This window comes from Mauremys mutica, chromosome 14 (genome assembly GCF_020497125.1).
Source record: "Mauremys mutica isolate MM-2020 ecotype Southern chromosome 14, ASM2049712v1, whole genome shotgun sequence".
Classification (NCBI taxonomy): domain Eukaryota; kingdom Metazoa; phylum Chordata; order Testudines; family Geoemydidae; genus Mauremys; species Mauremys mutica.
In genome coordinates, this window is record NC_059085.1 from 38,816,567 (window position 1) to 39,104,924 (window position 288,358).

Sequence of the window (288,358 nt, forward strand, 5' to 3'; positions counted from 1 at the left end):
ACAAATGTTTATATTGGCATGATTTTGAACTGTCCATAACCAAACGACAAATGCAATATCAAAAGACTGTGCAGAACACTGGCATGCCACTTCCAACTATTTTAATAGTTTCAACACTTCACTTTGACTGGTACCTTCTGCCATACGGGCCTTTATCAATAACAACTTAGACCATGGTCTCATGAACACTGAAAGATTGAGCCTGGACAATAGATGGGAGAAGAACAGAGATGCTGTAGGTAGCAGATGTTGGTGATTCAGGAGATGTAACCGTCTCCCGTAGGGTCAGTACTGAACCAATGCCTCAATGTTGTTAGAAGCAATATGATGACAGAAGTATTGGATGAGAATTAAAAGTAAGGTCTTGACTACTGTCATTGTTGTTCATTTTTCTATCATTGGTTTCATTTATCGATGCGCTTGTGGACATTAATTATCCCCTGGCACAAGACTAGTGATATCGACTCCAGCGTCCTGCCCAAATTCTGGATTGGTTAATTACATCTGCCTAACTTACAAGTCCTCTGTAAAAAGTGACAAAGAGTCCTGTGGCACCTTATAGACTAACAGACGTATTGGAGCATGAGCTTTCGTGAGTGAATACCCACTTGCATCTGACGAACTGGGTATTCACTGACGAAGTGGGAATTCACCCATGAAAGCTCATGCTCCAGTACGTCTGTTAGTCTATAAGGTGCCACAGGACTCTTTGTCGCTTTTTACAGATCCAGACTAACACTGCTACCCCTCTGATACTTGGACTCCTCTGTAGTTTCAACTGGGAGCCGGGCTCATCTTCACTCCCATTCTAAACTGAGCTGTCTACTGTAAAATAGTTGCCATGGTTACCTCAGAGCTGGCAGTACTTCAGTGGTGGGTCAAGTTCCATATATGCAATTCTACACAACATCTCCTGATCCTGATCTTTTTATACTGGCAACATTTCTGTTGCTGATGGCAGGCTTAGGGCTATAATTTGTGGGACAGCAGGTAAGCATTTGGATGCAAGTTGCAATTAGAAATGGACAAAATGCCTAATATAGTCAATGAACTTAATCCTTTCTTCTGTTTGCAAGTTATCCATGAACAGACTTAGATTATTATGAATTTGCTCATTGTTCAAATGTTTTATATGAACAGCTCTCCCAGTCTTAGGTTTGTTTGCAAACTATTTGCATCCATGACACTTCTTCATGGCTTGCGTTTCGTTATTCCTGGTGTGTGATTGGTCAACTAAATCTTGCATAGCGTTGTTTGTAATATCTAATGGGATAAATGAAACTTTTATTAAAAAGGAAGGGGGGAAATTAAGGTGATTTCAAGCTTTCTGGTCAGACTAGATGATCATAATGGTCCCTTCTGACCTTAAAGTCTATGAGTCTATGACTTCTGGCGTGACTCTTTATGCAAATACATATGTGCATGAGTATTTGCAAGACTTCATTTTTTGCAAACATCCTTTCAAACAAGAATAAATCACCTCCATGAATATTTATGTTTGGGACGGAAGGATGGTTAAATGGTTTGGGCACTAGCCTGGGACTTGTGAGACCCACGGTCAAATCGCTGCTGCTGTGGATTTCCTGTGTGACCTTGGGCAAGTCACATAGGTGCAAATCCTCAAAAGTATTTAAATATCTCACTTGCATTGAAATCGATGGGAATTAGGCAACTAACTACCTTTTGAGGATCTGGGCCTTAGCCTCTCTGTCTCAGTTCCCCATCTGTCAACTGTAGCATCTATAAAAGGTTCCTTCCTATCTCACAGGGGTGATGTGAGTATAAATACATGAAAGACTGTATGGCACTGCTCAGATACTGTGGTAATGGGGGCTATCTAAACACCTTAACTAGAATGTTTGTGGCAAACAGCTAAAACAGGTTGTGAATATCACAGACGTGACTTTGTGGGAGGGGGTGCGGGGGGGGCAGTTCGAAGGAAAGTCTGAGAGTCCCATTTGTTTCTTTTTTATTTATTTTGCAGTAGTCACCTGTCTAGAGAGGTTTGAAAGCTCATTGAAGTCAATGGAAGTTTTTTCATTGGCTTCACTGAGTTTTGGATTAGGCAGCAAGTACTACACACATGTGAAGCCTTATGTGTTCTGGCCATCTGTGGGACTGATTCTCATCCCCCCACCTGCCACTGGTTCAAGTGACTCCACCTGGCATTTTTACAAGGGCAGATGGCAAATGGCAGAGAAAAGTATCATTGAAGTGACCCAAGTGCTAAGTGACATGACCCAGAGCTTTGTCCTGAAAGAACAGTTCAGTGTGTGAACGCCTCACTGCTACACTTTTCAAAATGTTTACACAGGGATTGCCATAAACCACATGGTGTTGAACCGAGGATGCAATCCAAGCTGATTTAGCCCAGGCCTTATCTGCGTACAGGACACAGACACGCAGGTAGAGAGAGAGAGAGAGAGAGAGGTAAAGACTGGCCCTCTTCCCCTCCAGCCTTCTCTTGGCACTGGGAGGGGACTGTGGGGGAGCTAGGTAATGATTTGTCACTCCAAGGTCTTGGGGTTGTCTCTCTTTGCAAAGGAAACCTTGGCCATGATTGACAGCAGGGCTGTTTTGGCCTGTTCCGTTGCTGTTGACAAGTAATAATGAAGCTTTGTCAAGCCATAATGGATATGGATATGCCAGATTATGTCGAATCCCTGGACTCCTCTTACACCATGCTGGAGTTTGAAAACCTGCGGGTGCTGCCAACTAACACGGGTGAGATTTCTGCTCAATTCCTCTTAAGTAACCCCGGTTACCTTTGCGAAAAAGTCGAACGCCTAGAAAAGATAGATAGAAGGTGCAGGGCAAAGGGTGGAAGGTGTAATATTTAAGGCAAGGAACTATCCGCCTTTGTTGTGGCTATGGTTGTGTTCAGGCCAGAGTACGATCGTTCCCTTCAAAACTGAAATGCATGGGGTTGTTTTTTCTTCATTTATTCAGCCCCCTAGTGAGCTAGGTATGATGCAAATAAAGACCCTGCCCAGAAGAGCTTGCAGTCTCTTATGAACAGTTTCAATATCTCTGGTGCTCTGTAATATGCATTCTGTTTTATATCTAAGGAGCAGTGAAATTACCGGTACTTCGCACACAAAGAAAAAATTGTTCTCCTAAAATGACATAGACACAAATGTATGGCGATACTTCTGGGAAAAAAGACAAGTGTATATAAACATGGTTTGAGCAATTTAATCCTTATAAGCACCATCTATGTTGTTACTCATAAAATACTCTGTGAGCTGGGGTCACTTATTCAAAGGGTTTTAGCTAGTAAGGTAAATATCCAAATGTTCTGATCACCTACCTGGGAATTACAGCTCATTTACTAAGCTTGACCCAAGTCTTTTCAACACACAAGGAACATGGCTGTAATGTGTGCTTGACCCTAGCAAATATCTGCCTTGTCCAGAGAACTCCAGGAAAGTTGCAAAGTGGCATTTGGGACTGGAGCATTCAGAAGTTTGTTTGATGTCATTTTAAATAGTAAACGCTCTTCTAGAAACACTAGTCATCCATCGCCTGAAATGTGAGGTGAAGGACATTGTAAATTATGCAGTGTAAGGCCAACATCATAAATAAAATTGGGAATAGTCCAGCCTGCCGGGATAGTCTAAGTAAGTGAAATGTCAAGAGGTTTAGTCTAGTTAAGATTAATTTCTTACTGCATCACTTATACTTGCTCATTAGTGGTTTCATCAAAAGGAAATCAAGAACAACAGCTTTCAAAATGTGTTTTGCCAGCAACTCAAAATTATTATGCAAGCTTATGTGGGACACAAAGGATTTCAGAGCTTATGTTCAAAAGAAAATGAAAAGGCCCAAAGAAAATTAGAATTGTAAACTGATCTCAAGAAAAGTTCATCCTTTGGAAAAGGAGTTTTGAAAAATTTGGCAGCTCAAAATTGAGTATATCAGATTTCATGTTATTTTCACTGAGCGGTTTTCATGCAATACTATGTCTTCAGTAAACATGTTTTGCCCTGGCACTCGCTTCTTGAACAACAAGATACATTTTTTATCCATTGCACAAATTGTCCCCAAATCCAATGTAACTGTGACATAAAACCCTATATTGTTGTGGTGTTTCATTAGGTGAAAATTACAGGCTCAGTTTTTTCTAAAGGCGAAGGCTATCTAGGATGGTATTGGACTATTTGCGTTATTGTTAATAAGTAACTGGCTCTCTCGGGAACTAGCTGTTTTGAAATTAGCTTGTTTGTCTTTGGTAAGTAGCCTCTTCTACTGTTTGTAAGAATAGTTTTAAAAAGAGAGGTGAAATCTCTATGCATGAAAATGTATTCTAAACCAACAGCGTTCAGGATGCATGACTTCCCAATCTGTTTTAGCAATATTTTTACAAAGTATTAAAATAGAGAAATATTCTCATTTTAGAGAGTGTTTATAAAAAAACAGAATTAGTTCAAATTAAATCTATATACATTTTTTAGGACCCTAGTTTGCCCCACTGAAACCAATGGAAATTTGGCTCTAGACTTTAGTAGGAGCAGGAGCAGGTCTTCAATATATATATTCTAATGAATTTAGGGCCTTATTCTGCATTTACAAAATTCTGATCATCTTTACACTGGTATAAATCCAGTGACTTCAGTGGAGTTATTCCTGATTTACCTCAATGAGAGCAGAATCAGGCTCTTAAACTTCTTTCTAAAATCTAAAAATCACTTAATGAAATTGAATGGCAGCAAATATAAAATGGAGAACAAGAAATTCTTGGTCTTTTTGTGATTTATAATTAACCTGTGGAACTCACTACTGCAAGATATTATAGAAGCCAATAGTGATTACGGGTTTATTTTAAAATATAAGTAAGATATAAAGCTATATTTAAAAATTGAATGTGTAATTATACTTACCTTTTTTTGAAAAAAAAAATCCTAGCTAAGGGCTCTCAGTCCTCAAATTTCAAGGCATAAAATGATCGTGAGGGTGTTAGTCGAAATGTTTCCTTAACATTTTAAATCATCATAGTTTTGTGTTTGTATAATTACGGTAGCTATGGATAAAAGATTATGTTCAAAGAAGCTCAGTGAAATTGTCAGTTCTTCTGGGTGAAGCTAGTGGAATTGGACACTTGTCAAATACTGTGGCAATATCAGAAGCACCTCTTGAAATTTGACTTTCCCGTAAAATCAGTATTTCCTTTATACAGCTTATCAACGATAAGTTGCACCCACAAACTAATAATAAATGGGCAATAAGTTAAGCGGAGCTAGCTAGCCAAATGGTGAGTATATGTAATGAAAAATTTCAAAGGAAATGAGCATTTTTCATTTATTTCAAAGATTTACATGATTTTTAATGAACAATTTCAAAATTAAATATTTGGAATTTTTTCAATAATTGTATTTTTTTATTTTCAAATTTTGTCTATTTCAGATAGAAAGAATGGCCAAAAAAAAAAAGAGGGAAAATCAATGTTAGTCTTTTCTTTCCTTTATACCGTGTTATTAACTGGAGAAATATTCCTGCTTGGTCCAATCCTGTTTTATTTTATCTTGGCTACAATTGCATCTGTCTTGTTACTTAGTCCTTTATGTGGTGCTCATCACATATTTCGTCACAGATATCATTTCCCTGTAAATTTACATTAATCACTTGGCCAATTGCAGTATAAATAAAGCTCCTGTCTTTGGTGATTCCTTTACCTACCATTGCATTGAACTGCTAAACTGAGTCTGAAGAGTTTAACGTGACCCTTTTAAAAACTCATTCTCAGCCAAGCTGCAATCTGACCCTTGTACAGTCATAGTTAAGGACAAGTCCAGCTAATAAAGATAATTCTAAAGCAATAAGAAATGTTCTGCCAGTCAGAGGGTGTGAATGCCTGAATATTCCACAAGGTAGCAAGCATGCTGATAGCTCTCTGATAGGTCAGTTACTGTGTGAGTTTAGGAACAGTTAATCTAGGTTGGTTTTGATTTTGATCTTTAAAATACCTCAGATTGGTGAGGGTTGCCAAACTGATTTATAATGTATTTGAATTGTATCAGAGCGACGTTTCAAAGTAGACTCCAATCCTGCCTCTGAATTTGCATGCTGCCATTTTGGAGCTGGCAATGCCACTCACATTTTTGTGTCCTCCCCAAATTTAGATTTACAAACAAAAACTGAAAATCTGGCACATTTAAATCCAGTTTTAGTGCATTCAAAATTGGTAACTAAACACTATATGAACCCCATATGCCCCTTTTGCTATATCACTTTAGGTGCATAAGCAGTTTTTAAAAATGAGGACTTAGAGCCTTCCATCCATGCCCCAGACTGACCTATTATATCTTTGCAGTAATCTATCATCCCTCTGCAGATATCCACTAAAGACTTTATCATTACTGGAAGTAGATCTGAAAAGCAAAATTCAGATCTGAAGTGAATTCTGAGCCCTAGTCCAAATTTTGAGACATTCAAATCTTGGGTGTTGATTAAGGCCCATTTTCTCTTCTTATTTATTGTTTGTATTGCAGTAGTATCTAGTGGACTCCCCCAAGATCAGGGCCCCAGTCTAAATAAACAAAACAAAAAGGTTGGAGAGGAAAGAGAGATGGCTGTCCAAGGGCAAGTGGCAGTTCAATAGCTAAGCCGAGAATTAAACCCAGGTAGCATAAATTTTACAAGGAGCGGAGCGGTAGCTGAGTGGTTAAGGCACTCGACTGCAATCACAGCAGTCGTGGATTCGTTTTGCTCAGTCTCACCCTGAAAAGTTACCGCCTGCTCACCCAGCTGCAGAATGGCTACCTGTTCCATAAGGTTAGGGAAGTTAAAGGTGGTTAGACATGATGGTAGCTGCATCAGCCCGTTGTGTACTGTGGGCTGCGGAAACAGACATGCCTAATCATGTCAGCATGGTGAGCCATATCAGACAGACTTTGCTCTTCAGTCTCAACCACAAGACCACCCTTTCTCTCATTTGCTGTAATTGCATAATTTCATTTCAGCCATGCTATGCTATGCTTATACATAGTATATACCAGAGATAATTTCTGGTCTCCCGTCTAGATCTGAACTTTCCTCAGTTTGACAGAGGTTTTCATATAATTTTTAGCTATCAGGCTAGGCTACAGATTCCCAGATTTTAGGTTGATGATACATCACTTCTGAAACTCAGGCAAGTCTTGGATTTCAAGAGTAATTTTTCTGCCAGAGAATTTTGGCAGCAAATATGCCTCAGTGATACTCCCAGGGAGTAGATTGATATTTTCACTGCAATGACAATTCTATTCTGTCCAGAAACCATCCAGGACTAAGATCAACTTTTCAGACTGTATCTAATGACTGGTCTCTATTGGAAAGAATGCCATCAGATGCATCCTTCTAGCTAAAGACCAACAGACGTCTCACAAGAAAAGTTTTAGGAAAGATTCTGTTTAAAGGCAGTTCTGTTATATTATGGAGACGAGCAACTGTAACTGTTACACAATGCTGTGTTTTTATGTTGGATTAAGTATGTGTCCTCTAGAGACTATATATCTCTGTCTTTCTTAGAAGAGCTCAGTCCACCCCCAAATTTTGTGTAGGTTGGAAATCCAGACCCAACGTTTGCAACTTAAGCACGTGTCTAGCGACATTTTCATGAAAACAGGATTTTTGTTATTCATTTGCTCTTCCTTATTCGGAGTCAGTCAGTAGTTTGTGACAGGGGTATAAATAGTGATTTGACATTTGTACACACACTGGCTGAGCTGCTAACTACTGCCAACCATATCACTATCATCTTCTGAAAAGGACACGTCATTGCACACGGTGGCCTGGACTTTGGACTGATTTACGCTGCATTGGGTTAATGAATCTTGGCCTAATTTTACAACTATACAATCCCATTGAAGTCAGTGACATTTTCATGGGTGTAAATTAGGGCAGAATTTGGTCCTTAACTTCAAAGAGATCAAGAGACTCCTATGATGCACTATGGTGTCTCAGCCACAGGGAGAGACTGTGGTGCATCATGGGAGGTGTAGTCTGGCCAGAACTGGGTCCATAGAGGAGGACGGAGAACCCAAAACTATAACTCCGACTAGGCAGATGCAGAGATTAATGCCAACTTGAAACAAAATGAAATGTTTAATTTTCATTTTCCCCATGGAACATTCTCCCAATTGATCTTTTCTCACAGAAAATTTTGATGAAACCTCTTCTGATAAGAAAATGTTTCATTCAAATGTTTTCGACCGGCTCTAATGATCGTCAACATTGTGGGTGTACTTAGCTACAATGAGCTACCAGTGCGTTAATAAAGGGCCAGATTATGCCCCACTTATTCACTGAGTAATGCCTTGCTCACTGAAAATCAGTGGGACTGCCGCTGAGGTGAGCTACTACTTGGTGTGAGAAAGGCTAGCAGAACTAGGTCCCAAAAGTCTGAAACTGAAGCCTGCAGCCTTTGCTCAAGCAAAACTCCCATTGACTTAGGACCAGATAGGGAAACCCTCACTGATGTTGTGAGCAGTTACTCACCGAGCGACTTCAACATAATGACTCTTGTGCGTAAGAGCTCTCCTGGGTTTCACAGTCTGGCCCTTTGCTGGGATATTTGCCCATAAGAACTGGGCTCTATTGAAAAATGAAAAGACCACTGGATCCAAATTCTGTCCCGAGTTGCCTTAGCCCATCGCCACTGAAGTCAACGTGGGCTGCATAGGTGTAACTGAGAGAACTGAGCTCCTTATTTATCATTTTTGTGGTGCAATTTTTTTTCACTGGAACTCGAAATCAAATAACCAATAAGACTTTGTTCATTGTGGCCAGGATATGTTTGCTCAGAAAAGAAATAGGTGGATCAAGAAGCTGCAGCTGATATTGACACAATACAGTACACTGGAGATATTGTTCCAGTAGAATTCATTCTATACTTAACCCTCACTAATGTAAGGCTGGCAAGATCAGTGTAAACTTGGGTTATCTGCTGCCTACGGGCTTTAACTCGTGAGATATTGAGCACCAAAGGCCTGACCACTCATCACTCATTGACATTGGAGAAAGCCGGGGGCACTGCACCTCATAGAATTTGAAAAGTAGCAAATTGTGATTCCTGCACATACTATTGGCTAAGAATTCTGCACTTATTATTATTAATTGTTATTTATTTATTTTATTATGCTGCCTTTTGTCCCCTATCCCATACGTATGGCTTACTTGTTTGCCTCATCCACCTGTTACACCTTGTCATTTAGTTTATGAGCATTTGGGGGCCAGGGCTGTCACTTTTTATGTTTGTACAATGCCTAGCACATTGGAACCCTGACCGGCTTGCTCACTAGACACTACCACGATAATAATAATCATTAATCATTAACGAAGATGTCACGAAAGCTGGTAGACATTTTTTGGTTGAAAAAGTATCTTCCACAAAAATATAGTGTTTCATCAAAAACAAATGTCACTTTTTGGGTAAAAATGTTTGGTTTTAGAAAACCGAAGACTTAGGTTTTCATGGGAAAAAAACTTTTTTTTTCATGTGAAATTTTGATGAAAATGAAATGAAGCAAATTTCTTTTTGAAGTTTCCCTTCTAAAACAATTGGCATTTTCTGACCACCTCGGCGGGCCACCCATTCTAACTGGGAAGAACATTCTCAGAGTTTTAATTCTGAGTATCCTTCGGTGTCCTGTGTTACCTCTTCCTGTTTGGGCTTGCTATTCTCTCTTGGGTTTTCTCTCTCTCAACATGATCTAAATGGAGGTTTCCCCACTATCAGTTTGATCCTGGGAAGTGCTGAATGCCCTCCTATCCTATTGACTTTGATGATGATCTCATGACATCACAGAGTCAGGCCCTATATACTGAAAAGCATGGTCCTGACTAATGCTAACACAAACCTTCCACCTGGGCACCCCTGAAGAAGCGATCTGCATCATCTGGCTCTTTTCAAAAGTGTCTCATTTCCAAACTGCACCCACAATTATAAGGATTCAGAGGAAGTCTGGTCCTGTGGTTAAAGTCAGTGAAGAATTTTTAAAAATGTGTAACTTGTAAGGGCCAAATTTTCAGAGTGGTGTCAATTTCATCCTCTAAAACTTATGCCTGCAAGTCTTGGGAGTGCATGAGATGTGGATTCTTAATGTTAGGTATCTAACTGCCTAACTTACACACCCAAACAGCTCCCATTAAAGTCCACGGAAAGACATTCATTAACCTTGATGGGGGGGAGGGATAGCTCAGTGGTTTGAGTATTGGCCTGTTAAACCCAGAATTGTGAGTTTAATCCTTTAGAGGGCCACATAGGGATCTGGGGCAAAATCAGTACTTGGCCCTGCTAGTGAAGATGGGGGGCTGGATTCAATGACCTTTCAGGGTCCCTTTCAGTTCCACGAGAGGGGTATATCTCCATGTATTATTATTTATTATAAGGCAGGGGTAGATGTGGCTTCTGGGCTTGTTGGAAGAAATTTAGAAGTTAGTACTTCCAGGGTCCTGAAAATGGTATGGGTTCCCCATCTGCCTAGAAGCAATGGTGTAGGGATGGTGTGTGTACACATGTTTAGGGCAGAGGGCAAGGGTGTACAATTATGTGCATATTTTGATGCTTTCATTTCACCCTGGTTCCTGCTGAAAAGGCCTAACTGACTCTGTGTCCGGTCTGCAGAAGCCATACCAGCAGAGTCGACAAATGCCAGCCTGCTTGCCAATGGCATCAGCTCCTTGTGCTCCATCTGCGGGGATCGTGCCACTGGGAAACATTACGGGGCTTCCAGCTGCGATGGCTGCAAAGGGTTCTTCAGAAGAAGTGTCCGCAAGAACCATGTCTATTCGTGCAGGTATTAAACACTTCTGGGCTTTGACATTGTGAGCGCTTTGGGGCACAGACCATCTCTTACTATGCCTCTGTACAGTGCCTGGCACAATGGGGCCTCTATGTCAGTTTGGGCCACAGGCAGTACTGTAATATGCATAATAAGAATGAAATCTGTTTTTCTGAGGACAGGATTGGGAGCCGGGAATTCCTAAATTCTAATTCCATCTCTGACCTTGATTCCTTCTGTTACCTGAAATAATCCACCTGATGTTTCTGTTTCTCACTTTCCCCACCTGTAAAATAGGGGACAATTATATCCCCGGCAGGGCTGCCCGGGGGGGGGGGGGGGGGAGGGGCAAGTGGGGCAATTTGCCCTGGGCCCTGCAGGGGCCCCCACAAGAGTTTTGGGGAGCCCTGGAGCGGGGTCCTTCACTTGCTCCGGGGGCCCCGGAAAACTCTCGTGGGGCCCGGGCCCCCGGAGCTTCTTCCGCTCTGGGTCTTCGGTGGCGGGAGGTCCTTCCGCCCCGGGACCTGCCACTGAAGTACCGGATCTTCGGCGGCAATTCGTCAGTGGGGGCCCCCCGCCGCCGAAGACCCCAGGCCCCCTGAATTCTCTGGGTGGCCCTGATCCCCAGGGAACTTGTGAGGATTGGTTAATGTATGTAAACACTAAGTACTATTATCAGGTTCTCACTGGGTGACCCAACGATCTTAGCAAATGCCCTAGTGGCAGGAAGCCAAAGCTCCACAGCCTGGTTTCCAAACAGGGGGATTATTGCACTTTCTCTACGTTAATTACAATTTAAATCTGCAGGTCTCCAAAGCCTGCCCCCCTCTCTTTTTTCATTTTGTTTTTTAAAAACATATGAAGGCTTGCGTATTGCTATACATTGATTATTGTACAAAAATGGGGCAGTTATGATTCATCTACATTCTGGCATGCAGAAGTATACTCAGGAGGAGTATTTGCCAGGAATGGGCCATAAATTATACAGCAGTTTATCTTGGTTGACCTTAGAAAGATGATGTTTACTTAAAAGAAGGGGGGAAAAGTATAGAGGATTATTCATATAGAACTGGAACTTGAGAAGTTTCATTCTGCTGCAGCGATATTCCTCAGTTAAAGAAGTTCCAAACTTGTAAAACACTTGCCTCCCTGTTTGTTTTAGATGAACCTGCATATAAGGCACTTATCACTCCAGAATACTCCATCCACAGAAGACAATGGGTTTGATAGATTGCACTTCCCCCCATCAAATATATTTAATACCAGCAGGACAATGGAAATCTCTTCAGATTTCTCAGAGCTGCTGCTCCCGTCTTCCCAAGAGTAAAGTAGTTATTTCGCTGTATTATCCCTTTAGAATCCATGAATCACAGTGTGATACTTAGCATCTTAGGGAAGAGCTTCTGGTTCAAATCCAACTCAATGACAAGCACCCTCCAAGCATCCTCTGAATCGCTATTTGGGCCATTCTGTCCTTAGCTGAGCTCAGAGCAACATTGTTTATCACAGATGTCAATTCCTCAGAGTCAATTCCTGGGTTGTTAATCAGGCTCTGTGCCATTCTGTGAAACCACCCCAGATTTTACAATGGATGTTTTCTGACCATACAGGAGCACAGCTTTTTCCCATGGTAGATTCATGCTCCATTGTTCTCACTTTTTAAAAATTGTCATGTGTACTTACTGCTCGTGAAACATACCAGGTTGTGGTTTCTGGAGGCTGAAAATGCTTTGACTAGCCACAGGTACAGCAGGGGTGGCCTGGATTCACATTGCCCTGTCAATGTGTGTCAAGCATAAACTAGGCCTGCTTGAAAATTTTTCATCAAAACTGCTTTTTTGACAGGAAATTGGGTTTTCCACTAACTAAAAAATTTCAATGACAAACTAAATGCCTGAAAAATGAAAAGCTTTTGGTTTCCAGTAAAAAAAAACAAAAAAAAAACCCAACCACACATTTTGACCAAACCCCAGTATTTCTATTCTTAAAGGCATCACAGTGCCACGTGAGAGTTGTCACTGGAGGAGTTTTACCCTTCGTCTGAGGCCTGTGGGTGTGGGTCACTTGCTAGGATTATTTGGGTATATCTCACTTAATCATTTCCCTGCCATTGTGGGCCTCAGGCATTAGGTGTACCTCGGTCCCTCCTATTCATTGCCTGTGGCACTTAATATTGTCTGTGTCTCCTGTGGGCTGTAATACTGTGGTCTAATTTCAATTGTTCGGTTTAGTGTGCAGGTGTTGGAGGCCTGACTTTCCTGTATTTTATAGACTAGACGATCTCATGGTCCCTTCTGGCCTTAAACTCTATGACTCCCTGATTCCCATTCTCCCATATGGGCAGGGCTCCCTGGCGAGACTATATCTCCCTTGGTGCACTATGGGAAGGAACTCCTAGCACATACTTCTTCCCGTCACCAAGACCATCTATAGACAAGACAGAACAATGGACATGGTAAAAGACAGTCCCCAGCCTGCAGAGCTTTTATTTTTGCCAAAATTTTCAGCAGAAGAAAAACCTGTTCTATTATACCATATAAAAGAAAACGTTGACACACAGAGTTGCTTCAAAAAGGAAAACTTGAAACATTCCATTCCAAAAAAGTCGAAACGGAACATCTCAACCTTATCAGAAAGCTTAATTCCATTTCCCGCCGCAATGAAATTTTGTCAAAATCATCACATTTTCACTAAACATTTCACTTTCCATGCATTTCGATGCACTTTCAGCATTTTCGAAGCCCTCTGCCCACCTCCCCCACCCAAATACCGTGCGGTCATAAAATTTCTGACCAGCACTACCTACGATAGAAGTCGCGTTCCATGTAGGAATGATGGCGTTCCTGTTGCGCTTTAATTTCAGGCTATAATTCTGTGGTAGAGAGAGTGGCTGCCTTCCCCTTCTATACTGATTGTAGCTCAATAACTCAAATTTTCAACCCACTGCCCTGTTTACTTATGGTCCAGTGGCTAGGACAGTAGCCTAGGAGTCTGCTAGAGGCGAAGCAGCTTGCCAGAGGTCACTGTTTCCCCTCTCACTCATTGTCTGTCTGCCTTGTCTACTTAGGGCAAGTCTACACTACAGCCTAAGTCAATATAATTTATGTTGCTCAGGGGTGTGAAAAAGTCCCATTTCCCCCTCCGCCCAAAACGATGCAAGTTTTGTGCTGTCCACAGCGGCGCTATGTCTCCCGCCGACGTAGCTTCTGCTTCTTGCTGAGGTGGAGTAATTATGCCAAGAGGAAAGCACTCTCCCATTAGCATAGTGTCTTCATCAGATGCACTACAGCAGCACAGATGCATTGGTGCAGCTGCATCAATGTCGCACTGTAGTGTAGGCTCGCCCTTAGATTGTAAACTCTTCAGGACAGGGGCTGTATTTCACTACAGCTTGAAGAACAATGAGATTCTGATCTTGTCCGGGGCTTCTAAGTGCTACTGTAATACACCTAATAATAATTTACAGGACTTTCCTCAACGTTTGCCCTGCTCTCTTCAGGTTCAGCAGACAGTGCGTGATAGACAAAGACAAGAGAAACCAGTGCAGGTACTGCCGGCTGAAGAAGTGTTTCAGGGCCGGGATGAAGAAAGAAGGTAGGTGCTGTAAGGTTTTGTGTCCTCTGTCATTTCAAAGCTATGTGCTGTCTCCCACCCTATCCCTGCAGCAGTAAATGTCACAATCGCATTTCCATTTACAGAGCAGAAGCAGATGGTTCCCCATGAATCAGTGAGCACTTTATTGCTCTCATGCTGCAGAAAGCCCATTATTTTTTTTAGCAGCTGGGGGGAGGGATAGCTCAGTGGTTTGAGCATTGGCCTGCTAAATCCAGCTGGGGTTGTGAGCTCAATCCTTGAGGGGGCCATTTAGGGATCTGGGGCAAAAATCAGTCAGGGACAGTTCTTGGTCCTGTTGGAAGGCAGGGGACTGGACTGGACTGGACTCAATGACCATCCCTTCCAGTTCTATGAGATAGGTATATCTCCATTTAAAAAAAAAGAATTTAAAGCAGAAAGTCCATTTAGTATCTATTTTTCTAAATGCGTGTTTAGACCCTTTGCTTCTTTCCAGTTAATTCACTGTACAGTACAATGAATTAACTGTACATATGAACTTTGTAGGGCATCCTCCATAACACACTACAGTGGGAGTGTAGCCCTATGGTCAAGGAAAGATCTTGCGAAGCACAGGGTACTTGGATTTTATCCCTGGTTGTACTGTGTGACTTTGGGCAAGGCATTTCCACACCGGAGCCTCTATTTCCCATTCCAACCTTTTGTCAAGACTAAAGTCTCCTCAGGGCAGGGATTCTCTTCCTCTGCATCTACCACAATGTGGCTCTCTTTAGGACTGGGTGGGAAACAGTTTTCTTATCCCAAGAGAATTGCTGACATTTCAAACATTTTCACATTCCAAATCGGGATAAAGAATAAAAATCTTGAAAATGTTCGTGAACCAAAAATCTGAAAAATAAAATAGAAAAAGAATTGTTTTGGGTCAATCAAAATGTTTCATTTCTGATAATTATTTTGAAACATTTCATTATGATTTTAAACATTTTTCCTTTAATTTTTTTTAAGATTAATTTCCAAAAAGTTTAGAAACAAAAAGCCATTTTGACTCAAAAAAAAAGAAAAAAAAAGGAAAAAAAGAAACTTCCTGGTTCAATATTGTTGACTGTATTGTTTTAGCTCTTTTGGTCCTAGGATATTAGACAGACAAGGTGGGTGACATCAGACCACCAGTGGACAAACACTTTTCACAAGACAATCACCCCATATATGATCTCTGTCCTGCTCAAAGGAAACCTGCACAACACCTTCAAAAGATGAGTCTGGGAGTTAAAATTCACAGGTTTGCTAGACACTCAAATTCATGGTCTTCATAAAGACACTAGATTTATATGTTTTAGAGGGTTAGTCTGTATCAGCAAAAAGAACAGGAGTCCTTGTGGCACCTTAGAGGCTAACACATTTATTTGGGCATAAGCTTTCATGGGCTAAAATCCACTTCATCCAATGAAGCCCACAAAAGCTTATGCCCAAATAAATGTATTAGTCTCTAAGGTGCCACGAGTACCCCTGTTCTTTTTACTAGATTTATAGTTTATTACACCAATTTGTACCCCTCAAATCCCCCTTTTTGTCCTATGACTGCAGAGGCGTTAATTGGCCACTTCACCTTGAATGGTCTCCTGCAATATGTGTTAACTACTTATGCTAGATAACCTGTTCCATCCTGGCTTTAGCTGTGATCTTCTCAGAAGTGGAAAAGAGTTCTGAATAGCTTGAAAGCTTATCTCTTTCACCCACAGATGTTGTTTCAATAGAAGATATTACCTTGCCCACCTTGTCTCTCTGGTTCAAGATTGTCCAGACTGGGATGTTTCAACAATTATGAAACCATTTTAACCAAAATAGTCTTGAGTCTGGTGTTTCGTCAAACCTGACACTGTTTCATGAAGAGTTTTGCTTTCAATGAATCAGCATTTTCCGACAAAAATACTTGCCTGATTCAGAGGAGTGTTTTGAGATTTAATTGACTGATGAGCTGGTGGTCCCTTTTGGTCTATAACTATGACTCTATGATTGTGATACTAGCCCTGTATTAACCTGGAATCAGGAGAGCTGGAGAATCATAGAATCATAGGTCTGGAAGGGACCTCAAGAGGTCATCCAGTCCAGACACCTGCCCTCATGGCAGGACTAAGTATTATCTAATATAGGTCCAGGACTGCTCCTGTTTATGTGCAGCACCAACATGTCCCTCACAGCTCTCACAACAATTAGGTCTTGATCATGCTCCCATTGAAATTGCTGGTGAAGCTGCTATTGACTTTCTTGGAACAGGACGAAGGCCCTCATTAATATTGCTGTCATGCTCGGCCTCTGTTTGGAGACTGTCCATTTAACTCCAGCTTGTTCTATCAAATATTATCAGATGCACTCTGACACATTTCCAACCGGTTCACAAGTGAAGAGATAACTGGGGAATTGTGATGTGACTAAGCAGCATCAGTTGGCAGGAAAGACCTTTGTACCAAAATGCTGTCATAGATTAGGAAAATGCTTCAGCCGAGATGCTGCTTGAAAGCCTTGAACAGCTACTTTACCTGAGTTACACTATGAAAAACACTGCCTTGCTATTTACTATGGTATCTCCGGCACCTGATCATCTATCACCTGCTTGATGGGACATTGCTGGTGATACTTCTGTACCTAGATTGTAAGCTATTGGGCAAGGGCTACTTTTAGCTCTGATTGATTCCACTCTCATTTTGACCGGGTTCTTTGCCTGCCCACACACTGAATACATGTGAAATCTCAGGCTCTTTGGTTGGGCAGCTGAAGTAAAATATCATGTTCTTTATCAACTATCTTAAGAGTGAATAATCTGTACCAGGGTTTCTCAAACAGGGGTCGCCGCTTGTGTAGGGAAAGCCCCTGGCGGGCTGGGCCAGTTTGTTTACCTGCCCCGTCTGCAGGTCCGGCCGATCGCGGCTCCCACTGGCCCGGACCTGCGGACGGGGCAGGTAAACAAACCGGCCCGGCTCTCCGGGGGTTTTCCCTACACAAGCGGCGACCCCTGTTTGAGAAACTCTGATCTATGCCGATACATTAAGAACATTGGGTGAAATCCTGGCTTCACTGATCTCAGTGGGAATTTTGCTATTGACTTCAGTGGAGCCAGGACTTTACCCACTGAGATCAAATTTCTTGCCAGACTTTTGACTGTGTCTTCCCTGGACAAAATGAGTGTGCTAAAAGTTGGCATAGGAATTGTTTTGTGGTAGGAAGCAGCAAGAATGCCAACTGTTTTATTTTTAGAGAACAGTGAACATAATGTTTGAAAAAAAGATTCCTTCAATAAAATATAACTTAAATGTTAGCATATAGTGGATGGGGTGGTTACATGTTTCATGGCCTGGAAATATTGAAATCTAGTTGATCAGCACTATTACTTGGTTTGTAGCTTCATTTTTAAAAACAGATTTTAAAATAACGGTTGTAAAACTTTGGCTTACTCATTTAATATTGACTGCAGCTTGGTGACTCTCTCTAAGTTCCATATAATCAAATTCTTTAAAGTTCAACTTATGAGAACACTGCTGATTTTGTGATTTTTATTTTTATTTTGCAAACCGGTAGGAAATATTTTGATGCACCTAGAGCAGTTTCTTGATTGACTGCACACCATACTGAATGCAAAAAGTGTGCATCATTTTCTTGCCCGGTGGTGTGCACAAAAATTCAAATCTAGTTCTTGTCTCTGAATAATTCTAGGTAATATTCAGCTTTATGAAGAAGCATTAGAAAAACTTGTCTTCTGATTGTTCAATAGCTATGGTGATAGTGGAATCATTTGTGCATTGCCCTTTGGTCACATTCACCCAGTATATCACCATAACACACTGAGACAGTTAGATACAACTCTGTGGAATTTGGCATGCTCTTCATCACTATATTTTAGCAAGCTTATTTGTAATAGCAACCAGGCTTTCCAGGATGTGGCAATAGCACCGTCTTCTTACAGTACATGGAAGAGATCTGAGATATTTATTATTCAGACTCAGAACGTGCCTTGGGTGTGGTATTACAAGGCTGTGTCATCATCACTACAGAGTATGATCACCACTGCCACACCTACTGCTGAATATGTTCAGGTGCAATCCTGGAAACTTTGTGTTCCTAAAATGTTTTCATCTTGACGAAACTCATCAATAACCTGGCATGTTGGGTCTGGAGTACAATAATAGAGCTGGGTGGGAACTGTTTTTTCCATCCTGCAAAACATTTTTGAGTTCAGAATTTTTTCCCTGTCTAAAATCAGACATAAAAGTCAAAATCTCAAAAATATTCATGAACCAACACATACATCTATTTTCTTTGGTTTGGGTCAATTGAAATGTTTAGTTTTAATAATTTCAAGATGTTTTTTGTTTATCTGTAATGTGGCGAGGGGATGACTCACCTCTGCGGCGCCTCCTGCTGGTCATCCAGGGAATTAGCTCTTCCAGTGCTGAGTGCCCTCTGCAGGCCAGTGTCTCGCCTGCCGCTGACCCCAGTGCCCCCTCTATGTCAGGGTTCTGCCTGGCAGTAACCCACACTCTGGGTCTCCCCATCCAGGGGAACCCCCAACCCTCTATCACCACCTTGCCTCAGTGGCTACTGCCAGTCACCATCTAGCCCCTACTCCCTGGGGCGGACTTCAGTCTATAAACCACTCATCATCAGCAAGGGGGGTTGGACCAGCTGCCTCTGCCTATCTCTGGGCTGCCTCTCTGCAGCCCCGTTACCCCTTTGTGGGCCCTTAACTAGGCCTGCAGCCTGGGGCTTTGCTAGGCTGGAGCTCCCCAGCTCCCTCTGCCCTTTCCCAGCACTGCTCCACCCTAGGTACTCTCCTCAGCTTCCCAGGCAGCCAGGTCCTTCTCTGTCACAAAGCTAGAGAGAATGCCTTTTTCAGTCTCTGGACCTCAGCCCTCTGATAGGGCCAGCTGTGGCCTGATTGGGGCGTGGCCTCACCTGTGGCTGCTTCCCCCAACCAGCCTAGCATTTCTCCGCCACAGCCCTCTGCAGGGCTGCTTTAACCCCCTCAGGGCAGGAGCGGGGTAACCACCCCGCTACATGTAAAATGTAATGAGTGTTTGATTTCAACTTTTTCTGGACTAATTAGATTAAATTTTTAATTTAAAAGTCATTTCAAACCACAAAAACTGGAATTTGACATTTTAAAAATGTCAACATGAAATATTCTGAAAATTTCAAAACGGTATTTCTTGACATTTTAGCAAGTTGAGAAATTCATCAAACCCAATCTTATTTCCCAGGCAGATCTGGTTTTGACAAACTGGAATTTGGGATTTAGGGAACCAGGATGTTGTTATCCAAACTGGCATTTGCCAGAGCCTAAGGCTGCCACCTATTTTTGTGAAAAGTGTCATTGGATTTCTGATCTTGGATTTACATCTCATCTGAAAGATGCCCAAAATGAGTGTATACTTCAAACGAAAGAATTTGGCTTAAAGAATTAATAAATGGTAAAAGTCTCATTGACATCAAACAGAGCAAAATTAGGCCAAAATTGAGCACTTCTGAAAATTCTACTGTAGAATCTCTGACAATAGAGCACTATTTTAAAAACCTGTATAATATTAAGTACATTTTAATAACACACTTTAATGACCATAGAGTAAGCAGCATCTGAAATTGTGGGGCAAAGGCACTGGGATATAACCATTTTTCCTTACCTTTAACCGTCCTTTTGTTGTTTCCTAATTGTTCACTTTTTATTTAACGGGCCTTTAACCCTGAAGAAGAGTCTACCTCTTCTGTTAATTTTGATTCCTGAGAGCTGGGGCTGTGAACGTGTTACTGAGCGGTTTGGGAGAGATTACAAGTTTCAAGTCATTCAAGGAACTGATGTGGGAGTCTAGAAGGTGACCAGACATTCTCAGGTTGCTGGATGAACTGGCTTAGGAGAATGCAGCAGGATATATAGGTTGGTTAGTTGAAAGGGATGGTTAGTTGAAAGGCATTCAATATTCTTAGCTCATTGGTAGAATTGGCTGGAGATAACAGAATGTGATTAGAAGTTTTCAGGCTGCAGATCGAAGTGACAGAGAGAAGAATAGAGCGTGCTTAGAGGTTCTCAGGACACTAGTTGAATGTTTGTAGTGGAGAATTGCTCTGAGGTTGCTGACAGAGGGAAAGAGTTCTTTGGTCACTGGTGGAATTTACACAGGAGAATGGGATGTGATTAGGTGTTGAGATCAAATGAATATATATTATTATTGTTATTCACTTCAATTTCTTTTTCTAGGCAGGTATCCAGGGCTTTTTTGCTTAGTGGTTCAAAACATTCATAACTTGGTTCTTAGCTGTAGTTTTCAAATCTTTTCTGCCTGATTTTGAAACAAGTTCAGATTCTATGGCCATAATTTGGCTCCCACAAGTAACTGCAGATACAACCAAATGCATTCATGTGTCTTCTATACCCCACTGTACTCAGAAAGCAGGCAGTTACATGGATAGTGCAGTTTAGTTGCAGGTGCAAAACTACATGTACAACATCAGAAGTTGGGTTCAGGCCTTTTGAAAAATCAGACTCTTCTCCTCAGCCCAAGCAACAGAAAGGGTCAATTTGTTACTGTGGATCAGAAGATTGTGAAAGCTCTGTGCTCACCAGATGTCACCAGATCTCCTTGCCAGATTCATTATTGTGTAACTCATAATTGTCAATCTGCACACACACGCACACGCACTTGCCTCAGGACCTCCAGTTGGCTTATTGAGATCATTCCAAGAATGGCAATGCTAAATGAGGACACTGACTGTTATAGAACAATTAACTTGGATGGATGGTTATTAAACGGGAGGTTTTGCCTAAACTTCTGTGGAAAGTGATGGGTTTGCTGCTGCTGAGGTGGAATCAATGTTGACACTTTTATTTATTGGCTTTCAGGTTGGTGCACACTCATGACTCATGTATTCTGTTCCCCGTTCTAGTCTGTGTGGCAATGGAGCAAGGACAGAAAGGTTTGGTAAATAGAGTCTGTTTACTGTAATTCCTCTACATGGATGATGAGCACAGCACTATTTATTCAGGAGCCCAAAAGGTGCAGTGCTTTGCAATCTGCCTGGGCTCTGATTGGCCAGCATGTTCAATGTGCTCCTGATGGAAGAAAGTTCCAGGCTGGCTCTAACGATTTACTCTCTCTCTTCTGTGTCAGATGGAGAACGTATTTAGTTTGATTTGTGCTTTCCTCCGTCAGGATAGTTCAAACATGCCAGGTTGGTTGTAGTTATAACAAATTCCCTGTTTGTCTCTTCAGGGACACAGGCTTAAGCAGTAATCAGAGACCCAAGGCAAGGTTCCTTCCCTCCCTCCTCATTATAGAAAAGTTCTGGACGTACCCTTCCTTTCACCACCCAGCAGCTGCGGCCATCAGAAGGTTGGCTTCTCTTTCTGCTGTGTCTGCAGCAGTGACTTCCATTCCAGACAGCACTGTGTGCACTGATGGACTCTGATAGGGGCAAGCATAGGTGGCAGAGCTCTTTTGGATGGGTAGTGGGCTAAGGAAACCCAAATGAGACTACAGCTTTGCCCATTCCCCAATGCACGATTCCTTTGTTCTTTGGCTGTAAAATAAGAGTTGTCTATTCCACCCTATCACTTCACCTGTGGGTTGGTTGATATTATAATTGCAGGGTGATCGACCGGGATTAATGAGAGAGGCTAGTAAAGGCTGACAGGAAGTGAAGCTTTCACAGGATGAGTGTGACAACGTGGGTTCAGACACTAACAAGACACAATATAGAGACCTCACCCCATATTCCTGCTCGGCTGTTAGAGTCAGCACAGGTTGGTCTGCTGCAGTGTCAGTCATTATATTAATCAGGAACGGTCTGGGGCAGGCATTGTTCAACCACCAGGCCTGAGCTGTGGAATTCCCCTTGGGGGCCTTGAGGGAATTGCATTTCTCATTGAGGTCAGGAGGTCTGTCTATGACTCAGCTGAGGTCTCTCTTCACGTCTGCTCTGCTCTTATGCTTTTTCCATTCCTCTAGCCGGTTGGGAAATGATTACAGCTGGTCAGAGTTATTTTGATGAAAGGCTTTTTTGTGGAAAGGTGGCGTTTCAATGGCAACGAAAGCTACTCGACAAAGGCTATTCAGCACATTAGTGGCAGATCTAGAAATGGAACCCAGATCTCCTGCCTCAGGTATTCTGAGCCTCAGGTATTCTGCTGCCCTCTGCAAATAACGCCAAACATAGATCCCTACAGGTAAAGGATGTTCCTCCACGCTACCAACACTGACCTCTACCCGGAAAATCTCAGTGCACATAGACCAGTAACATCCCCTCATGGCCCTAGTCCTGTGACTATGGGCTTGTCTACACAGTGACTTAGTGCACAGCAAGCCAGGGTGTGAATCCACAGCATAAGAGCGTGTCATGTTTTAGTCACAGTGTGGATGCTGCTATAGACGGATGTCAACACACGCTAGGGAACTTTGTATGGGCTGTAGCAGGCTCCACACAGTGACTTCCGGTACATCAATACAGCAAGATAAAACTTGCGGCAATAAGTCTGAGGCTAGGTCAATGGACTCTGGCTTGTGGTACGGGGCTAAAACTAACAGTGTAGATATTCAGACTCAGGCTGGAGACCCTCCCCCTCGCCAACTTTCAGAGCCTGGGCTCAAATCCAAGCCCAAACGTCCACACTGCAATCAGTTGACCTGGGCTCTGTAACTGGCTGCCACAGGCTGTTTTTTGCTGTGTAGATGTACCCTTCATGCCCAGCAGGCTAGTGTGTTGTGGAGTCACATTCTGGCTTGCCACACATTCAACTGCTCTGTAGGCAAGCCCTTAGGAACTCACCCCAGAGAGGACAATTCGATGCAATTTCAGGTTTTGCCAATATTTGAAACGTGTCTTGAGCAACTATTCAAGAGGCAATTAAATTTGTGGTCTTGGAGTACCTGAGTCTTGCCCTAACTGTTGAACAAACGTCTCCTGGAAACAGTAGGATACAGGTGGCTGTGGGATAGTGCATTGGATTTGGCCCTTTGTACAACGCTGCCCACTCCAATGCAAATTCCAAGCATGATGTTTGGGTTGCTGGGGCCATCCATTTTTCGGCATACCGGCCTTTCAGCCATCACAGCCAAATGCAGCATTTCAGATTGACCTCTCCCCTATTTTTACAAGCATAATAAATATCGCAATGCAGTTACCATGTAGCAATCACTTGATTTCATAGTATGTAAAATATTAACTACGTTAGATGTGTTATGCCATGGCTTCTTAGGTACTTTTAGTGATAACAACAAAATCACCTTGAGAAAGTCATTCTGTACCATCCACTTACACTAGAAGATAGATCTTATCAGTGTGTGCGGGAAGTACTGAAATATGTGCCATAAAAGCTATATTGGAAACTTGTGTGAGATAAACAAGGAACAATTCAGTTCTTTTAAAGGGAGCTGATCATTATGGGAATATTAATGGGTTTATTTAGCTTTATGGGACCTCTATAAAATAAGTGGTGGGGTTTGGTTATATAGCCCATTCCTCCAACGCTCCTGACATATGTAATCATTACTCACATGAGAAGGTCCATTCAACACAACAAGGCTACATGGGTGAGTCGGATTTCCAGGATCAAGCCCCAAGTTTGATTGCTGCAAAAAGTTCCTTACCGATTGCAGTGTAAAATTCAGCAAAGCTTGTTTCCAGTTGATTTCATGACTGGCTTTCTAAGGCGGTGGACGGTGAGATTTCTTCTGTATGCTGCAATCAGTGCTGACTTTTCCTGATACACCTGTGAATGGGCAATAATGTTTAGCGTGTAATTCAAGTGTAGGTATCCTACAGCTGCAATACAATTATAAAAGCCAGGCTTTGGAGCATCTGATCTTCTCACATCTGCTTTTAGATAAGAACAGCCCAGGGTTGGACAGAAATGGCGCCAACCCCCTATGGTTGAATACGGTAGTCTTTTAAGGGGAAAGGATGGCTCAGTGGTTGGGCACGGGTTTGGGATGTGGGGACTTGGGCTCAATCTTCTGCTCTCCCATGGATGCTCTGTGTGATCTTGGGATACGTAGCCTCTCTAGGCCTCAGTCCCTGATCTGTACAATGGGGATAATAACGCTTTCCTCCCTTCCAAGGGGGTTGTGAGGAGAAATGCGTTAAAGATTGCGAAGATCGACTGATGAAAAGCCCCACCTAAGAAATAGGCATTATCATTTTTTTAAAAAGAGAAGGTGCTCCCTGTGTTACTGAGGGGCCCAGGTCTTAGAAGGGATATGTGCACACAGTACCTAAGCACTGCACAATATCCCAGTGACTCTTGTGTATGAGAATCATGCAGTGTATGCTGTAATCCCCTGCCCCCCAAAAGAGGGAAGACCTACACAGCAAATTCAAATTCTCTAGAACCAAATACTATATTTCTGAACAGGGTAGACAACACAAAATATTTATTCTGTCACTGATTGACTCCTTTCACCTTCTTGGCTCTTAATATAGTTGGGTCAAGAGGGCAGGCAAGTGGCTCAATCAAGAGCCCTACCTAGTGCCCCATCTTCTCTCTGTCCTGAGAAATGCTGCAAGGCAGGGCTTAAATTCTCCCCCAGTACCTCCCGGAGCCTCAGGGCTTTTGCCCTGCTGGGTGAAATGGGATTCGGGGCTTTAGCCAGGGCTCCCACAGGTTTGACAATATTTATCGGAGCTCTGCTCCGGACGGCTCCAGCTGAATTTAAGCCCTGATGCAAGGCCTTCAAGATGTACCCAGTTTCCACTTGGCAGTAAGAAACTGATGTGAGTTCTGGAATCTCCAGTCTCATGACAAGGCTGGAAAACGACCAGGAACAGCAGCTTTCTTCCACATCGAGGAGGGTCTGGAGGGAGACACTGTTTCGTTTCATAGTATAATATTTTCCTTAACATGAATTTACTGTCTGTGAAATGTGCCCTGGAGCCTGAAGACTTCTCTACAGCCCAGGTACATCTTGGGCAGCCTGCGCTTCCATTCCACCAAAGTACTTTAGCCACCTCCAAGGGAGTTCGGTCTCCATTTCTATTCAGTCTTTGGCAGGGCTGGCCTTAGGGAAAATGGCACCCTGGGCGCACTTGCATTTTGGTGCCCCTGGCCTCTGTGAACATGGCACCTCCCCTGCCCCCAAGGGCTTCCCATGTGCCCCACCCCACCTTCCTCCCTATCCCCTGCATTGTGCCCCCTTCACCCCAATGCCTGCTCCCCCTCCTGCACCCCTAATCGCTACACCCCCTTCACTCCCGACCTCTGCCCCCCTCCTGTACCCAACACCTGCCCACTTCTGAGTCTCTAACCCCTGCACTGTGCCCCCTTCACCCCAACCCCTGCACTGTGCCCCCTTCACTCCTACCCCCTGCACTTCCCCCCTGAGCCCCTAACCTCTGCACTGTGCCCCCTTCACTCCTACCCCCTGCACCTCCCTCCTGAGCCCCTAACCCCTGCATTGTGACCCCTTTCCCCCTAAACCTTGCATCCCCCTCCTGCACCCACATGGGGAACGTGACCTGGGTGCACAGAGCAGCTGACATTGCTGCTGGCTCCCACACTGGACTGCTGCTCCTCCGCCACGTGCAGCCCTAGGGGGCTGTGAGAGGGGGGAAGCAAGGAGCAGATGTCAGGGCTTCCTGCATCCAAGTCACTTTCCCTGTGGCAGGCGAGCAGCAGCTCCTGATGCTTCAGCACAGCCCAGGTGGGAAGTGACCTGGATCCAGGGAGCCCTGGTGTGTGTTGGGGGGACTGTGTGAAGGAGTGTGTTGTGTTGAGGGGAGTGTGTGCGTGCCTGAGTGCGCTGTCTCTTTAAGAAAGCACTGAGGGTCAGGAGTCTGAACTAGGCGTATTCAGACACAAGCAGCTGCCAGCAGCTCTGGACCCAGAGAGGCGGCAGCACACACACATTCCCCCTGTCCTGTCACCCCAGCTTAGTGGAAATTGGGTAAACAGGGGCAGGGGATGGGGACACCCCACCATCAGCCCCCCTCCGCAGAGCAGACAGGAGGATGCTCCCAGTCCAGAGTGGCCAGGGGCGACTCCAGGAAGAAGGCTAGGTGGGGGAGTGGGGGAACACAGGAACAGCAGCGGCTGTACATGTGGAGCAGAGCAGAAGAGGGGAACCCCTGCTCCGGAGGAGTCACCTGGTTCCGAGGCTGGTCGTCTCTCCCGCTCCCCCACGCTGCTGCTCGCCTGCCTGCCCTGCCGCCTCCATCAGCCCAGCTAGGAAACCGTGCGCACGGCACCCACTTGGGCGGGCACCCGTATCGCCCACCTCAAAGGCCGGCCCTGGTCTTCGGTCTCTACACTGAGACCCCCCCATAAGAGCACCAGTCATTTTTCTGCCTAAAAGGAAGAAACCCCCACATTCGTTTTACTCAGGCTGCCGAACGGAGGGAAACATTTGGTCCCTATGGCCCAGATCCTCAAAGGTGCCAATGGGAGTTAGGCACCTAAATACATTTCAAAGGCTTGTCACTCATTGCCACTCACCCACTCTGATTGCATCTTAGTCTACAGCTAGCTGCTCCTAAACAGTCTGGTATTTTAAGGACATGAGTGGCTTTTAAGCAAAACCTTTTGAAATGCCCCCCCCGCCCCCCCAAAAAAAGAAGAAGAAGAAGAAGACAACGAAGTAAATAAGATAAATAGGAAAGCACAACTCTTTCCATAGGCTAATGAAAAATCTTCATGGGTTCTGCTTTTTTATTCAAGTGCCAGCCAGCAAATCCTTAGAATACTGGTATCTTTTAAATGGATGGTTAAAGGGATAATTAGGAGAACATGGTTGGGCACGATATTGTTATTTAATATTTGCATTGCAGCAACTCCTGGGAGTCCTAAAGAACATTCCTATTGTGCTAGCCACTGTCCATACATACAACAAAAAAGAGCCTGTCCCAGGGAGTTTACAACATATAGCTATATAATATAAACTTGCAACGTCCAAGGGGGTTAACGTATTATATTAAGCACTGCAGCAGAACCCTTGCTTACTAGAGTTAAACCTAGTCTGCCCATCTTAATCATCCTGGTATGTAACCAAAGGGAGTTTTGATTTCAGACATGTACGTAGGAGTAGGTAGAGATGTACTGTACTATTGTTATGTGCTAAACCTTGCTGTGCCCTGAGCGATAAGAAACCATGGATTGAATTTCTGAGCCGTTCTGTGCCAAAATGTATGAACTGTCAGGATACTGTTGAGTCTTTGCTCGGCATCTTTCCTCACATATGCTTATTGCACTGATCATTCGTTGCTGCAGCGAGTCCATAGCGTGTGTGCAGAGTTCAGCAGGCTAAACTGATGCAGAAATTAAAGGGAGCTGTAATTCTCAGCAAAGCCACTTGTTATTCTATTACTTTACCTGCTTTCTGTGCTCAGAGCAGAACAGACCTTTTTCACGGCTAGTTTCTGTTTGCAAAGAAAGGGGAGTTTGTTTTTTTTTTCATTGGCTGGGCTTTTATTCAATAGTCAAATCCCATACAGTTAGAGCATTTTATTTTGCAGAGCATCCTGCAAACAAATTGTATCCCAATGTATTTATCAAAGTTCAAGGATCAAGAGTTGCTAAGTCTGGTGGAGCAGTGGGAAAAAATGTATTTGCAAATAATTTATTTCAAAGAAGTTTCCCCCGGTTTGGCGAATGAGCCTTATGAACCAACCGCCAGAGGGTGAAAATTCCATTTTGAAAACAAGAATGGCAATTTTCAACTGAATTTAGGGCTGGCCAGAAAAATTCCATTATATGAAAAATGTTGTAGTTTCAGAATTTGATTTCCTTCCTCATTGGAAGGAACCGAGCCCATTTGAAATTTTTCATGAAAAAACATGAGACCCTTCCAGAAGAGCCAACTCACCTGGCGAGTGGAAGATCTAAACACAAATGTCTCATCTGCAGAGACTTTCACTCAGGTCTCCCATGTTCCAGAGGAGCACCCTACCCATCGGGCTATAGCCTCAGGCTTTCTCAAGTGCTCCCATTGGAGTTCTTTCTCTTTGCATAAAAAATTAAATATTCAGTAGGCCCGAGCAAAAGATACTGACTCTAGCTCAGTAGCTTGAGCCCGCACCTGGGATGATAAAATGTCAGCCAAGCAAGCACTTGGATTTCTCTGTGTGAGCAGAGTATGGTGCTCAGCATTATAAACAGGATTCCTCTGTGGTGTTTGGCTGCTGTCATTGAAGGCAGTAGCTCTTCCCATTGAAGATTTGGTGCTTAGAATCATAGAATATCAGGGTTGGAAGGGACCTCAGGGCGTCATCTAGTCCAACCCCCTGCTCAAAGCAGGACCAATCCCCAACTAAATCATCCCAGCCAGGGCTTTGTCAAGCCTGACCTTAAAAATCTCTAAGGAAGGAGATTCCACCACCTAGGTAACTCATTCCAGTGCTTCACCACCCTCCTAGTGAAAAAGTTTTTCCTGATATCCAACCTAAACCTCCCCCACTGCAACTTGAGACCATTACTCCTTGTTCTGACACTATTAAACAGTGCGGACCCAAAGCTGTGAGGCTGTGATAAACCCAGTGCTAGCAGAACACTCTATGAATCAAAGAACCCCATCCAAGGCCAGTTGTGATTTTCTTACTGCTTTCGGTTGTAAAGCCAGGTATCAGTCCATTCATTTTCTTTTGCAGCACACTGAGTGATAGAGCCAAGAGCTGAAAGGTCAGTGCAATTTTATCCAGCAGCTGAGAGTGGGTTTGTCTGTCTAGAAAGAAAATTCTGGCAGACAGTGTGATACTTTCTCAACTGAGAAACTTTCGCAAGTGTCTGAACAAGTTGCTGAATGTCTGACAATTTATGACCTGGGAATTGTTTCCCCTTGTGTACGAAGGGAAGAATGTTTCCAAAGGGGAGTTATGTTGCTGTTATTAATGGGACACTTTGAAATGTTCTTGCAGCGATCATTTGTGTGTGTCCTTCAACCAGAATTTGAAATAAATCTTTTCTTTATTTACTTCCTTAGTTAGGCACCAGCATCCTCTTTTGGTAGATAGCCCACGGAGTAGGAGTGATCTCTGCTACGGAATGATCAGCACCATGAACAAGTTTGCTGGTCTTTTACGGGAGGGTTACAGAATCCGTGGGTTTCTTTAATGCAGTGATCATAGAGGTGATTGCTGCTCTTCCTCAACCCCAACCCCATCACTGGGAAATCATCCTGGAGACCAAGTCCCAGTACCAGGAAATACAGTACAATTGTTGCTGGGTTCTCCTGATGCAGAGGCCCAGACTGGATTTTCAATTGTCACATGTGCAACTAGAGGAACATGGCCAAGTTCTGACCCTTTAAGGACCATCACAGACCTCACTGCTTTCTGCTCCAAGTGCAAGGCACACGTCTTTGATCTTGCCTTCTCTACCAAACACAGAGCACCACATCTATGTATTAAAACAATAGACTTCTTGGGGAAGTCGTGTCATCTCTCTATACCCCTATTTTCCCTTCCACCCTTGACTATTTTCTATCATCTATTTAGATTGAGAGCTCTTTAAGGCGGGGGGGTTATCTCTTACTGTGGGTCTTTACGGCACCTAACTCAATGGGGCTCCAATCTCAGTGGGAGACTCTAGGTTCTACCATAATACAAATAATAAATACCGCTGGAACTACTCCATGTGGGTGCAAGGGTCTGTCCATATGGATTTAGTAGCAGAAGTAGGCCCTGAAACTGAAGGGCATTGTTACACATGTGCTCTCCTACAGGTAGCACATGCTGGAACACTCATCGGAAAAACCATTGCATCTGGTAATGTATTTTCCCCCTATGCAACATACTCATAAAATTGTTACAAACATTAAAATAACTATTTAAATTGCTGTATGCAGTGTTGTGATAGCCGCGCCGATCCCAGGATATTAGAGAGAAAAGGTGAGTGATGTAATACTGTTTGTTGGTGAGAGAGTGGTCCAATAAAAGATATTTTCTCACCCACCTTGTCTCTCTACTTAAACTCTTGACAGTTTGAATAGTATGTCTGCAATTTGCTAGTTGTTTTACAAATCAATAAAGAGTTCTCGATGATAGTAAATAGCCATCACCAGTGATGACAGGGAACGGCAATCTCTAACTCATCACATGACTGTCGTTCTTTCTCTCTTTGAAGCTGTGCAGAATGAACGGGACAGGATTAGCATTCGCAGGAGTAGCTATGAGGACAATGGATCCCTGTCAATCACTGTACTGACCCAGGCTGAGGCTATGGCACAGCAGGTATGAAACACGTTGACAATCATTATTAGGAGGGTTTTATGGCCACTTCGGACTGTGAACTTGTCCAACTAAGCAAGGATGAGTCTACTCAGTCCTTGGATGGCACTTAGATGGAACAACTATTGCAACAGGAAGCAAATATTAATGATTTTCTCATGTTCTCTCTGGGTCATTGCTGAACCAGTGCCCAAACACCATTATAGGAGGTGTTGTGCTACTGGAGGTGCCATATTTCAGATGAGACACAAAACTGAATTCCTGCCAACGATCCCATCGCAACTATTGCAAGAGTTGGGCAACTAGGGTCAGATCCACAAAGGTAGTTAGGGTCCTAACTTCCACTGAAATCAGGAAGCCTAAATTGCTTTGAGGATCTGAACCCTAGCATCTGTGTCCTGGCTACAGGTCTGAGCAGTTACATTCTACCTACCAATTCCCTCTGGCGGTCCAGCAGGATACGGTAGTCTTCTTCACTCCTTAGCCTAAATTGCTGCATTGCCTTGCTGTCCACTTCATTTGCTTTGTTTCACCCCAGAGGTGGCTGCATTTCAATGCTGCATGAAGAAATTCCTGTAGGTGGAGTATATCACTTGTTAGGAACCTAGGCTTCCCTCAGTATAAATGCAAGATCTGCAAATGTAAGAGCATTATTAGGGTAACAATCGTAGAAGAGCAAAGAGCTAATAAACTGGGATTTAAACCCAACGCTCCTATCATCTTCTCCTCCCTCCTTTCCTCGTCCCTTACCACATGCTCCAAGGTGCAGTTTGGTTTAAGAAAACAACAACAATTAAGGGCATCCTTTTAATTTCCAATACAAATGGTCCTTTTCTTCCAGACACATGGTGCAGATTTTCTTTACGTATAAAAATGTTTTCACTTCTTCAAGAATTGCTGCATTCACAACATGCACTAGAAAGCGTCGCCTTTCAGGGCTTGTGTACAGGCGACGTTCGGGCCCGGGCGTGAATCTGAAGTGCGGTAACGTACTCACCCTGGCTTGCGAGGCCTGAACAAGTCCTCAGTTAACACTGCTGGGCCCATTTGTTGCCACTGACCTTTGAAAAGAGATAGGGAGATTGATGCATGGAGGTGTATGTATTTTATAACAAACTGCTGCTTGGGAAAGGTGGGTGAACTGACTAAGCTGCTTCTTTGGGTCTGCCATATTAAATAATTGGCAGGGCGCTCAGATCCTGTGCTTTTGATCAAAAGAAAGAAAATCCCTTCGTCAAGTCAGACGAGTCCGCTGTAAAACACACTGATAATTAGCTGCTCAAGTCACTATGCCTCTGTTGTGACACAGCACCACCCGGTGGAGACTGCAAACATTCTTGTGTCACTGATGTTCAACACTGGATCAAACATACAGTTCTCTGCAAATCATTGTGAATGTCAAACCTTATATCTGAGATAGGACAAAATTAATGGCTTTATAGAAACCCCATGTTAACCATAAATCCAGTGATATGTGGGAAACACTTATTACACTCTACTTGACCGGGCATTTTGTTCAACAAAGCAACACTTGAGCCTGTTTTACATACAAATTCTGCTTTGTTTTTCTTTCAGTACTCAGCTCTGAGTCCAGTGCACAGTGCTGATATTGCCATGAAGAAGGTTGCCACCATCAATGATGTGTGTGAGTCTATGAAACAGCAGCTTTTAGCTCTTGTGGAGTGGGCGAAGTATATCCCAGCATTCTGTGAACTTCCACTGGACGACCAGGTGAAATAGGGCTCCCTCAATCCATTTATATTTAATGTATTTATTTCATATAAACACAGAGTCCCTGCCCGTTAACATCAAACTGGATGATATTCAATAGAATTCACCATGTAGGGCAAGAAATTCCTTGCAGGAGAGGTGGAATTTTAAAGGGTCAGACTTTTGTTATTACTAATGAATTAGAAATGATTGCCACCCACTGAAGACAAGAAAAATATTGCATGTGATCAGCTGAGCCAGCACTGGGAATGATGGGTCAAAAGGGAGGTTGTATTTTTTCTACCATCATCTGCTGGTAGAAGGGTACAATAGCCACTGTTTCCAGGGCAATATCAAATAAAACATGTTCTCCTTTGTTCTTGCTTTGAAAATGAGTTTTGCTGTAATGTTCTGTAAATGTAATGCTTCTAACATCTACAGAGTCAAAGTATAGTCAAGTTAGTGTCAGATTTTGCTCTCAATTATCCCGGGAGTAATTCCGTTGACTACAGTGGAGCTATTCCAGATTTGCACTGATTTAAATGAAAGCAGAATTTCCCCCATTCTCTACATATCAATCACCTGACTGTTCCTCTGTGTGTAACAAGCTCTGTTTCTTCCCTGTACTCTGCAGGTTGTCTTGCTAAGAGCCCATGCAGGAGAGCACCTACTCCTGGGAGTGGCTAAACGGTCAATACCATATACAGATTTTCTATTATTAGGTAAAATAATATAATTCATTATTCCTTTGAAGTTTGCACAGATTTACATGCTGGATAATTATTATGTATCCTACCCATCTGCATTTCCTCTTGCATTCAGCTAGCTAAGATATATTTCACCTGTTATGCTTTATGCTGTTAAATTGTTGCTACTTTTCTCCAGCGGTGGCCGCACTGCCATGGTGGATAAAGTCCTCTCTCCATAGAGCCTGTACATCTGTTTGTAGACCAAAGAGGTTGGGGAACTTTCTGGATGTCAGACAATATATAAATAGGCAAGATCATCACTGTATTTTAGCCAACAAACTGTACTGATAGTTTAGGCTGCTAGAATGAAATTTTTTTGTTATGACTAAGAAAAAAAATAAATACAAACCAAACTGTGGCCCATTGACCTGATAACTTCAGTTACACGACAGCAAATTACATGCAAACATGCATCTTCCACCCCTCTGCTTCTATAGCACTGCTAGTATGTGGATATAAAGCTACTGTACTAAATTTTGCTTTTCTCCAGGTTTAAATTTAGGCACAACCCAGCTTTGGGACACCGGAGGGCAGACTTACAATGAGTTTGGAGGAAGAAACCTGCATGCTTTGCTCTCTGTTAGATTTATGCCTCTGAGTATCTAATAGATTCCGTAGCCAGAAGGGACCATTGTGATCATCTAGTCTGTCCTCCTGTACAACACAGGCCATAGAACGTCCCCAAAATAATTCCTAAAGCTGAGCTTTTAGAAACACATCCAATCTTGATTTAAAAATTGTCCGTGATGGAGAATCCACTATGATCCTTGGTAAATTGTTCCAATGATTAATTACTGTCACTGCTCAAAACGTATGCCTTATTTTCAGTCTGAATTTGTCTAACTTCAACTTCCAGCCATTGGATCCTGATATACCTTCCTCTGATAGATTGAAGAACCCATTATTAAATATTTGTTCCCCAAGTAGGTACTTAAAGACTGTAATTGTCACCATTAAATTCAGGGTCTCATCTTTGCATCCCAAGGAAAAACCCATGGGACTAAGAGCGAGAAAATCTCCATGAGGTTCTCTGTGAGGTGCTTTCTTCCCTATGGTCCATTGACAGGTGGACAAACAGGTCATGAGGCTGGTTCCCAGACCCCATGTATTACCAGGATCTGCAGAGATACTGAAGGATCAGCAGGAGGCCAGCTACCCTACGTTGCCTAACAGCATTGGTACTCCAAGAGAGCCACTCTGATAGGACTTCCACAGTCAGTAGTTTCCATTGGAGCCCTCTTTAAGGAGGATCATTACTGCCCAGGGCTGTACTGTCCTGCCGGGGAAACTCCACAGAGCCAGTGGAGAGATGATGTGCATCCTCTCGGCCCCATAGAACTCCCACTGCATAGATCCTCAGACTCATGGACATCTTGGTACTGGCTCAAGGAAAAAGCCAGGGGAGAAATACTGCAGAGATAAGAGATTACTCCTTACCTCCAGACCAGATGGGGAGACTCAGACATGGATCTTGGAGGCCTTGAGTTTTGGTTCAATGTATTTGTGCTGGAGTTGGAATAATCAGAAAATTAAAATGATGCTTTAGTTAGAGACAGCATGTAAATGTTACCTCTGCTAATGCATACTGAACGCTCACAGTTCTACTCAGCATTTTGGCTCTGTCCACGCTGCAAAGGGAAGGTGTGATTGCAGCGTGGGTAGGCACACCCATGTCATCTTTAATCTAGCTAGCATAAGTAACAATAGCAGTGTAGACGTGGTGGTATCAGTTTCAGCACAGGCTAGCAACCAGAGTCCAAGCCCCCTAAGGTCCCTGGATAAGTACTTTGCTTGCTAACACGTGCTATACTGCTATTGTTACCTGGGCTAGCTAAATTACAGCTGACACAGGAATCCATACCATGCTACCATCACCCTGTCACTTTGTGATGTAGAAATCCCCTTAGTCACTGATGCCTAGAAATTAAGGTGATAGGTCCCTTAGAAATACTGAAGAGAGATTAGATCAAATTTAGGTTAGATAGATATTTCCTTGTAATTTAAGATGGTGTTTTCTTCGATCATCTAAAACCAGTCAAGATTATCCACTGCAGATGGGGGGGTGGGGAAAGTTGGTCTCAACAACATTATGTTGGCCAAACTTGGGTCAAATATTTCTACAAAAAATTATACCTGAGTAAGGCTACAATTTGGTCATGGAGGTCATGGAAGTCACAGAATCCGTGACTTCCAGTAACCTCCATGACTTCAGCCTGCGTTGGTCAGGAGCTGCAAGGTCCCCCCTCACCCACGGGGGCAGGGAGCTGCAGGGTACCTCCGCTGCCTCTGGCTGCCGCCACAGCTCCCAGCCACCGAGAGCGGTGAGGGAACCCCCTGTGCTCCAGGCCGCCGGGGGTGTTGGGGGAATCTCCCCAAGCTCTGGGTTGCTGGGGGTGGTGGGGGAACCCCAGAGCTCCTGGCCACTGGGGGCAGTGGGAGAACCACCGAGCTCCCAGTTGCCCAGGGTGGAGGTGGAACCCCCGAGCTCCCAGCCGCTGGGGGCCCCCTGGAGCTGTGGGCGGCAGGGGTACCCTGCAGCTCCCAGCTGCCAGGGGAGGCGGGGGCACCCCACAGCTTCCGGCCCCCATAGACAGAGGGGAACCCCTGGAGCTGCAGACAGCAGCAGTACCCCGCAGCCCCCAGCTGCTGCAGGCAGCTCCTAGCCCCTCCGCAGCTGCCCTGCTTCAGACAGTATGGGGACCCACAGATCCCTATTTTGTCACCATATTTTTAGTAAAAGTCACGGACAGGTCACGGCTGCTGTGAATTTTTCTTTTTTTGTCTGTGACCTTTACTAAAAATATCCGTGACAAAATCTTAGCCTTATACATGAGTTACAATATTCTTGTGGCCAGATGCACAGACAGGTATAACAGGATTTGCATGAACGGTTATGGCAACTGCATGCACAAATTGGGTAATTAAGTACACAAATGCATCTACGCAGTTATTTGCCCATGTCGATTCTGAATTTGAACATGAAATTGCATGTGCAAATTATACACACAATCATGTGCTGCATTCTGAAAATATGGCTGTCGGTGTCTGAAGAAATGGGTGATTTGGTAATGTGCCATGTCCAAAGAACTGGTGTAAATGGCTGATACTGATGGTTTTTCATCTCCTCAGGAAATGATTTCATCATTCCAATGCACTGCCCAGAACTGGAAATTGCTCGCGTAGCCATTCGAATCCTGGATGAGTTGGTAAAGCCCTTACGTGACATCCAGGTTGATGACAATGAGTATGCGTGCCTCAAAGCGATCATATTCTTTGACCCAGGCAAGTCTCTCAGATTTACCAAACCACTATCATCAGTGGCAGATCATGGGATTCCAAGAGAAGAAACTTGGTAGAAATAAAACAGGACATAAATGGGTGGAGTGAGGGGTCCGGTCTGGGGAGAAAAAAAATGGATCATTTATGGCATTTCTTGAAAATGCCAGTATTGTTGCTCCTCCTCCATTTTGTGGTGCTCCACTCCCTCATTGCCTAATTGCAAGGTTTGTAAGTATTAAAGCAGAAATGATGGGTTTTGTCATTAGGTCAAGGATTAGGAATCCTAGAATCTGTATGCTATCTTGGTTACTAATGACAGCTCCCAGGCAGCAGTTATGCTTTTCAGTTGGTTCCCAGCTGTAAAGGAGTAATGCTTAGCAGTGCATTAGCAGGCAAGCTAAAACTGGTCTTTTCTTGCAGACATCTCTATTATTTGCACAGCATTAGCTCCAGCCCTAGAGACATGCAAAACCTTACAGAACCTGCAGGAACTGAGTTGCTTCCAGAGTTTGGCCTCACTCAGAGATGTATATCAATAGAAAATGAGGACATGCATGCCAATATTTAATTTTTCTGTGAATTAACTAAGCAACAGGGGATTAAATTAGGGACCAGGAGGGAGCATAAAATTCACAAATGGTTAGGCCATGAGAAGTGTTGATTGGCTGCAATTTCCATCAACATCAGGAAGGATGCTGCACCGTCTCATGCTCACAGTACAAAATGACAGAATAAAGAGAAGATTTGGGGAAAAGAGAACGGGCAATTAGGGCCTGATCCGAAGCCCGTCAGAACGAATGGGAGACTTTCCGCTGACTTCAGTGGCTTTGGATTAGGCTCCAAGTGAGACAAATGAAGACACATTCCAGGGTTTGTGAGAGCATTACAAATGGTTGGGGCTCTAAAAAATAACACACTTTGGTGTCTTATCACTTATTAGAGTTGAGTCATTTGACCAAAAGTTGCTGAACGCTGGGCTAGACTCAGCAGGGGGAATAATATAAAGAGCAAACCATGAATGCAGGGGATTGGATGGGGCCACCTCACCTACAAGAAGAGAGGAGTGCACATCAAAGGCATGGCCTGCAGGAGAACTTTCGAGACCTGCTGCTTTCCTAGCTCACGTGGTCTTGAACAGCTGTGTTTTTACTATAACCCCTTGCTGAGTGCTATCCATCCATCCTCCTGTCCCTCCTCCCACACCTCTCTTTTACTCACATGGCCCCCATTACTGTCATATCTGAGTCCTTCACAACACTCCTCTGAGTCACAGATGTGCTTTTACCCCCATTTTACAGCTGGAGAACTGAACCTAGGCCAACGCCAAATGCGACATTCTTCTACTGGCACTTACCTGTCACCGTATGTGTCTTCAACGCATTTCTCATCATGGCCCTGAGCCGTTTCCTGTGTATCTGGAGGGCTGCAGCCTTGAAGCAACATACGTTATGGGAGATGACTCCTTAGTGCATACTCTTCATGACTGTCCTGAACAGACTTAACTGCAGGCACCCAGCCCTACCTGCCTCTCCTTAAACATTGAAAGTTGCTTCAATCCTTTGGGACAGTATGTGTGAAATTTTCAAACAGCCTAAAACCACCTGGACTGGAGTAAGAAAAGATTTGTTAGGAACATACAGAGAAAAAGCCAATTAAAATAAAAGAAATGCACTGCATATCACATCTAGACTTATATGCTGCAAAAGCTAAGGTAGATACCATAAGTACTATCTCCATTAGTTACGGTATACAAAGCCTCTTTCCTGGTCCAGCAGGGCAGTGTATTTCAGACCCAGCCTGTGGTTTGAGGTGCCCTGAGCATCATATCTCTTCTTGTGTGATCCTGCAGTTCGCCCTTTCGGGTTACTGTGCCATTCCCACAAAGATATTTGCACAGTTGCAGTCCCCTAGGACGATAGGATGGTCTCTCATGAAGCATGCACTGGATGGCTCCAAAATCCATTCAGGATTATTTTCAGTACATTGGATAGATAGTTTTTTATCCCAATTTCCCTTTACTATTCTACATAGGTTTTTATACTGAGCTCATCACTGTAGTATCTGAGCACCTGCCAGTATTGCATTAAGAAATGTGATTACACAACTGTCACACGATGTTTGTTCTCTCAGCCTCTCCCGAGGTGAGAAGCTTGTATAGTGGGTGTGTCTTAGATGGTAGTTTTTTGGTTTTTTTTTTAACTATAAATATAGTTGTTGCTTTGTTTTGATGTTAAAGAAGGCAGGTCAAAGAAATGTGCCTTGCAGCTGAACTGGAAAGTGGCACGGTGTGGGAAGGTCTTCAGTTACTGAGGGAGTTCATGCCGCAGTCTCAGACCAGCCCCACCCCAAGAAAGTTGTGTCTCCCCCCACACAGATGAGCTTTACTCTTATTGTTGAGAGTTCCATTGTGCCAAAGGAGAGGAGTTGTCAACCGCAGGCTTTATCCTGAAGCTTTAAAACAATCTTTCAGATTTCCTGTGCCCAGGCTGTGGAGTGCTTTGAAGACAGGGGGCAAGAGTCTGAACTTAACTAGAAAATCTATGGGGACTCTATTGAAAATCTGCACATTTACATGAGGCAGTCATGCAACAGCTGTTTCTCAGCTCCACCTTCACAAGCTATTTCCCCACAGGCCTCTACACCCCGAGGAACACCCTTTGGTCTGGCCTAAAAATCCTGGCCACGATTTTGAAAAATAAAAGACAGGCCCCTAAATTCATATTTATGCCCCAAAGGAAGTGGCCTGGTTTTTCAGAAGGGCCGAACATGCACTAAATTCAATGGCAGTGGCGGGGTCCTCAGCACTTCGCCCTCTTCTTTTAGGGCATAAATAATTTTACGCTCCTATTTTTCCTATCTTTGCCTTTGCTTGTTACCATGGGTGGCAGGTGAACCCCCCCACCCCCACACACACACTTCAGGGAGGCTTCCCCGCCGGCCCCATCCCTTCCACCTGAGGCCACGACCCCTATGGCCGGAGGAGCCCGGAGACCCTGCTCCTGCCTCTGGCGGTGCCCTGGCTAGCCTGCCCCAGCCACCCCAAGCCACTGGCTGGCCACCCCAGCTGTGCTGCCCAGCCCAACCCCCAGGCTGGCCCCAGCACCAGGCTACTGGCCAGCTCCGGCCTGAGCTGCCCCTGGCCAGCCCGGCTGCTGGTGGGCCCAAGCCCTGAGCTCCAGGCCCCCCTGACAGCTTCAGGGGAGAGGGAGATGGATGGCGGGACAGTGTGTGGGAAAGTCCATAGGCCTGGGTTAGGGGAGGCTTAGCCTCCCCTGGCCTCTGACACCCCCCCCCCCCCGCCCAATGTTTGTTAATCATCCTACCCACAGGGATCAAACTCCTATTTTCCTACCACCCGCTTTAGACATTGCTCTGCTCTCTGTGGGATGTGAACTATTGACAGATTAACATTGAGCAGCCACATTACTCTGGACACATTCCAACTTCTAGGCTAAAGGAGAAATATTTAAAAAAAAAAAAAAAAAAAAAGAAGAGGTCACTTGCCATATAGATGTATTTAATCTTTTCTTCTAGAGTTTGGATGATTGACAGAGCTGTTCCAGCTTCTGTGTGTGGATGGGTGTAAATTGTCTCTATCTTTCTACCTCCCAGACTGTAAAGGCCTGAGCGAGCCTGGGAAGGTGAAGAACATGCGATTCCAGGTGCAGGTCAATCTGGAGGATTATATCAACGACCGGCAGTACGACTCTCGAGGGCGGTTCAGCGACATTCTCCTCCTCCTACCGCCACTCCAGAGCATCACCTGGCAAATGATAGAGCAGGTCCAATTCATGAAACTCTTTGGCGTGGCGAGGATTGACAGCTTGCTGCAAGAAATGCTTCTGGGAGGTACGACCCCACTGAGACCCTCTTTCTTACCTGCATGCCTTGAAAACCGTGAGTATTTCAAAGGCCTTAACAATAGTCCTAGCACCAATGCCATATTGAGGGAGGCCCCAGGAACTTTTCAGATTGAGAAAATTAAAGAGACTTTGAGCCAGCTCAGCAGTTGATATAAACTGGCATAGCTGTATTGAAGGTGATGGAGCTATGGTGATTCATGTCAGCTGAGGATCTGACCTTTTTTCATTAGTGCATGGATGGAACTGACCCCCCCCATCCCCCCCCCCACACACACTCCTTCAAGGGTACAACATTTTGTATTAATACAAAAAGTAAATTGTAACCTTGTGAGAACATCATATTCAGGGCTGAACTGAGGGCACCTGTAAACAATGTAGTCAGCCATGGCCACGGATGAGTAGCCAAAATGCTGGAGCTGGGAGCAGCAGGAATCAAGTTTTTAGGTAACTAAGAAGACAGTGGCATAGCTGGAAATGGTGGGGTGCCCCAGTAGAGAGGAGAGCAGGAGGGGTCTCGGGGGACTGACCAAATTGGGGATATAGTTCTCCTGGTCATCCCGCTACAAGCAATTCTTCCACTCCCTGTAAAAATATGTGACGTGCCTCGGGTCATAGGAATGCTTCTGCTGGTTTTAATAATGATGGGGAGAATGACTTCTTTTCCATGCTCCTGTGCAGGAACCACTCTTGATGTACAGTACCAATCAGGACCTTCCAACCTCAACCTGGAACCTCTGCCAGGACACGCAGCTTTGCCAAACATGAGTTCTGTGATTCACACAGCTCCAAACCGTAGGTGTCCATCTTCATGCTATTGGCAGGCATAGTGCAGGGATTGGGTAGGAAGCTGCTGGGCCTATAAGCTTAGTTTGATTTATTTAAAGCATCACACTTCGACTTTGTGGGGCTAAATGGGACCTGTCGTGTTAGATCCTGCAGCAGGAGACAAAACAGGGGTCCAATCCTCAGGATCCTTCCTTAGTTTTTAGCCAGGCAAAACTGCCACTGAAGGCAATGGGAGAACTTCAGACATAGGTCCAAGATGCACTGGGCAGTACATCTCACTATGCCCTATTATGACAGTGTCATCATTCCACTTATAATTTAATATTCACAATCAACACCCCAAGCACTCAAAAAGCATGAGCCACCTCCCTACCCTATCCCTCCAAATCATGAGATTTTAAAAATACATTCCAGGTCCTTTTTATTTGCCTTCTAGTTTTTGCACCTTTAGATTACACACTTCCCAGGTTTCTTCCACAACCACGAGGGCAAGAAATTTACTTTTTATACGTGAAAACTGAATCCAGGAGCAGGGATTTTAAGACCACCAAATAGCATGAGACTCTCAATCAATAGCAGGAGCATGGACAACGCTATTTTATATGCACAAAGGTAGAAGTGTAAAAATTCAGAAAGTAGGGTACACAGCAGCCAGTGCGATCTGTTTTATTATATGCAAAGTAAATTGTCAGCAAAATAGAAATTATACCATTCAACCTGCGTGAAAGGCCAGTTCCTAGGTGTAGAATTTAAAGCTTCCAGTAAACTTTTGTTGAGGTTTTTTAAGAAAGCCCATTATTAGGCAACTGATTTTATTATTCCTTTCATGGTAGCTTAAGGTATTCACTGAATTGGCAGATGGCCCTAATTCTACCCCTCTTACATTTTTTCCATAGCACAGACTGCACCTTAATAAAAACGCTGTGGACAACTGACTCTCCCCATTCCCACAAACCACCTCTTCCGCTCATACTCACATCTCCTGTCTCGTAGCAACGACAGCAAATGTGTGCACGGAAAAGTAATTAGCAATAATGTCTCGAAGATAGTTTAGCTCAATTTTCGATGCTATTTAACAGCTAGGCACACGGAGAGCCAGCATCATGTGACCAGTCAGTACTCTGCAGCCTACCACTGGTTCACAGAGCACAATATAAGAGCCATTGCTCTAATTAGAGATCAGTGGGAACACAGTTTCCCAAGTACTATTTATAAAGACAATGCAGTACGTTGCTTGGTGAAACTCCTAATAACCCACCCTCCACCAAGTCCCTGATCATAAAGTGAAAGGGGGAAGAGGCTACCTGCATTCACAACAGGCTACAACCCCATTTTGGTACCACCTGTCCTCCAAGTGTTTTGCTGCGAGTCAAGAGCTGGGTTCAGTTCCTCAGATCGCATGTGGCACCCTGGACAAGTCATTTAGTCTCTCCATGCCTCAGCCTGTGAAATGGGGATGATGATACTTATCTCCTTATGCAGCGTGTTGAGAGTGGTTGCTGAAGAACACTAAGAACAGGTTATTAAAATGAGGCTCTTAGCACTTCCCTACCTTGCAGAGGTAGTGTGAGAATAAATGTGTTAAAGACGGAGGGGCTCAGACACTTAGGAACTTACATGGTCCCCACTACCAAAGAGTCATTTCCTAAATAAAATGATCTAATTAAAAAAATAATTGAATTTTTTTAATGAAAAAAGGTATTACCCATATCAACTTTTGAGGATTGTTTTGAAAGCTAGCACATCTTCAGTTATTTCATAAAGACAACTCAAGCTAGCCAAGACACTATGCTCATGTACTACGTTTGGTGCTATTCATGAACATGCATCTACTCCACCATCTTGATTCTTGTGACTCTACTTTGGTGTCTTGAACCAGATACCGTGCTATTAAAAACATTGTCTCCCAATATGTTTTAATTCTTTGTTTGTTTTTATTTTTCTCCCTTGCAGCATCTCCAGAAACATCCCTTCCTTCTCCATCTACCAGCACAGGAAGCGAAGACTACAAACTAGGCCCAGCCCCAGGGCCAGAGGCGGTTGTGAAAATACTGCCTCAGACCATCGTACCCAAGCAAGAGATTTTATAAGGGACAGGCAAAAGAAGCCAAGAGCAATTCCCAATGTCCCTCTGTAAAGTTAAACCATCTCTGCTTTCTGCCATGGCAATGCCCAGCAATTGCCTGCTTATAATGAGATCTGATGATGACACCCTTTCCTGTCAGTGATTAAAATGGCACTGTCATTAGACTGTGGCTCACCAATGTTCTCTATCATCACTCTCTTTACTGGAGCAGCCTGGACTTGAAGCTGTTGTTCATTTTAGAACCACCAAGACTGTAAGCTTGTCGGAGCAGGGACTTCTTACTTCATGTTTGTACAGCACTGGGGGACCCTGACTACAGAAATAGAACTAAGTATCTCATATAGCTATTGTTGATTGCTAATGCGCATGCTATACCTCAGATAGAAACAGACCTCCTCACACTGCCTATTACAAGTTGAAGTACATGCCCATCACTCCTGCTGTCATTCAAGCTAAATCTAGAAAGCCTGTCTGAAGCATAGATCAGAGATGCTCTTTATAACCCACAGGAGATTATGGCTTCCTTATTCCACACAGACCTGGTATTGTACAAGATTTTTATGCTGTTATTTACTAACATATAATGCCGTGGAGTATGAGCCACGGACCTTAAATTCAGATTAATGTGTTCTTAGCGCTGTTCAGGTTTCAAGAATTGTTATAATAGCTGAAGCCCATATTTGATCTGTGATAAACATCCCGGGAAGGAGTGTTCTTTATTCTAACAAACTTGCTGTACTATGCAGGAGGCAGTATTTGTTTATAGATCGGGAACCCAGCTACTGCATTTCAATACTTCCATTAGGTCTTTTATAAATGTAATGTGTTGATAGGAGAGCTGATGATAACACTGTAGGTAATACTTGGGAACAACGCAACTACTACTAAGTGTAAGGAACCAACAAAATAGGCTTGCCAAAATATTTGCTTGTATTATGTACATACAAACATCTTGGCTTCATACCATAGCTGAAAAAAAGTGACAGTCTTAAAACATGAAGACACTTTCCCTAGCATGTAGATATAGTTTTGCTGTAGCTTCATGGAGCAGGCAGTATGCAAACATCCTTTTTAAAAACAAAAACAAAAACAAAACTTCACAGCCCTGTTTTATGCAGACTTTTTTCTTTTTATTATTTAAAGTAGCTCTCCCAAGGATCTGTGACTGAACTATATATTTTGAAAAAATGTTATTCTGTGCTTTGACATCATGGGGTATCACTGTACTTAATGTGTAATTCCTAAGTTAGCCAGGCTCCAACTACTTCAAATAACAAACGTATACAACAAAAGTATTCTTAAAAAGCAGCCAACCACCACCTTAGTTGGCTGCCTACATTGATCAACAGTACATTAAAGCCAACTAACCACAACCGCTTTTTTTTTTACATAGCCAAAACGTCACTGAACTTTTAACATGCTTTTGGAGGAATAGGAACAAGCTTGCAGTTGGAAAGAATGAACTTATTAATACTGTCTTCCAACAGCAGCTAGTTCCCTCGCTTTAATGATTTGTGAGTCTTTTCCAGTGCTACACAAAGACAGATACTCATGGGTTGAATTTCTGCTATGAACCCAATTTGTAATATAACAGTATATGTACTTTTTGTTCCTCAAATGTGCACTCTGTGAAATTGCCTTCGATGCCAATAAGCTAAAAGAATATTTTGATTTTAGTTTGTGCATCAACAACCAACCTTTCAGTATAAAAGATGCATTGTGTACAAACTATGTACTTCCATTCCCCTCTCTTCTCCCATGTACACAAAGCTCATGTATTGGTAATGAATGAAATGTAGCTAAATAGAAATCTATCAGGTGAGCAAATTCCATTCTTTGAAGATTGTTAATATGGTACTGTATAAACCAAGGGTTCTCAAACTGGGCGTCAGGACCCCTTAGGGCAGGGGTCGGCAACCGGTGGCTCGCGGCTCGCCAGGGTAAGCACCCTGGCGGGCCGGCCCGGTTTGTTTATCTGCCGCGTCGGCAAGTTCGGCCGATCGCGGCTCCCACTGGCCGCGGTTCGCGGTCCCAGGCCAATGTGGGAGGCAGGAAGCCGCGGCCAGAACATCCCTCGGCTCGCGCCGCTTCCTGCCTTAGGGGGTCACGAGGTTATTACATGGGGGGGTAGCGAGATGTCAGCCTCCACCCCAAACCCTGCTTTGCCTCCAGCATTTATAATGGTGTTAAATATGTACAAAAGTGTTTTTAATTTTTAAAGGGGGGGGCTACACAGAGGCTTGCTATGTGAAAGGGGTCACCAGTACAAAAGTTTGAAAACCACTGGTATAAACAAAGCTCAGAAGGAAAGGCTCCACATTCTGATTTACTTTGTTTTTGCGAATCATTTTAGTAGCAAGTTGCTCAAATTTCTGCACTGATTTTCCTGGGCATATGCTTTCTCTAAAGATTTTCACCCAAAGCATATAAAGGTTAGAAAAACAAAATGATATTGATAAGCATGCAAGTAATATAGGCCAGCCTGTTTAATTGGACATAGCCACAAAGCCACGATATAGCTTATAAGCATTGTGTAGTTAGCACTTTATGGCTCAGTAGTATGGGGGGAAATATTTTGCTATGGCAACATACTGATATTTGATCTTGTAAATACATTTAAAGAAGGTATCACATTAAATCTTTGCAAATTGGTTTTGTTAGCATCTCATAACTAAAAACACTGTGCTCTTATCTGTTTTTTTAAAAAAAAAACTGCTCAGGGTTGGAATTATTTTTTCACAAGGACCCACCCTCTTTGGCCTTTCCACAACCCCACCCCCCACCTCCCAAGAGCACAGGCCTTTAAAAAAATAATCTAATGTATTCGTTAAGGTGTATTCAAATATGCTTTGGAAGTTGTTATAGCATGTGCTGTACCAGATTTCTGGATTTTCTTTTTTAAATAAAGGTGCAAGAATGAATTTTGAGGCCTTTCTATACTTTCACAGCAACAAACAGATATCCCAGAAAGCACAGCGTTACCTCTTCTTTCATGTTTTATTTATATCTATTTTACATAACAGATCAAAGCATGCGGAAAATATTAAGGTACAGTCTTGTGTATACTTCAACTTCTTCCTATATTATATCCCCAAGGGAAACTATTGAAATATTCAGTACACAGTAAGTTTTCACTTACTAGACTATGCAACTGTGAATGTGTGGTGATGACCATCCACTTTGTTATTTGGTACTAAATACTGTTGCAATATAAGTTACTCTGATTTGCTACTGTGGGCCAGCTGGAAAATGCTGAAAGTACCTAGCAGTGCCTATTTCTATAAGAGATCCAGAACATAATCAGAACGCTATACCTGAATATAGACATTTCAGCACAAGAAAATTTCAGAATAAAAAGCACCAGCCTTTTTCAATCATATTCTATTTGCATTGAAAAGAAGTTTAATTGCCACTTGAGTCACATGGCAACATACAGAATGAAAAAATGTGAATGCAGAACAGGTGAGCATCAGTATGTTCATGTGCTCACTTATTTAATTTCTACCTTAGTCAGTCACAGTCAGGTAACATATTAAGAACATTCTCAGTGCGCAGAGTTCTAGAACATTTTTCTCTGCTGAAGTAATCATCAGCCTTGAAGACAGTTGTGCATTATGACAGCACCGAGAAACTAATGGAGAAGATATTTAAATGAATACATGACAGCTTCCTCTAGGATATGAAAAGATGTTTTTGGACAAACTGTCACTAGTCTCAGCTGCAGTTCAAGACTTCAGAAAAGGAGTATGAAATAGACCATATTACTTCTAAATCAGTTCTCAAACTGTGGGTCACAACCCTGTTTTAATAGGATCACCAGAGCTGGCGCTAGCCTTGCTGGGGCCTGGGCCTGAGGGCTTCAGGTTATAGGCTCCCTTGGGATTTGGCTTTGCCCCCTCCACACACACACCCAGGGTGGAGAGCCCTCAGGCTTTGGCCCCTCCCACCCACAGCAGCACAGCTTGAGGGGGGGGCCCTTAGGACTAAATATTATCAAGACCAGGGGTGGGCAGACTACAGCCCAGGGGCTGTATCCGGCCCTTCAGATGTTTTAATCCATCCCTTGAGCTCCCGCCAGGAAGTGGAGTTCGGGGCTTGCCCTGCTCTGGTGCTCCAGCCAGGGAGCGGTGTTGGGGGCTTGTCCTGCTCCACGCAGCTCCCAGAAGCAGCAGCATGTCCCCTCTCCGTGTCCTATGCAGAGTCGCGGCCAGGTGGCTCTGCAAACAGCCCCACCTGGTGGGAGGGGCTGCAGACAGGTCAGCGCATAGATCCGCCTTGCTGTGCCTCCACATAGGAAATGGAGGGGGGATATGCCACTGTTTCTGGGAGCTGCTTGAGGTAAGTGCCGTCTGGAGACTGCACCCCTGACCCCCTCCCGCGCCCCAACTCACTGCCCCATCCCTGATCCCTCTCCAAACCCCTCGGTCCCAGCCCAGAGCAACCTCTTGCACCCCCAACCCCTCATCCGCACCCCAGAGTCCACACCCCCAGCCAGAGACAACATACACACACCCCAACCCCAGAACCCCCTTCCCATACCCTGAACTTATTTCTGGCCCAACCCCCGAGTCCTCACCCTCTCCTGCATCCCAATCTCCCATTTCAAGAGCATTCATGGCCCTCCATACAATTTCCATACCCAGATGTGGCCCTCGGGCCAAAAAGTTTGCCCACCCCTGATCTAGACCATCCCTAACATGTGTTTGTCCAATCTGCTCTTAAAAATCCCCAATGATGAGGATTCCACAACCTCCCTAGACAATTTAGCCCAGTGCTTAACCACTCTGACACTTAGGGAGTTTTGCCTAATGTCCAACCTAAACCACTCTTGCAGCAATTTAACCCCATTGCTTCTCGTCCTATCCTCAGCAGTTAAGAACAATATTTTTTCTCCCTCCTCCTTGTAACAACCTTTTATGTACTTGAAAACTGTTACGTCCCTTCTCAGTCTTTTTTCCAGACTAAACACCATCTATACAAACAGATGCAGTGTTTTACGGAAATGAAATCTCCTGAACGGAAGAATTCAGTGAGGATCATCTGACTTTGTGGAGGTGGGGCGGGGGAGTTCGTTCTGTATTCGTGGACAGTCACTGTTTTATAGATGGCTGTTACCCAACCACTACTAAATTAGTCCACAGCATCCAGCACAGTAGCTTCTCCCTTTGATTGACAACACAGAGTGGTCATGAAGCTGAACAATACCAGATGGCCATTTTATTGAATGCCCTTAAAATGGATTGTGTCCTTAAACATGACACAGGTCAATATTTAGTGTGCATGTTTGAGGTCAGTCTGGATTATCACAGCAGGTCCCTTCTGGTTTTGTAATCTGTAACCTATGATATTTCTCACATGCACTGAGAAATTTAGTAAGTGTATTTGTAAATCTAAAAGGCAGAGAGACATGGTCCTTGCACTAAAGAGCTTCCAGGCTAAATAAGCACAGGTAAAGATAATGAGATAGGGAGTGGAAGTTAATTAACTTTAAGACTTATTCATTACTTTATTTTTACATTAAAAAGTTACAGTGTAACAAGGGTTTGAAAAGCCAAGTCAACTTGATTTCACACACACACGCACAAAGTCACAGGTTTCAACTGCTTTAAATGATGATATTTTCTGATTTTCATCAGTATATTTTATTAAACAATATACATACTAAAAGCCTCATGACAAAGCCAGATACATTTTTCTCCAATATTTATGCAGGATGTTGAACTGAATATTCGAAGATTCTTGTCCAACTTCCAACCTTCCCCCTCATTTACATGATACATGTATTTTTGTTCATCCGTCTGTGGCTTTACTGGATGTGTTCATCTAGCAATTCTCCATATTACATACCTACTCCCTAAGCACTGTATACATCTTCCGAAGTATTGCACAGTTTTGTTCATTGGACCATGGTATATTGAATGGATCCCTTAGTAAACTGACACATACTAGGACATAAATGTGATGAATCAGTACGATTAAGAATTAAGATTCCACATAGAGTTGCACAGAAATGGAGAAACAAGTCACTAAGAAAAGAAAGCGTATTTTCAGTCTGTGAATGTAAACTTACTAATGGGAGACCCTTGAGCATCTCATACTGCTTGAGGTGGGATAAACTTGTTGATGCTAACGGTAAAGCAAAAACAAAAACTGGACAAGTTTAAGGCAAGTCCCAGAACAGGGAGCTGTTTACTTTCCAGGCACAGTTTCAAGCTATGCATCAAGGCTCCTGTTTTATCCTTTGTGCAGTGGATAATTCAAAAGACAACAAAGTAATGATAAATACAAAAATTCTTCTATCTGTAGTGTTTAGATAACCCATTTTCAGCTGTATTTCATCACTTGCAGATTGTGTCATTACTTACAGATCTAGGAACACATCTTAGAACTACTGTTATCAGACGCACAAAGAGCAGTTATATTTCTACACTGTTTGTTCCTTTTGTTTTCAAGCAGTTTTGGTTGGAAAATGGTGAAATGGAAATTTTTCCCCTTTATATACTGTATACACATTTTCCATTTTACACTCAGATTTCTTGTACTTGCACAAAGGAGGCTGGGATTACATTCCCTAACTCTGAAGGAAGTCTCCCTCCTTTCAGTGATGGCTCTATTTAAGTGACTGGTGAACTATTTACCAGTTTCTGAATGCGTGTAAAATCTACACACACACACACGGAGGTGGGGGGGGGGGGGCGCGGCGCTCAGGACCTTACAATAATGATTGTTCTTTGGATCAAAGTTATACCAATTTGCAATACATTCATTTTTAATCCTACAGGAGGATCTAGTCACTGGTCCCTCAGATACCCACACATGAGTTCCTTTAAAGTCAATGCACTGAGAACTGAAGACAAGTATCGCAGGGCAGAACTGACCCATAGCTAAAGTTAAAAATATTTGATTACTGCACATTTAGAATTTACCTAAATGCCATTTAAGATTAATGCTGCCAAATACAAGTCATGCTATTGTGAATCACGGAAGACATTTGGCAGGGCTGGAGCAGTGCATCTGACGTTTATGTTACTACGCACACAAATCTCAAATTACTAGTATGCAAGGACTGCACGTCTGAAGTGGGACATAACAGTATAATTTTGACTATCAGGACAAATGAAAATATAAATAAAATTAAAGGACTGACTAAGCCATTATTTCCTGAAAACTAATGGATTTAGGGAGCTTGATGCCATTTAAAATGGGCTTCCAACTTAACTACTTGATCTCATGATTGACAACTGCACCTGGGCTCATAATTGTATAAAACACTCAGGTAATTCCCAAAACATTTATCAAATAAACAGTTCAACAAAAATGCAAAATTAATCCCATTAAACAATAAGTTACAGTAGTATGACAACATTTTGGCTTCTTTAGTGTGGTTACACACCTCTCTTTTGTTATCCTGCTGAAAGATTGCTACAGCATCCAGTTTACGTTTCTGAAAGTTAATGAGATGTCTGTGACTATAAAACTCTGCTTGCTACAAGCAAATGTCTTGTTTGTTTCAGTTGGTCACAGATTATATGTAGACAGCCATTTCTGGCCCCAAATAAATATTTATATAGTATTCTTGCAAGTTCAAGTATGATTAGGCAGGCTCACACAGAAAACTCAGGTCCCCCTTTCTTTGCTCTCAGCAAAAGTTGCCTGATTCGAAATCCTGCAAAAGGATTGATCCACAGGAGTGAAGGTTGGCCCCCAAAGACCGATTTCATCCCTTCCCAGCGTAGCCTCCTCTCCCATGTTGGCTTTTCACTTTTAAGCCTCTCAATCTCCTGCACATAAATTAAAACAAACAGTTATACACTTAACAGCCAGCAAGGTGGATTGATTTAAATCAAGACATAGGAAACCCTGATTTAAATCATCAATGTTAACAGTGTTTTGCATCTGTACTTTATTTTCCTAAAGAAAGGTTAATTCTCATTAGTACCATTCAGATTACGAAGATCTTCAATTATGTATGCCTATTATGTATGCACGCAGACTAACCGGATAACGCGCACCTCTGGTAGCTATGTAACATTAAAAAATCTTAAGCAAATTGAATGGCAACATGGAATATCTGGTTAAACAAAGTTTTGGATTAAAAGGGAGCATCATTACTGTACTCTCATCAGATTCAGAGTACAAACAACTCAAATTCCGGCAGTCAAAATGCCCAATACTAGACTGGGTGTCTAGTAGCAGTACAGTGCACGTCTATATTACGGGGTTCAAGTGAAGATGCTGTTAGCCAAACCTGCAAGGACTAAGTGTCCTGCATTTCTCTCCAGCAAACCTTTAAAGCTGAATGGAAGACCAGCACCATGATCTGAAGAAACAACTGTATTCAACCCTCTCCGCTATGGAATGGCCAGAATTGGGGAATCCCACAAGACTTTTTCCTGCCTCCCTTCAAAGAGAGAAGTGGGGTCTAAATTGGAAATCGTGACAAACCCTGGGCAGCAATGCAATCAGGCACCAACCTGGTGAAACAAATTAGTGCTATTTCTTTCTAAGAAAGAAATCAATGATTCATTGAGCTGTAGGGGAATGCAGCACAAAGTAAGTATTTAAAGCTTGCTGAATACATTGCATATTTAGTAAATATTTTTCTGCAACAGTATTTCATGAGAAGTGAAACACTAAGCACAACAAAAAGCTAAAATGAGCACTAGTGGCACCGCAAGCTAGGGAGCTGTACTACAAGTACAAGCTGTTAACTACAATTATTGAATCTATCAAAAATGAAATAAAACATCCATTAAGAATCTCAACTCAAATCAGATCATTTACAGTACTCACTTCCCACTAAGGACAGTGGAACACTTACCATTTGTTTTCCCTTTTGTAAAGCATACAGCTATTCGATATCTAAGTGCAACATTTGCAAAGCAGCATCAGCTGAGAAAATTCAGGATGCCACTGTGAACTCAACTCCCTGACACCTTCAGTCAATTACTCACATTGGATGACATTCTTCCAATGTTTACACTGGGATTTGGGGAGGAAAATGGATAAACACCAAGTATCAGCCAGTACATTATTTCAGTGCAGTAAAAAAGGTGCAAAAAAAGCACATAGCTAATCCCAGATTAGGCACATCATGTATACTTTTGGTGACAATCTAAGAATTATGAAAATCCCACCGTAACTGTCGAAGTAATTTAGGCACACAAGCCCCAGTGAAAGAAAATGTAACTTGTTCTAAAAGCCTTTGAAAGTCTCACCCTACCACATCATGTAGGGGAAGGCAATACTAAAGGAGAACACATGTGTTACATATTTGCTCATTAGCAAAAACATAATTATTTCTAATTCTCCCATTAGCCGGGAAAATAATAGATGTGTTTACAATTTGAATATTTTCATCATAAAAGCCCCTCTATCGTATGCAAATAAAGCTACATCTAGTCAAGTCTTATATTAGAATTATTACACCAAGCAAGGGAAGTAAGTTTTACCGTTTCATCATTGCATATTGAGTGGATTTGGGTGCCAAACATAACAGCAGTGAAAGTGAGAAACAGAAAACCCTCAAGGCACAAAAAGACCATCAGGATCACAGTTACAGGTGGGGAGAAGTCACTGCATTCTGTGAAAAGAATAAACTTAATTATGAAAAAAATCACACCAAGAACCCATGCAAATAGCAACTCCAGAACAGTGTCTCTCCTCTTCAACACAAAGTGATAAAATATGTTTGTATTTATTTTACAGTGGCTAAATCAGCTCAACCCCAGATTTTGCAAATCTTTTACTTTCCATCCCAGAGGCTGTACAGTTCTAGACAATTCAGTTTATTAGACAAGTAAATGCTAAATCATTTGAAAGTGATTGCAGTCCTGCCTTGTCATATACAGGAACTCCTCACTTAACAGGGTGCAAGAGCAGGGGGACACCCTGACATTAGCCCCTCTCCTCTCCCCCTTGCACAGCAAGCAGGAAGCTCCCGGGATCAGCTCCAAGGCAGAGGGTGGGAGCAGCACATGGCAGTAGGGGGAAGGACAGCTGAACTGCTGGCAATTGATAGCCTGCTGGGCAGCCATGGCACAGGGAACGGGAAGCTGATAGGGGAACTGGCGGTCCATCCTGGTTCCAAGCCCTCACCAGCTAGCTCCAATGGGCTGCTCTTCCTGCAAGCAGTGGACAAAGCGGCAGCTGCCAAACGATGTTATAAGGGAGCATTGCGCAACTTTAAAAAGGATGCTCTCTAATTGATCAGCAACGTAACAACGAAACAACTTTAACCAGGACGACTACGTGAGGAGTTACTGCACCACATTGCACTACATGAATGTACCTTGCCCTGTGGTAACCACAAGGCTACACCAATTTGAGAGCCAATAAGCATCTTTGTGTAAGACGTTGTACAACATTAGGCCAGATATAAAGTGAAGGGCAGCTAGACATGAATTCAGCACGACACACAAACTGCAGATGTGAGAGCCCTGCCTGCTCCTGGTTGGCTGTTATATCTACCTGAGTTTTCATTCTTGCTGCTATGTTTTGCTTGCCAAAGCCAAAGCCCAAGCCCCACCACCCGGGGACGAAGGAGTGGGGATAAGCTTACAGGCAGCCCAGTTGGGGCCGAAGCCTTTGGGCTTCGGCTTTGGTCCCTCTGCCCGGGTGGCGGGGCTCAGGCTTTGGTAAAGCCACCCTCCCCCCCCCCGCTTCTTCCCCCGGGGTTGTGCAGTAATTTTTGTTGTCAGAAGGGGGTCGCGGTGCAATTAAGTTTGATAACCCCTGATTTAGGTGACAGAGGGGTTAGTGAAAGAGTCTTGAGACTGACAAACCTCAAGCATTTGTTAACAGAAGAGACTCTGGCTCAGAAGATATCCTTAGGGTTCCTAAACTCTTGCAATACCAATAGTATCAAAGGTTTGGCTGAGTGGGAACCTGTGGAGCATGAATTTAGTACCCATGCAGCTGGTACTAAGCTCTTGGTATGGGAATGAGTTGGCTCTGCTCCCCTCAGTAACTTAGGAAAGTTAACTGTACCAAGGGCTGTTCACCTTCCAGTTATCAGTACCAAATATTGGTCAGAGACAACCCTCTCTCTGCCCTCTCAGGTTATCTGAACTCAGTACTGGAGTCTGTCTTAGATGACAGACTCCTCTTCGCCTTGTGGTACAAATCTCATTCAGCGCCTGCATGGAATTCCCACTGGGACTTGAGGTCTCCGCAGCCTTCTTACCAGACAGTGACTGAGAGCTTCTTGGAGATTTACTCCTTACCTCCTCCTATTTAGAGGCAGGTGTAGATGACGACTTTGGTACCGTTGATTACTCAATGCCATGTACTTCTCTACTGATCTACGATGACCGAGATCTTGAGGTGGACGGGGCACTACTTGTACTAGGACATACAGCTTGCTCCATCATTAGAAGTTTAAATTTAATTGCTCTACGTTTTCAGGATCTACCCTTGAAGGAAGTGCAGATCGTGCACTTACTGGGGATATGAGTATCACCCAGACAGCAGAGGCACTGGGAGTGTAGGTCACTTATTGGAATAGCCTCGTTACAGAAGACGCTCCCCTTGAATCCCAGGAGAGACCAGCATTCCTGAGCAAAACTAATAAAAAATTTAATCCCTATAAGGGGAGATCTCCTACCTACATAACTCTCTGATTGTTTTTTGAAATTTTTTTTTAATAGCTTGAGAGAGGAAGAAATAAAAGAAACAACTGTCCCAACAACTGTAGCACCATAAGCTAAGTAACTATGAGGTAACTATCTGAGGGGGAAAAAAAACCAAAATGTTAAAGAACAGGCATCACAGATTCCATCTCTGGTCAAAGGTGGTTGAGAAGGAACTGAAGGCCGTTCGTCCCCACAGCCCCATACAGCCTTGGCGAGAGGCATGAGGATGTGTGGGATGTCCCCATGGGTCGAACGGGCACAGCTACCAAACATCGCCCAATAAAGGCACAGGCTACAGGGACACCTGACATGGAGCGCTCAAAGGGACACTACTCTAAGAAGCATGTACGGCTGGGTTATTTTTTTAAGCTTTCATAAGTTTCAGACCGTTAATAGGGATCTATTATGAGTTTTTTCCATATTTCAGTGCTGAGGAAGTTGTGAAAAGTAGCAGTCTGTTCACAGTACGCATGAAGACTATAGATCACACAGCAGTTTGGACAGGTTCCCCTAAAGATGAGCCATGCACATTCCAAACTGCATTATAACATGCAAAAAATGAAATAAAGAGATGTGGGGATGAAAGACTGAAGTAAGGCCTTTTATGTTTGAGTCCTGGGTGAGGATATTCAATGAACTAAGCCCCTTAACTTGGTCCTAGGACTTCCCCCAGTATTGAGACCCTTATGAAATGCTGCCTCACCCACGCTCTAGAGCCCATCCTTAGTTGTTGTTATTATTCAAGGTGACTCTTGAGCTCCTCATCCACATGCCCTCCCTGGTATTTACAGCAATGATCCTCCATCCCCTTGCATTAAGGGCCCTGGTATTCCTTCAGCCATATAACTCTCCCCATGATCTTGACAGCCCAGCGAGCTCTGGTGCACCAAAACATTGCCTTGAAATACTAATAAGCACAAGAAAGCATGGAGGAATTAGCTACTTTCAACTAAGCACCACACAAGAAAATAAGATGACATGAGCAGGCAAGAGAATATTCATGGCACTGTGTGTTAAACAGCTGAAACATTTGCAAACATTTTATGATTTTTTATTTATAAACAGTGCTTGGTTATGGTGGTAGAAGTAAACACATGCTTACCAGTCCACTGTCCTCGGACACAAGAGAAAAACTGAAACCCACACAGAATGAGTGCATGAGCTGAAATTAGGGCTATATACATCTGGAAATAAATAGAAATTTGCTTAGTCTTGATCATTTTGACAGTCAGTAAAGCAGACATTCCTTGCAGCCATTTTTTATGATTAGGAAGTGACATGTTTGGGTGCAGTATCATTTATTAATTGGATAAAATGGAGTAAAACCAACTCCAGCAAAGTTCAAATAAAAAAATCTCAGCAAGTACAACGATGTACACTAATTTATTAGCTCTTTGGATCACATTACAATTACAAATGTAATAAAATGGAAAAAATGGATTACTAACCTTTCTGTAACTGTTGTTCTTTGAGATGTGTTGCTCACGTCCATTCCATATTAGGTTTGTGTGCGTGCCAAGTCTGCCGCTGCCGGAGATTTTTCCCTCAGTGGTATCAGTCAGGCTGGCTCTAGCGCTCTCTGGAGCGATGCACATATGCACTAGTATAAGGGGCATCACCGCTCCCACATCCTCTCAGTTCTTTCTTGCTGGCCAACTCCAACAGAGGGATAGGAAGGTGGTTCGTGGAATGGACATGAGAGATGCATCTCAAAGAACATTTACGGAAAGACAGTAACCGTTTTTTCTTCGAGTGCTTGCTCATGTCCATTCCATGTTAGGTGACTCACAAGCAGTACCTCAGGAAGTGGGCTCAGAGTTCAGGGACATGCTGACTGCAACACTGCTCTTCCAAACCTGGAGTCATCTCAAGCCTTTTGGGTGATGGCATAGTGGGATGCAAAGGCACGAACCAACGACCAAGTTGCAGCCCTTCAGAGGTCTTGGATTGGAACCTGCAGGAAGAATGTCGCTGAAGAGGCCTGAGCTCTCGTGGAGTGAGTGATTAGGGTCGCCAGAGATGGGACATTTGCCTGTTCGTGGCATGCCTGAATACAGGAGGTTATCCAGGATGAGATCCTCTGAGCTGACTAAAAGTCCTTTCAGTTACTGCTACAAAGAGTCGTATGGATTTGTGAAAGAATATAGTCCTATTGCTATAGAAGGTGAGGACACGCTTAACATCCAATGAGCGAAGCTGCCGCTCTTCTGAATTCTGGTGAGGCTTTGGGAAAAAGACTGGCAGAAAAAATGGCCTGGTTGCTATGGGATTGTGAAACAACCTTTGGCAAGAAGGCCAGGTGGGGGCGGAGTTGGACTCTGTCCTTGAAGAACACTGTGTATGGAGGCTATAATGCAAGGGCCTTGATTTCAGAGACCCTTCTGGCTGAGGTGATCACTACCAGGAAGGCGACCTTCCAGGAAAAGTAGCAGAGGGGACGATGCTAGCGTCTCAAAGGGAGGTCCCATGAGTCTCAAAAGGAACAAGTTTAAGACCCACAGGGAAATCAGCTCGTGAACCTGTGGGTAAAGTCTCTCCAATTCCTTAAGAAAACGGTGTCATCTCATGAGAGAACACTGATCTTCTGCTCACCAGTGGGTGGAAGGCCAAAATTGCTCCTACATGCCAGAGCCAGACCTTGTTGCTTTAAATGGAACAAGTAGTCCTGGGTGGACGCAAGGGAAGACTGAGTCGGAGAGACACCTTGATAGGATGACCATATCGAGAATCGCTTCCATTTGGCGAGGTAGGTAGCCCTAGCGGATGGCTTCCTACTGCCCAGCAAGACCTGTTGAACTTATTCTGAACAGGCCTGCTCCTCTGGGTTTAGCCATGCAACTTCCATGCAGTTAGGTGAAGGGGGCGGAGGTTCAGGTGGAGTAACCAACTGTGGTCTTATGAGATCAGGTGTAGGAGGAGCAGGAGCAGCGTGCCAAGCCAGTGCTGGCGCAGTCACACCGGAGCTATAAGAATAACTCTTGCCTCGTCAAGCTTGATCTTCAGGAGGACCTTGTGAACCAGAGGAACTGGAGAAAATATGCAGAATAGTAGCTCTGTCCATGGAAGCGGGAAAACAATGGAGAGGGAGCCCGGACTGTGCCCACGCAACAAGCAAAACTGTTGGCATTTTCTATTCTGCTTGTTTGCGAACAGGGTTACCTGGGGAGGTCTCCCTCTCTTTGGAAGACGAACCTGGTGACCTCTGGGTAAAGGGACCATTTGTGGTGAAAGAAGAAAGATCTGCTGAGGTGATCCGCCAGGGTGTTCTCCAGGCTCCTGGAAGATGTGAAGCCTCGAGGTGTGTGGAGTGCGTCACGCAGAATTCCCATAGACAGACGGCCTTCTGACATAATGCAGAGGATCGGGCTCCTCCATTTGTTGATGTAAAACATAGCCACGGTGTTGTCCATCAGTATCTGCACTACCTTTCCTGGGATCTCTGGGAGGAACACTAGGTGGACTCCCCAACCTAGGTTGGAAGCATCCAAGACTAGAGACACCAAAGGCTAGGGGGTGACGAAGGAGAGGCCCATTAACACTGACAGGAGCTGCTTCCATCAGATGAGGGAAGCAAAGATGGGGGTTGGAACAGTCCAACTGAGTCCAAATGTTGTCTGTTCGGGGCATACACTAAAGCAAACCATGTCTGCAGGGGTCTGAGTCACGGCATCAGGTGTCGGACCACGTAAGTGCACGTGGCCATATGCCCCAGGCAAGACCATGTTCGGCTGAAGTGAGATAATTGATCCAAAACCAAGGAGGAGGTAGAGTCCAAACTGGGAATTGGTATAGCACCATGGGGTGCTTCAATGGAGTACCTATGAGACCCGGAAAGTGAGGTTGAGGTGGACGGCAGTGGCTGACAGCATTTGTAACCTCCTCCCTTTCTATTAAAGGGTTCCTGTCTCGGAGGTGGAGCCGAGAAGTGGGTCGGCTGCTGAGGCCTGAAGTGCTCCTTCAAAGTTGATGGAGCAGAGAGGCCCAGGGACCACGGTGGCCCTTTAGTCCTTCAGGCCATGGAGCTTTGTATCAGTCTGCTCCAAGAATGAGGAGCCTTTGAAAGGGAGGTCCTGGATCTACTGTTGGACCTCCTGAGGTAGCTCCGAGGGTCTGCAGTCAAGAACATCGCCTCATGGTCACTGCAGAGACCACTGTCCTTGCCGCAACATCAGTTTTTCTAGTACCGCCTGGAGTGAGGCCCTGGCAACATACTTACCCATCTCTAAGAGGGCAGAGAATTCCTGCCTTGAGCCCTGAGGCATAGAGTCTTTGAACTTGGACAAGAAGTCCCACAGATTGTAGTCGTCTCTCCCCAGCTGTCGAATAAACTTTCCTCCCAAACAGGTCAAGTTTCTTTGTGTCCGTTTGGGGGTAGCACCCGTCTGGCCTCCTTGTTGGCCGCCGATACAAGGGACCCTGGAGAGGGGTGGGAGTATAGATACTCATACCCACTGGCTGTCACATAATATTTCTTCTCAGCCCTCTTTGAGGTGGAGGGCAGAGAAGAAGAGGTTTGCCACAGGGCCCTGACCAAATCTATTACAGCCTCATTAATGGACAGGGCAACTCAGAAGGAGCTGCTGCAGCCAGAATGTCAACAAGGATGTGGGATGGTTCCTTGAGTTCCTCAATCTCTAGCCCCAGGATAGCTGCTATCTGCTTTAGAAACTCTGATGAGTCCTGAAGTCAGCCTGTGGAAGCAAGATATTCAGCCCTGAGACAGCCTCATCTGAGGAGGAGGAGGAGGAAGAGACTTGTACTGGAGGGAAGATTTTTTTTTTCCCCCCTCTTCCTCAGCCTCAACATCATCCATGGGGGCTACATCCTGAATATGAGTATTGGGGTTGATACCGGAGTCGGGGTTCGATGCCGAGCAGGATGGAGCAGGACCCCACCTCTCAGAGGCAACTGAGTAAGATTGGCAGGAATGTGGACCCAGTACTGGGGGAAAACCCCCAAGGATTCCAGTATGACCATTGCATAAGCCACACTTCCCTTGGCCATGCGCCGGTGGGAGGACCCATACCGAGGTCGGGTGGTACATAGGATGGGTGCCGGCCCTTAGGCTGGACATATGGTTCTACCTCAGACTCAGATGAAGAACCCTCCTGAAGTGACCATGGCGAAGTGGTACTCTCTCAGCCTCCATTTGATGCCAAGTGTCCAGAGATCGGTGGTGGACAGGAGATTCTCCCAAATGCTTCAGACAACTGGAGTGTGTGTTGCTCATGGACATAGGCTTGCCACAAGAGGCACCGGGTTTGAAACCTGCGGACCGGGCATGCCTGGCCCCACGGGCAAAGAGAGCACCTTGACAATAAGGAGACTGGGGTTCTAACTATTTACACTAATGCTATTTACAATATATACGCTACAACTATACTTAAGAAACTATGAAACAGAGTAAGAAACCACTGAGAAGAACACCTTGCTGAAGCGAGAGTTGTTACAGCAACCGGTGGTGCTCCTATACCGGTGCATAAGCGTGTGGGTTGAGAGGGGAAAAATCTTCAGCAATGGTGCACACACATCTAACATGGAATGGACATCAGCAAGCACTCTAAGAACTACTAATGGACTTTAAGTCATTGCAACACTGGACTCAAACACTGATTAAAAGAAGCATGGCTAATATCTACTAATAGCCTCTCCAAGGCAGGGGAAAAATTAGGGGAAGGAGAAGGGCAGTGGTACTCTTCCAAGGTCTGCCCATGCGAGTTGCCATTGAGCCTGTTGTGCAGATGCTCAAAATATGGTTGCATTCTGACCTCAATTCCTTAGCTCCTTAGACTTATGTCCCCCTCAGTGGAGCTCAGATTCCCAACTTGGCTCTACCAGGCTCCTTCTTGTGTGAAGGAAATTACCACCCTCTCCTAAACAACACTCACTTGTGGCACCAAAAGGAGAAGTCACTCACTGTAAATTGTGCTGATGTAGGTATGCTCCCTCTCCTTTCTTACATGAGGAATTAAATTGTGAACAATGACATTTAAAATCACCACCGGGCATCTCAGAGCTATTGTTCAAGGCTTACTGCAGACGCGTGTAGTTATCATAATCAGTTCACATTTGAGGTTTTCTTTGCCACCCTCAACAGATTTTAAATGAAAATTGAGATTCTGCAGAACAAGATCGCAGCTTGAGCAAGGTACCAGCATATTATATCAGCCTGATCCAAGCCCTGCCCCCAGGCATATAATTATGTCACATTGCAAACTTTAAAAATTAGTAACATACTGTTATATAATGCAATATACTGCACACAGTGAAATGGTATAATGTTGCACATCCAGGGTATGTATTCCTAGGGGAATTCTGCACCACGGTGTCCGCACACCACACATATGTCCCACAGATTTTTTTTTTTTTCTCTGCAGAAAATACATTCTACTGGAGAGACTCTGCAGTTATGCCTTTTTCCCACCAGGGGCTGCTGTGGCACCAAAACAGAAGCAGCCAGCTCACTGCTCACCTGCCTAGTGGTCAGCAGCTGACAGGGAGAGAGCAGAAGCTGCATTCCTCAGAGCCCTGCCTGTGGGGGCCAGGTGAGGCGGCATGGGATACAGCGGTGTGGGGAGGAGACAGAGTGGGGAACATGGGGCTGCTGGGGGGGGGGGGGGAGACAGACTGGGATTTAGAGGGGCAGTAGGGGAACAGACTGGGAAAGGGGTTGAATGGGAGTGGGGATGCAGGGACACATGGGGTCAGCGAATGGCTGGGGGGTGGGTCCAGGGACACAGGCACAGGGGCAGATGTGCCCGACTGGGAAAGGCTAGGGGTCAGCCAAAGTCTGCATGGGGGAGGCTCCCCAACTCTAAGACCCCCCCCCCCCCCCCAAAACCCAACAACCCACAACTACTGTTCCATACTTCTCCCATCCACACCCAACAACCTTCCAGGTTCATTCCCAGACTTCTTCCCAGCAATTACTTCCCTCTCCTTCATTACCCTGGATTCCTTCAAGCCTCTACACTGCTTCTGAGGGTGTGGGAAATACAGTTCCATATTGTAGTTCATATGAATGATTATTCAAAATTCTGTATTAATATGCTTAGGAATCTATTTGTCAAAAAAACATTTCCTGAATCTTTTTTGTTGTCTATATTGTTAGAGACATACTTGTTAACAGGTATTTTGAAATAAATTACCAAAATAAATGAAACTGGCTTGATTATATTGTGTTATTTTGTCAAATAAAATATGCAGAATTTTAAAATATTGTACACAACATTTTTAATTTTTTGGTGAAGAATTCCCCCAAGAATAAGGGTACGGCTAAATAGTGAGCAACTGAATCCTGAATCCTGTACAAGGATAAATGTGTACATCCAATCGTGTATATTTTTTAATAACCCTGTAGCTACAAGTACACCATGTAAGTAGAGCTTCAATCCTTTCCAGATTCAAGATAAAAAAACAGCCAAAAACAGTATTTGGCAGAAAGTACCTTACAGATAAATTGACCTAATATCTGCAAGAAGGGAGATTTTCAATCTCCCCAGAAATGTTCACAGCTGTTTTACTACCCACACAACTCTATCAAATATACTGAACATGTGCGCACAGCCAAAATGCTTCAGAGAACAGTCTAAACTTCATTTATAAATTGTCAATTCCCTCTCATTTCTCAGAAATAAAATCTATCATTAAATTACAAAGTATGTATGTTCATATTTATGTTCATAGTTAGAACATATAATTATGTTCGTAATTAGAACAATTTGTTGGTCATCCGTACTCACCGTAAACAGCACGAAAAACCTCTGGTTTTTCTCTCCTACACAATTATTCACCCATGGGCAGTGATGATCCATCTTTCGAATACATCGCTTGCAAATACTTGCGGAGGGGAAGAGAGAAATAGGGACTTTTTATTTTTTTTATTTTTTAAAAAGGATCTAAATTTCACTGTAGGAAAGAACACGTAGTGTGTCTCAGCCAAAAACTAATATGCAGAATTTAATGAAAGCTGAAGGGAAAAAAGCAAAGGTCTTAACTAGTTTTGTCTGTTGTGGTTTACCAATTTAGAACAATATGTTTTCTTCAAAAACATGTATGCCATGACTTCTGAGAGCGTAAATGACTTTATAGAAAACACTTGTTTCATACCCACTAAAATGAATACCGCCATGCTCCAAAAAGGATAAATGTGTACATCCATATATTTTTTATTTTATAATAACCCTGTAGCTACAAGTACACCATGTAAGTAGAGCTTCAATCCTTTCCAGATTCAAGGTAAAAAAAACAGCCAAAAACAGTATTTGGCAGAAAGTACCTTACAGATAAATTGACCTAATATCTGCAAGAAGGGAGATTTTCAATCTCCCCAGAAATGTTCACAGCTGTTTTACTACCCACACAACTCTATCAAATATACTGAACATGTGCGCACAGCCAAAATGCTTCAGAGAACAGTCTAAACTTCATTTATAAATTGTCAATTCCCTCTCATTTCTCAGAAATAAAATCTATCATTAAATTACAAAAGATTCAATCAGGAGCAGCATATGATACACAACATACATTCAGATGTAGTATCATCTTTATCCGCTGCTGGACCAGTACCAATGGGCTGCTCAATGCATGCCTTCAAATTAGATCTGCTCTTTGTGTGTGTGGCTTTGTCTGTTGGACATTTCTGGCAACAATTCCAGAAATCTCTCACCACATCTCTTTGTTAGACCTAAGGGCTATCAACCAACATTTCTCTTAAAGTTAGTTACAAAAGAAACTAATCAAAATCTCTATATTCTACAGTGCAAAATAAAAAAGTTGCTATATTTGTTGCTGTCTTTCCCCAAACTGACCATTTAAGTAATAAGTATCTTTAATTTTCCTAATTTAATATGAGGTGAGCTTGTAGAGTTACAGATTTTCTTGTTGACTATGCAAAAACATTAAATCCCTTCAACTTCAACAGTAATAAATGAATAGTTCTGGTGTATTATGAATAAATATATTCAGATAGAAAACAATGGATATTTATAATTGGTTGCTTCCTTGGGATGGTTTTAAAATAAACCTAAGTAAAAACACTCAGTAAAGACTTGAATTTAGAAAAATAATGCAATGTTAAAAACTTTTCTCTATGATGTGATTACAATCTCTGTTATGATTCCCAAAAGTAAGACTGCTTGCCCTTTTTAACAAGAGCATTTTCCATTCCTATATAGTGTTAGCCTACAGATCCACCCTAAGTTATTGATGCTGTGAAAGTTTTCCTGATGTATGCAATTAAATTTTCATACTTATTGCTATCATAGCATTTCCAGGATGTAAAAAAGACTCAAATCTTTCTCCTAGAGACACCAAAATAGTCATGAGTACCTTTCAATCGAAGGTCTAAAAAGTGCTTTACCATTGCAATCTATTTAATAGGTAGGCTAAGGCAGAGATTAAGTTAAATAAAGAGCCAGTTACAGAGGAACTTGGGAGACAGATTTCCAGGAACCAGGCTAGAAGATGCACTTCTTGGCTCCTGTTCTACTGTCTGATGACCAGACAATGCTTGTATCTATCTGGAACATCTGACCTACTATGCGCTTGCCAAAGTGCAAGAAAGTAAAATTGTAACCTTCTGAAAAGAATACAATCATATTGCTTAAAGAAAACACTCAAAATTGAAATCATCAAAGGCTCTGATCCTCACAAGCACCATTCCTTACAAACCAAGTTCTTGTTAGGTTTAAAAAGAAAAGGCATTTGAGTTCTGTGTATAAAGAACATGTATGAAGTCTCAACTGAAGAGACTCTCCCCCTCTCGGGGTTAGATAATTTAACAATTATTACATATTTACATGGAACTTTCCCTTCCCACTCCACATACTAAAACAAAATTCACATCCAAGATAAGAACAAGAATTCAGCTCCAAGACAGACAGTTTATATGGAAGGTTTCAGAGTAGCAGTTTATATGGAAGTGACTTCTCAACCATAACCTTTCCACAACTAGAGTGACAAAACAGTTAATTTATATCAACTGCAATTTTTTTTTTTTACAGTCATTTCCATAATGATTTGCATTTTAGCGTTCCAACAAAAAGTTCATTCGCATCCTTTAGGTAAGCAGAAACTGTCAATATATTACACAGCTGGATATGCCTTACTCTATACAGAGAGGTGCTATTAAAAACATTACACACATGTAGCTCTGTGTATATAAACATGCATACACAGTATACAAATATTTACATGTCTCTTAGTTAGACAGAGACAGACATTTAAGTTAATCTTTTCAGTGGTTGAACATTACAGGTGCATCTAAAATATGCCTTCAAGCTAACAGGAACAGAGTGAATTTAAAGTAGATAGATTTACTATACTTTATACAATATCCTAATCCAAGACTATGATAATCACGTCTTTCATTACTCAGAACACTCTCCAATGAACTGAGGAATATTTCATTGGTTTAACAAACTGTTAATGCATGCTGCCTAGGGGAGAAAAAACAACAACCGAGTAGTCAATCCACGTGCCCAAGAACGTGTCATTTTGAACAGACCTTTTTCAGAATTTTCAAGAAGAGCACACATTGAGGTGGCCATTTCAAATGTACTTACAATTAATTTCTTCATTTAAAATTACTCTTGTAACCAGAACAATAACTCCAGAATCCAATATCAAAGTAAGACCAGTATATAAAAGTAGTTTTTTGTTGTTGTTTTTTTTAATTTTTTAGCTAACGGAGTAAATGATAAGAGGAAAAGCTTTCTGCTGTACAAAAAAATTTACCAAATAGCAATGAGATCCTTTAAAACTTTTAGGCTTCTTCCCTGCTCCACCTCAAGTTTTTATATCTATTCAATAGACAAATATACACAGTTTTGTAGTACAAAGTCTGCAAAACTGTCATTAAATCAAAGCAAGAAACCTGCAGACCATGTTCATTAGCTACTTTATACTTTTTTAGAATTTCACTTTCAAATATCTTTATGAATGTTTACTTTAAAGAAAAAAATGATATACCTGCAATGATGTGCACGTTCTGGTTTGATACTACAGCATTTTGGACATTTGTAGATCACTTCCCCTGGTTTCAGCTGCAAACTCTCCATGTATTCTTTAGTGGCATTTCCTTTTGGTACAGCCCCCTAAATATTTAAAATGGAGTGAGAGAAGAAATCATCTTAAATTGGGAAAGATAACACTTTTTAAATCACTTTTTAACAGCAGATTTGAACAGGTTTGACTATTCAACATTAATACGGAGTGTATTAAATATAAAATGTTTTTCACACTAAGCCCATTTTAGTACAGACATTATTTTCCTCTTATAGGAACCTGCACTCAGCACAATTTCCAAAATCAGTTTGATCAAAACAGGCCTAACATAAGGCTGAATGGCTTCCAGAGAAACCACAACCCATTAGTCCCAGTTCAGTTTCAAGTGAACCGCCACAAACTTGGATAGAATCCATGATCTTTACCTACAAATGTCAAAACTGCAGTCAGAATCTTTGCTTAGGGTTGAAAAGATTTGTTGTAAGTGAGCAAATCAGGAAAGGGACATGCCTGCTTTTAGGTATATATAGTAGGTTAACTATGCTGAAGCCCAAAAGCTAGGGCAATCAGCTATTGACATTACTAAGAGGCCCAGAGTGAACCAAGAATACAATACTAAGAGGCCCAGAGTGAACCAAGAATAGTTTGAAAGCTTTTGCTTTGGATTGTCTTGTCTTTAAGGGTTTAGTCAAACTGCTAGAATGAAAGCAAAAGGATTTATATGAAGGAAGTGTGGAGTGTGTGACAAGGGCAAAGGTGTTACATGGTAAAAATCCACTCAGGCTCCCTCCCAACCCGTTTTCTAAAAATGGTGAATGTGCTGCTTGTTTTTCTACACTCAGAACACACTAATGCTGATTTTCTGGGTGATGGTGGAGAAGTATCAGGAAAAGAGTAGTTGTATTTGGAGCCTGTTATTGTCAGTCTTTGCAATTGTTTGTGATTTTCATTTACACAATCTAGTAAAAAAAACCCAGCTTACTTAAATGATTTAAGGAAGCTCTTCTGGAGAGAAAACTGAGCGCTGCCAGATCTTAACACATGAATGCGTATTTCCCTCCTGTTCAGTAGGAGGGAATTTCCACTGAAGCAGAATGTTTTGTCAACCCATGTCCACAACCCGATGTTTCGCATTCTATGGCTTCTCTTCACTACAGTACTAACTCAAGGTATAACTTAGGGCTTGCCTTCACTACTGAGATAAGTCGACCTATGTTACGCTACCCCAGCTATGTGAATAACGTAGCTTAGGTCTACTTACCCTGGTGTCTTCATTGTGCTGCATCAACGGGAGGCACTCTCCGGTCGACTTACCTTGCTCTACTCGGAAAGGTGGTGTATCGGGGTCAACTGGCGAGTGCTCTGCCGTCGATTTAGCGGGTCTTCACTAGATCCACTAAATCAACCCCTGCTGCATTGATTGCAGTAACACTGATCTCCCAATCTCCCCATAATGAAGACCAGCCCTTACTGTTGCTCCTAACCAGACTCCTGTTAAATACTCTAGCTCTAGCTCGAGTTAAGTGATTCTGTACACTTGAGCTAACTGGCCCATCAGGGGGCATGTTGATGCTGGAGCTAGTAATGCAGAGCAGACTCCACAACTCTCTGCTGCTCAAACATTGTTTATGAGTGTGACCATTCTCATTCAAGTTAGGCAAAATGGAACTAATACAACTTAGATAATATTTTTTACCTCAAGGTTCCAAAGACACAGACAAGGTTTTCATCTCGAGGCCAAAAGACCAAAAACATCAAGACACTTGATCATGGCCTTGGATAGACCAAGAGACTACTCACCCGCTCTGAGCTCAAAGAACCGTACTACACTGAAGACAAAACCTAAGAGATGATTTAGTTAGTTCTGGAGGGATTAAAATTTCTACTAAAAAAAACAAAAAAACCCTTCCACCTCTTTTCCACTAATTTCATTCATTCATAAGCGTAATTATCCAAATATTCTCGATCTCATGTCTTTGCCATTTTGCTGAATTAACAAGTAAACACAAATAAAGACAATGATACTTGATTCCAGTTACAAACACTGGAGAGATTATGACTTTTATAATCTCAAACTGTAGCCAGTTTACTTCTGATGAAATTCTCATGGTTATAAGATAATAAAATCTATTTGTCTTCAAATGTAATGTTATACTTCTTATGAATTTTGAGAGAGACTTTAATTTTCCTTTATTCTTATTTAACAGTGAACAGTTTCTACTACACAGACTTTTTTTTTTCTGGTAATATGGGAAGTACATTAAGTGAAACAGATTAAGACATACTTTGTCTATAAACAATATCTTGGGTCTTGAGGTCTTAGGTATTTTTAATAATCGGAGCTTAACACACCCATAAACACACTAACTGGTTCTTCAAGAACGCCTTGTTTAAGGCATTGGCTTCAAGAACCAATCTTTCATCACTGGGTGGGGCTCAGAACTACTCAAGCACTAGCACCTTTACTGAATTGCCAAAATCACTCCTTGAAGCACCACAGGTGTGTCTCCCCCCCCCCCCCCCGCGCCCTAATAAATACTCTTTTTTTGCATATGAACTCTAACAAAGCCAATCCAATCAGTTTATAGTTTACAATACCAATTCAAAATGTAGTGTTATGTAGACTGGGCTTGCTTACTAACAGAACTTTTTAAAACTTGTGCTGTGAATACTTGCTACAATGAATGATAAAAAGCTGCAAAGACCTGAACTGATGAGAAACATTATAATCTCAACTTAAACACTTCAGAAGTCCACTCATTCACCATGCTCCAGTAGTTAAACAGTGAGATTTCCCATGACACTGCAAATCCCACAGGCTTCAATATAGAGCTGAGACACCACCAAATTCACTGTTTAGATGTCAGTGTCAAGACTTTTATAGCAAGATGCTCTCTATTTCTTCTAAGGATGACATTTTATACTAAACGTTATCTTGCCACCAGTTCCACCTTACAAGAGTTAACCCAGAAATTGAAGAATATAATTTTAGACAACTAGTTATAAGCACAACTGCTATTGAACTGGAAATAGGTACACTGTTATAGCAATAGTTGAAAACACACCATTTAGGCTGCCATAAAGCTATTACTATGCACGTTGACAGAAATGCATTCTAAACTGTATTCGCATTTGCTAATTCCAATTTTGTGTGGCAGTAAAACTGGCAATTTGTAATTTTTACCTTGCAGAACCATTTTCGGTAGCAAGGAACAGACTTATTTGCCAGTAAATGCCACTTAACTACATCAAAAACCATTTTAAGATTGTGAAGATGTAACTGCTTAATTTAGTTTTCATAGCAAGATTTCCAAAGTAATTTTAGATTTTTGTATGTACTCTGTATACAAACTATATATTTTAGTGTTGTAAGTAGTCATGAAAGCTTTTAGTTTAACTGAATTATACTTTGTACAGGAAGTGATAGCTAATTTTTCCAAATGTTTGTTTCCTATTAAAAAAAAAGGTAAAGCTATATTGAGTCTTATTAGAACACTAATAATTTAATCTTTCTGCTAATCTCATTAACTTATTCAATAACGTAAAAATATTCAGAACATTTTAACCTTAGATTTATTGACAGAAAAATATCCATAATGTCAAGTGAGCCCTGGTCCTAAGTCTCCCCTCTACATTGATCAACTTACTCCACATTTTAACTGTCGGTCAACAAACTCTGGTAAATGTTACTGCATATTAGTTTATATCAACAAGTCTTAAGGATGAGTGAGATTTTCAAGAGTGCCACAGATATTTTTGAAAACCTTTAACTTTTTCTATTTGTTAAAAGCAGAAGATTTTCTTATCACATCACCTGGAATCAAACAACTTTTATAAAGTTATCTAGATTTGATAATATAACTAGGAAACAAACAAAGTTACAAAACAAAACAGGCATTTTAATCATTTTCTATAATGGACCTGAATAGTAAATAACAAGTGACCCTACACTGCCCACGTGCCTCCCTTTCCCTTACAGTTTTCAATGGTTTCTGCTTTGTTTTTCACTCAGCTCAAGACTTGTTTATGATACCATAAAAGAACCAAAGGCTGGAGATTGAGACCAACCTCTGCTTCAATCAGTTTCAAGATCTGCAACCAATAGAATTATCCTAGCAGCAGGAGATAGACCCTACCTATCTATAAAAGAGAACTCAAGAGTTGCATACTTTATTCTCTGCAACTGACTAAACACGAGAGTATGACCCAATTTCAAGAGATAATCATATACTTACAGGATCAGTTAGCATAGTTCTCAGATGAGACGACAGAGCTAGCACTGCCAAACAGTTAAAAAGAACACCATTGATCACAGAGTACCAAAAGTCTTTGGAAGGCAGCAACATGACAAAAGTCACTACAAAGTCTGCATAGACAACCAGAAACCACGTCATCACAGCACAGACCATGCCACAGCCATCACGGATGAACCAAACCCTGTCTGCCATATCGGCTTCCGATGAAGAAGAATCATAGCTGTCATTTTCAGCAAGGAGGGGATGGTGCTCAATGTCCCGGAATCTGTGCCCTGATGACTGCATGGTTTTCTGGACTTGCCCTGAAGAAAGATGGAGAGATAATGTTTATGCACAAATAAGCCATGCAAAATAGATGTCAACTTTTATTTTTATGACACAATAGGCAAAACAAGCAATTAAGAATTCACATTCTATGATTGTTTCAAGCTGGAATGTTTCTGTAAGTAATTGAGGACACTCATTTACAAGTCCTTAGCTGCAATTTTGTAAGTTGTTTATTGAAAACTTATTATTTCTAAAAATATATACTCTAATTGTAAGAATTCTGTAATTTTTGCAAGTCCCATCTCTCCTCATGCACAGTCAGTACTGATGACAGACTATACACACTTCTGGTATATGCAATCAGCTGTTTATACAAATCTCCTTATTCTTTTGTAATCAGTATGAGCCACTTGGGTGTGAAATACACACATTTCTAAAGAGAAAAAATTCAGGGAGGAGTCTCCTAATTTGCATGAATATCAAAAGAAACTTTAATATTCCTTTTGGATAATCTGTCATTGGACTAAGATTAGTTCTACCTGTGATTTAAGATTCTGAATGCTACAAGGACGAAGAGGACAAGCTGATTTTAGTACACTGGCCCAAGATGAAACCATATCGTCTATTTAAAAACAAAATGCACGGAAAATTAAGGAAAATACACAGACTGGAGATTTATGTACAAATTTGTCATACTTTCTGGTGGCAAAATCTAGTTGTGTGTGTAAAATTGTGAGGCTGGTTTTCTTTGAGGCATTTCCCCCCCTCATTTAAAAATATCAGTAATTTAAATACCAATTCCCTTATTTGACCCATTACTTTAAAAGGAGGGGAAGTATATTGAGTTTAATTTCATTTTTCTGGAAACATTGCAAGTTTGAGTTGAGGAGGAATTTTTAATCCATATTTTTCAGAAGGGTTTTAAATATGAAGAGATTCCTGCCACCCATCCTGTGCAAACAGTGAGAAAAGGGTTGGAGAGAGAGACATTTTTTTTGCTGCCTTTACTACCACAATAGAATAAAGCTTACAAGCTTACAGGAAGCATGAATTTGCCCATGTTCATATATAGTGTATCCAGTGACACGTTACTATGGATTAAAACCCCAAAAACTTGGAAGGGACATAAATCCTCATGCTTCAGGGTAATAAACCTGATCAAACAAGCTGATTAGAAAGAAACTTCCTCTACAAGCAGATAATTCCAAGATCTCCCACTTCAGGGTTTCTTCATATCTTCCTCTGAAACATGACCACTATCTGAGATAGTATAGTGCAGTGGTTCTTAAAGCTGGTCCGCTGCTTGTTCAGGGAAAGCCCCTGGCAGGCAGGGTCAGTTTGTTTACCTGCTTTGTCCGCAGGTTCGGCCGATTGTAGTTCCCACTGGCCGCGGTTTGGCACTCCAGGCCAACAGGGACGGTGGGAAGCGGCGGCCAGCACATCCCTCGGCCCGCGCCACTTCCAGCAGCTTCTATTGGCCTGGAGCAGCGAACAGCAGCCAGTGGGAGCCACGATCGGATGAACCTGCGAACGTGGCAGGTAAACAAACCAGCCTGGCCTGCCAGGGCTTTCCCTGAACAAGCGGCAGACTGGCTTTGAGAACCACTGGTATAGTTGATTAAATAGACCATTGTTCTGACCCAGAATGGTAATTCCTATGGATATCCCTTTTTGCTCTGATACCAGAAACATTATGCTTGTCTGGTCAGTTTCACATTCCTTTCCCAGCAGTGACAATTATTAACTTTCAAAAATATAAGTGAAACTTCATGATGTGAGTAGCTGAAATCAGATTCTCCTGCTCTGGAGCACAGGAAAGAAAGTTCTCCTGCAATTTTGTGTCATACTTAAAGTCATAACTGCAAACCACTTTAAGTACTTTTTTTAGTCATAACGAAGTGATTGGCCTTTTCTGCAGAGTCTGCAATCTATTAAGGAGAGGGTAACACCTTAGAACCCAATAGGTTTCCATTGCTTGTTCACAGGATTAAATAAAATAAAGCGCATATCTACACAATTCCAGAAAGTTAAAATTGTGACATTCTACAACAAATCCTAATACTCATTTATATCCTGATGTCTTATGAAATGTTAGCATTAAGAATGAATAATCATTCATCATAAGCAGTCAAATAACAGGTGTGTTTATTGCTTCCTTCTTGATGCCTTGAAATACACCAAGTTTCTGAAACAGGAGGAGACTACAGTATTGAAATTCCATGTAAGCTTAATGTTATTCCAGGGGAAATAAAATAAATTGAAGTGACCTGTAAAGTCTCCTCAAACCATTTCCTGCCTTTTTCTAGTTCAGGTAAGTGATTTCGGGTCCTCTAGCTTGTGCCTTGGAGGGGCTCTTAGTTTTAAAGAGTTTAATGATTAAGACTGTACTGGTAAATCATTTACACCAGGAGCGTGGGCTACTCCAGAATGTGAAGGACTGCAATGTTTTCTTCTGGGGACAATACTTTAGGCATCATTGTCGACACAGGAACAGATTCAGACCTGGAGCTTGTCTACATGCACATGGCACTGGTATAACTAAAGGCACAATGCTGCACTAACAGGTATGAGACTATGGTGTAAAAATTTTTTAGCAGCTTAGTACAGGGGACGGGATTTAGTCTTACACAGGATAAATGGTGTTTCCAAGAAAAGCTGCTGTGGGCCATGCAGCAGCAATTCCGATCAGTTCACACGGTAAGATAGCAGGAAGGCCAAGGGCTGCTCAAGTCACACCAACAGCTATAGGCAAATAAAACCCCTGTAAGGAATTATGCTCAGCAATTTTCTAAATAGCAATTTCATCTTGCAGACAGATGTTCTCCCTGCTATTCACATTGCCTATTTTTGTCTTTCAAAACAGTACTTAGCAGACTAGAATATTTTCACACCATGAAGCAAAAATGGATGTCGAACCAACTTTCATTTTCTCAGAGTTGTTAGTTGCATCACAGCCTTAATGGTAAATATGAGGTTTTTATACGGGCTATATTTTTGTCTTGTTGACTTGCCAAACATCGTTCTTCTCCATGCATTAAAGTGGGGCCTCCTGCTTTTCAATTCTGACCAGTATGGCAAAGCCCCCCTTAAATACATCTGTTGTCTCCAATGAACTAACAAGCTACAGCAACAACCTGCTGAGTCGTCATATTGCCGATGAAATTTGACAGGATGGTTTCTCAGGTCCAGTGTGGGCTTTCTGGAGAGAAATATCAAAAGCCTGACCATTTCAATCTGAAAAGGGATGTTTTCATACAGCTCTGTCTTGTGAAAACCTTCCAAAGGTTTTGTTTTCATGACAATGCAGAATGAAAACAAAGTTCAAAAACTTGAAAGTTCTTGTAAAACAGAATTTTTTCCAGCCACCTATAGCTAGCAGTGTGGAATGGTAGAATCAAAGTTTTATCAACAAACAGGAGACAGATTACAGTCTGGACACAAAGTTCCAAGAATAGCATGCAATCCTAGAAGTACACTCAGTCCTAAAATTGCTATTGATTCTGTACTACTAAAGGCCATATCTGAGAGAAACTTGAAAGCACTGTATTGATTGGTGACAGCTGAGCAGATGTCTCCAGTATTTTTTCTGCGCTAATGGTAGCCTCCATATGACCGCTGGGATTTACGGTACTTTAGGTCATACCTCAAAAACCTGAGTATATTTACTGCTTTGTTAATCCAAAATTATAATCTACAATGCCTACATTTACCAATTAATTTCTGAGGGACTCACACTTGGGGTAGCTGTCAGACAAAGTTACATACATTTTTCAGTCTTTTTCTAGACTTTATTACTAATTCTTAGAACATTTTTAATTAGGATAGCTATCTACTCCCTCCCTCTGACTCTAGTGTTGGATTGCTGAATCAAAGACCCACTCCTTCCAAGGACAGACACTATTAACATATTGTAACTATGATTTGGATTAGCTAAATTAAATTCCATCAAAGTAAATGTCCTTAAATCATAGCAACAGTAAATCATGAAGCTATTGGTCAAGTAAATTCTTTTATACAAAAGTCCTTCCTCATTTGAATGCAATAATGCAATACATTAAAAATGCTCCTAGTTACAAATGACCATAAAGATTGTTGTATTCTAGAAAATGTCTTGGGAAAAAAAACTTTATTTCTCCCATATAATTCACGATTAAATGAACCTGGTTAGGAAAGGTGTATTTCTTTTTAGTGTTTAATATTCAGTGACAATTCCAAATGACTTAACCTTTGAGCAACCACATTAAAAACAAATGTTTTTAATTTTGTACGGTTAATACTGCAGCCCCAACACGTATGCCCACTAGTATCACTAGGAGTTTATGACTCTGAATTGCTTCTCAGGATCAAGTTTTTAGCTCTCTTTTGCAGGTGTAATATGAAGTTTTAAATACACTATATGACTGACAAATGGAATTTATGTTAATTAAGAAAACAAAAATGACTTCCCTGGAAAGCAAGAAGACTATACAAGGATTACTTAAGAAAACACACCTTTCAAGCACCTTGTAATATATTACAAGGAAGTAACATGTAATTTGCAGGGAGCAAAGCTTTCAGACTTGGGGTTGAATCTCAACATGGCACAAAGAACTGAAGGCAAAACAAACTTTATAGGACACCAACAGGATAACAACGTAATGTGTTATGTCAGGAAGTTTATCCATCAGTAATGACTTAGAGATGCAACAGCTTTCAGAACTTGTTGCGCACAAATTAAAGTAGCAAAAGTAAAACTCAAAGGGCTTGTAAACAGGCATGTTGACTCAGAAATGAGAAGTAAGCCATAAAGATCTTTCAGCCAGAGTCAGGCTTTAGCAGCTTTAAAAAAAAAAAAAAAAAGCAAACAAATCATCAAACAAAAACATACAAAAAAAATTCCCAACCAAGGGTTCACCCAGCCCACTGTACTTCAAGACAAATGAGAACTTTAGAGATTGATTCTTTTAATATTTTAACTACTTTAGCTTTAGACCCTTTCATTTTCAAGTTACTGTATTTTGTATATGTTTAACAACTGTATTAAAGACAAATGTAGCCTAAGTTAAAGTTTCAGCATAATACAAAAACCCACAGACCTCACAAATGATGTGTGTGTTATTCTGACATCATGCCCTTCCTTCTGGCTTCTAAGATGCCCATGGTCATATCTGATGTAATCTGAAAAGACAGTCAAAAACTGGTTAGAACTGCACTGTTGCTTCAGGGAAATAGTTTTAAGTACACATAATCTATTACAACTGAAGCACTTTGGAAGTGTGAGAAGTATAGTATGCAAACCTATATCAATTATGAAGTAATTTTAGGACTGATCAGTCATGGAATCAATATTTAGAACCCTAAAATGAGAACTGCGTTGACTACCTAACTGAAGTAAACAATTAACTAAGTCTGTTCTACTATGCAATTCTTCAATTTTTCTAGACAGACCAGATACGCGTACTTTATTTATGATCTATTCCTCCATCATTTATCTGTCAAGTTTTATTCTTGTCTGGCAAAAATATAAGATACAGTGTTAAAGGGCCTCTGCCTCCAGAGAGTAATAGTCAATCCATTCTTGTTAGAGACCTCTCAATAAGGCATTTGGTAACAGCTGGGTAAGGCAAGCATGTTCTCTATTTTACATTATCAAAGGGCAAGTTACTTTGTAAGTTTAGAACTATTCCCTACTCTAATGATCAATGCTCCCCTTATGGTTAAGCTGAAAATAAAACAAATTCTTCAAACCTATTTATTCAAAGCAATCAGTTTAATAAATGCAAAAATCTATGCCAATTAAAATTTAAACAAAAGAGATTCTCTTCACTATGGTCATTTGCCACAGTGGTAAATATGTATCTTAATATTCAATATATGCACGATCAAAAAAAATCGATATTGCAATCAAAATCTCAATGGTTTCACTGCTTGATTTGAGTTTAAATGTACATATTGCAAGACAGTTACAAGAAAATGGACTGTATTAGGTGCTTTTTGAAGCTATGTGCTACTATTAACTAACAGTGCACTGCAGATCACAGTTTAAGATACACTGCATTAGTATATTACATTTTATAGTTAATCTAGACAATAAAAACAGTGAGGAGACACTGAGTAAAGATATCTATAGCATCCTTAACTCAGCTCTGTTGGGTGCAAGTACCAATTACCATACATATGGCTTGTAGTTAAACACCTTTAGTTTACCATGAAAGGTTATTAATTTGTCTTGTTTTAAAAAACAAGACTAATAGTAACAAGGATTATTAAATTAATTTTTGCTTTGTCCTTATGGTATGGGTTCAGACAAGAGAAATCTGAGAAGTTTAGACAAACAACTGTGGGCTTGGCTACACTTACAAATTTGCAGCGCTGCAGCAGGGTGTGAAAACACACCCTCTCCAGCGCTGCAAATTGCGGTGCTGCAAAGCGCCAGTGTGGTCAAAGCCCGTTATTCCCCACAGGGAGGTGGAGTACAGACAGCGCTGGGAGAGATTTCTCCCAGCGCTGGCGCTTTGACTACACTTATACTTCAAAGCGCTGCCGCGGCAGCGCTTTGAAGTGTAAGTGTAGCCAAAGCCTAAGTTTATTTCTGAACAGTTTAGTCCACAGCACGCACTTTAAGCTTCCTGACATGGCAGTTATACCATTTAATTTGGATGCTTCAGCTTCATAAGTCTTAGTAGTAATAATATTCTACCTATTCTACAACTTATCAAATGTCAAATTATCAAGCGGCGCAGGCCAAGGGACATGCTGGCCGCCACTTTCAGCAGCTCCCATTGGCCCGGAGCAGCGGTTTATTTTCTGTTTTAGGTTTCCTTTCATATTACACAGTGAACAGTTTTTATTTTAAATAAAATTCATGCTGTGGTTGTGGCGCTGAAATGAAAAACCTCTATTTCAACATTTCTACTTAATAGTTGGTGCTAACAACTCCACCAACAGATCTCTGCAGAGAAGCCAGGACATGCAGTATTAGAAAACAACAGTCACACTCTGACAGGTCAATTTCTAAAGCTTAAATGTGATTTACTTAAAGCCACCTGAGTCTTAAGACAAAGTTACCTACAAAGCACAGGATTGGTGCAACAGACTTCTAGCTAACTGAAAGCAACAGATTGCCCTTGAAAGGTCAAAGTTTAAAATGTTGCAGTAATTCACACCTGAAGGAACATGACACTGCATACAATTCCATGCGAGTTATGGACAGCAGATCGCAACTGTCTGACATTGATAAAACTCACCTTCACAATGGTACACACGTGATCCTGATCCTCAAGCTGCCAGACAAAGCTAAAGCATCATATAAAAGCTCTCTGTGCAGAGAGGTTAAGTTACTAAGTTACTAAGACAGAATCCATGTCTACTTTAGTAGAAGAATAAGTCACTTTTCATTATACCTTTGTAAGATCCAGGAAAGACCCTTTGTTAAAAAAAAAAGTCAGCTCTTGCCGGCTCTAGCGACTGTTCAGCACCTGACTCACCTATTATTTACTCCACATATCCAAAATTCAAGGTCACGCTGTAACAGCCTAAGCAGTAACAGAATAACTTGGTTTTCTGCAACTGAATTTCAAAAAGAATTCTCTCTCCCCTCCCCATATGACCCTTATGTAAATGCTCATCTCTGAGATCAAGAGGTGAATTTTGGTAAGAGTATACATTTACATGGTACAATTTAGAGAACTATTCTAAAGTCCCTTGTTATGCCTGTCTCTGCTTATCACCACTTTGTATTATTTCACTCTACAGCAGGTACATGCATTTGAGAAAGAAATATTGGAATTTTCCCCTTTTATCTTTAAAAAGGAAATGCTTCCTCACCCCCCACAACCTTCCAAAAAGCAACATAGTTAAACATTGCTGATTAAAAAAATGGCTACTTCAGCTGTACCAAGACCACTGAAAGCTTCATCACATGACTGCACATGCCTCTATATTGTTAACCCCCTACAAATGCCACTAAGACATGCCATCAAAAATTCTGAACAATTAAGCAAAATGAAATTAGAATTATCAAATCATATAGCATTTCTTAGGTATTTATAAATATCACCTATCAGCAACAAACCTGGTAACTTTACAATACAAAAATCAGCTTTAAGTTTATGTAAATCTCTGCATATCTTGTCCCTGAAATGGTTCAGTGAAGTCTGTTAAAACCTTGACAGAGGACTTGTCTACATGGTGCACAAGCAAAGGTGTAAATTCTAATGAATACTAGTGTGTCACACATTAACTGCCCCCATGTGGACTCTGCTTGCATGCATTAAAAATTCCCTATTGCATGTTAACGTAGACTCATTTCAAAACAGTACTACATTAATATACACCAGGGAACTTTAATTGCACTAACTGGGCTATGTGGGCGCTGCTGACATGCTGGTGTGCATTAGAATTTACATGCCTCTGGTGCACACTAAGGCATCATGTAGACAAGCCCAAAGATACATCTTCCACCGCACCCTGAACTGTATTAACTGGCTCTGGGAGGCAGGGATGTGGGATTTCTGAGGACACTGCCACTGATTCCACAAAATCCAGCCTCAAAACAAATAGTAAAAGCAACTAGTAAAAGAAGTTATGACAGGTGGAAGTCAGGGTAGCTCCCAGTCTGCTTTCACATATACCAAAAATTCAAACAGGCACTGGCCTGGACAAAACAGAGGAAATGCAAAGGTGGCATAGAGTAGGCAGGGATAGCTTAAGAATCAGGAAGTCCTGACAGTATCCCTGCCCCAGACAGTTAAAAAAGTCAGTTTCTCTTCCTCTTACCCAACAAGAGGAAAATTAATTGTCTGCTTCTATTGCTACACATACAAGTGAAACATGGAGTCCCAAGTTGAATTTTTCACAGGTCGGCAGATGCCATGGTAAGTTTAAGATGTGATTTTAAATCTATGAACATCTCATCTCCTACCTTTCTCTCCTTTCATTCTGTATCCAAAGCCCTGCCCAAATACCTGTCAACTTCCTTCTCCTTAATATCATCCAGCCTAACCATTTCCTGAAGCACTGATTACTGTAACCTCTTTCTTATCTGGCCTCTCAACTTTTTCCAGTCTGTCCAAATGCCACTTATAGACATCTTTCATTCCCCTGTGCTCTGATCACATCATCCATTCCCCCACATGCCACTTCTTTATGCTCTTCCCACAGCACAGAGTCCTATAAAAATTCATTTCTCTCTCTGCTTCTGTCTCCCTATTCCACTTTTTCTCCCAATGCTCTCTTAGGCCCAGATTCACAAAAGTATTTAGGTTCCTAACTTCCACTGATTTCATTAGATGTTAGGAGCCTAAATACCTTTGTGGATCGGGGCCTAGATCCGTTTGGCTTACCCAGTCTCCTTTCCCACCTCCCTGCGCCATACCTTCTTTCATGCTGTCCCCCATGTCTGGTCTAGTACTCCTCTCCTCTTATTCCCACCTTAAACCACATCAGGTAATCTCTCCTTCCTCCTTATAAATATTCTCTTCACTAAGCTGTTTTCCTGGCGTACTGAATTTACCTTCTCTTATTAGACTAACTTATTTGGAGCAGGGAATGCGTCTTCATGTACATAAAGTACTAAACAAATTATTGTTAAAAAACTTATCAGATCAGCACAGAAGGGCACAAAACCCCTCAACTCCTACTGAAGTCAATGAAAGTTGAGGGAGGTCAGGACATCACAGGATTAGGCCTTTAACTTTTTGTTTTGTTTTTTAAAAACCTTGAAGATGTTTCCACCACCTCACAAGAAAGAGTAAAATGTGGCTATGTTGTAGTTATCAGGACAATAGAGAAAAGAACATAATGTATTACTAATGAAAATATTTTATATTTAGAAATGACAAAAATCTGCTGACAGCAGTATTCTTCTAACCACTATGTTCTTTCTCCTGCTTCTGACTCTAGAACAGTCCATCCTTATAAAGAATACTAAACAATACCCTTCCTTGGCAGTGGACTTGTATTATTTACTAACTCAGCTATGTAGAATTTTTTCTATTAAAACATTTTTTTAAGATTACCATTAGATGTTCACAAGATTGTCACCCCTCATTATATAAACTACAGCTCTGAAATACCCTGCATAAAAACAAGTATTGAGAATGCATCTCTATAAAGATACATTCAAGTTACAATGCTTTCATTGAGATATTCATTTATTATCATGCTAAAAATATTGTTTCATTGAGTCCATCTACCCCCACCCCTTTTCAGAATTTAGATTTGCCATTGTCAAATCCTCAAATAGGCATTAACCAGAAGAACTGACCTACTCACTGCCTGTGCTCAAAGTCAACACAGGATTTGGGTTGGCTGAAAGTCCTGAAGTTCCACACTTATAGCAGTCTAGGTTTAAGACACAGGGCCCAATTCTCCACTACCTTGCACCTTTTATAGCAATTTTACACCTGTGTAAAGTAAGCAGAAAGTGGGTGTAATATGCTGCCTTTCTGATTTGGTAGCACTTTACACAGATAAAAGTATTAGCCAAGGTGTAAGGCAGTTGAGAAACAGGCCCAGAATTGGTAACCCACTGAAATGAATAAGCAGTTCACATATCTAGCAAAATTTCAGTCCACTCTTCCACAGCTGGAGTTGGAAAACCCATACAAAAAACTTCCTCCATAGGACCTCAATGATCACAGCAAGGATTTGGCAAAAGGGGTAGCAGATTTGCCTCTGCATAGATCCACTAAATGGTAGAGGTTCAAGTAGTTGGGTTACATTAGAGAGGACAGAGCAGCCAGATAAACGAGTTTACCCCAGAAGAACACAGCACAGACTACATCTGGGCTGTGCACTGGTGGTAGAATTTGGACCTTAGATGGTTCGGATCTCTATTTTTTCAGATTCAGGCAGACCTGACTTCCTCTGATCACATTCCAGAGGGCTAGAAAGCTACTGCCTTTTTAAAAAGGGCAAGTTCTGCAGCAATGGCCAGGAAAAATTTCCCACTTGCTACTAATGAGTTGATGTGTCAAGATCCTAAATTATAAGTTTTAATATATCTGCTCTATCATTTCCAAGTTTATCAATTTAAGCTAAATCCTTACCATCATTTGAATGTGGTTTGCCATATTTACTGACTGTACTTTGCAACACTACGCTGGCAGCACATTTTTCTGTCAATTAATGTGCCACAGAAGTGATCTTTCCTTTCAGAACTCAACAAGTCAACACAGATCAAAGCTGAACAATTTTCACAAGCCTGTCAAGTTATTCCATTTTCAGTATTAATCTAAAACAGTGTGACAAGTATTATCATTATTATTTAAAAACATCAACCATTTTGTCTTGTGAGCATGCCACAAATGCAAAATCTGCTAGTTCTTTTCCATGCTTCACCAGCACCTCAGTTTCTAAATTGCTGTGTTAGACTATTAATTTATTCCCCTTGGGAGTAACCCAGTTAATGCCGTCATAAAACATAGGTAAGAACTATTTGATTCAGATACGCACAGCACAAAGAATTTGAAATCAAAGTCAAAGCAAGCAAGTTATAGAGACAGAATTGTAAGATGATTTGACCTGCACTTCTTCAATACAAGGGGTTGTCAGCTTCTAAACTTTAGTCTAAAGGGATTTTACATCAGTTTTATCTAGTCATGACTCACTAGGTCCCAGTGTTTTTCTACAACTGACAAATTAGATACAGCATCCCCTGACTGAGCCAATATTTCAGAAGATCTTCTAAGCCTGTTATGAATGCACATAAGTAAACCCATTGAAGTCAATGGGACTACTTATGTGCTTGAAGCATGCGCATAAACATTTGCAGGATCAGGGCATATGTTTATACATTTGTATCTCCAGAAAATCACAGAAGAGTGTCTTGACTTGGGGTCTAGATACCATAGTACACTGTATCCTACCCCTGTGTTATCCTACCTCAGGGATTATCCAACTTCATAGTGTAGCTCCCATTATGATCTTATTGTGGATACCAAATTTCCACTTGGGTTAGGTCTTTATTTGCATGCTCTTAATTTAATCTCCCCTTTTTATGTGTTCTGCTCCTCCCAGACAGAAACAAAGAGGCAGCTCCATTTAAGAAGCTAGATCTCTGTGGATCACCAGTAAGCACTGCCCAGACAAGTTTGAGAAACTGTGGACTAGAATGTGTGGTGCACCAACAACTTCTTCGCCTACTTCAGCACTAGTGTATTGCTTAAGAGAGGTTTCAGATCTCTATTACTTACACCGTAGTAAACGGAGGGGAAGTAAGTTGCCATGTTTATTAACTGTGATGCTAGCACTGTTTACTTCAAGTCCTTTTATTTTTCAATTTAGACTGCAGCACAAGCATGAGATTAAAAGTCTCAGAAACTAATTTCTTATTCAATGGCTGCAGAAACTGAGAATATAATTGATTTTATCCAGCAGACTCAACCAGCCAAAGAGAGCAGCAAATCCCAGCTCTGACTGACACACACACACAGTTCATTGTAGTCACCAATAACGGGATGTTGGGAATGGATTTGGGGGTGGAAGGAAAAGCTGGTTATGTCTGATGTTTTATTGATTAAACTCAGCTCCCTCCCAGTCTGACCCTCTGAACGAACGAGATACAGACACTGCCCTGGGCTGGGCCATGGGGAGGGAGAGGGCCCAGTGCCAAGGCACATCCCAGCCTCCCCCCACAACAAGGGAAGCAATAGGAGAGCCCTGGCCAGCGACCAGGGAAGAGGACTCCAGAGGAGGAGAAACTTTTGTGGAGGCAAGCTGGGAACCCCGCAGGATGGAGACCAAAAGCAAGTGGGGAAAGGAAAGAGCAGGGAGAGATTGGGGGGTGGCAGAGTGGGGGAGCGGGAACAGAAGGCAAGATAAGGGGGAGACACAGGGAGCACAGCAAGGCAGGGGCAGATCGGTGGGGCTGGGATTGAGGCAGCAGAGCAAGGCAGAGAACAGCAGGGAGGGGCTGGGGGAGCAGGGGGAGGGGGAGGGGCTGGGGGGGCAGAGCACAGCAGGGAAAGGACAAGAGAAGGGGTTGGGGCAGCAGAGCGAGGGGGGGTTGATAGGTGGGGGGGTTGCGAAAGCAGAGCACAACAGGGAGGGAACAAGAGGGAGGGGTTGGGGAGCAGAGTAAGGGGGGCAGAGCACAGCAGGGAGGGGACAAGGAGAGGGGCTGGGGAGGAGGGAAAAGGGGGGGCAGAGCCCGGCAGGGAGGAAACAAGAGGAGGGGCTGGGGGAGGGGGTCAGAGCCCGGCAGGGAGGGGACAAGAGGAGGGGCTGGGGGAGGGGGTCAGAGCCCGGCAGGGAGGGAACAAGAGGAGGGGCTGGGGGAGGGGGTCAGAGCCCGGCAGGGAGGGGACAAGAGAAGGGGCTGGGGGAGGGGGTCAGAGCCCGGCAGGGAGGGGACAAGAGGAGGGGGAATGGGGGGGGGCAGAGCCCAGCAGGGAGGGGACAAGAGAAGGGGCTGGGGGAGGGGGACAAGAGAAGGGGCTGGGGGAGGGGGACAAGAGAAGGGGCTGGGGGAGGGGGGCAGAGCCTGGCAGGGAGGGGACAAGGGGAGGGGGGACAAGGGGGGGCAGAACACAGCGGGGAGGGGACAAGGGGAGGGGTTGGGGGAGGGGGGACAAGGGGGAGCAGAGCCCGGCAGGGAGGGGACAAGGGAAGGGGCTGGGGGAGGGGGAGCAGAGCCCGGCAGGGAGGGGACAAGGGGGGGGCAGAGCCCGGCAGGGAGGGGACAAGGGGGGGCAGAACACAGCGGGGAGGGGACAAGGGGAGGGGCTGGGGGAGGGGGACAGAGCCCGGCAGGGAGGGGTTGGGGGAGGGGGGACAAGGGGGGGCAGAGCCCAGCAGGGAGGGGACAAGGGGAGGGGCTGGGGGAGGAGGGAACGGGGGGAGGCAGCGGGAGACTGGGGGCAGCAGAGCGAGGCGGGGGCGGCTGGCGAGGGAGCGGAACAAGAGCGGGGCAGGCGGGCGAGGAAGAGGGAGGCGCAGAGCGCGGCGGCGGCGGGGCAGGAGGCTGAGCTGGGGGCAGAGCAAGGCGGGGGGAGGGACTCTAGGGGGCAGGACGGAAGCCGGGAGGGTCCGTGGGGGAGCCCCCGGGGAGCGGTACCGCCCCGGCCCCGCACTTACCGCAGCCGGGCCCCCAGCGCCGGGCCCCCGGCGGCTCAGAGAGCAGCGCGGAGCCCGGCCCCCCGGTCCTGCTGGCGCGGGGCGGCACGCGCCAGGGCCGGGCCCATCCCGGCGGGCGCCCCTGGCTCTGCGGGCAGCGACAGCGCGGAGCCGAGCGACAGGAGCGGCGAATCCCGGAAACGCGGAGAGAGGGCGGCGCGACCCCGCGCCGGAAGCGAGATCCCCCGCATTGCGCCTGCGCCTCGGCTGCGCGGCGCTCCCAGGAAGACGCATGCGTAATGCGGCCAGTTTCCAGCCGCGTCTCGGAAGTGCGCGTGCGCCCCCTGGCCGGCTGGGAAGCGGCGCGTGTACGTCTCCTGCGGCTGCGAGAGGCAAGAGTTAGGCATTGCGCATGCGCCCCAGCTGCCCAGGCTAAGCAGCTGGGTCTAGGTACCAATGCCTGAGCTGCTCTAGCCTGTGAAGAGCTGTGGGCAGTGCCCTGCCCCTGTGCATCCCACTCACGGTGTAAGCGGCCTGGGGTAGCAGCTGTGCTAGATACCCCGCTCCTGCACCCCTGCCAATGTTACTGCCCTCTCTCTTCACCCCTAAAAGTAACAGAGCATGATCCAGCTAAATGCCGATGGGCATATTTCAGCTCCAGCCAAAGCATTCCCCTGTTGAATGTAATTGTTGAGACTACCCCAACTAAGAGATTATTGGCTAGTACTTTATCAGCTATTTTTCCTCTTCCATCACAGTGTTACAATGAAACATTCCAATACAATACAAGGTGATACAGCTTGTTACATTAAATGGTCAAATGATAAATTTAAGTGGCAACAACATTATTTCTCAGGATTAACATGAAACGCTTATGTGTGATCTTTTAGAGAGAAAGGCTGTTTAAATTAGGACTCATTTACTATTGAGGTACTAATCTATACACTCAAATACATTCTGTGGGTTTTAGCCACAAGCATCTGCACTCCCACCCATCCACACTACAAGGCAACTGCTGGAGTTAAAATCAAGCACAAAATGCTGAGATAGATGAGTCCCTCTAATACAGAACGGAAAACAGAACCCAACCAAACCGGTTGATATGTATGCAGGATGGGTGTCACAACCACTTTTGTTTCATTCAGCTTCAGGAAGCTGGTACAGGGTTGAGAAGATGAACTGGTGGTCTTAATGTTGCGGATGTTTAGCATCAACTAACATGCTAGCTGGTTAGAGTTACTTGCTTGTAGCTGTCAAATCTTAGATATTGCCTGTTGCTGGACTCCTATTCCTCAGTGGCCAGTGGGAACTGTGTAGGAAACACAGACTGATTTGTCAGGCATGGCGGCATTGCATAACCAGAGAGCTGCAACTGATAGTTGCAGCAGCAGCTAGTGCAGGGGAAAAAGGCAAGCCAACAGTAAGGCTTCTTCCTTTCCTTCAGCTTTTTGATGATAGTGTATTGGCTAGCTCTTCCTTTTGGAACTTCTCTCCGGAGCTTCTAGGCAAATCAGAACGTGTCCCTCCACTTCTGAGGTTGCTGGTGTGACAGATGAGGAGATGCTCTGTAACAATCCAACAATGTGGAGATGTGATAATTTTCTGACAACACTGTATGTGATCTGGCCAGTGAAGTGAAGTTGTTTCATATCAGCATTGACCTAGCTTTATAAGGGGCTATGGGAAAAACAAGCAGTAAAATAACACAATAGCTATTGAAAAGCAACTTCCCAGCTAATACTGGGGAAGCAGTTACAGGGCAATGGCATCCTTCCATGCTCCAGGCCAAAGTGACACAGCTGTTCTGTCAGTGCTGGGAACTAAGATGAAAGACTATAAACAGTTAAAAAAAAACACTTGTGGGTGGGGTGTCAATTGTCAAGAACTGTCCAAGGAGACTTCCTGATATAGCCAGAGGCTCTGGAGAGGGAGTCTGAAAAAGCTGGGCTTTCCCAGATCTAGGGAATGGTAAGGCTTAAGAAAAAGCAGGCATGAATAGAGACTGGCTTATTTTTTAAGATCTGTTTTCTCTTAAATGCTTTTTTCCCAAAATAAATAAAACATTGCTTTAAGAAGACTGCTTGGTTCCTGAATACCAACACCATTGCTCTTCGAGACAAGAAGACTGCAGGTGCTGAACATAAATCAGACCTGATGAGGTCATCAGGGTTGATCACAAGGTACTGCTCTGCAGCCCAAGGCATGGTCAGAGTGGGAGAATCATGTGATTCCATCCTAAAAGAGGGGTGACAACTTGAGGCCCAAAATCTGAGAGGGGTGTACTTGAATTGCCCAGGAGGGTTCAGAAGTGCAGTTAACAACTGTGACAACTGGCATCATCAAATGGGGGCTGAATAGGTCACCTTTATACAAAGGAAGAACTTTCCTACTCCAGTAAATTTGGGTAAGAAAGTCCATAGATCCAAAAATATACCTAGTCAGTAGATCCGTAGGTAGTTTGAGACATTTGAGGTCATGGATCAGACCCGAGGCATTATCTCAACCATCCTAAAGGTACCAAAAAATTGGAAATCCTATGAAGATGCTGATCATACATGCATTCAGCCATGCACAGAGAGGGACAGTTCCTGTTTTAAGGACAGATGCTTTTAACTTCCCCCTTTATATTTCAATACTAAGCAGCAGACTTCGAAAAGCATTTTTTTGACACACAATCTGGGTGATCAGAGTAAAGTCTTTTCCTCCTTAAAAACACACACTATTTTGGTGTTCAATTTTTATATGCAGGCCTATCTGCCTCACATTTTCTTTACACCTGAATCAACAATAATATTTGTATTATCATAGTGCCTAAGAGCTCTAGTCTACAGACTTGTACCCCTCCCCCCGTGCTAGGTGCTGTACAAACACTGGGGGGGGGGGGGAGAAGAGACAGTCCCTGCCTCCAAAAGCTTATAATCTAAATATAAGACGAGAGACAAGTAATTGCAAACAGACAAAAGGGGGGAGAACAAGGAAACAATGAGACAATATTGGTCTGAATGACAGTGGTCTCAACACACTAGCAGCCCAACCGTTATCAAGATTTTTGTAGGCCTCATGGCAAAGGAGAGATTCAAGGAGGGTTGTGAGGAAGGATAAAGAAGGCTAGTTTTGTGGCTGTTTATGGGGAGCTCCTCCGAAGCATAAGGTGCAGCAGGGGAGAAAGCACGATGGTGCTTGTTTGAAAATATATCAAGCTGGATGGAGGTTGGCACGATGGGACGATCAAAGTGGTAACATGGGGATGTGGGACTAAAGGAAACACTTTTACAATATGGGTACTGCTAATGTGATAACCCGCACTCACGCTCCCAAAAGTCATGGTCTGAGGGTTTGGACAATGGTCTGTCCATTCACATTAGCAGTACCCATAATAGCACTTACTATTAGAAGGAGCAAGAACAAGCCACCAATGGTGCTAGCTGGCAGCACTGCTTTCTTGTTCCTAGTGCCTTGGCCCAGTGGATCTCTGCAACAGAGGATGTACCAGCCTGCATTGTTTAAACCCCATCACTTCATCAGCCAACACTATTAAAAAAAAAAAAGGTGCACTTTCCATCTTCCCCCAAATAATCCCAGTGCCAGTAGCCTAGTACTGGTGTGCAATCCTATAACAAACCAGTGTATGCCTGCAATATCTAGATAAAAATTCAGTACAGACAATGATTTGATTTCAGTCTTTCTAAAGGGATTTTTACTGAAGTCCTGCACTTTACTGAAGTTTATTATGGTATTTCATTATTTTCCATTTGTTATTATGGCAGATGCTTACAAACTATCCTTTATAAATAAGATTCAGAAGGGGGAAACTGTCATTTTGCATATCAAATTATTTAAAACAAAAGTGTAAACAGCTGAACTATGACAAACTTTGAAAATAATCACAGGCACTTTTTTTGCAGTGGATGATTTTTGCTTGTTGCATGAATGCCATCTAGTGGGACACTGAAAGAAACAGCATAAAGCAACATCTCTGCTTATCTACATTAGAAAGTTTTGCTCCTTTAACTATACTGGTATAGTTGAAGTGGCAAAAAATACTACAGTATATAAGTGCTTATACTGCCATAGTTTATTCCAGTTCAGGAAGTGAATTAAGCTATACCGGTGTAACGTACCTCTTTGTGGTTACAACTGTGTCCACACTAGGGCTTATATCAGTATAACATCACACCCTAACAGACATAGTAATAGTGATATAATTCTTTCTAGTTTAGCTCAAAGCTTAATCATGGGACACAAGCAACTTAAAAGCATGGGCCCAAATCATCACTCTGCTGGATCCCTTTATGCCAGTGTAAAGGGGCATTACGCTAATAATCTATCTCCTGGGGACTCTACTTCATGTAGGTAGTTAACCAGGCTGAGTAACAGCTCCATGTCCCATCTAGGCAGAAGCCCCCAACACAGATGTTTTGGGATGTGTGGCAAAGTGGCTCACCGGTGCGCTACCTTGTGGCCAGGACGAGCATTGCAGTGTTTAGTTCCTCGCAGTTCTCCTGCTGCCCGGGACCTCTAGTGCCCTCCTTTTGCCTTGTGACTCGGCCCTTTGGTTAGGGTGACCAGACAGCAAATGTGAAAAATTGGGACAGGGGGTGGGAGGTAATAGGAGCCTATATAAGAAAAAGACCCAAAAACCAGAACTATCCCTATAAAATCGGGACATCTGGTCACCCTACCTTTGGTCTCACCCCTTTTGGGGTAAATCAGGGTTTTCACTAGGGATGTAAAAGGTTAAACAGTTAACCAGTTAGCATTAAGGTTACCGTTAATCAACCTTAATCATTAACCCCAGCAGCCCGCGCCGGCCAGAGGGACCCCAGCCCCGGCCGCCCCACGCTGACCAGCCAGAGAGACTCCAGCCCCAGCCGCTCCAGGCCAGCTGGAGCAACCTCGGTTAATGGTTAATTGGTTAAATGATATAATTTTAATCGTTTAACCGGTTAACCTTTTAAACCGATATTTACATCCCTAATTTTCACTCAGTAGTCCCAGGCCTATACACAGGTTTACGGTCTTGGTCCAGGCTCAAATAGTGCTTCAGGCCCCTTGTGTCTGTGGTCTTCCAGCTAGTGCTCCCAGCAAGGCTGTAGGAGAACCGAGTCTCTCTCCTTATCCTGGGTTCCAGCCCAGGGACTCTTATAGCAAGCGGTTAAGGTCAGTCAGACCTCTTGCTTCTTCCCCAGGCTATTTCCTACACAAGCTCACCTTCTCCTCCAGGGGCTTATACTCACAGCAGGGGTCTGCCCTGGAACCCAGCCCCTAGTCTCAGTCTTCAAAGTAGCAAAAGACAAGAAACTGAAGTAACAGAAATAAAGAACAGCTCCAGCTCCTCTGTCCTACCTGGATCCTCCCGCCACCTGTCCCACCACTCTGTGTTCACAGTCAAGGTAGTCTGGCTCTCTACTGTGCTCCTGTGTGGGAGCTGAGGGTGAGAGGATTGTCCATCACCCCCAGGCTGAGGCCTTCTGATCAGACCGTCTCCCTTTTTAAGGCTTCTCCTCCAGGGCTCCAAGTTAGACAGGGCTGCTGGGGCCCAAAGCTGCTTCTTAACACGTTCTTGCCTGGTGCTAGGTTTGTATACCCTGTCACGGGACGTTTCCAGAAAGCTGAATAGGGGAGCAGGCAGGTGCAAGGTTGGGCTGTTGCACTAGCTGGCTGGAAATTGGGGCAGCCCTTGGGCGTAAGTGGCTCCTGACCAGAGGTACAAATATGGCATAGAGCCCAGCATAGGGATGAAATAGGCCCTCTATGTTTTAATCAGACAAATGGAGTCCTGCACCACAGCTAGGACTCTTAGGTGCTATGGAAATACAACATCATTTATTAAGGATTGTATTTATTATTATTGCATAGTACTTCGAGTCCCTAAACAGAGATCAGAGCCCCATTGGACAAGGCACTGTACAGACAAATAACAGGCAGACCCTGCACGGTAGAGCTCAGTCTCTTACCAATAAGACTTCAGATTAAAAATGCCAGTTAGGAATCCAGTTTACATGTAAAATGTAAACACGGAGCCTAAATGGTGACATTTCCTCTAGTTGAAATGACGAAAAATCAACAGACATTTTCACTTTTGTTTATAGCCACTTTTCATTTTGAGGCTCTTAACGTTGCAAAGATTGGAGCACTCACAGGAATGTTTATTAAAACTTTAATTCTAAGTTGACAGTGTCCTTTTACTAAGGCCTTGCCTATACTACGGTGGCACAGCCGCAGCGCCACAGCGTAGACACTTCCTACATGGAACTGAAGGGGTTTTCCCTCAGTGTAGGTAATCCACCTCTCTAATTGGTGGTAGCTAGATCAACATAATAATTCTTCCAGGAGCTGACAGTTGCATTTAAGAACACCCTAAATCAGTGCTCGAACCAGGAAGTTCTGTTTCAGGTCTGAACTTTCTCAAAGTAAAGGAGTGTTTGGATCAGCCCGTTATAGCTATGGGGCCAGCCACATGGTTTGGATGCAGTGTCAAATGGCCCGTTCCATCTCCTAATCATTTGTAGAAAATGTCCTTTCCCGTTTTCCTTTTTAACTGGGCCATTTCCACTTTGCGCTCAGCAAATATTGCCACCTATGTTGAGTATTTAGTACACAGTAAAGTGTAGAGCAGGGGTGGCCAACCTGAGCCTGAGAAGGAGCCATAATTTACCAATGTACATTGCCAAAGAGCCACAGTAATATGTCAGCCGCCCCCCATCAGCTTTCTCCTTCCCCAGCTCCCAGCACCTACCGTCCACCAGCAGCCCAGCCAATCAGCACCTCCCCCTGCCTCCCCACACCTCCCGATCAGCTGTTTTGTGGGGTGCAGGAGGCTCTGGGGGGGGGAGGAGGGAAGAGCAACAGTACGGCAGGTTCAGGGAAGGGGGTGGGAAGGAATGAAGTGGGGGCAGGGCCTGTGGCAAAGCCAGAGGTTGAGCAGTGAGCACCCCCCGGCACATTGGAAAGTTGGCACCTGTAGCTCCAGTCCTGGAGTCGGTGCCTATACAAGGAACCGCATATTAACTTCTGAAGAGCCGCATGTGGCTCCGGATCCCCTCGTCTAGAGAGAACAGGTCTAGCAGGCTTTGAAATCTGTATTCAGAAGGGTCCAACCAACATGTAATCTCAAAACCTGCAGGGGCTTCTCTCCTAATTTTAGCAGCCAGTCAGCTAGCCTCAAGCCAGCTGGAGTCCAGTGAAGAGAGGATGCTTATAACTGGAGTGTAATCTCCCAAGCAAGGATTGCTGGCCAGCACCGCAGAGATTTAGTTCAACTCAGGGGGTCATAAACTTGGAATAATCGGAGACTAGTAAATCCAGGTTATACTGTATTATATACACTTCTGCATTCTGTATTTTTAGTGCTGCACACTTCATAGCAAGTTCTGATTTCCACCACAAGTCTTAAAATAAAAAGAAAACCTGCTTCCTTCATAAGCTTCCTTGAGTCTCATGGAAGAGTCTGAATCCTCAGCGAGGCTAGCGTCACAATTTGACAAACACTGATTCGTATGTTAACTGAATGTTCAGTATTCCAGGTACTTTGGTGACTAATACTGTGGAATAGGTTATAGTATTTAATATTTAAATGGCAACACACAAATTCAGAATGAAGAATCTGTGGTAATAAAAGTGCCTGTTGCACAATCTTTTTTCTTGGAACTGGTGCCTGGTCAGCTGGGCTTTGTGTAAATACCATTTTTCTGCCTCCTTATAAGCAGTAACAGCGGTGTCATGACCTTGATTATATTCTCTGACAAGTTTTGTTAGTTGGAATTGATTTTCATATGATACCATATTGATAACTAAATCATTCAGAAACAATGTCTTCAGATCCTGGAACAAGCAACCTAAGAAATCCAGAAACATATCCAACATCACTGCATAAAGCAGAACAGTTCAATTCTTTCTGTTGTCAGTTTCCAACACGTCTAAATATACTAGCAAGGGTTGGTGTTTATCTTTATGATGTATTGATACATGCATATGATAGTTAATAGAAATCAACACTTTTTGGAATAAGGGATACAGAGAGCATTTCAGGGATCAATGAGACTTGTGAAGCATTCAGGCCTCGGGTAGTGATAGTGACAAAAGAGCAATTGTTAGAAACTGGAAGTCAGTGAATAGTGTTGAATTTATATAAAGGGCTCAATGTTTTGGCAAATGGTAATAAGTTTGTATTAATATTTTAAGGGAACATGACCTTATTTCTCAGACCTTTATATCTGTGGAAATTCAGTATAACTGGGAGTTTAATTATATATGTTTGTGAATCCAGAATGTATGTGACAACAGAATGTATGTTTTTCTGGTTACTATTGATTTGTGCAGAACTATGAACAAAAACAATCAGAGCTGTTATTCATACTGCTCTCAGTTATAGGGTTGGTTTTTTTTTATTGTAGTGAATCATGGCTGCTCTGATACAGGATATCAGAAAGGTAAAATCATGAATCATTTCATCTTCTGACTTCCTGGAAAAGACTCTCTTTTTAGCCAAGCCTGAAGGTGAGAAAACAACCTTTGTGCTGCTGCCCTCTCTGCACATATAATTATCCTATGTCAAGTGTATGGCTGAAAGTCAAGTCAGTGCAGTTTTGTTGTCTTTAATGGAGCTATGCCAGCGGTTCTCAAAAAGTGGTCGTCAGGACTAGCTTAGACTTGCTGGGGCCTGGGGCTGAAGCCTGAGCCCCACCACCTGGGGCCAAAGCAGAAGCTTGAGGGCTTCAGGGCTCAGGTTACAAGCCCCCTGGCCAGGGCTGAAACCCTTGGGCTTCAGCTTGGCCCCCCTGCCAGGAGTGGTGGGGCTCAGGCTTTCTTGTTGTCTTCTTCCCCCCGCCGTCCTGGGCAGTGGGGGTCATATGTGGGTTTAGGTAATAATTGGAGATATACCAATCTCCTAGAACTGGAAGGGACCTTGAAAGGTCATCAAGTCCAGCCCCCTGCCTTCACTAGCAGGACCAATTTTTTTTTTTTTTTTTTGCCCCAGATCCCTAAGTGGCCTTCTCAAGGATTGAACTCACAACCCTGGGTTTAGCAGGCCAATGCTCAAACCACTGAGCTATCCCTCCTGAGCCCCACCATTCCCCTGTTTGAGAAACCCTGTGTTATCATATCCCATGTGAACTGATCTACTACTCTCAGCCCAGCGCTCATTGGACAGTTGTCCACATCAGAGAGCCATCACCATTAGCACTTTGTTATTCTCACCAGCGGCAGAAAGGTTGTTCCAGTGGTTACAGCATTACCCTATGACTTGGGAGATATGGGCTCAGTTCTCTGTTTCTCTACAGACTTTTGCCTGTGATCTAAACTAAGTCATTTAGCCTCTTACAGTCATAGGGATAATGGCACTACCCTACCTCACAAGCAGGTGGATAGCTATATTAAGGATTGTGAGGTACAGATACTATGGTTATGGAAGCCATGTAAGTATGAGTTATCAATGTCATGAAGGACTAACTGGGCAAAGGAGATTAAACAAGTATTAAAGGCCCTTTTCAGGTTAAGGTTTAAGCATGTTGGTGGGGCAGCTCTCTGGTTATCTTCAGATTAGTACAACAGAGAACCTCATTCTGGCATCTACTGACTCCTTCATAGAACAGTAGGTGCTGTGTGGGGTTTTCTGCTCAGTGTCTCCATCCGGTGCCCTGGTTTTGACCCTCACTCCCATCCCGTTTTTTTTTTTGTTCCATTTGCTGTCCCAAGAAATTAGTTGTATCTGGTTCTGTGGTCCCTCCCTCTGGTGAGGGGGCAGGCCTTTAATTTAGATGGGCTCTGCCCACCTTTCCAGAACATCAATAGGCAAAGCACTCTTTACTAGTGGTAATTTCACCCCACCACCCCTCAGAAATGATTATACTTATTTAAGAAAAGAAAATAATCCAGAAAAAAAGAGGGGGGAGCTAGACCCATCAGAAATGTTAAATGTTCCATGGTGCAGAGAAATTCTTCATGGATATGAGACGTTTAGTTTATTTAGGGAGTTGAGTCTTACCGGTTAGAAAAGACTAAAAACAGCAGCCTTAGCTCGAGCTACCATTCCTAAAAGAGTTGTCTTGAAGGACATTGCTGGACATTGCTGGAAATGGAGCTAGAGAGCTAGGCCCAAACTGGAATCTGTCATTTGAACCCTGTTGAACATTGGTGGCTTCAATCAAATGGAATCCACGTCCCAACCACCACTGACTTGGGTTTTCCAAAGTCAAAAATCCAGCTGCTGAGACTTTATAAGACACATAACAAAGCATGGCCTCTTCTGCCTATCTCTGCTCAAAGATCAGAGATACAATAGACCAGGTAAATACCATATATGGAACTAGTAGTAACTGAAAGCATTCCCAGCTTTATAAGAAAGGTAACAGGGTTCTACTGTGACCTAGTTTGGTCCTGCAGAAACCCTGCCTCAGTTCCCCCTCAGGTTCCTTGAAAACTCCACTAGAGGCTCTCTTATTACCAATAATACCACTGCCTGGGGCTGGTTGTTATCATAACTATTCAAAGCAATCCACAAAGTCCCAAAATGAACTCCAGCACAACACAGGAGTTCATACTCCGCTCTGGCATCTTCAATACATCCTGGGGCTCCTCTTCAGTCCCAGTCTGCTCCCGTTGAGCAATATATGTTGGCTAGCATATAAATATAGACCATATTAATAACATGCATTATCTGCACCATAGATATACTATACATTAGTGTCCATCAAGCACCAATACCCTTGAGAACAAATCTTGTAAGTGATATAGCCTAAAATGGCCTATACCATAATCCTGTTCACATATGCCAAGTATTCCATAACTTCTTGCATTTGCTCAAGTAAGGATTTGGCATAAGCAGATAGGAAACATGCCAAAACAATTAATCAAGAATCATGGGCATAGTTTGTGGGGCACAGGAGGGGCATTGCACCCCCAAAACTGCAAGCAGGTGCAGAATCCCCCCCTCAGTCCCATTGGCCTGACTAGCACTGCTCCCCCAAGTAAGTCAAACTATGCTCATTCTATAGAAGACGAGGAAGTAGCTTCATGGACCACCACCTGGAATGCTAGTATCCAAGGAGAAACAGAACAGGTTAGGAGAACTGGAACAAACTGATAGGTTAGATTTTAGTGACATGTAAAGAAATGTGTCACTTGTAAAATCATATAACTAATACCAGCTGAAATGTGTAACTTGGGGAGCACACCTTCTGGATAAGGTGAATGTAACGTCACTGCACAGGACTGCTCTTCAGAGACTGGTATCATGTAGAACTTTTTTTCCTTGTACCATATTAATACACCTGACTGACACTGGCTATTTGGTCTCTTGAGTATATTACATAGTCATACAACAAACCAACATGTGGTCATGCAATTGACTATACAATTTATCAACACTCTCCATCAAGCAGCATGTCCCAACCCATGCTAGCTACTCTTCAATCAGTCCCTCTTGGGCCTTCCTGCCAGTACCTAGAGTCCTTTCTTCCCCCCGGAGAGGATCCAAAACTCTCCTTGGGCCATTTCCTGTCTGTGTCAGAGAAGCCATCAGTAAACCCACGTTACTACTTTTTACCAAGCAACAACTCCCATCCCTTCTATATCAACAGGTTCTCCCAGGCCTGTCTTATCTACAACCAGAAGCCTGATTGGGTCACATGACCGTAATTTTTCCCACCTGAGGAGGAGGGCGTGGCTGTGTCACAGGTGAGGCTGAAACTCATATCCCCTTAAAGAGTCAGCCGCCTTGTGACAATAAAGAAGGCACTAGAGGAATTCTGCTCTACCTCCTCCAAATGACACTTTCTCAAGCACCACCAGGCCCCGGGGGCACTGTATTATATATCACAAGAACAAGATAGTGCTATTGCACCAGCAAAGCTAACCAGGACAGCTTCAACTTAACTGCCAGAGAAGCTCTTATGACATTGGGAAATCATGTCTGAGGTCCAGGCAGCCAGAAAAGCCTGGAATTCCCCTTCTAAATTTCTGCATAAGCATGCATATCCTTTCTGGGAAATACACCGAGATCTGCAAGAATTCCTTTAGGAAAAACAGTTCTGACTGACATCAAGCATCTGGGAACAAATAAATCAGCCCCTAAGGGAGATGAGTAAAATAAACAGTGAAATATCATGTATTTCAATACTATATTTTTCACTCCATGCATCTGATGAAGTGGGTTTTAGCCCACGAAAGCTTATGCCCAAATTAATTGGTTAGTTTCTAAGGTGCCACAAGGACTCCTCGTTGTTTTTGCTGATACAGACTAACACGGCTACCCCTCTGAAACATGTGAAATTTGTGCCTTTGGTAGGTGCCCCCGAGATGGAGCTTGAGTTCAGGAAAAGCTGCTGACCGTGAATGGACTAGTGTTAGGATTGGGGCTGGTTGGTAGCCCCAGGCTAGAGTCTGGGGTGGATGGTGGTCCCAACGTAAGGTTAGGCTTAGGGCCAGTTGGTGACATCAGGCTAGGGAAGAAACCTATTAGTGGCCACAAGTCAGGTTTATGTGTGGGGCTGGTGGGTAGCCCTGGACTACAACTCAGGCTGGATGGTGGCCCCAGGTTAGGGCTAAGGTTGGGGCCAGCTGGTGGCCCTAGGCTATGGCTGGAGATCAGTGGTTATCCTAGGCTAGTGTTAATGTTGAGAGTAGACCCCTATTCATACCAGCTCCTAAGAATTTGGAAGGGGGCATGAAGGAGACAGTTGCCTTTCAAGTATTAAGGAAAGGCAAAAAGAAAGAGAAACCAGCAGGGAATTCAGTCCAAATCCAAAAGCTGCCAAGAGTGGGCAGGGCTGGGTTTCAGGACACATTGCTAGCGGTGAGTAGCTGCAGAGAGGGTCGTTGTGAGCTAGGATTTGGCATCAACGGGCTGGAGGACTCTGCAGAGCATGTGTGCAAGGAAAAGGGACAAAAGACTATAGCTTGGGACCAAGTGTGTAGTAGCAAGAGGGTGAAGTGTAGCCAGTGGCTGAGGGCACCACAAGTGTAGCCAGGAGCTTGTGGTTGTACTAGTGAGTATCCAGGGGCTGGATCCTGCAGTGAAGTAAGTGTATGTGTGTGTGTAGCCAGGGGCTGGATTGTGCAGTGGGGAGCGTGTGTAGAGACAGGGGCTGGATCGTGCAGTGAAGTGGGGAGTGGGGTGTGTGTAGCCAGGGGCTGGATCGTGCAGTGAAGTGTGGGGGGGGGTTAGCCAGGGGCTGGATCGCGCAATGAAGAGGGGGGTGTAGCCAGGGGCTGGATCGCGCAGTGAAGTGGTGTGTGTGTGTGTGTAGCCAGGGGCTGGATCGCGCAATGAAGTGGGGGGTGGGGGGTGTAGCCAGGGGCTGGATCGCGCAATGAAGTGGTGTGTGTGTGTGTGTGTGTGTAGCCAGGGGCTGGATCGTGCAATGAAGTGGGGGGTGGGGTGTGTGTAGCCAGGGGCTGGATCGTGCAGTGAAGTGGGGGGTGGGGTGTGTGTAGCCAGGGGCTGGATCGTGCAGTGAAGTGGGGGTTGGGGGGTGTAGCCAGGGGCTGGATCGCGCAGTGAAGTGGTGTGTGTGTGTGTGTGTGTAGCCAGGGGCTGGATCGTGCAATGAAGTGGGGGGTGGGGTGTGTGTAGCCAGGGGCTGGATCGCGCAGTGAAGTGGGGGGTGGGGGGTGTGTAGCTGGGGGCTGGATCGTGCAGTGAAGTGGGGGGTGGGGTGTGTGTAGCCAGGGGCTGGATCGTGCAGTGAAGTGGGGGTTGGGGGGTGTAGCCAGGGGCTGGATCGCGCAGTGAAGTGGAGGGTGGGGGGTGTAGCCAGGGGCTGGATCGCGCAGTGAAGTGGGGTGTGTGTGTGTGTGTGTAGCCAGGGGCTGGATCGTGCAATGAAGTGGGGGGTGGGGGGTGTGTAGCCAGGGGCTGGATCGCGCAGTGAAGTGGTGTGTGTGTGTAGCCAGGGGCTGGATCGTGCACACACACTCACACACACACACAGGCTCCGAAGCTGCCCTGGGAGGAGGGACCCAGCGCCGCATCCCCGGACAATGCCCGATCTCCTCAGCCCGCTGCTGGCCGCGCTGTGCCTTCTCCTGGCCGGGTGGCTGCTGCGGAACCTGCGCTGCCCCGCGGCCGGGCCGGGCGGCAGCGGCCGCCGCTACTCGGCGCCGGGGCGCTGCTTCCCGCTGAAGAAATGGGCCATGTGGGGGCTTCTCTCCCTCGCGTTCCGCCAGCGCCGGAGAGCGAGCGGCGCCGCACGGCGGGCGCAGACACAGGACACAGGAGCCGGCAAGGAGGCGCTGGTCTCGGCTGCCCCGGGCGGGCAGCCCGGCCGCGGGGCGGAGGAGCGGGAGCGGCTGCAGCGACTGGTCTGCGATGCCCATGTGAGTGCGGCCCGTATCCCCCCGCCTGCTCGGGTGTCCCCAGGGGCTGGAGCCCGGCGCCTCTCCGGGAGCGGGGAGAGGCGCAGGGCTGGGACCAGCGCCTCCTCCCGGCTGATTTGTGGCGAGCTTAGGGGCAGATGCTTGGCTGGTGTAACCGTGTGCGGCTCCGTTTATACACCTGGGCTTCCCACTAGAATCTGGCCGGGTTAGGGCAAAGAAATTAACCCTCTAGCTTTGGGTAGCGCCATTTCATGCAAAAACATGTTGGCCATTACCTGAGTCCTGCTCCTCCTCCTTCTGATGGGTGCGCCCTCTTGTCCTGTCTTGTCTTTGTAAGTTCCCCTTGGCAGGGATGCTTCTGTCTGTGTGTCTGTGCAGTGGGCATCTGATCTCAGTTGGGTAATGCAGATAACAAATATTATCAAGCCACTGTTGCAGGAACTGGAACCAGAATCACATTGCAGGGCCAAGAAGCTAGAGATGAGAAAGTGCTGGCAAGTGGGTAAGGCGGAACATAAGAACATAAGAAAGGCCGTACCGGGTCAGACCAAAGGTCCATCTAGCCCAGTATCTGTCTACCGACAGTGGCCAATGCCAGGTGCCCCTGAGGGAGTGAACCTAACAGGCAATGATCAAGTGATCTCTCTCCTGCCATCCATCTCCATCCTCTGACGAACAGAGGCTAGGGACACCATTCCTTACCCATCCTGGCTAATAGCCATTTATGGACTTAGCCACCATGAATTTATCCAGTCCCCTTTTAAACATTGTTATAGTCCTAGCCTTCACAACCTCCTCAGGTAAGGAGTTCCACAAGTTGACTGTGCGCTGCGTGAAGAAGAACTTCCTTTTATTTGTTTTAAACCTGCTGCCTATTAATTTCATTTGGTGACCCCTAGTTCTTGTATTTTGGGAATAAGTAAATAACTTTTCCTTATCCACTTTCTCAACATCACTCATGATTTTATATACCTCTATCATATCACCCCTTAGTCTTCTCTTTTCCAAACTGAAGAGTCCTAGCCTCTTTAATCTTTCCTCATATGGGACCCTCTCTAAACCCCTAATCATTTTAGTTGCTCTTTTCTGAACCTTTTCTAGTGCTAGAATATCTTTTTTGAGGTGAGGAGACCACATCTGTACACAGTATTCGAGATGTGGGCGTACCATGGATTTATATAAGGGCAATAAGATGCAAAATAGCTAAAGATGTAGGGTCACCTCTTCATCTGGTGTAAATGGGTATTGCTTCATTGAAGTCAAGTTGATTTACACCATCTGAGGATTAGGCCCACTGTCACTGTCTAACAATTTGCAACATTTTCGAAAGGTTTTGAGGAATCCAGATTTTCCTCTCTTTTTCAGGCTGATTGTCATCACATTGGCATTGTGTGTGGTTTTGATGGGCAGGGATGGTGTCCCTCTGTTTGCCAGAAGCTGGGAATAGGCGACAGGATGGATCACTTGATCCACCTGTTCCATTCATTCCCTCTGGGGCACCTGGCATTGGCCACTGTCAGAAGACAGGATACTGGGCTAGATGGACCTTTGGTCTGACCAAGTATGGCCATTCTTATGTTTTGTTTTGTTTTATTTTTTAAATAAAAGACTGTTTTTAAAATTGGTGTTTGAGACACCGGGACACAAAGCAAGTCATGAAAATTGTAATAAGTGATATTGGATGTGTTTCTTAAAGTAGGGCTGGAAGAACCCTTCGTGTTTTTGTCCATTCCAGTTCTGTGAAAGCCCTTTCTGTGGCAAGGACAGAGATCGCCTTCCAAAACTGTGCTCACTCTATGACCAGACAACACGCCGACACCAGAGTGGTCTGAAAAGTGGTTCAGACTGTAACCTTCACCTGTCACCCAGCGTTACCCTTTTCCTTGTCAGACTGAGAGCAATGGAGCACCTCTTCTAGTATGCTTCCAGAAAATCCCAGCAATGGTCCTGAAACTCTCTCTCCAAATATCTATTTTGACAGTCTAATGAACTCTGCTTTGCACAATATAGGACCCAATTATCAAACTTGGCTACCTCAAGTCACGCACATACATGCATATTTAGGTGCTTAGATGGGCACTTAGTCACCTGAAGTAACTATTTTTGAGCATTATTCTGAGTACATTTTTCAGAGGCAGGAATTTATCCACACCCAAAATGCACAAAGAAGTCAGGTTCTGCATGTGCAAACCTGATTTCGGAAACTGCATCTGGTGAGGGGTTGAATAATTTGTGCATGTATACAGCTGAATTTGAAAAATTGGGTCTAAGCACATAACACAGGCATTAACATTTATCATTTGGACCCTTAACTAGCTGATTAGGACTGTGATTGGATTTTACTGAAATAAAATTCTATCTTCCCTGTAAATCTGAATATTCTGCATACAATTTTGAGCTACTATCTCAACTTGACTCTGGTGTAACAAGTGTAGTACCTGGGTTTGGAACCACTTCACACTGGATGCTGGAGCTAATAGCAGTGCTGTTTGCCAGCTGGGCAGATGTAAAGTCAGTCTGGATTGTGACTCCAAATGCCTGGGGATATCAGGCATGCTAAAACATATGAAGCACAAGAAGGCCCATGACGAGGCCTACAATAATACATACAATAAATAATCATTTTGACTTGAAATGTGTCAAAAATCATCAAAACGAAAAGTTTTGATGTTTCTAAAACAAAATTTTCCCAGCATTTTGGTCTGGTTAAAAATGTTGAAAACTTGTCTTTTTTTGTCCCGGTTTGGGACAAAGCAAAATGCCAAGATTGTAGAGGGTTTTTTGTGAGTCATAAATTCCATCTTCTGGCCAGCTCTAGGTGACTACTCCCCACTCACCAGGCTACACCAAAGGAAAGGCACAGGTGCTCCCAGGTGGAAGTGATCAATGTTAAAAGGAATGAAAATTTGGTTGTCGATGCTCTGTGCAGGAAATACATCAAAGGGTTTCTCCCGGGGTACTGGTCGAGCACTCTAGTTATACCCATTTCTTTTAGGGGAGATGTGACACTATTCATTGCAAAACTAGCAACCTGGTTGATTTAGGACAATATCAGACTTGTTCCAACAGACCATAATGCCAGCGTTTTCAGTCATATTTTCCTTCTCCTACAACTTCCTCTCATTATTTCTGAACTCCAAAGTCAGCAAACAGGAAAAAAAAAGTATCAGGGTCTAATGAGCTAATAAATGGAACCATTGCACAATCTGTTGTTAAAGTAATTGCTGTGGAATGAAGAGATTATTTTCTGTCCATTTCTTAAAGAGACATGTGGTCATACAAATATTAAAAGAGGAAGAAGCATTGACAGCTGATTAAAAATAGTGGACTGGGAGTGCACCCACTGACCAAGTGTGACCTTGGGCAAATCTTTTAACCTCTTGGCAGCCCAGCATAAATAGAAATGAGAATACTTACATACTTGCCTGAAGTATTGTGAGGCTTAATGTAATACATTGCTATTTGTAAAACACTTTGAGATGCTTGGTTGGAAGGGACTTGGGGGTGGGGATTGCAGGTGTTGACTAAAAGCAGTCTCTGGATCAAGTCCACTAGTGTCATTCTACAAAGGACTCACATTAGGAAGAAAGAACATCCTACATCCTTTGAGTAGAGGGGAAACTTAGCTGGCCTGATGATTTTTGACATGCATAATCACTCTTCCCCACACACCTCGCTTCCCATTTGTTCTTTGTTCTCTCTCTCAATGCTAAAGCATTTTTTTCCCTTTGCCTTTCTGTAGGCCCTGGATTCAGTTTACTTCACTGGGTTTACAGAAACCGACAAGACTTTTGTGATCACTCGTCTCGCAAGACGTCCGAATGGGCTCTGTGAAATGTGGCTCTTCCTCCGCGTGGATGGAATTGGAGAGTTTGAAGTAAGTGGAAGGTGAGAGGAAAGTAGGTGGCTGGAGTTTTGGGATAACATTCAAGGGTGATGTTTGTTACCCATCTGGAATTTAACACTGAGGTATGACCTCAAGATTATTATTCTATTATCAATGGTAATGCGTAATGACCAACCCGGAATGTGGCTCCATTGTACCAGACACTGGACAAATGGAGAGTAGACAGTCCTTGCCCCCAAAAGTTGACAATCTAAACAGACAAGACAGACCCAGGGTGAAAGATGAGGTATACATACAAGCAGAGTGAATGACGTGATGGTCGATTTAGTGGCCAATATAGATCCCTGCGAGACGGCTCAAAGAATGGATAAAAAGTAACTCAAGCAGAGACTAAAGTTTTCTCCCTCTTCATAAACATCAACATCTGGAATTCTGTGCAAGAACGCAGTGCTATGACTAAGGTCAATTACAGGTAACGTGTCTGTCCCTTTGTTTTCCCTCACCATGTTTCAGTCTCTTTCCCCATTCTCTTGTTTCTCCACCATCCTTCAGCAGCAAAGGAGGTCTTACTAGCTCAACATGCCTCTACTCCACAGTAGCTCTTTTTTCCAGTGGCTCTGGCAGCAGCAGCATGAAGCAAAATACAATTGTGATCCTAGTTCATCCATTACTGGGTCATAAATGATTCACTCAGCTGTAGGGCAATATGCAGGAGGACAAGGAAAATGCACCCTTTCCATGTTCCTGCACCGAATGTAGCTGTTGCCATGATCCTGAAATAGTGTGTGATTTTGGATTAGTGAGAGCTGTTTGAACTAAAGTTTTTGGTGGATTTGACCTTTTTACTGTTCACAAATTGCCCGCAAACTGATTGTGACTTAAAATTGAGCTTGTAAGATTTCTAGGAACATTTTTGTGCTGTGAGCTGCATGCTCCTATTTAATCTGAGCGGTTGCTCACCTAAGTGATATGGTAAGGTTACCGTTCTGTCATTGGACAACCTATATTTTATAAACAGGTGCGTCAAGAAATCTGTAAGATGTTGAATATTTCAGGTGACGGACAAGGAGCATTTTAGGGAGACACATGTAGGGCTACTTATTTCTTGCAACCCCCACCCAAAACATTAAATCTGTTCCTAGGTGTGTTTTTGGGTTGGTTTTTGTTTTTTTGTAAATGGATGGATTCTTTCCTGACTGTGGAATAGAGAAAAAATATAACAGATTTTTTGGCTGTCTAGTAGACTACATATTTTAGTTTCTCTTGAGTACTTCTGGCACAAATGCCATCATTTGCAGGTAAAGAATTATATGCACATGAATAAAAGTTCTTCTCTAAACATTAACGGGACTAAAAAGCAACAGTTTAAATGTTTGCAGAAAACCAAACAAGTTAGGAGCTAAATACACTTCTTATTTTCATTATAGTAACACTTAGAACCACCAAAAGCTAGAAGAGCTTACGGTCTAAATAGATGAGATGGACACAGGGTGAGAGCAAGAAAGTATTATCATACCCATTTTGCAGATTTGGAATTGAGGCAGAGGGACATTAAGTAGTTTAATTGAATTGAATAATAAGTGAGATTTAGCAAACATGCCGATATATTTTCCCACTGTTTGCCTAGCTACAGTTAGGGAGATGTGTGTATAACCTGGACTCACTGCTCTGAGTTTAGCAGTTGGTAGGCAGTTCAGTTTCATTGTCTGTTACCTGGCTAGTATTACCTGCAGTAAATACCTGGTGATTTGAACTGGATGGTAATTCAGACTCTATTATGGCAGACGAAACTGAAGTCTTAAAACAGTGATTGAAAATTGCTGAGTGTTAGAATGAGGAGGTACAACTGGTTCGTGGCTGGGACCATATGTATGCAGTTGACAGAAACCCCATTCTTTCGTAAACCAAAGCTCTGCCAAAATATTGCATATAAAGCTATTTTTACAAGAGAGAGTGACACGGGGAGGGACTCACAACAGATGCAAATCCCACTGACACCAAGTGGTGTTACTAATGTGCAGTAACTGCAGAATCAGGCCCCTGGGTTGGTAAGGATTCTGTTTGATGTGTTCTGCAGGAGCAATTTCAAATAATAATAATGTCTTTACCAGCTGCATGGTCCTCTAGAGCTCCTGACATCTGCAACATTCCTCTTCCTTTACCACTGTCGCAATATCATCTCTTTCCAAATTTCTTGATAAAACACATTTTTCTCCCTTTCCCATGCTATTTCATTTTTCTGTACCCCTCTATTATCAACTCCCATGAGTGTATGCCTGTATGAGTGTATGTATTAGAGTGGATTCACCATCTATTGCTTTTTTACAGCACGACTTCCTCTCATTTGTATGGTATATGCTGTCATATATTTAACCTCATAAAGCCTTTCATAATGCAGTTTACATTTAAAAAGTTGTGCAGAATAACTGCATAGGGTGAAATCATCTCTCCATTGACATCAGTAGGAGTTTTTTGTAACATTCTTTGAGATCCAGTGATGAAAAACGCTATACAAAAGCTAGGTACTATTATTTTGCCATTGACTTCAATGGGGCCAGGATTTCCTCCATTAAGTTTATAACTGTGAGCAGTCCCATTAAAGTCTACATAGGGAAATTGACTGGCAGAACGATAGGAATAATGATGGATGGATGATGGGATAAAAGTGGTTTTCTCCTGGTATAATCACGCCGGTCAATTTTCCCATGTAGACAAACCCTAAAAACAGTGTGGTAGTAATGGTTACTCTTGACAGTGTTGCATCATGAGGTCCTAGAATAGTAATTTACTATTTCATTCCATTTACCATTTGTGCTGTCTGCAGTAATTACTTGATATTCATCAACTCGGGTGTTTTACATGCAGTTTTCTCCTCTGTGAAATATGTGGAATCAAAAAGCTCTCTCTGTCAATGTTCTTCCTACCACAGATGAATAAATTATGGCCCCACCTCTGCCTTACCCCCACACTTTAATTCAATGAATGTTTTACTGAATTGTCTCTTAGCACCCAGTACATCCGGACATGATGGTGAGTGATGAATCTGAAAAATGCTGGCGTGGCGGAGGGCTGATGATTGAGTGCTTACAGCCACACAGATGCTGGAAAATAAAATTCAATGGACGACTCAGGTATTGTCATATCATCTTGGGGTGGGGGGAGAGGATTGCTAAGACACCGGACTCAGGAAAACTGGGTCAGTTCTCAGATCTGCCAAAGACTTGCTCTGTCACCTTGGAAATGTCTTTCTGCCTCAGTTCCCACCTGTAAAATGGGGATGATGATAATGCATTGTTTTTTGTCTGTAGTATCTATTTAGGTAAGTTACTTGCGTGGTCAGAGAGTGCCCCTCACAATAGGACCTGGATCTGTTTAGTTAGAATGGTTACATGGGATAAATCACGCAACTACAAAAGAGGTTTCAGGACAGGTTGTGTACAAACACTTACAATAGCCTTTTCCCCGAGCCTCAGATCAACTCTGCTGAAGCAGAAGCTACAGTGCTGTTTGCTCAGGAGAATTTAGAAAGCATAACACGGAGTTCGAAACAGTGAATTCCATTTCTTATTATCACCTTCAAATCCTATTCAAAGACAGCACCAGACCACGCAGTAGCTTAGTGTACAAATGTTTACATTTAATACAAACAGCTCAAGCATTTTAACCAGTACTTGGAAACAGATTTAAATCATTTTCTATTAGGTAATAAGTCTAGCAGTGTAGTCTTCTGATATCAGCTTTAATAAACTCTGCTGTTGATGTCATGCAAGTAGAGTTTGTAATATCTGCATCACAGTGAAGGGTTTCAGCATAACATTTACATTTTACTTTAGCCCACATACACTCATTCTTTCCCCTCTGATCTTCTTCAGAGATAACTTCTGGTGTGATCTAAAATATACAGTGTCAATGATAAAAATTTCAGGCAACAGCAAGAACTGAAGTGTCTCTTATCTTGTCCATATCCAAACACTTCTGCCTAGACAGGAAACAGAAAAAAATGTGGTCTGGGGGAGATCCTTCTGCTAGCCGTACTCAGTCCTTTGTTGACAGACGACTTGCTCTCTTGAGATTGTGTTTCAGATGGGAAATCTGTAGCTAAAACGTTACAAGTTTTGAGGCTATGGCTGAAATGTTCAAAAGTGTGTAAGTGACTCCCATTTTCGAAAGAGATGTAGGCTCCTGGAGGTGTTTTCACAGGTGTTTAGGTGCCTCAAGATGTAGCTAGACCCCTACTGGAATTTACAAAAGCACTTGAGCATGTTCGTTGCCTATTTGCATCTTTAGGCCCCCAAATAGCTGTGAGGATCTGGGCCTAGGAGTCTGACTTTCATGGACTACACACCTAAATCACTTTAGAAAATGGAGCTAAGGCTCCTAAGTCACCTAGGGGCTCTTGAAAATTTGACTCCAAGCTACAACACCAGACACATATTTTGGCTTTGCATTATCATTTAGCCAAGTCCCCTGAGAACATCTTGTAGCAACTATATAGAATAATTCTCCGTCCTCCACAAGATCAGATTGGCTCAGCTCTCACAATGAGGATATGACTTGCAGAAGTGCCAGCCTATAAAAGTTGGCGACCTATGTTGGCTTCACGAAAGCCATCAAGCATGTTTAGTACCTACAACTCTTCTCTTTAGATTTTTCTGGTTTGCCTGCCCTGCCCACGCACAGAAACAGGTGATTTTAACAAAGCCCTTCCTCCCTCTCCATTGTTGCTTTCCCATTCGTTGGACTTAAACTAATGAACTGTTGCGATATAAAAGCATATGGGTTACACAACAGCTCAGTAAATGAAAAGGGAGACGTGAAAAAAAATGTAAGGAATGTTGGTAAATAAGGTTGCTGATACAGAAACAAGGCAAGATAACAACATGTCTGATCTTCCAGAAAAGGACTCTATCGGCATCAGTGGAATGAAGAGGAGTGCGAACTTGTCCACGTTAAATTCTCTTTCCAGTAAGAGCATGGCTGTTTGATGCATCCATTTATTTTTGTAAGAGTACAAATAATAAGTTGTGGGCCAGATCTTGACCCATTCTAATTCTGCTTAAGTTGTGCACGGACCTTGTTTTGTCCTTCAACTCAGGGTGAATTTTCTCCTGTACGTATAAAAACATTCCCGTTTAAATTACTAATATCATTTATTGAGGATTGGCCTGATAAATACAAATCTGTTACCTAATCATTGCCTGAGTGTGCTGTAAAGCAATTTGTCATTTTATTAACTCACTACAGCAAAAACTTTACTTATATTTTGGAACTTTTAATTTAAAGGAAAGCTGCCATATGCTTAATTGGCAAAGTTAGGCCTTCTTTAAAAAGTTTTATAGTCTCCTGGGGCATCTAGGTGCCACTATTCATATATTTTCTGTATTTGTGCAAAAGTGGTGGGTAAAAAAAAAGAGTAATGAACAACCATAGTTTATAGTAAGGCTGCTGTGGCTATAATCATGTAGTTAGGAAAGAGAATACAAGCAAACTAACACATAGCCACCGTCTGCTTTTGCCTATCTATGGTCTTGGAATTTTGCATGCATATCCAAGCGTGGGATTTGACGCATCGCGTCAATGACAGAAATATATACACAAAGAATTAAACTGAGCAGCTCCGTGATGGACTGTGTAAGAAACAAATCCAATGTCTGCATCATAGCAAGGGTCAAAACTGATGGGGAAAGGAATGTTTTAATCTAGAGTTAGACGCACATTTTTACAGTGTCCCTTAAAACAGCCCACAACTTTCCATCTCCCTTAAGCAATCTGTAAACTGGGAAAAATCAAGCTTATTAAAAATGATCTTGAGTAATATTTAGAATTTTTTTAGTTTATTAAGATTAGGGTGACCAGATGTCCCGATTTTATAGGGCCAGTCCTGATATTTGGGGCTTTTTCTTATATAGGTACCTATTACCCTCCACCCCCATCCCAATTTTTCACACTTGCTATCTGGTCACCCTAATTAAGATTATATTTTCAGAACAATTTTTTTCTAAGGGCTGTATTCTCCAGAGTACTTTGATGATATGTGCATGCAAATAGTGCACAGAGCCAACTGTCTGCCTGCTCTGATATGCTGCTGGGAAGTGACAACAGCATAGAAACCATAGGCAGATATAACTGTGTCTTCACTATGGACTTTTGCCAGCACACACATGTCAATCAGGGATCGTATGTCTTCCCACCCCAGACCATCATGGCTTTTTGTAGTGAAGAGTTGGCCTGCGTTTGATTTGTGGTTGCCTACTCCTCCTGATCTATAGGGTGTGGCTACTCACTTTCCATCCAAATTAATATTCTGCTGACAAAAGGACATGGCATTTGTGCTACAACATGGAGCGTGTACGTTACAATAGATCACGAGAGAAAACGAGGCAGCAGTATCACAGATTAGAATCTTTTGCTATCTCCACTGCCATTAGCTGACATGTCCAGTGCTGCTATGCAATAATTGCATCTTTGCATCATGGTTTCTCCATTGATCCCTTGTTCTTTTTCCTAGAGAACTGTAATATCTAGAACTATTGTAAAAATCAGAAGATTCCAAGCATGAGAAATACAAAGGCACAAATCCTGCAGACAAACTGAAGCTTTGTCTGAGTCAGGATTGCAGGGTTTGACTCAATCCAAACTGAAAACTGATGAGATTTTGCTTTCTCTTCTTTTGTAGCTGGACTTCCTTTTCAGATATATTTGACTTTAACCTTGACAGTCACCCGAAAGTGTTTGCACATGCCATTGCTTTGGAAAAGTGGAGTGCAGAGTTCTTCCGGAGAGTCAAAGAGTGAGAGACAGTTTTAACTCTTCTGGGGTTGATGGTAACTTTTGCTTTACTGGCCCAGCTAGTATTACCAGCTAGTTTTTCTGCAGACCAATTCATAATAAAGCTGATCAGATACAGTCAACGTCTGTGTAAGTTTCTGCCTTTGTTCTGAAGGTTGTGTGTATTCTTTATTATTTTATAAGAATAATTTAATTTAAATCTTTACATTAAAGAACTTTGCTCCTCCTGGCCTAGATGAATACATAAGATACATTTTTATTGTAAAATACGGTAGTCACCAGTAAGGAGTCAGCATTTGCCAATAGTTGCTATGCACATAATTTAGACCCCGATCCTGGTATGCATTCTGTGCAGGCCCCTCACTCACCTGGGATCCCATAGGCTTTAGCGGGGCTTCATGTGAGTGCAGGGATCTGCCCTTTGTAAGAACAGGACCTTCGGCGGCAAGTACTTTGGGGCAGGGACCATTTCATTCTTGGTGTTTTTTACAACATCTAGCACAGCAGGATTCCGATCCTGATTTGACCCTTTCTCTTGACTGCCTGGCACCTGGTGTAGGCAAGTGTGTGTCTGTGAAATGAGTAAAAAATGCTACTCTGTCTCTTCTGACATGGCAGCGTTTTACACCCACTTTGGGCAGGTGTAAATTACTACCCCATTACACTGAGGCAGTGTCTACACCGGGAGCTAGGGGGTGTGATTCACCTGCTCGTGTGCACACACTTGCCGTAGCTCCCAAGAGTAGTTGTGGGAGCGACAGCGGAGCATGGTCGAGCCATGCCAATTATGAACTTGCCTGAAACTGGTGCTCAGCTCAGCCCTGCTGCTGCTGCTCATGCTACTGTGCCTGCACTGCTATTTATACTCATGCATGTGTACATGAGCAGGGGAATCACAACCCTCGCTCGCACCGTAGACATAGCTGATGAGGCAGAGAAGAAAAGGCCTAAGAAAATTGTCTCTCTTATTCTAAGTACAGGGAAATACAGTGAGATCGTTGTTGACATATGCTGACTTTTAAGTGGCAACTACTGAACTGTCGCTTTTGTAGGGAAAAAAGAGGGCAATTATTTTAGGAGGGGAAGAACTTCTTATAGCCTCAGGGTGTCTTTTTGTATAACCTGTTTATAGGCTAAACAGTTCGTAGCAATATTCTTAAAACTCAAAAATATGTCTGACAACTTGCAGCTGGGATCCAGATGTTCTGAAGTCTGTGTGTCTTTCATAACAGTATCAGCCCTTTTCTGACTGGGGTTTGGGGAGTGTGTTTGAATAAGAAGCTTTGTTTCTTAGCTGCATGATCTCCTCCCCCCACCTCTTTTTTCTTCCAGAGATGGGGAACAACATTCTCGTTATGAACAATGGGGCCAGTCTATAGGAGAAATTGAAATTGAAGGTCATGGGAAGAAAGAGGTCTCTCTGAGAGGCGTTCGGAGCCACTCGTATGGTAACAATATCCTGAACGATTCAATTACGTGGCAACCTAGAGGTTATCACTGTGGCTATTAAGTATTGCGGCATAATCACCCTTAAGTGTGACTTGTAAAATGATCTGTTTCACGATTCGATCTACAATTGTTTAACAAAAACCATTTTGCAGCTGAATTTATGATATGCAATGATCAGAATCTTCCCACTGCAAGCTCATTCATGATTTCTCACTTGAAATGCCAAACAAAGCTTGTGCTGGGAGAAAACGCTGTCTTGTGACCATCCAGCCGCATTCCTCTAGCAGAGGGAGTGCCTAAAACTTCATCCCTCTCCATGGCCCATATGGCTGAGAGACAATCTGAGAGACTGAAGACTCCTTTTTTGTCCAACCCCACAATCGGAGCCAGCTGACAGCTCTGAAATGGTGCTAACGTCTGGCTAAGAGGCCCGCTAGGGTCGAAGATTCCTTCCAGCCGTGCATGTAAGCAGAGTGTGCGCATAGGATGGAGGAGCTGCGAGTGGGGTAGATAAGGCCCTACAACCTCCCCCCACACGGGTGTTGTTTGTGGAGAGCTCACTCTGAGCCCCCCCCGATTCACAGGCGTCCCTACCTCCCTCCACTTCAGCAAGGGCGTCTGATTCCTCTAGGCAGCATTAGCCTCTGTGGTTCCTGCACAACGGGGAAAGGGGTTTAGGATCCATGGAAACCCTCACCAGAGCTACAGGCCTGTCCCCAGGATTGGTTAGGTCAGTGCAGGGCTCCGCTAGCCTGTTGATACTAACCCACTTAAGTATTTGAATTAGTTCTAAAGAGCTTTCCTAGTCACAGCAGAGTCTATCCTGTGGGGGTCATGCCACTACCCTGGAGTCTATCCTCTGAGCTGCACTGGGCAAGCAGATGCCTACAGCCATATAGCCCTGCTCGCTAGCTTTGGGGCCTTGAACAAGTTAAAGGGGAATGTTTGGCCCCTAGCTAGGATTGCAGCTAATTAACATTAGTCAGGTCTAAAATTAAATCCTTAATAAGAACAGTTTCATTGATATTTCTACCTACAGGCATTTTTATAACCTTAGTATGTGATTGCCTGGTAGAGCATTTATCTGGCTAAAGATAAAGGAGCCAGATACCTTTATATAAATTCTTGTGCTTAAAGTGCTCAATAAAGGTGAACTTTCAAGCACATATTCTCAATTTTTCCCCCCAGGCATCCGAAACTGGGCTGAGATTTACCGATATGTCATGATTTTGATGCATTGTGAGGTAGGTCTTATCGTGCCTTTCAGCACTCTAGAGATCAAATGCAAACTTCACTTGACTTGTAGGATATGTCTGAACATCCAGAAGCAATATCCTAGGAGGAAATCAAATCTCATAACAGCCACATCTTTAGACCTTGCCTTTTAGCAAGTTGTCTCGTTGCCAAACCTAACATTAACACTCCCTGAACAAGTTCTCAGTAGCACGTGCGTGCTGGACTCTGACCTCGTTAAGCATAGTTGAGATGTTTGTTTATACAGTGAACACACAAGAAGATTAATGGCAAATGATCATCTTGAGATAGTCACATTGTGCAATTTGCTAGGTGCGTGGGTGGGCAGTTGCCATCCTCTGAGACATCAGATAATGGTTCAGATCCTCTGGTCTGTCTGAGCTGTGCTTGGCACAGAACGCCTGCCACCCCCCGTCCCTCCCACTTCAAGCCATTTTTAAGTTCCTTCCGTTTGGTCTGACCAGTCCGATGCCTTGGTACAAATTTGAGCACGGCTCTAATTTATCCTTGGCTGTCCACAACCCCAAGGATCTGCTCCTGCAACTGGGGATTGCTGGCTATAGGGATGCCCCAGCCACACACCCTTTCCCCGGGGATTGCCACCTGCTGCTCCTTCCCCCGCCCCCCTATCTTGATTTGGGTGTGGCACAAAGTTACTGTGCAGGCTCTATTCCACCTGGGGATTCCCGTTGCACAAGGGAAATTGACAGGGGACTGGAGCTGCACGTGTTACAATAACTTTGAAGCTTCAGAATGTGCTACTGAGAATGAGTTCTCAGCGTGTGATTGGTGGGTACTGCAGCATTAGTTGTTTTCTCTAGAAAAGTTCACGCATGAGGACTCTAAGGATGTGGCTGTTAATCCTTTTTGAAGGTGATATTTCATTTCCTCTAAGGGTGTATGAGAGGGTGATACAAATCCATTCTTGCCATTTTCCATTCCTAGGGAAACTGCTTCTAAAATATCTGTTTGTTTCCTCCCATGTTTCTCTCAAAACTTTACATCTTTTCCTAACCCCAATTCTGATTTGCAACTTCTCTGTTATCAGGAACGTCACCACAGTCCCACTCCTGAAATAGCAACAGAGCGGATTTATAAAATGTCCTTATGTCTGGGATTCCCCCCCTCCCTCCAGTGCACTTACATTTATTTCGCTAGCTTCTCAATTTCTCATTCCTCTTTTGCCAGGCATCTTGTTTTGATCTGGCTGTGGGTCCTTGCGACAGACTGCCCATCTCTGCGGGTGACAATTCATCACTTCTGGGGACAGATTCTCAGCTCCTGTAAATTGGCACAGCTCCTTTGACGTCAATGGACTTGGAGCTACCCTGATTTAGACCAGCTGAGGGTTTGCAACGTTCTAAGTCAGCTCTAAAATGAAAGGCTCTGCACATATTTCCATATTGTTTCTTTCCCATGATACATTTTTGTGGCTATGCTGAAGGAATGTGCAGAAACATCCTGGTATGAGCAGCTGGGCTGGTGGAATTATTCACGGGGGGAATCCAAACTTGGGCATCTTGCCAGGCAAAGGCTTCTTAGAAGGCAGTTCCTGTGTTGATACAGGTGTAGGGAATTCCAAAATGTCCGCATTTCAAGAGATAAACTCCCAAGCAAAGAAACAGAATGAGAGGGCTCAGTCTTACGCAGCCAACATCACTTCATGCCCTGTAAAATCTTGTATACATGAATGCAGCTGCCTTGATTTAACATGCAGCATTGTGCAGATGTGTCGTAGGGTAGGACTGAGCCGCTGGAGTATACAATTCTTATCACCAGGTGATACCCCCCCAGCAGTTTGTTTAAAGTTACGGAGCGTATGCCTACAGTGAACACCTCCCCATCCTTCCGGCAGTGAGTCTCACAGCCCGGATCAACTGACTCATGCTACGGGGCTTAAAATAGCAGTGTAGACATTCCTACTCGGGCTGGAGTTCACACTCTGAAACCAGGCGAGGGTCTCAGAGCCCAGGCTCCAGCCTCATAGCGTGGGCCCAAGGCACTTGAGCTGGGCTCTGAGACTGGATCTGTTTTTGCAGTGGACACATAACCTTAGAAATTAAAATTATTTCCACCTTTTGATTAGAAGCCACCCACATCTTTGCTTTGATAGGAAGGAGTAAGTGTTTGACTGGGAGAGAGTTGGCAATGGCAGGAAAGGAACATACGCTAGAGCCTTAGAATCAAGGTAGGGGCAGGTATGAAAAGAAGGAAGGCGCATTTGCTTCTTTATTTAACATTTTTCCTATGTACTGTTCCCAGACACTTCTAGTCCTTAACTCTGTGTCGGCTTTCATTTCTTACTGCTGATACTCCCTGTGCTCATTGTACTGCTACTGCTGGCTGCGTGGTCCTTCTGTGCTCCCTTTGGGTATCCTTCTCCCATTCATCTCCATGGCTTCTTCCATGCAATGCCATTACGCTGTGCCAAAACAGCCTCTCTCTGAAAACACATAAAGCCATTAAACATCACCGCTGCATCAAGGTTAGTCCTTAATGTGTCTGGTTTGAATTGTCTGCCTCACATTTACTGAATGCTCTTCACGGGAAATATAAAATGTCTAATACTTAAGTTGACATATCAAGAAAGTTTGGCAACATGCAATAGTAAAATGCTACATAACCCTGCTCTCCTCTGGAATGTCTCATTTTAGGAGATCAGTGGCTTTCTGGAAGAAAGTGGCAAATAGGAATTATTTTGATTAGTAGCATCATAAACTCAGGTGTCTCATCTGCTCCAAGCAATGAGAATATTTTCCCAGCTCTGCTCTTTTTCTTACAGGATGGGACGTCAGCGCACTTAACTATTATTTGTGTACCAGCAACTACAACACAGTAAGTTCAAGCAGCCTGTGGAACTTATACTTGCTTTCTTCTGCACTGGAATGGCCAGGTTTTCTTCCAGACCACAGCCAGACCTTGGTTTTTGCCCCCACAGTTTTGTGGTTGCAAATAATCATGAGTCCAGCTTTCACCTTCAGTTATTTGCAGTCTCTGTTTAGATCATTCAACTGTCTAAGTGTATGATTTACAGGCACCAATTGAGCACTTCCAGAGATCCAAGTTATTTTATGTGCACTTGCAAGTGAAAGATTGGAGGCAAGCATTTAAAATCTGGCCTTTTGTAGTCGGTGTGATACTAACGTAGCTATTAACAAGAAAGAACTTATATAGCATCTGAAATCTGAAATCTCAAAGCACTTTACTAACATTAATACAATCTCACATCAACTTCATGAATCCAGGGCTGCCCGGGGGGGGGGGGGGGGGGGCAAGTGGGGCAATTTGCCCTGGGCCCTGCAGGGGCCCCCACAAGAATACAGTATTCTATAGTATTGCAACTTTTTTTTATGGAAGGGGCCCCCGAAATTGCTTTGCCCCAGGTCCCCTGAATCCTCTGGGTGGCCCTGCATGAATCAGGACACATTATAACCATTTTACTGATGGGCAAATTGAAATGGAGTGGTTAAGTGACACAAACAGATCAGGAGTCATTGTGGGGAAATAAATCCAGGAGTCCCAGTCTTTTTACCTTGAGGAATCAGTTTACAGCTTAAAGGCAGGCGGTTTAAAGTTTCCAGTGAAATGGGCTAGTGTGTATGTTTTCAACAATATTTAGACTCAAACTTTAGAACTCCCCTTCCTGGATTTGGTGACTTCTGGATTTTTAGCTTAACATCATCTTTTCTCAGGTCTTCACAACCTTTTCTAGCTAGCCCCCCAGCTCTGTCGTAAAATCCATAAAAATTCCCCTTCCCTGAGGTTCATAAGAACTGCCATACTGGGTCAGACTAGTGGTCCACCTAGCACAATATCCTGTGTTTGACAATGGCCAGTACCAGAGCCTCAGAGGGTATGTACAGAACAGGGCAATTTTGGAGAGATCCAGCCCTGTCTTCCCCTCTTGGCTTCTGGCAGTCAGAGCTTCAGGGTCTCCCTGAGCATGGGGTTGCATCCCTGAGCATCTTGGCTAACAGCCTTTGATGGACCTATTCTCCATGAACTTAGCTAGTTCTTTTTTTTAATCCATTTATACTTTTGGCCTCCACAACATCCCCTGGCAATTCTGTCTTGTTTGCATTAAACCTGCTGCCTATTAATTACATTGTGTGACCCCTAGTTTTTGTGCTGTATCTATTCACTTTTTCCACACCATTCCTGATTTTATAGACCTCTATTATATCCCCTTCATCATTTCTTTTCTAAACTAAACAGCCTCAGTCTCTTTAATCTCTCCTCATATGAAGCCATTCCATACCCGTGATCATCTTTGTTGCCTTTCTTCGAACCTTTTCTTGGTCCACTTTTTTGAGATGGGGTGGCCAGATCTGGACAGAGTATTCAAGGTTGGGGAACACCATGGATTTATATAGGGGCATTATGGTATATTCAGTCTTATTTTCTATATCTTCTAATAGCTCCTAACACTGTCAGTCTTTTTGACTGCTGACCCTTCTATCCAACTGGCTCTCCTACGTCTCTTCACTGTCTTCCTCTCAAGAGCCTCATTGTAAGTCTTGCTTCTTGCCTACTCTTGTTACTAAAGAGCAAAGAGATCTTTAGTTTCCTTGCTCCCTTTCCCAGCATGCATTACCACCCATCTACAGTTCCCAGGGGTCCTCCGGGAACCACTCATCCTCAGTTCTGTCCTGGATCAGAATTAGGGTGGTACCTGCCTGTAGCCTCCCTTAAAGGGCCAGCATTCTGTCCCATGAAAGACGTTGTTCGTTTTAATTGAGCATCGGAAACAGTGACCTGCCGCAGCCGTGTTCTGTTTTTTGTTTCTCTCAGTCTCGCTGTAGGTTATGTTCTTTTCCCCGATGGGAAGAAGGCTGGCATTGACTGGTCCAGTGCCTCCCTGGCTGAAATGGCGGATGATGGTTTTATCAGAGATTTATACCAAGTCAGTTTCACTGCAGGTAAGTTAAAGGAAGTCAGGTCATCTTCAGTTTTTTTCAGTACTAAACAAAATGCTTTAGCGTCTAGGAAATAACTTCACTGAATTATAAGACAGGTACAAGCAAGGGGAATTTTGCAAGATGCGCTATTCGATTGCTGTATTTTCCAGAGATCCCATGTACAGAATACAAGAAGGGGAGACCAAAATCAAACTAACAGGCATGTCCCCTCTCCAAAGCAACCCAGCCAGCAGAGTTCCTAGTGATTCTAAAATGTTCTGGGAGTCAGGGCCTTGAGTCAGAGCAACCATGGTCAGAAAAACAAAGTCTCTAGGGTCTCGGTCAGGCTCGTGATGTGTGTGGGGAGAGGGGGCTGCAGTCAGCATGGCTTCTGGGCTCCTCTCTCACTAAGCTCCCTTTTCTTGTGTATATAGCCTAGCCCCAAGGGTGGGGCAGGGTGCTCCATGGTTGCACCCAGGCTGTATTGGCTGTAAGTTCCAGACTGTCCCTTCACTAGCCAGAACACCCTGCTACAAGTCACTATTATAATTGTATTTATCCTGGTGTGGTTTAATTGTGTGTGATTACCTCTCAAAGGGTCCAGCTACCAGACTCTTTTTCACCCGCAAAGACGTACAGGGTATGTCTACACAGCAACTAGACACCCCCTTGGGCTTGGGTTGCAGGGCTGTTTCATGGCTGTGTGACTTCTGGGTTTGGGCTGGAGCCCAGGCTCCAGGACCCTGCGAGGTGGGAGGGTCCCAGACCGTAGGCTGCAGCCTGAGCCCCATGAGCCTGAGTTGGCTGGCATGGGTCAGCCACAGGTGTCTAGTTGCTGCATAGACATACCCACACATGTGCTTAACTTTAAGCATTGGCGTAGTCTCATTGGCTTCAGTGAGGCTCTTGGAGTGCTTAAATATAAGCACGTGTGTAATTCTTTGGCGGAGGAGCCTCAGGTAGCTGTACCAGAGGATTTCAAATCCCCAGTTGCGCTGAACATCCCTGTGTTGCTCAGGTTTAACTATCCGGGAAATGAGCGTTGAAGTTTCCAATCTCCTTTGGTCAAAGCTCCCATTTTGGCTTGGGGAACCAGCTGCTCGAAAACACCTAGAATGGTGGAGGGCCAAAGAAGCTTTAGAAAAAAATGTTCAAAATGTACACAAAATACTTAGAAATATTTTTTTTTAAAAAAGGTTTAGGGGTGGGGGAACTGTATGAAATCAACATAAAGCTCTTGCTTGTTTCATCTCGATTAAGTACTCTGTCATATGGTCAAGGAAACCTGCCTACATTTTCCCTTCCTAAGGCGGCCAGTTCTTTGAGGTTTGTGCTATGCTGGACAAGCAGGCTCGCCCTGTGGTATATAATGGTTTAACCGGAACAGGCGTATTCCATGAGTGCATTGCTGATTTCCAACTGAATCGGACAGTCCCAGGCTGGGGCTTGGTTGAATTTTATTACAGGTGAGATCCTGGTATACAGGAGTAGAGAAATTATTCTTATACTGAGAGCTGAGTGGAGATAGCAAACCAATATGCTTTTGAACAAAAAGCACACATCTGAATTGCCAGCCGTGGCATTCACTGTTGTTTGCTTTCTGTGAACGTTTGCACAAGCACCGTTTGTTCCAAAGAACATTTGTGCAAAACAAAACTGCCCTGAATCATTATGCATGTATTCTTGTGTCTATGTGTGCATCACAGGGGCTTGAATCTCCTGCTGGCTTTGTGAGTTGGAAGGCCATCTGCTCTGGGAAAATGAACGAGACTATGTCAATTGGGTGGCCTGTCGCATTATGTAAATAATGAATCATGAGCATTATCCATTCACAAACAGCACTTTAGCTATCTCAAGGCTGAAATTTGTTCAGCTGAAAGATTTGTCAAACAATTGCAAGTAGCAGACAGAGTATGAATAAACTCATCATTTGTTCATGGGTAACTTTGGACACAGCCCTGGTAAAGCTCCCCCTGCTGGCCATTCACTAGGCTGTTCTTTTGGGCCCACATGCTGTGTGGCACTGCCTCTGGTTTGGGTCTTGAGGCACACTCTTGGGGTGCAGCTCCTCCATTTAACACGTCCTTCTGAGAGCTGAGAACTAGGCTCCAAATGCCTAGACCCAGTGACTTATGCCAGCTCCCCCAGAATCTCCAGTTGCTCAAGCTCCTTTCTTACAGCTCCAGCCTCGGGGTCACTCTGGATTACAGTTTACTTCTCCAGGGACACATCATAGATAAAGCACGTAACACCCAGATGCTGCAAAAGGGATTTTAAAACAATTACTCTTTACTTGAGACAGCACAAGAAATATATAGGTCTAAATTAAAGAATACAACATCTCTATCCCATCCCTGCCTCAGTTTCCTTACCATTCTGGAGTGTTCTTCAGGATTTGAAGCAACGTCCTTTCAGGATCCCAAGTCCCCCTCTCCTGCACCTCTCACATTATGGCTCCTTTTCTAGAACATGGAGTCTTCCACTCTTCCAACCAGCTTCCTTTGGGTTGGCTGGTCCCACAGTTCAAAGAAGACCCTCTCTGCTATGAAAGCATGCGCTTCTATTCCTCTCCTGCCTAAGATTCCCTTTTCTCTGAGTCCCTCTGAGTTTTTAAATGTGAGCAGTAGCTCCTGGTTTCGGTGTTTTCCCATTGGGACATTTTCCACTCTCCACTCCCCTACAGATAAACTTGGTTGAATGGGTTTGCCAGCTCAGGCATCGCCCTTAGCATACCCACTGTTCAGCCAGAGCCCAGCTGTTATGGTTAACGACTTCTTTTTGTTTATTCTGTGATATGTCAAGGACCCTATCAGCCCACGGTTGACTCACTACACAGTGAGGCCTTTGATGATACAACACTTGTATAAAATTAACCAGAATTCATAAACGATACATAGACAGGTTACTCAAATTGTCACAACTTGTGAACAGGAGAAAAGGCTACAGTCACCAAATACATTTTTCACTGCAAATTGTTCACTCGGCTGTGCTGAGAAGTATGATTATTTCTGATTCACTAGAGAATCCAGTAAAAGATTAAGCCCAAGTTTTTCCAAAATTAGTAATGATTCCTGGGACTCAACTTCAAACATCTTAAAGGGTTATGATGTTCAGAGGATGGGTGCTCAGCACTTTCTGAAAATTGGACTCCTTTAAGGTATCTAAAGCTGGACTCCAGTGGAACATTAGTTACTTCTGAAAATTGTGGTCTAAGACTGTTGCCAGGTAACCCGATAGCTTATTAGACTCATAGACTTTAAGGCCAGAAGGGGCCACCATGGTCATGTAGACCAGTGGTTCTCAAACCGTGGCCCATGGGCCACTTGCAGCCCAATCAGCACACAGCTGTGGCTCATGTGACATCCTCAGGGCCATATAGGTAGTATATAGTGTGCATGCAGCCCACAATGGTAAATAGGTTGAGAACCACTGATCTCGCCTGACATGCACTGAGTGACATACATACATGTTGAGAATGTAGTATTCATGACAGAAAGGCAGTCTTACTCCTTGTCTTCCCTACCACGGTGGCATAACATGCATCATTTCTATACTTCTAGAGATGCTACTGGGGAGCTTATTCCTAATTCTGGCTCTAGGTTGAAGGAGCCATCCGTTCCTGCCAGCTCCCAATTCACTGAAGAGCACTCTCAATGTACCAGGGATGCGGAGTGCAAAGGAGCGCAGCTAGATCAGCTCACATAGTTAAAGAAGCAGCTCAGGAACAAGGTGAGTTTTCACAAGGAGCCAGCATCTTTCAACCTTCAGCTCTCCAGTTTCCAGGCTGTGGAGTTTTGCAGTGACATCTGTGTTGTTATAAATGCATGTATGTGGCAGGTCAGTCTTGGAAACTCAAGCTATATCATAGAATCATAGGACTGGAAGGGACCTCGAGAGCTCATCTAGTCCAGTCCCCTGCACTCGTGGCAGGACTAGGTATTATCTAGACCATCCCTGACAGGTGTTTGTCTAACCTGCTCTTAAAAATCTTCAATGATGGAGATTCCACAACTTCCCTAGGCAATTTATTCCAGTGCTTAACCACCCAGACAATTGGGAAGCTTTTCCTAATGTCCAACCTAAACCTCCCTTGCTGCAATTTAAGCCCATTGCTCCTTGTCCTATCCTCAGAGGTTAAGAAGAACAATTCTTCTCCCTTCTCCTTGTACCAACATTTTATGTACTTGAAAACTGTTATCATGTCCCCTCTCAGTCTTCTCTTTTCCAGACTAAACAAACCCATTTTTTTCCCAATCTTCCCTCCTAGGTCATGTTTTCTAGACTTTTAATCATTTTTGTTGCTCTTTGGACTTCCTCCAATTTGTCCACATCTTTCCTGAAACGTGGCGCCCAGAACTGGACACAATACTTCAGTTGAGGCCTAATCAGCACAGAGTAGAGCAGAACTTCTTGTGTTTTGTTTACAACAGTCCTGGTAATACATCCCAGAATGATGTTTGCTTTTTTTGCAACAGTGTTACACTGCTGACTCATATTTAGCTTGTGGTGTACTATGACCCCCCAGATCCCTTTCCGCAGTACTCCTTCCTAGGCAGTCATTTTCCATTTTGTATGCGTGCAATTGATTGTTCCTTCCTAAGTGGAGTACTTTGCATTTGTCCTTATTGAATTTCATCCTATTTACTTGAGACCATTTCTCCAGTTTGTCCAGATCATTTTGAATTTTAATCCTATCCTCCAAAGCACTTTCAACCCCTCCCACTTTGGTATCGTCCGCAATCTTTATACTTTAACCTTATCACCTTATTTTCGTCTAAATGTTTGCAAATTGATTGCTTCATTATTTGCTCCATTATCTTTCTGGGTACAGAAGTTAAGCTGACTGCTCTGTAATTCCCTGGGTTGTCCTTATTTCCCTTTATATAGATGGGCACTATATTTGCCCTTTTCCAGTCTTCTGGAATCCCTCCCACCTTCCATGATGTGACGAACTGGGAATGTTATTAATGTGTTCTTTGAATACTGAGTGGGGAGTATTGACCTGGGAAGGTTGCAGGGGAGTTTTGCTGGGACTGTCTGCATTGGGGATGGGAGACTTTCCTTGAGGGAGGATACCTGAGCACGTAATATGAAAACCCAGGATGAGGGTTGGAGGCCAGGTGACACCTCTGCCCGGGAAACTGGACAAAGGGTGGTGGAGGAGCCGGGGCTGAGTGAGATGGCTGGAGGGAGTTTCAGTTTGGAGCTGGCTGGGAAAATGGAGGGGAGCCGAAATGGGGTTCTGGCCTCCCGGCCCCCACCCCCCAAGAAGGACCTAACTGAGGGGGTCCTGTTGTCTGTACCTGCAAGACCGATCTTGGACTGTGTTCCTGTCATCTAAATAAACCTCTGGTTTTACTGGCTGGTTGAGAGTCATGGTGAATTTCAGGAAGCCAGGGGTGCAGGGCCTTGTCTCCCCCACACTCCGTGACACATGACTTTTCAAAGATAATCGCTAATGGCTCAGATATCTCTTTAGTCAGCTCCTTGAGTGTTCTAGGATGCATTTCATCAGGCCCTGGTGACTTGAAGACATCTAATTTGTCTAAGTAATTTTTAACTTGTTCTTTCCCTATTTTAGCTTCTAATCCTACCTCATTTTCACTGGTATTCACTATTTTAGACGTCCAGTCACCACCAACCTTCTTGGTGAAAAGTGAAACAAAGAAGTCATTAAGCACCTCTGCCATTTCCACGTTTTCTGTTATTATTCCACACCCCCTGAGTAACTGGCCTACCCTGTCCTTGGTCTTCCTCTTGCTTCTAATGTATTTGTAGAATGTTTTCTTGTTTCCCTTTATGTCTCTAGCTAGTTTGATCTCATTTTGTGCCTTGGCCTTTCTAATTGTGTCCCAACATACTTGTGTTGTTTGTTTATATTCATCCTTTGTAATTTGACCTAGTTTCTACTTTTTGTAGGACTCTTTTTTGATTTTTAGATCACTGAAGATCTCCTGGTTAAGCCAGCGTGGCCTCTTGCCATACTTACTTTCCTAGGCAGTGGGACCATTTGCTCTTGTGCCCTTAATAATGTCTCTTTGAAAAACTGCCAACTGTCTTCAATTGTTTTTCCCTTAGACTTGCTTCCCATGGGATCTCACCTACCAACTCCCTGAGTTTGCTAAGGTCTGCCTTCTTGAAATCCACTGTCTTTATTTTGCTGTTCTTCCTCCTACCATTCTTTAGAATCATGAACTCTATCCTTTCATGATCACTTTCACCCAAGCTGCCTTCCAATTTCAAATTCTCAACCAGTTCCTCCCTATTTGTCAAAACCAAATCTAGAACAGCCTCTCCCCTAGTAGCTTTCCCACCTTCTGAAATAAAAATAATTGTCTCCCGTACATTCCAAGAACTTGTTGGATAATCTGTGCCCTGCTATGTTATTTTCCCAATAGATGTCTGAGTAGTTCAAGTTCCCCATCATCACCAAGTCCTATGCTTTGGATGATTTTGTTAATTGTTTAAAAAAAGCCTCATCCACCTCTTCTTCCTGGTTAGGTGGTGTGTAATAGACCCCAACCATGACATCACCCCTGTTTTCACCCCTTTTATCCTTACCCAGAGACCTTCAACAAGTCTGTCTCCTATTTTCTTCTCAACCTCAGTCCAAGTGTATACATTTTTAATATATAAGGCAACACCTCCTCCCTTTTCCCCCGCCTGTCCTTTCTGAGCAATCTGTACCTTTCTATACCAATATTCCAGTCATGCGTATTATCCCACCAAGTCTCTGTGATGCCAACTAAGCCATTGTTGTATTTATTTACTAGCATTTCGAGTTCTTCCTGCTTATTCCCCATACTACTCGCATTAGTATACAGACATCTAAGATACTGATTTGATTCCCCTCCACACCCTCCGTTCTGTCTTGTCTCTCCTTTATCCCTGCTATAACAACCCAGGCTCCCCCCAAATTCTGACCCTTCTCCCAGGTCTCCATGTTTTCGACTTACCTGTGGGCTTTGGTCACCTGCCCCCTTCGAACCTAGTTTAAAGCCCTCCTCATGAGATTAGTCAGTGTGTATTCAAATATGCTCTTCCCCTTCCTCGATAGGTGGACCCCATCTCTGCTTAGAAGTCCTTCTTCCTAGAACAGCATCCTGTGGTCAAGGAAGCTGAAGCCCTCCTGGTGACACCGTCCTCGCAGCCAGGCATTCACCTCCAGGATGCATCTGTCTCTGCCTGGGCCCCTACCCTTGACCAGAAGGACTGAAGAGAAAAGCACCTGCACTCCTAACTTCTTCACCCTTACTCCCAGAGCCCTGTAGTCACTTCTGATCTGTTGAGCGCCATACCTCGCAGTATCATTAGTGCCCACATGGATGAGTTGCATGGGGTAGTAGTCGGAAGACCAGATGATCCTTGACAATCCCTCCAACAATCTCCTTGATTTCTTTGTCTCTAGAAGTCACTACAAAATGGTCACAGAACATTTTGTGGTAAACTACCCAGATTTGTTAATCTGTCTACAATTGTACCTGAAGCAGAACCAAAAAAAAGTAAGAGACTATGACAGCACTTCTTTAAAAGGGATATCCATCAGTGAACTCAAACCTACAACGCTATGTGCAAATATTAAATAGTCATACCAAAACTTCTAGTAGAAAGTTTATGGTTTATATCTAAGAATACAAAAATCTCATATTAAAAATAAAGTATCAGAGAGGTAGCCGTGTTAGTCTGGATCTGTAAAAGCAGCAAAGAGTCCTATGGCACCTTATATACTAACAGACATATTGGAGCATGAGCTTTCGTGGGTGATACCCACTTTGTCGGACGCATCCAATAAAGTGGGTATTCACCCACGAAAGCTCATGCTTCAGTACGTCTGTTAGTCTATAAGGTACCACAGGACTCTTTGCTGCTTTTAGAAAAAATCTGCATTCTATTCACAGCACTGAATGGTTACAATGTGCCATAAAACAGTAGAAATGCAGTGTTATTGATTAGTATAATTCTTGTGAACGATCCTGGAGCCCTATAAAGTGAAGTCCCATGTATCTGCAGAAGAAGATACACGGTGCAGCTGCAGTTTAAGTCTTGTCAATGTGCCTTAACACCAGTTTAGGTGGGTGTGCCACCTGTAGGGTTAAGAGGGCAGTACAGCCTCCGTGCATATTCATTTTTAGTTTCTATGCTCAGACTGCCAGCTAGGAGACTATTAGTGCCAAAGTTGATGGTTTTTTTCTGATCTGGACACCTGTCCATTAGAAACCAAGCTGAGATCACCGCACAGTTAAGCAATTCCTTTGAAATAGGTCACCAATGCTACATTAGTTGGTAACTAGTCTGGGCCCCACACAATGTCAACTGCTAAAAAGCTTTGTAGCCCATCACCAAATTCTCAAATTATCTAGTTCCCCCAGGAATAAAGTTCTCTTGTAACGTTGGCCTGTTTCATTAGAGGGGCTTAAGTGCCTGTGCAGAAATCCATTGATAGTAAGTTTGACAACTTTTATATAAGGGAAATTTATTTTTCATGATGCTTGGCTAGTTGTAACAGTCAATTAAAAATATACATCCATGTACTTTTAAGAATAGATTACTTAACAGTTAATGTAAGTATTCAGCAGCCAAGGCAAAAGCAGTGTATTTTAAAACCTGCACATAGTAGCAAATAGACAGTTGTTTAGTAAATGGCTTTTCGGGAAGGAAGAAGGGGGAAAGCCCAATACATTTGCTACTGTGAGCTGTGAATACACTGTAAATTATTTAAGTATATATTATTGTGCACTAACTGTCTATCACATATTGAAATATGTTAGCTCTTTATTATTCATTGTTGGACAACTTTTAAAATCAGTTACTTTTTAGAAGAATATAAACCACAGAAATTCTTTATTTAGGAATCAAGACCTGGCTAAACAAAGACACAGACACGAAGCAGGGTTTTGAGATTGGGTAACATTTAGAAATTGGGACCTTTCCAGTCTGATCTTGAATGAGTAAATCATTGTAGTAAATGCCAGTTAGAAAGGCTTTAGCCATTAAAAACAAAAAGATCACTAAGCAGGAAAAACTATAATGCACAGTTTGCTCTTGTTTAAACATTTGCATGGAACAAACCATTCCTGGCGTCTGTCTGATATCTTAGGTTTCAGAGTGATATCTTAGTTAATCATGCAATACCGGTTTTGCAACAAAGTTAGAGCTCCCCTTTTTTCCAAACATTGCCTTAATAATATACACATAACATTGATTCTGATCGCTGAGTCTTAATGCCGTTTGTGTTCAAAGTCCTCACTCTCAGCCATTACAGGCTATTACGCCTAGGGGAATTCAGCGCATCCGCAGACGCGCAGAATTAATCTGTCTCGCATAATTTTGTATTTTCCTGCATAAAAAACATTTTGCCTAAGAAGTGCTGCAGTTTCGCGAATTTCCCACCAGAGGCCGCCGTAGGGCCAGAACAGCCATGCCGACTGCTCTAGCGCCACAGCGGCCTCTGGTGGGAAAAAGTCGGAACTGCAGCACTTCTTAGGCAAAATGTACATACAGTATTTTATTTGGGAAAATACAAAATTCTGTGCCCGGTGCTGCGGAATTCGCCCAGGAGTAGAGTTCATCACAGCACCCTGCCCGCTGAGCCCGGCTAGGACCAAGTGGGGCACACAGGGCTGCTGGGGGGGATCACACACTGGGGTTCAGAGTGGCTAGTGGGGGGACAGACTGGAGCACGGCTCAGGAGCTAGTGGGGTGACAGCGTTGAGCCTGGGATGCAGGGGCGGCTCTAGGAATCCCACCGCCCCAAGCAGGGCGGCGTGCCGCGGGGCGCGCTCTGGCGGTCGCCGGTCCGCGGCTTCGGGGGACCTCTTGCAGACGTGCCTGCAGAGGTTCCACTGGTCCCGCGGCTCCGGTGGACCTCCCGCAGGCATGACTGCGGAAAGTCCGCCGGAGCCGGCTGCCGCCCTGCCGGGAAAATGCCACCCCAAGCGCGTGCTTGGCACGCTGGGGTCTGGAGCCGGCCCTGCTGGGATGGAGGAGGGTGGCTGCAGAGACTTGGGGATGAAGGGTGCGGGGACAGGGGCAGACGTGGCTGACTGAATGGGAGAGGCTTGGGGTCAGCCAGTGTCTGCATGGGGGAAGCTTCTCATCACCCTAATAATCTCCCCCCAAAGAAAAATCTCCCTCCCACACCCAACACCCTCCAGGTTCACTCGTAGGCTCCTTTCCTTTCCCTCAGTTCCTGCATTACCCCTGACTCCTCCAAGCATTCGCACTGATTCTGACAGGTGCAGGAAATACAGTTCCCCCCCCCACCCCCGCACTACTCTAATTGCAAGGCTGTGCCAGAACCTCACTTCTCTGATGGTTAGAAACCATCTTCTAATTTCCAGTGTGGATTTATTCAGGGCCAGTTTATATCCATTTGGTTTTTCGGCCAACGTTGTCCTTAAGTTTAAATAGCTCTTCTCCCGCTGGGGTGTTTATCCCCCTGTGTATTGATAGATTGATGTATTGTAGTTTAAATGAATTGCACAAAGTTCTGTATTAATATGCCTAGTAACGAATCTATTTGTAAAAAAAAAAAATTACCAGAATATTTTTTTTTGGTCTGTATTGTTACAGACATACTTGCTGACATATTTTGAACTAAATTACCAAAATAATTGAAACTGGCATGATTATATTGTGTACTTTTGACAAATAAAATATGCAGACTTTTGCTGAATTTTCAAATATTGTGTGCAGAATTTTTATTTTTTTGCAGCAGAATTCCCCCAGGAATAAGCTATGTAACAAAACAACTGAATCTGGCATGGGCTGGGACTCTGGAGCCCTGGTTCCTTTTCAAGGCTCTGCCACTGGCTCCGCTGGGGGACCTTGGGCATGTACTGCATCACTCTGTGCCTCAGTTTACCCATCAATGGGAATATTGATACATCCCTCATTCAGAAACCTACATTGCATATTGGCCGAACCTGCGGATGCGGCAGGTAAACGAACCAGCCCAGCCCGCCAGGGGCTTTCCCTGAACAAGCAGCGGACCGGCTTTGAGAACCACTGGTGTAGGGCTGCTGGGAGGGACAAACCTGGGAAATCTTCAGATACAAGGTGAAGAAACCAGATTCAACTCCAGGTTCATTATGAGTTCCTGTCCATATCTCCTATCCTCTCCACACAACCCCAAACTCCTCCTCAAGTGGAGTAAAATTCCACAACGTGGAGAATTCAAACTCACCAAGGCTACGGAGTAAGTTTCCCTGGGGGGAGGGGAGGGATTTGGCTCAGAAAGCTTCCCCTCAAAGTGAGATCTGATTGAAAGCACTGTGTAAAACTACGGTATTATTATTAGAGCTGTATATTCTGTGTTTAACTTTCTTCTCATGGGTCCCAGAAAGAGAAGTCCTACAGCTTAGAGCTATCAGTGTTTTAGAAGTCATAGAGTGAATTGGCCTTTCTTTTGTATTGGAAAATATTGTGTGTCATCCAGTCCTAATGGCAGCCATGCTAGATTGATCATGGTTTGACATCACACCGAAGTAAGCTGCTTTAAAATCGCATGGGTGAAATCTTGGCCCTATTGCAGCTGATGGGAGTTCACCCTGTGAGTGATATTCTGGCTTCATTTAAATCAGTGGCAAAACTGCATTTGACTGTAAATAGGATCAGGATTTCAAGCTTAAGCTTCCTTCATACTCTGAAATCACTTATAGCCTTTAACTCCTCTACATATAACCATGTGGTTACTCATAGTTCCCAGATAACAAAAGTAACACTGGGAAACACTGATTTTGTGATAGTTTAGAGAGGGTTTTTTCGGTCACTGTCTCATGCCTTAGTTTTCTAAGTAGAACTCTTCATTGACCTGTGTAAGGAATTTTGCATAAAAACTCATGCTTTAAATGACTTAAATTTGATGTGAGACAAGAAATTCTACTCAACAGTCTGCTTTCAGTTCTCTTACACAGATCCGTATACTTTATATCAGGGGTTCTCAAACTGGGGGTCAGGACCCCTCAGGGGGCTGCAAGGTTATTACATGGGGGGTTGAAAGCTGTCAGCCTGAACCCCAAACACCGCTTTGCCTCCAGCATTTATAACAGCGTTAAATATATAAAAAGAGTTTTTAATTTATAAGGGGGGGGGCGTTGCACTCGGAGGCTCGCTATATGAAAGGGGTCACCAGTACAAAAGTTTGAGAACCCCTGATATAAAGTATATGGCATTGGCTGAGGAAAAAAGTTATAAAATATACTATAGCTAAAGTCAGAGCAGGGACCCAGGACTGGAAGGGATCTCCTGGGTTATCAAATCACCAGTGCTCTGCCATGGCAGGCAACCCCGTCCTATAATCATGTTCATAAACTTATCAAGCTCTATCTTAAAACTAGTTTCGGTTGTTCCCCCGCATTACTCCAATTGCAAGGCTGTGCCAGAACCTCACTTCTCTGATGGTTAGAAACCTTCTTCTAATTTCCGGTGTGGATTTATTCAGGGCCAGTTTATAGCCATTTGGTTTTTTCTGCCAACTTTGTCCTTAAGTTTCAATAGCTCTTCTCCCTCTGTGGTGTTTATCCCCAGATGTATTGATAGAGACTAATGATATCCCCTCTCAGGCTCTCTTTTGGTCGGCTAGTGCAGCTTGCTCATTCCAAATAGGGGTTCTTTCTTCTAACCCGCTTTGAGGGGAAGCTTTCTGAGCCAAATCCCTCCCCTCCCCCCCAGGGAAACTTACTCCGTAGCCTTGGTGAGTTTGAATTCTCCACGTTGTGCAATTTTACTCCACTTGAGGAGGAGTTTGGGGTTGTGTGGAGAGGATAGGGGATATGGACAGGAACTCATGATGAACCTGGAGTTGAATCTGGTTTCTTCACCTTGTATCTGAAAGATTTCCCAGGTTTGCCCCTCCCAGCAGCCCTACACCAGTGGTTCTCAAAGCCGGTCCGCTGCTTGTTCAGGGAAAGCCCCTGGCGGGCTGGGCCAGTTCGTTTACCTGCTGCATCCGCAGGTTCGGCCAATCGCAGCTCCCACTGGCCGCAGTTTGCTGCTCCAGGCCAATGGGGGCTGCGGGAAGTGGAGTGGGCCGAGGGATGTGCTGGCCCAGCCCGCCAGGGGCTTTCCCTGACCAAGCGGTGGACCGGCTTTGAGAACCCCTGCCCTACACTATTCCCCAAACCCAGAGAGCTTCTGCAGGGTGCTGGTCATGGGGCTGGCATACGATTCTGCCATTGAAGTGGAAGAGGGTAATATGCAATGTAGGTTCCACTCCCATCCATCAGCTTTTGGGACCTATATTCCTGCTCCCTTGCCATGCTGGGGATGTGACAACAGAACCCCCTTGAGTTAACAGAAAACTGTAATAAAGTTCAAAACATAGGGTTTTGTTTGCCAGGTGCTGAAGCACATGAAGCAGTCTTTTGCTTAAGTTTAAGTGCTAAGAATTCACATCTCAGAGTTGCTCCATAATCTGTAAATTACTTTCCAACGATCTGTGTGTCCAGAACACATGGCAGAACTGTGTTATGTTTAAAATAAATCACCTACCAAAAACCTTCATTTAAACCATGCAAAGTTGTCCCTTTTCATGGCTCCTTTCTCGGTGGAAAATTAATCTTAGGAAATGATACTGCTGCCCAATAAAACAGGAATTCCAAAAGCATGAAGGTCCTCGTGCTGAACATTCAGGATTTTGACAGGAGGCAATAAAACGGAGGAAACTCACAGCTAGAAGTGAAATGTACCATACAGCCTGCACTAGTTCAGCACAACAGGGATAATGCGCCTTATGTCTGGACATTGAGGGTATGTCTACACTGCAGATGAGATTGAGCCTTCCAGCCCAGGTAGACAGACCCATGCTAGTTCTGCTGGAGCCAGTGAGCTACAAAAGCAACGTGGACATTGCGTCATGCGTGGCGGCTCAAGTTGGCCACCCACATCCAAGCCCACCCCACCCCCGGGTCAGAACTTGAGTGGCTACCTTGGGCTGCTGTCCATACCACAACATCCACACTAATAGTTTTAGTGCACTAGCTTTGAGCAGACCTAGCCCGTGTTGAGCAGACCTTCCTAGGCTAGGAGGTAGGCTCCCAGCAGCAGTGGAGACATACCCTGGGGGACCTGGATAGATGAAGTCAATAGGCCAAGTCAAATATTTGCAACTCCCACTGGAGCAGTACATGGGCTGCCTAGATTTGCTAAATTTAAAGGCACAGATGCTTTTAAAGATGGACCAGGATGGGACTGGCATTCTAAGGATTTCCGGTCAATCACTCCCTAGCTAGTTACCTGATTTGGAAAATGGTTTCACTGTGTTACACACCTAGACCTTTATTTCCCTTTAACTTTTCTGGTGGTGTCAAAGTTACTTATTATTTACCTGAAGTTAGGTGATTGTCTTTTGTATAACTACAGTAGATATAATCTCACTAGGAACACCCTATCTGTATTTCCACTGCAAGGTGGAAAGCTGTAGCAAACTTTTGCTGCATTTAGGTTTTAGCCTCTACAGTTCGTAAAACCAAATAACAGACTTAGTGAATCCCAGAGAGCTCCACCGGGAGGAATAAGTTATCACAAACTGTACTGCATGACTGAATTTTCTCCAGAAAACAAGAGGAATTACTCAGGAAATAGATTATTCTCAATAAAGCTGTCTAAAAGTTGAGCTCTCTGTCCAACAATGAAATGAATCAAAAACAGTCCAAATGAGTAAAAAATACCAATTTATCAGAATCCAGACATCTCTGGAGTCCCTCACATTTCCCATTAAAAATTCAGTTAATTCTTTCTTGATCTGAAGTTGCTCCTCACAGAACCATAAATATCCGTGTTTAAGTTAAAGCCTTAAAGCACAAATAGAATTCTAGAATTCAGAGCATAAATCACTCTCACTGAAAGATCTGATTTAAGGGCTTTATGAATTTACTCCATGCAGATGCCTTATTCTTTCACAGTTGGGATGTTGGTTTTTGCATTGTCTTTAGAACTTATACAAGAGACACTGGAGAAATATTACAGAGTACAAACAGTCCAAGTGAAGTTCATTCTAATCTGGCTATAAAATTTAATATAGATCATAAAACCAAAGGGAGGAGAAGGAGATAAACCTGTGGAGCAGCTGAGAAGCACTGGAGCTTTCTCACTAGAATTAAATCTCTTTTGGAGCGAATTACCTAACAAGGTGTTTAATCCAGCTATAAATAACACCACAGACTGAGACAAAGAACAGCAAAGGGGTCTGCTCAGTTTACAAGGGATTTGTATTATAGACTTACAGAAAGCAGCAGCGACTGCGTTCTTTCTAATCCAAGGGGGAGGTGAAATTCGAAGAGTAGCTGGACAAACTTATCTCAAATATTTGTTTTGTTTTCCAGTAATAATAGAGCTTTGTGCCCCTACTCTCCTCACCTCAGCCTTGTTCTAAAGCGCTCAGTAGCTCTGCAGATCAGGACACATTTAATTCAGATGCTTAAATATGGAGTTAGGTGCCTAACCTCAACCACCCAAGTTAGAACATACAGTCTGTGTCTGTATAGAAGCACGCAGGAGGCAGTTCAAAAATGATACTGTTCTGATGAGTGTGGAGATGGAACTATGTGGGGACTAGAACTGCCTACTGCAGGGTTTCTTGCACCTGCCTCTGAAGCAGCTGAACTGGTCTCCATCAGAGACAGGATACTGGGCTAGATAGACTGCAGGACTGATCCAGTCTGCCAATGTCTGTATTTCCATGGGAGTTACGAGTATAATTACTATAAAATCAGAGTACAGAGAGTTCTGCTCAGAATGAATTTGAGTAACAAGATGTGTGTATACCTTGCTAACCTTTATTGGATTGTGCTGGTTTGTGATTGGTGCAGTGATCAATGAAAGTTACTAGTACACACCTCTCTACATTGTAATCCGCAATCTCTTCATATGGAAGTTGGCAGCGATACCACAAGGTGGTGCTGTTTAGAGCTTTTCTTTCCCAAAAGAATGAAGCAATTCCGATGACAGAATGACTCATCCGCTCTACCCTTCTCTTTGTTGTCCTCCCTTCTTTTCCTTCTCCCTTCTTTGTTTGCCTTACTCTTCCCTTGGCCTGCTTGGCTTTTCTCCCTTTCCTTTCATCTCCCTGTCTTTTTTTTTGTAATAATACCTTGTAAATTCATAGACTTTAAGGCCAGAAGGAACCATTAGATAAATGTCTATCAGGGATGGTCTAGACAGTATTTGGTCCTGTCCTGAGGGCAGGGGACTGGACTCGATGACCTCTCGAGGTCCCTTCCAGTCCTAGAATCTATGAATTAGAATAATCTAGGCTCAAAGCATTTAGAGAGAAAAAGGATTTAAAAATAACAGTCTACAAGCATGTCTGTCTTACCTAAAGACTTACCGTCCCCTGATGATAACTTAGGCAGATCTAACTTTCTTAAACGCCCTCAGCAGGGCCTGTGTAAGTGTTCTTTATTTAATTGCTATAGTCCTTTTAATCTCCTCCTTCTTAGGCCTTGCCCCTGCTTGTCAAAACCTTCTGTAGGTTGGCTGGATCTAGTAGGTAAACACTTCAAAGCTCACAGTTCAGGCTTATGTCTTACCAATCCTTAAGTGTTTACCGTGGGGCGATTTATTTTAAGCCATTGTTTCCCTTCCTGCTTGCTTTTCCTGACAACCCCCCATTAAACTAAACCAACATGTTCATACAGTAAATATCCCAATAACCAGATCAACATACAGTATTCATAAATTGTGACAGAGACGCTCCAGTTCTATTTCTGGGCCCCTCCAGAGCGATAAGCATAAGCTGTGACAGTCTGAGTTAAAGAGCCAAGTTTCCCTCGCTAGGGCTGTGAAAGGCTCATATCCCCTGTGGATCGGGCACAAGGACCTGTTACATATCCTCACCAGTGGGTCACCCACAGGAGAAGGAGACCTGTTTGAGGTCCTACTGAAAATCAGGCCCAGAATTGCTAACGGTGTAAACAGCCACTACTTACTAGATTTAGCTACACTACTGAACCACTTAGTGAACATGAATAAAGCCCTTTGAAATCTCCCCCCTTGCCTGAAAGCATCATGAAGGATGGAACAACATGACAAGTTATTGTGGCCTGTGTACAAAAAGCAAAATCATAGGTTTTCTAACAGCTGAAATCCTCATAGCACTATCCACAAATACTCCCTCAATTCCTTCCTCTCCTGTGCCAGATTGGACCCCAGAGGCCATGGCTGTGATTGCTGTGCTCGGTAACACCTGCCCAGATGTTTTGTCTGTGGAGTTGCCCAGGTCAGTTGAGGTAAGCCATACTGGTACTCCCGTTGTTTTCCAAGGCACCACTGAGCTCAGGAAGAGCTTAGGAAAGAGAACATTTCTTTGGAGCTTATTGTAGTGTTGTTGAGCAAATTATTTCACACTGCAACCCCTCTTGACAGCAGTAGTTTTCATTTTCCATGTAACAGGCAGAAATCCTAGGGCATACTGTTCAACCAAATCAGTGAGATTTACTGACTTAGGACTGGTTCCTCAACTGGTGTAAATTGTCGTAACCCAGTTGAAGTCAACAGAACTATGACAATTTATAGCACAGTCAGGAGAGGCAGCACAGGGAAGTGGACTGAGCTTGGCCTGTTTCAGAGTAGCAGCCATGTTAGTCTGTACCACAAAAAGAACAGGAGTTTCATGTTCTCTATGTATCTATATATCTTCCTACTGTATTTTCCACTGCATGCATCTGATGAAGTGGGCTGTAGCCCATGAAAGCTTATGCTCAAATAAATTTGTTAGTCTCTAAGGTGCCACAAGTATTCCTGTTCTTTTTGAGCTTGGCCTGGGAGCCAGCAAATCCCAACGTTTGTGATCATTTTGTCAGACATGTTTCTTGTCTTTGACATCTCCCGAATGGGTTAATGCTCCATGGGGATCGATTGGAAGAACACTAAGTACAGAATGCTCCAGTATATCTGACCTATGGGAGTGGATTACACTGACACTCCAGTCTCTTTTGGGTTCAAGTCAAAGAGCTGACTTTTCCTTTAACAGTCCTGGATGGTTGGGAACTAACTAATAGAGAGACTGCTTCCTCCCATTTTCTGCTAAGAGGGCTAAGATCAACTAATCGCTTGAGCTTATAGTTCCAGTATTGGAATATTTGAGGCTGATTGGAGGAATTTGTTTCCCCTGTTTGACCAACAGAGCTCAGGAGTGTTGATCTTCAGGGCATTCATGGTTCAAAGTCCATCTGTTTATCCAGATCTTTGGCTGCAGGAGAAGGGGTGAATGTCTTATGTTTATTTTAATTTGGGGTAGAGTGTATATAAATTGGCATTTAGGATATTTTCCTTTTAGAAATTGTTTGGATATGTGTATGTCTATAAACCCCCAGATCCAGAGTATTCTCTACTATCCAAGAGTTCTGCGAGCTGAACCTGTAACACCAAAGTGAATATCCAACTGCTTGTTGTTTGTTTTTGTTTTTCCAGGCTATAATTCCAGTTGTTAAAGACTAAGGGAAAAGTGCAGAATTTAGAAAAATGGATCCATGGAGTCACCTTGCAATATGTAGAGACTGGGGGGCTTTTGCTCACCCTCCTCTGTGGCTGAGAGGAGCAAAAGCCTGTTAATTACTAGACCCGAGTGAACAGTTCATAACAAATAGCTTGATACAATATAATCCCCTTTTTGTCCAGTGTCTGCTAACAGATCCCATGTCCTCAGTATGGAATTTCCATTCTGTAGCGGATGATTATTTTTGAGAATTTTCTTTTTTAAATTCTGTGGATTGATCACCAACAGTGCCCTGCAAATATATGATATTCAAGCGGTGGTGGTTAGTTGTGATTGGTTAGATAAGCCACCCGTTGTTATGCATATCCCCAGATTCAATAAGCAAGCAAGCAATTCCAGCCCCCACAGTGCATGGGCATTTTAAAATAGTTTTCCTTGAAGGGCAGGTGGCTTTGAACTCTGCGGTCCAGAAACATTAGTGGTATCAGAACCTGGCTGCTCAAATAGTCTCATAAAGCAGATGCAAAAGGACCCTGATTAGAGTCAAAGTGAATGTATTTAAAACTTTGACTACAGTCAAATAAACGCTTCTTCAGTGTTCACCCAGCTTGAGTAATCATGCTGGAGCTGGGGAGAAAGCCGCAGAAGATGGTTGCTCTACCTGACATGCTCCCCTCATTCCCTCCCCTTGAATAACCTTTGGCAGCTTTCTAAGGAAATTCACAGGCACATCTAGCTAGACACCAGTTATTTTCCCTGAGAGTAGGCAAATTACAGGTTTGACATCCATGGTGATGCTCCAGACTAAATGAGAGTCTGTGGCCTAATTATTATTATTTCTTATTTGTATCACAGTAGCACAGTCATAGATCATTGTGCTGGGTGTTGTACAAACACATAACAAAGAGATGGCCCCTGCCACAAAGAGCCTACAAGCTAAGTAGTAATGAGACTGGTGTGGCAGCCGGAGAATAAAAGGCAGAGCCTCAAATCAGGTTTTCGTATAGTCCCTTCACCAGTGTAGTGCCTCCAATTTCTCAGCACATTAGAACATCAGAATAGCCGTACTGGGTCCAATCAGTGCTCCATCTTGCCCAGTGGTTCTCAAACTCTGGGTTGGGGCCCCAAAGTCGGTCATGACCCCATTTTAATGGGGTCGCCAGGGCTGGCATTAGACTTGCTGGGGTCCCAGGGCCAACGCCCGAGCCCCACTGCCTGGAAGCAAAGCCAAAGCCACAGCCCGGGCCCCAGGCTTCAGTCCTGGGGGGCCGGGCTCAGGTTACAGGCCCCCCCCCGCCCCAGGCAGTGGGGCTCAGGCTTTGGCTTTGCCCTCCCCCCTGCCTGAGGACTTAGCCCGCCAGCCCAGGGCAGCAGGGCCGGGCACACTCAAACTTCAGTCCCCCATCCTGGGGCTGTGTAGTATTTTTGTTGTCAAAAGGGGGCTGTGATGCAGTCAAGCTGAGGATCCCTGATCTAGCCCAGCTTCCTGTTTTCGGACAGTGGTCACGGCCAGCTGCTTCAGAGGGAATGAACAGAACAGGGCAATTTTGAATGATCCATCGTCCCCTGTCATCCAGCCCCAGCTTCTGGCAGTCAGAGGTTTAGAGATACCCAGAGCATGGAGTTGTATCTCTGACCATCTTGGCTAATGGCTGTTGATGGACCTATTCTCCATGAACTTATCTAATACTTTTTTTGAATCCAGTTATACTTTTGGCCTTCAAAACATCCCCTGGCAATCAATTCCACAGGCTGATTGTGCATTGTTGACTGTGCATACTTCCTTATCATTATGTTTGGTCCAACCTGCTGTCTATTAGAGAACAAGCATATTTGTAAATTGGCAGTTTGGGGAAGTTAACATAGAAAATACCTTTTGCATTTCACTTGAGCTATGAAGCTAGCGTGGTTATTCTTATGCTAATACGAACAAGGATAATGATGCTGTGTTTCAATTTCTAACTGTGCTTGAGATTGTTTGTTTGAATAAACCAACCCTTTTTTAATGAAAAATTTTCACACAGTAGATCTTGTTAAATAGGAATAAATATGTTTTAGTCCTACACTGGTTGGCAGTGCATCCCTCTAATCATGTGATACATTGAACACCTGGAGTCACAATATCTCCAATAACCTTTGTCATTCCCAACAGGGTTTCTTGCCAGATGAGGACTTGTTCTTCCTAACACACTCAGAGATTGGAGAAGTCTTACGGCATAGATCTGCAGACATCATACTTAGGTGAATCTTGAAGGTGTTTGTGTTGCTTAGAGCTTTCAAGCCTCTCTTTACTTCCAATCTAGTGCATGAAACTTACTTTGAGGTTCTTTTTCTCTCTGTTCTGCAAGGCTAGAAGCAGGAGGAGAATATTAGACCATCAGATGGCCTTACAGTTCCCAGAGGTGAATGTGGGCAGACCGGTTCCTTTACAACTTGATGAGGGTGCAACACCAGCAGCTGGGGCCATGCTCAGTGGTAAGGATGAGGGGAAGTCTATTGAATAGAGAGTGTACAACTGAGTTAGCAGTTTGTATAGATTCATAGATTTTGAGGCCAGAGGGAACCATTAGATCATCTAGGCTGACCTCTTATATAACACAGGCCATAGAATTTATCCAGTTACTTCTGTGTTGTGCCCAATAACTTTTTTGGCTAATGCATATCTCCCAGAAAGGCACCAGAATGTTTAACAGGTAAATGATATAAAGAAGTGCATAGACTATGCATGAAGTTATACAGGGAAATGGTGTGAATAGCCAGGAAGTGACAGAAAGAAATCATAGAATATCAGGATTGGAAGGGACCTTAGGAGGTCATCTAGTCCAACCCCCTGCTCAAAGCAGGACCAATCTCCAGGCCCCTAAATGGTCCCCTCAAGAATTAAACTCACAACCCTATGTTTAAGAAGCCAATCCTCAAACCACCGAGCTACCCCCCACCCCCCACCCCCCATATTAAGTGTAGGATTTTCAAAAGCCTTCAGGGTTGGCTCAACTTGGCTCACACCCATTGGGGTCAATGGGGCTTTTCCAAATCACTTCAGTGGGAACAGAGTCCAACCAATGGCTGTGTACTTTTGAAATGCCATCATAAATGTCCTTTATTACACAGCTAGTTGGAAGTCAAGCCACTGTCTGGTGCAATATATTAGTTGATAAATTAGCAGCAAGGAGACATGCACAGAGCTTGGAGTGGCATCATGATATGTGAGTGGGCACTCAAGATGTTTGGTGCAGCTACTCATGTTTCCCTACATAGCTGGAATAAGTTGTGTTGGTGTTTTAGTATGAAGCCAGGGCTGCATGTATTTTGGTTTTTTATGTAGCAAGTGTTAGGGTTGCCAAATTATCTTTCATTACACTAGGCCTGGAATTGTCAGATTCAGGCTTTAATATGTATTCTGACTAGCTACTTTTCCAGCTTTAAAAAAGTTGGATATTTTCAAGCCTGGTCAAAAATACTACCACAACTTTTATTTAGTACTTTCACTGCGGTAGCACCGAGGAGCCCCAGTCGTGGAGCAGGGCCCCAACTTCTCATATATCTTCTAGGACATCATCTGCAGTTAAAACCACCACCAATTCCGCACTGTGTTTGTGTAAAAAAACAACTAGGAGTCCGGTGGCACTTTAAAGACTAACAGATTTATTTGGGCATAAGCTTTCCTGGGTAAAAAACCTCACTTCTTCAGATGCATGGAGTGAAAGTTACAGATGCAGGCATTATATGACACATGAAGAGAAGGGAGTTACCTCACAAGTGGAGAACCAGTATTGACAGGGCCAATTCGATCAGGGTGGATGTTGTCCACTCCCAATAATAGATGAGGAGTTGTCAATTCCAGGAGAGGCAAAGCTGCTTATGTAGTGAGCCAGCCACTCCCAGTCCCTGTTCAAGCGCAAATTAATGGTGTTAAATTTGCAAATGAATTTTAGTTCTGCTGTTTCTCTTTGAAGTCTGTTTCAGAAGTTTTTTTGTTCAAGAATAGTTACTTTTAAATCTGTTATAGAATGTCCAGGGAAGTTGAAGTGTTGACCTACTGGCTTTTGTATGTTGCTATTCCTGATGTCTGATTTGTGTCCATTTATTCTTTTACATAGGAACTATCCAGTTTGGCCAATGTACATGGCAGAGGGGCATTGCTGGCACATGATGGCATATATCACATTGATAGATGCGCAGGTGAATGAGCCCCTGATGGTGTGGCTGATGTGGTTGGGTCCTCTGATGGTGTCGCTAGAGTAGATATGAGGACAGAGTAGGCAACAAGGTTTGCTACAGGGATTGGTTCCTGGGTTGGTGTTTCTGTGGTGTGGTGTGTAGTTGCTGGTGAGTATTTGCTTCAGGTTGGGGGGTTGCCTGTAAGCGAGGACTGGCCTGCCTCCCAAGGTATTTGTGTACACACCTTTTGGACTTCATGCACTCAATGTGTGAATCCCAGTCATTATGCTAAGCGCAGACAAAACAAGCCAGTTATTTAATGATTTCAAATCTTCTGTTTTCTGTTATAATGTCTGCTTAATGTTGTTTTTGCTACTTTGGGCATCAGGCATAATAATTAGTCATGGAGTGGCAAAAGGAACAGCCTGTGTGTTGAAGACCATTCAAGAAGCTAGCAGCATTAAGCAAGAAGATATAATAATTGTGGCAACCATAGATGTCGGCTGGACTTCATGCTTTCCATTCCTGGGAGGCTAAGTCACAGAAATTGGAGGAGTGCTGTCACATGGTATATATATGGGTGACTAATTCATAACCACTGATTTGATCAATGAATTTGCCCTCATTTTCTGTTTGTGATTTTTTTGAGAACAAATCACAACATTCTCAAAATGTATCTATCATTCACAACAATTTATAGATTCAGAAACTCATTTTTGTTCCACAGATAGCACTCGAGCTGGTAAGTGTGAATAGCAAACTTTGTCGTGTCAGTCATGTGGTATTTTTTCTGTTCTCTGATCAAATAACTCTGTAACTAAACAACACAAAGTTAAAATTTGCTTTCTGTGACTATTTGACTGTTCCGCTGTAAAATGTATTTTCCGTGAGTGTTTATGTTAGTGAAACTGGAGTGCCTGAATGTTTCAAAAAGCAATGAAAATTCACGAATAGTTTTTCCACAACTTTGGGTTCCCTTAAAAATTTGGACAATTTTGAAAGGTTCAATCGTTTCTAGGGGAATTTCACATTTTACAGATAGGGAATATTGCCGAAATCAGTGGGATCATTCACAAAGTTACAGTGAGTATAGTGAAAGTTGTATTTGCTCAGCTATAGTCCAACAGTTGAATCTGAAAGTGGCCCTTGTAGTCCATGTCACTTACTTCCTCTCTGTCCTTTATATGTGAAGATTATCTGCATTCTGCCTTGGCATTTGTATTCCTAGGTGTTGCTCTTTATGCACTAACTCTGGATTTTGTTAGATTATTACCTTTTCTGAGACCCCCTAGTGTAGTGTGCACCGACAGGAGTTTTTCTTCCGGTGTAGGAACATCACCTCCCTGAATGACTTTAGCTACAAATAATGGGAGAATTCGTCTGTTGGCATAGCTGCATCTACACTGGGGGTTTTGTTGGCATAGCGATGTCGCCAGAGGGTGTTTTTTCACACCCCCGATCAACATAGCTATTCTGGTATAAATTTTAAATATAAACCAGGCCTACCATGGCAACATCCCAGCTACTTATAATGTCTGTGGTTTGAATCAAACTTTTAGCAGAGCTTTGGTTAGACCTTATTTCTGTGTGGAATATCCTGCACAGCTTCATTAGTCGGGCAACTCAGCACATATATTACTGGGCTTCACTCAGTGTTGCTTTTGGCTTTGCCTTTAAAAAAAAAAATCAATCAGAAAACTCGTTAATGCAATGTTATGATTAAGACTTTAATTGCACCAAGTCTGGAAATTCAAGGTCATGATTTTCATAACAACAACTTAGCTAAGTTGTACATAAAGGAGCCTCAGTCCAAGCTTCTAATTTTGCACCTGCGATTTTGTGCCTGCAATGAATTGTGGGTGCAAATAATAGCATTTAGATGTCTGGCTACCTGATCTGGAGGCATAATCAAGCAGTTAGATGTCTAAATGCTATCAGCTGTTCCTGAAATGCATTGAGGGCAAAGGAAGTGTAGGTACAAAATTAGATGCCATTTTTAAAATATTTGTCCGATACTGTATTTTAAAGCATATGTGGTCATAATAAATCCATGCAAAGAACCTGAGTTAGGGAATGTTGTGGAAATTATGTGTGTGTTTCCTAACTTTAATGTTAGTAAAATCTCAGTCATAATGTTGCATGAATGTAGATCTTTCATTTGTATATTGGTTTCTACATTGGTATATAGGTAAGACTACAAGGAGTAGGGCCTTAAGAGAATATTTTTAGCCTCATTTTCAGTAATAGTGAGAACAAAAGTTAAATGTTAAAAGTTAAATGTTTGTTTAGATAAGGAAATGCTCACAGGATTTTTTTAATTCACACACCAAAAGAATGGATAGCTTTTATTGGCATGCGTCTTTCAGTTCTTTTTTGATATCTCTAGGGACTGCTGGTTGTTCTGTATCCATTATGGCATCAAAACAAATGTTACTGCAAGGAAATTTGCCCCAAGCCTTGAAAAACAAAGTTAAACAACAAAATATGAAGAAGCCCTGAGGCAAGGTTTGTCTAGCTGGGGTGATGTGTTACCGTTGCTGAGATGCGGTAACCCAAAGGGACTTTGCATAGTCTTTATTAATGAATGTCTGTAATATTTTCAGTGTACCTTGCTGCAAAAGGTATAAGGACAACTAATTTACTAATAATCCAGGCCCAAATGATGTATTGCATTACATGACAGGACATCAGGTCACAATGTGGATATAAAAGCCTCTAGAGACCTCTTGTGGACAACACCGATTTCTTTCTTCTTATACTATACATCTGTGGATACATGAGATGCTGCATTTCGTGTATTTGTGGTTCTCTGCTTTCCCATGTTTTATTTTTTTCCTTTCATGACATATTGTTCATCTTCTGAACTGTCATTGGCCGTGATAATTATTTTAATTCCTGGGCAAGTTATGACTATTTTATTTCCCTTTTAACAAAAGATGGCATTTAAAGCAGAACTCCTTGGGTGCAGCTTTTTGTTCTTTATACAGCACCTTGCACAATGGGGTCATGGTCCATGACTAGGCCTCCAAGGCACTAGAATGATACACGTAATTAATAATAATCTCTCTCTTTCTCTCTGTTGTTCCAGGCGCTGTAATTGCAAGGGAGTGTGGGCTGCCCTGTATTACGAAATGCAACCTCCTATTTTAAATCGGGTTGGTTTCCGTATTCCTTCATTTATACTTTTTCTTGTTAGACAATAGCAGCTTTACTGTCTCTGAAGAAGTGGTGTTTCCCATTGTCGTGGGGTAGGTCCATCCCATCGGGGGGTGTCGGGTTGTGGGGGAATTAAAATAGAGCTAAGGTGGCCAAAGTGGCCTAGTTTTTCCAGTTACCATAGCAGCCCTGGCTCCTAAGGCAGCATGGCAAAATGATCAGGGACAGATCATGGACAGATGGCCCGAGTCACTAGGACTACCCTTCTAGCTTGGGCAGCGTGGCCTAGCAGCCAGAGTCAATAGAGCTACCCTCTGTGGCAGGGCAGAGTGGCCTGGTGGCCAGAATCAATAGAACCACCCATTGTGGCACAGTGTGACCTAGTGGCCAGAGGGTGGTGGGCTGCCATCCAGGGGTGGACAGTGGCTGGGGTAGGGGGACCCAGGCCCTCCCTACTCTACCAGGTCTCAGCCCAGGGCCTTATCTGGGGTGGGGTTATCCACCACCGACTCAGTGGGGATCCTTCCAAAACATGCTGAGTCAAAGACCGGTACCTCAACCGGATCAATGCTTAGTTCCCCAGGGCTACTTCCTGTGGTCAGATGTTTGGCTGCATGTGCGTTCTTTCTGTGTGCTGTCCCAGCTCTGCGCAGATAATGGAGAGAGACTTTGATTGAACTGCCCAATAAATTCACAGACTTGGTTTTCAGGGAAGGAATTTGGTCAGGTTTATTGCCAACAGAGCACGGTATTGGTGTCCTATACTTGCTACAAGTACACTCAGTGCTTGTATGCCCGTGACAATGGATTGGCTCAGTGAATGGCAGGATTCTCCATTCTCCCTTCAGCCAGACAAAGACACTCCCTCTCTAAGACTCCATTTTATACATCAATACCAACAAGTTACGTACTTCCCCTCTGACGTAGTTAGCTGACACCCTCTGACGTAGCCGGTTACCACCCATCACCTTGTACATCTCTATTCATCACACTGTCATCCTGACCTTATCTTTAGGAGGGGTCGGCGTGTTCAGGTTCTCTTTAGGGAATTTACTCGTATTGAGGTGGTCTAGTACCACGCTTCTGGAATGCATGAGTGCTCTGTGTCTAGCACCTCATAGGAATGTGTGGTTTTGCAATATCAGCCTGTTCTTGCCAGATTCTGTGAGCAGGGCCTGCCTCTAGCCCACCGCCTGATTTTGCTTTATAGCAGCAAAGTTTTGACTGCCCCTTTAGCCGAGGCCTCAGGCCTCTGATATAAGGACTTATGTTTTACGCTCTCTTCCTACCTGTCCTCCCACGGCTGGTAGTCTGGGGGGTTCCGCAGTCTCACCGTTGTCTGTGGTGTTGGGTATCTGGGGGTTGGCTGGCACCACAGTACGGCTGGCCTGTACCTCCTGGAGCACTGGCAGCCTCTTTGCAGGAGCCTGCAACACACCTCTGTTCCCTTCCGCAGTCAGCCCAGACTCAGCTGAGCTGCTCCCTTTTATATCCTGGTTTCAGCTGGAGCATGCCCAGCAGGGAGGAGGAGACATGACCTCCTTGGCCCACAGAGAGTGCTTAACCCTTGCTGAATCAGTGCAGGGTAGGTACATTCTGTCACACCCATGTTACACTAACTCCGTTCCCATTCACAACTGTGGAACAGAACTACTAAGAAATAGTGTTTTTTTCCTCCCACAGAAAATGTTGATGAAAATATAAACAATGCTTTTTGTTTTGTTGACAATTTTCTATAATTTTTTTTGGATTTACTTCAAAGAAACAAAAATCTGGAAATTAATTATTCTTTCTTTATTTTTTATTTGGAAACTGGGAATTGAAAAAAATCAGCCAACCAGGCAAAAGTTGTGGGGTTTCCTAAAAAATTTCATTTGACCAGCTGAAAGTTTTCATTTGTTGAGACCCAAAAGACTTTCAAAAAGGTTTAGTTACTAAGTAATTGTGGTGACTTTTGATGAAACCCCCCAAAAATATCATTGAAAAGGAACCTCAGAAATTTGTGTTTTGACAAAAAAGCCATTTTTTGGGAAAAATATTTCAAAGAATTTCAACCAGCTCTACTGTTAAATAATAGACATGGTCTCAAGAAGGTTAGCTTGAGTATGTGGAGTGAAGGCTTCCTAGATATCTGTATAGTGTATGGCTAGATTCATGGCCACTCTGTTTTTGTGCAAAATTATTGTTAACCTTGTGGCCATGGAGGATTCCCTTTGTGAAATGAATTCTCTGGCAGGCTAGTGCCTCCTATGGTACCTCCCTTTCTGCCCTGACCCCAGTGTAGTGGGTGTGGCCAGGGGAAAAGGAGCACTGCCAAGACACGAGGTCATCCAACTGATCCTGGTTGTCAGCTGGCACAAGACACAGTTTCCCTTAATACTCTGTCTTGCACTGGGGACCAGATTAGCCTAGATTTGGGGGAACAGGAAGTGGACATAACTAACTTCCTCACACCAACCCAACCCTGTGCACTGCTTGGCCAGACTGGAGAATCTGGACCTATATCAATAAATATTGTTTGCATATCATCTTCATAGATGTATGCTGACAGACTGTAAGTTGCAATTCTTCCTGTTTAGCTAAAAATTAGGTTATCCAGCTAGGGAACATAAAAACATATAATGACAGTTTCAGAGTAGCAGCCATGTTAGTCTGTATCCATAAAAAGAACAGGAGTACTTGTGGCACCTTAGAGACTAACAAATTTATTTGAGCATGAGCTTTTGTGGGCTACAGCCCACTTCATCGGATGCATAGAATGGAACATATAAGAAGAGTGTATACATACATATACATACAGAGAAGATGCCATACCAGCTGTAACAAGTCCTCTTAGAGCTGGTATGGCATCTTCTCTGTATGTATATATACACTCTTCTTATATGTTCCATTCTATGCATCCGATGAAGTGGGCTGTAGCCCACAAAAGCTTATGCTCAAATAAATTTGTTAGTCTCTAAGGTGCCACAAGTACTCCTGTTCTTTTTAAAAACATATAGTGACCATTCACATGGCAGGAATACCAAATAAAAAACAATGGATTCTCCTAGTGACCATTTTGTGAACAATGAATAATATTTATTCTCCCAAACTATTCATTGAAGATTTGTGAACAAAGAACACATTAGCAAAAACAATGCCCACTTCACAAATAATTTGAGTAAATTGTTAGCTTAAAATAGTTCACCCATTGAGAGTTAAAGCAAAGAACAATGTGTGAAATGAAAATACTTTCCCACACAGCCTGTGGAACTCAATACCACAAGATGTCATTGTGGCCAAGACCTCAGCAGGATTCAGAAAAGGACTGGACATTTATAAACATAACAAGAATATCTAGAGTCACAATAGTAAGGATTTTAAAAATAACTAACAGCCTTGGAAGGGACAGAAACACTTCTGGCTTCAGGGTAGACCCAAACTCTAACTATTGGAGTTGGGGAGGGAACTTTCCCTGGGGCAAGCCATTCCATAACCACCTACTGCAGAGTTCTTTGTTCCTTCCTCTGAAGCAGCTGGTGGACTGGAATAGGTGCACCCTGGTCTGACCTAGTCTGGACTTTCCTTTGTTTCTAGGCGTTTGTACACCAGTTTTGTTAAGTCAGTGGAAACCTGTGACTCCCATTCAAGAGCAGAACTTTGCCTAGCATGAATGTAGTTATTCAATCCCCATATATCCTGCCGTATTTTTCCTAGTAAGGACTTGTGAGCACTTTAAATATTTGTCTTCAAAACTTGATGTCTTTCTGGGAGATATGCCTTTGTTAAACAAAACATGCGCTCAAATCAGGAGTAATGGGATGACTTTCTCTGGCCATTATTATACCAGAGATCAGACTAGATGATCTAACAGTCCCACCTGGCCTTAATCTATGAATCTCTATGATTTGATCCAGTTTGTGAATTAAGAATAAAAATAAATTTGTATGTACCACGTAACACAACGTATCCCAAGGCACAATATGTTTTTGTGTGGGGACTTCTCCACCACCACTGAATTGGTATTAACCAGCCTGAACAAACTATTGTATAATTACCAGATTTTACAGCCGTCAAAGTTTTGTACTTTGTACAGCAGCAACCTGGAGACTATGATTAGGGGAAACCTGAGTCCACTGAAACAGTTATTTTTTGTTCTGTGCTGAATATTAGCATGAAGGTTAGAGAAATCTGCTTTTTCTCTCTCTCCCCTCAGATGTTTGCTCTGCTCACCTCGTCCATCAGGGGACTTTTAACACTGTGCTGTTGGGTTTTTTAAAAATTCTTTAGCCCCGTGTGGTCTGTGAACTGTTGAGGGACCCCACAATAAAGTTGGAGGATGCTGGGTATTTTTAAGCTCAGTCCCTAGCCATATGTTTTTTCCCCCAGTACAGTTTTGGATTCTGGCCATAGTCAAAGCCAAATATGGACCTGGAATCTAAAGTCCTGTCCTACTTTGCTCTGTCTTTTTTTCCAAAGCTTTCTCATTTCACTTTGACAAATCACCAAGGAATATGACTCTGAATATTATTTTTAGTGGTACAGTTTATCGGCCAATTAGGCTCTCGTATTTTTAAATTAAAATCCTATCTCTCCGTTCACAGTTATTCTGTTAGATAAAAAACAATTGTTTGGTTACAGACTACATGAATCAATGTTATCAGGACTCGTGAACTATCTTATTTGCTTTGGGATATGAATGTTTAAACATATTTTTAATTTTTTGGGGGTCTCTTACTTTTATGTGCCATGAAAACCTTCATGATCTCAGCAGGCTATTTTCCTGTTGTTAAGCTCTGAACCCTAATCTGAAGGAAACAAGCCCAGCTCCTCTTATTTTCAAACAGATAAGATTTGTGAGGTTATTAATCACAGGTTCAAATGCTACGGTGGGAATTGAAAGTGATATACAGTTTTATATAAAACTTGTCAACATTTATTACAGAGTTGGACCATCAGTCCAGTGGGAGCTTTAGAAAGTCATTATGTGTCTGGTGCATGATAAAGAGCAATTGAACTGCATAAACAACCATGACATCATGCTGAACTTACATGTGCTTTCATCTGCCTCCTAACAATACAATTTCTTTTTAGTGCATTGCATTATGCTTTGATTCTTGGATGGGGGAGTTGTCTCTTCTCCTGTGTATCCTTTAATCTACCCACCCTTTTGATAATAGAATAAAAATACTATTTTTCTCTAAAATCTTTTTGCCATTTTGTTCAGGTTTATTGTATATCTCTTCAGCTGCTATAAATCAGCATAGTTCCAGTGAAGTCAGGTTAGACCAGTTGAGGACCTGGCCTATCAAGTGGTCTCTTGGCCAGTCTGTATGCTGAAAATAGTCACCTCTCCCACTGCTAGTAAAACTGAAATTGTCCCAACCACGATAACATCTATCTCCATATAACAATAATTCTGGATAGTGTCCAACCTATTGAAAGAAAATATATTTGTGTTTTCAATGCACATTGTTATTATTATTACTTAGGCGCCCTAGTCATGGGCCATGCCCCATTGTCCTAGGTGCTGGACAAACACAGAACCAAAAGACAGTCCCTGCCCCAATGGGTTTACAGTCTGAGTATTACCTGATTCAACCCTGCTGCTCAGCCTGGCTCTCAGATTTACCTATTTCATGGGTGAACTAAACTTAAAAGCTAATGAAGCCATTGGATCACTTGACAATTGGCAGTACAGTACAATTTATAAGAGGACAGATTTCTTCTGTTGGGGTCACAGTAAGGGTGATGATTGTTGAAAAGCCTTTGGCTAAAGGTGCTGTCATCAGTCAGGATAACACTGCCATTACGGTGATGACGTAGTTTAAAACATTCGTATATAACCTGTCAAAGTCTTTTCAGTGGGCCATTTATTTTGAGGCCCAGTTCTCAGATGAGTTAGTAACAATGCACTAAGACTTTTTGTATTACTTATTTAGGACTGGCTCGTGGCACCTAAGAGTGTGCCAGGTGCAGGAGCACAGAGTAGACGAGCTCCCACCTGTGCACTAAGTTCTACAACACAGCCTCCTTTTGAACCATTTCTGGGACCGACCGCCCTTCTTTGAAGCACTGCAGGATCAGTGTAAAAGGTTCTGGGCTTGTAGTTGATGGACAGCTGTTCTGAGTAGCTGAGGATAAAAATCACAGTGTGAAAAAAACCCCCGAGAAGCCTTATTCTAAGGGATAAAAGATGTGAAGTCATTTTGCAAGCTGCAGGCAGGCCCTTTGCTGCACTTAGGTAGGATTAGCTCTGGCCTCTGGAAAAAAAATAGCCTCTGATCCAGACGGAAATGTGCAGCGGGTGGAGAGATTACACAGTGTGGATGATAAATACAGCTTCTTTCCCCCATTAGCACTGCAGCCTCAATAAACAACATACTGATGCTGCCACAATGTGAACCCCGAGGAGAAAAAAAGCATCTATCCCCTCCCATGACAAAGTATTGGCCAACGCCAGAAAACTGGAGCGATCCCAGAAGTCCTCCCAAAAGAATGGCAATCAGCTTTCAAAGACTTTCCCTTTATCCTATCCAACTTCCCCACACCACACAGGGGAAAGTGTTGAACAGTGGCATCTCCAACGGAGGCAGTTGTGCATTTACAGATACAAAAAGGTTCCTATTTCACAGAAGAGGAAGGACGGCCAAGTGGTTAGGGTGCCTGCCTGCCAGGGACTCAGGAGATGAGAGGTCTTGTCCTTGGTCTACCACAGACTTCCTGTGTGAATCTTGGCCTCTCTGTGCCTTGTTGTCCCACCTGTACAATGGGGATGATAGCACTCCCCTACCACACAGGCTTGTTGTGTAGCTAATCACATTAAAAAGATGATGAGCCTCTCAGATACTATGGTAATGAGAGAGCCAGATAAGTAGCATAGACAGGATCCCAGCCCTCATTTAGAGATGGACAGCTATCAGTGGGAACAATAATACACTTTGGATCTTGTTAACATACTGTTGTAGCTCATGTCCACTGACCACACTACCATCCATGGTTTACCTTCATAACCACTGCACCCAAGGCAGAGCTGCCCAGAACACTCTACAGGACTCTTCTGCTTTACAGGTTCTGAGAGTGATGTTTCTTTGCTCCTCCTTGTGGTTGATACTCTTTGCTGCACCAAGTCAAGCGCAGAGGTGGGCATATGATTGCTGCTTTCAGGTTGGCCACGTTGATAGAACCAATGTGGAGACTCTTGGCCTGCACATTGGGTTTTGCCTTGGCAGCTGCTCCTAGTGCTTAGTAGCGTGGTTGAGGTTTTATCATTTCTGGGTGCGGGATGGAGAATCGGGCTAGGGTCAGAGTAGTGGGGGTCTCCACAGCAGGCTGAACATACTGTGTTTCTGAACTCAGTAGGGGAAATGGCACTGGGCTGAGTACAAGCGAGAAGAATCCTACCTGATGTGATTCAGTGACTTCACTCTACTGCAGAAGTGGCCCATACACCTGCCAAGATGGAAACAAATGCATCTGAGTTTTAAATTCCTGGAAGGGAGAAATGTATTTGCTTATTAATATATCAAGCGGCTCAAGAATGCTTATTTTCTTATTCTCTCTACACAAATGGAGTTCGGAAAGTGGAGTCGGGAGTGGAGCCGACTTCATTTTGAATGCTGACGACTGGAGCACCAGAGATCATGTGAAAGAGACAGTGCTATTCCCAAGTTCCTGGATGCTACAAAGCGGCCATGATGGAACCAATAATAATAGAAAATAAAATGTGGGAGTTTGGCAATGGTTGGGATTACAAAAGGGAAACCCAAAAGAAAGTTATTACCTGTTGTGAATTTAGGCTGAGATGTCCAAAGGGGCCCAAGTTAATTTACAGGACAATTATAGAGTCCCCGACATGTTGTGGGGGTTGCAGCATGCCATTGAATCGATGTACATTGACTCTGTATCATGATCTGATAACGCAATGGCCTTATGCATATATGTAACCATTTGACGAAGATGAGTTAGTTGTCATTTTGGACCCATTCCAAGATTGATCTCACTGAAGTCAGATAAAATTCTCTCTCTCTTTTCCACCTCCTCCACCCCTTTATGTTCCACCATCATGGACTTTTGCATTTACTGAATCAGAAATGGATACAGAAGTGCCGCGATACGGTGAGAGGGGATTTTCCCAGTACAGTTAGCTCCATCAGAACCTAGATGCAACAGAAATCTCATGAAATACCCTCTCCCCACAATTTTCTCAGATCTATTCTACAGACCCAAGAGGTATAAGTAGCTGAGATGGCCACCCAGACTGAACATCTATACCTTTTGAGCTTCCGCCATCCCAGGCATATTCTCAAGTAAGGCTCTGTGGGAACATAGCTAGATATCTGTGCAAATATCTCATATTGTACTAGGCTCCTGCCTCTCTCCCAGTTCTCCAGCTGGGTTGACTAAGGTACAAAGAGGTCAATCATCCATTGATCCAGTGAGTAAAGGATTTGGGCTGAATTAGAAGCACCCACAATGATTTGAATGTTCTACGGTGAAATCCTGGCCCCCCTGACATCAGTGGGAATGGGAGTCAAGATCTCATCCCCAGGTTTTTGTGTCATGATACATACAGTGGGTCCAGGAAAGAAACAGATGTAGAGAGACTCCACTAAAAGTCAGTTCCAATCTTTGTGCCTTTTTTAAGTTTCTCATGCTCTGAAACAGATTTATATAAGGGAAGCACGTGAGCTCTACGGCTAATTCCATAGCTGGTTATTAGTATGTATCTGTATTTTTAACGTTGCCTTAGGGATTTATTCTGCATATGGAATCAGAGAGGGCAGAATAGGTCCTTCATTTCCTGGGCTAAAAACGTTCTGGTTTCCTAAGTCCCTAGAAATGAACTGAGTTTCTTTCCTTATTAATAGCACATTGCCAGACTGTGTCCAGCTATTCCAGGAGCACGCTGGGGAGCCAGGACCCCTCCCTCTTTGTGCTCCAGTGTAACCGCTGGGTGTAATTGCAGCCCTCGTAGTCTCTGGAGTGCAGGTATTGCTCCCTCTATCCACGCCACCCTCCCAGTGCAAGTAGGTGAGGAGGCAGGGGACAGAGGTGGGGCTGTGGCTTGGCTTCGGCCTTTGCATTGGTCAGAGGTGGCCTGGTATGCAAGTGAGCAGGGGGAGTATGTGCCTCTCTGTGAAGGGTTGTAGTGGTCCCAAGAGTGTCAGAAATCCTCTAAAAGGCCCCTGTGCTGAAGTGTAACCCGCACCCCCAGTCAGGTGTATTATGCAGCACCCCCCCCAAGCTCAATGGGAGTCTGTTACCACCATAGCTGCTTAGCTCCAGCTGTAGATAATTATGCTTTTAGCTTTGGAGGTCACAGGTTCAATCCCCACTGTGCAAGCTGGCACAGAAGACCGGCACAAAGGTGGGGTTGTATGATAGAACCCACACATAATACCTCCAGCCTTGACTTCATAATTAAAGATGCCATCAGAATACGTGTACCAACGGAAAGGAAACACAGCATCTTATTGGAAATGCAGTTGCCCCCGGGGATGAATTTGGCCCATTCTATTTCCACTCCAAGGAGTTTAGGGCCTAGTCCTGCAAAACCTGGTGAGTAAGGGTGACTTGCAGGAGTAAGGGGTTTGCAGATCTGGCCTCTTAAATATCCATCTATGTTATTTAATTTGAAAAGCATGTGTGTGGGAGGGAAGTTTTTACTGAAGTCTTTTGCTCTCAGTGTTTTGATCTTTATATAGATATTTTGCCTAAAATGTACATTGAGTTTTACATTTCAAGGTTTCTTTTTCATGTAAGAGAGGATTTGATTATGGCTAAAGACTGAAGCTGTAAAATGCTCCAGTCTTTAGTCAGAAAACGGCTCAGTGTTTATGCAATCCCAAATTCTTCCTTTTTAAATAAAATTTACAACCTTCTGAAATGGTTTGTACAGACCTCCCAAGCTTTGATTTCTTGCAGAGTTTTTGAAATGCATATTAGCCCTGAGACTGCTAACAGACTGAAATAATTACACTCAAAGGTAGGTGTTAATGCCTTCGACATTTGCCTGCCAGTTGTCTTCATGCTTGTGAGAAATTTATGTACCAACTGCCCAAGATTTTACTGCCAAATTGTATTCTTTCCATTTCTCTTAAGAGTTAACCTCCATACTATAGGTTTGCTCATTCATTTATCACAGCAAACCTTTAAAAAAAGTCCGTTTGTTAAGAAGGACATATGCGTGTGCCTATATAATGTTACTCATTTGCAGGATGTGGGCCAGATTTTCAGCAAAAATTAGACATACAAACAACTGCATCTCCAATTTGCCTGGCAGTTACTACAGTTGTGTAGGAAAATCAGGCAATTGCACATTTACCTGATATATTAGGTGCATTGGTTTATGCAATTACCTGAGTGCATAGTTGCACTCATTGCATGCTCAGGTGAGGAATAAATTTATGCATCTAAATTTGTCTGAAAAGCAGGTCCAAGTTACATTAGAACCATCCCAGCTGTGTTGTTAAATCAACTTTACGGAGGAGGACAGCAGAGCTATTTTTGGCTAGAATTTTATAATTACCCAAAGGATTTAGACACCCAACACCCACTGAATGAAAACTTTTGCCTAATGCTCCTTTGATTAATCTAATGTTAATGTCTCTAGTACACACAGATCATGTGAGACACATTTCTCAATCAGTGTATGGGGTCTTAAAATGAGATCTGCCAATTAATACATTTAGGATTAGGAAGGAGTTAAAGAAAGGGATTTGCCAGCCTTTTGTCTCCTATAACAAAGCTATCAGTGCTCCTGAATCCTGATCTGCAGCACCCTCTGCTGGTCCTTCACTCAGTAGTTGTTAACTCAGATACGATGGTGATGGGCACATTAAAAATAGCTTAGACATTGACTTACTAGAGCTGAAGAAATAATTATTTGATTCATTTCAGCCTTTAGTTCTGTGAATGGCTGGAGACATTTCAAATGTATTTATTATTTGCATTCATTATTCAACACTGATTTGCAAGTCTCAAGTCCCCTCAGGAGAACAATAATTATTGGTCTGTGGCTCTTTTGTTGATCTACTGCTGCAAATATTTGTACTATGAAATCCTCCCTATGGTGGTTAGTGTATGTCAGATCCTTGTTACATAGTGCCAGAAACAAACTGAAGGCCAAATCCTCAGGTAGTGGCCACAGCTTCACCTAGCCCAGAGTTGTTCATGAAAGTGGATCAGATAAGGTCTCCTGAATCCCTTGGGAAGGAAGGGAACCTGGCAGAGGAGGTGGCAACAGCGCTTCCAGACTTTCCTGGAAGTGCGAGGCCTTGCAGTGAAAGCAGAGCAGGTGGCATCCTCTGCACACACTGTGCTGTTGTTTCAGGTCCTTGACTGGGATGACTCATTTCTAGCTAATTAACCCAGCGAGAGTGGTGAAATTTACAACTGAAGATAGAATTCAAATGTTGATGTTGCCAACTATTCAAACACTGGAGCCCAAAACTTGTTTGTGTGAGGTCCTCTGAGACCTTTAGACAATGACATAGAAAGGTCACAGTAAGGGAGTGAGGGAGATTGAATTGAAACTCCTTTTGAACTAGACCACAGGCGCGCTTCCCAGCTCTGCGGCCAATTTAGTTGTAGCTTTGTGAGGCTGAAACATGAACTGGTGTTTACTAGGGTGTAGGCTGAGGCCATCAAACTCATTTCATTTGTGACTTAAGCCAGGCATTAAACATAGCTTCCCTAGAGGTGAAAGGCCGATCCATGATGCCACCATTGCCCCATCTGTATATTTGAAAGCAGGATGGGTTTTCAAAAAAAGTACCTAATAGCTTTAAAGCAGGGTGGGGCCACACTCCCACTCTGATGCCTGGGGATTGGCCAAAACCACAAAATAAAAACTGTATAGAACGTCACCACTCATAGGTCAGAGGCAGCTTTTGTTTACTGGTGTATGACTTACACCAAGTAACACAGCAGGATACTTCTATATCTAGTACACTCACCATACAAATGCCACGTGACTTTAATTCTCATTTCCTCACTAGTATCTATGCAAGTTCTCTTCTGAAAAGCAGAGCGACAGCTGCACAACAGCCATTTCCATTTTAATAATCTAAGGTGGCGGTCACCATGTCAAGTGAAGAAATATGTTCATTTATGACCAATGCCTTTAAAGAAAAGTCCTTGGGCATGTAAACTAGTGTGACTCCAATGGAAATTAATGGAGTTGCACTAGTTTACAAGCAGAGCTAAATTTTGCATCTCTCACCCTAAAACACTCCTTCTCTCAAACAGGGACCCAACTCTGCAATCCTGCTTACATTGAGTAAATTGGGTTCTCTCTCCGGTTAAAACACTGCCAGGTGACACAGCTCCAAATTTGTTAGCCTGCCTCTTGCTCGGCCTTTTCAACTGCATTAAGCTACCTCAACTGAGCTAAAAGAATTGAAAAACATACCCCATCAAAACAAGCACTATGTTCAAAATAAGAACATAAGAACCATGAGAATGGCCATACTGGGTCAGACCAATGGTCCATTTAACCCAGTGTCCTGTCTGCCGACGGTGGCCAATGGCAGGTGCTTTGCAGGATATGAACAGAAGAGGTAATCATCACCCTGTCACCCATTCCCAGTTTCTGGCAATCAGAGGCGAGGGACACTCAGAGCACGGGGATGTATCCCTAACCATCTTGGCTAATAGCCTATCCTCCCCGAGCTTATCTATTTCCCTTTTGACCCCTGCTATAGTTTTGGCCTTCACAACCTCCCTGGCAACGATTTCCATAAGTTGACTGTGCGTAATATGAAGAAGTACTTCCTTTTGTTTGTTTAAAGCCGCTGCCTATTAATTTCACTGGATGACCCCTGGTTCTTGTGTTATGTGAAGGAATAAATAACACTTCCTTATTCACTTTCTCCACACCAGTCATGGTTTTATAGACCTCTATTATATCCCCTCTTGATCATCTCTTTTCCCGTCCAAAAAGTCCCAGTCTTTCTAATCTCTCGTCATATGGAAGCTGTTCCATATCTTTATTTTGTTGCCCTTCGCTGTACCTTTTCCAATTCTAATATATATTTTTTGAGATGGTGTGACCGGAACAGCGCGCAGTATTCCAGGGGTGGGTGTACCATGGATTTATATAGTGGCATTATGATATTTGCTGTCGTATCTATCTGGGCAGAATCAGGCCCAGACTGAAAACTATCTATAACCTAGTTTAATAGTTAGAAGCCAATGCCTCATATAAAGTCTGGTTCATAGCTCTGGAGTGAATGTTGATTTGTGCTTGGCAAATTCTGTTGGGGCTTTATTTTTTCAGGTGGCTAGGTGTTGGAATTAATTGGCTTGGTTTGTACGCTGCTCTGACAATTGCTGCAATTTTCATATCAGGGTCTGACATGTTAAATTCTTGAGGGTGGTGGGACAAGCGTTAGAGCCTTTCAGCTTCTGAACAATTATAATTATCTGCAATCAGTATGCCCTTCTGTAGATACCAATGCTCAGAGAGAACGTGTCGAGTGAGATCTGAGTTACTAATAGCATTCAGGGAAAAATACATGGCTGTCGAGACATTTAAAAACAGTTTCTGTTTACAGAAAGGTGATTTTTTTTTAATCCTGTATTCCAACATCTGCAACACACGTGTACAGTTTTTTGATTTTGCCTATCTGTTTATATCTTGAGGATGGGTGCTGCAACAGACTCCTTGGCTAGCTGGAAAATAAATATAGCATGACATGCCATTGCTCACCAGTCGCTAATGTTTTAATAACTACCACCCTCCTTAAGGATGTCTCATTCTGATCCTTAGTCTAAAGAACAACTGGGGCCTCATGGGCTACATTGAGAAAACCTTCACTTTGGACATCTTTCTGCTCACTGAATGTCTTTTCTGTAGTAATTTTTTCTCTTCAACTTGGGGCTTATGGACCAGCTGTGGAACATAGGAGTTCATCTGCTTGTTTTCCCCTTGAAATCCAGATTCTCTTCAACAGCATAATCATCTCTTCAGCCAGGCCAGAAACACAAGGTGGTTATCTCTTGTGGGGAATGAGCTTGAAGAATAGGTGACCTCCTAGGAGCATCGAAGATGGCAAACTCTAGTACAGCGGTTCTCAAACTTTAGTAACCCAAGGACCCCCATTCTGATTTAAAATTTTGCCGCAGACCCCCCAAGCCCCTTGCCCAGCCCCAGACCCTGTCCCCACTCCACCCCTTTCCTCAAGGCCCCACCCCACCTCTTCCCACCCCTGCCCCTCCTCTTTCTGCCCCCTCCCCTAAGTGTCCCACCCCTTCCCCTCCCTCCCAGCGCCTTCTGCATGCTGGGGAACAGCTCCCATCATGCAAGAGGTGCTGGGAGGGAGGGGGAGGAGTTGAGGGAGGGAGGGGGAGGAGTTGATCAACAGGGCCCACAGATCCCCTGGAGTACCCTCATCCTCAGACCCCAGTTTGAGAAACGCTGCCCTAGTAGCCTGTCTCCAACTGTGGCCAGATAGGGACATCCTAGGTCATCAAATTCAGTCCCCTGCTATTGCAGGCATCCCTATCATATAATACCATTCTTGAATTTATCAAGCACCAGCTCAAATCTAACTAGGTTGTGTGCCTATTGGAAGGCTGTTCCAAAACCACACTCCTCTGATGATTAGAAGCTTTCTTTTAATTTCCAGCCTAAATTTATTCATGGCTAGTTTATGCCCATTTCTTCCTGCTTTGGAGGAAGATACAAGAAACCCGATAATGGACAATTAAAACTTTAAGATCCTGTTTTAATGAGGGATCAGAGAATCAAAATGTAGATAAAACAAGAAGTTATGAAGATAGCCATTAAGTTTAGATCCAGAGCCAAACTTTTGCAAAGTTCATGGATGTTCTGACCTGGGGATTTGTTCAGGCCCATCTTTCATATACTCAAATGTGGACTATGAAGTTAAAAAAATTCATAAACTTTCATGGTTGTGAAAGGAAGAATTTCCTCATATTTACAGCTAGATTTCAACAACTAAAGAGGTTTGGCTAATTAGGGAAACATCCATACCTTTGAATTCTTAAATAAAACTCCAGATCTTTGTGGCACCTCCTCATTGGCTTGGGAGCAAAAGTCTCTTATAAAGAGAGGAAAGAAAATCAGAAGAAATATTTAATCTATGAGAATAATTACTCCCAAATAGATTGCTTTTCAGTGGTTTCTGTGAGTCTTAGCTGTTCTCCAAGAAGCTGCAAGTTAGCTGAATTACAGAGTCAAGAGTCACATCACAATCTTATTTCCATCTTATTTCCATCTTATTTCCACTTACATTTGGGGATAAATTCTATGAGCCAGATGGGCTCTCTGCTTAGACAAGTGGAGTGGTGAAAATTCCTTGGGGGTTGGAGATAGTCCTGAAACCCCTGGGACTTTGATGATGGAATGGCTTTGACCTGGGAACTATCCTTGGGTCTCATGGAATCCCTTCCATGACTGTGTGGCTGGGACGTGGTTCCTTTGAGGTTTGGGTGAGGACTGAGCTGCATGAGATGTGGCATCTTTTGTTCTAGCTTCTGAAATGTTGGGAGCAAGCAGAGCAGCGTGGTGGGGCCAGTCCTGTCTGCATCTGGGTATTCCGTTTCCAGTGGATCCTTAGGGATGGGAGGTTGCACTCCTGAGGTTTAATCTGAAATGTCAGCTATCGGCTATTGTGGGATATAAGATAACAGACTCACTGGAGCAATGGTCTGAGCCAGTACGGCAGACTTCGCTTTCCTCTTCCAAACAGAAATCAAATTATGAGCTCAGCAACGAAATAAATCATGGCCAAGGGATTGTTGCAAAGACGAATTGAGAGCCTTGCTTTCCTAGAGGGTGAACACATGGAACAGCAATCAGTCTGCTGTCCATGTGTAGTCCTCGCTGTCCCCCAAATGGCTAGTTATTAAGATATTTACAGTTAGTATGAATTTCCTCTACCGTAAATCATCCTCCTCTCTACCTGCAGGGAAGTCATAGCAATCAGTGACCCAGCTCAATCAGTTAACATGGCAACCATCATGTTCTTGTAAAATGAAGATTGTAACAACTTAACATCATCATAAAAACAACAAGAGGAGGAAAAAATCCCTGTGCTGGTATCTGATAACTTGCTGTAATCAAGTGCTTGCATATCCTTTTCTTAGAAGGCTGGTAAATGGAAAGTTACATGGTTTCATTTGTCACTGAGCAACTTATGAACTGTTGGCCAAGTTCTGATCCTGATTATATGGTCTGGGTGTTAATGGGAATAATACCACTGTGGATTTGCAGGCATTCTGTTCAGCCAAGCCAAAGCACGTATCTTTGGGAGAACTGCTTCCTACTGAGATGGGGTGTACGTGATCCAGGGAGCGTAACTGCAGAAAAAAGCAAGTTACCTGAATTTCTCGCTTAATTTCACACATATTGATGCTCTATGAATCATGCTTAGGAAAGTGTCACTTGTATGATCCTTTGGGATATGATGTCTCAGACCCTGGTACGACACAATCAATATGGCATTAAAGGGATTGGAAATATATTAGTATAATTTAAAGAGACATTTTTCAGGACAAATTTAGCCACAAGTCTAGGTCTAGCTTTAAGATGCACAGAAATTTTGCTAGACATTTTAATTCCTATGAAAACAGCAGTGAGACTGTTCTTTTTTTTTTTTAAACAAACATTCCTACTCAAACACTGCAGCATTTTGCTAATGCATAAGAATCTGAAAGAGAAATCGACCAGAAAAGATGCCTCAATACTGTCCCAATGGGCACCCTGTCCATACATAGATAGGGACCGTAAACTAAAGATGAAACTGACTAGCATATTTTCATTTGGTAACAGATTAGAATCTGACCCAGTGACTGTGATATTATCAGACACTAATTCAGACCCGTACCTATTCAGTTCACCAGGTATGGGTAGGCAGTAGCTGGCCATTACTAATTGGGGCCTGTGATTTGGAGAAATGGGAATTTGTTCCCTTCCTGTCCTTTTAAAAACCTGGGGAATTAGTATATGTAAAAATGCAAATTATTTTAAAAAACATAAGTGCTGAAGTTACGTAGACAAGCTCATAGGAAATGCAAAGGTGAAAGCTGAATGTATATAATTCCATAAGAGATCTCATTTCCGTTCCGTAGCCTGCAGTCAAGCTGTCAATCACCAGTTTCTCCCATGAGTGGCAAGCCAATCATCCTGTTGCCCTGAGATAGCCTCAAATGGCTCAGTCACTTCCAGTGTTGAGGAGATGTGGTAGCTTGGAACAACTCAGTTCTTCCCCTTTCCTCCTCCCCCCCCCCCCCGCCCCAGTCATAGGGAGGACCTTCTCTTAGCCTGGCACATATCCACCAGCCACTCACGAAAAGGAAAAGCAAGAGCAGCCGTGTTGCCAACTGTGGCAATTTCACTGTGACCCTTCTGATATTTAGCATGTTTCTTAAAGACCCAGCTTCTGGAGTCCAGTTATTGTGGAGTAACCTTAGTTTTTTTTTTAAGTAAGATACTAGCCCTTCTGATTGCATAGAAAAGATTGATAATGTAGCCTCAGATAATGCACACTCAGAGATCCAGAAGACAAATAAAGAGAATTCAAAATGTATGATTTAAAAAAAATTCTCAAGAATTTTAAGCCCATCTCATAATGACTGGATTCATGAATTTTGAATGTTTGCCACCATTCATGATGTCAGGTATCACAAAACTCATGATGTTTTTCTTAAAGCCTGAGCTCCTGGAGTCAGGTGATAAAATGAGAATTTCAGCTTTCACTTTAAAAAAAATAAAAGAAGTAAGTTTCTAGCCTTCACAGGTGCAGAGAAAAGTTTGAAAACATCGTCCAAAATGCTCAAAACCCAGACATGATTTTTTGAGTCATGATTTAACTTTTGATTTGCAATACTGCAAGAGGTTTGCATCCTTCCCTGCCTCTTAAGATAAGTGTATTTAGCAGCAAAATGCAGATTTGGGCTTTAATTATTGTTCTTATTACTTTATTGCTAATATTTACAATAGCTGCTAGAAGCCCAACAAGATGGAATAATGAGAACCAGTCCCTGTCCTATGGAGGTTACAACTCCAGGAGAATGAGACCTCCCATTATTCAGAAATGACGCACAGAGGGTACGTCTACATTGCAAAACAACAAAAAATCCTGTGACAGCGCCCAGGCCAGCTGACTCCAGTGTGTACAACAGGGCCAAAAATAGCTGTATTGATGGTCCCCCTTGGGCGGGAGCCCAGTTTCTGAGATCCACCCCCCCTTGCCAGATCTCAGCGGGAATGTCTACACTGCTATTTTCAACCACTTAGTCCCAGCCCCAGTCAGCTGGCCCAGGCACTGAGACTTGCTGCTGTTGGGTTTATTTTTGCAATATAGATGCCAAGAGAGACTGAGTGACTTGCCCCAGGTCACCCACAAAGTCTGTGGCAGAGGTGGGGACTGAACCCAGATGGCCTGAGTCTCACTGCAGAACCTTCGCCACAAGTTCATTCTTCTTCTCTATCTTCATCTTCCTTCCAATGTTGGGTAGGACCTACATATAGCACACTAGAGCCCTGATTCGGAATGGAGCTTTTGGACACTTGTGCAAGACAAACACTAAATCGTCATCATCTACATTCCCATTCCCATGCTGAATTTTTTTGCTTCCTCTCTCTATACTGTGCTGGGCAAATCCAGTCCACAGTAATGGCTGTGTCAGCCCGTTAAGTCCCCTGGGTTTGCATCAGTGTCAGTGAAGGTAGAATGGGACCTTATATGTTCACTGTCTTGCAGAACCCTAGTTAGTATCAATATGCTTCATGGCACTATCATCTTACTGCTTTGGTGGCATGTCATATTGTCTGAGAAATGAAGGACTAGGCACTAAAATGAACGGGGGAGGGGAGGAAACCATACTCCTTTCAGCACCACCATCATCTTCTGATTGTCCTTTCAATTATTTTCTCTCCTAATTAGGAAAGGCTCTAAACAGCTACACGTGCTCAGGAGCTGGTGCACCCCGTACGGCAATGCCTGGATTGTGTCACTAGATGGGGCTGTTATATACTTTATGAGGCCACTGTACAGGTAAGGCGTATGACCAGCACAGGAGATGTTCTAAACACTAGATTCCTCTTTCTGGCTAAATGCAAAAATGCTTCATTGAGCTGAGTGTGAAAGTGGTGAGGTTTTGCTCTGTGGCGTCTTATTCTCCTTTACCCTGTACAAATCTTTCACTGTGGCTGAGGTTTAAGGACAGATCATTTTGAATTCTGGAGTTTAGTTTATCATTAGCATTTTAATTCAAATAAGCAAAATATAAGAATTCAGATTGAACACCTATAGCTGGCTCTGCTTGGTAAATATTTGGATTGCCACAGACTGCTACTGTGCCAGAGATACTATTCTGAAAGACTGGTCCCAGGCAGGAGGGAAATACTGCCAGACAAACTGGTGAGGAGAGATTCACTCCTAGATATTTTGCTTTACAACTACACTGATATGATTAATAAACAAACAAATAAATAAAAATCTATTTTAGGCTGGTTGATTTTTAACCTGTATAGAGTAAAAGCCCATGTTGGTTTTACAAATTGGCACAAATTCTGCTGCACTTTGCACTCCATGGAAATCTCCTTGAAGCCAAGTTATCATGGGGTACAGGTCAGGAAAAAATTTCACCTAGTGTATTCATTTTAGAGCATTTGATAGATCAAATTCTGCTCTTACACCCACTGGTGTAAATCCAGAGGCAGCATTCTGGCAAAATCTATGGGGTTGCTCCAAATTAATGCCAATGCCACTGAGCAGAATATGGCCCTCCAAAATCTCTGTTCAGAAACTGTTGCCACTGAAGACACAATGAAGGCTGTTTTGGTGTAAGAATGGAGTTACCCCAGGGACTGATTTTGCTGTTTGCTTCCATTTTATCTGAGTCAGCTGGGGTTTATTTTGGAGGCTTTGTAAAGGTCAGAGAGTTCAGAGTTCAACACTGCTCCTCAGACTTAAATCATATTTTGACTTTAAGTTTTAAAAAAAGAAAGGAATTTGTCCTTCACTCTGAAGTCCCCTGCGTTTTGAATTCCTGCCGTCATCTAGTCATGTTTGTCACTTTAAACATTTTATTTCTTTTACAAACTGATCTTTCCCAATGTACTCCCATGGTTTGCTCTTTCCACATGTTACCTTGCAGTTTATGCAGGTTCCCTGAGCACCTTCACCGTTTCATTGGCACCATTTCTTCACTCATGTATTTATTACATTCTCCGACTCTTTGCTAAACCAAAAACAAATAAAAGAAATACCTAAACTCAGGTAAAAATTCCTAGTGGGCCTTTCTAAATAATGGCCTCTAGGAAGTCAAGTGCATGGCCAGTTAACAATCAGACATTTTTTTCCCCACTACACTACTGATGCAGTATTAGATTTGTAAAAGACTTGACTTCAGTGCTGTTTTATCTTGAAGAACATCTAAATCACTTAGAAGTCTGTTGGCTGAACTCAGTAAATAAATAGGAGAAAGCTCACTAGTAGCAGTGAGTTATGGCTTTTCTGTCACTACTTAGTGGGACTGTATATATTAGCTGTGCTAACAGTGTTCTCTGTATCATGTATATGTTTTTTTTAATCCAGGTCTGAAGAACTAAACGTGTGTCCCCCACCACTCTCTGGAGTGCAGTGCTTTATAAACTCGTCACACTGTAAACTCAGCTTTGAATATCAGGATTATGTTTTACTATCAGTAATAGCTGCAAGTATTTATATGCAGCAAAGTCCTCTGATGTGCAAAGGCAATGTCCCATAGAGAAACTTGCACCCAAGTGTGATTTGCTCATGGATCAGAAATCCTCACCCATTAATCACGCTATGGCCCAGATTCTACTCCCCGCTCCCACTGAACTCAATTGGGGTTTCACTGATGTGGCGGAGAATAGAATTTGATCTCTTGGATTCAAACATGTAAAAATCTGGAAAAAAATAAAAGCATTGCACCCAAGGTGCAATTTCTATACATCTGAATTGCACATGAAAGGGTCTGAAAGGCCATGTATATATACCGATTTTATTCCCCCCCCCCCAGTCATCTTTATTAAAAATAAATAAATCAAATCACCTTAAAGGTTTCAGTGCAAACTGCGGGGGGGGGGGGGGGAGAGGAGAAAGAGAAAGTGAAATCATGCCCATTGACCTTCATTCGCATACCTCTCTCTCTTCACACACCCCCCACCACACACAAGGAGAGGGGGGCTGCAACATGCATAACTTGTATAATATTCGGTCCATATCTGTTTTCTAAATACTACTGTAAAAAGCAGTGTCACCTTTCAAATATGTATATTTTGAACGACCTGCATTTGCCACCTTATGCCTGAACAATAATGCTTTTTAGTCCTCTTGATTTCTTTTTATTCAGCATTTCACTGATCCGAATTTTTATGCTCAGGTACAAAACATACGTTCTTTATAAAGCCAGAAGAATGTCTTTATCAGTTCTGTTCTATTCTCTGTGGTAAACACAGAACGAGGTTGTTTTTATTATAACCTGTTATATTCATTGATAATATTTTATTTTTAACCTAAAACCCTGAAGGCAAAAGCTCTGGTGTAAATAAAAATGCTTTTTCTTTGCCTGACATCTCCTTGCCTGTTCAAACCAATGTCAATGCTCCCCTTTATTTCACTGATGCAGGTTGAAAGGTAACAGCTGAATCATGTAAGGTTCTGAAAGTCCCATTGACTTCACTGCCTAAGAAAGCAAGTCTACTTGTCATTTACTTGATCCACTACTCCCCTATTTTAAGGAGCAGATAGTATTTGTTAAAAGTATAGGAGAAGGCTCTGTTCCCTCCAGCAATTAAATACTCAAGCACAATCTGAATAACTCCTTGTTTGACCCTTTCTTCTTTAGATTGAAGATGATTGCTTGTTCAATTGGCCTTGTTCCCAGCTTGATTGTTAGTAGAACTAGTTGAATGTTTTCATTCAACATTTTCATGCAAATGTTTTGATTCTCTTGAAATCTTCCTTTTTTGAAACCTGAATAATTGTGGTTTGTTTGCTTGTTGATGGGGGTGGTAATTGTTTTTGTCAGTTTTCCTTTGTCATTTTTAGTTTTTATTTTTCATTCTTTATTTTTTTTGTTTGACAGTTTCATTGTCAATTTTGATTGTTCAGCTTAGTCACTGGGTATAATGCTTCTAAACCAAAAAATGTGTTCAAGTGAAAATATTCAGTTTACAATTTTGGAAAGAAAAAAAATCCACAGAAATTTAAAAGAACCAATAAATAATAAATAATAATAATAACAACAATTCCACGGAACCAACCTTCAATGATGTTGAAATGTTCATGAAAATTGTTTTTGATTTTTCAACCAGCTCTATTTGTAATCATTAATGAAGGAAACCCTTCACTCTTCAGATCCAGCAACATACTGTGCATGGTGTACAGCAGAAATATCATTTCAATATGCATCAGATTCTGCACCATTGTAGTCAGTGGGATCTTTGTCATTGATTTCCATGGGCACAAGATCAGAGCCTACCTACACACTTCACAATTGCCACTGCTGATATTTTTCTCCTGGGCCAGGCCCTGAGAGATGATTCCTTCCAGTAATTTCCTTCCCCTTCGGTTTGATTTGATACTGCTGCATTGCCTGACTGCTGGGAAGCTTGAAACAATCCCAGGTTCATAGAGAGTTCAGTGCGTGTAGCATCATGTAGCACCCTCAAACACGTCATTGGTAGAATGTCCAAAATGTTTCAAAGTTCCCCAGTGAATTAATTCCTTTGAGCAATTTAATAACTGAGGATTAAAACAATGTATCTGTGGCTTTGAGATTAATTTGTAGCTAGACCAGCTCTTAAATTCCCTTTGATGCATTTTTCACATACTATGCACCAGGCAGCTCTAAACAGACAGCAGAATTCATTGTCAATTTGGAAAGACGTAAAATAAATATATTTTAAGCTGTTAGAATTTAGGGACCTGAGAAAACTATAGTCACTGGGATGGAGGATTAAGGTTATGACTGAGATAACCACTCAGGCACATACTTAATTCCATCCCTATTCAGCAAAACCGTAAACACATGTTTTGCTTAATCATGTGCTTAAGTCCCACTGACCACGTAAAACACTTTGTTAAATAGGGATCAAACTAAGAATGTGTTTTGCTGGCTGGGGCCTGTGACAATTGGGCTGAATCGAAGGAAGTTTCAGATCCCAATGATTAGAAAGAGGCACACCTTTAATTTTTAAATAAAAGTTATTGTAGGGTGCCATATCTTAGTGTCAAGTTAGGCTGGAGGCCTTCCAAGATATTGGGGACCAATCTTTGTTCACCAAACACACATCTTTGGTTTCCTTTGCCTTCAATGGGGAGGGGTGGAGTGTGTGTGTGGATCAACTCTTCACAGGAGATATATTTACTTAAGGGACACTAAGAATGGGCCCAACTGTCAGATCCAAATCTGGATCCAATCATTCCCAAAATCTGGAGATTTGGGTTCCACCCATTTGATAGAAAAGGGGTAGCTTGTAAACTTCAGATACATACTCAGACTTCCCCAAAGTGCAAAGGTGTCCAGATATGGGAGCATGGTGTAAGAACCCTGCATAGAAGAAGGATCAGAAATCAGCAATGTCATAATGGAATATGCTCACCTGATTTAAATATGATCCCTGCTCATTGGATCAATTAAGATAAGATCCCTGAATCAGAGACCCATAAAGTTAGGATACAGGATCCATACAGTGGAGGGAACCACCACAGAGAATCACCATGGGAGTTGGGGAGATGGATGTAACTCTAGCAAGGTAGAGATGCCAGGAGAGCCTATGGCATGGGGTGGGGGCGAGGGGTAGAGATTGATTTGTTGTTGCGTGCTCTTTGGCAGAATTAGATCAAGGCTCCATTTAGATTTAACCCCTGACTGTCAATGCCTCTAGGATGAAATTTACCACTTACAAAGGGCCAATATACTCAAAACAGGGCTTCACTGGGTCTTCAGAGATGCACTGGCTTTGTGTTGGCCCTCTGTACTGGATTAAACTTCTCCTCTAGCAATTCTGAATGGATGCAGATCATTCTCTTTCAAGCTGTGTTTCCTTCACACTCAGACAGCAGTCTTGATTCTCTCTTGTCCGGGCATACTTAAATTCTACAAACTATTAAACAGAGAGAGGAAGAGAAATCCAAATCCTTTTAAGTTCAACGTATTCTTTCATATCACAAACAGAACCATTAGAACCAGCATTCCAGAACTTTCAAAACTAGCTATTAAAAAGCATGTCATAGGCAGCCCGCTAAAAGTTGTCCCCTTAAATATATAACATGATACGTTGTTATATACGGACGCAAAACATTTCAAAAGCACCTAAGGCCTAGAATCGTCCAAAGCATTTAGGCTCCTAAATTGATTTCAGTGGGAGCTAAACCCCTTTGGTGATCTGAGCCTAAGAGAATTAGGAACCTAAATGCCATTGAACGGGTTCTAAGGTATTTTTGAAAATTTTATGCAGTATCTGTATTTACCTCTTTAGAAGGCTCTCAATTGAGTTCAATGGACTTTAGATCAGGCCCTGTTTGTACAACTCTTGCTTTGCTTGAACTTTCTGACAAATTATTTTGACAGTTTTTGATGGTCTCGTTTAAACATTATCATTAGTGTCCTATTCAGAGAGATGGAATAGAAGAGATTGCCCACCAAACGGACAGAACAAGACTTAGAATTTATTGAATCACATATTCATTTTCTAATGTAATCAATAGCAAACTAAATCCAGCCCACCTACGTTTTTGTGGTACAAATAAATCTGTCCATATGAGGTTTATATGTGGATTATATGGGAAAATTGCAGATTAATGCATATGAGGACTAAGCAAGCATTAATGTGTCATCTACTAATATAAACAGGAAAACCAATGCCTTCCCTGCTTATTGGTTTAGTGAATGAAGCTAAGTTAAGGCCCTTGGTCTTATGCTGAAAATATCTCCATGAGTTCTAATAACATATTGTAAACAAATGTGAGTCATAACCTTTTCCCCCAATGGGAAAATAATACTGCATTTGGATATAAGAACATTTGATATTAGGAAAAACATCCTTTGAATTAGTTTGGCAGGAAAATATTTCTTGAAGTTAGAATTTTTTTTTTAAATTGAACATGTGACTGAAACCACAGGTTTTCCTTTCAAATGCATGCTGCTGTTTTTAAAATTAAATCATAGGTTTCAAAGACTGACAATGCTTTTAACATGGCAGATTAAGAATGGTCCTTTTGCTCTATAATTATTGGATACAAAAGGAAGGACTACCCTCCCCATTTTTTTTTTACATTTGTTCATTAAATCTGTCTCAGACCACCTACACAAAATGAAGCTTGGAGGTCTCTGCTTAGCTCTTTGGGGGCAGACGTCTATCTCCTCCACAGTTTCACTCCCAGTAGTTAGCTATATATATATATATATATTCCCATCTTTCCTGGATATATTTCTCTTGAGAGGTAGAAAAGCTGAGTAGTTAAACAGAGACAACACTAATTCTTCTTTCCCAAGACCCATGGCTTAACTCCTACCTTCCGTTCTAACTGCAGGGAGTGTTAGCTCAAACCCTGCTGCCCAGTAATTTAAATCAAAATTACAACACACAGTTTCCCATAATTTGCACAAATGGGATATCAGAAAGGTCCCAAGATGGAGCTGGTAGAGCAAGTGAACTGTCCTCAATCATATCCCTTGACAAGGTGACCTCTGCAGGGTCAGGCTGGAGGGCACTTGAAGAGTGGTTTGGGGAAATTTTCACCACAGCTGCATGCTCACACCTGGTCTGTGCAGAAATGGAGGACGCTGCTTACAACTTGGACCAAACTATGAGTCTTTCATTTCTCCCAGCAAAAATGCACACATAAGGTGTTGCAGGCAGTGTTTGCATCAAAATAGCTTTAAACCACTTTTACCTTTCAGCCCTGCTTGTTTGCAGAAGGATACATGTGCCACTTTTTCACACTAGGATTAATCAATGTGCCAGTGTAAAAGATTAAAGATATCTGGGTGACATGACCGAGTACAACTGATTCCTATAACTCAAGAGAATTCACTTGCAAAATGTGATCTCTGTCCCTGCATGTGATTTATCATCACACATATGTGATTCTTTAGGGAAATAAAGGCAAGCTGCCCCATCAGCAGGTGTGCAGAGATGCCATGTTACATGGTCGATCTATCTATCAGAGCTAGCCGAATACTGCCTAGTGTTTGTGCATTTTTATTCCAGTTCCAAATGGCTGCTCCATTCAACCACGCTCATGTCTCCTATGATTTGTTATTTCAGATTAGTGCACAAACATGTTCTGTTTGCATAAATGTCTGGGAAATAACTGTGGGTGAAGTACACTCCCGTGCAGAGCCCGGGACGTATGAACCACTTAAGCCCTCAAGGCAGTACTTAAATTTAAGCTCAAGATAGGACTTACTTACGTCTTTCTCTGTAGAGGGTAAATTTGAATCATAACGAATATAGTGTGAACCTCATAGCCTCTGGAATCTATTAATCTGTCTGGCTCCCATACTAGCTCCTTTTTCAGTCAATATCCCATAATTAGGTTCCATATTACATTTTTTTCATGTACCTATACATATATATTATATATATATATCTTAATGTACCATTTAATCATGGTTTTTATAAATTTCCATGCCTGTCTAACCACTTTTTACATGCAGAGTAATTGCCTCTTTTTTATATATATGTATAATTAGAATAACCTGAACATGCACACAAATAGGGTCTAGTCCAATGAACGGACTGACAGCCTGTAAAGCTCTCTATATATCCTCTCCAAATAGATTTAAATGAATTCATTTTTATTAGCATGCTTGGGAAAAAATGAACCCGAAACCAAGTCCAAACAAATTAGGGTTTATTGCTGTTTTCTATCGCTACAGAGAGGTTTGATGGATTGAAACCATTTTTTATATTGAAAAATAAAGCAAACAAATTATCCTGGCTTAAAATTTGTAAACCATTTTTTCCTCCCTTGTGCTATGGAATTTGAAACAGGTGAGATAATAAACACAGACTTCAAATCCTCTCATGAAGAAGGCCAAGCAGCATTTTTGACTTCATCACCAAAGTAGACTCTCAGTTGCAGGGTTTTCTGATGCTTTCACATATAAGGATTAGGGTCACAAGGGAATTTGTGCCCCGATCCTGAACCACTGATGTTAACAGGACAGTCTCTAGGGTCCTAACTTGTATTGAGTAGCATCTTACTCCACAAGGAGCCCTGTTGACTTCAGTTTATGAAGAAGGTTGCTACTGAACATGAGGAATGGTCCTATAATACGGGCCCAATGGAAGCGTTGTCAGTGACTTCAATGGCTACAGGATCAAGAGCCTCAGGAGCACTGACTTACTGCTTCCTGATTTCTTTTAATTGAGTGTCATTTGTTTTTACTTTGTTTTCTTTAGGTTTCTTTGGTTGTTTTTGCGCTGCCCTCCCAGTTTACGTGGCATCATGAGTTTGGTTATCCAATGCCATACACGACATCTCCTGTGTTCTGTCTTCCTTAAAGCCTATGGGCCCAGTTCCTCAGAGGAGTAAGCCAATGGGGGTTGAGGGTTCTCAGTGTCTCACATGATCTCCCAGAGTCTCAATGAGCCCCTGCAACTGTTAGTTAATTACAGTTCCCTTTGAGGAATATTTATTAGACCCATTTTACAGATGTTAAACAAAAGCACAGCGAGATTAATTAATTGATTTTATTTAATTACCTATTATTTGCATTTCAGTAGTGCCAGTTGAGCGCAGTGCCCCATTGTGCTAGGTCTCATAGGAAGAGCCAGTCCCTGCCCTGAAGAATTTACAATCTAAATAGACAAGACAAAAGGTGAGAGGGGAAACTGAGGTACAGAGCAGTGACGTGACTTGCCTATGGTCATGGAGCTGGGAATACAACCCAGGTCTCCTGCTTCATTCTTTAGACCATCCCTAACTCCTGTGTGTGCTTAGTTTACTTATTTTAATTTAGATAATGTTTTAGTGTAACTCTAGCTCCCTCGTAGCCAAGATGGAGTCTGCTCTGCAGGCAGCTCTGGCTGAGAAGGCGCAAGCAGGAATGCAGCAGGAAAAATCCCTTCCATCCCCGGGGCACCTGTTCCAAACCCCGCAGAGTGAACACACCCACCCACAGGAAAAGTACAATGGATATAAGAAAGGGAGATATTTATTTACAGAGGGATGAGAGGAGAAAAACAACAAGGGGAAATACAGGGGGAGCAGTAAAACAGGGTTGCATGCAAACCAAGGCCCCACGGGCCCCGTGGGAGCACAGTCTGGAAGGGCAGATACCGAGCAATGTGTCCGCACACAGAGTTCAGGAGTCCTGAGCAAAGTTCCAGTCCAGTGGTGAGTCTTGGGTGCTCCTGGTCGTCTTTGGCGCCAGTGAACTTTCCCCAACAAACCCCTCTGGTGCCCTTTTCTCCCGCTCTCTGCAAAGCCACACAGCGCGACCACCTCCCCACTTAACTAGCTAGCAGCCTTCCTCCTTATTTCCAGGGCAGAGTCACAAGCCCCAGTACTCACAGCCCCATGCAGGTCTGGGCAGCCGTGATCCTGGGTCCACCTCCGGCCTGTCTTTCTCGGGCGATTCCTCCCCGGCATAGTGCTCCTCCTGGCTCCTGTCCTGAGGTGTCCCCGATCGGCCGCCCTGTCCTTCCCAGGCTTCAGGCAGGTTCTCTGCTGCTTCACTTTGTGAGGGCCTGCGGGATGTAGCCCTTCTTTCTCTCTGCAACTCCAGAGCCACCCCCTGGAGTTTCCCTCCTTACTCTCACTGCCCCCCAACCCCCTTAGGAAAAAGATTTAAAGGGGCCATGCTCTCTAAAACCCAAGGGGTTACATTAGCATTTAATTACTTGCCTGAGGTCATTCAGTTACAGAGCTCCCAGATGTCACCTATGCGGGGTTTTGTGGTCCCATCACAATTTTTCTTACCAAACTTATCTCTCAGGTCTCAGGTGCCAGCTCTTCCACTCTGTCAAGAATCCCCTAATTTGCAGGACCTAATATTGAAACTGCCAATGGAGTTGCTTGCAATGGTGGTAATATAGATAGCAAGGCTGGGGGTTTGGGGGTCCAGGACCAAATGGTAGACAAAGGAAGGGGAGACAGAAGAGAGGAAGTATTTTACAAATACTGCTTCACAGCAGGGAAATATATACAGAAAAATATTTTGCAGCAAACTGACAGTCACTTTGCTTGTCAATTCCGCTTCGTTGCATCATTTCAGAGAATCTTTACTTAAAAAAAACCAAACTTTAAATTTTTTTCTTTATCATTTCTGTCCTGTGCTGGTTATAAAGCTTTTTACAGCCTTAGCAGAACTGGAAACTATTTCCCCCTCGCACCTAGCAGTCATTCACCCAACGAAGAGTCAATAAACATTTTCATGCCTCAGAGGCAGTTGCCAATTCCATGTATAGGATAGAGTGAATCCAGCTTCCACATGCTGTATGCACTTTCTTTTCCTATAGTGCATTTGCAGATAGGCAAATAAAGTCATTCAGCCCTGACTTGGGAACTGAGCTGTATAAAAAAGCAAGCTCCATCTTAAAACCAAGACATGGCAGATACATATACTGTGGGTTGAGGTCAAAGTTAGGTCTAATATTTCAACTTCAAGTGATGTATTCTATGCCACAAATGCCGTATATATCACTATGATCAACGCAGGCAAGACAAATGTCATATGTTCACCAATGGGTCTCTGTCAGAGTCGGGAAGTGATCACAGACACCACTAAGAGCCTTCCAGAACAAGATCTCTTAATCTGACTGCTCCACACAGACTTTTCTGATCCAAGAGGCGACTCCCTATGCACTCGCATGAATTCTTGATTCCAATCTTTGCTTGGTTATTTTTCTTTATCTCCCTGCTTTCTCCATTAAGTTATTCCACTGGGAACGATCATCATTCATTGGCTCAGCCCAAGTCGTCCCCCAATCAGAGCACTGGCAGCACTTCACTTATTAGTCGGCCAGCTCATGGGATCCTGGCAACCTCTTTCTTTCTGTGAGGACAGGGTCCAAGCTGTTCTTTGATGTTGTCAAGCCATGACTTCCACTGGTCTCCCTGCTGATTTCTTTGCTCTTTCTCCCTGGGAGTATAAAGCCACAGGGAAGTTCCTACTGTTGTATCAGGCCGGCTGCCAGCATGGCTTCAGTCTTTGTTACTGTGCTCTGCAGACAGTCTGTCCAGTCTAGGCTTACAATTGGGATGCTTTTCTGTTCTGCGAATGTCATGGATTTCAGTTGGACAGGTTTTACATCTACCTACCTATCAATGTAACTTTTGTAACATTGACTCTCTCTGAAATCAGAAGGCATAATAATAATCCAAGTAAAATGTAGAGTTCAAAAGTTACCCTGAACTGATTCTATATTATCTATATTTGGAAACATAGAAGACAGGATGAAATCTGAATTTCTGATGAGTTGCTGATTTATTTCCATTAATTCAGCCTCAACGTTTGAAATACATGGAATAAACAGATATGATTCCCTAGATCTTAGACAATATGCATGAAATCCTGGCCTCATTGAAGTCAGTGGCAAAACTCCCATTAACATCAATGGAGCTGATTCCACACTGTTACTTTTTTTCTTGCTTTATTTTATTGTTCTTTCACTCTAATACTAAAGAAATGCAAGTATTCTTTTCCAGCACAAGTCTTTGAATCCAATAAAGATTATGGAATACAAAGTACTCCATGTGTGTTTTAAAAAAAAACAAGCTGGGGGAAAAACAGTTAAGCTATATAAAAATGATCTGTGAGATCTATAAAAACAGCCATTTAAATAGTCAAGTTAAACAAAGCACACATTTGCACCACACATAAGATTAATAAATCTGTGTATTGGAGACCACACATTTTGGGAGCTCAGGTAGCATCATAGACCATTCAAGCTTCACTCCATGGTTACCATGATGTCCCTTTGATGCCTTTATAGAAGCTACCTGAGTAGTATCACAACCTATAGAATCTGCAGAAGCAGCCAGTTTTGATGTGATAGAAGGAATATGGGATTATCCCATTCTCGCAGCATGATTCGGACTAACTGGCTAAAAACTGTTCATAGTGGAAGGAATTTTTGTTTCCTTCAGGCTGACTTGGTGGCAACACACAGTGTTCTTCCTGTCCAAGTCTTGTTTTTGCCAGAAACTTTTCCAGCAGCCTTACTCAGACTGTTTAGAAATAATGGTGTGACATGCATTCGGTGGGAATACAAGTAAATTAACAATAACTTACTTAGTGCCTTACATTTTTTAAAGTACTGCAAAATTGAATTAATCTTCAACCGCCCCATCCCCGAAAAGATTTGAACACCTGTAAGATCATCCGTGATGAGCAAACACAGCCACAGCATGTTTAAAAGACTCTCCCAAGACCACACCATGAGTCAGTTGCAGTTAGGATTTGAAGAACTCAGAACAAGTCCTGACTTACAAGGTCTTGCATTTAATACTAGACACAACACCATGGTACGTCTAGTACCAAGAAGAGAAATAACACAAGCAGGTTGATTATGAGTCATTGGCCAATCTGAGGCTAGAACCCAGGAAGTTCTTTGCTTGAATTTTATGCTTTGGCCACTAGACTATGCTGCCTATTACAGCCTGGCTCTGACTCCTTCTGCCAAAGCAGGATTGTTCACACTAGCCTATTCCCCAGTGCTTTGTCAATTCCAGTTCTGAATGATTCAAGTGATGAGACTTCCATCACCTCATCTGGGAAACTCTTTAACTGTCTAATAGCTCTCTCAGACCAGACTAGGGATTTGTGACACCTGCACAGTATACTTACCCTGAGAACTTTTTGAAATTAATCAAGGGTCAGAAGCACTGGGCCAAAATTCTGTCCTTGACATAACAGGTCTGTTGGTTGTTAGAACACAGACTTGGGAGCTGGATGATTTGGGGGATCTGACCCTGGCTAATGCATCATTTAATTGGGTAACCTTTGGCAAGTTCTTGACCTCTATCATCCCAGCTGGAAAACTGAATAAACTGCAAGACCTCCCTAAAATCCTGCTTGTATCAAAATTGAGCTTTCTCACTTATATGAATAAGAACCAGATCATATGGTCTGTGTGTTATTTCCTTTTCAATTGGCTGAAATGACAGTGAAGACTGATCACTCACATAAAGCAGATTTTATGTCGGCTCTGCTTTATAACATGTGTTCTCTTGCACTTGAGAACATGGGTTAATAATATTGTTCTTTCTGAAAAGATTATAGCTCTCTGAAACATTTCAGACAAACATCCTAAGAAGACTTAGCAGCCTCAATGTTTGACTTGGAATCAAACTTTATTTCTAATTAGACAGTCTTCAGCAGTCTGTCAGAAAGCACAGTGACCTGCCAATTTTCACACCTTAGGCTGAAAAAAAAAAAAGATTTACTCCCAATAAAAGTCACAAAAATATCCACTCATTTCTACCACTAGGAAATTCCCAACATGTTTAAGTCGCTCCTTCTCCATTCAAACACATGCACATGAAGAACTAAGATCCTGATCCCAATAAATAACTGTACAGAATCCAGTATGAAGATAAAAATTTTTAAATGTCTCTGAGTTTCCATAGAAAATGAAACAAAGATTCATTACCTTTAAACAAGTCTGGATCATTTAAAATAATCCAAACCAGTGTAAACCAGTGTTTTATCTGCTTAAATCAAAATATTGTAATTTTAAAACCAAAATCTAAGGGGGAATGAGAAAAAATACCAAACAGTGTCTGGGCCAAATTTGGTTCCAGTATAAGCTGTATAATTCAGTGCAGCTTGAATTGGGGGGCCCATATTTTTTTAAAAGAATCCTATCGCATGCCACAATATTTTCTCTCCAACTTTTGTTAACTTAGATTTATTGTTGTTCTACGCTAGACCCAAAATCATCTCTGATATGGCAACCTGTGCATACAGTTTTGTAGTATGAAGCTGCATATCAACCTCTTTTTAAATAAAAGATGGTGAGAAAATGAGAAAAAATCATTCTGACAATTTTCAGCAAACTGTTTTCCCCCGATGGTTGTCAAAATTTCATTTTGAAGGAAATTTTCCAACTAATTTTCCATGTTTTTTATTTTCATTTTATTTATTACTTTTTTTTCTTTTATTGGGTGAAAGGACTTGATTCTGAAGCCTTACTCAAGTAAAATTCTTATAGCCTTCCTAACAGTTTTGTCTGAGTAAGGAGTGATGGGTTGGTTGCATCTTACGATGAGTTAAACTGGAACTCTGGTCAGGCTGTGAAGGAATTCTGGAGCTGCTCACTGAAAAGATATAGAAGAAACCATTTGCATTGAGGAAGCTGGAGAATGAGGTTTACAACACCAAGCTGTGTTTTAAGAACTGATTGATGACTTAACATTTTATTCACAGCTGACATTTGTGCAGTAGAGTTGCATGCATGTCTTACTGTTCAAGACCAGAATTTTCCAGAGATCATCACTCACATTGTGCGCTTGTCATTTCTGAAAATCTGTTCCTTATTTAGGTGCCTCTGTAGGAGCAGAAATTTTTGGAAAATGTGGCCCCAATCTACAAAGCATACAGTGCTATTGAAACGTCCCGGAGTGTCATCACTGCATAATGAACAGTGGCATAGCACTGGAATGCAATTTCTCCCCCTACCACCTGCCAATGTGCTTCTACCCTGAATGGAAAGGATCGCTTCTAAAGGTAGTTCTATTTCCTAGACTATACAATTCTTTGTCTTTCTCCAGAGACTGCCCACAATCTCTTGATTGTGGTGATGATTTTGAGATGTGGGCATCTGTTCACTAGGGACTAGGATTGAGACCAACTAGCTCTTTTCACAGAGGCTAATGAGCAACAGCTATCGAATGGTAACAATTTCTGTGTCAACCTTGCCTGGATTCAAACTAGTGAGAGAGAGGTGAAAAGTATCATTATATTCTCTGACCTTTTAGGTCATCAAAAGCTGATTTTTAAAAAATAAATTTAGGGCCTCCATTTATAGTGCTGCATGGAAAGGACAATTTTTCATTACACAGATGGAAAATGTGAAGGAAGGCCTGTGAAAAATGGGATTTTGGTGGGTTTTTTCATTATTAATGTTCACGAAGAGCTAAATTTCACCTAATTCACTGCTAAGCAGAAATCTCCTTCTCTCTATTCCTTCATTATTCCTTTGTGAAAAATAACAAATTTCCACTCTGGAATGCACAGCGCATTTCACATATTTTCCCCATGTGAAATTTTGCCTTTTGGGGATTTTTTTTTAATGGGGAATGGTAGAAATTTGAGAGGAAACAGAAATATCTTTGCTTTTAATGACACTGACAGAACTAGATTTGTCTCCATTAATTTGCTGCTGCTTCACATTTGTATGCACCACTCTGTCTCCTTTTTTGCTTTTAATAACCTTCAGATGCAGAGGAAAATGTTGTTCATTGTCAGCCACAGTGACTGTAGAGCTTTACATGCCAGTGTACTTTACATGCCTGTAAACTGGCCTGCTGGGACTTTTCAACACTTAATCAGAGCATCTGGTACAATAATGTACAATAGGTCCCAGTCCTGAAGACCTTTTTCAGCTGTTACTCAAAATTCCTATTGACTTCCATGGAGTTTTGCCTGATGAAGGTCTAGGTGAGAACTTCCAGAGCTGGTCAATGCTAATAAAATTAGCAAATGTGACCTTGCTTTCTCAGCTAATAATTTCCTTGAAGCTACTATGACATGTGACCATTCTTCTGTTGTAACTCATGGGCCAAATCCTGCTCTGCTTGCTCAGCTGCATAGTTTCATGGAAGTCAATGGGTCACACACACTATGGCTCCTTTGAGCTGCTCCAGCAAACAGTCTAAAGTCTGTTGTTTCTGCCAGCAGTTAATTGCGTCTGCCACAATGTGGGAGACCAACTGGAGATCAAGAGGAAGCCTCTTGGAAGATCCCACTAAGAGCAACATTATTTTTTTCTAATAAAATAACCCAGTAAATTCATATTTGGGAACTTCTAGTAGCATGTATACAACTTGTGTGGCAATCGGTGTCATTGTCTGATAGGTAGCATTTGTTCTATATTTGGACCCCAGAACCATACAGCAATATTTTGGAGATGTCTCCCCCAAAATTAACTCATAGACAACACTGATATCAGAAAGGAGCTGTCTGTACTTTAATGTTACATGGAGCTGGTCAAATGAGGGGGCACCAGGTTTTATGTCAGTCTAGCTTATTACCCATAACAAATCCTGGATTTTATAGAGTCTAATTCTTTTGAGATAATAAATGCTTCCTGCAAGATAGAAAACATGTTAAATGTTCCATTCAGGATGGGGCCCATACATTTAACAAAGGAATCTCTTCTTTTAGGACCAAACTCTTAAATCCTTACTCAAGAAGATTCCCATTGATATCAAGATCTGTCTCCTAATTAAGTCATGTGCATAATCCCCATTCTATCAACATTCCACTCCCAAAAACTCAATAGCCAGGGAGAAATGAATGTTTGGATTCATTCTTGTTTTTCCTTACTGGACGTTTATTTAACACCGGAAAGATTATTAAAGATGTTATCATCTCAGAGAGAGTTCACAGGGGAATTTCTCTCTGACTGTATTATTATTCCAAACACAGTCGGCTGGCTGTTATCTTTAGCTAATAAATGTATATTAAACAGGCAACACAGCTCAACTGTGCACTGACCGTAATTTCATTTGGATTCTGATATAATGTAAATATCATATTATCATCAGCTTTGTTCAGTTTAAAATGGTTCTACCTTTCCTTACTTATCTGATAATCCTTTATCCGACGAAGTGGGTATTCACCCACGAAAGCTCATGCTCCAATATATCTGTTAGTCTATAAGGTGCCACAGGACTCTTTGCTGCCTATAGGTAATGGCTCATTGTCACCTTTTGGGTTAATGAAGCTTTAACTGAAGTTCTCTTTTAATATTTTCAGCCCTATTTTATTTGTGCTTCTTGCTGCTGAATTATTAGGTCTGTTGGCAATTTGTATGGACTGTTATCATTTAAAGATCATATTCTGTCTGTAGTCCCCATCCCTGGAGTAGAAGGTAGAGCCATGCTCAAAGGGATTGGGTTATTGCAATGGGCTTTACATGGAACTACACCTTAAGACCACCCAGAAACGACAGCTAGTGCAGTATACACAGAAAACTTGTTTGCTTATGCTTCTTGCCAATGAATTGGTTTCCAATTCATTTCCGTTTGCATTTCAACATATTGGTTTTAACCCACAATGCCCTCAACGGTTTCAATCATAGGTACCTCCGAGACCATCCCCTGTGAAATCAGTTGCTGCAGTTGAGCCCCTTGTTTAATTGAGATGGTTTGCATGCAGGGGGACAGGTTCCTAGCTGGTGAAAATCAGCCTAGCTCCACTGACTGTCAACAGAGCTACACCAGTTTACACGAGGTGGGAATCTGGACCAGGATATTTTCAATTTTAATTTTTATGCATATAACTAGACCTCCAGATGGATTTTTAAAAAATAAATCAATACAGCTAATAAATAAAAGCTGCCCACCCCTCACTGATCATCATCTGGCAGCGGGTCCTGCCTAACCAATTCCCACATACATCTCTTCTCTCTCGTCTTCTCCTCCTTGTCACAGATGCAACAGCCGAACCGTCACGAGCATCCCAGTTTCTTCTTACTCACTCTTTCTTTCTTTCAGAAACTTGTTTTCAAGTGAACCTGTTTTCAGAGAGGCAGTACCAGGGAGGAGTGATTTAGGTTATGGGGTGGAAACCGTGGAAGACTGAGCGGTTTTGCATGATTTTTGACCCCGCACCAGTCATCACTTGTCAGTTTGAGGGTAGTTTTACTTTGAGTTGTGGTTTCATTTGAGCCCAAATGCAGAAGGATGAGAACTCAGCACCCATCAGACTGAAGCTACAAAATAGCTCAGAGGTTTGTTCTGGACCACAATCAGTTCAGGCACATTCTAAACTTAAGGTGAAGAAGTGTGTGTGTGTGTGTGTGTGTGTGTCTTTCTTGTCATTTTCATGCTCAAGATGCTCATCTTCATAGTCCTTTCACATCTCCAGTTCTGCCAATGTTTTCTTAGGCTCGCTTCCAAATCTGCGACTTCAGGAGAATTTGCTTTAGTTTGAGAAGCACCAGCCTTTGATCCCAGCAACCAAGGTCTTTATTTTTTTAAGATGGTAATTAAGTGAATTAGTAATGGAAAGTTTTTGCACTTAATGGTCTATTAGGTGTCTGAAAAGCTCTGTTTAAAAAACCAAACCAAACCAAAAAAACACCCTCCTGTAGCTGTTTTCTGTTATCTTTCCAATTAAATAGCTCTAAATTGAAGGTATGAACTTACAGTTCAGGAAGTGTTTAGTATTTAAACTCCATACAAATCAAAAGGCAAGACATTCACTAGCACAGACTACTATTGTTCGTTTATTATGAAAGCCCTGTGATATAGAGCACGTGGAGCATTTGCACTCAGCCTTGGGTTTGAGGTGTGATGTGTCTGTGAACCTCAATTTGTGTCCTCAGTGGCATTACTACTCTCCAACACACACCTTCCTCCACCTAAATGAGCCCGGGGTCCCCCAGCTTCATGTTTGCCAAACCCAAACTCCATCAGAACCTGTGAACTGGGCTTGAATGTCCTAACCCACCACAATCCAAACTCTGCAAGGTTCATCCAGCTGCATTGCTTACATTATGTATCCACTGCACATCAGCTGTACACCTCTAGGAGAGAAAGACGGGCCTGTGACTAGAGCTCCTAGGTGCTATGGTATACAAATAATAACAAAATAATTCCCTGCACAGAATGTTGAAAATGAATTGTCTGTTTTCTGGATATACAGGAATTGTGCCACTACAAGAAAATTATTTACATCTATAGACAAAGTACTGCATCTCTGTTAAATCACATTGTACCAGGGGTGAAAGTAACTTAAAGGACTTACTGGCATGCCAGAGTCCTGAGCAGGGGCCGTGGCCTGAACCGGAAGAGGCGTGGCCTTAATCGGAGGAGGCGGGCCCTTTAAATCAAGATTTAAAGGCCCCAGGGCTCCGGCTGCGCAAGTGGAGGCTAGGATCCCTGGCGTTCAGGGGTGATTTAAAGTGCCCGGGGCTCTGGCCACTGCTACTGCAGTGGAGCTCTGGGCCCTTTAAATCACTGATGGAGCCCTAGGGGCTCCCAGCTCCCGCTGCTACCCTGGAACTTGGGCAGAGATTTAAAGTGCCTGGAGCTCTGCTGCAGTAGCAGTGGCCAGGAGCCCCTGGCCCTTTAAATCACCGCCAGAGCCCTGCCACCACTATCCCACGGCTCTGGCAGCGGGGCTCAGGAGACCATTTAAAGGGCCCGGGGTTCTGGCCGCTGGAGGGAGTCACGGGCCCTTTAAATTGCCGTCCTGGGAAGCTGGTCTGGTCCAGCACGGCGTACCGGCTCTTGCTGGTATGCCATACCGGACTGTACTGCCTTACTTTCACCTCTGCATTGTACTGCCTATTTGTAACATCCTAACAGACTTATATTCCATTACAGTCTTTTCCTTTTCTTTAACCTATGCTGCAATGATATGTAATAAAACTATCAAACTCCATAAGCAGAATGGGACACTTATTGTTACATTAAAAAAATTATTCTTTAAAGATAAATAGCCTGAATTCTTCCCTGAATTAGGGGTGATTTGCTTGAAAGCTACCAGCACCACAGTGGCTCTAGAATTGATGTTTCCATCCACAGAAGAGCACCTGGTGCTTACCAGTGATATGATGTCTCCTATACTATAACTGCTCCCTACATCTGGCAGAGGTCATGTGGTTAGCAGAAAGGTGGCATGGCCAGGAGTGTTCAGGTGGTGGACTCGCTCCCATGTCTTTTAAAATCAAAACGCAACACCTTCTCTGTTTCTCTTCCCAATGGGGGAGTTCCCCTGCTCCAACCCCCTGGTCAGCAGTTCGGCAGACGGTTATTGCAGGTCAGTGGCTTGGCCACTAGCAATGCCACAGTCCCAGAAGGGTAGAACAATTCAGCGTTGATGACTTCTTGGTGGCTTCAGCTTCTCAGACATAGTCTGTTCCTGCTACCCACTGCGGGGTTCCTAGTCCACACTGAAGATTATAATCATAAATGATATTTCACAAAACCAAAAGGAATCCATAAGTGCATATGGACATATGTACTGGGACTCACACTGACTGAAAAGGTTTAGCAACATTCATCCGTCTCTAACAGGAATCCCTGAGTTAGCTAGTAGAGAAAGTAACTTATTGTCTACCCCAAAACATAGGCTTTTAGCTCCAGCAAGGACCTTACAAAGTTGCACATAGAGAAACTCAACAAGAGGCACTAATTGTATTGTGCACTGTCATCAGATATGAGCTGCACTCTGGCACTTGCTAGGGACTTTACAGGACTAGTGCAAAACCATGTTCGTGGGCCCTGGAGAGTTGGAAGTCAGGCCAAAATCATGCACTTTTATTATCCCTAACTTTCCAGTCAGACCAGAGCGGCTGTTCTATTTGCTTCCCTTTCAGTACAGCACTGGCTCCACCTCAACATTTGCACCCTATAAAGTGTTGTCGTGACCCAACTAGATCAGTTTATATAAGGCCCTTCAAGATCTCCAGTAATGAAGAGTAAATAACTGGGGAAAACTTTCTCTCACTTTGCAGCTTTCGTTCAGTCTCAAAAGAAATAAAACAACTTACTTAACAGCATTCTTTAATCTTCTGCACCAGTGGCCTCCTTTATAGGGTGTTATACAGAGCCAGTGTAAATCCAACCCCAGTAATGGGGGTCAATGTTTCTCAACAGGTGTTGGGTGGATACAGTGTAAGATCTATTTTTTCAATAAATGTCAAGCCAGAAGGCTTGCTGTTCATACACAGGCAAATTTAACACGTGGTTCTCTCTTTCTCTGCCCCCCCCTTCTTTGTCCTTTCCTCATCTTTTTCTTTCCAACAGCCCAGCAAAGGCTCAGATTTAATAAATGCAAAGGAAGGATGCAAGTTGAATAGTTTTATGAGCAAGAGTAATGAAAAGGTTGAACATCTTCTGTGCTACGGCACAACAAACAGTAAAAGTATTGGACTCAAACATTTGTATTTTTGAAATAATCCTTTTCTCCTAGCGCCTGTTGTTGCAATGTGTTTTCTTTCCACTAGGGGGTCTGCAAAACAAACTTCTCCTGGAGAGGAAGCACATTCCACCTAGTAATTCAAAAAGACCGCAGTACTAGATTTATAATCAGCCTGGGGCCTGGATCCTGAAGTCCTGAATTACTCCTCAATCAGGCAGCATGCCCTATGAGGTCAATGGGAGGTTTGGCTGAGAAAGGAGTCCATTATAGGGCCCATGTTTACCGAGCTGAAATCCAGAAACTGAGGAAACATCAGGAATAGCATGACATGATTGCATAGTCACTATGCAGTGACACAGTAATGGTCAGTCCACAGAGTTAAAAATTCAGACAGATTGTCATTGAATAAATCTGAATAACATATAAATTCAAGGCCACTGTAGTTGGCTCACAGATACTCCATGAACAGACAGAGACTAACCCAGTGAAATATTAATTGTTCATTGTTAATTATGATTTAACTCAGGGGTCCCCAACGCGGTGCCCGCGTGCGCCATGGTGCCCGTGAGTCCATCTAAATGTGCCCGCGTCCTGGCCGGCGGTCGAGCATCCGCCGAAATGCCACCGAAATTCGGCAGCATTTTGGCGGCGACGCCTCTGTATGACGCCACTTGCCGCCGACAAGCAGCGTCATCGAGATGCATCATCGCTGAAATGCCGCCGAAATTCAGTGGCATTTCAGCGGATGCTCGACCGCCACCACGGTCTTTCGTCTGGCTCCTGCCAGGCGAAAAGGTTGGGGACCACTGATCTAACTCTAGATATAAAATGGTTTTGTCAATAGGCCTACAAAAATCTTAATTTACATTAAATTTGATTATAATGGAATTTGTCTGCCAGTCTGATTTCTGGATGGCTCAGTATTATTCAGTTTTTTTTTTTTTTTTTAAATTGGTCAACCAGAAACCAACTTATTCATAAAAGAGTGCCCTGTGTTTCTTGAAATTCTTTATTGATAAACCAAGCAACAATCCTGGAAACACTCATGTGTATGAATAGTTCCAATCAATGGTGTAAGTGTGGGCAGGATTGATGCCCTAGATTCTAATTGTCTGAAACAGACGAGGTGTCCGCTAAACCTGTTTGACTCTATCTGGTCAATACTGGAAGTTGGAATCTAGCACTCTTTTGCCTCAGTGTCATTCTGATTACATCTACCTTTGATTATATCAGTAGAGCAGCAATGGCGTCATAGTGTAGAACACAGTCACAGGATCAATGTCTCATTTCCAGCTGGTCAACATTGTTTTTTTTTCATTTTTTCATCAAAAAGTATTTTTGAAAAACAAAAATTTTCATGTATGTTAAAATTTTCTAGTTTGTCATAGAAAAAATGGCAACTTAAAGCCATTTTTTTTACCTAAAACCAAGTTTTTTTAACTGAAAATAGTTACCAGAAAGGGTTTTGAAACCCCAGAATTTTTCATTTTAGAGGGGTTTTTCTGTTGAAAAAACAATACCGTGGAAGGATGGATTGTTAAATGGCAGTTTTCTGATATTTCCCATGAAAAATAGTTGCCTTTCCCCCCCCAATCAGCTCTAGATATTAACAAACATTTCAGGTACATCTCCCTGTGAGCCTGATGTTACAGCCATTGGACTCAGTGATAAAACTACCATTTTCTATAGAATAGGAGCAGTGCCTATGGCGGGAATATTCTCACTCTTCCTTCAGCTCCTTCTCAAAATCCACTTCAGTGGCACTACTTGGATGAGGCAGGTCTATTCTTAAAGGTAGTAGGATCAAGTAGTAATAAGTAAGGTAGTAGTAGCAGGTAATAAATAAGGGGTTGCAGAATCAAGCTCTTTTTTAGTAGTTTCCAAGGTTATTTTGACTTTGTCAGCACCAGGAAGCAGCTCAGGTCTTGCAGCTAAATCCTGGTATGATTTAGTAATGATGTAAGTGATTTATTTCTGCTGAGTATATATTCATAGATTTTCAAGGCCAGAAGGGACCATTAGATCATTTAGTCCGGCCTCCTGCGTAACACAGGCCATGCAATTTCATCTAGTAACTTGCACTTGTCCACAGAATATTTTCTGGGGAGGCATCCATTCTATACCTGAAGACTTCATGAGACATGAGATTGTACAATGAGCTATGGAAATCCAGTAGGACAGTATTGCTTTTTTCTCTCGTTCGCTTTGAAATTTTACATACAAGCTCTTGGGGGGAAAAAAGTCTAGCTACACGTTGTTTCAAGAAATAATAAAATGCAGAGCTAAAGTAATATCATACAAGGCCCCGTTCCTGCAAGTGGAACTTTGCATCTTCACAGAGACTCCATTGGCATAACTAGGGGTCTGCCCAAGTCTATCAGTTTGAAAGATTGGTGCTAAAAATAGAACAATTAGAAGTATATCAAACCCGCTGAAAAAGTCCACAAATCTGATCACCAGAGAGGCACCTAGGTGTAAAACAATACTGACGTATACATAATAGACAAATATTTTTGAGCTTATTTAATTTTACTGCCACTTTAAAATTTTGGTGCTTGACACTGAGAATTAGGAAGGCTGAAGCTGTCAAAATTTGACTCTGGATCAACTGCAACATTGGAGTATTTTTTGTTGTATTTTATGAATTTGAGTGAATATCAATTCAGAGTTGCAAGCATAAAACAAATAGTAACACAGGGCCAAATCCTGTTTTCTCTTGAGGAGCTTCAGCTCTCATTTATTTTGGTGGGTGTCACAGTTGCTCAGTAGTTCTTGCAGTTTGGCTTTTCAGTGTAAGCTACTTGGGACAGGGACTGTATATTCGCTATACTTTGTATAATACCCTGTGCACTGACAGCATGCAATAATACTAATATAGCATAGTGTGTTCCAACGTAACAAACAGAACTGCTCCACAGTTTTTTTCTTCCTGGTCATTTTCATCAATGAAAATGAAATGAAAAATGAAAATGAAATGAAAAAATGAAACATCTTTAATTTTTCCATGGAATTTTTTGAGTTTTCTGTGAAAACTCAAAAATCAAAATTTTTCAACTGACAACACAAATCTTTCAGCTTTCCTCTGAGAATTATCAGCCAAAAACTTGCAACGAAAAAATGAAAATCTGAATAGAAAGCAGACACTTATAGTGAAAAAAAATCATTTAGTCAAAAACCCAATTTTCTGTCCAAAAAACGTCCAATGCAAAATTTGTGACCTGTCCTTGTAACAATCAAATTTTCATCTTTCCTTCCTTACAGGATCCATCACATCATACTACAGCAGTTTGCTAATGGTAAGGAACCTACTGTTACTGTCAGCTAATGGCATTCCCTGTAGTTGGAGGGCTTTTTTATTTGGAGCTGATGATGAGTGGCACAGCTTGGACTCATCACGTGTGTGTGTGTGTGTGATTGATAGAGTAGTTGTGTATTTGTATAGCCTAGTGCAGTGGTTCCTAAACCCTTTCATACCATGACCCGCTTTGGATTCACCTCTGTTAACATGACTCTCTGGGGGAGTAGGGTTGCCAGCTTTCTGAAAACTGGACCCTCCTACCCCACCTCTTCCCCAGAGGCCCTGCCCCCTTCTCAGCCTCGTCCCACAGGCCCCACCCCTGCTCCATCTCTTTCCTTGTGGCCCAGCCTCCTGCTCGCTCCTCTCCCCACTTCCCCTGGCTTGATTCTTTCCACCTCCCACTCCCTACCCCAGCTGGGCTCCCTTTGCTCCAGGGCTGGGCTGGGAGCTGCAGCCTAATGCAGAGCCTGTCTGCCCACAAGATGCAGGTAGTAGGCACCCCCAGCTGAGCAGGGGCTGGTGTGGGTTGATGACCCTGCGTCTCCCCACCCTGGCCCCCCTTTCAAACGGACTTTCTGGTTGAAAACCAGACACCTGGCAACCCTATGGGAAAGTGGGAGGGAGTTCCAGAGTGAGCCCACTCCACACGCCATAGCAGCAGCTCTTATGGGTCCTGTCCTGTGTGATTGGCTGGGCCCATATCCACTTCAGGCTTTATGACCTGGCTCCTGGAGCATGAGGTTGCATTGCAACACTACTTAGGTTTGGTCTGCCTTCAGCCTCAACAAGGGAGAGTGTGGGAAGTCAGGCCAAATTTGAGTGAGTGCTGTTGCAACCTGGTGCACCAGGAGTTGGGTCACAACAGCTGCAGCAGGGAACCAGGCCCAGGCAGCCCTGCTGTACACAAGCCACTTCAACCAGGACATAGTTGGGCTTTTTTGCATGTTCTCCCCCACCCCCATTTTCAACATCTCACGACTCCCTTGTATCCTTATACACAATTTGCGAAACTCTTGCCTAGTGGGTAGAGCACTGGAGTGAAACTAAAGAGACCTGGTTTCAATTCTTGGTTCTTCCACTAGTCTGCTTGGTGACCCTGTGCAAGTCACTTTCCTGCTTGTGCCTCAGTTTCCCTACCTGTAAAATGGAAATAATGATTCTGCCCTGCTTTGTAAAGCACTTTGAGACCTAAACATGAAAAGTGCTAGATAACAGCTAGGTATTATTGTTACTGACAGCACACAGATTATTACAGAGGTTGTAATATTTAATAAAAACTGAGGAACCAGCTTTATCCGAAGAAGCGGTCCTGTACTTGTTATTAACTGCGTTTAGCTCAGGATGAATGTGGCAGGTTTCTGAAAATGTCTGGGTTCACACGAGGCATCCTCATGAGCTTAACACAGGAATTAATATAGTTGGGGCAAAGACAGGGTGTTTTTCTGTGTACAGTGCCCAGCACAATGGAATCTGGTCCATGACTGGGGCGCCTAGGGACTGCCATAATCAATAAGAAAGTTACCCCCATCATCTCATTTGCATTGTTATGTCTATACTAGTAATTTGGGGACTGATCCAAAACCCACAGAATTAAATGCGGGTTTGTCCATTGACTTCAATATGCTTTAAGATCAGACCCTCCATACCCCTCTGTATGGCAGCTGTCTGACTGAAAAATGACTTACCTGAAACAGTAGCAGTCTGGAAGCCCCATGTAAGAGACTGTCAAGATAAGGGCTCCATCCACTTCAAATAGTTCAAGTTATTTTCCTTTGTTTTAAAAGTGTATTATAAATTGCAAGTTAATCTGGAGTCTCTCCCACCAGGTTGCCATGCTATTGCCACAACTGTATCCTTGCCAGCAGGCGCTTGCATTTCGTAGGTCATCTCGTTCAAATGCAGTGACAGTTAATTTTTAAAGAGCCATATAATCATACCCATAAAGCAAGATTTTATCCCTTTGTAATTCACTGTTCAGTGCTTATCTCATCGATTTGCTTCTGCCTATTCCCCTGCCTGATGTCATAACTAGAGGTGGGTGAAATTTTTCTGACAAATAGTTTATTAGCTGAAAATGCAGTTTGGGGTGACACACAACTTTTATAAATTTGACACAAATAATTTTACAGTACAGTCAGGGGAAGAGGGTGGTGATGTCCCTTTATATTCTTTAGCCCACTGCTCAGAGCAGTGTCCTGGGACCTGGGAGACCCAGGTTCAAATCACCCCTCTGGGGCATACTCAAAATGGATGTTTCTGATTCAACCAAAATTCTGAAAAAAAATAAGATTTTTTCCAAGTTGAATCATTTTTTTTCAGTTTTTCAGACCAAATGGCAAAATCAATTATTTATCCAGCTCTAATCATAACTCATTGTTTATGATGTCACAACTGACATAAATAAAGGTTTACGCGGGATCCGGAATAAGAAGCAGGAGTGAATCACTTCTTAACATAAAAAGGATTCTGGTTTCATGGAAATATTTTTGAATACTAATAAAGAAGGAAGTAAAAGAGTTAAAAAGTTATCAACTTTGTTGGTTTTTGTAGTTTCCCATGTATCCACAGCACCTTTCCCAGAGTTTGAAAATAAATTAAGTTATCATTTATTTTAAATTGTGATAAAAATCCTGTAAAATGAAAAGTGCTGTGGGGAAAAACCAGGTTTAAATTGTCTATGTAGACCCTGGCAAGCTAGGGTTTCACATAGTTACTTTATACGTTGAAATATATAGACTCAACTTGCACAATACATTTTATGCTCAGGTGCAATGACTTGCAATCCAGTATCAGCCACATGGGATTTCATAGCCTCTAAATGTACCAACATTCCCAATCACATAACCAATTCAAAAAACAACAAGTAGTAAGGATTTCCCAAAAGAAAGCATTTGAGCAGCATTCAAACTACACAGCTATACAGGCTGCAAGGTGACTGCTCATGAATAAAAGTTGTAATTTGTTTGCTCAGGCTACTCTCTGGCTGATACAACATGCCAAGCTTTATCCCTGATGTAGTCTCATTGACGTCAGTGGAGTTAACTTCAGGGTGGGACTGGCCCTTTGACACAACCATCCTACACTGGGTTTTTTTGGTTTTTGTTTTGGTGTGTGGGGGTGGGGAGGAGTGAAAAGAACAACACTTAACTTGCAGAAACCACTCACTAATATTTAACGAATACAAAACGACAGTGGAACACCCAGGCAAGCACATGGGAGCTCCCTACAGTTACCCAAGGAGTTCTCTATATAGTTGCTGCTGTTGTTCTAAGGGGTTTCAGATCAATTCATAATGGTGGGACCTTGAAAGTGTTCTGATTCTTATCTCTGCCTGGGAAGAAAAACACTTAAAGCACCACGTGAAAATGTGGTCTTCATGCTAGATTCCAAAGCCTGCTATTTGATGTAGGGAATTTGGGGAACATGCTTCAAATTATAAAAGGGCAGGAACATCATTAACTTTTTTTTTTTTAAATCTGTAATTAAGAATATCACTCAGTTTTCTCTTTTAAAACAGTGTGTTCTCATGAGAGCTCCACAGGTTGTTTGAAATCTGGGCCTCTTCCCAGTATTTTTCAGCCAGTTTCCTGAGCTTGCTGACAGAGCTGTCTGGAGAGCCCCTGGCTCACATTCCAAGCAGTCTTTGCTCCAAGTCAGCTTCTCTGGGCCCAATTTCAAACAAACACAGACGGACCACCACAATCCAGAGCTCAACATGGGACTGGCACCACATGCCTTTGAGATATTAAACATAAATCAGTTGTGGCGAGCACAGACAGATGTGGGCGTTAAGAGAATGGCCAGCTCCATATGCTATATATGGGGTTCTAAATAGGGGATGCCAAAGATTGCAGGTCGTTAATGTCAGTGGGGCTGAAGGAGCAAATATAGCCACTTGTTAAACAAAAGGTACTTTCTACTGAATCCACAGCTTGGAGATCTGAGTTAAAGACAACATCGTGAAGGCAAGTTGCCTTTGTTTGCATCTCAGGAGCACAAAGTCTATTTCACATCAAGATACTTCACATTGAGAGAGGACGGTCATTAAGAATCCAAATGGTGTTCAGGGGATTTACATGTATAACTTCCATTAACTTTACCCAAGCAAGTCCCTCATATATTAAGAAATGATAAAGTCGGCTCCTCTCTCAGCCAATTCTCCTGAAAGGGAAATTCAGAGGAGGAAAGAGACATGACCTGTTTCAATAGCACGGGTTCCAAAAAGATGGCTTTTGTCATCAGGTCAACAGACTGAGATGTACAACTGTGCACTGACTGATTCATTCTTGGAAATCCCAAAGGAGTTGTAATCAGCTGCAAGAATTATCTGCAATCCCAACAGAAGCCATTGAATTCCAAGATGTCTCCATCATGTAATGGGTATCATGCCTTTTGCCATTATCTTCCCCATAATCCCAGAGCAAAAGTCATAATTTTGGGACATGTCATATACACTTTTGCATTCCTATACATATAATAGAAAGATGAAACAGACAAGTGTAAATGTGGTCTTGTGGGTAAAGTCACTGGACTGAGACTCAAGAGATCTGAGTTAAATTCCTGAGTCTGCCAACAATTTTCTGTGCAAATCACTTCACTATTGAACTACTCCTGTTTGCTTTTCAGCTGCATCTTCATCACATTTCAGACATTTGTTCAAGCATCCAAGAAGTGTTCATCTCTGTACACAGAGAAACAGAGATCTCATTGATGCAGCCAAGAGGTAATTATTGAGCTACTCCATTAAAGTATATTAGCTAGTATTCTGTTGTATTTCAGCCTTTATTAATTATGTTGTGTCATGATGTGGTGTGGAGTGTTAAGCCCAATTGTCTTTTACCCCGATGAAACACTCATTACTCGTGAAAGTGAGGAAGTTAATTCAAGAAACCAAGAGTCTTCATCAATATAATAATTATGATTTTAGATGGGAAAAGGAGAGATATGCCTTGCAAGTGATTGATTTTATACACATGATTTATGTGGAAGGCATAAAGTCTCCCAGATAAAAGTGCGGCAAAGTAACTGTACCTAAAATAATACTGTCCAAAGTAATTGTGCCTCACAGAGCTGAGATCTTTCTTAGCCCTGCTTAATTAGTAATTAATGCAATGACACAATGACAATGATACTGAAAAAATGCAACATGGTAATTGAGTCCATTAAGAGCCTCATCTGAGTAACTCATGTGCCTTGTTCCATTGAAGTCAACAGGACGCTGGCCCTTGAGTGGCTTTACTCATTTGTACTGGAGTGTGGAGGACAGGGCCCCAGGATGTTACTGATACAGCTTTGCAGATAAGTCCATATTGATTCCCAGTCAGAGTTACTGGTATATATTTGATACTCTGCCTGCAAGTGCAGGCACATCTTACAAAATGTCAGATGAGAATGAAAAATCAATTGCTTTCACTTCTAGAACCTAAATTATAGCAGAGTAAAACTGCGCTCAAATAGAAAATGAGGTGCGCTCTGCTTTGGATCTTTATAGAGCAGAAACTATCTTTAGCATGGACATATGTCCTATGGAATGGTGATTGAAGATGAAGGGACATATGAATTTTTAGTGCATTGTTTTATTTTTCAATGTAGTTATTTTTTGTACGTAATTCTACATTTTAAGTTCAACTTTCATGATAAAGAGATTGCACTATGGTACTTGTATGAGGTGAATTGAAAAATACTATTTCTTTTGTTTTTTACAGTGCAAATATTTGTAATAAAAATAAATATAAAATGAGCACTATACACTTTGTATTCTGTATTGTAACTGAAATCAATATATTTGAAAATGTAGAAAACATCCAAAAATATTTAAATAAATGGTATTCTATTATTGTTTAACAATGTGATGGTGGTCTGACTTTTGAATGATGAAGAATTCAGTTCTGGAGTAGAGAAACAAAAAATTGTCAACAGAAGGTAACCTTGGTTGCCAGGCATGTGTGAGGATACAGATGTGGTAAGTATAGAGTGTGGTTCAAGTCAAGAAGTTCTTAATATGCTTGCTCTTACATCCTACCTCCCTGGGAAGTAGCCTGGAAACCCAGGTCAGAAACAATTATTTTGTCTTTGCTAAGACTTACAAATGGATGTGCCTCATACTAATTGAGGAATATTTAAGACATATTCAAGACATTCAGAGGTAAAAAAATTTAAATAGTACACCCCTTAGCCAAAAAAAAAATTCACTGATGCTCTGAGAAACTGGTATGCTGCACAGGTTTCCAGAAGAAAATGTTGTAGACAATGTTCTCAGTTCATCATACAAAGAACATCCGGCACTCTTAAAGAAGGATAAAACATGATAGTCAGTAGCCTCTGGGATTTGCAGCCACAGTGGTAACATTAGTAGCAGGGAATGGAATGTGACCTCTGCATGTTTTTGCGTGGAGCTAGCTACTCCCATCCAAGCAGACCCTTTTTGGATAATGGACTGACCTGACAACCCCCTAAAGAGGCAGTGGGAGTTGGGGAAGTAGCCAACTGGTGAATCCTGAAGAACTGGTAGGGGTGTGGAAGCCTGTGGTCCACAAGAAGTTGGGGAGATACACACTAAATTCTGCTTCTGAAACCTAGAACAAGAAATTGAACTTTTCCATGTTTTGGATCTGACTGGGACCAAAATTCCAGGTGCTGGATCCAGATATAACACTTGGAAACTGAAACCCCACTCCCACCCCAATAACCTGGGAATATTTAGATCTGGAGTCCTAGAATTACTGGGACACCTGAGTTCAGTTCATCTACCAAGCCAGCCTATCCATACTGCAGCATTTGAAAAGACTACTCTGCCTTTTATGGTAAGTCACGCTGCAGAATTTCTCAGTCAGGGATGCAGTGGTTCTCAAATTGTGGGTCGGGATGCTGAAGCCCGAACCCGTACTGCCCATGTCTGACACTGAAGGGCCTTGGGCAGGCTCAGGCTTTGGTCCACTCCTGGGGTCGTGTACTAATTTTTGTTATTAGAAAGGGGTCATGGTGCACTGAAGTTTGATAACCGTTAGAAGAAAATGACTCAATCCCATCCAGAAGAAATACATTTCCCTTGGAGATTCAAGTGTCAAAGTTTCAGAGTTTAAAGATGTTTTCTTGAGTAAAATATCCCTCATCTCTACATCTCCTGACCCCCTTCCTGCCACCCTTCTCCAAAATCACTTCTAGGAAATACTTCATATGAAGAATAGTGCTGTATCATTAAAATCCTGCACCATTAAAATCAACAACCCATTACCAGGATTGAGCCCTTAGCCAAAGAGGAATAACCCATGGTTTATAAATGACCACTTGAATTATCTCATTTTTTCTAATGAATAGGCAAAGGTACTATATATTGAAAATGCTAGATCGAACAATTCAAACTCATTGGTAATTCAGTAGCTAATATGTGTGACTTTCCCCTTCTGAGATTAAAGAGCTGCCAGAGTTTTCAGTGAGCTAATGAAAAAATTACTAGTAAGTTTGATTTCTTTTATTTATTTAGGCAAAAGATTTATACATATATTCTTTTGGAGGCAAATGGAGATAAAGGTGTCTGTCCCCAGGAGTCCAAGAGACTACTCAAATAACTGATGTATAGGATGGAAATGGTTGGTATGAGCAGCTCTGTTGTAGGGACTGAGATCTCTACTGATGATGAGTGCACCTGCAAGCAGCACAGGAAAGGTTCTGAAGCCATCCAAAATCTTCTGGATTTGCACTGGGTTTGAAATTGTCTTTGTGTGTCTGTGTTTATACGTGCTGGTGATGATATTTTTCATAATAAGAACAGCAAACAAAAAATGTCTTTTGTATCAATGTAAAATCCTTTCAGATCAATTTCATTTTAAGATGGGGGTATGTAGCCAAGGATAATAACCAGACAGCATGATGTTATTAGGCTTCACAACTAAAGGTGTGAGCCTAGCAACAACATTTCCATGGAAGTAGACATCTGCATGGGATTATGGCAGGATTATGCTCTCTCAGAAGCAATATTTCATGCTCTTGATGAGCTGGGGAAGAAAATGCTTGCTTTTTTAGTAGCCCTTTGCTTTTCCTAAAGTTTATTGGCTGAAACTAAGGCAATCAAACTTCCATCTCAACTGGGAGATAGATTGGCGATACCAGCCCTTTCTTTGCTATTTGCATACACAGTGCCCTGGTTTGAAGAGATCCAATCTGCTGTTTGGGGATTATTATATCTATGCAAAAGCCTTCCAGCTCCATTCCTTTTCTAAATCCTGCAACTGTCCTCGTTTGGCTTTTCGTACATTCCTTGCACTGAGAATTTCCTCTCAGGGGTGTGTGCGCGCATGAATGTGATAAGGATGGTATGTCAAACATATTTAGTTGTCCCTCTCTTTCCTTTTGGTTTTCTAAATAGGTGTAAGCTTGCTGTCTTTCCAACCAGTCCCGACAGCAGGAAGGAAGTTGGTTTTTTTTTTTTTTTTTTTTTTTTACAAAATGTCCCTGTTTAAGGGATTATCTAAGTGGCGCAGTGTTACTTCAGCTTGGCTATAGTTGGGAAGAGAGACAAGAGTCTCCCCATAAAAGGAAAACCTGAATATAAAATGTCAGTTGTTTCACATTTCCCTCCCACCTCATAAAGAGAGAAGCTGTTTACCCTGGCGTGGGGGAAGGGAGAATAAAAGTTATTCCCTTCTCCAATTGGAACCACAGCAAGAAGGCCTGGATCTGCCAGCTACTGCGTGACAATTCACTGCTATTAGGGCCCAACCAGGCCACCTGTGGTTAATTTAAGGAGTCCCAGGTAGAGCACTAATTAGCAAGGACTGAGGCAGCCTGGGTAATTCTGCTGCAGAAAAACTCTACCACAGAAGGGCGGGGTTTACATTAGGCAAGAGCTGTAGGAAGAGCGGATGGCAAATACAAAGCTCTAACTAAAGCTTTAGCAGATGGAAGTTAGAGAGCTCGGGAAGTTCAGATTCCCCTTCATCCCCACTAATAACATGTGCCATACGCATTTTACCTCCCCTTGCTCTGAGCAATCATTTTGCAAGCCTGTCCCAGCCGCTCAACCAGTGATGTGTGTTGGTACAGAGCTCTTCAATTTGTGTGATTAGTTCAGGTCTTTGCCTTCACAGGTGGCTCATGTTGGTGGGTAGCTAAATGTGGTGACCCCAGGCTCTGAGAGCTCCTGTTACTATTATTACTATTTATTTGTTTGTGGCATGGTAGTGGTGGAAGGCCCATTTATTATTAGTTATTTATATTGTTGTAGTGCTTGGGAGCTCCAGGCATGGATCAAAACCCCATTGTGCTAGGCACTGGGTCAAGCACAGACCCTGAAGATGATCCTTGTCCAAAAGAGTTTACACTCCAAATTTAAGACAAAAGACAACAGACCGATGGGGGGAGTATAAGGAAACAAGGGGACAGTATTGGAGAGCATGATAGGCAATGATCTCACCACCTCAGCAGGGCCTCAGTAGGTGAGGCATCGTACATGCACCTATTCAAATCAAAGTCCCTGTACCTTACAGTCCATTCATATAATGAGGCAATAACAGGTGGATAAGACAAATGATGAGGGAAGACAGGTAAACAGTGAAATAATCCTGATTATTTTATCAAATAGCTCAACCAGCCCACCCACTGCCTAGTGATTGGTTAATGATTTTAAGGCATCACTGGAGGATTTGAAACAGGGCAATGTCATGGTCGTGTGGATTTTTATGAGGAACTCTTCCCAAGCATATTCCTGTTAGTGGCAGGGATAATCTTAAAATTGGAGCACAGTGGGGAGAAGGGAAAGGAATCCCTTGGAATATTTCCAAGGTAGTTCAGGGATCAAGTGCAAACTCCTAGTTGAATACTACCATGCAACCTTGGGCTGCGATCTCACAGGATGAGATACCTCTGGAGAAGACTCCAGTTGCTGTTGGAAAAGGCACTGGTGATCCTGTAAATGGCACCATTCCTTTTCAATTAATACTGAACCTATCCCTCAGCATGGTGCTGTTTTGCTAGCAGGTGCTGTGGAGCTGCCAGGAGTGATGAGCTCTAAAACATCTGTTCCTGACAATCTGTTGGGACCAAATGGCACTTTGCACAAGTGTTGGCATGTTAGCTTTGTCCTGCACATACTCCAGTACAGCTGCCTGCCTAACTTGCCTGGTAGTTACATATGGTTATTCTGGTCTTCAGGTCCTCTGTGAAGGGTTGATATTCCCTGGTACTCTGCTGCTGTATGTCAATGTAGAGGTAGCTCTGTAACAAACCCCACTACGCGTCTTCATCAGTGTGGGAACCCAGTCCCTTCAGCACTAAAAGAACAGACCGCTCCTATTTGGGTCAATGATGTATCTCCATTAGCTGGCAGAGGTATCCAGCTGTTTTCTTCTATGTACATCAGCCACTAGAAGGATATCTGACATGCACTTTACAGGCATGTTACTGCTGGACTTCTGTGGTGGGCGAAGTCATGCAAAGAAAAAAATGGGGGGAGAGGAGGAAATCACAACTTTTTCATTTCTGAGAGTTGCAACAATGCTGTATAGTTTGCACAAACCATTAGTTTGGATTGTAAGGCACGGCGGATAAAAGGGGCTAAAAATGTGATGTATACAACCCCACTCAGAAGCAGCACCATGCATCACAAGATGACAACATGCTGAAGAGCTGTAAACATTCAGCAAAACACAACATCTATGGTGCTGATTTAAAAATGCAGGTTAAGTATGGAAATCAGATCTTTTTGGGGAAAGAATTCCACCAAAGCAAATTCGAAGAGTACAAACTGTCTATATAAATGTGCAAATGGAAGGCCTGAGGTGACAATACCTCTACTGGCTGGAAGCAGAAGCCAATTTATGAAAGTACTGGTAAGCGAGGTACTACGGTCAGGAAGATCTTTAAAGTCAGTATACAGGGATTGAGCATAATTCTTAGGTTAATGTGTAACATTCAATAAATAACAAAGGGTAGTGAAGGGGTTCAAAGGGTAGTGAAAAACTAAGCAATCATTGGGTTTGGATAACCTGTGATGTGGATCTTGGACCAGTGTCCATTCTTGGCCATTCCTTTAATCTCCAGTTTCATGTGTCATCTAGATACAGAACTCCTCAGCCGCGCCTTTCTTTGGAATGGTCACAGCTTGATAACCCTCCTTGTATCCCAAAGAAAATCTTTTCCATCAGCAATGCCTAATGTGTCTATATTTTTATTACTCACTTAGCATATAAAGGAATATTCCTTGCTGCTGAGCATAAGAGAGACATCCCCTAGGTGTTACCATACTTGGCAGAGATTTTCTATTCTTAGATTACTTTTTATTTGAAAGAGCTTCATTACTTTCTTAAGTATAGGTCTCCCTCTGCAGCTAGTGCTCTCAGCAGCTGCTAGGTTTACTAGTGCAATGTAATGGATGCTAAATTTACCATGAGCAAGATATTTCCAGTTTGAACCACCTCTGATTAACTGGCACAACAGTGATTTAAAATGTTCATAGCTGCCTTCCCTCTCAGGGTTTCACCAGCATTCGTGGGCATGGAATTTTATGTTCTGCAAAGCCCTTGGCGATGAAAAGAGAAAATACAGTGCAATCAAATACACCCCCAAAAGGACAAGAGGTCAGTGTAAAAGACTTATAATATCAGCTGCACAACGATTATAGCCCTCATCCAGGAAGATCTCAATTTTAGTTGTAACTAAGCCTTCTGTTTTGCTGTGTCTGTTACAGACCTCACGATTCACAGACTGCTCGGAAATTGGGTAAGTGTTTTTTTTACCCACACTTGAGAAACCACTTTTTAAATGTACGGTTGGAAAGTCTGGCTTGTAGAGCAGACCACACAGTCATTCTCCCAGTGAAATTCAATGCCTTTGGTTTATTTTGTTTTACCTAAGACACCGCTGAAGCAAAAATGGTTTGGGAGGAGATAAATCTCTTTCCATCCGTGTTTATGATTTTTAACAGTTTATTGACAATCCTTTTTGTGCCTCCTGATCTGACTCTGCTCCTCTGTTTCCTGCACTATTCTTCCCACAGAAAATAAGGGAAGGGCCCCTTTCAAAGAACAAGCGATTGGATATGCAATTTCATAGTCTTGCGACTCTGGGTGTCCTTACTGGCTGTATTCGATAAGTGATCCAGACAGCCAAGAATGATTTACTGCTAGTCTCAGTTTCCCCTTGCACTAGGATTACAGTCTGGGAGGCTTTTCAACAGCGTATTCCCAACCCCATTTTTAATCAGTCTTTCACCCAGATTGGCCAAGAAAAAAGTAGTAAAATCAGAAGGAACGCTGGCATCTGTTATGTGACTCGGAACAGAACAGAGTTTGTCTCCGTTCCATTTTCTGCAGCTCTAGTTTTTTGGTGACCACACACAAATGGTTCTAATCAGTTTCCACAAGGTTGTCAGTTTAAAATGTTTGCTCTTTGCATTCTTCTAAGAATTACTTGTAACTTTCAATGTCCCTTTCCCCCTTCACATCTGAAAGCAAAGAAGATGTTGATAAAATGGGCAATTTCTTTTCTTTTTTCCCCTTTTGTTTCCTGACCAGTTTCGGTTTTCCATTAGCTGAACACTCCTATTGAGGGGGTGTTATGCAATGTAAGTGCAGCGGATATGGAAACCTCTTTATTATGTTTGGAATGTCAATTTGGACATTTGTTTTAGTTGGACCATGCGAAACATGTTCATGGCAAGCACAAGCCAGCAGTTTGCTTCTTTAATGAGCCTCTGCTAATGGGGCTGGAGCTGTCAGTCAGTGATACATGCTTCTTGATCGCAGGTGAATTCAGGTGCTCATCAGTTTGGGGCCAGTTGGAAGCTGACAATGCCCTTGTCAATCAAGCCCGCAAGAGACATGGATTGGATATATCTTTTGGTACTTAAGAGGCAGCATCCTTCAATCATAGTGCCATGGCATAAGAAGCCATTAGAGGTCTTTTATTTTAAGATGACATTTAAAGTCTAAAACGGTAAGAAAAACAAAGCTTCGAAGAAAGAAAGAAACTTGGTAGCCATTGTGACTTATCGATGTGAGAGAACAGATGTATTACTGAAGAAAAGAAGAGACTAAATGCCCAGCAATCAAATGCATGCCTCTTTTCCAAAAATATTTTCTTTTTGCTATAGTATCTACAGTGAAATATATTCCTTTATAAAAACAAAAACAAGCCCTTGGCACAGGCCTGTCCAATCACACATTTTGCACTAGGCCAGGCCAAGATGGAAAAATATTAAGTGTATTTTTCCTGAAGTTTTCCATCTTTTTTGCAGTGTGAAAACAAATGTGAGATGCTCGGATTTTTTTGGATACATTTCAGCAGCATGCCACAAGAATGCCATCTAGGCAAAGAAACTCTAAAGTGCCGTCTTTCTGTATTGTAAACCACAGTACATTCATATTTCTGACATAAGAAAGAACACTACATAAGCAACTTCAGCTCTTAGGATAACTCTTAGGAGCCTCCACAGAAAGGCTGCACAAACACCCCATGGCGTGTGGAGGAAGATTTGTTCTCCTTAGCTCCCTGCATATCTAGGCTCTGATCTTGCAAACACCTTTGCACGGAACTACTCATGGGCTTGACCTACAGCCCATTGAAGTCAATGAAAAGCATTTCATTGACTTCAGCGAGCTTTGGATCAGGACCCATGGGTGAAATTCTGGCCTCATTGAAGCTCCTATAGACATCAGTAGGGCCAGGATTTCACCCCATGTGCATTAAGTTATTTACTTTTGTATTTGCAGAATCAGAGCCCTACACAAAGCACCCAACCTATGTGGATAAGCTCAGCATGTGGTCAGGAGTTTGGCCTTAGAGTTAAACTGCAAACACGTCTTTCAAAGACCTTTCCCTTCCTTTTCATTACATAAGTGAGGCTAAAAAGAAGCAAAACTTCTTTGTCAAACTTGAGGAATAGTTTCAAACTGAGAGTCGTAACCATGCTGCATAGAAACAATATGATTGATTCCTCCCCTGGCTATACCAAATCCTTCTGAGGAGTGAAGACATGGTTGATTCTCAGGAGGACTTCTTGAGATCAGGGTCCAGAATGTGAATAAAAGCCATTTAAAAAAAATATCCAGGCATGTTTGATGATTTTAGGGAAAAATCCTGTTAGCCAAGCGTTCTGGATGGAAATGAATTTCAACCCTAGCGAAGGCCATTAGCACAGGATCTGAGCTCCTCACAAGGTTTATTATATTTATCTTCACAACACCCCTGGGAGGTAGGGCAGTGCTGTTTACCCCCATTTTACAGATCGGGAGGCGGGGTGCACAAACTTAGGGGTTGTCACAAAGCCTAACTTATAGATGCCTAGAAAATCACAGGGAGACACTGTGGTCCACAAAGCCCGAGTTAGGTGCCTAGGCTCCCCATGAGAGAGAGGCGCCTTCAACTGCAGTTCACAAAAGCCAGCATGTTAGGTGGGGAGCCTCCTAAACTAACCAATGGGAGATGCCAAAAAGAAGGGTGTGTGCTAAGGCCCACCCCTCTCCTGGTGATTGGCACCTAAGCCCAGGCTTCAGGGAGGTATCCATCTCTGCTATCACAGCCCGGAGATAGGCACCTATGCTGCTTTTGCAGGGAGTGGAATCCCATCTCCCTCTCATAACTTTTAACTCAGTGGTTGTCCTGGTTCAAATCTCCCCTCTGTCTCATGGGGAGAAGGAATTTGAATAGGAATCTGCCACCTCTTAGGCATCTGCCCTAACTACTCTGCTATGGGATATTCTGATGAGGGGCTCAGGTCACAGCACAGCTGGGACTGGAACCCAGGTTTTCCAAGCTCTGATTCTGACCTCTGCTGTTCATGTGCTGAACAACTTCTCAAGAAGTGGGGATTTTTCAGGGGAAAATTCATACAGGGAGGAAATATTTTAAATGGAAAGAATGAGGCCTGCCTAGGTGCAAAAGATCTCTTACTTCAGATTTCTTTGGGAGACAGCATGATTTCTGTAAAAGAATGGGTTTGCATATCTCCTTGATTAATGTGTACCCTGCACCTACAGAAAGATGAAGCCTTGGTGATCCAAAATGGTGAGCCTTAATCCTGGATCCTGATACCCCAGTGATTGAGCAAATCGATTAGATAGATCAAACTGCATGTGTTAATGTCCAAAGAAACCAGTTAAATTGTAAAAGCATCCAATAATGGGCTAATTATGTCACATTGGGTAGCTCATGCTCATCTCCAGAGCATACAAAGAAACATAAAAGGGAGTACTGGGTGGAACGTAATTGAAGTGCTGATTATAATGATGTTCAACATCTCCCCAAGACACTGCATGTTATTGCTCGATAAATATTTTTTCAGCTGTTTTTGTGCAGAGGTGACAATGAGTGGCTGATAACACCACATAATAGTGGTAACTCTATGGGGTTTTACTGAGGGTTATCCCAGGAATACATCCCAGCACATACTTCCTACAGAGAGGTGACAGCATGAGTTTCAAATCAAACACCTGAGTTTAGCCAAGTTCAGCAGAAATTATTCCTCCTCAACATACCAGCCAGTATAAATCAGTCTAGCACCATTGAGACCAATCAAGCTGTGCTGATTTATGTTTACTGCAAATCTAGCCCTTAATGTGGGGATGAGCAAACAGTATATAGACTAATCCCATTGTGTCAGAGCTGCCCATGTACCATAGCTGTGTTCTCTGATGTCCTTAAGAGAAGAACCATACTTTAGAGACAATAGTTCCCAGAATGTTATCGTGTATGAGATGAGCAATATAGCACATACTCCTTAAGTAGCAACAAGATTGTTGAACTTTTCCCTACTGGACAGCCTATTCCCATCTAGCTGGGATCTAGCTTTAATTCCCCAACCCCCCTCATTTGCTAATAAGGCAAAGGAAGGCTGGTCATGACCAGGGGCGGCTCCAGGCCCCAGCACGCCAAGCGCGTGCTTGGGGCGGCATGCCGCAGGGGGCGCTCTGCCGGCGCCGTGGGGGCGGCAGGCAGGCAGCCTTCGGTGGCGTGCCTGCGGAGGGTCCGCTGGTCCCGCGGCTTCGGTGGAGCCATGGGACCAGCGGACCCTCTGCAGGCACGCCTGCGGGAGGTCCACCGGAGCCGCGGGGACCAGCGACTGGCAGAGCGCCCCCAGCGGCATGCCGCCGTGCTTGGGGCGGCGAAATGTCTAGAGCTGCCCCTGGTCATGACCCCCTGACACCGATTTGTGACCTGCTTTGATGTTTTGGGGATCATTCAGACCAGTAAGGGGTTCTGTCACCACTTGGGTGCTTTTATGTTGTGCAGCTTTGGTTCAAAGCCCTGACACCAGTAGCCTGCCAACAATCATACGGTCTCCACCTGGCTTCCACCAGTCTAGTTACTCCTTGCACGGTGTCTCCAACAGCCCTTCCAGTTCTCAGAGTCCCCAGCCCAAGTTCTTAACTACCGGACACTCAGACTTTCTCCTCTGGTTCATCACCCCCGCAAGGCGTGAAACCAGCCCCCAGACACCAGCTGATTTTGGCACAACAGAGTCCTGCTTGGTGTAAGAACAAACAAGTTTATTTAATAGAAAAAACACAGACTCAAAGATAATATAGCAAGGTAGAGCAAATAGATACCAGTCACGCAGTAAATAAATATATAGATGCAACCCTCTGGCTTTACACTTCTATATTAGATAAAATCCCTGTTCTAATACAAGTTACCTATTTCCTTTGAAGAGTTTCCCTCCTTGGCCTCTGCCATAGCAGCATTTCACTGACAGCACCCATCAAGCTACTGTCCCTCAGGGCAGGTCTACACTACAAACGCTGCATCGGTGCAGCTGCGCTGCTGAAGCAGTTTCATGAAGATGCTCTAAGCCAACAGTAGAGAGTTCTCCCATCAGCTTACTTACTCCTCCTCCACAAGAGGCGGTAGCTATGGTGACAGGAGAAGCTCTCCCTCCGACGTAGCGCTGTCTACATGTCAGAGTTAAGGTCCGTATAACTACGTCGCTATATGAACAATGTGGTTACACCAAAGTAAGTGTGTAGGGTTCACCTGGCCTCAGTTTCTGGATCAAGACCTTAGTTTCAAGCCTCCTTTTTAAAACAGCTTTTTCCTTTTTAGTTTTTTCTCTCCTGCCATGGTGACTCATGGTTCATCAGGATAGAGAAATTCTAAGGGATGTTTCAGTGTCTTTCCATTAACTCTAATGGTCTATCTTTTGTCTGTTCCTGGGTTGTATAAGACTAGGTGCTTGGAGCTAGTCTCATCTGCTTGAGGGGGCAGCCCCTCCGTGCCTGACTGCCCATCACCCTGCTGGGAGGTGGAGGTGAAGCTGCATCAAAGATTATTAGCACAGTTTTCTATATACACAAATACTTAACTTCATAACCATAGCCTATATACATCGCTCATAATGATTATTAAGCTTATGATTACAAGCTTTCATAAAAGAGCTTACTCAACATATTTGGATACACAGTAACTTTGTACACTATCAGTTAGTTCAGTGGCTCATTCTTTGGGGTTCAGACCCCCTGTTCTCCCCTTGGGGTGACTGGACCCTGAGAGACATCAAAGTGTTGTAAGGTCTAGGTAAGTACCAGACACCCAATATCACTACACAGCCCTGCACATATATATGCACCATTTTAGATCCCATTTCCCTATTTCCTTGGGGAGTATATGAATGATGAATCATAAAATTGGGCTTATGTTGTGAAATTTCACAATAGTTCCTAACTTTGGTATACCAGTGACTGGAGCAGAATTGTTAATTGCTGATAGCAGAAGCTAGAGAATCTAAAACAACTGCCTACATGTAATGGAAAAATGGAACTTTGCCCAACAAAGCCACTAAACATCTCTGTTCCATTGGCATTGTTAAAAGCAATAGGGCAGCATTCAGTTTTTCTTTCTATCTTCCTTTTGGTAATATCTGGCATAAATGCTTGCTTTTCAGAGGCATGTAGCCTGAAAATATTATGCTTTGTTTTCATTATTTTAAGCAAATTTTCTTCTGCTATTTTTAAATGATGTGAATACCAGAGCCTGGGGAATGGCTAAAATTACGTTGCCTTTTTTTAGCAGACCAGAAAGTAACAAAAAGAACTTGAGGATATATTAGGATGTTACTGGTGCCAGCAGTTTGTATGTAGGTTGACAGAATCACAGAAATGTGGGGCTGGAGGGGATCTCAAGGGGTCACCTCGTTCAGCCCTCTGCACTGAGGTACAGTCATCTATACCTCGATCATCCTTGACAGGTGTTTGTCTACCTCATTCTTCAAAACCTCCAGTGACAAGGATTCCATAGCTTCCTTTGCTAAGCTAGTTAAGTACTTAACTATTCTTATAGGTAGGTAGTTTTTCCTAATCTAACCTAATCTTCCTTTGTTGCAGATTAAGCCCATTACTTCTCGTCCTACCTTCAGAAGACATGGCGAAAAAAATATCACTCTCCGTGTATAACAGTCTTTAACATATTTGAAGACTATTATCAGGTCCCTCCTCAATCTTCTTTTCTCCAGACTAAACATGCCCAGTTTTTTAACCTTTCCTCACAGGTCAGGTTTTCTAAACCTCGTCACACTCATTGCTCTTCTCTGGACTCTCTCCAATTTCTCCGCATCTTTCTTAAAGTGTGGTGCCCAAAACTAGACAGTACTCCAGCTGAGGTCTCACCAGTGCCAAATGGAGCAGAACAATTACTGTCCACCTCTTCCATATGACACCCCTGTTAACACACCCCAGAACAATAGCCTTTTTTGCAATTACATCGCATTGGTTATAGTGGCTCATATTCAGTCTGTGAGCCACTCTAACCCCCAGATCCTTTTCAGTAGCACTACCAGCTGGCCAGTTATTCTCTACTTTGTAGTTATGCATTTGTGTGTGTCTTCCTGAGTGTAGTACTTTGCACTTGTCTTTATTGTTTGCCCTCTGTTTTTATGGGTGCATAATACTGTAATAACATGTAGCATTTACCCAGTGTTTTACATGTTCACTGTGGTGTTAAATTAATGTGTGTTGTGGCTGAATATTATTCCCCATTTTACATATTGGGAAACTGTGGCAGAGGGCTCATTATTTATTGTTTCGGTACATAATATATTTAACAGTGAAAGCTAAGATAAGGGGAAGAAATAAGAGTGAAGGAGAGGATGTACAATAAAGAGCTGAACTTGAAAAAAATTCCAGGTTGCTGAAGTTCCTGGTGAGTGAATGCAATTGCTAAAGAGAAAAGACTCAATATTCTGGACCTTTTTAGTTTTGGCTAGAAAATAGGTATGTATAAATGCTGCATAAAACCAGCATTGAGTATTTGCACTTCCTTTGTACTCTGTACCATTTATTCCTCTCGGGAAGAGGAGTAATATGTGCTGGATGAAGGCACACAAGTCTGTGTGGGGGCACAGACACACTGACTGCTACGCCTCTGCAGTCTGGACTACGTCTCCATTCCAGAGGACCTGCAGAGCAGCTTCTCTATTGCTTTTAGGGGAATCCTTGTTGGGAGTGGGGAACTTTTTCCCTGAACTCTCTCTGGCTGTGTCTTTTACATTATACCCATTAGTGCAACTTGCAGCCAAACTTCAGGCAAAAAGCTGTAACAAAAATGACTGTCTCCTCCATTCTTTTGCTTATGTTCAAAAATTCCCATGACACTCACAAAGGAATCTGTTTCAAAAGCCTTGTGTCTATTTATTGTACTTACAGGGACCCCGTCTTACCTTAGTATCTGACCAGCTCACAACATTTAATGGATTTATCCTCAGAACCGCCCTGTGAGGTAGGGCAGTACTATGATTCCCCTAGTATAGCTGGGGAACTGAGGCAATGGAGAGGCTAAATGACCAGCCCAAGATCACCCAAATCTGTGACAGAGCAGGGAATTGAACTCAGGTCTCTGAGTCCTAGGCTGAGTCTCTGTTTGTGATCAAGTGGGCCCTAAGCACCGAACCAACCTTCTTTCAGCCCCATGCTACAAGCACGAATTAGCAGGATTTAGGTGCCATTGCAAAAATCCTGGGGACCCCAACAGTGTTTCTGAGCTATACCTACTTCAAGGAGCTGCATCACAACCACCCTCCCAGGTTTCTCGACTTCCTTTGGAGACCCGAACGCCATCGATGTTCACCTTATAGACACAACAGTATCACGGTAGCCTGCCTCTTGATATACATTGTAAGCATTGTTATAGACTTTACCCAGACCAAATTCCATCTTCCCCATCTTTCACCTAGCTCGCCCGTGGGTGAATCTAGATGCTGGCCATAAATCAGTGAAACAGCAGCAGATCGGTATATCATTTCTTCTGGGAAGGAACAAGTAGAACTTTGTTACAAACTCATTCATGGATGAAACAGCCTCTAAGGCTCTAAAACTACTTGTCATTTCCTCATTCCTTGATGCCAGGTCTTCTTGAGCTTCCATGAAGCCTGTGAGAGGCCATTTGTATTAATAGCTCTAAGGTTCTGCATTTCCTGGATCCGAAGCACTAATGAAAAATCCTTCCTGATACTTCTCTAGGGGAAAGGCAGTTTCCTCCATCTCCCCATCCCTATCAGCACATCTGATCCAGCCAGTCAGCTGACCTTCTGGACATTTATGTCCTATGACAGATTTACATGAAACATCTGCCTCTTCTTGGTGGGGTGGGTATTTCATAGTTAAAGGCCACGGGCTATCTCAGGACATGAAATGGTTCTTGCTTCTCAGACAACTGTTCACAGTCTCAGGAGGGGAAATAGCAATCAGACCTTTTGCCCTGGCTGACTTATCATACTGTTGCTTCTGCCCGACTTGGGCTTCCTCTAGGGTCTGTTAAGTAAGATCCTTCATCCTGTATAATTATTTCCCCATCCTGATTCTCAATACTGACTTGACAGGGAAGAGCAGTTCAAAGAAAACGAGTGGTGGATGCCTGTGTTTTTGATCTATGCATAAGTTGGTATGGGAACTACTTCAAGCTGATACCTAAATTATTTTTGGAGTGTATTATTCTTCCTAAGGATCTAGATGAACGGCTTTGGAGATTTATGGGAATGATGTTTATGGTGGCATTCCTATAAGCAGACACTGGTGAGTTTGACCCATGAGATGTTGCCCTTACACACTGCAAATGGTCAGTTCTTAGGAATGTTGGGATAATCCTGATTAGTTGGGGAGGCAGAGGGGTACTAACATGTTGGAAAATACTGGGATTACCTTGCTGATACCTCTTGCATTTATTTATTTTTTACTATTATAGCAGCATGGATGTGCAGGGCACTTTACCAACCAATAAGGAGATGCTGCCAACAGTGACAGAGGAAGGGGAGACGGAAATATTTGGGAGGAAAGATAAAAAGCTCACTCTTTTGCCGCATCACTTTGCAGCCCATAGCAAGAGCTCCATAAAGATGTCAGACAGACACACTGAGGCGTGAGATTCCACAGGGGAGCCAGGGCAGGAGCAGAGAGGTAAATCTGTGACTTTTCAGTATAATGGAATTACGTTGACTTGTGCCCTTGGTGAATTTGGCCTATTGATTAGTCCCTCCCCCCCAAGCACTGCAAAGGAGCTAATATTTATTAGCCCATTTTACTGATGAATAAACAAAGCTGCAGCGAGGCTAAGCAATTTATCCATAGTCACCCGGTGAGTCAGGAAAAGTCCTAACTCCCACATAACACCAATCACAACACTGACACATGGAATGACTAGTGTAAATATTGGAGATAAAACTACCTACGGGGTAGGACTGATATTAGGCCATAGTTACAAAAATACACAACAAGAATTGGGCTTCCTATTGCGTCACAACCATTTGCAGGGGGCACAGCTGTGTTACTTTGGCTATGGGAGCTTGACGCTGTCTATTCTTAAGTGAGAGAGGTTTTCATCATATACAAAAACAAGTTCTTACAATGCTACTGCCCCACACTTATACTACAGTGATACTTGCAGTTTTGGCTATGAGTGTAGTCTACTGTATTTTATTTTGAGCGGTATTGTGCCACAAGCCATATTATATATACAGAGTGAAATCCTGACTTTATTGAAGTGAATGGGTGAAATCCTGTTTCCATATAAGTCAATGGAAGTTTTACTGTGACATCTTGAATCTAAAAAGAGAGGCATTTCTAAAAGTTACCTTAAAATATTCTCTAAAGATCATCACTGAAAGAGTTAACACTTAGAGCCTCCCCTCCCTAACCCTTCCTCACCTCTTGATGTTCTAAACCTTTTCTAAGCTACCAGCTTCCCAGAAGTGATTGCCCGCTGTCTGTGAACCAGACTATTTAAGCAGCATGAATCCCTGGGCCTCCCTGCAGTTGTTAAATGGTTCATGTAGTTTGCCAAGCAAAGGGCTGCCTGTGACTAAAAAACACTGGGCCGTTTTAATAGCTCTAATATAGCGGGCCAGCAACTGTACCGATGGGGTACAGTCAGAAACTGGGACGGGGCAATTTACAAGTCATTTGGAGTTTCCGCTAGGAACAGGGAGCTTGGGGTGTGAGGAACGTGATGAAGTCTGACATTTTAGAGGTAAATGGACTAGTCAGTTTTTGTACATTTTCCATTTTGTTGGCAAGTTCTTATTTTCCTGAGAAAACACAATGACCAAAACACCAGTGAAATTTGGTTTCCTTTCCTCCTTAAGGAACGTTAATCTCCAGACTGATCATTCTGAATCTGACTGCACACTGGAACCGACGAGAGGTGCTGTTTAGTCAAGACTCTTTTATGCTCCCTAACATTACCATGCATGTCTGGAAACATGCTCCTTCTTAGTGTATTGTCATGCTCACAACACAAGGCACATTGTCACTTCAAGGGGAGCATTATCTAGTGGTTCAAATCAGACAGTGAACTCTTCTTGGTGGCAAATGCAAATAGTCTTAGCTAATGGAGCTATGATAAATTATAGCAGATGTCCCTTGGGCTCTATTCTGGGCTGCTCCAGTGACATGCAATGTAACTCAAAAGGAGTCCCTCAGTATCTCTCTGCCTCAGTTTCCCCCCAATCTGAAAAACAGAGATTGCCCGGGTTACAAGGTTGTTGTGGGGCTTTAAAATTAATGTTTGTAAAGCACTTTGAGATCACTCATATATATCTATATAAATGAAATTATATACAGTATAGACTAGATAATAATATAAGTGTAAAGGACTATTTAAAATATAAAGCAAAGGATTATTACAAGAAGTCTGTTCCAGAGACCCATGCATGGCTTGGATTCAGTAAAGTATTTGCTGTTAGAATCCTTTCTAGTGAAAAAATGTTTCAACAGCAGCTAGTTAAATATTGTGATTTCATATGGCGCCTTTATTTACAGTGTGTCGTTATCTTTAACAACATCTATTTATAATGATCTTTATGAGATAATAAACAGTGCTATCCTATTAACAGTGACCTCAAAGTTCAGCCAAGAACATGAGGAAGTCTGCCAAAATAGCTAGGTGGCCTTTCTTGCAGTCTTGCGGAACACAGCTGACTTTTATTTTTATTTTCAGATCTAGCAATATTAATACCCAAATAAATATAAATTAGAGGTGTTAAGTGAAATTTATGGATCGCGAAGGTGTGACTCAGATGGCACCAGCAAAGTGTGGATTCAGGTATAAGCTAGGCATGCAAAGTGCTCTCGTGTGGCTTTGCCAATACTCTAATCTTATCTGTAGCATCTCAGGCATTTTATAGCTTTGACGTTTGGAGGAAAATCTGTTGGCTTGTCTTCTGGAAAGCTTGGCCTAGGGGCAAAGACAGTTCCTGGTGTAGAAGGAGTTGTTTGTATAGGTGGCTTGGTGGCAGGATGTAGGTTGAGGAAAGACTGGTGATGTAATTAATGCCAAGTTTAACAGACTTCTTGCAGAAGAGGAAAGTCATTGTACCACTATTAATAGTATGACTACTAGTACGACCACATGCTGGGTTCAGGGGACAGATACAGACATTGCCAAAGGAGAGGTGGACATTTATGATTCCGAAATGTCATGTGAGTAACATGTTTTGTGTTGAGCCCTGTTCACTCCTTGGGTTCTTAAACTGTGTCCTCTGGAGCCCTGCAGTCCTCAGAACTCTTCCTAGCAGTCCACAAAATGAAATAATTTTGCAAAACAAACGATGTGGGAGTCTGGAAAGAGAAAAAGATGCTTGAGAGGTTCTTTCATTGACAAAGTAAGCTGCAGAGTGAAAAGCTGGAGAATGGCTGGTCCAGACAACAGTTCCTGTGTGAAGCGCTGAAATACGAGCTGACCTTCCTGTGCGCCTGACCACCATGTATCATTCCCACAGCCGCTTTTATATGCCCTGGGCAATAAACAGTCACTTTTATACTAACATCTGTATGAAAAGCTTGCTGCCCTCATTGACCAAGAAAACACCCATCTACTCCAACAGTGCTGTACGGCATAGAACCAAATGGATTGCACACCCCTGCTCTGAAGCTTTCTTCTGCCTTCACCAGATTATTTATTGCTGTGTTCCACACTGGGAGGAAGAGAAGGTTTTACGCAATGTCTTCATATTTAAAAACTAAACAGCTTCTATAAAGGCCTCTTGTCACAGTCTGGGTATTCATGTGTTATGCTTTAAATGGTAACCCACAGCTAAATGCATTTTATGCTATGGATCTGGCTAGCGTGTGTGCTATGTTGACACAAATTATGGCATTATGTTGTATATGATATCTGATATTATTTTTATTATAATACCAAGATCAAGGCCCTAGAATGACTCATTCCTGAAGCACTTACATTTAGAGATGTGTGAATAACAGATTTTTCAGATCACTGGCAATTCTGGAAAAAACATGTTTTGGGGTGACCCGAAAATGAACTTTTTTTGGCGAATCAAAAATATTAAATAAAGTCATTTGGGGTTGAATGGACCATTTAAGTTTTACCAAAAGTTAAATGCTTTGTTTGGATTTCAAGAGGTTTTTTTAAAGTTAAAAAATAAATACAATTTGAAGAACAAAAAGTTGTTTTGAATAAAAAAGGATTGAAATAAAACATTAACAATTTGGCAAAACCAACATGAATTCACAAAATTTTCAGTGTTGCTGAACATGCATTTTTCGCTGGACAAAAGTTTCACCTCAAAAATTTCACTTAAATCTACTTATATTTTAAATAGATAAGACAAGATGGTGGTGTTATCCTAATTTTACAGATGAAGAACTGAATCAAAGAGACATTAAATGATTTACCCGTGGTCACACAGGAAGTCCACTGCAGGAGCAGGAAGCTAACCCAGTTATACCTTTTGCTCTATTTAGATTAGCTAAACCTTCACATCTCCATTGACACAATACAGGGCCAGAAGAGAACCTCAAACCCTACATACCCTGTGTAGCCCATGCTTACTGAATGTGGCTGTCTAGACCACACATGGAAGTTAGTGAACAGCAAACTTGCATTTTTAGGGATACCTGGCATACCAGGCTACCCAATTGCCTACTGTAGGACAGAGAGCGAGAGCCTGGATCACTGGGCATGGTGCAAGACCCGAGGCCTGCACTAGAGGCTATGAACCAAAGTTAGGCCTATGGCTGGATTTCCAATTAGGCACAGTAGGCACATGCTTAGGGGCACCTGTGTTCTAGGGGTGCCTTACCTTTCTAAAACTGTGTGCATGGGGGGCACTGAGGATGCTATGCCTAGGGGTGCGTAAGGTGTGAATCTGGCCCTGGTTAGTCCATGTATTAAAGTAGATGTTTACAAATTCACTGTCTAATATATGACCTTGGTAAAAATATTGCTAGTGTTGCTAAAACACAGGCACTTTTAAGAAGCAACTTCTTCTGGATATGTGTGAGAACACACTTTAAAAGATTAGCCCAGAGACACCAGATATGAGGATGTTTTGCCCAAGACACCTGGAGCATGATACAAGGGGAGGTAACAAGCAGAGGTCATGAAACACATAAAGTGGTATGTAAGTTGCGTGTCTCGGTCTATAAATGCCGGGGTACCTCGCCTTAACCCTTTGTGTGGGGGACAGCAGAAATTCCCACTGCTGACAGAGCCATTCTTTGCCACAGGGCATGCATGCGTCTGGTGAAGTGGGTATTCACTCACGAAAGCTCATGCTCTAATACATCTGTTAGTCTATAAGGTGCCACAGGACCTTTTGTTACTCTTAAAAAGGCACTCCTGCAGTTCCCGAATCACGCTGACCTGGCCTGTTTTCAGTTTGAGTGCAGTTTCCCTACCTACAATTCCAACCACAGCATCCACAAGATAAGGGCTCTGTCCTCGTTTTTAATTCCAAACTATTTGTGGAATAATACAGTTGGCTCTGAACACCTGGTGCATTTCACCCCAAAGATGGCTGGATTTTGGTGGCTGGTGAAATAAGACCTGCATAGCTAGATAGCAAGGTTTGTACTGTGCTTTGGGATCCTTCAGAATGGAAGTAGCTCAGGGATTTGGTATTTTTTATCATGCAGCTTTGAGGTGTATTTTTGATTCTGGCCAATCACTTGGCCCTTCTATATGTTTCCCTGGCAAGCAATTGGGTCCAAATTCATATTCCAGCATAAAACTTGGATTTCCCTCTAGGAAAGCAAAGGAGAAAAAAAATCACACCCAAGTTTTTTTTTCTGTAGAGAAAGCAAAATTACGTTTGCTGTAACATCAGAAATCCAGCGGTGGCAGGGTCAGTACCTCAATCCATTCCTGCTATGAATAACAACCTGAAAAAAATTAATGTGTCAACCTCTTCAGGCCTGAGCTATCTCAAAGCCCTTTGATCCCTTAACTCATGACTGCTGGCCATCAAAAGTGTTTTCTCTCCATATTTTCCCTCAACAGGTTCAAAGGAAAATCAATTAAATTATTAAAACTTGAATTGCTTTCCTGTATGAAATTATCACCTATAAAAAGATACCTTTAGTTGGGGACTGTAAAGATCTAAATTACCTCCCCTCTCACACCTCTGAAATCTGACCTGAAGCATGAATCCATTTGGGAGCAAGAGCAATTTTAATGTGGCTGAAATTATAGTTTCATTTTCTTCCCAGTGGTATCTATTTATTTATTTTATTTTTACAACAGTCCAGCTGAAGGCTAACACTTGACTTTAATGACTGCTGAGGAAAACATATTAGTGAGGTGATATATTGTATCTCTTTACTTAACAGCTGTGCTTTCCCTAGTTCAAAAGAAAATGAGGTCTCAAGTAGAGACGAGTGTTATTAAGAAAATACAGATTGACTTCAGAACAATGGTATGTACCCTGAAGGCTGCTTTCCAGGACACAGAGCAAGAGAGGGACTGGGGAGATGCAAATGATCTACCCTGGAATAAAGGGGTTAACGACTAAATACAATCCTTGGTCCATATGCTGAATTCCCTCTGGTATCTACGAGAGTTAGTTCGGCATGAATGGCTAGCAGCACTGAAGATCTGCTTCTGAACCACTGAAGCTAATGGGACTTTTATCATTGATCCCAATGGGAGCTAGATGAGGGCATACGTCTCTAAATTCTGACGTTATCCCTCAGTCTTGCCTAGTACAACTATTTTGCACATAACTGTATAGTCTGAGAGTCAAAAATTAATAGATCTGAAGGCCAGAAGGAAACATTTTGATCCTCTAGCCTGAACAACAGAAGCCAAAGAGCCTCACCCAATTATCTCTGCATCAGGACAAGAACTTCTGATTGAGTTGTAGCATATCTTTTAGAAAGACATGTAGGCCTCATCTACAATGATGGAGAATCCACCACAACCCTCAGTAAGTTGTGAATCTTGGTTGTAAGGAAGAAAGAAACTCAGCATGTATAATACTGTTTATTTGTTTGTATTAAATAGCTGTTTTAATAAATGGTATATTAATGGTTATTGATTGTTATGGAGTCCAGCAAGCTGCTTACAACCTTGGCTTATAACCATCTATAATACTAGGTTTCAGAGTAGCAGCTGTGTTAGTCTGTATCTGCAAAAAGAACAGGAGTACTTGTGGCACCTTAAAGACTAACAAATTTATTTTATCATGAGCTTTCGTGAGCTGCAGCTCACTTCTTCGGATGCATAGAATGAAACACACAGACAGGAGATATTTATACATACAGAGATCATGAAAAGGTGGAAGTATGCATACCAACAGGAAGAGTCTAATCAATTGAGATGAGCTATCATCAGCAGGAGGAAAAAAAACTTTTTGAAGTGATAATTAAGATGGCCCATAGAAGGTGTGAGGAGAACTTAATGATCAGTGCAGACAATAGCTCCACCAATAGGTAGTGCAGCATATTTATCTTTAGGATAAGCTGTTATCTTGATATAATGTTTTGTTGTGATTGGTTGGGTAGAAAGGAAGTTACGTCCTACCTATGTGTGCTGGAGTTGTTACCTGCCATGTTCCAAATACCTTGTACTGATGTGCTTATAACTCTTCTATAACACATGCTACTCATGTGCTACTGCGGGAGTGGGGGAGGTAATGACAGTCCTTCACCTTGCACCTGCCTCAGTGGCCAAGCAGAACCCCAAAGTCTAGCTCCTCACCTCAGGGCAAGTTGCAGTCTGTCTCGGTCACACTCCTCTGTGGCCAGGTGGAGTGCAAGGGGGGGAGGGGCGGGACCCAGGCCCACCCACTACTCTGGGTCCCAACCTAGGGACCCTCTAGAGGCAGCCTCCCTCTGCCCTCCTTCTCTCCCCTTTTGTCCACCTATCTTCCCTGGGACACTTCCCCTTTGGCCCTGTGCACCTTCTCGACCCTTTTAGCAGGGGCCACAGCCTGGCAGGTAACTGGGCTGGAGTTCTCCTCTGCTCCCCCGAGCATGCCCAGCACTGCTGTGTCCAAGGTGCTACCTCCTTACCTCAGAAGCCAGTCCTCCTCCCTTGCTAGTCAGGGAGAGATTCCCTTCTCCTTTGCTAGGCAGCCTTTATATACGGCCAACCCAGCCCTGATTGGCTGCCTCTTTCTTTGCCCTGATTGGCTCACCTTTGCTGATTGGCTGCTGGTCTGTGCAGCCTTTCTGGCCTGTTCCAGCCCTTTTTCTCATGGAGTTGAGCAGCCGCCCCACTAAATGTATAATATTCTTATGAAAGGTAAATAAATTCTTGATAGATTTTATGTCATTTCTAAATGTATTTTTCACTATAAAATGTGACTGTCTTGTGTATACTTGAAATTTCAGAATGAATTTTTTTTTTACTAGTGCTCTATGCTCATTCCCAGAAGACCAATCAAAAGTCGGTGCATTTTTAATTTTTCCTATTGCAGATATTTGGAACATAAATAGATGAACATCCAGGCAAGTCCTGCAGTCAGCATCTCCATAGGAATTTAATTGTGGGGACAAAGCACCTTAGCCTAGGCCAGGGCTTCTCAACCTTTTCCTTGCGGAGGCCTGCCCTCAACATGCTATAAAAACTCCAGGGCCCGGCGGGTGGAGCACGGATAACCCTGGGGCATAGGCATAATTTTACTTCTATTTTGGGGCATCAAGGGCTGGCAGGGCTCGAGCCAGTTCCGCACAGCAGGGTCCAGGGCAGGAGCGCCACCTCCACCCCATAACTCACTCAGGAGTCCACCCAGCCTGTCTGGGTTGTGGGGGGGATGCAACCAAAAAATATAACGCAAAGGTAGGGCTCAGTTCAAAAAGTTTGAAAACTGCTCAGGGTGCAGGCAGGGGATAGCTCAAGGTGAAGGCAGGGGATAGCTAGGGGCTGTGTGCAGGCAGGGGAGTAGCTCAGAGTGCAGGCAGTGGGTTGCTAGGGGCTGTGTACGGGCAGGGGGTAGCTCAGGGGGCAGGCAGGGGGTAGCGAGGGGCTGTGTGAAAGGAGTAGCTCAGGGGGAGGTTTACTAGCTTCAGCCCCATGTCGCTCCTGGGTTGGAAGTGGGGGCACCAGCTTCAGCCCCGTGCCGCTCCTGGCTTCAGCACTGGGGCTCGGGGCACTGGGTTTCAGCTGCGGGGCTCCGTGGACCCCCTGAAAGGGCTCGTGGACCCCCAGAGGGCCATGGACCCCTGGCTGAGAACTGCTGGCCTAGTCTACACATAGTTATACCAGTACCAAAACTATGTCAGGTAGGGGTAGGATTTTTTACTGATGTAGTTATACCTGTACAATCCCTAGTGTGGACACAGTTATACCAGTATCAAGGTGCCTGATGCCAGTATAACTTATTTCCCTTCCTGTGCAAGGGGAATATAAGTTTTAAATTATTATAAAAGAATAACTGTGTCCATTCTAGTAGAAGTGGTACTCATTTAACTATATCAGTACCGTTAAAGTAGCGTAACTTTTTGTGTAGACAAGGCCTTACAGTAACTGATAATTGCCATACATCATCTCTTTCCATGTTCTGGAATGGAAACAACCTAATGAACAGTGTTATATCAGGAAGGACGGCTCTGTTGCAAGCAGCTGATATGAAGGCATCAGCTCAGTCATTTTGCTTCCTTCCTGCCACTAAGCATGGAGCAGGAAACATAGGCCACTAGCTCTGAGGGCTTTCCACCCCCCCCCTCAAAAACAACAACAAAAAAAAGATAAAAAGGAAGGAAGACGCAAGAAACAAGGATAAGAAGAAGGGAATAAAAGGCAGAGAAAAAGCGTGACTGCCAACTATACGGCTTAACCTCAGATGGAAAGCTCCATTCTAGGGCTGTGAACAAGAGGAAGGATATGAATTCCCACTAAGTAACTCCTCCTTCCCAAAGATTCCAAGATTTCCAGTAACATTCTCAAAAAATCCCATTGATGAAGCTTTGCTGAAAAACACCAGTGAGAAACAAAACAAAGCAACCTAGCATTTGTTTTCTCATGCTTTTAACCTCTTGTGGTACTGTGAAAAATTCTCCTGTTCCTGCAATGCACTATTGTGGTGAGTTTTTCTTGCCACGATAAGATAAATACTAACTTCATAGTTTGTATCTCTGTAAACATACACATTCTGGGTTCAGATGATTGGCTCAGGCTAATTACTGGAATTCTGTCTCTGATCCTCACAAATAACAGAGGTGAAGAAATCACATTTTCAGTCCAGTGGGCCTGTACAGAACAGACTCGAAAAAATCAGGTAAATAGCCTGATTTAAATTCCACCTATAACTTGTAATTATTGTACTTTCTATATCTCAAATCTATACAGATGTGGACAGATGGCTGGGTGGGTGGGTGTGGCTGTATGGCTGGACAGGTATCCAGATGGATAGACAGTAAAACTCGTCTCACTTCTCTTAGCATAAGAATGGGAAACGTTGTTTTCAAAGGGAAAAGCTACAGGGGATTATTTTCTTTATTTGTCTGTGAAACACACCCCTACACAATGTGGCCCTGATCTTTGAATGAGAAGGTGCTATTGTAATACAAAGAAAAAATAATAATTATGAGTCACTCCGGGAAATAGAAAACCTTCAACATACTGGGAACCAAATTTCATGACACCAGCCCTACTTGCCATTTGACCAGTCACTGATATCCAAAAGAAGTATTTACACAGCCTATGTCCAGAACCATATCACAAAGCTAATGAAATGGCATTTCCTCTTTTCTGCTAAGATTTTATTTAAAAGTTTTTCACAGGTTATGGTTCTTGCCTCAGGGATGCAGAGTGCTGGGCTCCCACTCTTGGCTCTAGTTTTGTCTATGGGTCAAATCCTCAGTCTCATGCAAACTTTCAGGTCCTGTGCTCAGCAGAAGGCATGCAAAGGAGCATGCACGCAGTAAAATGTGATACTTCTTGCACATATTTTTTTACACACAATAAAAAATCCTAGCCTCACTGAAGAAAAATTTTCATTGACTCCAGTGGGCCAGGATTCCACTCATTGGAATAGCACTCCATTTATCTCACCTCTCTTTCTCAGGAACCGCTAATTGTTCATTGAGTCCCGATATCCAAGCAGTTTGGATACTTGGGATTCTAACTATCAATCACAGTAAAAAGTAGTAGATCATCTCTCTTTAATAACTTCCATGAGAGATTTTTAAAATCTTACCCCAGTGACTTCTTAAATCTTGCTCTATTTCTGCAACGTCATTGTGCAGTAGAAACATCTTCCAAATGTTTGAATTCTGCTCCTGTAACCTAATCCACTCATCACTTCAAAGGAGATAAGATATCAAATGTGCCTTCTCTTTAAAATAAACATGACACAGTGCAAAGGAGAAAAGCAGTGTCAATAACTGACTAAAACAGATCAGTATTTCATTTCTGAGTCATCATCTGTTTGTCAAATAAAGTCCCTCTACCTAGGGAAATTACCACATTAATCTAAAAATTGAGCACTGCAGAGACTTCCTTGGCCTGGAACCCTGTAATCTGGGGATCTAAGAAACAATCACATTAATTTAATAGCATATAAAAACAACGATTTCTCTGTTATATTACATTTTCGCTTGGTTGTATTCAGCCACCATGGGAGGAAATCTCCATGACATTTTCTTTGCAGAGGTTTGGCCACATCTGAACTCACCACTCCCCTTGGAACAGGTTGCAGGGCTTGTCTACAATTACGCCTCTACCCTGATATAATGTGACCCCTATAACACGAATTCGGATATAACGTGGTAAAGCCGTGCCCGGAGGGGGGGGGCAGGGCTGCGCACTCCGGCAGATCAAAGCAAGCTATAACACGGTTTCACCTATAACATGGTAAGATTTTTTGGCTCCCGAGGACAGCGTTATATCGGGATAGAGGTGTATCAGTCGAAGATCCTCCAGGCCAGGAGCGGGAACATGTTTCAAAGCTGAGAATACTCTCCTAAAGCAAAGGACCTCCTCTACTCGCCAAGTGGGCACTATAATAGAGGTGACACAAGACAGCTGATAGAGACTGCTGGCATGTATTTCCTGGCCCCTGGCCAGTACACACTCCTTCCAGTACCTACTAGTACATGTGCCTCTAGAGATGCTAACAAACTCACCTGATGTTGGGAGAGAAGTAATCTGAGGCCTACATAGGACTTTATCATCTAGCAGCAGGACCTTGTATTGCACTCAGAAGCAGATGAGAAGCCAAACCAGTTCAGGGTGAATATATGACAAATAAGAGGAAATATAGAAAAAATGAATATCAGACTAGAAAGAGATGGGCATGCTGGAAACTGCACAAGAGGGCTCCATAAACAATATGGGCTGAATTCAAATCTGATGCAAGTGAGTGCTTTACAGAGCCAGGGCTACGGCTGCTGAATTTGGAACTTTGGAGAAGTAACTACAGGCTGTCTTGCCACTCATGAAAGAATGGCACTATTCTGGTGACTGTCATCGTAGCAGCCAATCATAGTTTCCATTCTGCAGTGGTTTAATGGGCCAGGCTTTGTGCTAATTGCTATTTAAGAAAGGAGGGAAAGAGGGAGAGGAAACAGAGACAGTATATGAAATACCAATGCTTACATATACACCCCCTTCCAGAGGGCAAGGAACAGCCACAAACTTCCAAACTATTTTTAGCCCATTTTAAAAAATCGTACATAAAACTGTATTATTACAAGTTGGCTTTTCTCTAATTTATGAAATACAGTTCAAGTGCTTTTATTTCCCACTGGAAACAAAGAGTGACAGATTTAAATTCGGAGGACACGACGCCAGTGAGGAAGGATGAGATACATTTAATTTGCACGCTTATATTTTCATAATAACAACTTAAAAGAAGCAAAAAGAGAAATCAGGCAGAACCATTGAAAAGAAAAAAAAATCTGAGAAATTCATTTTAGATGAGAACTGGGAAGTGACCAGTAGCAAACCAATTAAAACAACAGAATAGCGTATGCCTGTGTGGGTGCGCACATGTACCTAAAATCATACGGAGTCCAGAAGATGATTTCCAATATATAATGTCTCATTGTCTTTGAGCCAAAAAATTAAAGGACTAAGAAAAACAATACTCTGTGGCAAATAATAGTGATGTAATATAACAGATTACACGCTTTCGAGTACCTCCAACATTCCAGGCTGACTAATTTAAGTTCATATTAAGCTTTTGGGCCTGATTTTTCCCACCACTTGACCATTTTTATCCGAGTATGAGTATCTGGGATCAGATCCTTGGAGCAGCTAAAGAAGTAGGGGGAAGTGACTCTTGGGCATCTTTCTGCTCCTAATCCTGGGGCCACCAGAGGCCAAAATCCCACCTGAATAATGTAGAGCAACCTAAGGGTTGCCCTGAAATATATCCAATGAAGAGGACCCCTAGAGCAGTGTGCTCTGGCCCTGCCCCTACAACACAGCAGGGGAAATGGGTGGCTTAATACCAGCTTTACACTGAGGATTTCTCTTACGTTGGGGAAAAGCACACTGGGGAAATTCTTAAGCAGCCTCGTCAGCTTTGATTAAAGAACGCTTTGTGCTGCTCTGGGAGTAGAAAGAGACTTTAGCAGCAGCTACAAATCTGGCCACTGACTTTAGTGGAGTTACTCCTGTTTTACATGAGTATATTCAGGCCCATTAACTTTGCATACATGGCATGCTATTTACTTTGAAAGCCAGTTTAGAACTCCCTTTTGAATCCTACACTGCGTTTTTGACTTTCCTTCTCTCTGCATGCTATACACAGTAGTTGGACATGGTCTGTGGACTTTTAGAACTGCTATTTTTCATCAGAAGGATAGCTTTTAGCTGCAGGAGCAAACCTCACTGCATGCTGGGCAAATATTGGGTGGAAAAATATTTCACAATAGGAAACTAGTTGGAATAAGTCAAAAAAGAGGATGTCAACCAATCCTTGGTGCTGTTTGGTCTTGGTGTAATATTTCAAAGTTCCCTGTTTTGAAATTATTAGACCACCAAAAAAGTAAAAGGCTGCCAAAAATTACTGTAAAAGGTAATAATTGTTAATAACTTGGCATCTGCTTGCTCATTTGAGCAGCATGGTTTTGGCATACTTTAAAGACAACATTGTAAGCAAATAAAAGAGCAACTGCCTGGTGCATAAAATTGTTAACCACATCATAACTAAATATTAAATGGGAGTTTTTAATTCAATTTATAGTTTAAATAAGGATCATTACAGCAACTTAAAAAAAAACAACCGGAAGAGTCAAGCCCTTAAAATGTTAGTTATAACAAGATCTTAAAGCAATAATTGCAGTGTCCTTGACCTTGGAATGATCCTTTTCTAAATTAGCACAGGAATTTAATTAAAGCTTCAAACAAGCTTTCATTCTAGATTCAAGTTTCCAAATATTTTGAGATCAAACGTACCATTTCCCCCCCACAATGGGCCTGATCCAAAGCCCATAGAAGCCAATGGAAAGACTCCTACTAATTCTAATGGGCTTTGAATCAAGCTTGGTGTTGTTTTGGCTTTCTAAGTTTGGAATGGTGCCTCCAGACCCGGGAGGAACATGTAGAACCCCTCACCTGGTTGCACCTTGCCTGGGGTCATGAATCATGGGGAGTCTCATTGCCTTTAAGACCGCTGGAAAAAATGGGCTGATTCACAAGACGGAGAAGAGAGAAAGAGACTCATTCATCTCAGACTCTCATTGCCTACTGAAACTAGGATCAGGTGAGGCTCCTAGCTTTTTAAAAAAATGGATGCCATATGATGACGGCAGCCAGGATGGCAGAGAGTCAATACAACTCCTGGTTCACTGATTCCTTATTCCTGGCTGCTACCAAAGCATGACTCTAGCCTTTCCTATCAGCTGTTGGTCTCCTTCCTGTTTGTAATAAATAAAATTACCGTGACACCAGAATGTTAGCCCCTGATCCAAAACCTGTTGAAGTCAATGGACATCTTTTCCATTGACTTTAATAGGCTTTGGATTTGTCACCGTTAAGAAGTCAACATTTACTGACAGTGGTATCTGGACACCTAGCCATTTCCCATTCTAAGTATAGGTGAAAAGGGGGTATCTCAGATGGCATGGAGCAGTTGCTTTTAGTAATTGTTGACTTTTTAATGAGTGTCCAGTCTCCTGGGGTAGCCAATGTTTTAGATTTTTTGGGAGTATGGGTAGGAGGCAGGGCAAGCAAGGCAGAAGAAGTTATCCCATTCTTTGTTATCCCCATATTCTTCCTCTGCCATTTGAATTTTTATTAAGCTCCTCATCATCTTCACTGGTCACTGTTTCCATTGCACAACAGTTAGGTGTGGTTGGAAAATGGAAACAACAACTGGTGACATTTCATTTCCTTATTTGTTTTGGTTGAAATTTCATTTTTGATTGAAACTTTTTGATCAGTTCTGGTGAACAGCTTCTCCTCAGACTGGCACCTGTCGACAGCTTGAGCAGTAGCTGAGGGAGAGAGACAGGGTAGGAAAGGCCATGACATGATATAAGCAGCCATTACAGCTGTGATGGTCTCAGGAAACTCTTGATGCGAAGAGCAGGAATGAAGAACCTCCAACATTTCAGGACCATCTGCAAGGCAATCTCCTTGTGTGCTTCCTGCAGCTCAAAGGTGCCCCATCCCCATACAGTATAAACCCAGCCATTCTTTAAACTTACCACTTATTTATTAATATGAGGGTTTGTGCTCAAAGTTCTTGCTCATTCTTTATTCCATTGACATGAATGACAGTTTTGCCAACATAAAGACAAAGTGAAGAATTTGGTCCTCAATGTGGCCTTGCATAATCAGCAGTGGCATCTTTCAAAGGAAATTTCTGCGCACTCAAAAGGATCACTTTCTTCTTATTTTTGTTCAGCAGAGGGCTGGTTTCTTACATGGCTTTTGTTTTTATTAGTGAAATACACTAAACTGTTTTGTCAAGACTTGCCAAAGAGCTTAAAATGTAATACCATTAAATTTGAGGTCCTACTGGGAAAAGTAATGAAATCTTAATTAAAATTAACCAGGCTTTTCTCTTTCTCCACATCCCTGTTTGCTGCGTTGGAGTTTGGTTGTAAAGTGCTTGCTTACTAAACACAGTATTTAGACTGGAAAGGTTGATCTAATTCATCAAGGACCCAAGCAAGGAGCAGGCTAAAGTACAAAAGGAATCAGTAACAAAAGTAGCGGGGACAAAAAAATGAAATGGTTGGTTTTTTGAGATAAAATGTCCCGATTTTCATTTTTGTTTTCATGGCACTTCCAGGTTTCATTGAAATTTAATCCGGAGCAGAACTAAGTATCTCCCTAACATGGGATAAGCGCCATGGACCTAACAAAATAGCTGCAGTGTTGAGACATTAACCTTTCCTATATCCCATTCTTTGTTATTCTTAATCTGTTTCTTTTTATCCAAGGACTGTCCTTTTTCATTCTTTTCAGTGCTGGGTTTTTTTTTTGTCAGTGACTTTTCTTCTTTCTTGCCAACACCAGTCTCGCTGGAAAGCATCACAGCAAGGAAGGATGACACGACAGAAAAACCATGCAACTACATGGTACAAGAAATGGTGTTGGTAATTCAGTAAGTGGCATGCTCCAATAATGAACCAATTCCACAGCATGACGCTAGGATGTGGTGTGCTGCTAGTGGCGCTGGCTTTCAGATCAAACATCAAATTAGTTTATTGACTACTCATGATCATTTAACATCCAATGGTATTTTTGGCTAGGGTGAAAATATTAGCCCCAGTGTTTTGGTAAGGTAACAAACTGGGTAATTTTCCATTCTAGTAACCAAACATTCTTCCTGCATGTTCAGTTGGGTATTATATTCTTAATTTTCTGTCCTAAACTGTTGTGCACTGCTTCTGCGAGCTGTTAAACTGCTACTATGTTCTACCCCAGAGGTGGAGGCATTTCAGTAATTCTTGTCTTCATAAAGAGGCAAATCCTGGTTGTCCTGTCATGAGCAGGGACATAAACACACACACACACACACCCCCACACACCCAGCAAAATTGTTACAAAATTGAGAGTGGGCCAGAAAAAGCCAGGGATACTATAGTACCACTGATGCAGAGGTGTTAGTGATGGGACATTCACATTGGGGTGAAAATTCAAAGCCCTGGTCAAAAAGCTCAGAGAAGAAAATGCAGTTGTCTGCAGCCACTATTATAGAATCAGTGCTGCAGTAAGTACAGCGGACTGACTTTATGTACGCTTTGCAACCTGGCTTTCTTTTGCAATGAGCATTCTGTCACTACTGGTCTCCACTTATTTTAAGTCCTTTGAGCAAAGCTCATTTAGTCAAGACATACATGAGATTTTTGTCCCATATTGTGTGTTCTGATGTGATACTCCCGCACAAAGGCTCTTAAGCAAACTAAGCAGTCATGGGACAAGAGGAAGGTCAGCTCATGGTCAGTAACTGGTTAAAAGACAAGAAACAAGGGTAGGAATAAATGGTCAGTTTTCACAATGAAGAGAAGTAAATAGGGGGGGTCCCAAGGATCAGCACAGGGGGTCCTGTGCTGTTCAACAAATCCATAAATGATCTAGAAAAGGCGGGAAACAGGTGGCAAAATTTGCAGACAATACAAAATTACTCAAGATAGTTAAGTCCAAAGCTGACTGTGAACAGATACAAAGGGATCTCACAAAACTGGATTACTGGACAACAAAATGACAGATGAAATTCAATGTTGATAAATGCAAAGTAATGCACATTGGAAAACATAATCCCAACTATACAATGATAGGGTCTAAATTAGCTGTTACCACGTAAGAAAGAGATCTTGGAACCATCATGGATGGTTCTCTGAAAACATCCACTCAACGAGCAGCAGTTGTCAAAAAAGCAAACAGAATGTTGGGAACCATTAGGAAAGGGATCAATAATAAAACAAATAAAAGAAAATAGCATAATGCCACTATATAAATCCATGGTACACCCACACCCTGAATACAGCATGCAGTTCTGTTTGCCCCATCTCAAAAGAGATATACTAGAATTAGAAAAGATACAGAGAAGGGCAACAAAAATGATTAGGGGTATGGAACAGCTTCCATCTGAGGAGCGATTGAAAAGCCCAAGACTGTTCAGCTTCGAAAAGAGATGACTAAGGGGGGAATATGACAGAAATCTATAAAATCATGAATAGTATGAAAGTGAATAGGGAAGTGTTATTTACGCCTTCACATAACACAAAAATTAGGGATCAACCAATGAAATTAATAGGCAGTATGTTTTAAAAAAACAAAAGGAAATACTTCACACAATGCACAGTCAACCTGTGGACTTCATTGCCATGGGATATTTTGTGCAGACCAAAAATATAATTAGGTTAAAAAAATTAGATAAGTTCATAGATAAGGATAGGTCCATCTATGGCTATTAGCCAAGGTAGTCAGGGATGAAACCCCATGTCTGGATGTCCCTAAACCTTCAATTGTCAGAAGCTGGGATTGGGTGACCGTGGATCACTCAATAAATTGCCCTGTTCTGTTCATTCCCTCTGAAGCATCTGGCACTAGCTAGTGTGAAAAGTCAGGATATCGGGCTAAATGGACCATTGGTCTGACCCAATATGGCTGCTCTTATCTGCTTTTGGATCTTTCTGAAAGAAAAAAATGTTATCAGAATGAGGTTATTATCCTGGGCTATTATTAATGCTATGTAAATCCTGCAAACGTTCCCCATAATCTTTCCGTTTTTCCAGTGAATTCACTTTGACTTTGTTTATACCCGTAGAATATCTGCTTTCCACCAATGATATAGTGAGCGAGTTTTTAGGCAGGAATTTTCTCTGAGGAAAAAAAAGAAGAAGAATAGTTGCATGGGAGTATGCTTTGATTTTTAATCATATTTGGACTAGAACCCTGACTCTAAGATTTATGCTTATCCAGTCAGGGAAAATAAACACACCATGTGACCTACGTGCCCAGTCAAAGCAATGCACATTTTGACTACTGAATCTCACAACAAACTGCTTGTTAATATGCTATAAACTATTATATGCATTATGTAGTCACAGGAAATATGTAAAAAGGCAAGAGCTGCAATTTTACAAATAAATGATTTGTTATGAATTATAGACCAAGTATAATGGTGCATTGTCACCTCAAGGAGCCTTCCCTTGTTCCTTGATGCTGCTTTGCATGGGTCCTCATCTCCAGTGCCCCCTGTAACTGTTTCCTTGCACCTGAGGCGGCCTCTCTCTGTCCAAGTCTTCCATGGTGTGGGCCTTCAGCCAGGTCAGTTAAAAGTTCAATCCCCTTCTGGGATAACCAAAGATCCAACTGTAAATCCAAATGAATATCTGAACTAATCGTTTTTCTACCACTCTTGGGCTACACTGAAGTCTTCTGCTTCCTGGGCCCTGTAGAGCTTCTTCTATGTTGCTTCCTCCCAGCAAGTTGTCCCCACCACCTTTCCTCCCAGCCAGTTCGACACCTTCACTCGGATTTCCCTGCTCCTGGCAGACCCTACTTCAGGCCCCCAACCACAGCCTGATCTGTTTGCTGTGGGATTTTCCAGCTTGACTACCCTAGAATAGCTTACCATTTATGCTGTTCCTCCCTTATTATGATATAAAGCAAGTCCGCTGAAATTACGCAGCTTTGGGCAAGTCATTTAATTTCTCATCCCTCAGTTCCTCATCTGTATAATGGGGATAATAGCAGCTCCCTATCTCACAGGGATATTGTGAGGATAAATATACTGAAAAATTTGAGGCACTTAGATACTGTGGAAACAGGGGCCATATAAGTACTTAAGAGAGATAGACAGAAATAGGTCTGAAGAGATTTCTTCGCTGTTTCCAGAAAGAAAGCAAAGTCAGCCTCCAAAAGTACGCACTCCTCTGGACAAGGAATGACTTTTGCCCCAGATCTTTGCTCCTATATGATGGAAAAGTCCCAGCAATTCACAGGACCTTTGTTTTTTTCTTACTGCCACCTCATGGAAATCCTCAGCAGTAAAAGTAGTGGGTTGTAGCTTTTTCCCCCCACATCACTTATATATAGGTCCTACTGAGATGGCCACATGGTGTCTGTGTTTTGATAACAGGGACAAGAATAGCCTTTTAGTCCTTGGAGAATTCATTTATTTTCTAAAATTGAACAGGTTGCACAGCCATTACTTTCTCTTTTACTGCAAGCACGATTATTACCGAGTGTTATTATTATTGAAATGCCATAAGTCCTGTCTGCAGGGGCATTTCCTGACCAGAAATGAGCAGTGTGACATCTCTTTCTTTCCACTACCCTTGGAGAACAACAATTGTTGGGAGCGAACTACGCCTACATGGAAAGTTCCCATTTCCTCCTCAAAACAACCGAAAAAAGAGAGACTCTTGTCTGTCTGTTCCACCACTCGGCAGGTTCCCGCCTATGCTACACCATGGCCCTGGCCTTGGCGCCATGCCTAAAACTCCCGTCTGTTTTTCAGACAGGAAATATGAATCAAAATAACATGACAAAAAACCAGTAATTAGCTTTTGTGTGTGAGGCTGCTAAGGCCTTAATGAGAAACAGGGCTTGCAATAAAACTCTTGGCGACCCTCTCCGAAACTTTCTTTCCTTCTGTCTCTGATTTTTTTTTAATATTCATAATTTATTTTCTTGTAAGGAGCAGAGAGCGAAAAAAGCTCAATCTGTGAATTGATTTTTCAGGGTTAATTGGCATGGAAAGACATAAATATTTTGACCTGTTTTTTTCCAGTTGTTTGGAGTGTTCTCTCGCCACCTCAGAATTCTCATCATCGTCCATGATCTCTTGGTCTCTTTAATGGCATCTTAGGTTTCTGGCCTTGAACAACAGTACATTTTTAGTGCTGGCTCATGTTCCGCAGGGGAGAAGAAGGCATTGTCCGTTGTACTGGCATGTGCTTAGTCAAGCAGCATGTGCTGAACAGACCTTTTGGCAGGGGTGGTGTAATGTACTGGCTTTGTGCGTATGTGTGAGTGTTGTTGTCTTAGCTTGTCCACAATAAGGATAAAAGAACTACTACTGCTATGAGCTAAGAGAGTTCTCTTTTGGGCCCACATGGAAGAAGCTTACGTTCTAGCAGATGAAGTATGAGGTTTATAGTCCCAGTTCTGGAGGTCTGAGTGGATATGTGCACAAGTGTTATTTCTCTAGTAACTGTGTCTTGTTACACAGCACATGGATTTGTTATATTAGCCGTACCTCTCTTACCAGTGAGGCTGGGCAGTGCATTATGAAGCTAATAGCCTAGACATGGCACAATCAGGATTCAGGCCAGGACATGAAACTGAAATTGCTTTAGTGGCACTGATGGATGATATCCTGCTGCCAGTGGATTGAGGGTGGACATCCATTCTCATGCTCCTGGACCTCTCAGCTGCATTTAATACTGCTGACCATTACATACTTCTGTCTCATCTGAGACAGGTAGCAGGGATCCAGGGTAATGGGTTAAACTGGCTCGAGTCCTTCCTGGTGGGATGCATCCAACAAGTAGTGAGGGAAAACTGCACCTGCACCACTAGACCCCTCACTTGTGGAAGCCCACAAGGATCAATTCCCTCTCCAAATCTATGCAACATCTACGTGCAGCCACTATGTGAAGTGCCCAGACTACATGGATTCAAGTGCCATCAATATACAGATGGCACACAGCTCTGCTTGTCCTTCACCACATATGATCATACCACCACCACCAAGATGGCTCACTGCTTGGATGAAATGAGTTCATGGATGAAGAACAGCTGGTTAAAGCTGAACTCAGGCAAGCCAGAGGTTATGCTGGTGGGCAGAGGAAAGCACTTTGAGGAGTTTGCAGCCACGGAGCAGTCTCTTGTGGTTGAAAGTGCACAACCACAACTAGTTAATTCAAGCTGTAGCTTAGAAGTGATTCTTGACTCCTCATCAGTGCTAAGCTTTCACATAGCAGCACCCATAATTAATACTAACTACCATCTCCAGTTGGCTAGGAGACTCCATCTCATCTTGAAGAATGATGACCTGACCTCAATTATTCATGTCCTTGTCACCTCTTGGCTGGACTACAGCACAGCAATATATCTGGGCATGAAGCCTTGAATCTTAAAGTTCTCGGTGGTCTGGGCACAGGGTGTCTAAAAGATTAGTCAAAGCTCCAGGATGAAGACCACAATAGACAACTTTACTCCTCTAGTAAAATGGGACTTTCTGCCATAAGGGTAAAGCTCCTCTGTGCAGAAGACAGAACTTTCTTGAGGGCAGCCCAAGTCTGTGGAACAAACTCCCACAGGAACTAGGGACCATCGCAAACCTCACTACCTTCCACTCTAAGTGCAATATGCATTTCTTTGACCTTGCCTTCTCTAACATAAACCTATACCAACCTGTGTATACATACATATTTTACTATATTATATAAATAAAAAACAAAACACTCACTTCACACTCTACTTCTGCTTCTGGGGAGAGGATGAAAGAACAAACATCATCTGACAGATACTTACTTATTTACTTAATCTGCAACCGGAGGTGCTCAGATACTTTGGTGATGAGCGTGATATAAGAACCAATATTGAATAGAAAAGAATGGAATAGAATAGCACTGTGATAGTGCACTATCTTTACCTTAGAAGACCAAAGTCTGCACCTTTCCTTAGGCCAGAAATTAAAATGAGCTGTGAGGAGAAGGAGGTTCATTCTACTCTCCAGCTGTGCGCATCAGCAAATTATCATAAAACTGGCAGCCTCTCTGCAAGAGTGATACAGGGCTTGAACAATATTAAGGATTTATCATTCCTATGTGTCTCTGGTGAGACACTGGTTGAAATCCTGTCCCCACTGAAATCAGTAGGAGTTTGGGGAGATTTGCCATTGACTTCGCTGGACTCATGATTTTACCAGTTAAATACAAGTCCTTCATAATCAGCCACATTATTTTCCTCAAATTCCTTCCTCAACACATCAGAGTCAAGCTTTTCACTTTCAAAGTGGAGTGGATTCTTATCATGTGAAGCCTTTAAATCAAGACTGGATGTCTTTCTAAAAGATGTGCTTTAGCTCAACAGCAAAATATGGGCTTGATGCAGGAATTACTGGCGGAAATTCTAAGGCCTGTGGAGATCAAACTAGATGATCACAATGGACTCTTATGGCCTTAAAGTCTATGAAACTGTAGTTTCTTCCCAGTTTTGCCCTATCTGTATCTATGCTCTTATTGTCAGCTACCTTGCAGTCTTCCCATATCTTTCTCTTAACTGTAATGAAACTGAGAGGAAATATTTAGATATATTAGGTGGAGGGGCACCTGTTACTAGCTTAGGACCTATTATCAGTTCAGAACCAGTATACAGTTGGATCCTGAACAGAAAGTCAACCAGGTTTAAAGCTAGCCCTTGCCAGAGTCCCAGCGATTCTGGCTGGGATGGGAGGCTGCAGGCAGGGAAGCAGCGAGGACTGGGGCTCCACAGGGAAATGAGGAGCTGGGGATATGCAGCGTTGCGTGGTACTTCTCCCAGTGCTCTCTGGGCTGCACCCTACCCTGGCCTGGAGGCCTGGGCTTGGCACCTCCCCATGTTTGCTTCCCTGGCTTCAGCCCACAGGCAGGTTGCAGGGCTGCAGCCAAGGAAAGAAGCTCTGGGATGAGCCTAGTACTGGCTGCAGGCAGGTTGCAGTGCTGCAGCCAGGGAAGGAAGCACCGGGACGTCTCGAGTACTGGCTGCAGGCAGGTTTACAGTGCTGCAGCCAAGGAAAGAAGCACTGGGATGTGCTGAGTACTGGCTCCAGGGGCGGCTCTAGGCACCAGCGCGTGCCTGGGGCGGCAAGCCGCAGGGGGGCAGCCTGACGGTCGCCGTGAGGGCGACAGTCAGGCAGCCTTCGGCAGCATGCCTGCGGGATGTCCGGCGGTCCCATGGTTTCGGTGGTAATTTGGCGGCGGGGACGCTGAAGGCGCGGGAGCAGCGGACCTCCCACAGGCATGCCACTGAATCTACGTTACCAGCAGACCTCCCGCAGGCACACCGCCGAAAGCTGCCTGACTGCCGGGCTTGGGGCGGCAAAATACTGACTTACTGGCTGCAGGCAGGTTTGTGGGCTGCAGCTTACTAGCAGGTCTGCCTTTCATTTATTAGCAACCGTTGGCTAGAGGCACCTTTTTGCTGAGAGCTCAGAGGTTGCTAATAAGTGGAACCCCCTAAAAAATGCAATAATAAAATAAAGTCAAAATCAGAATGAAAGATTTTCATTTTATCAAAATGGAATGTTTTGAATGCGACTAAAGCAATTTTTGTTCAAAAATTCCATTTGACAGGAAATACTATTTTTTTTGTTAGGTTGGTTGTATGTTTGGCTTTTTGTTCCGATTCAGAATTAAACTAAATTTCAAAATGTCAGGATTTGTTGTGGAATGTCAGGAGAAGGAAATTGCTTTATCATCTTTTCCTGTGTAAGGAAAGAAAAGAGAAGAAAAAGAAGAAAAAACCCCACATTAATTCTCCTCTCACACTAGTTTGACACTGCTGTAACTCCGCTGAGATCAGTGCAGTTCCTCCTGATTTTCACAAACTAATAATAGTTAATTAATTGGGCAGAGATTCTCTGGCACACAATTGTAGGGGATTTTTTTAGATGATCTTGCTAAGGACATTTTCACTTAGTTACTTGTACACAGGATTCATTTTTGAGCCCAGGCCTCTAAAGATAACAGCATTGTCTCATACTTAGATTGTAAGCTCTTTGGGGCAGAGACTGTTTTGCATTTATACAACACCAAGCACAGCAGGATTCTGGTCCAAGACTGAGGCCCATAGGTGCTAGAATAATACATATAATAATAAATAAGAAGAAGCAGAACTAGCCCACTGCACCAGTAAAAAGTGGCAAAAAGTATGAAATATGCAGAGTTTCTCAAATGGAGTTGGAAGTTAAAGTAACAATACCTTAATCTTAAAGATATAATTGTGCAACAATAAGCTTTATAGCGCGAGAATACATTGTAATAGGGATAAATTCCTTTCTGATTTGCGTCTACATTTGAAATAGTTGTTGAGATGCACAGATAACCATGCAGTGCCCTATGTACTTTAAACTCTGTGTCCAACATTCCTCTCCTCACATACACACTAGAAAGACACATGGTATTATTATTAAAGATTCAATTATTCAGTGGTAGAGCTTGGACCTGTGTAATATAGTGAAAGCCTTTGGGAGACTATTAAAATGTAATAGGGAAAGTATGGCATTTAAACATTTTTTTTGCTTCCAACCATTGATGTCAAATGATTTGTTTATTATTTGTATTACCAAAATATAGTACATCTGTGGTGGTGGGGAATACAGGAGGTTACTAATATACAGTTGCAACACGTCAGCTGGGATTAACCCCTTGTGTGCCAGTGACTGAGATTTCCAGATGCTAAAACCCATGGACAAGGCCCTTGGGCCCCATGTATTTTGCCGAAAATCCTTGCCTCACTCAACAAAGGATTATGATGATCCAAGGAAGTGGGCACACTGGTTTGTATCTGGATATGCTGGTTGCTAAGCTTGTGGTTAACTGTCCCTATGGATAATATTTTGGGTCAATTATTCTCCAGACTTGACTGCGCTTTCATTACAAGCTGTTTGGGAATAACACCGGTCATGAAGAGGTTCCCTCTTTGTGCCCTCTCTGCAGCTGGCTGCTTGTTTCTCTCACTTTCTGTACTTTCCTTGTTGCTTGTTTCACTCAGAATTGCCTGTCCAAAGTGTCACCACTCTTTGCTCCTTCTCACTCTTCTCTGGTTCTTTAGGGTGACCAGATGTCCTGATTTTATAGGGACAGTGCTGATTTTGGGGGCTTTTTCTTACATAGGCACCTATTACCCCCCACCCCTTCTCCCGATTTTTTACACTTGCTATCTGATCACTGTATGGTTCTTCCAGGCTCTGTGCTTCTTAGACCAATTAACAACATCCGGCAGGTCATTTGACATGTGCTTGCTGTGGCCTAGCTCTTGTCCTTATTGTGTTCCATGCCTCGTCCACCCATTTCTTCCCCAGTACTGTGTCCTCCCATCTCTGCTATCATCTTATTTTCCTATTGAACTCACCCAGCGCTACCTTCATCACTTAGTAGGTGACTTCTCCAAATCTTGTCCTTATCTTTTCTCTGCCTCTCTTCCCTCCCTCCCCACCTAGCTACCACTCCATCCCTCCTCTCTCTCTCCTCCCACCTCCTCCAAGGGTCACTCTTTTGACCTAATCATTTCAAACTTCTTTTGCTCTCCCTTCCCGCACATTTCTGACCCTGCCATTAGCAGTTACTGACTCCTCAAATTTGACTTTGTTCCCCCTAAAACCACATTTTAATCCTCTGTGATCCCCTAAAGCACTGGAACTCATTTTCCCTGTGAATTTCTCTCTTAGCCCTCCATTTGCTAACTGTATCCTCTCCACCTGTCCCTCATCACCTTTAACTTTATCCTTTGACTGCTGAGCAACTCTTAAATTTCACACTTCCTAACCTAACGTTATATTCATCTTGATACATAGATCACTTCTGGCATGTAGGGGTGAAAATTGCAGCACTGGGATGTTCAAAAAACTGACTCATTATCTAAAGATTAAAAAAACATAAGACCATAAGAACGACCATACTGGGTGACACCAAAGGTCCATCTAGCCCAGTATCCTGTCTTCCAACAGTAGCCAACACCAGGTGCCCAGAGGGAATGAACAGAACAGGTAATCATCAAGTGATCCATCCCCCTGTTGCCCATTCCCATCTTCTGGCAAACCGAGGCGAGGGACTCTTCAGAGCATGGTTTTGCTTCAGAATGTAAAGGCCCAGGTTCTCTTGTCGTATCTCTGAGTACAATGTTGACTTATCCTCACGCTCTGGACAAGTGATAGAACCCTATCAGCCACTCAGCTCTTCTCCCTCTTTCTTTGTTTTCCACTGAGCCTTGTGAAAGAACTTGCTACACACTTACTTTTAGAGCTCTAGGACACCACGGTAGCCTTGGACTTGTCACGGCTTGGCAGCTATGGAATGTGGTTTAATATCAGTGTGTGTAGCTAGCTGCTTTAACACCACCTGTTCTCCACTTGGCCCACTTACATACCACAATTCATTTTTGTACTAAGGGGAAAATATATGGAATAATAAATTGTGCGCTTTAGCGTTCAGGCAGCTATTTCCTTGAGACGAGGGCCCTTGAAGAGGATCCTTAGTGGGCCTTTACCTATGAATCAATGTCTGTGAATAGCTTATGCGCCCAACTGCAAATCCCAGGGTGTGAAGGAGAGGCAATTTTTTAGCTCTTGCCTTTATAACACAGTAGGAACTTCAGCTTCTGAGTCTGCCTTTGATTCAAGAAAAGGACAGACGGAAGCAATATCACTGTACAAATACAGGAGACAGTTCCAAACCGTGTTATATTTTCTACCATAATGGTTTTGAAAGACCCTTTCATCCAGCCTTGTCAAATTAACCGTTATATTTGCATTGCTGTTATAGGCACTACTTAAGTCAGTGTGGAAAAAATATATATTTAAGGCAATTTAAATGCTATTATTCTTTTCCTTTCATCCCCAATGCTTTCATTTTTGTTCATTTCCCATGTTACTGGCAGGGGATGGGTGAACAGGTGCAGCTAAAATAAAGCCCCTCTCCTTTGCCCTGAAATTTCACCCTATATTTGAATCAAACATTTTGGAAGTTTGAAAACTTTTTAGCTAACTTAGTTTTATTTTACCATTAGTAATGTAATAGTCCAGTAACTCCCTGAGGCCCCAGTTAAGAATAGGGGGTTATTGCACTGTATAAATACATCGACTCCTGGTTGTACAAACACTCGGGCACATGTTTTCCTTTATGCACATGAGGTGTTCCATTGGGTCTGCTATGAGAGCCAGAGCTATGTGAATCAATTTAGATTCAAATAACCACCCCCCCACCACCACACCCAAAGCTCCTCCCAGAAATGAAGTTGGAGGGTTTGTTCGGTTTTTTAAGCCTCTGTAATTCCTGATTCCGGCCAACCTCCGCTCCTGAAGGGCAATGGGTATATCTGAGTAGCACTTAGAATTACATCCCAGCTTGCCATGTACTAAGCTGCACCCAGGGCTGTCCCTAGGGGGGCCTGGGGCCTGGGACATAGGCACCATGTTTCTATCTGCTGGGGGGTGCTCGCCCTCACCTCCGCCCAGGTTCTGCCCCCACTCCACCCCTTCCCCCAAGGCCCTACCCCGCCCTGCCTCTTCCCACTCCTGCTTCACCTCCACCCCGCCTCTTCCCCGCCCAGTTCCGCCCCTTCCCCCAAGCGTGCAGCCCCCTTGCACCTCTCCCCTCCCCCCCAGTGCCTCCAGATGCATTGAAACAGCTGATTGGTGGTAGGCGCTGGGCGGGAAGGGGAGGCACTGATCAGTGGGGCCAGCCGGTGGGCAGGAGGCACTGGGGGGAGAGGGAAATTAGTAGGGGGGCTCCTCCTTGCCCCACCTGCCCAATAACTCCCACCTCACCTCCCTGCCCACCTCCTCATGAAGCGCTGGGCCCCCCAAAGCACGGGGCCCAGGTCGGTCGCCCCAATTTGCCATACCCTAGGGACGGCTCTGCTTGCACTAACCTGTGTTAACAAGTGGAGTACGTAGACCCTGCTGCCATGCACTAAAAGTTCTCCCGTGCGCTTTGAAATGGGCGCAGATTAGAGTGCGGTAGGGAACTTTTAGTGAGCAGGATCAGGGTCCACAGGGACGCAGTCTGCAGCAGGCTCATGCATAGTAAATATACAGCCCAGCTTGCCGTGAGCTAAATGTTCCTATAGACAAGCTGTATGAGAAAGGGTGTTCTAAAGATATTTGCAGTCTGCCTGGAAGCAGTAAACATTGACAGCCACAAAAGCAGGATCCCCTAAGATCTTTAATTTAAGTTTGCAGACTCTAGGTGCAGATAGCTCAGACTCGTGTAAACTTTTGAGCTACTTATCTCCAAAAGATCCTTTTTGAAGTTAGTCCCTCATTGGCTATCGTGCAAAAAACCTGCCCTGACATAGTGCTCGTGAGCTCTGGCAAAGCTGAACAGTATATATGCATTGAGTTTTCTGGGAGGATGTAGGATTGGATCCAACTTCCACTGAAGTCAATAGAAAGACTCCCATTGACTTCTTTGGCAGTTGGATTGAGGGTTTAGTGAGGTTCTTAGTGTGTAGAGCATCTGCCTCATGCTCTATATATGTCTTGTCATGCAAGCCTTAGCTCATGAAGTCAATGTTAGAAACCTATTTTAATTAGGTTCAGTTCCACTCTTGAGGAAACCTGAGTCTCAGGGCAAGGAGCAGGCAGAAGAAACAGAATTTTTTCATCATGCTTTGGCAGCTGTAGCTCTTTTTCCCAATCTTGATATTTGCATATCCTTTTTTCCCCTTGCATTCATTTCAGCCACGACTTGAAAAGATTAAAGCCTGACGTTAGTACTTAGAGGGAAAAGGCCAACAGTGCATCCTGTTCAATGAGAATGGAAAAGAACATTGGATGACCAAAGTTATTTGAAATGACAGCATTAACCCTTGGCAATTATACTATGTATATTATACTAGGTAGAGCCTTTCATCTCAGGATCTCAGGGACCAGATTAAGAACATAAGAACTGCCATACGGGGTCAGACTAATGAACCATCTAGTCCAGTACCCTGTCTCTAATAGGGGCTAGTATAGAAGCTTCAGGGGGAGTGTTCCAAACAGGACAATTTTGGAGAGATCCACCCTGTGTTCCCCTCCTGGCTTCTGCCAGTCAGAGTTTAGGGTTGCCCTGAGCATGGGGTTACATCTTGGCTAATAGCCATTGATGAACCTATCCTCTATGAACTTATCTAGTCCTTTTTTGAACCCAGTTATACTTTTGGCTATCACAACATTCCCATGGCAATGAGTTCCATAAGTTGTGTGAAAAGTATTTCATCTTGTTTGTATTAAACCAGCTGCCCATTAATTTCACTGGGTAACCCCTGGTTTCTGCATTGTGGGAAAGGATAAATAACACGTCTCTATTCACTTTTCCCACACAATTCATGATTTTATAGACTTCTATCCCCCCCTTAACTGTCTCTTTTCTAATCTGAACAGCCCTAATCTTTTTAGTTTCTCCTCATATGGAAGCTGTTCCACTCCCTCGATCATCTTTGTGGCCCTTCTCTGAACCTTTTCCAGTTCCCGTTTTTTTCACACCCCAAGTGACAAAAGCTTTGCTGACATAAGTGCTATCGTAGACATGGCCTAAAACTGAATTGTCTCTGGAACTCTTAGGATACGCTGCAACAGCATTCCTGCCACAGAAACGGACTTCCTAGTGCCTCCTCCAAATTTTTCACTCCTGTGACCTGTGCTCCTCCGTCCAAGTTCCATGCAGGTGGCTACAGTGAATAAGCTTCAGTGGGGCAATTTGCAGAGCAAGGAAATATTAATGAAGGTAGCAGAATCTGGCCCCAAATGATTTACAAATGTTAATTAATTAAGCATAATAACATCCCTGTGGGACAAGCACTATTGGGTCAGATTCAGTCTTGCTGGTGCACTTGCTAGGACTTCTGTGTCTCCTGGAGGAGTCACTCAAAAGCAGGCTAACAGCAATGCCGCTGCCTCCCCTCCTATGGGATTTCTACTGGGGCAGGCAGACAATCTCGTGAACATAAGCCCTTGTGATGGAGGGCATTTAGATACTGTGCTGCAGCTGAATCCTAGCATTCATTCCCAGACTGCCTTGGCCATGTTGGGAAAGATTGCCACCTCACTGTGTTATGTAGGTGTTATGTTATTTCGCCATCTTGAATGTATGGAAGTTGTTGTTTGGACTCCATGTTGGAACCCTTTACTTGTCAGAGCTTGGCACCTTTAGGCAAAAAGAGCAGGAAAGTAGTCGTCACATGACAGATATAATCTGCCCAGTATATAAGGCCACTCCGCCAGTCAGTGGGGGCTACCTGATAACCACCATACAGGATGCCGCAAGAGGGGAGGAAGAGTGTAAGGTCTAGGGTCTGCCAGTCGGAGCCCTACTATGTCTAAGGGAAAGACTGTTTACCTGTGTATGTGGATGCACCTCACCTCTACGGAGTCAATCTTGTCCAGTCCATCATCGAGCGCAGATGCAGGAAACGGTAAAGGAGACATCATCAATGTGATGTGAAAGACAGTGTATCCCTGTTACAGAAGCAGTGTTTGTTATCTGTTTAGTTATCTGGGAGTTATCCCTTATCAAATAAAACTGTACCCTGGTTTATTTAATCTTGTTGTCTGTCGTGCTGGCAGGAGTAGAGGCAAAAACAACCCGTTGAATAGATGCGGGATAGGGAGACAAACTCTGGGACTGTGCCCTGTGGCCTCGAACTTAAAAACCTTGTCAACAGTCATCCCCGGGACCCAGCCAACATTGCCCAGGTTTGGGGCATTGTTTCACCACTGCCTTCAATGGGTGCAGACTTAGCCAACATTGGACACTTATGAAACTCCTATCCTTGAGGTACTATAAGTTGCGTTTCGGGCTGATGCTGTTTTGTTTCTCTCACTCTCTGAGGTAATTCTGATAGCCTGAAAGTGATGCTAACTAGTTTGAAAGGGGTAATTGTATCCATGTCCATCTCAAGGTATTAGAGAGACAAGGTGGGTGAGGTAATATTTTTTATTGAACCAATCCATCTTGAACATAACATAAGAACAGCCATACTGGGTCAGACCAAAGGTCCATCCAGCCCAGTATCCTGTCTACTGACAGTAGCCAATGCCAGGTGCCCCAGAGGGAGTGAACTTAACAGGTAATGATCAAGTGATCGCTCTCCTGCCATCAGTCTCCACCCTCTGACAAACAAAGACTTGGGACACCATTCCTTACCCATCACTTGGGGTGTGAAAAAAACGCCATTAATGGACTTAACCTCCATGAATTTATATAGTTCTCTTTTAAAACCTGTTATAGTCCTAGCCTTCACAACCTCTTCAGGCAAGGAGTTCCACAGGTTGACTGTGGGCTGTGTGAAGAAGAACTTCCTTTTATTTGTTTTAAACCTGCTGCCCATTAATTTCATTTGGTGGCCCCTAGTTCTTATATTATGGGAACAAGTAAATAACTTTTTCTTACTCACTTTCGCCACACCACTCGTGATTTTATATACCTCTATCATATCCCCCCATAATCTCCTCTTTTCCAAGCTGAAAAGTCCTAGCCTCTTTAATCTCTCCTCATATGAGACCCGTTCCAAACCCCTCATCATTTTAGTTGCCCTTTTCTGAACTTTTTCTAGTGCCAATATATCTTTTTTGAGATGAGGAGCCCACCTCTGTACACAGTATTCAAGCTGTGGGCATACACATGTCTTTCTAATTTGAAAGGGGACAGCTTAATAATGGCAGAAGCTGCCAGGTAACTTTTATTGCTTTGAACTCCTTCCCTGTGTGACTAAAGGTCCACCTGAGGAGACATTTTTTACTGTTCATTTTCATGCATTTAATATGTCACTTATTTTTTTGTTTTTCTCCTATCCTATAAACATGACAACAAATAATGCTTTGCCTCAATCTAATGTGAACTGGGTTTTGTCTGTTTTATTGGGGGAAATCACTTGAAGGAAGTGGAACTCTCTTCTCTCAAGCGAGCTAGAGAGAGGTGGGAATGGCCAGTGATTGGCTGAAGAGAATGAGCAATTCTTCCTCTGGAGCAGTGTCTTTGAAAAGTTTTCTTTGGTATAAAAGGAAAAAATAAATAAAAAGAATACGATAGCCCAACTAATAAAGGGCAGAAAGGACTCCGCAGATGATCACGAGGTTGACTAGGTTACGGGATTTACTAAACAGGCTAACACCTAACTCTGTTGTAGAAGAGAGATGCTGGACAAGCAGCTTGGCTGTGCTATTGTCACAGATAAGTATGAGAGCTGCGTCCACTGAACATAGTTTTTTAACTCTAAAATAACGCAGTCATTGAGGGAAGCAGTATCTCTGTCAGTGTTATGCCTGTGTTTTCAGGTGGTGTGAGGCACCACTTATCGATTTCTTCTCTGGATTGTTGTGTGGGACCCCCATCTGGTCCTAACTGGCAGCCAATGCTTTGACAAGTCAGTGGGCTCCATGTGTGGTGGGTGACTGAGAACTTTCCCCCATGAGATGGGTGAGAACTCATGTTGTGTATGCTGTCTTGCTTGGGAATGGATCTCAACTCCCTTTACTGCAGCGATTTACCTTTTTGCTCTGTGATGGCTTTTAAACACCCCATGGCTGCCCTGAAAAGGCCCTGGCAGCATAAGGGAAGCTGGGCTTGAAGATGAAATGGTTACCTTCTTAAGGGTGATGAGATAACGGATGATCCTGTTATTGACGCTGACATACTCTTCCTGGAAACCTTGTTCAAAACCACATTTCTCATGCTTAACAAACCACACATTTGATGCTGAAAAATGAGCTCACGTGTATGTAATTTGGAGACATATTTCTATTCTTGCTTTAGCACCAGAAAGACTCTGATCTCCCCGAGAAGCTGGTTTGACAAAAGGAAGCTGACACGTCAGGGCAATGCAGAACAGACAGTGGATGCCGGTAATGTATGGAAAGCTTAGCCTCTGGTGATGTCAGGTCTCATGATTCAATTGCCCTCAAATTATGTGTGGCTTATCAGGCCTCAGATATATTTGTGGTTAAGCTTCACTACTAGTTCCCCACTGAGTGTGTTTCATCTGTATTACCAACAAAAGGGAACAAATATCTTCAGTCGGACCTGAATACTATTCTTTCAACCGCAATACTTCTGCATTGGCGGCAGCCTGTGTGGAGTCTAACGAGAATAACTCCAGCCGGCAGTTCCATGAAGTATTAAAGAACATAAAACACATTCATGAATCACACTGGATTTCGCTGAACAAGGTCTGCTTTTTTTTCCACTCCCGTCAAGGGTCCTCTGCATCTCTGTCATAGCCCCCACTATATATCCTTCATGCCCCGGGATGGATACAGCCATTCTTCCAGCTGAGTGGAACTGGATGGAATTCCCTTCAGAATCTGTCTCTCCTTAATCATCTGGATGATTTGTTTTCATGCTCTGCTGCACTTACTACTCCCCGACGACTACAGGAACAGCAGACTTGGATAAGGATTCTAGCCCATGGCCCTTTGCATATCAGCACAAACACTACTGCTATCAACAATTGAATTTTAATTCAAAAGCATCAATATAGAAATATCCAGGTGATTTTAATAGTAGATTAAAGCCATATTTTTTTCCCTTTTAAATGAACATTAAGGTATGTATTTTTTTCTCCTTCAGAATTAAAGCTTAACCACACTGCTCATTCCAGAGGTTAAAAATATGAATGCATGTTAAATAAATAGCTAGCTTCCAAATAAATCCAGTCACCTGTATCAGCAATCAGGCCTCTTAATATAATGCAGCATAAAAAGGAAGAGTCTTTGGAAATTTGATCATCAATACTAATATAAAAATAGGCAGAAACTCATACAAGTCGTAGTTAACTGTGCACCCATTAAAAATTCAGTGTTATGTACCTGCATGTCCGCAGTTGTGTCTATTTTACACATAGTTTGAGGAATCACATCTGAAGCATTGGTTCAACAGTGTCCATTGCACACTCACAGTTGCTTCATATAATAATTCTTTCCAGCAGCCTATTACCCGCCACAACAGATGTCGTCAGCCTAATTCATGTAGTCATGCTATTTAGATCTTGAACAATTTTTCTCGGCTATGGTTATGTACAAGCTCTAAATATTTTCCTTTTGAAGCACAAATACCCTCTTCCCCCCTCCCCTCACATACACACCCACTCAAGAAGATCACAAGAAAATGGTTAATCCGCACCATATTTTTAGCGCAATCTCCTTTTTGCAAAAAAACAAGGAACCTCTCGACCATGCTTACATTTTTATTTTCATGTTGCCGTTGATGCGGGGAACCCTGACAAGCTGGGCTGTATTAATTTCGTTGATTGGCACCAAAAGTAAATTTACAGCTCACATTTCAGCTCCAGTCTGCTGTTCTGAATTTCAGCCCCTTTCATGCAAAGGATACAACTTTAAGCACTTGGCGGGCTGCGTTCGCTTAATGAAGACCGTGTTTTTTGACACATCTTATACTTACACTAAAACGTCTTCCGTTTGTTCTGAATTCTCCCGGAGGGTTAGGATTATGGATCACCTGGCCTGAAATATATCCTTTTTGTTGCTGAAGAAGAAGAGTATTTTTCTTTATTACAAAGAAAATAGTCACTGCAGAAACTGGGTTTTCTTACACCCCTGGAGACTTCTCTGATACATAATGGAGTTACATTGTGGGCCACCAGACACTAAATGTGTTTACTTTGGTTAGCTCAACATGAGTTATGACCCCGGAATGCCTGAGGTCTATGTTCTTGAATGTATTTAGGTATAACGAAGGCTTATATCATAAAATTAGATCACCAGATTGCGATCTGGCTAAATGAGATCTGAGAAATGATGTGCAGCATTGTAAATTGTGTTGTGGTCACATCTGGGTAGCTTGACTACAACATCTAGAGAACATTTTTTTAAACTTTACCCCGCCCACCCGCACACACCCAGCATGTTTTTAAATACAACACACACAGCCGTCTGTAAAGCCTGCCCCTGAAATGCATCCTGATGGAATCACACAAAGAATATTTTAGTTCTTGCATGCCAACATCTGCAGAATAATAATAATAAAAATAAGGCTATGAACGTTTCAGCTTCCCTGGGGTCTGAGTCGTTCCTGTCTCCAACTTGAAAATAGCTTGATCAATGGACAACTTTATTTCCATTTATTTATTTGCCATTCATTAATTATTGTATGAAGTGTAGCAGTGCCTGAAGGACTCAAATGACCTCATGTCTCCATTGCGCTAGGTGTTGAATACACACGCAGAGTAAGAGATGGCCCCTGCCCTGAGGAGTATGCAATATAAATAGGCAAGATGGACAAAGATAGGAGGAGAAACAGGCACAGAGAGGTGAAGTGAATGGTTCATGGTCAGACAGCAGACCAAGCAAGACATAGAACCCAGGAACCTGAGCCCCAGTCCTGTGTCCAAGCCACTAGACCAGAACTGTAACATGATTATACTTACTTGCCTTGTAAAATATTAATATTAATCTGTGAGGTAGGGTCAAAGGAGGCTTGGTCCTTTAAAGAGCTCCTGGAGTTCTAAGCTAAAAAGAACCACAGAGTTCTGAACAGCCCTCCATATGTCTAAGATTCCTCCCACCCTCACTGCTGATTCAATTGCATCCAGCCAGCGAGCTGACAGTCAAGCTGAGCCAGAATGTGAAGGGAAACTAGGCTGCACGTAAAGACAGTTCTGGGAAGATCTGCAGGGAGCAGTTCCAGGCACCATTTTGTTCTTAGTCTACTTTAGGTTCACATATCTGTCTGCTTTCAGAATGGTAGCCGTGTTAGTCTGTATCAGCAAAAACAACAAGGTGCCATCTCTTCAGAGGAGTCAAGACTGGGTGACAAAATAAGTAGATATATTAGTGTGGCAGAGGTTCTGGATCCTGTTCATACTTCATAGTTCATGACAAAAAAAAATCTACATAGGGGGCTTACCAAGAGTCCTGTCCATAACTAGTAAAAGCCAGTCCAGGTTTGTCTGTAAAAGGTGGTCCTTGGCCAGGATCGTTAAGCCTTTGAAAAACGGCCATTAATCATCAATAACTGTCTTTGTATCTGTAGTATCCAATCCTTACTGAGGTAGTTGGAGAAAACGGTTTGGGTTCAGGGAGAGCTAAATAACAGAGAGCTTTGGACACAACAAGAAGAATTGGCATCCAGACAGCAAGTGATGCTGACAGTCTGGCGAAAGAGCGATCAGAGACTGGATTGCATTCAGGGGATGTAAGCTATTTGTTATTCTTGTTTTCCCCCTGTAATTCATCTGAGTGCCTGATCTAGCGTAGTTTATATGAAGTGTAAATCTAGATATGGGAAGCAAACCTTTTGTTTGCTTTAATTCCATTTGCTCTCTGTTTTTAATACATCTTATTTTGTTAAGATTCCTGTTGTGTGGGTAATTTCATGCAGGCATCCCCAAAGAAAAGAGAACCTGTAACCCACTTCTTATCTTTGAGAGTGGAGTAGCAGCTGTGGTATTTTTTACAGCATTCCAAAGTAGATGCCTCCTTCAGAAGCATTTTATGTGCTTATTATGCATCGTTATATGTTTATTGGTGTTTATTTTATTTATTATTTTATATATGACAAAAGTATGCTCTGATGTTGGATTTATTGCTCTCCGGAGCGGAAAAAAAAAAGAATATCAGAAATTATTTTTATTAACTTTGCAAACAAATGCTGGTGAATGTCGTTTGGTTTGCATAGCCTTTTACTTATCCAGAGAAGACATACAGATTGGACAATAGTAGAATAAATTTTGCCACGCCGCTCTATCAATGTACTTCTTCTTAGATTTGGTGAGACAATCTTAAAAGGTCAGATACTGTAATCCTGGGACAAGAAAATCTCTCATTATATTCAAATACCACTGCTCAGTGAGGAGGGAGAAACAGTAACAGGAAACTTGGAAATGGCAGAGATGCTAAATGACTTCTTTGTTTCGCGCTTCACGGAGAAGTCTGACGGAATGCCTAACATAGTGAATGCTAATGGGAAGGGAGATAAAATAAAAAATAAAAAAAAACAAGTTAAAATCACTTAGAAAAGTTAGATGCCTGCAAGTCACCAGGGCCTGATGAAATGCATCCTAGAATACTCAAGGAGCTAATAGAGGAGGTATCTGAGCCTCTAGCTATTATCTTTGGAAAATCATGGGAGACAGGAGAGATTCCAGAAGACTGGAAAAGGGCAAATATAGTGCCCATCTATAGAAAGGGAAATAAAAACAACCCAGGAAACTACAGACCAGTTAGTTTAACTTCTGTGCCAGGGAAGATAATGGAGCAAGTAATTAAGGAAATCATCTGCAAACATTTGGAAGGTGGTAAGGTGATAGGGAATAGCCAGCATGGATTTGTAAAGAACAAATCATGTCAAACCAATCTGATAACTTTCTTTGATAAGATAACGAGTCTTGTGGATAAGGGAGAAGTGGTGGATGTGGTATACCTAGACTTTAGTAAGGCATTTGATACAGTCTTGCATGAGATTCTTATCAATAAGCTAGGCAAATACAACTTAGATGGGGCTACTATAAGGTGGATGCATAACTGGCTGGATAACCATACTAAGAAAGCTTATGCTCAAATACATTTGTTAGACTCTAAAGTGCCACAAGTACTCCTGTTCTTTTTGTGTACTCAGAGAGTAGTTATTAATGGTTCCCAATCCTGATGGAAAGGTATAACAAGTGGGGTTCCACAGGGGTCTGTTTTGGGACTGACTCTGTTCAATATCTTCATCAACGACTTAGATATTGGCATAGAAAGCACGCTTATTAAGTTTGCAGATAATACCAAACTGGGAGGGATTGCAACTGCTTTGGAGGATAGGATCATAATTCAAAACGATCTGGAGAAATGGTCTGGTAAATAGGATGAAGTTTAATAAAGACAAATGCAAAGTGCTCCACTTAGGAAGGAACAATCAGTTTCACACATACAAAATGGGAAGAGACTGTCTAGGAAGGAGTACAGCAGAAAAGGATCTAGGGGTTATAGTGGACCACAAGCTAAATATGAGTCAACAGTGTGATGCTGTTGCAAAAAGGGCAAACATGATTCTGGGATGCATTAAGAGGTGTGTTGTGAGCAAGACACGAGAAGTCATTTTTCTGCTCTACTTTGCACTAGTTAGGCCTCAACTGGAGTATTGTGTCCAGTTCTGGGCACCGCATTTCAAGAAAGATGTGAAGAAATTGGAGAGGGTCCAGAGAAGAGCAACAAGAATGATTAAAGGTCTAGAGAACATGACCTATGAAGGAAGGCTGAAAGAATTGGGTTTGTTTAGTTTGGAAAAGAGAAGACTGAGAGGGGACATCATAGCAGTTTTCAGGTATCATCAGGAGGAGGGAGAAAACTTGTTCATCTTAGCCTCTAAGGATAGGACAAGAAGCAATGGGCTTAAACTGCAGCAAGGGAGGTTTAGGTTGGACATTAGGAAAAAGTTCCTAACTGTCAGGGTGGTTAAACACTGGAATAAATTGCCTAGGCCAGGGTTTCTCAAACAGGGGTCGCCGCTTGTGTAGGGAAAGCCCCTGGCAGGCCGGGCCGTTTACCTGCCCCAACCACAGGTCCGGCCAATTGCGGCTCCCACTGGCCGCCGCTTCCAGCAGCTCCCATTGGCCCGGAGCAGCGATCCGCAGCCAGTGGGAGCTGCAATTGGCCGGACCTGTGGATGGGGCAGATAAACACACTGGCCTGGCCCACCAGGGGCTTTCCCTACACAAACGGTGACCCTGGTTTGAGAAACGCTGGCCTAGGGAGGTTGTGGAATCTCCATCTCTAGAGATATTTAAGAGTAGATTAGATAAATGTCGATCAGGGATGGTCTAGACAGTATTTGTTCCTGCCATGAGGGCAGGGGACTGGACTTGATGACCTCTCGAGGTCCCTTCCAGTCCTAGAATCTATGAATCTATGAAAAGCCTTCTTAAAATGCACTTCTCCTGAAAAGGCTTTCAGTGCTAAGACACCAAAGAGATTTATGCCTGCAAGAATGTTTGGAAAACAGATGTGGACATTAGTTTTGCAATGAAACAAGGACATTTGTGCTCAAACAGTAGTATTTCCTGTTCATTGTTCACTATTGGAGATTTGCTATTCACTGTTCATTTATCTCTATTCTCCTGTTTTAAAGATTGCACTCATGCAATCAGGAAGCAGAGCTAATGACATGTGATTTAGGTGACCAATCACACATCACAAATAATAAAGACTAAATAGATAAAGTATTCATGAACTGTCACCCTCTGACATTTGTACCCAATATCTGTCCAACAAATATTTGCAAATAACTACTACAGTGTGAAAAATCAGGACTCATTCACAGACATTTTAGCAATATGGAAAAAGGGGATTACATTGGTGAAATAATTTATCCAGAACCTATAATTGACTGATTCTTGTTTGCAATTTGACTATAAACTATGCTGTACTTAAATTGTCAATAGGCTTTCTCTTTAAGAGTATATCCCATACTGCATAGATTGTAGACTATACCTATGAAGCAGTCACGTTATATTATAGCTATGGAAAGCACAGATAGGTCTGAACCAGGACTCTGAATCTGAGCATTTTTGGTGATGATGTGGGTGATAGTTTCCAAAATCAGATTTAAACCTGTTACCAACATTTACTGCTCAGGCCCATCTGTATTAGGCAGAACATATTGCCCTTGGTTTTTGGGAGTTGCTACAAGCGTCTCTGAGCAGTCCAGACTGACCACACTACCTTCCCAAGGAGTTGCATTTTCCAGTTTCCGTTAAATGCTTTCCCACACATGCACGGTCAAAAGAACCCTTATGTGCACATCTAATTTGGGATTTCACCTCAACAAGCCAGCTTATCATTTGTAGTTAATATTTGTATTGTCATAGTGCCTAGCAGCCCTAGTCGTTGACACCATAGTGGTTGGCAGTCCCTTGTCTCCTATTTTGCTGGGCAGTCGTCATTACTGCAGGTCTGCTGCTCAACCCACAACATTAACCTCTTTCTGAGCCAGATAGTAAAAAGTCGTAAGACTGAACCACAAATCAGAGCTGTATCTGTGAAGTTCTGTACTATTTTTGATAGAAGCTTTTGTACTGTAAATGCTCTGTGTAAAGAAATTACGATGTATATTATGTATAAAGGAGCCTTTCTAAATCCATCTGTGTTTGGGGGGAAAAAAACTGGTCCACCTCAGTTCAGTCTTCCTTTTAAGGTGCACAAATAAGTCTTTGAATGCTGCAGATTGTATTAACAATGCTCTGTCCCACCCCCTTCGTTTTCCAGAACAAAACCAGATTTTGGCTTGCAGGCAGAGAGAGCCGCAGGAACCGAAGGTATAGAGAATTCCATGTCACAGGGAGAGCTGTGCAGTTCTGTTTGTTCTGGCGTGCTGCCCTTTTATTTATATGAACTTGCAGCCGTTTTTCACTGTGCGGGCCATCCCCAAGAGAGTATATTTCAGAAGGAAATCTATCTAAACTTTGATGAAAACTGTCACGTTACCTCCGTCTTGTAATTTGCCTTGGGTGTATTGACCATGTGAAAAATGCAGCCACCCACAAAATGATGAAAAGAAATCCATCCACCTATAATAAAAAAATCCAGCTATTTATTTTCCTGCTGTTTGGATCCCTCCAGTTCACCACCTACATAGCCTTTGGAAGGCTAAAGTTATATACAAGCAAACAAGAAAAAAGGATAGAAAAATCCATCTAATCAGACATTTCTATGGCCATTTGGCCTACTGACTTGATTGGAAAATACGTTTAATGCAGCAAGCTAAATAAGCATCGTCACTGAGGGGCAGCAGTAAATAAATGGCTTACTTAATGGAACTTTGGTTAGAGTTGTGGTCGACTGCTGCTGAAGACCACTGAGAAATAGCAGTTTTTAGGAGCATCTGAAAATTTGCAGATCCTTATTGGTAATGCCTCCTTTTAATCAAAGCCAAACCATTAGGAATATCAGATGTTGGTTGGATGGGTGGCCTTAATTATTTTACCATAACAGTCATTCCAAAAATGCATGTGGGGCACCCCAGCTAATTCTGTAGATAAATTTGTCACATAGGGACCAATATACTAACCAAGCAGTTATTAGTGGTGCAGACAATAATGTTAAAGTTAAGAAAATGGCCTCTGCATGAATGCCAGCATGGTGGCCTTGGGATCTGCTCAGTCATTCGAGGAGGCCTGAGTTTTACACCATTTCTAGCATCTCCTCCCGCTCTTGCAAATAGGGCCAGATGTGCTAAAGAGACGGGAAGCTTGGTGCTTGAATCTGATGACTAGGCTTATAAGATATTATTCGTAGTCTTCTTTCCTCATTGATACATGGTCATCATATGACACCTTCCCATTGTGAGGTGCTGATGCAATGTCATGACATTGCAAGACAAACAACATGTCATAAAGGTCAAACATGTAAAGCTGGGAAGCCTGGCTCTGAAGAGAACTCCACGTAGTTCCTTGGCTATAGGGTTAGTGGACCAGTTAAAGCACAGGAAATAAAGGAGGGACCGTCAGGGTTCTCTAAGGGCTGCAGCTGACCCACTCCTCCCTAGAAAAATGATATTTTTAAACAAATCCACTTTACTCAAGCTATTGCTTGGGGTACTGCGCTTGAACACCTTGCCTCTGAAATACCTTAAAGGGAAGTATTATAGGTATTCTAACTCAACCAGCAGCGACAGGAGACTCCCAGAAGCTTCTGAGATGCATTTGTGATATTTTATGTCCATAGCAAGATGCTTCTCTGAACCTTTCGAGCTTCATAGAGTCACAGATTTTTAAGGCCAGAAAGGACCATTCTGATCATCTAGTCTCATCTCTTTATTGACATAGACCATAGAACTTCACCAGTGATTCCAGCATGGAACCCAATAGCCAGGGCTGAACATAGCTTTTAGAGAGACATCTAGTCTTGGTATAAATGATTCTTCCATTCTTGCTTCTCACCCTTCTCTGGTTTCCGACTCTCTCCCGGACTTGTCTCTCTCTTTACAGTTTCCATTATCCACTCTCTCTGCTCCTCCACTAAGACCCGAGCCCCTACAGGATTTCATGGATCGTCTCTGTCTCCTAGTTACACCTCTACACAGACATGCACACACACTTTCCAGCTCTCTGGCTCCTTTGCATTTCTGGAAAGGCACAAGGAGTATTGTGGGCAGCAGCCCATGGCAGCAATCTCAGAGCCCACGTCAACAAGGATCAGGCTATCATGCTAAAAATAGCCATGTAGATGTTGCAGTTCAGGATCTGAAGCCTAGAGATGGGGATGGGCTTCAGAGCATGAACCTCAACATCTACACAGCTACTTTTAGCAAGGTAGCCTGAGCCCTGTGAGCCCAAGACTGCTGACCCGAGCTCTGAGATCACTGCTGTGGATTTCCTTTCGCTGTGTAGACATACCCAATGGGGCCAAAGCAGGCGCCAGGCTCAGTCTTGATATCTACAATTCACCTAGGCCTTCAAAATGAAGCAGAGGCAGGGTGCCTAAAACTGGGTGTTTGAGTTAATTATTGTTTCTCTCTATGGCCCTGATCCTGCAATGATAGCCACACAGGTGAACTGCCATTGACTTCAGTGGGGCTCCAATGCTGTTCACTTAATTGCCCAGTGAGGACTATATGTACAAGAGCTAACTCTGCAAAGCATTTTCAATAGAGCGATCTATGTAAGGTACTTACATAGACCCCAGCACCTTAGCATCTGAGCACTTCACAACATCCCCGTGAGTCAGGGGTGTCCTCTTATTTCCATTGTACAGATGGGGAACTAAGGCACAGGGAGACTAAGTGATTTGCCCAGGTCACACAGGAAGTCTGTGACAGAGGGAAAGGAATCTGGGTCTTCTGAATCCCTGGCTAGTCCATTCACTACTATTAACCTTCCTTTTCTAGCTCATATGAAAACAGGTCTTCCAAATAAAAGTCTCTCTCTCTCTCTCTCTCCCAGTTTTAATAAGATTAAATGGCAATACAGCCACACTCTTTTATGACATTGCTGTAAAAAAGGGATGCAGTGATGTCAGTGCAGGAAAAATGTCTCAATAATCCAAGAAGCTGTTTAATGCTGAATTTCCAAACAGAAACCCAGATGCTCCAGTTGTATTTGAGTTTGACTCCGACAATTTGAAACCGCAATAGAAAAGAAAAAATAACACTTTAAAACACTAACAGACTTATCTCCACTGATGTAGCACATGCCCAACCATGAGGCTGCTGTACCCTGCAAAGAAACATTCAAATGCTGTCACAAAAAAGTTTGGCTGTGACCCTACTTCAGAAATCAGGATTTCACTGTCTGTTAAAGCTCATCCCATATCAAGCTATAGCAGTGACCTGGCATGTGAAGAGAATCCTGAAATGTGCTTCATTTTCAGCATTTTTATGCTAATGCCACGTGCCTGCAATGACTGTAGTGGGGATAGAGTGAAGTAATACACCATAAAGCAAGAATGTGAGGTAGAGATTGTTGGAATCAGTTTCACCTCTATCCTTATAGAGAGGGTGGTTGGATCTAACATTCCTTTGTGCAATGATCTACCGTACCAGTTGTTAATAGGAAATTTAGTGCATTTTTTATCTGCAAAGATAGTTTTATGAGACCAGCCTATCTAAAAAGTTGCTTCTACCTTTCTCACCCTGTATTATAAAGTCACATCTGTTCATTTTATAACATACAGAATGGTGGGGCTTGCATTAAGTGTAAGACTTCAAGAAAACAGGATTATGTAGCCTGGAGACAATAAGAAATGTTCAGAATTATTTGTCCTGTGGTCATTCGGTGATTTTAAATATCCTCTACATTTAGAACTAACACCAGGAAATAGCACTTTATATGGTGTATTATTAATTTGTGGAATTCACTGCTAAAGGAGGTCATTGAAGCAAATACTGTGGCTGCATTTTTAAAAAGGAACAAGTAACTTTATGACCATTAATAATGGTTGTAGTTATGTTGGCTAGAGTGCACATGATGTATGCTCACATACATGAAGTGGTCACCTTAGAAACGTTTCTTATTTTGCCTTAGATGTATAGTTAAGGTTAACCTCAGTAGTGCAGTATTCCTTGTACTTCTTTACATTTAGTATAGGCAAATCCTAGAGCCTATTTTAAATACCAGCCTAATGTTATTGAGCTATCTAAGGCAACTGGCAAGTTTAAAGGGTTATATTTATTTGTATTATTGGTATATGAATTTCTAGATGCATGGATATGGATGTATACATACACAAGCACACACACTACACATTTTTAAGGTATATTTCAATGTAATTAGTATAAACTTTCTCTTCTCTTTTGTTAATCAATTATACTTTGGGCTTCATCACAGAGGATTCAAGTATAACAGCAGCCGTTATTGTTACAAGGCAAAGAACAGATTGATTGATGGTAGCTAATCAAAGTAATATAGAGACCTTGGCACAGGCAATATTTACTTTACATCTGTCACTTAAGACATTTTACTGCCAATCAGTGCCTTCAGAAGGCTGGCTGGAACAATAGAGGTCTTTCTACTTAATTCCCCCTATTGACTAGGGCTTACGCTGACAAAGTTCACTCGGTATGTAATCCTCAAGGCATGCACTAGCTGCCGCAGCCAAGTTTTTAGATATATATCCCCCTGTGTCAATGAATTGGAAAAAGGCTGCTCTTCTGAGCCAAAGCATTGAAGGTGGTCCCTTCAACAGAGCCCACGACAGTGTACAATTGGCGTTGTCCACTGCTGAGGTGTCAAAGTGATAGAAGTGCTTACAGGAATCCTCCCTGCAGCTGCTGGATATGTGAAAGGCCTTTGATGGTTCATTGGTGACCAGTGTTTTCAGGTCAGATCTGGCCAGGAAGATCCTGTGCAATAACAAATGTGTTCTCTTTCTTTCTTTCTTTCTTTCTTTCTTTCTGTTTGCTGAGGAGACCAGTATTTACAGGATGACTCAGAAAAGCCACAAACCAGGATCAGCCTGCGAGCGAGAAGACTGGAAAAAATGTGTTTTGTGCGTCTCTCCAATGCTTGGCTCCCCTTCCTTGTTCATACGGAACTTTGTTGCTAGAAGTCAGAGGCCAAGATCTTAGGGATCTCATCTACAACAAAGTGATCTCAAACATCCCAAGCAGCTAAATCTGGGGATAAGATGAGGCAACTCTTTGCCCTCATAGTCAACCTGAACAGTGGGGTGAAGAGAGGAGAGTGAGTTAAAAATCATCCAGATTTCATTAAAAGTTGCTGCTTTTAAACAGGAAGTCAAAACACCTACTTTTGGGATCATTATTTGAGCTAGCCTGGTGCTCACACAGTCAGTGCAGGAGCACCTATGGAAATAAGGCCTTGTCTACACAGAGGGGTTAATTCGCACTGAGATTTTGCATCCTTGACTGGTGCATATTAGTCTGCAATAATTGCATACACACAGTCATCTGTTTTCTGCATCAGTACAAATCAGTGCATCTACATGGCAGGGACTTTGTGTGCACTGAATGTGAGGCATTCTGCATGGGCATCCCATGTGTTTTGCTTCACTCCATGTCTTCTGGGACTTGTCTCACTGTGGGATACATAATGGAAGTCACTGGAAGCAACTGGAATTCTGGGACTTTTATTCAACAATTCAAATTATTCCTCTCTCACCATCCCATGATTCATCTCCTGTGGGTGAGACAATGCCACCTTCAAATGGCCAGTATTTTCTGTCTGCCATCATGGACTGAACAGTACTCCAGGTTCAGGTGCTGAAAACCACCAATACACAGAGGCTGCTGAAGATTTATCTGAGATCTGGCTGCCATAGTGGCTTTGAGGGTATGTAGGACTACCAGTGTTATTACCCCCCATGCCCAAGTGTGGGGTAGTGGAACTGAAAGGCTATGCAACATTTGTATGGTCTTGAACTTGCTGGGAGGCTTGTGTGTGTGTGTGTGTTACATTTTTAATGAATGATGGTACATCTCTCACTTTTCTTTGATTATCATTGGATTTCAAGAACTATGATAAAAAATGAGTTAATTTACACATAAATATTTATCTGTAACATTCTACCAACTCCCCAAGAAGGGGAGAGTAGATAATGTTTGAGCTGACGCACAGGTCTGGGAGTCAAGAGATGTGACTTCTCTTTCCAAGTCTGCCACCGACTCATTGTGTGACCCTGGGCAGGTACTTCACCTCTCTACACAATTTGGATGACAGTGCTGACATATATTACAGTGGGGTTGCTAGGCATAATCCACTAATGTCTGTAATGCAACTGAGGCCTGATCCAGAGCCCAAGTGAAATCAGTTGAAAGACTGCCATTGACTTGGGATCAGGCCCTTAAAGATCTATCTAAGATCTGCTCTTTATGTCGTTCCATGAAGGCACTAAGCATTTACGGGCTGTGGATCTCACACACATTTTTCCAGTACTTGGCACTGATTGGGGGTCAGAATGCCAACAGCACTTCAGTCATTCCTCCACTAAATCAGCTTCTCACCAGATTAGAGCCATTTGGCCACAGGATTTACAGGTATTTCCCCCCACATCGCTCAAGTAGATCCCTAACTTCTCTGTAACATGTGATACAGCTGTCACAGCTTGCTTCGATGAGGGCTTAGAATATTAATGAACTACATCGGGCTTATCAGTAAGATTGCAACATTTTACTAACTGTTTAACTAATATCTTCTAAAAAAGCATATCCATTTTCACATACTAAAACACAAAAGAGCCTGCCCAATGATTCTGTAGGTTTTTCATACTGCCACATTTCTATTACATAAATAGCATTCTTTCCTTCGCGCTTTTCAGACACAACAAATACCCGCAATAAGGCTGCAACCAGAAGTGCCAAGTTTGCTCTGTTTTGGTCTTCAGCATCCTATGCTCCTAAGGGGTTTTTTGTTTGGTTGGTTCAGTTTTTGGCTTTTAAAGGGGGTGGTTGGGAAGAACAGGGGGGAAATGAAGAAGAAAAAGAAAAGAAAACAATTCTGAGTCTTTGCCAAAGTAACTAGCTAACTTCCAAGGCATGTCTGTCAATGAGTTTGCTCTGGAATTTCCTCTCCATGTACTGGAAGGTTCAGTTTTTCCATACAACCCAGCATTCTGTTAGATTAAGGATCACATGATTAGACTTGGGCCCTTGCATTGCAAGCACATTTGTCAGAGAGTCAACAAAAGATAAGAGGCAGATTCTGAAGTGAGTGGAGTCACTCCAGATTCACACGGATATGTCTGAGAGCAGGACTGTCAGTGTTTCTACTTCAGTGGGAGTAGGGTAGAATTAAAACTGAATATGGAACTGAGATTTGACCCCTCCACTTTAAATTGGAATAGAACTCATTAAAATTTGGATGTGATTTAAACTTGTAGCATTAGTGTGCTACAATGCATTAACTGCAATGCTTTGACTCAGAAAATGTATTCTCATTCTATTCATCTTTTACAGATTTAGACCAGCACTTTACTTGATATAGTAAGTTTGCAAAACAAATATGATGATCTGCAAGTAGCCCCATATACTGGATATTTGTCTGTATCACAGAATTCAGTATCAGTCCATTTTTCAGTCTTCACAAAGGGCTGAAATGGCAGAGGGTGTTTGCGGTCAGGACAGGGAGACATTGGCAGAGATGTATGGGAAGCCTGACATTGCTTACCCGCCATATGTCTGGCTGTAGTCACTGCAGTTAGACTCTGATTTTCACAGCAACAAAATTGAAATTGGAAAGGGGAAAAAATAAATTAAACTGGTACCCAAGATCTTAACTAAGCAATTGACCAACATGTGACCCTCCATAAAAACCTACATGTATGTACTTCAAGCATGTGTTCAGAAGACAAGCAGTAGGCCAAGATGGGGAATAGTGAGATAACTCTTGTGCTCTCCCTTTTACCTTTCATTTTAATTTATGAATCAATACAGTGTTGGTTTAAAGGGCCTAGAGATTGAAGCCACAGACCAAGACTGAGATGTAGCAAATGAAGCCTCAGATCTCAGATGTATAATCCTAAAGATATTTATTGTTTTATTACTTGAATTTTTTTGACTTAAATTCTCAAGTTAGCCACTAAATAGGTTCAATCTGGTGTCACATGCTGGGGCGCAACCCATATCAGTGAGGGGCTTTGTCACTACCTGCCCTGTAGCCTTGAGTGCTTCAAATGCTCTGCTGCTGTGGCTCATAGCGTGGACACAGCCAACCAGCAGACATGCATGCACCGAGTGTTTGTGTGCAAAGCAGCTCTGACTCAGCACTCTGATTCCATTAGCCTGCTTGTTACACCCCAGCCGTGCTCTGGAATCCACCAACGTTGGTTGCACCTAGCAAGATGACCCCAACACCTCCCCACCCAGTTCTGAATATGGTTTGCTGATGTTTTTAAAATCTCGTGATTTGTGGGGCCAATCTCATGACTTTTTTGAGCTTGGACTTATCATTTTTGGTCCCTAGTGGTTGGCAGTACTGCCTCTCTCAGCCAGTTCCCAGACCCCAGGAGTCTCCACAGTTCACGCTCCCTGGGCTTTCTACCTCAGAATCACCCAGCAGCTGGGTTCTTTACCCTGAAGTAGGGACTCCTGTGGGAACCTACCTGTTCTCCACTGTTCTTCAGATCAACTGCCTTTTAAAGGACTGGCTGTTCTTCAGACTATCACCTCAGCCTTAACTCCACAGCCTCAGTGTGCAGGCACCTTATTATTAGCAGGTGGGGCTGGGCCCAACTTCCCTTGAAGGGGCCAGTGACCATGTAGCACTGTTACTTTCACAGTGTTTTATTTCCACCTGTTGTGAACCAGCAGCAGCGAGGTGGAGAATGGGTTACGTGTGCTGCACTGCTGCTGGGTCAAAGGTAAAAAGTTCACAAGTGCGCACGCACACGGTGAAGATTTCAGCCCTCCAATTTGCTGGAATTTAAAGGGCTATGGTTTCGAATCATGCCTTTGGAATGCAGGTCTGACCCTAATAGCTCAGAGAGGGAGGGATGACTGAGTATTATTAGTGTGAGGTGACAGAATGGAAGCTTTGTGCAAGTACACTGCATGCACAGGCAATCTGAAAAATGAGCGGGACGTGAATGTTGAAATTGGGGTAATGCTTGTATTCTGGCAGCTTCCATTGTTGCAGAGGGGAAACTAATGAAACATGCCAATCTAGGTTCTGCTTCAGCTCTCATCAAAGTCAATGGGAGTTTGATTGATGCCATTGGGAGCGGGTTTGAGCCCTTACTGCCTGAATCTACCTGGCAGTGATACACAAATACCTGTCCCTTGTAGTTTACTTAGCCAGCTGATTCTAGTTATAAGTTCATTAGGTATTTCTTCCCCCTGAATAAATAATAGTAATTTATATAGTCATAAATGACTTTTTCTGAGAAAGTGTCCCTTGATTTCCAGCCACCAGTTGTCAGCTAGGGACTTGTTTCCTTTCCTATTAATAAGTATAGTCTCTTTTTTTTAATTCAGCCTTTTTGGCGCATTACGTCACATTGCACAAGGTTATGTCAAGCCTGCATAGAGATAATTCACATCCCTTCAGATGAGCCATAATAGAGTGGGCTACAGTCCAACACGGTAAAATGTGAAAGGGAAAGTAAAATTGGGTTGATTATAATGTAAATGTGAAAGGGAAAGTAAAATTGGGTTGATTGTAATGTAAATTTAGGCTATCAAATACCAGGCACATGTCTTTGGAAGGTAACTAACTGATTAGAAAGTGTTTTTATGTTTAGGTCCTCCTCAATTTCTTCCCCTCTTCAGTTCTGCTGATCATAACCTCAAAAGCTCTGTATCATGACAATTTTCCCTCTGGACAGAGAAGGTTGGACATGACTTCCACTATAACTTATCAGCAGAGTTGTTCAGAAAATGGAGATTCCATCCCATGGGCAAGTCTGATGCTTTTTTGACAGTAATAGGAGGAAATTAATTAATTTGCAAACTGGACACCATCAAATTAGGCCTGAATAAAGACTGGGAGTGGCTGGGTCACTAAAAAACTAAAAACTAATTTCCCCATGCTAATTTCCCCCTACTGTTACTCACACATTCTTGTCAACTGTTTGAAATGGGCCACCCTGATTACCACTGCAAAAGTGATTTTTCCTCCTGTTGTTAACAACCCACTTCCACTTTAATTGAATTGTCTCATTAGAACTGACCGCCCCACTTGGTAAGGCAACTCCCATCTTTTCATGTACTGTGTATATATATTCTGCCTACTGTATTTTCCACTTCATGTATCTGATGAAGTGGGTTTTAGCCCATGAAAGCTTATGCCCAAATAAATTTGTTAGTTTCTAAGATGCCACAAGGACTCCTCATTATAGTTTGAAAAGATAATCTAATACACATGTGCATAAGCATTTCTGGTACTAGTATCTTCCCTGACGGATGAAAGTAAACTGCTTCCTATACAACTTCACTAGTGATTAAAGACCTGATTTTGTTCCATGCAAGTCAATGGGAGTTTTGCTTTTGATTTCATTAGATTCAGGATGAGGCCAGAAAACCTGAGCTTTGACCTTACTCCACATTTACCAGGAGATGGAAGCCACAAGCTGTAGTTTAAGATTCTGTTGGCCACATTTACTCCTCAGCCTGCAGTTTGGACATCCTCTACTCTGAGATTTGAAGAGAAAGAAGCAAAATCTCACACTTCATAAAAGCAACTATAAATTGGCATCAGAATAGACACTTTTAAATATAAACTGTGATTAGTTGCAATAAGACTTTTCTGGAGACATATTGTTGTTATATAATAATCAGGATCCAAATTCTGAGGTTCATAGTCTTTTCAGATCTTACTTACGTCACTGTAAATCTGGTACAATGCTAAGCAATTCATTGGGGTTACTCCAGATTTGCACTGGTGTAAATGAGAGTAGAACCTGATCCATGGCCCTCAGTCTTTATTAGGCAAACTCCAAATAAAATTAATGGGTTTCTTGCTTCAGTGAATACTTCAAACTTTGGCCCCACGTTACTACAACATGATACATTTCAAGGGCATCTGAAGCTGGAATAGCTTCCAAACTGAAAACCATGTAAGATATTTCTACGTTTTGTACTACAAACTCTTTGGAGTTCTTCACGTCCTTTTGGTTTCATTATTGGTTTCTGCTCTTTAATGAAGCTATCATAAAGCCACAGCATATTTAGTCCAAAGAATTCCAATAAAACTGTTCAAAAGAAAAACTCTAACATGCCATCAATGAAATGTCAAGTGTGTTATTACAATCAAATGCAGGCTGACTGTTTATTTGGGGTTAGGAAAAAATAGGGTTTAATTCATGACAGCTAATTTTGTGTGTGTGTGTATCAGTATAAAGATTGTGTACCTGTCTGAATCAAATTATGTTTTTGATTCTGAACTGGGGGTGGAGAAAAGGCAAAGTGTAGTAGAAAATGGTTTCCCTTTCATTAAAAAACCCCCAGCTAAACAAAGAGACAGGTATTTAAAAATAAAAACAAGTAAAATTCATTATTATTTATGGGGAAACCATGAAGAATCAGAGGAAGAAAACTGTCAATGTATTTTAGAGACATGCAGCAAATATTTTTCGGAAAAATCTGTGGTGGAATTTTTCATTGCCTCATTTCAGGCAATTCATTGCCCCTCAGATTTCACTTTCTGCATAATTTGATTTGAAAAAAAAATGGCCAATTAAAAACGTTCTTCTCTTTGAAAATGTAAATGGCTAATTTCAAACCTCAGCTTTCAAAGGCAACTGTGGCACAGATTGGACCCATATTTCTATAGAAATAGTCTCCGTCTTTAAAAATAAAATGCATACGAGTTTTTGTTAAAAGCAATGAAATTGAATGAGTTGGGAGGAGGGGCAAAAAAAGGGATTTCATTTGTAACAAAAGACAAACAAACAAACAAACAAAACCTTCCAAGTCTAAGTAATATTTCCATGAACCATTACTATTCCAGTCCTTTCCAGACACTATGCACAACTCATTTAACGGGATCCTTGTTATCACATCCAATTTCCTTTGAACCTCCATAGCACTTCTTGATATAGCACAAGATAGCCAGTCTTATGAATGCCAGAGGAAGTGCCTGTCTTCCTACTTCCTTCTACTCATCCACTCCATTCATCTCTTCTTCCTTCACCTTTTTAGCTACCCAGGAACAGCTCAACCATTAGGCTTCTTAAGTCATTCCTAAAAATGCTACCTTGAGAAAATGCTGCTCCTGTCCCTGAGGCTGCAGCCCTGGAAATACTCATTAGCTAGTGGTTAATGGTTTTTCCAAGGAGTACCCCCATCCAAAGTCATTAATTCCAGGGAAGATGTCAAACTATGGTACAAAGACATTTGTATGTGTATTATGTGGGGACCAGCACGTAGATGTGGGCAATAGTTCAGATAATGCCTCTCCATTGCTGAGATTAATATGCAGCTTTCCATCTGAATGTTTCTCTTGCCTGCACCATCAAATGGGCGATAGGTTGGCTTGTGAGGAAATGGCCATCTTTCTGTGGTTCTTGACCTCAGTTTACTATGTTAAAAGGACCCTTTTATTAATCTAAATTTCCATAAGTCAGGAAAAAGAGTCAGAGGCTGGCAGTCTGTTTCTCAAGAGCCACGCCAGCATTACAGTCACACTTTAATATATCAAAGATTTAACACAGGAGGCTTTGAGAAGGAGCACAAGCCTCTGGGTATCACTGCTGGGTCAGACTGTTCTTCCACGTGCACTACATATGATGAAGATTTGCATCCCCTCGCTACAGCTCAGGAGGGGTATCACAGCTTCCCTAGCCACGTGCCATTTCGAGATCTAGCAGCTGGCCAGAGCAGGCCTTGGTGCAAAGCCACAATATGCACAACTGGGGAGCTCAGGGAGGGATTGTGTTTGCCGTATAACACAGCCTGGTCCACGGGCTGATACAGAGGAGGGCGTTGACCAGTACAAGAAGCATTCTTCCAGACTACATGGCTAGTGATCTGATGGTAAATTTTATATTCATATTAGGGAGCTTTAACTTGTCCTGAGTCTCTTTGCTCCCTGAGGGTGTTGCTCATATAGCAGTAGGAACTATTCCTCTCCAACAGATAGTTACTGAGTCTCATTTCCAATGTACACAGATCTGACTTATGTCAAAAGAGTGAGGATTTTACGTTTTAATCATGTTCCACATGAATTAACATGTACATTCAGGACTGAATGGACTCCTTCCCTTAAACTTTCCAACAGTGTGTTTCTGGATTGTGGCATGAAAAAGAGAAAGGGAGAGATCTAAATATGAATTACTCAGGCTTCCTTACTTGTAGGAAAGCCCTCATTTTATTATTTACAAGACTTCCACTGGCACTTTCCAGACTGCCAACCATTGAATGCTTAGAAAGACCAATGTATATCTTAGCAATCACCAACAGATAATACATATAGGTTAAAATTAATCTTTGGTGTAAATCCATTTGTGGTGTATCCATTTGTAGCCCACCTTAATCAATTAGTCTCATTAGAGTTGGTATGGCAACTCCTATTTTTCATGTTCTCTGTGTGTGTGTGTGTGTATATATATATATAACTGGCTCTGATTGCATGCTTCCCTAGAGAGACCCCTGCCTGCAAGCAAGTCTATGAAGAAGCCCAAATAATTTAAAGTGATAGCTCACAATTTTAACACAAAGAATGAGGAGTACTTGTGGCACCTTAGAGACTAACAAATTTATTTGAGCATAAGCTTCCTAATGCATTTTCCATTGCATGCATCTGATGAAGTGGGCTTTAGCCCAAGAAAGCTTATGCTCAAATAAATTTGCTAGTCTCTAAGATGCCACAAGTACTCCTCGTGTCAGGCCCTGCCCCGCCCAAGGGTGGGCACAGGAGCCCCAGCCTATTGTGTGTTTGCCTCTGTCAGGCTGGCCGAAAACCATAAACTGTGTATGACTCTGCCCTGCTGGGTCGGCCCGAACCCAAGGACTGCCACCCCCCTACGAGGCAGAGTGGCCTCCCTCCAGACTGGAGAGGGAGGGACCACTACACTCAGCAAAATGGGATTAGCGTTTTACCAGAATAGCCTTCATTTCCTGCATGGAACCCAGAGAGTAAATGAGAGAGAAACTGTGAAATTATGAAAGAAAAAAAAAAAGCTAATTTTTAAGAAGCAGAAGAGAAGGTTAATTTTAGGCTTGGTGTGAGTTTTTGGTGAAAGTTCCTGGGTACTGAACTATTTCACTCTTCCCTACTAAAACAGGTTACAGCTGTTAAGTCAGTAAACATGGGGCTGCTGTAAATGTAAAAACCAGAAAGAGACATTCTGCAGAAGGTTTGAAAAGATTTCTCATCATTTATCATTGACTTGAAATCAAAAGCTTGTTTTCATTCCGTCTGGCAACACAACACAAAAGAGTTCCTAAATCCTTGTCACTTCGCACCTACAGTGTCCATTATATTTTAAGTTCTTTCTTGAAACCAAGCAGGAGGTGGTGGCCATTTCAAAACACTGGCCAAACAGCCTAACTTCTGTGACTGGCAGCCCATCTGGAGGGGAAGAATTTCAGCCTTGAATAATGAAAGTGTGGAGGGGGAGTGAAATACATTCCCTGTCATAGTTTGTCACCCAGCGCCGTTAGAGTTCCAAGCAGCTGAATTTGTTTGGACCTGCAGTTGAGTGATTTGCCCTTTTCTCTGAGGTAAAGAGATATTTGTAGTGGCATGAAGTGAGCTGGGAACATTTCTTGTAAGATTGCCCAGAGGAAACAGCACCACGCACAACTGGCTTTTTGTGTAGAAGAATATGTTAAAAGAAAAATTGAGTCCATGTAGTCTAAAAGTATTTTAAAAAACCCATATATTTCAATCCCTGTTTAAGCTGCTGAAAAGTTTCTCTGTGGTGCTAACTGATCTAAGTTATGTCTGCAAAGAGTATCTCATCATTTCTCAGACAACAGAAGGAATTTGTGGCTGACCTCATGAGGGGAATGGTCAGCTTTCTCCATCCTTCCACTGTATGCTGATGCTTGGGCTTAATTTATGCTGCTCAGCTGAAAACAGAAAGCTCAGTTCCAAAGTTGGCCTGGGGAAAATTATACACCATGGGAAAAGGATTCACTCATGGAATCTTTTTTTTTTTAGATGCACTAAGGTTTTACAGGTTTCAGAGTAGCAGCCGTGTTAGTCTGTATCCGCAAAAAGAACAGGAGTACTTGTGGCACCTTAAAGACTAACAAATTTATTTTAGCATGAGCTTTCGTGAGCTGCAGCTCACTTCTTCGGATGCATAGAATGGAACACACCAATTGAATCTATTTCCCTATGTTAAGTTCTCCTCACACCTTCTATGGGCCATCTTAATTATCACTTCAAAAAGTTTTTTTTCCTCCTGCTGATGATAGCTCATCTCAATTGATTAGACTCTGCCTGTTGGTATGCATACTTCCACCTTTTCATGTTCTCTGTATGTATAAATATCCCCTGTCTGTGTGTTCCATTCTATGCATCCGAAGAAGTGAGCTGCAGCTCATGAAAGCTCATGCTAAAATAAATTTGTTAGTCTTTAAGGTGCCACAAGTACTCCTGTTCTTTTTAAGGTTTTACACAGACTGAGTCTCCATATTTGTTCCCGCCTGTTTATCACCTCACCATGAAATAATTTTGAGTGCATTCCCCAGACAGAAAAATGAAAGCCTTCAGTTGTTGTTACTGTTAACTGTTTGCAAAGGGGGGAGGGGTTACAAGTGTCTTGGCCACCTACATCAGGTCAGAAGTTCCACCTCTGTTTGAACCACTCTGGTGTGTTTGCTTTCAAAATATCATAGGGGATACATAATTTCATGAAAAAAGTCATAGGTGCCTTTCAGTCAAATCTGGGTGCCTAACTCCTTAAGACATTTGAATATCTCAGCCACTACTCAGTAATATACTTATTTATTCACAGAACTGTTTAAAAAACAAGAAAGAGAAACTCACATATTTGCATATAAATGATTACTTATATGTATATTTTCCTTTACTTTAGCTCACCAAAGCAACATACTAAAAGGAACGGGGGAGAGAGAACTCAGTGGCTTGAGCATTGGCCTGCTAAACCCAGGGTTGTGAGCTCAGTACTTGAGGGGGCCATTTAGGGAACTGGGGAAAAAAAACTGTCTGGGGATTTGTCCTGCTTCGAACAGCAGGTTGGACTAGATGATCACCTGAAATCTCTTCCAACGCTGATATTCTATGATATGCATATGCCTAGTCAATATCAAACCAGCAAAGATGCCCAAATATCACCTTGTTCAGGAGATAAAGGATGCTGCTGAGTCAATTATATATAGAAGGCTTGATCATGCTTGATCGCTCAGGAGGTTGGTAATGGGGTGTGGGCTGCAAGTTCAAATCCTGGTCAGATCTGTAGCAGATAAAAGTTGTTACTGTCAGAAAACGCTTAGTGCCCCATGGGAAGCAAGTTGTTAGGTCTTCTTAGGCCATTTTCAATGGGGCTGTGGGCCTTCATCATGGAACAGTTGAATCTGACACTACTCATCCTGGCCCTGGTCTGTGGGAAGGAAGGATGGTCCAGTTATTTGGTCACTAGCCTAGGATGGCTGAAGACCCATGTTTAAGTCCTTGCTCTGCCACAGACTGCCTGTGTGACTGGACAAGCAACTTAGCCTGATTTTCCTCCCTGTAAAATGAGAATAATAGTACTTCTCTATCTCACAGGCCATGAGGCACTTAGATACTACAGAGATAGGGCCATATAAATACATAGAGTACTAGGTAGAAAACTCTTGAAGTCAGTTTGACACCTTCCAACAGTACCAAGTGTCCTTTCCCCTAGAACAGGAAGAAAAGCCAATACAGCTTACTGCTCTAGTAAGACGAACAAAACTTGAGAGCCCCTCTTACATGCTGCAGTTTTATAAGAAAAATATGTGTATAGATGCATACTGAATATCAGGTTGCTACACAGATTTTAATATCCATCTGGAAAAGGTATGATGAGATTCCAAGAAGTGCTGGAGTACTTAACCTCTTGGTTAATATTTAAATAACATATCCCGTCTCTAGAGGCTGCCATCTAGAGGTTGATGACCTGAATTTCAGAAGTGCTGGGCACCCTGGGCTTCAAGCATGTCTAAAATCAAGCCCTAAACTTTGATATCTTAAGAATTAGCCTCACAAATCCCCCAAACAGTCAGTGACTGATCAAATGCAAACACACTGAGCATGCAGCTAATACCCAGGAATGAAGGCTAAGGTTTCTGTGTCAATGGATTGTATATTTCTCTGATACTAATGTTACTCATTTCATTGATGGTTGCAAGGATATTGAGGTGGGTGGGTTTTTTAAAAAAAAAAGTTTAGCAGAGATTCTGTGGTTGTGCCTGGGCTCTTGCAATGTTTCTGACAAGTCTCCATCTCAATGTTATTATTCACCTTTGCAGTATAGTTTTTATTCTTGCAATCAGGCTTAGATGAGGACAGTTGAGAGATGTATTTCCTGAGCAAAGCAGTGGCTTGCAAACTGGGAGTGAAGAACATGCACTCCCACTTTGCTTCTTGCACAAAATAAAACTTAGGCAGCCATGGCACATGTAAAGTCAATTTAAATTAAATTTAAAATGGTAACTATCCCTATAAAATCCCCTGGTATCATGTTACTTTTTCCACATAGGACCACACAGTGATGGAATACTTGATTTCAGCAAATCACATCTCTCCCCATCTTTGAATCATAACAAACATAAGAACATAAGAACGGCTGTACTGGATCAGACCAAAGGTCCATCTAGCCCAGTGTCCTGTCTACTGACAGTGGCCAATGCCAGGTGCCCCAGAGGGAGTGAACCTAACAGGTAATGATCAAGTGATCTCTCTCCTGCCATCCATCTCCACCCTCAGACAAACAGTTATAAGTTGCCTAAATTTAAATATCAGAGGGGTAGCCATGTTAGTGTGGTTCTGTAAAAGCAGCAAAGAATCCTGTGGCACCTTATAGACTAACAGACGTTTTGCAGCATGAGCTTTCGTGGGTGAATACCCACTTCGTCAGATGCAAATTTAAATAGCTTTCTTTAGAGACGGTGGGTTCAGACTGTTCCACAATTTTGTACAACCAGGTCATTTGAATGAGGTTATTTAATAGTTCTGTATTATCTACCAGCAGCTTTTGACAGTGTGGATCATGAACTGCTGCAGACTCATGTCAGAGACCTGGCAGACTTGGGCAGCCTCTCTTTGCTCCCACCCTCTTGGACAGATCTGAGAACATTGCAATCTAATGGGCAACTGCTCCTCTTGCCTGAGAGCCCCCAGGGTTCCCACAAAGCTCAAGCCTTTGGTCAGCCTGCAGATGAGAGTGTGAGGCATGCCATCAATACGACACCTCAGTCTACCTCTCCTTCTCACTGAATGCAGACTAAGCCATCACCCAACTTTTCCATTGTCTCGGAGGTAAATCTGGATGAAAAGCAGCTGGCTGAAGTTCAGTGCAGGCAAAAGAGAGTTGGTGCTGGTGGAAAGAGGAAAACATTTCAAAGCACTGGTCAAAGACATCACCTAACCCTGGTGCATGGAATGTGCTGTCCTCCCAGTTGTCAAGACGGAGTGCTGTCTCCATGTGCTGTGGGATTCATCACTGCTCCTGGACACCCAACTAACAGCCTTTAGTTCCACTCTTTGACTGCATGCCTTTCTTTTGCATATTCCTATGAGCCTAATGTTTCTTACCTCCAGTCTTCCTTACTGCTGTAAGCTCTGTCTGGACATGGGGGCCAAGTCCATGAGGGAAATTCTAGATATCGTAACACAAGGCAACTCTAGGAGGCCCATCTTCTAGGTAAGACAGACCAGCAAGAGTACATCCCTTCATTGAGCCGTGCTCAGCACTGACTCTTTGTCCAACATTAGATCTGTTTCAAAGTCCAGATCCTAATTTTCAAAAATCTGGGCCAGGCTTTCATTATCTCAGGACCAATCTCTGTGACTTGCAATCTACAAGAACTTGCGGCTGATGGAAGCTGAATCAATCATGTGCCTTTCAGTATGGAATTAGATCTGTATGCAGAGTATATGTATGTTAGATACACAAACTGTGAAGAAAGGGAAAGCTGGGGACCAGGACCTTCAGCGAGAATTTTGTCTATGTAATTTTCCTGGCATTTCAGTGAGGGGTGCACTAAGAATGCATAGAGGTTGCACATGAGATACTGTGCCTATGTGCATTGTTTAAACAAATACTACTAACAGCAGGTTGGCATCTGTATCTTAAATATATACTATTTTCACACATCTAATGTATTTAACAATAAAAAAGAACTGGTGCAGTTTATGACCGGGCCTCATGCTGCGTCCAATTAAACCTACTGTTTCCAATCAGGTTTAATGTGGGGATAAAGTGAATGCTCCCTGAGATTTGAGAGGAGGATAATTTGTCAGTAATAATAAGTGTAGACAAACAGGATGTTCTACAGTGCAGGGGCCTGATTAGAACCAAATGTGCTTCAAGGGATCATCTCTAAACTCTTGACTGCAAATGGATTTATCATTATTTGCAATTTGCTGAATTTCTTTTGCAGTCATTTGCAACCTTTGCAATTATTCCCAACTCATGTGGAAAAATAGTAGCCAGGCCACTGGGTCACCCTAAGCCATCTCTGTGCTTTTTTTCCAGCATGATTCAGCTTTATAACCTGTCAATGCAAGGACATCCTAACAGGAAAGGGAAGAAGTCTTGGATTTTCAGCCTGGCCCTATCCCACTTCCTGACAAGAGCCCGTCTAGCTGCACTTAACGTTGGCATAAAGTACATTTCCTAATCAAAATGGAGTTTCCTCCAAAAGGTGAATTCTTTCTTGATGAACTTTACCATGGAAACAAAATTGTCAGTCATCATATCATGATCCAAAAAGTCCCTTCAGGTTTGGGAGAGCTGATCAAGAAGAAATGAGGAAGGTTTCAGACAATCCCAGCTGTCAGGTTTTAAATTAGACCAAAGATCAGTCTAATAACCTCCCTTTCCTTTGGGGATGGAGAGGGCAAGTTTCTTGCTTCTTGGCCAGACTGAAAATTCAGTAACTCAATGCTTGTTACTTAAGTTATAGTTCCTGAGAAATCAGTGGTTACCTGTTGCTAAAGGACTGCTTTTGTTCATTACAGAAGAACCAGCCTGAGGTCTATGAGCAGAACAGTTAACATACTAGCAAACCACTAATTAACTTAACACAGAAGAAAAAGCCCATTTCAAGGCAAAATGTGTCTCTAATTCACCATCATTCAGCGTTCACGGCAGTACAATGGATTGTGTGTAGGCTTGGCAGAATTTGATTTTTTTTAAATCATTTTTGACAGATATGATTGATGATTATTTTTAAGCTTTTTTTCAAATTTTCTTAGTTCAAATTTTCAGAGTTGTGGGAAATTATGGGGAGGAGGTCCACAATAATTATTTAATATCTGTAGATGTTAAGATTGAAAAAGTTAAAGCTTCTATAATCATTAAACACAAATTGTCACCATCACATGTGAAAATATATAAGGTAAATATCCTTAAATCAAACTCTAATAAGTTCTCAAGCAGCATTTTTTCTCACTTTGCCTGTCTATAGATTTAGATGATTATCAGTGGAAATATTTTGTGTGTGTGTGTGTGTGTGTGTGTGTGTGCGTGTGTGTGGTGAAATCAACATTTACCGGCATTTACTGATAAAAATCGAATCCTTTCAAACCTGTGGTGAGAGTAGCTGAACGGGGCTCTAACTTTGGGGAGCATTTCTGTAAATCTACATGAAATTTGGAAAAGTATAGGGCAGTTCACTAGCCCAAATGCAAATCTGTATTATGTATTGCCAACATCTCCCTGTAGTTCTGGGATTACGTTTCCTCAAGTGGTGTGCCTTCTGTCTGCTGCCTTTGAAGTTCTGCGACCTCACAGCAGAGCAGAAAGCATGCTGGGACATCTCTTTCAAACACGTGTTCCCAATCTCATTCCGTTTTTGTTTTTTTTCAAAGATGGCCTTGACCTAATGGGAATCTTGTATGCTTTTGGATTAGCACCTGAGCCAGCCTCCTGAATGATCCAAGGTGTACTCTTTCTTCCACACATCCTGGTGTCAATAGGTAAAACCTAAATTAACTAGAGTGGAAGTCACAAAGGAGGCCACAACCCTCCTTGGAAGGTCACCATAAAAGTGTGCTGATCTTAGGGCATGCATGGTACCTTGAGCAATAATACCCTGTTTCCAAATGGCTGAGCCATTACACACATTGAATCTATTTCCCCCATGTTAAGTATCTTGTCAAACTGTCTTAAATGGGCTATCTTGATTATCACTACAAAAGCTTTTTTTCTCCTGCTGACAATAGCTCATCTTAATTAATTTGCCTCTTAGAGTTGGTTGGGCAACTCTCACCTTTTCATGTTCTCTGTATGTGAATATATCTCCTCTCTATATGTTCCAGTCTATGCGTCCGATGAAGTGGGCTGTAGCCCACGAAAGCTTATGCTCAAATAAATTTGTCAGTCTCTAAGGTGCCACAAGTACCCCTGTTCTTTTTGCGGATACAGACTAACACGGCTGCTACTCTGAAACCTGTTTCCAAAGCTTGTTTTACATCCTTCCATACCATTCTTAAGTCACTATTTATAGATCATCTTTTATTCATTTTAAAGGGCTCAGGCCTGGCTCTCAGCTCCTCTATTCCTAACCTAAATGCAGGTTAAAAGTGTGCATCTTTTGACTGCCCCCAAAGGGCTGTCTGCCAGCACAAAATAGCTTCTCCCAGCCTCTCCATCCCGGGAGGCTGTTTTGGGCCATTACAGCAGCAGTGGTACTGGAACACTTTTAATAAGGGGGTGCTGAAAGCAGTCCCCTTACCCCTGTCGCGTGCCCTCGCCATAGCTGGGGCTGGGAGCAGGGCAGTGTCTCCTGGGGGTGGGAGTGGGGGACATGGACAGGGGTAAGGGGGTCGAGGCTGCGGCCACAGATGGGGGCAGGTGCGAGGCCAAGACTGGAGCCCCAGGCGTGAGGCCAGCAGCCGGAATCCTGGGCGTGGGGCTGGCAACAGAGCCCTGTGTAAAACCTGGGGGTGCTGCAGCATCTCCCACACTCCTAGTTCCCATGCCTATGACAATAGCTCTGTGCTGCCCAAGAAATCAGCCTCAACAATGGGCTCTGCATTTGCACCTGAAAAATGTGCATGCAAGACTCAAAAATGAAAATGAAACTGGCCAGTCTGGTCTCACTGTCCATGCTGAGCTCCCATTAGACAAACAGCAGAAATGGAAAATAGAAAGATGCTCAGGCATAGACGTTCAAGGATGTTCAGGAGCCTGCTTCAGACCCTGCAGAGGATGCTTTGTAGGTGTGAGTTGCCTGTGGGAGGAGAACAGATTGGCCAGACTGGGAGCAGAATGTCAGGGCTGCGATAAAGGTGATTGGGCCTAGTGGTTGGAGCAGAGTCAGAGTCAAGAGTCAAGCTAAGGGTTGGAGCCAGAACCAGAAGCCAGGCCAAAGGTGAGAGACGGAGTCAGTCAGAGAATCAAGGCAAGGGTTGGAGCAGGAGACCAGGGGCAAGGATCAGAAGCAAGGCAAGGATCTGGAACAGGTCAGGGAAGCGGGCACTAGGAATGAGGCAAGAAGGCAGGGTCCAATGTAGTAGCCGGTAGGGCCCACTTGTGCAGACAACTTCCTGGTCCACTGCCTCTCTTAGATGTAAGTAGAAAGCCTTGACCATTCAGAGGTCTTGATGTTCCTCCAGTCAGGACCCAGAGAAGGCCTCTCTGATGTAGGTTCAGGTTTTATGGTCTCTCCACTCAGTTAGACGTAGTGAGCCATTGGGTGGGAGCAGGGGGGTGACAGGGGACTGGGAACCCCGCAGACCTGGGGTCATGACACAGAATAGGTGGACTGGGAACAGGGCTTTGTCCATCCTCTGGCCCACAGGATTAGGTAATAAGGATAATGCAGCTTGGGGTTGTATTTATCTTTCCCTCTTTGGGGGCAGGCAGGTAGAGAGGCTCCACTGGAGCTCACCTCCAGGGAGCTGGGAAAAGCTACCAGAGATTAGAGGTGCAGAGGGGCAAGGCCTTGAATTCTTGTAGATTATGCACAATCTATTGGGTCTGAGATGGGCCCTCTGGCCTACTCCGCAGGGCAGGGACAAGGGGTGGGGGTGAGAGGGAGGAACCTCCACTTCTTTCCTCCCATGGAAAAATATGGGATGAATTAATAGATTTCTTTCCCCAGAACCCCCTTACCTGGCTTTTGTCTTTTGAGGGCCAAGGAAGAAAAAGAGAGCCCTGAAAGCTCTACGCTTTAAATGGAAGAGGTTTCATAGCACTTACTGATCCTCACTGTCTTCAGATTGCAATATCTAATGGGGACAGGAAAGTTGCACTTGTCAAAAAATATCCATGGATTGAAACATTTCAGGGGAGGAAAAAAAAGTTTGTGGCCACAAATGCAAAGTCTGGTGTGGGACTTCCATGCATTTCCCATTCCTTGATCAAGGATGAGGTCCAAAAATGCATGCTTGTGTTTGTGCACCTTTCACATCACAGTGGCTCCTCTGAAAAGCACACGACGTATCTGAGTCAAGCTGTCAGAGGGAAATAAATGGTTTGACTTAATTTAGAGGCATATCTTTTTTCTGGGATAATAATTTGGGGGGGGGGTCTGCAGAAACAAAGCAGGAAGGTGCGACTAAGATAAAGTGACGAGGAAGCTCTGTTGGGATGGATAGTCTTTTCCTCTTCCTAAAATTTCTTATGTAACAAAACCCCACTTTGTCCAATGATACATTTTCATTTATCTGAATTTCCTTTCCCGTCTTTTGCCTTTGACACTGGTTTTCTTCTGATAAAGGGGCACATGTTGTTTTTAGCTAAGCAAAGCAAAATTAGCATGTAAATAAAAGTGTGTAATGTCGTCTTAAACAGAGAACCAAAATCCTAACTTAAATGGGACACTTTTGCAAACTCACTGCTTGTAGTGCGGCAGCTGCTCCACACAGGGAGAATGACGGGGTTAAAAGCAGCACGAGGGAGGCTGCGCAGAACCCACTAATCAGGAAAGGGTTTATTGAGCCCACCAATAGGGGGAAGGCTTGCTGGAGCAGCCAATAAGGGCCAGCAAGGGCCATATATAAAGGGCTGCTCAGCAGAGCAGAAGGGAGTCTTTCTTTGGAAGGCAAGTGAGGAGGACTGGCTGCCTGAAGAAGTGCCATAGATAGAGCAGTACTGGGCAGGGGTAGGGGCAGCAGAGTGTGAGGGTTAGGAGAGTGGCCAGTATCCAGACTGCAGTTTGCCCCTGAGGTGAGGGGCTGGACCGTGGACTGCAGTTGGCCTCTGAGGCAAGTGGCAGGACTAAGGACTCACAGCTGGAGGACTGTGCCCAGAAGAGGACGCTGCGGTCCGGGGAGCAACGCAGGTCCAAAGAGTGGCGACAGCAGTGACGGCAGGCGTGACACCACTAGCTGAAGGCGGCCTGGAAGGGCTGAGAGCTAATTCCCAGGACAGCCACCAGGAGGCACCACGATGGTGAGTCCTGCTTTGTCCTCCTGCTGCCACTTCCATACTGCAACTTCCAACCTTGGGATAGCTAAGCACGTTGAGAGGGTCCCTTAGGTTTTAGCTGCTAGGTGACTTCAGCCAGGGCCTGGTAGGGAGGCTCGGGAAGGAGAGTGGGCTGCTTAAGTCTTTCCTCCTTTCTTCACCAGCCCAGCAGGTTAAAGAGAATGTGATGGAGGGGACTGGACTATCGGGTGTTGGCTGCTGTTCCATATGGACTAGCCTGAGCTGGCTCTCGGCAGGATTCCAACAGCACAGCTGCAATAAAACTGGAATTTGGTCCATCACATGGGCCCAGGGATAAAATTAAGGCCATGTGCTTGTGGAGTAAACAAATGTCAATCCTGGGGAACATGTCCCCCTCATACAAGGCAGGTACCATGGACAGAGTATTACAAATACCATGCATGGCTGAGAGACAAATTTCTTGTTTATCAGCAGGTCCTGAATCAGCCAGCCCGATCTGAGCACCTCCAAACTCTGGACAAATTCATATTCAAGTCTTGATCTGAATCTTCTGGCGCAAACCCATCTCTAATTAACCTAGAGCTGCGGGACAGCAAGATCCTCTTGAAAAGACATCCATTTGCCTTCCACCATTGCACTGCCATGGAACTGAATTATTGCTACTATTCTGGGAATATACAGTAGTTAGTGAAATGTGGTGCTCTGTGCATGTGTGGAAATCAATGACTAAGCTGTTGCTGCTTTTTAAGACATTTTTTGGATATCAATCCATTTTTTCATCTAGACACTCTAAAGATGACAATTCTGAAGTGTTCTCCCCCTCCCACTTGACATAGCTACAACATGTGTTAATAAAATAAAATCCAAAGAGTTCTGGATATTAAATAAATAAATGGGTGCTCGTAAATCTTAAATTATAATTTACTTTTACCAAGTAGTTGGATACTATCACCACTTTAAGTCTGGGCATAATTTTCATAACCCGGCATGCTCCTAATTTAATACTGGCCAGTTAAAAAGGATGACTAGCTGTAAACCTCTAAAGAGCCAACTGGAAGCTGTTCCAGGGTTTTTTTATTGTTTAAATGTCACACCACTGAAGTATGGAGCCACCAGAGTCTGAAAAGTTGAATAGTTTGAAGGGTTTCATTAATCTGGGAACCAAAATGGGTAACAGGAAGTTTGTGATTTAATGTCATAGACTACCAGGATTAGAAGGGACCTCAGGAGGTATCTAGTCCAATTCCCTGCTTAAAGCAGGACCAATCCCCAGGCAGATTTTTGCCCCAGATTCCTAAGTGGCCCCCCTCAAGGATTGAGTTCACAACCCTGGGTTTAGAAGGCCAATGCTCAAACCACTGAGCTGTCCCTCCCCCATTATCATTTTATGTCCCATTCCCCTACTCCTCACCCACCACGAGTTCTGAATATTCAGAAATCAGCAGGAAAGGATTGGTTTTAATAAGATCTGGGAAGAATTGTGATAGTATTGAGAACATGTTAACCTTCCCTTGGTACTTTGTTTTCTAGTTCCTTTGCATGCTGCAAAACGTCTGTTAGTCTATAAGGTGCCACAGGATTCTTTGTTGCTTTTACAGATCCAGACTAACACGGCTACCCCTCTGATACTTGTTTTCTAGTTGGAATTGTTTGTGAATCTACATGGTTGGAAAATGCCTCAGATGTATGTATCAAAATCTTTCCTTGCAGACACACAAAAAGATGCTGGTGTCAGAGGGGAATCCATATGCATTGTTTTTTTTTCTAGACCAATGCATTGGGTGATGAAGATACAATGGTCTCTGTTGCATTTTTTACATTATGATTGTTTAAAAACAAAACAGGTTGTGTTAACTTGCTGCTTCATTCCCGATGTTTCAGTACTATGCTTTGAGGATTTAAATTGCATGCAATTATTCGTAAATCTCCCTGCAGTTTCAAGTAAAGAAGAAACACCCACTATCTCCTCTAGAGGGTGGTGCTTTTAGGGAAGTGCACAGCAGCTGGAGGCAGCTTGCATTATATTCTGAATCCATCTACTAGCCATACATTCCTTAGCAGGTGGATAAAAGTGTTTGCCACTATTAACTGGGTGGCAAGCTGCCTTTCCTTAAATGGCCATGACCCAATCTTTCCCCTACAGCTTATTTAGGAGGAGGAAGTGTGGCAGTTTATCCAGTAATGAGTCAACAAGTTTATTATACTCGCTACCTCCTGGGTGTTAATTAGTGTTTAATTCATCTTGTTGTGAGCTCATTGGGAAAAAGGTGTTATTTAAGGGCAAATAACATTCCTTCCCTTTGTCTCTCCCTGTTTTCATCTCTTCTCCTTGCTAGTTTTTGCCCCTTGCCATTTGCCCATTTTGCAAGCTCTCTAGTGTTTCAAAAACGCAACTATGAAGACCTGATTTTTTTTTTGCAGGGGGGGGAAGGTTGATTTGATTTTGAACTCCTTTCTTAGAACGCCTAAGCAAAAGAAATTATACAATCATCTGGGGCCTTTCGAATTGTTGCTGGCTTCCAACACACTCCACAAGTCAGCAATTACAGTTTGAAATATTGAGTGGCTCACAAATTTATGGCTCGCTTTGGTGTTTTTCTTTTCCATTTTCTAACAAAGAAATATATGAAATAGATGGAGTTCTCATGGCAGGCAGAGAGTTAATGCAGCCCAATGTGGTTAAGAAGCAGGGGGTGTTCTGGGTCATTGTATGTTGCAAACCAGTGACTGCAATAAACTACTTAGTAGGCTAGCCATTTGTTTTTTAACACCTTTGCCAGGACCAAATGCAGAAGGGGTGCAGAATGGGGATGTTCTTTACGGGAAGCTGTCAGAGGCCCTGGGGAATAACATTTTAGGCAGGAAAACCCATGACTTTTAAATCTTCGCAGTTAATCATTTTGGCTTGCTGCAATGAGAGTGTTAGGTAAACACAGAGATAACAGACGGGACCCCATGGAATGCTGGGCTAAAACACACTTTGATGAGCTAGGCATTTAGGCCCAGATCCTCATAGGTATTTAAGTTCCCAGTTTCCATTGATTTCAAGTCATTTCCATTAAATCAATGGAAGTTAGAAGCCTACATACATTTGGTGAGGATTTGGGCCATACAGCCTAGTCCTGCCATGTACTGAGCACCCTCAGTTTGCATGCAGTCAAAGAACACTGTAGCCTTTATAATACCGTTGGATTGATATTCCTAATGGTATTTTAAACCTGAGTAACCAGGGCCGATGCAACCATTTAGGCGACCACTGGCATTTGGGAGGCGCCATTTTCTGCAGCAGCGACCGCGGCGGACGGATCTTCAGCCGCCCCAGTCGCCGCCAGCATTTAGGCAGTGGGAGCTGGGGCAGGGGAGCACAGGGAGGGCCACCTGCAGCAAGTAAGGGGGTGGGAGGTGGCATGCAGGGGAACTCCCCGCCCCAGCTTACCCCTGCCCTGCCTCCTCCCCGAGCACGCTGTGGCCACTTCACTTCTCCTGCCTCCCAGGCTTGTGGCGCCAATCAGCTTAGGCGCCGCAAGCCTGGGAGGCGGGAGAAGTGAAGCGGCCACAGCATGCTTGGGGTGCTCGTGCATGGAGCAGGGGTGAGCTGGGACTGGGGGAGGGGTGCCTCAGGGTGGAGGGCAGGAGCTGCCGTGGGGGGGGGGGGTCTGCCTCAGAGTGGGGGTATGTGGGGGGAGGGCACAAGGTGGAAGTTTCGCCTAGGGTGCGAAACATCCTTGCACCGGCCCTGAGAGTAACCTGTATCAAAGGTTCACACTCCCTAAGAGCTTCAGAATTAGCAAGGCAAGAACCACTATTAGAAATATCACTAGGTCTGGAGACTCTAGGAGCACATAAGGAACAATAGCAGTGACCACATCAACATTCAAAAGTTAGCAATCTTCCCTTTATTAAAAACCTGACTAGACAGATAATCAGTGCCGCACTAATAGATACATAAATGAAGATGAAACAATACTGTAAGATGTCCAGCATCACTGTTTTCATACTCAAGGGTACCATGGAAGTGGGTGGATTTCACAGGAGGTGGTCATCTGTGGAGGGTCTCCTGATGGATTCTTCCTCCCTATTCAAGCTGGGATACACCTTTTATTCTGTATTATACTCACCACCATAACGCTTATCCATATGCCTGAGGGTTCCAATCTCTTTTCCCCTTATCTGGAATTCCATACCCCATAAATTCTTTTCATGGGTTATCCTCTTAGTTCCCCTTATCTTCATTAACATTTATGTAATAAATCCCCATGGTAACTTGCAGTCATTGCCGAATTTCCTGTGATGTTACAATCAGGGATCTTGAGGTACTGACGGGTACATGTGTCATACTTTCCTGAACATCACCTATCAACACATCTTTTACTATAATCTTGCAATTTTACAGGTACAGGCTTACTCCTGGGTCAACTAGTGATGTCATCCTTTTTCAGGCCTCAGGCCTGGAAAAGCTAAGCTGGAATTTGACAGGCCACTGGCCTGGAGGCCTTACTTTACAGGCTTACCTTACTTATATACCTAACACGGTCTCACCAATAATATAGGCTCATCAATCCTATACGCCTATAATATTATTTTACATATTCTCACACTTCTACCTACAACTTCAATCTACCGGTACCATCTAAACTGAATCTGTAACAGTCAGGAGAAGAAAAATGTTCAGGTCTGAGGGTAGGTCTATACTTACCTGCCGGGTCGACGCGTAGCGTTCGACTTCTCGGAGTTCGAACTATCGCGTCTAATCTCGGAGTTCGAACGCGCTCCCGTCGACTCCGGAACTCCACCACCGCGAACGGCGGCGGTGGCGGAGTCGACGGGGGAGCCGCGGACTTCGATCCCGCGGCGTCTGGACAGGTAAGAAGTTCGAACTAAGGTAGTTCGACTTCAGCTACGCTATTCGCGTAGCTGAACTTGCGTACCTTAGTTCGACCCCCCCCTTAGTGTAGACCAGGCCTCAGCTAACTCTAGTTAGAATAGGTCATTATGGTGATTGATTTTCTTGCATTCTTCTGGATTTTACTGTATTATATCACACCAAGTTTAGAGGTACCCTTTTTTTAGTAGCCGGGTGGGATGCCAGCACCCTGCACAATTTTCTTGTTTTGTAAAATTACTTTAAAGAAGGGATATTTTGAGTAGACAACGATCAAGGGATCCATAATCGGGCACCCCATACTGTTCCCATTGAAGGCAGTGGCAAAACTTTCACTGATTTCAGTACAAACCTGAGTAGGGCCGATCTCTGTGCAGGCAGTGGTGCCTAGTGGCTAGAGCACTGAACTGGGCCTCAGCAGACCTGGGTTCTGTTTCTGACTCTGACACTGGCCTGTTGCGTGACCTTGAGCAAGTCATTTTCCTCACCTTTGCCTCAGGTTCCCAAAAGGGATAAGGACACAGGCATCCTTTATGAAGCACTTTGAGACCCGCGGAGGAAAAGGGCTCTCTTATCATATACCAACATTTTAATTACACTTCAGAACTTCTGTTGTTTTGCCACTCCAGTCTTTAATGGAAGCCCCAGTTTTTAGGTCCTTAGATATCCATGTGGTCTATATTGTATATAATAGCAAGACTGATGTACTGAATGCCCTTAATTCCTACTAAATCCAGCTCCCAGCTTTGCCCTTGCTGAGAGCAGAGTCAGGGCCAACATCTTTAACTCTTAGAAAAAGTAAGAATGCTCTGATGCCATATGACACTGTGTGAATACAAAGTTTTCAAAGCAAAACAATATATGTCTGCAAAAGTACTACAAGCCCTGCTTAGTGGTTAGCTATTACCAAGGTGAGTATATTTCTAATGTAACCGAATTGATTGAAACCTTTATCAGATGCTTAAAAGAAGAACCTAAGTGCTCAGAGTAATCCAGAATTATTTCCCTGGGGCTGTTTGTTTGTTTTCATCCTTTTGCTAGGCTTTCCCACTCCATAACACTGAAATCAATGGGAAAGGTCCACTGAAATCACCGGCAGAGTTGCTACCAACTTCAGTGAGAGCAGGGTTGGACCATTAGCATGGTCCGGCATGAGCAAGAATGTGCAGGATTGGGCCCTTAAATTTGATTGGCCCTCCTTTCTGACAAGCATTTTTATGGAATAAATATAGATCTTTACTTCTTCAACAGCCTGATGTTTTAAAATGTACAGTGTTGTCATAGCCATGTTGAGCCCAGGGTATGAACTAGACGCTCCTATTTTACAATCAGTTACACTGGTTTGTCAAGTGTTCAGTTTCACTGTCACAGAAAAGGCACTTTAATTAAAACCATGCTTCATTTTTCCTATAAACAACCATCAAATCCAAGTTAACCTTCAGTTAGCATCATTCTGGTTTAGCCCTGCAAATGAAAAATTGACTTCTCCTGGCAGCTTTAGAATGATTGAATTAAGATCTCTAACATCTGAAAGGTACCAGGGAACTGTTTTCCTATAGTAGCCCAATATCTTTGGTCTTGCTATATGGCACTAAGGCAACTGTGGGTATAGATAAGCCCTTATCTAAAGGATATAACACTTTAGCTTTACAGTCCACACACTTATTTAACAATTGCTACTGAGTTTATTGCACCCCATTACGCTCAGCACAATCATGATTATCTCTAACTAGGGAGCAAGCCATGCCTGAGAAGACACCAATATGTTGGTTTTAGTGTAAGACGGGATCTCTTGTTATAAACAACTACTTCAGCAGTTAGCAGCGAGCTGATAATAGAAGGGGCTTTGCCACATCAATTTAAACTAGTGGCAGCCTGAAGCATTTTTTATGGTCTCAAAGTGTGTGTTAGGAATTAAATGCATAATGCAGGTCGACAAGGAGCCATTAGGCTGTAACTACGGTTTATCCACATTTAGGATGGAGAGCTGAACCTCACTCTTTTTAGATCGATGATGTGACTAATCACAATAAGAAAACTGATATGGATAAAAATAATCCTCCTTAAATAACTTTCTTTGTGTTGCAGGAACAAAATCAGAAAATCACAGCTAGGAAAAAAATATCCTAATTTTCTTCTGAGCTCCACGATACTAATGCAGGGCTAATGCCTCCTTAAAGGAGTGGTGGAGGTATATTTAAAGAAGATGAGAGGACAAGAGGAAAGAATGTAGTTTTCTTTTCTTCTCTCTAAATCCTCCTCCAGGAAAGCGTAGAAATGTATCTAATCACTAAAATAATTTACTGAGTCACAATGTTTTGTTCAACTTTTTATTATTTTATTTTATTGTTAAGTATGGAAAGCAGACAGAAAAGAAAACACCACCTAAATATCCATTTATGGAAGCATGTGGAAAGAACAGCACAACCGTGTAATGTACAAAATGAATAGAATGAAAAGGGGCAAAGTAATGCACAACCGATAGGAAGTAGCATTAATACCATCAGAAGGAAAATACAACAACCTGTTACTCTGAGGAATTAGGGTACAATTGTGCTCTATTGTGTATTCACAAATATGGACATTTTGTTCACGTCATGTCAATCTTACTATTGAATTACTGCAAATCACTTACTTACCTACAAGCAATTATTGATGGGAAAAGGAAGTATTTTAACTTCCAAATAAATTTGAACGAAATATTTCAGCTAGGCAAATTCTTCTAAGTGCTGTTGCCACATTTCCTACTGAAATAAATGCAGAATTTGGGTTTTTCTTTTCCTTTTGCAGCTCAGCAAGGCATTGTTGTCTTTAATATGCACGATCTGATAGGCAGAACACTTTTTTCTTTTACCTTCCGATTTAGACAGTAGCAACAAAAACAAGGGAAAGGACGTTTCTGCAAGCCAGAAATGTATTAATCACGTGCTATAAACATAAACTTGAGTCTGCTCCCTTTCTACCGACTTCGTTGAACAAAGTCGTTTAATAAATGCCCTGTACAAGTGATACACATACTTATTAAACAAATGACACCAAGCCTACGGGAATATAATTGCTACACTTTAAATGTGTCCTTTCCTATCATATAAGTCATTAGGATCATTAACATTTGAGTGGGAACCTCATGTTACATATGAACCATTCTGCTAAATCACACAAAATATCCATTCCCGTTGTAATATGTCCCCTTTGTTCAGAAAGATGACTGAGTTATTATATAATTCAAGTGGCAAGAATAAAAGAGGAAAAGAATATAACACAGATGGGATTGTAGGGTGCGTGTCAGTTACAATGAGAATTGAACGATCGAATTCTTTTTAAAGCTATTTTACCATCAAACTGAAGGATGGAAAAAATCCTACTCGGGCAAATATATAATGAGCCCCTTATATCCAGCATTTAAAACTCTCCAGGCGTTATTAACTCAGAGCAGTTTCTTGCCTTTGCTTGATTCTGCTTCTTGATTTGTTTCTTATACGTTTGTGTGTGTGCTCATTTTATTAGGTTAATAAAACTGGCTTTTCCAACTTGTGGGTGCCTCCGGGAGCTCGGATGCCAAATGGCTAATGAAGGGATTTCCAGAGGTCTCCAAAGTGTCCGTAGCAGCGGTGTGTAGTGTCTCAGAAAGGTACACCCCACTTTGTCTGTTGGTTTGCTGGGTCCTCCAACCCAGATCTGTTGTAATTTACAATTGCATTTACTGCGGATTGTACACGGGACTTAAAGAACCACCATCTCTTTCTCTCTCGTAGGTGCTGTAATAAAATAAAATAAAATAAAATAAAATGTGTTAACGCCAGAATTTTCGGGTTTTCCTCTGAAAGGGTTGTGGGAACAGTTCAGGAATAAGCATATCATACATGAAAGGAGGAATGTACCGAATGGAGATCAAGGGGGTAATATGACCTGGGAATAAAAATCCTTAACTGAGGAAATATTCTGCTATTTAAAGATCTTGTTTGGGGGGAAAAAACGGCCTTTTTGGGTTGTTTTTATTCCAGTGTATTTTTGGCTAAATAAATATTTCTTTGTGGAGTTTCAGGTTCGCTGTGGTGCAAGAAAGGTGACAGTGAAGAATGGCTGCAGTCTGTGGTAGGTCTGACTGGTATCTGAAGAGAATTTGCCCTGGATGTATATAGAATATACCCAGTCCCGGTGGGCATTCTCCCCTTCCAAATATTTTTGATCTGATCAGCTCGTCACTGATCCCACAGGTTGGGTTTATTCTGGTTAATCGGGGGCGGAGGGGGGGGGGGACGGACCTAACCAACCAGCCCATCCGCGACCACATTTTATAATATAAATAGTTTGAGACTCACTAGGGGACCAGACCCTGCTCCATTTCATGCCCATTGCAAAGCGCCCTTTGACTTCAAAGGGAGCAACATTAAGTCCCAGGTAGAGGATGGCAGACGAGAGTTTTATTCTCAGACAAATGGATCAGCCTTTCTCAGAGTCCCCCCCCCTTCCAGAAATACACTGCTTGAACAGAGCTCAGTTAATATAGTTTAACTGCAACCTCTTTGCACTCGATTACTGTAGTAAATTACTTTGCCTTTCCAATTGGCACCGCTGGTTTTGGTTTGGGTTCTTTTCCCCTCCCAGAGACAGAACACTTTCAATAAGAAGCTATTGTTAAATACCCCAGTGGCTGCTATCAAACCTTATCGGCAGCGAGCTCTGCCATTTGTTAGGAGCGCTACCCAGCTGTCAGATTAAAGAGATCAGCCGTACAAAGTTCGCCCGAGTTGGGGGATGATTCTTCTGCTCTGCGGCACCCGAATCGGACTTGTGAACTCCCACATAGAGGAAGCATATTAATGCTGATGGCTCCCGTCCCACCCACCCCCTCCCTTACATTGTAGAAAGGCTGGGGGGCTTCTGAGGTCAAGAGGGATCTAATGTAGAGGCAGAACGTTCCATTCGGATCTGTTGTCACCCTTAAAACAAAAGGTCTATTATGAAGCCCATTGATCACTGGCAGTAAAAGCTTTCCTAAGGCACAGATCTCTATATGAGGTTATAACAGCAGTGTTAATCTTCTATTCGCTGTTTACAGAGCCAACTCATCCATGGGGTGGGTGGAACTCAGCCAACTTGCAAAAGAACATTCTTTATTATACATGTAAAGTTGTGTTGCTTTTAGCCGTAAGCGCTCAGGGTCACAGGTTGATCTGCAGGCTTGCAGACCAGTGGACAGAGTGCGTTGCAAACTGGCACGCTGCTGTTTTGCAGCTCGTGTTAGCAGGCAGTGCGTAGCAAGATTGCACAGAAGAACTAGGGTGGTATTGTCAGGCTGCATAGAGTAACTGCTTGATGTTAGGAAGTCAGAGAGAGGGGGGCAGTTAACCCTCTGTTTTCAAAGGTCTATGCTGAAATACATCTTGGTTGCATTTGAGAGTCATTTATCAATACCTCTAAGCTTTCCAAAACATTCGCTTTGAGGTCCCCAGTAGAATGAGGGGTTTTGAGGGCATATTGTGTGATCCATCGTATTTAAGCACCAATGCATTTATCTATCAGTAAAGCATACATCATCTTTAAAGCCTCCAGTTAGGTATTTCGTTAGTTTGCACAATACGAACATTTGCTAATCAAAAAAAGGTCCCATAGAAAAATGATTAGATTTCACACTGAATATGCGTCACGCTCTCCAGTTATGGATAGAAACTTCTTGGCGGTGGAATTATTAGCACTGTCCATGTAGCTAATGCTTTTACTTTCAGTCATAAAAACGCCTCAGCAGTTCGAAATATGAGTCTGAAACAGGAAAAAAATAAAGTTTTTTTAAAAGGGGGGTGGGAGACATCTTTGTGAGGAACCTGTAGAAAGATCAGGCAAGTCATCACTGCTTCAGTCAGGAGTTGTGTGAATTGAAATGCATTTTTTAATGGAACAACCGCAGAAACGGTTTCATTCTCCATCTTGTTTATTCCAGCTCATCGTGAATGAAAAATACCCCCCCTTGAATGGAGTTTCACTCATTGCACGTGTTAGAAGCTACGTTTTAACAGGGGGGAGGGGGAATTCTTTTGATCTCGGTATTTTTTCTTTACAAAGCAGTTGACAGTCTGGGCTTGTTTCGACCCAAGCCAGCTCCCATGTGTCACTGCACTTTTGCTTTCCGTGTGTGTGTTTGTAAATTAAAAATCAACAAACAACAATTTGTCTTTGGTGACCGAGCTCATTCATTCTAGGCGTGTTTTCCCAGTGGGTAATGCACAAATTCTTAACAGCTTCTGCCTGGAGTTCAAGTGAAGTCAGCTGCGTTTATAACCTAAGGCCAAATTCTTCTATCACTTTTGCTGGTGTAAATCCACAGTAACTCCTAAAAACAGTGGAATTGCTCTGGATTGACTCCGGTCTCAGGGACCACATGGACATTAGACAGACAGACACACAGTGAAATTTACAACCGATTCTGAGACACCACACTTGGAAGAAAACTATTTATAAGCAAACGCAGATCAAGGATGTTAGCATTCTGTATTGCCATTCCGGTGGAGATGAGTTTACCTCTTAAAATATCGATCGAGAAACGTTTTAATGGCAAACGAGGAAGATTTTGTGCTCAAGTGAACAAGTAGTTTGCAGGTTTGGACCGAACAAAGCCGAATCGCTGTTATGTTTAGCAAAGCGAGTTAAGTTTTAGGCTCCTGCAAGCCGTGTGAACACTTCTGCACGTTTGTAAACTGTAGCTTTGTTTTATAGTACGACCTTGGGCCAGCCGCCAGAGAGAAGAAAGTCCTGCAAACTCCGATGTCTCCCTCCCCCGCCACCCCTAAAAATATCTTGATTACTCTCCCACTGGAAAAATGCACGATCTTTGTGAAATTGTTGTATTTCCTCGATTGATTGTTTAGTTAGCGATTTTGCCAACTTCCTGATAGTTCATTTCTGATTCTGCGAAAGAACTGCTTTTCCTTTTTGACTTGCCTTAGGGAGAGGGAGAGCAGCGGAGGCTGGGGGCTGTTGGACTCATCAATCTGTAGGTACTGGACCTCTCTCTTGCCTCTGCACTTTCAGCCCTTTTCTAACCCTCCTCCCTCTTCCTTTCCAAGCCTGGAGTTTGCACATTCAGCCAGGGACATTCTAAAATCTCTCACCCCACATTCCCAGTTTGTGTATTGCAGAAATCCTAGCAAAACTGCCTGTCCCTAAGAAAAAAACCTTGGGCAAATGCATGACTGGAAACAAATTATTTTATGCAATGCATTGGCTTTCCCTAATCATGTTTTGTCAGAACAGTGGAGGCTTATTTTATACAATATTATAAATTATTTTATAAACAATCAATTTGCTGTCTTTTACTCCACACTAACATCCTACCCCTCAGATTTATTAAAGATAGAACAAAAACTCAGAATATAGGTACCAAAACAAAATATATTCCTCCCACTCCTTTTGGGGGACAAGTTTCTGGAGAATATTAGAGAATTCCACAAAGATATTTTACATTGTTTGCTGGGTCCAGATGTCAATATTTTATTCTTCCCTTTTATGTCTGTATTTATTTATTTTAAATTTGTTTTTCTTTTTATAAACATAGACTTGGTATTTCATATCTTAATATTTTTTTTAATTCACACAAAAATGGAGGGTTAAACAAATCCTGGAATAATCATAGCAAAATTTAAAGAATGATTATGGATTTTTCTTCAAACTCTGTTGTGCAGGATAATGTTCATAATTTAAATCAATAATGAGTTCTAACATGTCTGCAGCAGGTCAGAGTTTGACGAAGAAGACGGGCCTGATCCAAAGTCCACTGAAATCAATGAGAGCTTTGCATCAGGTCCTAACGGAATAAATTGGAGGAAAATATTAGACGCTTGGAAAATATCTGTGACTCACAGAGGATAGTGCTTTGTTTAGTTGTATCTGGGACAGAGTAAAGCAAATTTAAGCTGGTTAATATTTGTATATCTGAAATTATTTGAAGGTCATTAGGAATTTAAAGTCACTGCGAGTAAAATTCCGGCTCCATTTAAATTAATTACAAAACAGGGCCAGGATTTCACCCTAACACTCACTGTAGGTCAAATTTTATTTGTTACCCTGAGGTAGATCCAGAATAACTTCATTGCAGTCAGTGGAGTTACTATGCTGGTGTAACTGACAGCAGAATTTGGTTCGATGTGAGTCAGTACATGTGTGCGTCCATGTATGCTTGTGAGTGTGGATGTGTGCGCGTTTATGCCTATAAATATGTATGTAAGGGCACATGCATATCTGGGAAGATGAATGTGTTTATCTGCAGTTCTTCATGAAAGTGTTTGTCTCCATCTATGAATATGTATGTGTGTGTACATGCATGTCAGGGAGTGTGATTGGGTGTGTGCATGCTCTGAGCATGTATGTGTTTGCACATGTGTGCCTAGGAGGATGATTGTGTATGTGTGCATGTATATCTGTGACTATGCATGTGTATGAGCTTGTATATTCATTAATTTGTGTGTCTCCTGTTATTGAAGTTACTTGTCTAATATGAAATATGGGAACTTTTACTAGGGAGATAAATATTAGTAGACATGCATTTAGTATAAAACAATCGTAAAAGACATGCTCACATTTCTGGGTGAATATATGTGACAGGGATGGGGTGGAACAATAATACGCATTTAAAGTGTTGACATGCAGCAAAGAAACCAAAATTTTTGTGAAGCCTTTGCTCCTATTTTTGTTAGTCTTCCGTATAAACTCTTGCTTTGTAAATCTGGTTTAAAGCTTTTAAATCTGGGCACAGATTCTTATCAGGAAAAAGTTCTGCTTTGCTGGTTCTGAGGTCCCTGCGCTGTCCATTAGATGGCATTGCTACTTTTTGCAGTAATGGCTGGGGGGAAGTTATAGTTCACTTTCTCAGTCAGCGATCAAGTTATACTGTAGGGGCTTTTATTTGCATTGCAATTGACAGCATATTTATCTTTTCAGCACCTATTATGTACTTAAAATACAATTTGCTTTATTAACAGATGGTTTAATATTTGTAACAACTGTCTCTGTATTGAAAAAAAGAGTATCAATAGCCTCTCTCCTTAACTAGCTTATGACAGCACATAAAATATGGACTTGCCATAGAATGAAAATAATGATGAAATTATATCACTGCTGACTATATACTAATAAAACATGATATATCAGTAAAACATAATATAATATAATACATAATATGCCCTTATACAATATAAAGACTTTCCTATTTTGCAAAGTTTGGGGCACATTTTACTATTTCTAAGATAATTCTGTCCTTTTCTTGTGAGATATTCAGAATCTTTTGACATGCAAGTGCCATATAAATACAAACTGTGTATTATATTATATCATCCAGTATGGTTAAAATATATAAGATCACTATGAAAAACATATACTTTAAAGTTTAAATATCAACATGTAGAAATATGCAAATAAAAGATTGGGTTTGAAAAGGTTGCAAATGTCATTTTAAATATTAAAAAAAAAGGAATTAAGTATAAATCCATTAGGAAGGAGACATTTTCTGTGCACATCAGTATTTTCTCCTTGGGAATGTTAATATATCTTGTAGGCTATCCAGTTTTGTAGTTTTAAATATCCTTAACTCGAATAGAGTTCTAACTTTTTTGTTTCCAAGGCAGAAGTCCATATTAATCATAAAAATAGAAAGCCTAATTCTTATTTCATTTACACTGGTACAATTCCATTGACTGGCATGCAGTCAAGAAGCCACTAACTTTTTTATGTTATTTTATTTTATTTGAAGGACATGCTTCGCCTTTAAACTTGGGAAAACACTTCAGAAGAAACCCAAATGTATATTTTAATCTCACCAAAATCACTTTCGGGGATTTTCTCTAGCACTGATTCAGAAAAAATATGCATTCACACTGAAAGACTGAACTGTACACTTTGACAAACTAATAAGCTGGAAACAATATCAGAAATGTTACGTTTTAGCAGATATGGTAAAATGCTTCCTTTTGCCGAGGGCTGAAAATCCTGAAAAGCAGCATTTCAGTGCTAAAAAACAAATTCCTTTTCAAAAAAGTGATCCTGACTTTAGGACATGAAACCAGCTTGTAATATAGTTCATATATCACTTTTACTGTATTTAATTCACCTTATTTGCATCAACTGAACTTTTGGTAGAATTAGGAAGACAGATTTATTATGAGCTCCTTTAATAACATGTATTGATTTCTTATGTTTCTTACATGATTAAATAGTTAGGATATTTTGTCAGTGGAAAATTATCAAAAGCTATTTTTAAATTGTGTGGTGTACAACAGCAAAATCATGTTGTAACACCAGAGCCAGCAAAAATGAATATAGTCTCCATTCCCTTCCTTTTGATCTTTAAACTCTAAGAACTATTATTTTCAACATTCATGTCCACAGTTACATTTTAATATTACACTAAGGAGTCATTGCACTACAAATATTTGAAATATCTCTGGCAAATGAAAATGTATATAAGTATAGCTTTAGTTCTAGGGTCCTAGTCCATGTCGGATATTCCTAATTCAGTTGTACCCTATTAACGTACATTGTGATCAGTTAAATTAAAAGTAACTTTTACTCCTTTTGGGTTGCAGAGGAATCTATAATATCACCAGATTTATTTCAGAATATCATGTTGTGATGTTTAAACTGTAGAGGTTCAAACCAAGAATTTTCTCATGTCAGTTTCAGAGTGAAAAGCAAAAGCCTGATGCCAAGAGAGAACCACAGTCAGACAAAACTATATAAGAAAAACAAAACAAGCAAACATTGATCTCCAAAATGGAGCATTTAAAGAGCCAGAAGAACCACATAAGTGCCTAATCCTGTCACATTAAACACATTAGTTGAGTTCAGCACAAAGGGATGGGCAAATTAGATTGCCGATGATAGAAGTTTTGTGTAACTGTTTTCTTTTTTAAAGCTAGATTTAATCATCTTGTCTTTGTTAAAAAAATACTTTATCATTCATCAGAAAACATGTTTGTCAGCCAGGATTATTACTATAGTTGTTATTTTACAGTCAGCATAATTAAAAACAACAACAAAACCAGGATTTCATTTTTTGTGTCGAGGAATATCACAAATGGGAAGAAACTGCAGAGCAGATCCTCAAAAATAGGTATGGTTCCATAGGAGTCAACGAAGATGTGGCCACACATATATTTTTCCTGGCTGGAAGAAAACTGATATCAAAGTCAACAACATTGGATCTCACCCTCAGAGAACATATACATAACCTGCCCACTAAGCTGAATTTTGCCTGCATCAGGAATTCAGAATCAGATCCATAGCAGAAACATTCAAGGATTTGGAAAAGGGACCATGGTAGCCTATACAAGCACTATCTTAAAATACATCCTTCAGGTATCAGTAAATTATACTCTATAGCATCAGATATCATAGACTATCAGGGTTGGAAGGGACCTTAGGAGGTCATCTAGTCCAATCCCCTGCTCAAAGCAGGACCAATCCCCAGACAGATTATTGCCCCAGATCCCTAAATAGCCCCCTCAACGTTTGAGCTCACAATGGTGAGTTTAACAGGCCAATGCTCAAACCACTGAGCTATCCCTCCCCCCTATATATACAATTCAAAGAAAATTAGCAACTGAAGAAAGTTGCTCTTAGACGATGCAGCCATAAATCATTTACATTTTGATGTGAATTATACCTTTTGTCCAGTGCCTAGCACAATGAAGTCTTGATTTTGTTTGCAGCCTATGATGATGATAATAATAATAATTAATAGTTAATACGCTACCCTAATAAATATGTACACATGAGCTTTCTAAGTGGTCAGAGCATCTTCTTTATTTATGCATCATAATTTTTTTATCCAATACCGTGCTACTTAATGTATGCAACAGTCTGAAAATTGTTTAGTTTTACATCCCTTACAGAGAGAACCAATTATAGGACCACACTTACAACACTTCTGGGGGTAAAGGTT

General features: G+C 42.7%; 3 protein-coding genes across 9 annotated transcripts; 2 read left to right on the top strand and 1 right to left on the bottom strand.

Moving 5' to 3' along the window:
* The first annotated feature begins 2,453 nt into the window (after positions 1-2,453).
* Positions 2,454-44,095, top strand: LOC123349450 (hepatocyte nuclear factor 4-beta-like). Of its 2 annotated transcripts, none has more exons than XM_044987552.1 (10): positions 2,454-2,724; positions 10,604-10,775; positions 14,260-14,354; positions 30,424-30,530; positions 32,103-32,258; positions 32,872-32,959; positions 36,116-36,268; positions 39,878-40,162; positions 40,807-40,920; positions 42,868-44,095. In XM_044987552.1, the coding sequence occupies exons 1-10, from the start codon at positions 2,610-2,612 to the stop codon at positions 43,002-43,004; spliced, it is 1,422 nt and encodes a 473-aa protein (XP_044843487.1). In that variant the 5' UTR covers positions 2,454-2,609; the 3' UTR covers positions 43,005-44,095. The 2 variants fall into 2 exon arrangements, with proteins under 2 accessions (XP_044843487.1, XP_044843488.1); XM_044987553.1 differs by having other exon boundaries at positions 2,455-2,724; positions 39,878-40,114.
* A 4,386-nt stretch (positions 44,096-48,481) lies between these two features.
* Positions 48,482-98,881, bottom strand: ZDHHC7 (zinc finger DHHC-type palmitoyltransferase 7). 2 transcript variants are annotated; one of them, XM_044986885.1, is made up of 8 exons: positions 98,795-98,881; positions 75,239-75,320; positions 69,876-70,198; positions 65,605-65,729; positions 62,376-62,472; positions 55,736-55,817; positions 52,453-52,583; positions 48,482-50,781 (listed from the first exon to the last, which is right to left on the bottom strand). In XM_044986885.1, the coding sequence occupies exons 3-8, from the start codon at positions 70,179-70,181 to the stop codon at positions 50,605-50,607; spliced, it is 918 nt and encodes a 305-aa protein (XP_044842820.1). In that variant the 5' UTR covers positions 70,182-70,198; positions 75,239-75,320; positions 98,795-98,881; the 3' UTR covers positions 48,482-50,604. The 2 variants fall into 2 exon arrangements, with proteins under 2 accessions (XP_044842820.1, XP_044842819.1); XM_044986884.1 differs by lacking the exon at positions 98,795-98,881 and adding an exon at positions 84,222-84,426.
* Positions 96,997-124,353, top strand: LOC123349115. Of its 5 annotated transcripts, XM_044986879.1 has the most exons (13): positions 96,997-97,221; positions 98,135-98,519; positions 102,262-102,396; positions 105,373-105,497; positions 107,263-107,331; positions 109,043-109,156; positions 110,488-110,603; positions 111,793-111,848; positions 114,641-114,693; positions 116,650-116,777; positions 118,066-118,222; positions 120,317-120,485; positions 123,814-124,353. In XM_044986879.1, the coding sequence occupies exons 2-12, from the start codon at positions 98,184-98,186 to the stop codon at positions 120,459-120,461; spliced, it is 1,434 nt and encodes a 477-aa protein (XP_044842814.1). In that variant the 5' UTR covers positions 96,997-97,221; positions 98,135-98,183; the 3' UTR covers positions 120,462-120,485; positions 123,814-124,353. The 5 variants fall into 5 exon arrangements, with proteins under 5 accessions (XP_044842814.1, XP_044842818.1, XP_044842813.1 ...); XM_044986883.1 differs by lacking the exon at positions 98,135-98,519 and having other exon boundaries at positions 97,003-97,221; XM_044986878.1 differs by lacking the exon at positions 96,997-97,221 and having other exon boundaries at positions 98,116-98,519.
* Positions 124,354-288,358: the final 164,005 nt, after the last annotated feature.

Bases quoted from the DNA above. Each gene is read 5' to 3' on its own strand.
- LOC123349450 (XM_044987552.1), top strand. From the start codon at position 2,610: ATGAAGCTTTGTCAAGCCATAATGGATATGGATATGCCAGATTATGTC. The intron at 14,355-30,423 runs GTAGGTGCTGTA...CTCTCTTTGAAG, and splicing joins GGCCGGGATGAAGAAAGAAG to CTGTGCAGAATGAACGGGAC. The intron at 40,921-42,867 runs GTAGGTGTCCAT...TCTCCCTTGCAG, and splicing joins GATTCACACAGCTCCAAACC to CATCTCCAGAAACATCCCTT.
- LOC123349115 (XM_044986879.1), top strand. From the start codon at position 98,184: ATGCCCGATCTCCTCAGCCCGCTGCTGGCCGCGCTGTGCCTTCTCCTG. The intron at 110,604-111,792 runs GTAACAATATCC...TTTTCCCCCCAG, and splicing joins CGTTCGGAGCCACTCGTATG to GCATCCGAAACTGGGCTGAG. The intron at 114,694-116,649 runs GTAAGTTCAAGC...TGTTTCTCTCAG, and splicing joins GTACCAGCAACTACAACACA to TCTCGCTGTAGGTTATGTTC.
- ZDHHC7 (XM_044986885.1), bottom strand. From the start codon at position 70,181: ATGCAGTCATCAGGGCACAGATTCCGGGACATTGAGCACCATCCCCTC. The intron at 55,818-62,375 runs GTGAGTACGGAT...ATTTATTTCCAG, and splicing joins GGTTTTTCGTGCTGTTTACG to ATGTATATAGCCCTAATTTC. The intron at 50,782-52,452 runs GTAAAACTTACT...ATTTATGTGCAG, and splicing joins CAATATGCAATGATGAAACG to GAGATTGAGAGGCTTAAAAG.